Raw genomic sequence first — 288,358 nt, forward strand, 5'->3', positions numbered from 1 at the left:
TTACCTTACTACATTGACTTAGAAAATGTACCTCCTGACAACATGAGAACTTCCCTGTTGCGAGTAAACCATGGATTTCATTTTTTAATTTTTGTCCCCTGTCTCACAAATATGTCTTACATATTTTTGTGGAGGCAAAAGCTCCACTAAGGTTCCATCTCTTATTGGTTTTGGCATTAAAAAATAAGTTCACAAGCGCTTCATCATTATTTACTGACCATTGGCAGGCTTGATAATCCATAAGAAACCCGGCCCCTAAGAAATGCGAATAGTTAGGATACATTCGCCTTTGAACCCAAGACCTTCTAAGGGTTAACAGGAAAAGGGGCCCACCTACTTGGCAACGAATCATGGGCTCTGTTTTGCCCCTAACGCACACGCACATTGACAGGACCCATTTTGGCAATGACTTACTCATGACAGAGGCTTGTCCACCGACTTCCAATGGGATACTCTGTTCCGATTGCAACGTGCAGGCATGATGACGGGCCAAGTCCCTGCATTCACTTCTTAAAACACTGTATCACGAGCGCTCGACCTCGCCGAGACCCGATAGAGGGACTAGTAGGTTCTTACGCAAGCAACCGACCGCGACGCATTGAGTAACAGAGCGCCGCTCCGTAAGCACAGCGTATCCGTTCGCAACAAATTATAAATTACATTGACTAATTCTATTTTATTTTCTGTTTCACCTGCCTAGAGTGTGACTATAGGTGGTGCCACCCTCCGGGATCTATGTCATGATACATTATCATGCAATAAATAGGTGTTTCTGCATCTTTGGCATAACCTAGAAGAATTGATCAAATGCAAAGCGTGACACACAGTGTTTAATGATAAAAACCGACGCAACGACGCTGGCAGTTCACTACATGCATTGATCTCATTCACATCTAACCAGCCTGAACTTAGTTGATGTTCTGCCTTTGACCTTGATCGATGTCATGCTCAATACCATTCACGCATGGCTTGCTAACACAATAGAGTCAGTGCATGACTGATAATTTTTTGAATATGTGTATGAGTAAAGAATTGTACATGCAAAAACTACTCCATGCATGACCTCTTCTGCACCAATTAAAGACACATGCATGAATATCAGGTCAATCTCAACACAACGCTGATTTTAATTTACGATATGTCTCCTTTACCTCTTTTTCACACAGGTACGGTAACTACCAGGGTAAATAACCATAAGTGATATTTCTATGCACACCTTACCGTGTGTGCATAGTTCAACGGGAGCTCAGGGTTTACACTGAGCCACGGGTCCTGAAGAAAGCCATTCCAATCTTCAGATATGGCTGAAACATGTAGACCACCTCACTAAAAAATTCCTGTATGTAATTTACTAGTTGAGACGTGCGAGAACAGTGTTTCAATCACGTCCACATTCTACTGCAAACGTTTAACCTTGCCACAGGAACCATATATTAAAGGACAAGGTATCCTGTAGGTATTTTTAACCTATTACCTTCACAACACTCACTGGGCACAAAAAAACAAAAAAACAGCTCTGCTGTAATCAGTCGTTGAAGCACACCTGGGAGGCACTCGACCTTCCGGGTGGGAACCCAATCATGAATCATGCTACCAACTAGGTTGGTGGGTGAGGGTTCTTGTGTAAAAGCGAATGGTTTCCCTGTTAAGAAGACTTATATGCAATAAGCAACACGTTTTGACTATGCAATAAGCAATTCCTAATTTGGATTCTTCATGGACCATAGTCTTGTGCTCGTTCTCTTTGTTTAGGATATCTATAGCCAGAGGAGGTGAACAAGCTCTCTTTCTCCTCTTTCTCTCCATTTGTTTGTTGCTTATTTGCTAACCCCTAGTGTTGCAAGTGTGTCAGCTTTTATAATGCTCCGGTTCTGCAGAGTACACACCCAAATCTATGAGGCCACACAAAGATACATAGCGTGGCTTTTCATGGCCTCGTCAATCTGGTGTAAGGCAAAGCAGTGAAAGTCGCTACATTGCCTCAGACTACAGTGGGTGTTCCCATGCAACACCTATGGGTTTTGTCACATTACCAGATTTACAAGGATCTGCAAACCTGGGAAAGAATCAAAACTGTATGACTCTCCAGGGCAGCCAAAACTAGGAGAAATATGTTTATTTCTCTTTTTTTTCCTTTTTCCATGTGTGCTGATTTCTGCAGCACACAGAGTAAGAGCAAAACACCTCCATAGATTGTTTTTGTGCAGGCATGTGTCCCTTCCTGGATAAATACAATCCTGCAAACAACGCAGATATACTTGCACCATGGTGCAAGGGTGCCTGCGTTGGCCCTAGGCACCATTTTGTGTGCCGGTTCAAAGGACTGGAATGCACAGTATCTCGTAAGCACGGTGTATTCCTGCCCTTTTGATCTGACATAGGGCAGTGCAGCAAAAAGACTTGCAGGGCTGCCACATGCCAAATCATTGTAAAAGAGGCCCTGAATTTGTTTGCCTTTTTTTCCACATTTATTGTTGATGACGTGAATGTAGACTTTTGAGGCAGACTTCTAGTTAACGAGATGTGGTTGAGTTGATGTTTCCTTGAACTGTGACATAAATGCAAAGACAAGTAATGGTTTAAAACATTCATTGTCATGTTGAACCTTCATTACATGTTGCTTCATGGTCCTTTGCCGAACATGTAATTCAGGCAAAACTATGTTTCACAATGTGTGTGCAGCTACGATTTCCACTGACACGTGCATGTTAAACCTTAGAAGTTGGTGGTAGGCAGAATGATATTGGTATAGGCATTTCAAAGTACCTTGTTAGCCAGTGCAGTAGATTTGTTTCCATCCATCCACACAGGATGAACTGTCACACTGAAACTGAGAGTCATAGTGTCGCTACTGCCAGTGCCAGATTGATAAGTGCATGTCAAAGTGGTACAACATTGTCTACCCACTGAATGGCATTGTTCCCACTATGTGCACATAACACATGAACCATGATCATTTAAGAGTGGCACTATGCAGTGCAGCAAAGCTCCTTTCTGCATTGCACTACATCACTTAGAAAGGGTAATAGAGTACAATAATGATGCCATATAGCACATTCCCGGTCATTCAGCCTATACGTGCACACAAGTTGCCTAGCAGATAAACATTCACACTTGCAACATGGATGTGTGAATGTGTTTGTATATGAGGATTGACCTTCCTGCACAGGGTGCAGCCTCAGATGCCAGATTGTCTATGTATGTGTGCCACATAACACAGCACACAGAGGACATGGGAATGACCTGGATGACTTCATTTCTTTTTGATTTTTACACATCACCTGGGGAGACCACTTGATTTGTCACATTGTTCAGTTTTCCTGGGGTGGGATACATGACATTCCTGATGAACCATGGGAAAGGCATGGAGACACCCCCACAATACCCATGGAACAACTCCCTTGTACACAGCGATGCTACACAGCATTTTGGCTAGCAATGCAATGCTCTGTACCTTTACCCCATTCAGTGGCAGACAAAGTGGATTTGCATGCCTTAACATGTCTGACTTTTGTGTTTGTATTACACATGTACCAAGAAGCATGATGGCTGTCTGAAGCACACCACTCATACTTATGTCCCGAACTGCGTTGACAGATACAGAGATGTGTATTGTGTCATCCATTTCTACTGTAAGTGGGTCAGGTAGGTACTTGAGGTTTTGCTTACCTACAAGTAGGCCATTTCCACATTGGCTAGTCTGGAAGCGGTCATTTGTGATGGAGTACTGGAATATGTATGCATCATGCACACTGCCGGGTATTTGGCCAGCATGTTGGTAAACAGGCCCCAATGGTCACCAATGACCAGGACATTGATGGAGTAGGTGTGTTTCTGGTAGATATGGGTTGTTGCAGCAGGGGAAACTAGTTGTGCATGTGTGCAGTCTATGGCACCCAGCACATGTGGCAAAACACCTATAGCATAAAACCCTTGCTTTGTCACAAACTGCATTTCGTGGGTGTTTGGGAAGAGGAGGTACTGGGGTGTCAGGCAGATGATGGCATCCAGAACAGAGGGTAGGTAGATGGTAGAAAGCTTCTGTTATCTGGAAGGACCCCAATGCCAGCGCATGTGTAGTTGAGCCATGAGCTTCACCTGTGGAAGGATGTTGGTAGACCTGGCACTTTTTGGCTGAAGTCTTGGCACAAGCAGGTGTAGCAGATGTACAATGGACTCCCTCCTAAGTTCGTAACAGGTGATTACCTCATCCTCCCTGAGACTAATTAGGGATGGATTGGGGAGGGTGGTCATCACTTTGCAACTCCAAGCTGCAAAATGAGTACCTCCATGGCCTAGTTGAACTTGCCAAACTGTTTTCTGTGACTTTTCTTTATGTACTAGAGCCCATGTGCACATTTCCTACTCCTGGGTTACCAGTGCACAGGGATTTTGATGCATTTCATGCACTGCCTGCTGCTTGCCGACGATGTGTTTCTTTCGCTGTGTTGGTTTTACTTAGGAATGCTTTCTTGCATATATTAATATTTACGTGTCACAGCCGGTTCAGGTGCAGGAACATTTTGACGCAGGACTTCTAAAAGTGATCCATCAGTCTAGAGGTGTCACCTTGTAAATTAGTAGCACTTACTACGCTGCCAAAGCGCCAAAAACTTTGACACATGGGAGGTTCAAGCTCCTTGTAAATAAGGCCCTAAGTTTCTAGCTTTTCACAAACATTTAGTAGTGATATTGCTGTTCTGGATACAATGAGTTTTATTTCTGTGAAAGGTAGTGTGTATATGCAGCTTGAATCCCACAAATATATTTTTCACCTGCATGTTGCCCTTTGGTTGGGTAGCTAAATTAAGTTCACTTTACTGCAAAATGGCACTGGGATTTTCCAAAGAAGACTCATCTGCGTCAGTTTGACATAAAGCAATAAGTGCTAACTTGCATTTGCTCTCTCCTTTAATCATGGTATGATTGGTTTACACCTGTTTGGCATATTTCGTTTACCTGTAAGCCCTTGTACAGTGGTATGCCATATAACCATGGTCTGTAAATTAAATGTGACTAGTGGACCTGCAGCGCTGCTTGCGCCACCCACAGCAGTAGCCTTTCAAATTTGTCTCAGGCCTGGCACTGGAGGACCTGCATACAAAGTTTACTGCCGCCTTAATGTGGCATTTGAAACTATGTGCCAAGCCTTAACCTCCCCTTTACTACATATAGGTCACTCCTAAGGTAGGCACTAGGTAGCCCCATGAGCAGGGTGCTGTGCAAATAAAAGGTAGGATATGTGTCTTTGTTGTGTGGCATGTTCTGGTAGTGACACACAGTGTACTTGGTTTCTCACTACTGGGAAGCCTCCTCCACTCATAGGCTAGCTTTGGGAATTCCCTTATATTTGTTTGAGTGGTAATTCTTGATCATAAAGGAGTTGGAATGCCATGCTTGGTATGTTTGGAATAGTGGTGATAAATCCTGCTTACTGGTGTGAATGGATTTACATTACTATTTTAGTTATTCCACTTTTAGAAAAGTGAGCATTTCTCTATGTGTATGACTCTAGTTTGTTTTCAGCGTGATACCAATCCATGTCTAGGACATAGTGACAGTTATGCTTTGTGCATAATTTCCAGACAGCCACAACACAGGAAGGGCTGGGTGTGGCAAGCAAGTCATCTGCATCCATCTGTATACTGATAGTCTTGCTGAGCTAGGAGAGAGGGAGGCAGGGTGCACTTACATTTGTATAAGCTGTGTTCTGTCCTCACACAAAAGGCTGGTTTACCACCTACTGTACATCTGAAGCCAGGACTGAGTTAAAAGGGGGTGTTGTGCAATTCTAAAGGTTTCTTTGAAGTCACCTCTACATAAAAGACATTTGGAGTATAAGTATAGGCGCTCTGACTGCATGATTTTTAGAGCACTTTTGGAACTTGGACTGAACCTCTGTCAGTGGAATTGCTGCGCTGCACAAAGGACTCATCTGGACTGCTCTTCTGCTGTTGTCCTGCTGGCTGCTATATGCTGGGTGTCCTACAGAACTCACTGGATTGTTTTTCAGTGTGCTGACCTGATGCCAGCTACTCCCTGACATTATTCTGCCCAGGTACTGCGTGGGTCTGGCTACATTGCTGGAGGACTGCTGGACTGCCTGAGGAGACCGCCACCAGTATTATTTGTTTTTTGTGCTGGCCCAACTGCTTGCCACTCCTCTTGTCCCCTCCAAGTGTCTCTCAGGACCTCAGCATGTGTTGAGTGCTTTGTTTTGCACTTTTCCAGCACGTAGTTGATTTCCCCTTATTCTGAGGAGCAAGGAGTTGCCCAGCATGGGCTGAGCGACCTGCCCAGGAAAACTGGAACTATGTGATGTATCTGGCCTCTGTCGCCGCTGCTGTTAGTGCTTGGGAGATTCACACTCTTCATATTAACCAGTGCGGGTTGCCCTGGGCAGTAGCTGTTGGCCCGTGTCTCCTTTCTGTATGGGGACTTGTGCTCAGAGTTCCTTGGTGCACTGAGATTCCCACCTTTGCAGGAACAGTGAATAATTCCTGAGCCTGCACTCCAGATCGGCGAGTACCAGTGTGTGCGCCCTGGCCCCAGGATCCTGCCGTGACGTCCCCCTTCAGGAGGGCTCAAATATTCGGCTGCGCGGGCTTGGTGCATGCCCTTGAATTCTGTCTTTAGACACAAGCTGTCTTGGAGGAATCAAGATGTACTATCCGCGGAAGTGCAGAGCGCCGTGGGATTCTGTCGTTGGATTTCGCCTCTGCTGATCACAGGAGATCATACTCAAGTGGTCCTATAGGATTTGCTGCGCTCCTCAACGCTGGCTGCAACTTTGCTTATTCTTCTTTGTGCCACTGACCGGACCAGGGAGGTCGTTGTGGCACCCCACCCACAGTTGTTTATACACACATACCATAGGGACATTTCTTGATCATCGCCATATGGGGTAAGACCCCGACAAAGAACCCTGCTTGTTCATTGAAGAAGACTACTTCAACTACTGTAGTCACTGTAATAGGCACTCAGGAGCTGCTGTACCCTCTGTTTAAAGCCTGATTACCGTATAAAGCCTAATAGGAGTGCAGACACGTTACATCTTACATGTATTTGGTGACATTTGGTGACCCTTGTGTTTACTCGCTGTAACCAAGCTGCTGCATTTCATGCCCTGATGTCCTAACATATGTCGTTTTGATCCTTACAGTGTCAGGATAACAAGCATTCTTTCAGGATTGCATAATATGCATAGTATTAGTCATTCATGTGCGTGTTCATAACCTTCTGCATTTCTTGCCCTGGAGTTAGGACGTATGTCATTTTAATTATTGCATTGTAAGAATAATGAATACTGACAATGTAATTGTTTTAGTATATGGATGTGGTGTATTTTATAAAAGATACATGTGTGAGGCTACTATTTGTACTAGAACCTGTGGATTTTTTATTAGTCTCATTTTTCTAAAAACAAAATGTTCTCTGTGAAATATATCATACTGAGCAAATGTGTATATGCTTAAAACGGTGTTTCAATTTATGAGTTATTTTTCGCATGATGTATATTTTTTAACAGCATTCATTTTTGGCATTGCAATTATAGACTTGTGGCCTTTGTTATATTTAACATGAGTGGTCGAAGGTTTGCAGACACGATTTTGATTATGAAGGGAATATTTATCTTTTTTGTTTTGTTATGCATAATATACTACATATTTGTAAATAACTCTGTGTGGAGTCTCTTTTGTGGTCTATTTAATGTGCTACTGCAGTGAATGTGTTGCACAAACACTTTACCTATTGCCCTTGAGGATAAGCCTAACTGCTCTGTGTGGAGCTACCAAGGGGGTGATCACAGGTTATCTTTGGTGTGTAGCTTACTTGTCCTGACTAGAGTAGCAGATTCTGCCGGGCGTAGGTGCAAATCCTAGCTAACCAGAAACTCTATTTCTCACAATGACTTTCTGGGAACGTGTTTTCTCCTGGGTAAGCATGTGGCTTGTGAAGCCAGAAAAATGGTCTACAAACTCAAAGTACTTGGTCGGAGCTCTTCATGTACAAAAACCTCAGGATGTCGATTAGTATTGGTCTGACCTTCTGATGTTTAAATCTTCATATCAGTTTGTTTCTAAGAAGTAGGCTTGATGCTTATATGAGAAGGCCAGGATCCCTTGTTAAGGAACGCAGGAAAGGGATAACCCTTCAGACCAGCTTTCTGTTCAACCTAGAGCACTCCACAGCCTGCAGTCTACAACTGCCAAAGCTTTGCCTTCATTAAAAGTTTTTGGGAATATATACATTATGATAGGATTTAGCATAGTGCTTTCCTAAACTCAATGTCCTGCCTCAGGGTTTTTGGAACCGCATGTCTCAGCAATGACTCATGACTTCCACTTGTTTCTCTAGTGGAATCAAAAGGAGACCTCATTTGAACTATAGGAGCTGTAGAAGCAGAGATCAAGCATTTCTCTGAATGACTTCTAGGATCTTTATCTCCAGAATTACCATGTAAAATTGCAAGGCAGACTTGACTACTGTTCATGGTGGTGGGGTCAGAGGAGTGGAATATTTCTTCGTGCATCTCTGCATTACTTTGCATGAAGGGGGCATCCCATTGGTGATACCTGGGCATTCCCAAGCAATCATGCATGGTCTTATCTACTAATAATGCCTCCCTAAGGCAGGAGCTAACAAGGAGATGCATTTTTATTTCCCCTAACTTTTCACATATTTCATGTGTACTGCACTGCACAGCATACAAACTATGCGGGAACAGTTTTAAAGTATGTCTAAGGATATTTTCTTGTAGGGTAAGGATACACTCCCAGCACACAAAGAATATATTTATACTCGTTCTAGGCCACCACGTTTACTTATCTTTAAAATAATTTAGAGGAGTGGAAGCTTATTTGTGGCACGTAAATGTTTATTAGCTGTCCAGTTACAAAATGCCATTGTTTTTTATTATAGTATTGAAAAATTGCTAAACACTTTGGAGCATAGTCTCAAGAACGTGTGATAACCATTGCAAAAGTAACTTAACGCAACCTCCAACATCGCGGTCTATCGCTGGTAATTTACGCCGTGTTAACCAAGTATTCACAACACGCCAGTACCATGCGATAGTCACCAGATAATGTGTCAAATGGGCGCGTTAAAATCAACGGCATGCTGTAAAAATGCAAAACACGAACGCCAAAGTGCTGCGATGAGGCCAATCGTGATACAAAAACCAGCGCAAACGAGTGGCAGGCCTGGAAATCCAATACGTCAGGCAGGAAAATGCCCTATAAAAGCAACAAAAATAACACACCCGAAAGAATCCAAAGTGCGTAGCAACATGAATGCCCCCTGACCGAGTGCAGAGGCCAACGCAAACCCCACAAGCCCCACAGACCACCAGCAAGGACCAACGGGGTCGGGGAAGGCCAAGGAGAAGAGGGAGAGGAAGACGGGGTGCAGTCCGCCGTAAAACAAGACCAGCGTCACGGAGGTGACAGAACACTACCAACAACTGACTGACAATCAGACTACCTTGAGTGCAGCCGGAGTGTCGAGGAGGCCAATGGAGGAGGCCAAGAGGCGCTGGCATGACGTGAAACCCTAAACCAGGCCCAAAGCCGCTGCCAACAGGAAGGCAGCAACTGCAACAGGAGATGGGAGTCCTGCACCACAGGAGGAGCTGGAGGAAATGGAGGCCAGTCATCAGTGTGGAGAAGGTCCAAGGACACAGCTTGAGAGGACAAGACACAACAACAGGGCAAGTAACGAACAGGGACTGGGGGGACGGGTGAAGATGGGCACAATGGCACACATGCACAACGATGTGTAGCACACTGTACACCCACAATTGCCCAGGATCATGTTCCCCATCCCCGTGGCACACTGCAGCACACACACTTAGCAATCACAGCACATCCCATGACAATGTGGCACAAAGTGCAACACTGACACTGCAGAACAGGGGACAAAACTGGGTCCGCCCACATGCAGAAACAGGCCAATCACATTTGACAGAACAGGGAACTGTGAGATGCATATTTACGGGTACAACCTCACATCAGTCATGTAGTCCAAATGTTCATTGTCCACCCTCAACTAGCCAGCACTGCCCAAACAGTCACAATGTACATTGTCACACAGTCTGCATGTCTACAAAACAATGCGCCAACATAAATGCCAACACAATGTCAACATGCATCTCCCCTTCAAATTGCAGAGGGACAAGCAACACCTCCAGCAGGTCAAACCAGACAACTCATCAGTGATGCTGGAGATGACCACCACACCTTTGACACCGAAGCCCTACAACAGCCCAAGGACATCCCACGCAACCCACCACCAGGACCAGGGCAGACAAGCTACTTAGAGGAGAACCCAGCCCCTGCAACAGACCACACAGCATGAAGCACTCGCATGCACGGCTGGCTCACAACACTTCACCGACCCACACATGGCACCCCAATGCCAGGTGTCAGAATGCCAAAAGGAGGTGGCCGAACAGGTGCGGGTATGGTCCGAACCAATGGAAGGCGAACTAGAACACATACGTGGGTGTCCATTACCCTTCAGGGACCACCTACACGCCACAAAGGAGACCCACACTTCCATAGAGACACATGCAGATGCACATTCCCAGTACAGAACCCAGCCCAGGGGCACGCACATAATAGTCACACACCCACATTGGCTCTGTGTATGACGGCCCAGTCCACTCCCCTTACGAATTGAGTGGGTGATGACAAAGCTACATGTCCAAGCTCTAACCCGCTGCCTGCGGTGACATGTCTGCGTTCGCTGTACATGTAGGGCCCAGGGCCCTCATGCCTATAACAAGACCACAGGGACACACGCAGATATCATGTTGAACTGGCTACGGGCACGTGCGCCCGGCCCCTTTATTGGCAGGGCCACATGTACAGTGTCGCCTGTGCTGGATGTGTGTGGGGTGAGTGCAAGCTAGCCCTCAGGTAGTCGTTGGCGCTGGCAACAAATACAACAGTGAACACTATGAATACGGAAACAGACAACACCAGAATTACAGGGACACCTGCGGAGCATCATGGAGGTAGCCGGAGCAAGTCCAGAGGTCACAAAATGAGCAAACATAAGTGTCCATGAGTTGCAGTGCTCTGAGTTTACGGCACTAGAGCAGAGCGTGCTCATGTGAAGAAAATGTCTAGGATTGTGTCCCTTTGGGACATTCCTGATGCAGCTGCAGTGGAGGGGTGTCACACCTGCATCCTCTTCCTCATCGTCATCCCAGGTCTCCCACACTGCCTGAGGTGACATTGCTGCGTGAACTCTCCACAGCACATCCCAAAAACAGTAATGGACGATGATTCGTGGTGCGCTGAGTTAGTGGCACCTGGAGTGCTGAGCAGGGGACCAGGCAGAAGATGGCATCCACGACAGGTGTGAGCAACTCAGTCAGTCTGCCAGTACGACAGTTTCGACACTGGCAGTAGGCAGTTGGAGTTGGTCCTGTGATCCTGGCTGTGGTGGCGTGTGCCTCCTGCCGTGATGTGACGTCCGGGCCGGTCAGGACTCGATTTGATGTGTGAGCCCTGGTGGGCCGCAGTTTAGGCCGGAGGCGGCGGACAGCGCAGGGCCACAGACACATGGCATTAATGACCCCAAGGCCGTCGCCTCAGAGGCCATCAATATCTCAGAAGATGGGGTCCCTGACCTGACCAGCACAGAGTTAGTGGCCCCGGATGCACAGCGGTTGGCACAGGCACCCTGCCACGGGACGGTAACTTGCGGTCCACTGAGGTCCACTGAGGTAGTGCCACGCAGACTGAGCGGGTCCTCGTCGATGTCGAAGGTGAATGTGGCGGAGGGTTGCGGAGGACAGTGGAAGGTATCCTCCAGGGCATGATGCAGAGGGCAGGAGCTTTCCAGAAGCAGCAAATGGAGGAGTGGAAAGCAACTGCCTCGTTGCCACCACCAATTCGGTATCAGCTGCATGAGGATGAAGACTACCCCCTAGTCCATAAACTCAGACGCCACCAATGTACGACCAGAGAGTGTCCATGAATGTCGGGAAACAAACTTAGTGGCACAGGGGCTGCAGTCTGCGATGATGCCGGTACACTGATATGAACTCCGGCATTGCCAAATCTAGACTCTGTGACCTACTGGACCGCAGTGTAGGCTGGAGGCAGCGGTCAGCAGTGGGCCACAGCCACGTGTCGTAGGCTCACGATGCACAGAGTTAGTGACATCAGGGCAGTTGTCGGTAGTGTTCGATCACCTCCGTAACGATGATCCTTTTTTCCTCCCAAATGCAACGTGTCATCCTCTTGCGCCTCTCCTTGCGTGCAATGATTCGTAGTCTGCCTTTGAATAATCGATGTTCAGTTCCAATTCTGTGACCTACTCAAGCGCAGCTTAGGCCGAGACCTGTTGGCACCACATCGAAAGGTATATAGTGACATACACTCATCCATGATTTATGTGCTCTGCCATGGTGTAATTAAGACTCAGTTCCAAATGTGTGACCTACTTGTCCGTTGTGCATGCTGGTGGAGTACATCAATGAGACAAGTGTACTGCAGGCCTGTGTTGCGGAGGCCGTGATGGTCTGAGGAGGCTGCCAAGGTTGCAGGCCTCGGGCTTGGAGATTGCACCGGCACGTGGTGAGCCCTCTTCGACACACGCCGGTGTTGGTAGGTGGGCATTGAGGCCTGGGTGTGCAGGGGCTGGCAGGACTGGTTCGGGGACCAGCGTCCCGGGGTGCAGCAGGCACACATGATCACTGGCAACACCACTCATGGCCTTGGCCTCGTGGTGGGGTGAGAGGCACCTCCCTGGCAGAGACGTTGGGCATTCCAGAAGAGGACCACGCCCAGAGTTACGTGCCTTTTATTCACACCCCTACGCTGGCCTGGCTTACGCCGTGCCAGCCTACTCCACTCACGCTTTTGGGGGGGACGTCACAAGCTACATTTCCACGATCTTCCCCACTGGCTGGGGTGACATAGTTGCATCCACTGTCCACTACACTCCAAACACCAGCGGTGTGTGTCGACATGTATATGTGTGTGGTCTGCATACTGCAGTCTGGCCAGCACATCCACGACACACTTGGCATTGTGTACATTCTCATTCATCAGTCCCTTGCCTCCTTCACACATGCCTGGTCCTCACCTCTGCTGACATTCTGCTATTGTGTGTCCGAGGTGCCATGCCGTTGATGGCTCATGTTGGGGCCCTCCTGGGTATCCGGCCCGCATGTTCAGTGGCTCCATGGCATCTGTTGGTCTTCAGGTGTGGCTGTGGGCAGGGCTCCCTTTTGTGGTGCAGGCTGCCATCCGACTTTACACCAGGTCAGAGCAGGTGTTAATTTCCGGCTGCTAATGCGCATTATTGCATGTTTCGTGATATTTTCGCCGATCTGGCTGGTCGTTGAGAATGTTGCAGAGTGGCTTTTTGCATGGGAACACCTACTCTGCATCCCATTAGCGATAGTTGCCGGGGTCATCTGTGGCGATGTTTTTTGCGGCTGCTATCGTGGGTAAACTGGTGTTATGGGCTGCTAACACCAGCTTGTGAATGGGGTGATACATTTATCGCAACTTTGGCTGAGATAAAGTGCCGTTACTTGGCGATAGCTTCTTGAGAATATGCCCCATAGCCTTCTAAAGAGCCGCGGTACGATTTTTATCTCTGTCAATAACCTACATAACCTACATTTTCATCATCCACCACATACTATGGTACAGGAAAGGTCAGAGAATAACTTGATGGGGCCTGCATAGGCCGTACAGTTCTAGTTCTATCTGTTACATAGCTGCAGGCATATTTCCAGAAACCAAACTAGGGATCATTATGCAGGCAAATGAACAATAGAAAGATTACCCAATAATTATTAATCCAAGTGGAAGATACTGAAAACTCTTTTTTGCCTCTGCCCTAAATGGTATGCTCAAATATGCTCTCTGCCACTCTCTACCCTTGCAGCATCTAACACACAACTAGACAGTGACAAAGGACTAATTAGCAAAGAGTCTATGTGACTGCAGCGTGGGAGAGGGGACCCGAGCATTCTGCAGAACGAGGTAACTCCTGGTGTTGAGTAAGTCACTGACAGCTGTCACTGGAACAAAGGCACAGAATTCTAATCACTGGGCGTTAATCGAAGTTGGATACATAGAATATACCATATGCAGAGGCGTAGGCTCTCATTATGAGGCTAGATTTTCCCCTTCTCCGGAGTTACGTTTACCAGGGGTAGCAGTAAATAATGTAATATGTGGGGGAAATCTGATCTATGAGGGTCTGCTAGGAGGAAATTAGGAATTGCCTGGAACGTTGGTAATTCTGGATCTGAGCCCCCCAGGAAATTTCTCTTTTTCTTTGGTTATTTCACACAGACATTTTATCTATTTGCAGCATCCAAAAGCTCAGGGTGAAAGAGAGCTATGCTAGGTGTTTCCACAGATCTGATCATTTCATTGGTGGAAGTAACTTCTGTTCCCGGCCCATCGGAATTTAGAGACAATTTGTAATGAGGGCCTTAGAGGAACAATACTGTGTTCAGCAAGAGAAACAGGAATGAGAGAGAGATTATAGTGACAGCCACATCCTTCTTCGAGTTATACTGTTTTTGACCTTTCAAGCATTCCTTTTCTTTTGCGCTTTGCCAATCTCTTCTGTTACTAGGAAGACAATGGAAAGATAATGTGTTTAGTCAAGCAAAATACCCAAACAAAAGGAAGCTTGAAAAATGATTACATTTTCAATGAAAATTAAAAGCCTCTTCTCCGCCCTTTTTAATAATCTCAAACTGCTTTTAATTTCAGTAAACAATACATTCTGCAGGGATTTAGTTGTTCCGCACAATGATGTTCACTCTTCCCTGCAATTAAAAATCTTGTAAGAAGTTCCGTTTTCCTAGATTAGAAATTCCCACTGTTTACTAAGTGTGGAGTTACTGTATTTCAGCATTCTTCTGTCTTTCCTTATGTGACACACACTTGTGATTCTGAAAGGCACAGAGACCCTACATTGCACGTGGGACACACAATAATGCAATTGCCTAATCCGTATTTAATTATAATTAGTAACCAAGTACTCATGATATTTTAAGATCTATTTTGGAAGTGCAACAAAAATCACAACTATATGTACAATGAATACAGTAAACCATTCCAAGGGCGCTACTTTATGGAAATCACAATTTATACTGAAAAATATAATGTATGCCTTAAATATAAATATGAAGAACTGATTTGCATCCCTAGTTCTCCAGAATGAGTGATAATCACTCTTAATAAGTACAAGAAAACACAATTAATAAAATATATAATAAATGTTTACTGTTTGTAAATAAAACTCTTTGCATTTTCTAGTTTTTTTAAATGCCCTTTATAACTGCATTCGCTTTTAAAAATACGATTAAAGTAACATTTTGCTTACAAATAAAAAACTAAAAAACACCTGAAATCTATCAGTTATGGTTAACTCTGTTTACACAAGACCATGCAAACCATAAATCCCACACCAACTGGAATGCTTACAGCCTCACCTGTGATGTAACAGATGATTTTACAGATGCCCTCAATAATTTCACAAGGCATATAATATTTTGTCTTACTATTAGTATTGTAAATTATACAACTTTCGATGCTCTATGATCTCTTTGGTTGTGTATGTGTGCAAATTTGCTAATGCGGTTGAAGTCCTCCTGTTTATTGCTAAAAGTAATGTGAAGTTTGCTTGGTACTCTCAGGGTTATGAACTGCGGCACAAACCATATCTGGTGAATTTCAGGGGTTTTCCGTTTTAATTTGCAACAATAACTGTACTTTGTGTTTTTAAGTCAATTTCTGAGAACTTTGTAACATATGATAAGGTGTGATGCTCAAAAATAACAATAACAGTAGATGTTTGGTGTAATTCAAGGTTTTATTCATGAAGTATTAAATCCAATACTTGATAGTCTATGATATCGAACCCATCCAAAAGTGCTCTGTGTTTGGCTGTGTAAAGCAGGGCAGCCAGCCTCACATCAGTCATGGAGAAAGGGCATGCAGAGTGACACTATAAAGCCTTGCCAGCAGCTAGACAGATGCAGATTTTCTCAGTCAAATGCTCTTTGTTGATTAATTAAGAACTTACAATAAAATAAAAATGAAAACAAATTATTAGAAGAGGCCTAATATGATATTATATGAAGTATATTTGTAGAGCACAAACTAAAGCCCGGAGGCGTCTAGGCGCTGCACACACTGAGAAAAAGGAACCAGGAAGGAACTGAATTGGACGAAGCAGTGTTACTGAATGAGGAGCCAGGTTTAGAGTGCTTTCCCAAACACCAGTAAATCTGAGGCAGGTCTTACGTGAGAAGGCAGGGAGTTCCACAGTTTGAATGTGGCAAAGGCAAAGCTCCTGCCACCCCAACTCTCGAGCCGGTACTTGGGGACCTTGACAAGCTTGGTAGATGAGGATCAAAGCTCTCTTTGGGGAATGTACCAGGAGAACCTGTGTTTAAAGTACTAAAGGCAATACATAGGTTTTAAAATTGATCCTTGACTGCACAGGTAGCCAATGAAAATGAGCAAGCGATGGTCTAGCGGACTGCCACCTGGGAATTTTCAACATTATTCGTGCAGCCGCATTTAGCAGAACCTGGAGTCTGGCCAACAGCCCCTTCTGCAGACCGCGAAGAGGGCGTTGTAGTAATCCAGCCTGGACAAGATGAGGGCAGAGACCACGGGCCCGATTCACAGAATTAACTTAAGACAAAATCCTAAACTTACTGCCATTTTCGTATTCACAGAAAGCACTTACTCATTTTGGTATTCACAGAAGACACTTACTCATTTCGGTATTCACAGAAGCTAGGAGTCCTAACTTTAGGACTTCTAAATGCCTTCTGTGAATACCGAAAGTCTTAAAATTAGGATTTTTTTCAGTTTAGGAGTCCTAAAGTTAGGACTCCTAACTTTACTACTACAAAACTGAGAAAAATCCTAATTTTAAGGCTTTCGGTATTCACAGAAGGCATTTAGGAGTCCTAAAGTTGTCTTAGGGCTTTATCTCTCGCCCATCTTTAAGAGGAGCTTCAGCGTTAATAGTGGACGGAATTCAGGCATGGTAATCGGCAGTGGCCGACTCCGGGTTGTTAGCTAGTGGGAGCCTGCTGTTAGTGAGAAGTTCCTGTTGTTTGTTAGCCTCAATAGAAAGCTCTAGCCCTCGCTTGTAACTATGAATAGTCACGTTCCCAGCGACCAAAACCTTGGGAAGGTTCAGATCAAAAAGAATGGCGGAATGATCAGACCACGTGAGCTGAAATAGACGGGTAGGTAAGAGAAAGGGGTTGTCTGTAAATGGGAGATGCCAGTGACTACTTCTTCCAGGCCAAGACTGGACATTAGCTCCAACAGATTCCTTGTCTCGCTGTCACCCTCATTCTCCAAATGAAAGTTAAAATCACACAGTATTGACAGTATTGACATTTCCTGAAAATTAAAATTATGTTCGGATAACTGGCTAAACCCAGGGATGAAGCTTGCCTTAGGTGCAGGAGGACGGTACAAGAGGATGCCATTAAAGGTATGATTATGAGACATTTCGATTTTAAATAATATTGCTTCTCTATCTGTAATCGGTAAAAACCTTTCACTGGAAATCTTCATAGTGTCACAGGAAACTATGGCTAACCTGCCACCTTGTTTCAGTTTGTGATCTAACTTGGTCAAAGAGAAGCCGGGAGGGATGGCATCTACCAGATCTGGGCCAGATGCTGCATTGGCATAAGTTACTGTGATGAAAGCTATGTTGAGCACGTGGCAATTAATAAAGTCAGTGAACTCGTGCTTTATTAGGGACCGGGCATTAACAAGTGCACAGTGCTTGGATGAAAGCCTAAAGGGAGTTAAAACACTGTCAGATGAGGGGGGGGGGGGGTTGATGGTCTTAACATGGTCTTAGGTGAGGGAGAGATGACAGCTGGGACCCTTCAGGGGGGAAGATATGCTGACTGAGTTGAAGGTGAGGGACAGGCATTTATTGCTTAACAACATAAGGCCCAGAAGTTCATACCTTGAGTATGGTCTCTGCGTCTTGGAGTCTGGTGTTCCACCTGCAGGGATGCCGGCTCTGAGCACAGTCTGAGCGTGGACGGGTGTAGCAGGCTTGCATTAAGCGCCCCTTTGGCATGGACAAACATCACCGTGTTTAAATATACCTCCCACTAAATGGGGAGTGTCCCCATTCCTGAATCAGGGCCCGATGAACTATTAAGGATTGGTGAAAGAAAATGCGGGCTTCAACAAGGGTCCTGCAACCCCGTCGGCACTCGCAGGCTCCCCTGCGAGTTGATGAGTACTGGTGAAAAAAACCCAATTAAAACAATGGGGTGAACAAGAAAACATAACATGATTAAAACTGGTGCACAGGCAGTACCAATATGGCGCCTGCTGAGACACGGAGCCAGGCACCTCCGAAACGCAAGGAAAAGAACGTATTGCTCCAAATGCTCATTATAGAAGCTTAGAGGATGCTGATTTGCCTTTGGAAAAATTTAAAATGTTAATTAAAAGCTACATTAAGAAGTGTAATAACTTCATGTAATCATTGTAAGACCTACTCCAGAATTAGCGGAAATGCATTAAACATGTTACAGGCATTCTGGGCATTTATTTTCAATAACTGCTTAGTTTGTTCTCGTTCCGTAGGTAACCTAGGATGATTTACGTTTAAATAATAATAAAAAAAGAATACACAAGTATGTATCTCCCTTGCTAAAAGGACTTCCTTGAGTAAATGGGCAGTGTGCTTCCAGTATTGCTACTTATTACATATTTCGACCATCTGTGTCAAATTCCTCCTTATGCACATGATACAAGCTTTACTTTGTATTTCTTTATCATTAATTTGAAGCTAACCAGGGAGATAAGGCTGCACCATCAACGGTCAAGGACTAAATTGTATTGATTCCTTCATGCAGGTTGTAGACCAATATGTCAACTCTGACTTTTTTTTTAAAAATGATATCTGCCGCAGGAAAGATCTTAAGGTATTTTCAGGTGCTTAGATGAATGAGTGGCAGCTGGCGAGAAACTGTGACATTCATTTGAACGACTGTCAATGCAAGTGAAATTCCAATATGATTGGACATTGAGAAATAGTTTGTTAAAACTAAAAAAATCTATCTATTGTTGGTCCATTAAATTAAGTCCATCCATTTGCACAGCTCTGCTGGAAAGTCTACAAGAATGTAAATAAGTGATGGCAATAAGTTAGTAAGGTGGGCGGAATTTGCATAGTCGCGCAATGCAAAGCTCCGCAAAACGGTAAAAAATCTCTGCGAACACGCAGAAATTTCGCGAACACGCGGAATTGCTTGTTCGAGATACTTTTTTCCTGTTCGCGAACGCTGTTTGTGTGCTCGGGGGGAAATATCTCGCAATCACGCATTTTGAGAACGCGAACAAGCAAAACATTCCGCAAAGCTGTGGAACGCAGAGTTTTGGGCAATTCCGTATTCTTTGCGGAACGCGAAATTACCCAAATTCCGCAAATTCCGTGAGCGGAACGAAATTTACCGCCCAGGCCTATAAATTAGCCACTATGATGGAAAAGATATGTGTACTGCAAACTGCTGTAAAAACCAAGGCTTTGTATATGTCAATGTATTGAGTTTTGTTTTCTAGAGTACTAGAGCAGTGTTTCGTGTATTTCTCTCTATCTATGTCTCCAAGTCGTTATATTTTTACCTCATTGACTAAACAACTGCCAAAAGGCAGTGGACAAATTGTAAGGTCTCTTTCTAATCATAAATAACACACATTTTTCACATTGACAACTAATTTATATTTGATATTATAATCAATTTATGCAGACGAGGAGCTCTACAAACCAGCAGACATTTGGTCCATAATAATGTGCCGTTACTTACCGGTAACCTTCAATACCTCCTAGTCCCAGTCCTTACACAAGTGAAGTAATCCTGCCTCCCGACAGGCTATCTCAAAGCGAGTATATTTTTTAATGTTTATTACATAAACCCTCCCACCCACCGCCATGCCTCTTATCAACAAGACCAGACACAACAACAGCGGGAGGGAGGGAGCAGGAATGGGATGAAGAGGACCTTAATCTGGGTAATGAAAATTACCGGTAAGTAACAACACAATACCCCCTCATATGTCCTCCTTGTTCCAGTCCTCACACTAGTGAGAACCTCACAAGCAAAAGAAAACGCATTACACCAGGGATCCATGCAGATGTACAATGTTTTAATCAAAAACAAGATTAAGACACAGCAGCATTCATAACTCCAACAGCAAAATTGTCCACAAAGGCATGCAAGACATCAAGGCCATATACCGGACAAAAGTATGATGGGACTGTCAGGTAGCCACCCAAAAAATCTCCTGGATAGAAACACCAGCCGCCGCAGCCCAGGAATTGAACACCGACTGTGTTGAATGCCTCTGAACCTGAGTCTGAGGAGGATGACTCACACACTTATAGGCCTTGCAACCCACCAAACGCATCCACCAACTGAGGGTGGAAGTAGAAACCTTCTTCCCCTTAGCCACACCACCACAGAACACAAACAGGGCAGGAGAAAGACAAAAACCCTGGGTACCCTGGAGGTAAACCTGAAGGCAGAAGGAACAAGAGCATCCCCAGGAAAATCTAGAAGAACCACCTCCTGCTGTAAATGGAATTTGGAGGAGAAAAGCCAGGTCAAGCCGCAACATCACCCTGTCTGGTACGAACTGCAAATAAGGAAAGGAAATAAGCAAGGCCCCCAATCCACCCAGCCTCCGAGCAGAGGTGATGGGCAACAGAAAGGCCATCTTAGCAGTTATACACAGCAAATCCGCCTCCAACAAAGGCTCAAAAGGGGACACTTGGAGACCCTGTAGAACATTCTGCAAATCCCAAGAGGGCACAATCACAGGAGTGGCAGGACGATGAAGCCGAAAACTCCGCAGGAGCCGAACCATCAAAGAAGCAATACCCTCCAAGGAGGCCCCTGAACCCCTACACCCCCAGACAGCAGCACATTGAGCAGACAAAGTAGAAGGGAAAAGATCTTTCAAAAAACATCCCTGAGAAACTCAAGAATAAAGGCCGTCTCACGAACCACAGGACCCATACCAACTGACAATCGAACCCCGATGCTCACTGTAACACTTAAGGGTAGAAGGCCTTCGAGATCCCTAGATGTCCATGGCCAACAAGGTAGAACAACCTAAAAACTCGAACGTCAAACGTTCAAGGGCCAGACCGTCAGCTTTAATTGATGGAGAAGAGGCAATGACAGGAGGCGAAATTGAAGTGGAGACGGGATGATGGGAAGCCGAACAAACCACATCAACACTGGGAACCAAAGGAGGAAAGGCCAAAAAGAAGCAATCAGTAGAACAGACACCTTCTCCACCTGAATCTTCTGCAGTAGCCTCAGGAGGAGAGGAATCAGAGGGAATGCATACAGAAGGCCGGGGGACCAAGGAATCAAGAGGGCATCCACTGCCCATGCCTGAGGACAAACCCCCTCAGAACAGAACGGAGGAAGAAGGGCGTTGTGCGGAGAAGCAAAAAGGTTGATCCAAGGGATCCTGAACCACAGACAAAGGTCCAGGAACAGGGGCACAGACATGGAAGAGAACTGAGGAAGGAAGTTTGTGACTCAAGCTGTCCGCATGAAAGTTTAGGTGACCCTGAATGTAAACAGTCCTCAAGTCCGAGAGGTGAGACTCCGCCCAGGCACAAATCATGGAAGCCAGCAGATTCAGAGACTCGCACCGGGTTCCCCCTTGGTGGATCAAGTAACAGAGGGCCACCTGATTGTCGGATCAAACAAACAGATTTGCCTCCTGGAGGGGAACCTGAAAGAACAGTATCGCCTGGCCACTAACTCCCACCAATTCGAGGAATGGCTGGTGTCCGCCTGAGACCACTGACCCTTGGCCTCCAAAGACTCCAATGTGGCTCTCCAACCCCAAAGACTGGCATCGGTCATCAGCAACAGGTCAACACTAAGGGAACTACAGTCAACACTAAGGGGAGTTTAAATTGTGAACTGCATGTACCATGATGCAAAGGAGCAAACTTTTCTGGGAAATGATGTAATGTCTGGCTATGCCCTTTTCCCTTCCCAAACTAATTTCAATGACCTCCTCTACCATTTATCACAAGTTCCTAATGTTCCTTTTTGTAAAAATTGAATTCTGACTCATTGATTACACTTCATTTGGCCCACGTCGGAGAGTACGGCCCAAGCCGGAGAGTATGTCTCGGTGGGGAGAGTACAGCCCAAGCGAGAGATTCTGGCCCGACTGTAGAATCTAACCCCACTACTTCGTCAAAGCCGGTAAAGAGAACCTGGAGGCTTGTCACTCCTGAATCATTTCAAAACCACTTCTACCTAAGTGATCCAAATGCCCTAGGTACACGGTTGTAAAACGGTACAGAGCATGCAATTACTTTGCATGCCTTTGACACACATTTTTTTGCGCACATGTTTTTACCGTGAATATGTGTTTAAAATGCATGCCAATACCACGCATTGGAAGTACATTTTAAAAAGATTATTTGTGGGGGAGACCCCCCAAACTTACCCCCCGACTTACCTTAAATGCGTGGTATTGGAGTGCATTTTAAATACATATTCACGGTAAAAACATGTGAGCAAAAAAATGTGTGGTAAAGGCACAACAAGGTAAAAACCTTGCTGTAAAGGCTGTTTACCTAGGTACACTCCCTGTGCACATGGGAGCACAAAACCTTCAAACCGAGATCTCCAATGTACTGGACCAATGTACCCCCAAATTAAAAAACAAACCCAACAGGAGAACACCATCTGAGAAATGGTACCTGCCTGAACTCAGGATACTAAAAAGAAAGTGTAAAGCGCTAGAACATAAGTGGAGACTGTCTAAACAGAATAAGGATAGACTGTAATACAAAGCAGGGATGAGAATTTACAACAACCGCATTAAAAATGCTAAGAAGACCTATTTTGCAAAGCGAATAAACAATAACAACAACTCACCCAAAGAGCTCTACAAAATAGTAAAATAATTATGCAAATCAGCAAGCATGTCCCAAACCCTGCGCCCCTCACAAGAATGCCATGAGAAAATCAGCAAATTCTTTTCCGAAAAATCACAGAGATATACTCTTCATTTAGAAATCACCCACCCTCATCTGAGACTGAATAAGAATACCTGGATCCAAACCCTGAGGCACAATCTCACCTCAGCATTTTTATCCCCTTCACAGAGGAACAGGTCGCAAAAGCAATGACCGAAGTTACATCAGAGTCCCCACTTGACCCATGCCCTCACTTCATATTCTCCCGGATTATTTCGACATTATGACATCTCGTTTTTGACTGTGTGCTGCATTTCATTTTTGCTGGGTTTAGGACTGTGGACACTTTACCACTGCTGACCAGTGCTAAAGTACAGGTGCTCCCTGTGTAAATTGTATGGTGATTGGTTTATCCATGATTGGAACATCTAATTTACTAGTAATCGCTAGTAAAATGCAAAAGGTGTGCCTATGGCCTGTAAATCAAATGCTACTAGTGAGCCTGCAGCACTGATCGGGCCACCCACATGAGTAGCCTCACTAACATGTCTTAGACCTGCCACTGCAGTGTCTGTGTGTGCAGTTTTAAATTGCCATTTTGACCTGGCAAGTACACCCACTTGCCAGGCCCAAATCTTTCCTTTTACTACATGTTAGTCACCCCTAAGGTAGGCCCATGGCAGCTCCATGGCTAGGGTGCAGGTCATTTAAAAGGTTGGACATGTTAGGTTTCACATGTCCTAGTCAGTCAATCAGTCAAAAGAACTTTATTCGATTGTAAGGTAAAAACAATCATAAAAGTGTATAAATAACAAAACAATACAATTCATTAAAATACATCATAACATCACAATCATTAAGAAGCACATAATCATAGTTAATAGAGGGAAGTACCTTTTATACAGTTATTCTTTTCCTAATAGAGATCACTTTCTTTAAGTACACTGTAATTATTGCAACACAAAGATGATTGTCCAGACGTTGAATGTCATACATAGCCGGGCGGCATTGCCGATGCCCAAGCTCTCTTAGAAAAGGCAATAATTGAGCAGACCTCATTTGATGATAAAATTTACAGAATAGGACAACATGTATTGTGCTTTGGGGAGCGCTTCCATCGCACGGACAGGGCAGTAATATGTGAGACCAATTATTAACTGATGGGAAGCTAACCAGTCTGTGGAACAGTCCCAACCTTAGGCGGGTTAATAAAAATCTATCATAATTACCCGGGACATGGATCAAATAGGGTTGAATGTTAAAAGATGTTAAAATTATTTGATGATTTAAAACAGTGGGTTTTACAATCTCTGTAGTAATTCTTATAGATTCTAGGAAGAGTATACCCTCTTTTTTAAGCTCTTTCCGAGAGATAGCAAGCATGGTTTGTGGTTTCAAAAAATAATCCAATTTGCCAATATCAGTTAAGAATTTACGTACATAATTCAGCCATGGTATCCTTAAATATCCGTCAAGTTTAAGAGCGTCAGCCAGTATGTCTCTGTTGAGTTTGGGTTCCTCATTTGTCCATACCCTATGCCAGAGCAATATCGGTTCCAACTTGATAAGATCGGAAATAAAATGGAGTCCTAATTCCGAGTGACAATTATAGTTAGAGGAACTCCTCGGAACTGCAAGTATAAATTTAAGGAAACAGTTTTCAAGTACCTGAAGCTGTGAGGTATCGGCAAAGCCCCAGATCCCGCTGCCGTACATTGCGCCAGAGACGCATTTTGCTTTATATATCTTAATTAATTCAGTAGGGGGTCTGGTTCCTAATTTCCTAGTGAAGGATCTAAAGGCGGCAATTGTACGGTTCATAACCAATTTTTTAGCCGAAATGGCCTCACCCCAGACATCCTTCTCAGTAAATAAAATGCCCAGGTAAGAAAATTTCGTGCACAATAGTTGCTGACCCTCAATATATACAGCCTTTTTAATTTTGGGGCGTCTGCCACAGCGCATAATGAAGGTTTTGGAAATGTTAGTTCGAAGGCCCAAATCCTTCATGAAGAGGACAAAACTCTCCACCGTGCGCTGTAAACCCACTTGTGTACGAGACATTAACACAGCGTCATCCGAATACATTAATAGCGGTATTGGACGACCCGCTACGTGCGGAGGGTCAGATCTTAAACTGTACAGGGCCTTCTCTAATCCATTAATATATAAATTAAAAAGGAGTGGTGCCAGTACACATCCCTGCCTGACACCACTCCTGATTAGGATTTTACCCGTGCGTTGTCCCTTGCGCCCATAGCGAACGCGAGCGGATGCCTCGTTATAAAAACATTTAAGAAAATAAATAATATTATCTTCAACCCCAATTTGTTCCAGAAGTGTCCATAATTTAGAATGAACCACACAATCAAAGGCGGCTGAGAGGTCGACAAAAGCCACAAACAGATTCTCCCTCTTAGCCCTGGTGTACTTCCCGGTCAGCATCAAAAAATTAAGACCCTGTTCCACAGTTCCTAGACCAGAATGGAAACCGTATTGAAGATCAGATAGGACAGAGTTATTTTCGACCCATAAAAGTAGGCGGTCCAAAATTACACGTCCTACTATTTTGGTATAGGAGTCTAAAAGGGAGATGGGTCTATAACAACCCGGGTCGTGTCTATCCCCCTTTTTAAAAATTGGAACTATTATCGACTCCACCCAAGAAGGTAATAAGTCCGTCCTACAACTAGCATTTAACACCTGAACCAGGAGAGGAGCCCATAAGGACGGTAAAGATTTGAACACATCTATAGGTACACCGTTGGGACCAGGAGCCTTACCTCCCTTACTCATAAATATAGCTTTTTCAACCTCCTTTAGGGAGAACTGCATGTTACTCAATGGAGGATGGTCCGTGGGTTTACATGGAGAATAGAACATTGTCTCTCCCTCATAGACTTTGGAGAAATAATCAATCCATTTGTCCTCTGGTATGGCTATCTCAACAGAAGGGGAAGCTTCTTCACTAAGGAAGGGATTTCTGATAGTTTTCCAAAACTTTGCACAGTCATTATCAATCGAAGCCTGATGCAACGCTTCCCAAGATTATTTCCTTAGCTCGTTTTTCCTCTCTTTTAAAGCTAGTTTATATGTTAACCTTGCTCTGCGTATATCCTCTATACACCTAGGGCGGCTAGCAAGTGTTTTCTTTAAATATGAATATGCTTTAGTGCAACTAGAGTTAAACCAACCTTCCCTGGGTGCTCTATTGTTTTTACATTTCCTCGTCAGAGCAGATTTTATTTGGTCACAAATTAAGGAAAAAGAAGCAAGAATTTTATCAGGGGCAGCATCCTCCGATAGACAAATTGACAACTCTGGGGCACACTTGTTTATAACGGAAGTTAATACTTTAGGTTGATCAACGTGCTCCCATTTGAGGGAATACCCGTTGATACTACCAATAGTCAAATTCTCCCACAATATGTCCCTGTCATTATCTTTAGCAATCGTCGTCTTGGGTATGGACATAGTTAGGCACAAGGGAAAGTGATCGCTTAGCGCCATATCAGAAATACTAAAATCAGTAAACCTTTCGACATGCCTATTAGAGGAAAGTGCAAAATCAATGGTCGAGGAACAACCACGACCGTTAAAAGTTGGTAGGAGAGGGAAAGGATTATTAGAAGTTTCATTTAAGAAACCCAAATCGAAGTGGCCCAAGAATTCATTATATAGATCTCCTAAGTGGGAGTGATTAAAATGTAGAAAATTCACTCCGTCTTCACGCCCCACGGTACATCGCTTATCAATCGCCATAGGACACAGGGTGCAATTAAAGTCGCCCAACAGGAGGATCATTACATTTTGTCCATAAGCTTTTTCTTGTTGAGCCACCATTGTCATCAATTTATTTAGTATTTTAGCGGCATCCTCCAAAACAAAATTATTATAAAAATTGATAAGGATAATCGGGGTAGCTATGGTGAAGACCAAGATCAGAATTTGGAAGTAGGGGTCTTTAACTGGCTCCAGTATCTTTAATAAAAGCAGATTTTTGGATACATAGGTCGTCAAGCCTCCTTTAGCTCTGCCGTGGGCAGAGTTCACTGCTGGAGTGTGGAATGTTATAAACCCATTAATATGAACTGGGTCCTCTGACCAAGTTTCTTGGAAACAAATAAGTTCATGCTGGTATATAAAATTTTGCCACAAAGGGTTATCAATTTTAGATTTGATACCAGCAATATTCCAAGAACATATATTACAAACCAAGGTGTTACTCGCGGGGCAAATAAGGGGATCTAAGGTACGATCTAAAATGAGATCTGTCCTCAAAGAGGATGGACCATTCCTTCTCATATCCTCAGTATGATCAGCCAGCATTTCCTCGTTATTCAGTTTACCATCGGTTCTAGAGGGCAAACTAGCTCTACTAATTTCGCCATTAATGGGAGCCAGGTGGTCAAGAAATGGAGTAGTGGTTGATAGGGATATCCCAATATTTGGTGGAGCTCTAATTTGCTGTCAGTCATTGTTGTCCAAACCACTGAGAGTATCATATCGATTAAAAGTTGGAACAGCAAATCTCCCTTCCTCAAAATAGCCCTGGTTAGGCAATAGAGGACAAAAACCGCGCATCCTTTCCTGCCATGGTGAAGAATAAAAATAGGCGAGTGGGACAATGTTAACATGATCATTAAGAAGTTGGCCAGAGTAACATTTCCCCAAAATATCGTTTACCAGAGGGGGTGATCGAAATGAGAGTATCACACAATCCCCTCTGAAAGTTTTGGTAGATGAACCAATCCAGCCTACTCTTCTGGCCATCTTAAAATTGGAGAATAGTGCAGCATTTGACCCAAATTTGACTGATAAAAAGTATAGAGCTTTATTTCTCAAATTTGACCAATGCTCTTGAACATTTGGAGGAAGGGGAGGGACGTTAGCTAGTACCACAGTATAAGGTAAGGCTTCTGGGGGCAAGTTTATGGTAGGGAGCCTAGGAGTTGAAATAAGAGTGGTCTCCCTAACATCAGCAACTGCCCCTAAAACAGATGGAAGATTATTTTGCGCAGATAGATGGGGTCCCAATACTTGTTGTCCTAGCGTATTGGAGACTTCCAATCTAACAGGATCCTGCTGTGCACAAATTTCATCCACCTGTGAAATAATAGGAGGATCGCCTCTCACCACGGGTTGCTGGTTGAGAGAAACAGAATCGTTTGGCCTCTTCGGGAGTGATTCTACTTTATTTAATCCCTCTATATGGATAATCCTACCCTCAATGTTTGACAGTTTCACCATAATGGGTTCTACGATGGACATTATCAAATTCTCCATTTTTATCCAAAAGCCTTCCCCCATTGATGGGTCACTAATATTAGTAGTATGGGGGGTAACTAATGTGTTATTAGTGACCTTCTTCGCTTTTCCTATAAGTTTGGTAGTAACATTACATGGTTTTGCGGAGCCCTTCCCCTTTGTATTAGTTAAGATTTTCCCCTCCTTGATACAATGATTTTGCTTCCGTTTTGCTTTTTGCCCCCTAGTTGTCATACGAGTTGCATCGTTATTAATAGTCTGTTCACAGCCAGAAATTATAATAGGACTGGTAGATGGTACTTCTCCCACAGCAGCCATAGAGTTCTCCAGAAGATGGTCAGAAAGTTGTTCGCTAGGAAACATAGCAGGGGACAAAGATAGTCTAGATTCCGTGAAAATGGGCTCAGGTTGTACCAACGGAGGGGATTTTGAAATGTCCCCCGATCTTTGCAAGGAGCGAGATTCAGGGAGCCCAATAAAAGATGGAATTAATAGTGACTCCTGTAAATTAGATGTTAACAGCGAGGCATTATTAGTGGAGAAAGGAGGGAGCGTACCAGCAGGAAGCGACAAGCGCCTTTCAGTACTTTCAATGGCTGAAGAAACCACCCCAATGGTCTTTTGCAGCATTCGGTCAATAGCTGTCAAAGTGGGAATGGAGGTGTGAACAGTACTATTAGATTGCTGGACATTGTGTGAGGGGGCAGATTTTGACTTGCCCATCATAGAAGGCCGCACAATTACAATGGAAGCAGAAACAATAACATGGAACGGACCAAATCCTCAAGGGCACTTACTGATCGTAGCACGGCACACGAAGTCGATGGTCCGGCCAAGAGGTGTGGCCCAGCCCTGCCTCCTCCTGCCCCGGACGGCCACAGACGGCCCGCCCTTTGCCCGGGCTTAGCCCGCGCGCGTCCCGCGACGCGGATGGAGCGTCGTTCTTTTAAGCGCCTCCGGGCTCGTGGATGACGTCACGGGGCGCTGGGGCACCTGGGAGATGTAGTACCCCCGCTACAGGGCCGCGAGATGATGTTGCGGCGACAGCAGGGTGGCGCTCAGCAGAGGGGCCCAAGTGACCAGCGATGAGGCTAAAGGTAGGAGGGGAGGGCGCCAGCAACTTCCCCGGTTCCAAGCTGGATCTCGCAAAGTAGGCTCGCAGAATTTCAAGCTTCCCGCTCCACCGAGGGAGCGTCGTTCTTTTAAGCGCCTCCGGCCGCGTGGATGACGTCACGGGGCGCTGGGGCACCTGGGAGATGTAGTACCCCCGCTACAGGGCCGCTAGATGATGTTGCGGCGACAGCAGGGTGGCGCTCAGCAGAGGGGCCCAAGTGACCAGCGATGAGGCTAAAGGTAGGAGGGGAGGGCGCCAGCAACTTCCCCGGTTCCAAGCTGGATCTCGCAAAGTAGGCTCGCAGAATTTCAAGCTTCCCGCTCCACCGAGGGAGCGTCGTTCTTTTAAGCCCCTCCGGGCGCGTGGATGACGTCACGGGGCGCTGGGGCACCTGGGAGATGTAGTACCCCCGCTACAGGGCCGCGAGATGATGTTGCGGCGACAGCAGGGTGGCGCTCAGCAGAGGGGCCCAAGTGACCAGCGATGAGGCTAAAGGTAGGAGGGGAGGGTGCCAGCAACTTCCCCGGTTCCAAGCTGGATCTCGCAAAGTAGGCTCGCAGAATTTCAAGCTTCCCGCTCCACCGAGGGAGCGTCGTTCTTTTAAGCGCCTCCGGCCGCGTGGATGACGTCACGGGGCACTGGGGCACCTGGGAGATGTAGTACCCCCGCTACAGGGCCGCTAGATGATGTTGCGGCGACAGCAGGGTGGCGCTCAGCAGAGGGGCCCAAGTGACCAGCGATGAGGCTAAAGGTAGGAGGGGAGGGCATCAGCAACTTCCCCGGTTCCAAGCTGGATCTCGCAAAGTAGGCTCGCAGAATTTCAAGCTTCCCGCTCCACCGAGGGAGCGTCGTTCTTTTAAGCGCCTCCGGGCGCGTGGATGATGTCACGGGGCACTGGGGCACCTGGGAGATGTAGTACCCCCGCTACAGGGCCGCGAGATGATGTTGCGGCGACAGCAGGGTGGCGCTCAGCAGAGGGGCCCAAGTGACCAGCGATGAGGCTAAAGGTAGGAGGGGAGGGCGCCAGCAACTTCCCCGGTTCTAAGTTGGATCTCGCAAAGTAGGCTCGCAGAATTTCAAGCTTCCCTGTGGTGGTCACACAGTCACAGATGATGCAGTTAGCTGGCTGGGGGTTTCCAAACAGTGCACAGCTACAAAGACCAACCCTAATAGTGAAATACTGCTAATTTTGTGTTTCAGTATTGCAAGGAGTATCTCTCCAATAGGATAACATGGGGATTGCCTTGAAATATCTTTCCCATTGGTGGCAGATAGAGATTTGGGGTTTGGGGTCCTTGAACTCACAATTTAAAAATACATCTTTTGGTGAAGTTGGTTTTAAATTGCGTGCTGGAAAATGCCACTTTTAGAAAGTGGGAAATGTCTTGCTTAACCATTCTGTGACTCTGCCTGTTGGTAGAATCCACATCTGGGTTAGGATGACAGTTGAGTTCTTATGCATTCAGTCTAGACAGTCACACAAAGGGAGTTGAGGTGTGCCTTGCATATCCTGATTGGCCATCACCAGGCTGATGAGCCTTTCTGAGCTATAGTGATGGGAAGAGTTGTCACTGACACCTAAATAGAACTGTCCCTGTCCTCTCACTAATCGGTCTCCACCCCCTGTAGTGTGTCTAAAGCCAGGTCATGTAAAGTCAGGGTCTTGTGCACTATAGAGACTTTCCTTTGACATTTGCTACCTCAAAGGTAGAAACTGGTATAAGCGCTGGAGCTGTGGCACCATAACTTCAGAACACTTTTGGACTAGAGAATATTCTGCCAAGAAGAAGAGCTGAATGCTGTAGGAGGGACTGCCACTCTGCCTGTTGCTTTGTTGTGCTGGCCTGTTGCTTGCTGCTTCTGTCCTGGGAGTGAAATGACTAGACTTTGATTTCTACTTCCTGTTTCCAAGGATCTCCAAGGGATTGTGCATGTTTGCCTCCTTTTAAGAAGTCTCAAGGCCATCAAAGACTTCACCTACCAGTGCCTGGGCTCTTCTGCTGAGAGCCCCGACTTGCCCAGTGGTGCAAAATCAAGTTCCTGGTCCCATGGAAGTGAAGGCTAGTGAGAAGATCTGTACATCGACTCTCAGCGCCTGTTTTCTCGATGCAGCACTGCCTATTGGCTGACTAACCGCCACGCCGTCACTGTGCGGCTGAAGAATCAAAGCAGTGCCTGCAGTGCAGCTGTAAAGCCACCACAACCTGAGTCCTCAGCACCATGTCACCAATGTCGATCGCACCTGCTCCAACTCCGATGAAGTCCCTGCTTTGTGGATGAGGAACCAACATATTGCCTGCTTCATGGGTGTGAAATCAATGCAGCCCCTGCTTCCCCACTCTGCATCGACACAGTGAGTCTGGATATTCGATGCATCGCACTTCAATGCTGTCTCCTCATTGACGTTGCCCAGCAGTAAAAAACCAAGGCCACGTGTGCAGAGATCAATGTATCACCTCCCCTTACAGTAAGAAACTGAAGCATCACCTCACCTGACAGTAAGGAACCAACGCTTCACCTTCCCTGCGTGGCAGGAACCGACACATCACTTTGTTTTTCTGTTGCCTCCCCTGCTCCTGTTTTCAACTTTGAAATTTGACACATCCCAGCTACTTGATACTAAAAGTGATGCATCCATAGACTTCTTTGGACTACGTTTGCTTAACCATTGAAAAGAGATATCTTTACTTGTGTATTTTGGATTTTTGATTTGGTCTTGTTTTATTCAGATAAGTATTAGTTAATTGTCTTAACTTGTGTAGACTCATTTTGTAGTGTTTTTACTGTGTTACTGTGTGTGCATGTACAAATGCTTTACAAATTGCCTCTGAGATAAGCCTGACTGCTCGTGCCAAGCTACTAAGGGGGTGAGCAAGTGTTATTTTAGCTATATGACTCCCTTATCCTGACTAGAGTGAGGGTCTCTGCTTGGACAGGGTGCATTTCTACCACCTGTTGTTTGGACAAAAAAGTACTCTGCATGGTAAGAAACATGCGCAACTGCCCTGAGTGCCCAATTGTACAGTTGTCTGGATCCCTAATGCTGATATTTTGTCATAGGGAAACACGGATAATGCATGTGTACCATTACATAGGCCTGTCTCACGCATGGAGGTCTTGTTGGACTGGGAGGGGTGCCCAAAGCAGTACCCTCCTAGGGATGAATGGATAACAAATTTAGCTGTTTGTCACTACCAGGAGAAGTAAAACTTACATGTAGGTGTCCTATCTTTTAGTACCCTGCCCTTTGGGCTACCTAGGGTCTACCTTGGGGTGATATATGTGTAATAAAAGGGACATTTCAGGATTGGCAAGTGGTTTTAAACTCCAAGTCGAAGTGGCAGTAAACTACACACACAGGCCTTGCAATGGCAGGCCTGAGACCGGTTTGAACAGCCACTTGGTGGGTGGCACAACCAGTGCTGAAGGCCCACTAGTAGCATTCAGATTACAGGCCCTGGGTAAATGGTATGCTACTTTACAAGGGACTTATAAGAACTAAATATGCCAATCATGTATCCACCAATGCCGCCATGGTTAGGGAAGAGGGCATGCACTTTAGCACTAGTAAGCATTGGTAAAGTGCTCAGAGTCCTAAGGCTAACAAAAAGATAGAGAAAAATAAAGAGGTAAGCAGGTAAAAAGTTTACAGTGAGACCTCCCTAAGAATGACATTTCTAAAAACCGCCTTCACCAGTAGTTAAGCAGCACAAGCTGGTTGTGGCAGCATACAGTGTAGTGATCAGTAGTATTGAAGAGGTCATTTTTTCACGTATCAACCAGAGTGGAGCCTATGGGCTTACCCACCTTTTTATAAAGTGCTGCTGCAGTGTGCTTAATTCACTCTTGGCCTAAATCAGGTAGCGATGGAGTGCTGCATAGCACAGGACTCGTGAATCTGTGCTGGATATATGTGTGCTTAGTAGGTGTACAGTACAGGGATAGAGCACTACTGTGTCTTAAATGTAAGATTATAGCATGTGGTGAGTGTGTGTATGTCTGCAAGGAATACATGTCATGAAAGATGTAGTGCTGAGCAGTGTGTGCTCAATGGAAGCATGTGGTGGGTGTATGTGTGCTTGCATGAAGTACACATGACGTGTGAAGTTGTGTACAGCACTCACAGGGTGAGTGTGCATGCTGACAGTGTGTGTATATGAAAATTGCACACCCTGGTACAATATAGAAAAGCTTCAGTACTAAACAGTGTGCTCAGACTGAATGTGTGTGCTGAATACACGTGTACTTGTAATGGTACAATGCATTAAGGTAACAGTTAAGGGTGGGCGTAATGTGCGTAAGGGACCTACGCGGAGAGGCACGGAGATTAAACCAATCTCCGCACTCTCCACATAGTTCCCTTACGCACATCCCACCTCCCGCCCACCTCCCGCCCGCCTCCTGCCACCCTTAAATATATTAGAATAACAATTGTTAAGAGTAACCTTACCTTATCGGTGCAGAGGAATGCGCATGCGCGTGCTCCCGCGCATGCGCAGATCCCAGAAGAAGACGCGCTGCAGAAGGGTCAGAGCCCGGGGACGCCGCCGATAAGGTAAGGTTACTCTTAACAATTGTTATTCTAATGTATTTAAGGCGGGCGGGAGGAGGGCGGACAACTTCCGTTATGCCCCCGAGTGTGCGGAGATTTGCCCTGTTTCTCCGCTTATTATCGCGGAAGGCGGAAGGGAAAATCTCCGCACATTCCGTGGGCGGAACGGAGTTGTCCGCCCTCCCTTAGTAACAGTGATGCACAGTAAGTGTACTTTGATTGCACACTGAGTAAGTGTGCCTGCAATGGTAAATTACATGGAGTACCTTGAATCCCATGTTGGGAAGCCCAGGCCTGCCTGGTGAAAACATGCTGAGCAGAGGAATACTCCCAGACAGATTTGTGTATTGCTACATTCCTGTGTGCAGGGTGGAACATACACTGGAGGGAAGGAGGAAGAGACTCACTTTATGCTTCAAATGGTTGCTCTTTGGCTCAGTGATAGATCACAAGAAAGGGGCCTGGACACTTCTCAGGCAAAGAGATGAGCTGATAAGGGAATCATGAAGAGTAGGGCTGGGAGCCTAGGATTATCCTTTTGATTGTCACTCCCAGGAATTGTATTGTGGGTCTTTCAGCTTCGAACTCATGCCTTCTGTGACAAACATGTTTTCAAGAAGAAGGAAGAAAAAGAGAAGTGAACACTTCAAAAACTAGTACCCTAAATCATTTGGTGATGTCTATAGATTATATGAAGTGGAGGTTGGGATCCCAACCTTTTCATCTGCCATGCAGCCAGATGGGCTGTGTGAGAAGGGGAAGCTTTGCAAGAATTCTGCTGTGACCAGGACTGGGGGCAAAGGCCTACTAGTCTCCCTGCTGTTATAGGGAATATTACCCTGGAATCCAAGATCATCTGGCCTGGAGCCTGGAGCACCAGTGCCTGCCTGCTTGCCCAGACCAGTGTACCTTGTGAGGAAGAGGAGAGTGTTGGAGGGAGCGAGACCCTGTGGTATCCCTACCGTGTAGCCTCCCTGTGTGAGTTGTGAGGATTTGGCTGTGCGCCGATCAGGTCATTGCCTGTGTGCAGGAATTTTTCTGGCAGGTGAGCCTATGCCAGAGGAGCCTGTGCCCAAATTAGCCTGTACCAAAGCAACTCCACATGACAGCAGGGGCTACTGGTACCAACAATGGCAAAGGATTTGTTCTATCATACGAAGGAGAGACTGAGGCTATGCTCGCAATGAGGGCAACCGTTGCACTGCTTAAATCTTAGTGCTGAGGGTGCAGGTAAGGCATGAACCGGCCAGATGGGCCCCGGGGGCATGCTGCAAAGGATGCTGAGTTTTGTTCTCTGATTTGTGTCCACATCTCCCCCCAATAGAGTCTTAAATGCTCAACCACAGGCATCGGCCCCTAGTAAAATCATGATCAAAAAAGAGGAATTGAAATCTTGCACAACCATGGAGGGGTTAAATACAAAAAGAAACACTAAAAAACCTTTGTTTAACTGGGAAACTTGGCATCCAAGTAGTGACCGGCTACGTGAGAAGGAAAGTTCACTTATACCGGCCCAGCAAGGGGAGTCGCCAGTAATTGAGGAAGTAGGCACTAACGGCAATCAACGAACGATCTTGGAGCCGCTTAATAGTTGCAAGGCGCATGAAGGGCATAAGGAACGAATGATTCCGTCTTGTTTGGTAAAATAAATTCAGATTCAAGCTGAGGTGCACCAACAAGTAAACAACAAGATGGTATATATGGTTAATTGGGACGAATTGGACGACTTAGAAGGAATAGATCCTGTTCGGAAATTAAAAATGAAAACGGAGTTAACGGAGGTATTGGACACTGTTGAGGGTAGTGTAGTACCTGTGGTGAGAGAAGTGCGTCCAGAAAAAGTATCGGAATCATTGGACGATTCAATTCGTGAACCACCTCTGGGCTTATTTCAGAGAAATGAAGACATTGGAGATAATACAACACCAGTAAAAATAGAAGTTCAATCAGAAATTAAACATGATTTAAAACAGAGAGAGGCCAGGGTTGAGATAAATGAATTACCAGGGGCTCAACTTGCTGGGTCCACGGTAATAGACTCCCTGGCTCATGACATGCAAGTTGGATCTCCAAGTTGAGAATCATTGGGGGAAAAAAGCCTGCATAACAACACTTAGGGGATTTTACTTAATTCATTTCAATCGGTGATCAATGCATTGACATATCAGTCAAGTAAATTGGATATCCAGGTGGATCTTTTAAATACAATGGCATTATACATTACAGCGATTGATAAAAAAATTGGGGTATTGAATCAGTTGATCCTAAAGGCGCAGGCAGTAGTGCAGGTGGGGGCATTGCCTGAAAATACTTGTGAATGTGGCCCAGTATTGGATAAACTGTCCTTGCTGCCAGGATTGCTGGAACAGGTTCTGGCAGAAATAAAGGGGCAATTACAATCTACTAAAGAAGGGAATAGCCCTGTGGGTCAAAGAGTTAACAACAGTGGGTTTCAGAGGGAAATAAACCTGCCCGAGTAAGCAAATTGGTGAAGGGGAGCCTCAGGGGGGAAATTTCAAGTATGGAGAAGACAGTTGTGGAACAACGTAGACATAATACAGGGGAGTTATTCAGGAAAGAACTTAGACAAACCCATTGCCATATATGAAAAGCTATTAAGTGATCAAGCATACTAGGTAGAAATGGACCTGTTGAGCAGAGAGCCCTAGAACCGCCCGCACAAAGGGAAGCAGTCAAGATATTTAAGCTCGCTAAGAGACAGAGAAATAGACTTAGGAAAAGTCACAATAAAAAGAGGTGGAGAAGAGTCCTGGTCTCCAATGGAAGGTGTATCCAATTTTTGGGCCAATATTGGTAAGACAAGTGACTCCTCCGGAACAAGAAAAGAGTGATGGTAAGGTAAGGGAAAATAATGTGGAGAAGGAAAATAAGAATATACCAGCTAGTACAAAAGGGAAAAGGATGAAGAGAAAGGAGGGACAACTGGAAGATAACAAACATGAATTAGTCCAGGCCAAAACAGTAAAAGATGAACATATAAACCAAATTAAAACAGTTAAAATGGTGGAGGTTTTGGAAACATCACTCAACGCTCTGGAAGTAGAGAAAGGTGTGGAGGAGAAAGATGTAAAGGAGAACAGAATGCAACAAGTATGTGAACAATCGCTAAGGAATGATTATGAGCCCCAAAGGGAACAGAGGCAACGATCGCAGGATGAACGTCAATTGGGAAAGAACGACCAAAATGATATTCAGCAGGAAATAGTCTGCACGATCCAGCAGGGGCAAAAAGACAGGACAATTCGGCACAGCTTGCCTAGTATTCACTGAAAAATGACATTTGTACCAAAATATAAATCCAGGGGTCACTTTGATCGAATAAATAGAGGGTCTATCATTCGAATGACCAAGGAAATAGAGGCTTTACAACATATAGAGTCCACGGATATACATTCAGTTACATTTGTAAGTAACCCGATGTGGGGAGGTGAGGAATCGACTGATCACATGGGCGACTGCTAAGGTAGCGGACCACCTATGGGCGGAAAAAGATACATTTGAAATATTGGGTATTGAGATGATAAGGGAAAAGGAGGAACCCTATCCACTGTTTCTAAAACCAAAGGGTGAAGAAAATCAGTTTAAGAGGGTCAATGAAGAGGGTGATAGGGGGAGACAGAAAATAACAAAAAGTCCACAAATGGGCAACAAAAATCAGCAATCGGTATAATGACGATCTTGAAAGGGGCAAGGAGTAGCTCAATTACCCCTTTAAGGGACAATATAACCCTTCAGGCAGATAACTACACGGATGCCAAGGGGAGAAAAACTCTTTACTCGAAGTCCGACTGGTCCTGGCTCCCGAGTGCCTTGAATATCAGGACAGACAAAGGTGTAAGATACTGACAGGATATAAACCGTCTTGCTGACAATAGAAATAAAGGTGACATCTGCTCGTGGAATATAGAGGGTCTGGCAGCAAAGGTAGACATCTGCTCATGGAACATAGAGGGTTTGGCAGCAAAGGTGGACGATCATGATTTCCAAACATACATTTGAAGGTTTCAGATAATCCTCTTTCAAGAAACATGGGCACAGGAGGAAATTAAGTTACAAGCATATTTATGCTATAGTAAGCCAGCAACTAAAACAAAATTGAAGGGGCGAGCAGCAGGAGGTTTGGCCTTATGCGTTACAGTGGCTTTAAAAATAAAGATCGAAAAAGTGGAAATCGACCATTCGAACAATCAAGCACTTAAGGTCTGGCCTCATAGCACACGAAAGAAGACTCCTTCTTTGATGATAATAAATGTATACATACATCCTCTTGGCAGCAAAAAAAAAGAAACCATAGAGAAAATACTGAGCCTATTGTTAACACTAAGCACGATTAATCCATTACCTTGGATCATCTTGACAGGGCATTTTAATATGAATTTCTTCCGGGTGGCGCCTAAGGATCAAATATTGGAGGTGAATGGTCAAATTTGGCATATCCCGGCAACCAATGCAACTAAACAACAATCAGTCAAAATGGGTAAAGAAACTGTGAGAAATCTGAAGCATCACGGCCTTCGAGTTTTGAATGGCCGAGTGGATCCGGACATTCCAGCTCAGGCGACCCATTTTGCGGCACAATCCAAAGCTGTTATTGACTACACTTTAGTGTCTCTCCCATTATACCAATCAATATTAAGCTATTATCGGCTGGAAAGTGATCACCAACCACAAAGGATCAGCCTCAATCTACATATTACCCGACACAAACAAAGCGCCGCTGAGTTAGGGGAACCTATTGGTCTGACCTATAGAAGGATAAACTGGACAGTAAATAATATACAAAATATCGAACAAACAAAAACCGAGCTTGATCTGTTCTGGAGTAAAATCACCTATGCAGCGAAATATAAAGATGCAGATGAATTTTGGAGACTGGTTAATCAAGTCAATGGTAGGAAACAACAACAATTGACTACAAATATCTCGGAAGAAGTCTGGGAGTGTCAGAACTGCTTTACGAAAGGGGCGATTCCCTCGGAGGCAGATGACCTTGTCCCAATTCCAACCTGCCGAAGCCGGCAACAGGTGAAAACAACTGCCACAGACTTCAGCTCGGGGGAAAGGGGAAGTGGAAGACAAAACAAGAGAGACTGCCTCTGGACTCTGGTTGCTCTCCTCACTTCAATTCTCAGAAAGGGAGTCACCTGCAAGAGAGAACACAAACATATACTTGTCCAAGGTTCTCAATAGCTACTCTTGCCCTCTCTATTTTATACCCATTTACCTGTGTCACAACTGAGGCTAGCTTCTCTCTATTAGCTTTGTCGGGATTGTGAAATGATCTGATTAACCGGAAGAACCAATATCAAGGGCTTGAATGTCACCTTATCTTTAGAGAGTCTCTCATATAAGAGACATTGTGTAATCCAACAAGAAAAAGAAAAAAAATTTAGTTCCTTATAATATTTAGTTCTTCATTAAATTCCGGAAGTCCAGTTGTCCCTTTGGTTCTTTTCTGTTCTATCCTCTCTCAGCAACCTCTTGCGTTCTAGATAGAATTTTTCCTTGTCACTGCAACACCTCCTCACTAGACTGTTTCTTCTTGTCAGAATGCGTGAACTTAGAAAATCACTTGAACACTCTTACTTGTGATTCGGAGCTCTTCTCTTCACAGAAGCAGCCCCCTTGTCATATCTCTTCTCCAACTCTCGCCTTACTTACTCACCGGAGTTCTGAAGCTGCTCTGGCCTTCTGAAAATTTATTCTCTGGTAAAAGAATTGCAGAAAGCCTTAAAAACTAATATGTCTGGAAAACTACAAAGTTAGCATTCACTACTTCCCTACTGAAGTCTTTATGCTGCCTTTAATATTTTCTCTGAGGTACTTCGCTGGGTTGATACGAAGCGTTGTGGAAAACGCTCCTGTCAACGGTTTCACATTCGTTGAAGTGCGCCGCGCGGTCTTCGCGCATGCGCATTAGCCCATCCGGAGTGTCTCGAGGGAGTGCAACTAGACCGCGCACCACTACAGGAAGTGGACACGGTCAAGTCTCGATCCCCAGCCAAGGAGCGCTTCAAGTTACCAATCACCGCGCGCAGGAAGGACCTCCAGCCAGGACTAATCCTTCTCCAGCGCGGATACTTGACTGCGGGAATTTTTACGGAGACATGCCTTTTCTTGCCATCGTAATGCCTAGCATAAACGAGAGCATTCCTGACAGTACTTCCCACCAAAAGGTGCTCCCTCAATCTAGGCTTTGCTGGATTGGCCTTATGAAATTCTCGGATAAGCCTTGGAGCATGAACGTTGGTGTGAGGCTCCCATGATCTTTCCTCAGGACCAAAGTTCTTCCAGTCAATCAGATAACACAATTTACCCTTCCTATACATTGAGTCTAAAATTTTATGTACTTCAAACTCTTCTTCTTCATCAATCAAAACTGGTTTAGGAGGTGCCTGACTTCTCAAGTTAGGTGGACTCTTTTTAGGCAGGGATACATGGAATGTTGGATGGACCTTGAGATAGGAAGGCAAATGGATTCTGACTGTCACTGGATTTAACATCTTGTCTACTTGGAAAGGACCAATAAAGCGGGGCTGAAACTTTCGATTTTCTTTTAACCTGAGGTTCTTAGTGGATAGCCACACTCTATCTCCAGGGCTAAAAACTGGACTGATTCTCCTTTTCTTATCTGCCTGAGCCTTATAAGAAGTGTTAGCCTTAGTTAGATTTTCTTTCACTTGAGCTAGAGAGTTTTGAACTTCTTTTATGTATTCCTCAACTGCAGGGACTGGACTTTCCTCCTTTTCTAATAATAAACTAGGATGTCTACCATAATTTAAATAGAAAGGAGAATTCCCTGTGGAAGAATGCTTGGCATTGTTATAGGCGAACTCTGCTGCCCACACTAATTCTGACCACTCAGCCTTTTGATCTAATAAATAAAGCCTGAGGTACTGTTCTAGATCTTGATTTACCCTTTCTGTCTGACCATCTGTTTCTGGGTGGAAGCTAGTGGAATAGCGGGCATCAATTCCTAAACTCTTGGTGAAAGCCTTCCAGAAATGAGAAACAAATTGTGAGCCTCGGTCTGAAATCAAAACCTTTGGAATTCCATGTAACCTCACAACATGTTGGGAAAACAACTGAGCCAAACTTGGTGCATTGGGAATTTTCTTAAGAGGGACAAAATGAGCCATCTTTGAAAAGGTATCTACCACTACAAGGATGGTATTGAATCCTTGACTTGGAGGGAGATCTACAATCAGATCCATAGAAACTGTATGCCAAGGATGTGGTGGAGTGGGCAATGGCATTAACAGCCCTTGTGGGGCCTTACGGTCTAATTTCCCTTTTAAGCATCGTTCACAAGAGGACACAAACTGTCGTATCTGCGGTCTCATCCCTGGCCACCAAAAATTCCTTTCCACTAATTCAACTGTCTTGCAGATTCCTTTATGACCCGCTAATAGATTGTCATGGCAGGACTTCAGGGCCTTTTCTTGGAGAGCCTTTGTTGGAAGATAAAGAAGATTTTCATGGTAAGGTAAATTATTCTTTAGTTCTCTACCCTCCTCCTCCAAGGCCCATTGATTCATTTCTTCCATAGTCATCGTTTTCTTAATCTCGGTTGAAAAACCTGAATGATTTGTGGCTGATATAATTTTCTCCTCAGGAATTATAAATTGGGACTCCTGGATCTTTTCTTGGGAGTTGGAGTTGATTCTGGAGAGTGCATCTGCTTTAGCATTACTTGCCCCTGGCCGAAAAGTGATCACAAAATTAAAATCCGCAAAAAACAAGGACCATCGCAATTGCCTGGAAGTCACGGTGCGAGCAGACTTTAAAAATTGCAAGTTTCGATGGTCAGTAAACACTGTGACTTTGTGCTTGGCTCCCATCAAGTAATGTCGCCACTCTACAAAAGCGCATTTCACCGCCAACAGCTCCTTGTCAGCAATTGAATAATTACACTCTGGTGGAGTCAACTTTCTGGAAAAATAGGCTACTGGGTGAAGTTGTCCGGTGTCCGAGTGGCGCTTAGAAAGAATTCCCCCAATAGCAACATCTGAAGCATCCGCTTCTACATAGAAAGGATCTTCAGTTCTGGGATGCAGCAAAACTGGGGCCTGCGTAAAAGATTTCTTTACAAATTGAAAAGCCTCTTCAGCTTCTGTCCCCCAGATAAACTTCACTCCTTTCTTCAAAAGACGAGTAATGGGGGTTACCACACGGGAAAAATCTGGGATGAATCTTCGATAGAAATTGGAGAATCCCAAAAAACTTTGAATCTCTTTGACATTCGTTGGAGATGGCCACTCTTGCACTACCCTCACTTTAGTGGTATCCATACTGACGCCCTGAGGGGTGAGCACAAACCCAAAAAACTCGACTCTTTCAACATGGAACGCACACTTCTCCAATTTTACGTAAAGGTGATTTTCAAGCAACCTTGTGAGGATGGCTCTCACATGTTGCACATGCTCATCTTTTTTTTGTGAAAAAATCAAAATGTCGTCAATGTACACCACAGCCACTCGGTCCAAAAATTCTCCTAAGACATCATTTACAAAATGCTGAAAAGCGGCGGGAGCGTTACACAATCCATATGGCATTACTTGATACTCGAACAATCCATTGCGGGTTCGAAACGCCGTCTTCCACTCATCGCCTGCAGCCACTCTAATCAGATGATATGCCCCTCTTAAATCCAATTTAGTGTACACCTTGGCATCTTTTACTTGATCCAGTAACACTGAGATCAAAGGAAGAGGGTAACGATTTTTCACAGTCACTTGATTCAAGGCTCTGTAGTCCACACATGCTCGGAGATCTCCATCTTTCTTAGGGATAAAAAATAGGGGAGAAGAAACTGGGGACTGGGAGGGGCGTATAAACCCATTTGCTAAGTATTGGTCTAAGTAAGATTTCAAAAATTGATTCTCAGTTTCGGTAAGGGCATATATACGGCTGCAAGGGAGCACTGCCCCAGGCTCAATTTCAATCTTGCAGTCATATGGGCGATGCGGGGGAAGTTTTTCGGCTTCCTTTTTGTCAAATACTGATGACAAATCCTTGTACTCCAATGGGATTTCTTTGGTTTCCACAGAGCAAATCTGAGCTGGATGATGGACCAAACTTTGAACTGGCGATTCTCCATTAGATCGGATCTGATCACTGAAACAATTGTCCTTACAGAAGGGGGAGTCCATGACAACTGTTCTCTTACTCCAATCAATGCTTGGATTGTGCTCAGTCAACCACGGAAGTCCTAGAATTAATTGAAACTGAGGAGCATCAATTAGATTGAACGTCATCAGCTCAGAATGACCATTCAATCCAACTAATTGAACTAATTCAGTTTCATGAGTGATAGGCCCTGAAGATAGATTTGTCCCATCCACCGCCCTAACTGCCTCCAGAATTTCTTTTTTGACAAATTTGATTCCCTGCTGGCGGGCATATTTGATGTCACAAAAATTTCCGGTAGCCCCAGAATCTATCATCACAGAGACCTTTCTTATTTCCAATCCTCGAAAACTTATGGTAAAAGAGACTACCAAATGGGGAGCGGCAGACTGTAGAGTGTTCACAACTTGCTGAGGTTCTGGAGCTGACTTAATCATTGCTTCCACCCGCGCAGCTCCTTCTACGGGTGAAGCCGGTCTTTTCCCTGCTGAGAAACCTTTGGTCTTTTTGGGCACTCTTTTACAAAATGCCCTGCTGATCCACAATATAGACAGAGTTGCGCACTTCGTCGACGTTCCTTTTCCTCTTTAGTCAGGGGCCCTCTGACGGATCCAATTTGCATTGGTTCTTCGGTGGAAGCCCCTTCTGAACCCTTGTGAGTTTCTGTCTTTACTCGGTCAAAACGAGGAGGAAGAGGTCGAAAGTCTTTTTTCTTTTCATTGCGCCGCTCACTCAATCTGTGATCAAGCTGTAGTACCAAATCTATTAGTTCTGAAATTTCTGTGGGTCTGCGAGGAATTTGGGCAAGCGCATCTTTAAGTTCATCCCTTAACCCTCTATAAAATATGGCTGCTCTCTTTTCTTCAGGCCAATTAGTCTCTACAATCAATTTGTTAAACTGCGCCAAATATCCTACGAGGTCTCGAGTACCTTGTTTGAGTTCTAACAACTCGTTATCCGTAGCTTGGGATGCAGAGCGCCGATCAAAAATCCTAGAAAATTCTTTTTTGAAGCCTTCAAAATCATACAAAACAGGATCATTCCTGGTGACCAGAGACATAGACCAGGCGGCTGCATCGCCATTCAGATACGAAAGGATAAAGGCCACTTTAGATTGATCTTCAGCAAAGATCACTGGACGACATAAAAAGTGCAACGAGCACTGAGTCAAAAATATCTGCGCTTTAAGAGGATCTCTGCCAAATCTTTCCGGGGGTGCCAAAGGAATGATTGGCGAGATTGCGTGAATTACTTGAGTGGAAATGTCTGCAGAGGATGGGTAACTTGACGGAGGTAGAGGACCCTTAAAAACTGACCCTGACGCCACCAACTCATCTAAATTTTGTCTAGTTTGCATGGATTATTGACTAGATCTCCTAACTTCCTCCCTCAGGGATTTCTTATCGTCTAGGGCACTATTTAATTGTTCCTGCATATTGGTCAAAATGCTAGCTAAGGATTTTAAATCTATACCCTCAGCCATACTGCCCGGGAGGGAATCTGCAATCCTCAATTAAGAGGCTGGCACTTCAATCTGTCAGAACTGCTTTACGAAAGGGGCGATTCCCTCGGAGGCAGATGACCTTGTCCCAATTCCAACCTGCCGAAGCCGGCGACAGGTGAAAACAACTGCCACAGACTTCAGCTCGGGGGAAAGGGGAAGTGGAAGACAAAACAAGAGAGACTGCCTCTGGACTCTGGTTGCTCTCCTCGCTTCAATTCTCAGAAAGGGAGTCACCTGCAAGAGAGAACACAAACATATACTTGTCCAAGGTTCTCAATAGCTACTCTTGCCCTCTCACATTTTTCCTTGTCAGTGCAACACCTCCTCACTAGACTGTTTCTTCTTGTCAGAATGCGTGAACTTAGAAAATCACTTGAACACTCTTACTTGTGATTCGGAGCTCTTCTCTTCACAGAAGCAGCCCCCTTGTCATATCTCTTCTCCAACTCTCGCCTTACTTGCTCACCGGAGTTCTGAAGCTGCTCTGGCCTTCCGAAAATTTATTCTCTGGTAAAAGAATTGCAGAAAACCTTAAAAACTAATATGTCTGGAAAACTACAAAGTTAGCATTCACTACTTCCCTACTGAAGTCTTTACGCTGCCTTTAATATTTTCTCTGAGGTACTTCGCTGGGTTGATACGAAGCGTTGTGGAAACCGCTCCTGTCAACGGTTTCACATTCGTTGAAGTGCGCCGCGCGGTCTTCGCGCATGCGCATTAGCCCATCCGGAGTGTCTCGAGGGAGTGCAACTAGACCGCGCACCACTACAGGAAGTGGACACGGTCAAGTCTCGATCCCCAGCCAAGGAGCGCTTCAAGTAACCAAGGACCTCCAGCCAGGACTAATCCTTCTCCAGCACGGATACTTGACTGCGGGAATTTTTACGGAGACATGCCTTTTCTTGCCATCGTAATGCCTAGCATAAACGAGAGCGTTCCTGACAGGGAGAGGCATTTGGGATCAATTATTATTATTATTTTTATTAAAGCTTGTAGAGCGCACAGCTACCTCCAACGGAAGTGTCCCGGTGCTAGCATCCTATCTAAGAGAAGAAGAAACCAGGGAAGACCACCATATCTAGGGCAACCCGAAGAGCCAAGTCTTGAGAGCTCTCCTAAAGGGGATTTCCGCATCTATTTTTCTCAGGTGATTGGGCATAGTATTCCATAGGGTAGCAGATTTTACAGAGAACGCATGGACACCGGTCATTGCCTTCATAAAGCAAAGAATGACCAGAAAGTTTCAGCTATTAGATCTGAGTGCCCTAGCTTGGTGGTATTTCTGAAGTCTCCACTTCAGATATTGAGGACCAGTCCCTCTTATTGCTCTATGTGCAAGTACTAGGGCTTTGAACTGTACTCTTCTCCTAACTGGAAGCCAATGTAGGCTGCGTAGATGGGGGGTAATATGATGTCGCAGTGGCACATTCCTGATCAGCCTAGCTGCCGCATTTTGAATGAGCTGTAGTCTCCTCATCAGATACTCGGGAAGACCAATATAAAGCCTATTGGCATAGTCGAGTTGAGAGGTAATTAAGGCATACAAAACTGACTTCCTGCAATCCATCGGCAGGAAGCGAAGAAATCTGCGCAAAGCCTTTAGTTTCCAAAAGCACTGAGAGGAGACATGTGTAATTTGTGCCTTGCGCATGAGTTGGGTGTCAAACTTTAAACCCAAAATCCTAGCAGAGGACACAGGTAGTGGGGGCGGATTTAACTCAGCTGGCCACCACAGCGCAGTGCACGGAGGAGTTGGTTGATTAAAAAATAAAACCTCTGTCTTATCAGTGTTCAATTTTAGGCAGCTGTCCGTCATCCATGATGAAATATTTAAGAGACACTGTCTAAAATTGACGAAGGCTGTCTCGTTGTGTTCTTTAAAAGAGAACACAAGTTGAGTATCATCTGCGTACGAGACAACCTTCACCCCACATTTTTCTACAATTGCCGCAAGGGGAGTCAAATAAACATTAAAAAGCGTGGGGCTTAAAGCAGAACCCTGAGGAACCCCATGAGGCATATGGCCGGAACTGGAGACATAGGGGTGCAGAAAAACTTGCTGCGACCGACCCTCAAGAAATGAACGAAACCATGTCAAAACAGTTCCTGTTCCTCCTAAATGGTGTAGTCTATTCAGGAGGATCCTGTGGGAAACCGTGTCAAAGGCTGTGGACAAATCCAGCAGAACCAATATTGCACAGCTTCCCTGGTCTAAAGTTTCCCGGATCGATTCTGCCACCTCCAGAAGGGCTGTCTCCGTACTGTATCCTGTCCTAAACCCAGACTGAGAATCGTGAAGATGGTTATTCGATTCTAAGAAGTCCGAAAGTTGTCTCTGGACCTCTTTTTCTAAAATTTTGGCAGGTGCCGGAAGGAGAGAGATAGGCCTGAAATGTTTTGGCTCTGCTGGATCAGCATCCTCTTTCTTGAGGATAGGCCGGACAGAGGCCTTTCTCCAGCTGGTTGGAAAATCCCAGTCTCCAAAGAGGTATTCCAAATTGGATTCAGGATACCATTAAGCCAAGGTGCTAATAGCTTAAAAAATCTGGCTGGAGAGGGGACCAGTGGAGAGCCTGATTTTATATTCATTAGTTCCTTCAGTGACGCCTCCATCTCAACTGGGCAGAAGGCTGACCATTTTTCTGATATAGAAGGAGTTGCAATATCAGACACACCTGATACAGGAAAGGAAGAATAAATGGTTGAAATTTTATTCTGGAAGAAAATAGCTAGTTCTTCACAGAGATCCACAGATGAGGGAATAGTGTTCTTCAAGGCCTGAGGTTTCATAAACCCTTCCACTATCTTAAATATTTCTTTAGGGGAATTGTCAAAGTCCTTAATCTGCTTTGCCACATAATCCCTAATGATCTTACGCTTCAAACTATGAAATTTCCTCTGTGCTGCCTTGTATTCACACTTGGCTGAAGGTTCATAATTTTTTCTCCAGACACGCTCGAGCCTCTTACAAAGGCTTTTCTCCATACGATAGAAACAAATGTGCAAGTTAGCAAATCGGCAGAATCACAATACCGCATCTCTCCCGGCTCAGACCTCAGGAGGGTGCAGTGAAGCGCGCTCGCGCCAGTCTCCGTTTTTTATAATGCCACTGATCTTCAGTGATTAGCCCGCTGCCCGCCTTCCTAAGATGGTGACCGCTGTGTCAACGTGCATGTGCAGTAGCGCAGACACCTAGCAGCAATAGTAGGTTTTAAAAAGAACTTCCCACAAGTAATGTCAGCAGCAAGTAATGTCAGCAGCAGATCAATCTTTTAAAAGTTCCCCCCAGTAATTTTAGCAGCACCCCTAAAGCACTTTAAAAAGACAATAAAAACGATAGAAACAAATGTGCAAGTTAGCAAATCTGCAGAATCACAATACCGCGTCTCTCCCGGCTCAGACCTCAGGAGGATGCAGTGCAATGACAGGTTACACCAGAAATATAATAAAGCCAACAGAAGTAAGTTCAGTAGAAAATACAAGGGACAATGATAATGTAAGGAAAAACGCCCAGCTAATGATCCAGAAGACAACAGTGGAAAAAATTATAAGTTCTAGCAGACGGAGTAGTGCACCAGGGCCAAACGGCCTTCCTCAAGCACTATTTAAAGAAAATCAACAATATTGGGCAAAGAATTTGTCAAACTTATTCAATCATGTTTTAATGAAGGAAGAAGTCCCAGACAAATGGAGGGGTTCAATTATGGCTCCTATTTACAAATCCGGTCAAGTTTCGGACCCTGCTAACTATAGACTTATAGCTTTAATGGATTGTGAAGCAAAGTTTTTTGCTAAGTGTTTGCTAACAGAACTCATGGCTTGGGTTGTTGCCAGTAATTTACTCCCAAAAAAATCAAACAAGGTTTATTAAAGGCATGGGGACGATTATTAATATTTAAATGTGAGTTCTTATAATGGAAATGGCCAGACGCCGTAAAATGAACCTTCATTTATGTTTTATTGATTTTAGCTCAGCTTTCGACACTGTGCATAGAAATATTCTCTGGGACAAATTAACGAAAATGGGAATCTCACTGAGTTTGTTGAGAGCGATACAATTGTTATATACTAATACTTGGACAAGAATACGGTTGGGCCAAGGCACAGATTTGTCCAAAAAAATGGTGATACGGGACGGGTTGAAGCAGGGGTGTGTTTTGGCCCCAACCTTATTTAACGTGTATTTAGCTGGGATATCGTCAAGGCTTAGTGAAATTAATTCTCACTCCCCGACTGTGGCAGGTTTTAATGTTTCACATTTACTTTATGCCGACAATATTGTTTTAATAAGTTACACCACTGTGGGACTACAGAGATTAATTAGTGAAAGTGCACAGTACGCCTCTACTCATGGCCTAAACATTAACTTAAAAAAGACAAAAACAATGCTGGTGACTAGGGGGTTGGCTGTAAGACCAAAATTGAGAATGGAAGGTACTGCATTAGAATCGGTCACTGAATATAGATATCTGGGTGTTATAATAGATGCTAGGGGCACGGGTAAAAATCAGTGTGCTGCACTACAGAGAAGAAATAACTCATTAATTGCCGCACTTTCCATACTCCAGAATAACTTAAAAGGGCTTTCCCTTAACCAACTATTACAAATGATGTCAGTTAAACATGTGCCAACTCTCGCATATGGAGTAGAGACCTTACGAGGATGTGCTGACAACACCATAGATAAGCTAGTGACAGGGGCCTACTGATGCCCGTTTAATCCTCCGCGACAAACTTCACCAGCACAAATCCGACTTGAGTTCGGACTTAAATGACAGAACCTAAATAGCTTCGGAGCATATTTAAAATTCTGCCATAAAATTAGAAGGGATAATAATTCCTTGCTTATGACAAGGCGGAACAACTATGGGCCTTACCTCTTTCACAGGTGGCTTTTAATAAAGTTATAAATGGGTGCAGTAAAAAATTGTCGTCTCTATGGGATAAAGCAGTACTGGCAAAGAGATCCCATGCATGGACTGTTATTGCTTCGTATGGTATGCTAAAACCTCAGAGCTATCTAGGAGATTCAAATAGCCAAAGGGCAAAGCTTATGAATCTCCGATTTGGAAATAGCCAATTTCTTGGAGACGCCCCTGCATGGAAATTGATGAGTAGTGAGGTTGTGTCGCCTCTGTAATTACAAGAGGGAAGAAATTTGCCGTATCTTCTGTAGCTGTCCTGCACTAATAGAGGAACGTAGGAGGCTGTTAAGGTCGGACTTTAATAGTCAAATGATACGAACATGCCGACAAGCAGTCATAGCCAGTTTACAAGGAGAAAGTTTGCAATTTACGGGCAGACTTCTGAAGTTTATAGAAATAGTGGAGAAGAAACTGCTTAGCTGTGGAAAATGAGGATTGTTTTATATATACTTGGCTTTATAAATTGATGAAAAGTATCTTTTAATTATGTGGTCTTAATAATGTATGAAATGTAAGAAGAATTGCATAATGGTGTTTTAATTGTAAGTTTTTATTAACTGAACAATCATTTTTTTTTCATAAAAAAAAAATACAACAGGTACTACTGAGAGTGAAGTGCAGATGGGGTACATGGCCCTGTTGCTCAGGATCAACATTTGGTCGGTCCCCGGGACATCAAGAGTAAGGCCTTGACCACCACGGTTGGGCCTAGGAGCCCCTGCATTCCCTGAGGCCCTCTGACGAGGGTTCTGACACTCGTCAATTTCCATGCAGGTTTATTAAACAGTGTCTAAGTTCTTAGTGAATGATAATTTTTTCACCCCCCTTCAACTCATTCTCCAATGTATCAGCAAAAAACTCTCACATATCAACAGAAAACGAAACATGTAAATGTCTTCAGAATTCTATGCAGGTTTAAATTAATAGTAAATGAACACTTCTTTGACTCCTCTTTAACTATGTCCCCATTGTCAGATCTGCAAGAAATATGTGATTCCTCCTGATGCCATATCTTGATCTGTAAAAATAATAAACATGAATGTATCTGTTGAATTTAGTGTGGATTTATCAAGTTGGTAACAAAGTGATGCATTTTCCCCCGTTTCACTGTGCAGCTCTGCTGAGGGATCCTCACAGCACTCAGCACACAAGAGTCTGCCAAGTTTCGGGCAGATCAATGAAATGCCACTACAGTTATTAGCAAATCAAAGGTTTACTGACCCTTTTTACCTTTACTCCCTCGTTGAATCTCAGTGAAACCTAAGCTCTCTGTACTCGGCTTAAAGTGCTAACAGCAGAACCATTATACAGTTTCCAAATTAATTGCAAATACCAATTGTTTGACCTTTTGCACTTTTTAACTCTGTCGCTCTTATTGAATTCCTATGAAACTCAAAAAATCAAAAGTCATCTCAACATGCGAAGTGTCAGCCAAATTGTATGCATATCTGGAATGTGGCACTACATTTTTTATCAATCCATTTTAGGTTAACACATTTCACGGACATTTATTGAACAGTGCCAAATATATTAGACTAATTAAAGTCAGAGCTATTGCTAAATGAAACCTTGTTTGACTATCTTTTTAATGTCCTCCCCCTTCTTGGAAATGCATGAATTCGAAAATCCCAGAAGTAAGTTAAAAAGCTATGGGGTACATGCATCAACATAAGGAATTGCGATTCCTAAATAACGATTTTTATGGAATCGCTATTTAGGAATCGCAGTTTTTATGCATGTAAGAATCGCAAAATAATTTGCGATTCCTACACATTACCTAATAGTGATTCGCAAATTGTGAATCGCTATCAGGTAATGTCACTGGATTCATTCCTGTAGGCCTATAGGCCCATAGAAATTAATGGGAATGCATTCACAAATTGCGATTACCAAATTCGTAATCGCAAATGCAATTGCAAGGGTGACCTAAGCCCCCCCTGATGCACCCCCCCAAAAAGGTAATTTTGCACATGTGGCGCACACACATGCCCTTAGGGCATGTGTGTCTGCCACATGTCACTTTGAAAAATGCACTTTTGTGCATTTTTCAAAGAATTTGCAAATTACCTTCAACTTGAAGTTTAGGAAAGGGTTGATGCATCTCAAATAGGGAATCGCAATTTTTGATTCCCTAAATGTATTCGCAATTAAGCGCGGTAAATTTGTGAATGCAAACAGTTAAATGCATTGGAAAAGGCCTTTTTCCGGTCGCAAGCGGGCCGATTCTGTGAATCGGCCCGTGCGCGCCCGGAAAAAAGCTAGACGCATGTGGCCCTAAATGGCTGCCAATTTATGTGCAAATTTGTCAAATAGCAATGAAGTTTTAAGAAAGTCAAAAACTCCTTCTCAACTGTCACATCAGCTCTCATTTGAAACCCTATTTACAATGCTAATTTCCCAACACAATACTGAATGGATTTATACCAAAGCAAATAAATGCATCCCTTTCCAGTAACATTCTGGGGGCCATATTTATGGCAAAGTAAACGGAGCGCGTCACCTTGCTGCGATAGGCTGCCTTAAGGGGAAAGGGCTGGAATGCACCGTATTTAAAAGAATACAGTATATTCCTGCCCTTGTCCCTGCGCTGGTGCCGTTTTGGCTGCCTAGCACTAACGCAGGCATCCTTGCACCATGGTTGCAGGCAGGATTGCGTTGCGCAGCAAGGTGCACCTTCCTCTGCAAAAACATTTTCCTTTTTCTATGTGTGCTGAAATAAGAAGTAAGGAGGAGAAATAAAGGTATTTCTCCTCATTCACCTTCCCTGGGAAGTCGTATCTTTTTGTCACATTCACAAGTCTGCAACTTTTAGTAAATCTGGGAATATGTCAAATACCATGAGAGTTATGTGGGAACACCCATGCAATGCCAATGAAGGGGCATATTATCAAGGACGGCGTTAAAATTATCGCCAGTTTAGCGGCAGAAAACTGCTGCTAAAGCGGCGATAATGGGCTTGACAATATGCCCTGGAGAATTCCAATAGAAGCCCATGTTCACACCAAAACCTGGACTTCTATTAGAATTCTCAGGGGCATATTATCAAGCCCATTATCGCCGCTTTAGCGGCAGTTTTCTGCCGCTAAACCGGCGATAATTTTTAACGCCGTCCTTGATAATATGCCCCAAAATGCCTTTCCAGGGCAGAGGAGTACAATGCAGTGATTTGTGCAGCGTTGCATGACTCCAGATTTATGAAGCAGCTTAGGGCAATGCAAGATGGCCTTGCGTTCCTTCAGAAATCGCATTATGGACGTTATGTGGTGCAAGAGCGACGCAACTCCACTTATAAATATGGCGCTTGGTGTATACTAAGTTCGGTGTAGTTTTTTTAACCCCCTTTACTTTCCCCCAGGATGGACCTGGATACCTTATCGGGTGATTAGCAGTGCTTTATAAATCCTGATTGATTTATTGATCGCCATGAAACTTGACTTGCCAAAATTTAGCTAGTTTCACTATTTTATTGGAATATACATCACCAAAGTTATCCAAGAATGCTCGATTATTTTTACACTTCACATTTTCTCTCACAAGTTTACTCAAACATTTGGAGTAAATTGTATCTTACTTCGCCCATGCAAAGCCTTTTCTACACATGTATAATGATGTACAGGCGTACAAACAGGAATGCCCAAATACTTTGCAATGTTACAGTTGCACTTTCGAGTTTGTTTTTTCAGAGAGAATATACAGATTTTCTGAAAACGCATCTTTTTCTACACCCACGAAACTGGCTTAGGTTGTGGGTTTCACCTACATTTAAGGTTCTCTCTTTCCAATGGCAAATCGTGTCACAACCTGCCGGTGTGATCAGATATGCTCTTCCATAATAATACACCTTTCTAGCGTATTAGTCCAAGTAAATCACTTTGCAAGTGTAAATTCATATTTACAAATTTTAATATGCAAAGCTTTTTCACGTAATCAGTGTTAGACCTGCTCAAACTCGTTTCATACGGATTCTTGTATTGTGAGTGGTTTGCATTCCACATCTGGTTGACTTCAGTTCAGAGACATTTAAGTCAGTGAGATGAAATAGAACTACTGATGTCAGTTCTGTAAACAACTTACACATACAAAGCTGTTGGAAAAAGGATTGTTAAACTGTGAGAGAGAGAGGAGGTAGTCTTGATATGAGTTGTGACCAAGCTTAGATGCTTAAATACATCAAGTCCTCCTGCTCTGTTCATGTTGTCCGCAATCGATACCCAAAATGCAATGTTTTTGGTCTTTTTACAAGACAATTACATTTAAAAGAAGCCAGGCATTCGTACTAGGTATAGAAAAAAGTTGCCCTGTGGGTGCAAATTCATTTATCCCTGCATAATATTACGCCTCGACTACAAACGCATGCATGTGCAACTCCTAATGGAGATATTGGTATGATTTGTAGCTGTCTTTGAACTATGAATTAGTGAGCACAAACACATCAGTGAGTAGGCCTTCGTAAATTTCTTTTCGACAATTTCACAGGGTGCTGATTTGTGCCCTTCGGTGACTTTGTCAGGTACCCAAAAAAGACCATGTTTGCTTGATTAGTTACTAGTGAAACACATGTCTTTTGGAGGTCAGCCTCCATCATTGTTTGACTAATGCAGGATGAGGAATAAGTTGAAGAGAAATTGAAATTTACATTTGGAAGAAAACGTGGGAACCAGTTTTGATAATTAAGGTCTTCAGTGTCTTCATTGTCCTTGTGTTAGAAATGGGGGTCTACAGTTTGGAGATTGTTATCGTGTTCAAGTAGGGACCCTTCTTACACTTCTATAATAACCCCTGCTCACCCCCTTGGTAGCTTGGCACGGTATTGGGGGGTGCATGTGGGGGGTACCTATGGCACCCCCCTGCATTTGCATGCACAACGTGGCAGGCACCACGCAGTGCACAAGGTGCAGGCACAGCATTGTGGTGGGCGGTGCAGTGTGCACCGCCCACCACAATGATGTGGATGCCACAGCCACCGTGGCAGTTGAATCCTAATTGCCGGTGCGGGACCACCACACCACTGGCGGCCAGTCCCTGAACCGCTAGGGTGGCGGACAGACGTAAGTCCACCCGCCATCCTAATAGGCCCCTTAGCTTTCAATGTACCTTTGGATGCGTTACGCGATACAAACAAAAGAGTTTCAGGTAAGGTGATGCGTCAGTTTCTTACACGCAAGAACTGGGATGCGTTGGTTCCTTGCTTCACGGGAGGTGATGCGTCAGTTCCCTACTGCTGCGTAGGGAACGGTGATGTGTCGGTTCCTTACCGGAGAGGAGGTGATGCATCAGTTCCTCACTGCGTGGGGAGGTGATGTGTCAGATTCTTACTGCGCTTCTGTGGCGATGAGACTAGCAACGCCGCAATGCAATGACAACCCGGTGCAATGAACAAAAATGGCGTCTTCTTGATGATGCGACAACGAAGGGGTGATGCGGTGACTCGTGAATCTTCTTGAGCCGCAACAGGCCCTGCAACGTTTCTCTGGTGATGCGATGGCGTCTGCTGTGACGGCAACACACTTCTCCAGTTATGCAGGGCGCCTCAGCGATGCCATGACCACTGCTGCGGCAGCGAAAAGCTTCTCCAGTGATGCAACAGCATCTGCTGTGACGGGGACACTCTTCTCAGGTGATGCGAGGTGCTTCGGCGATGCGATGGCAACAGCGGCAGTGGTGGCACGCTTCCTCAGCGATGCAACGAAAACTGCTGCAGTGGTGACACGTGTCTTCGTCTTGAGTCTCGCTTCTCGCTTCCAGCTCCCAGCGACAGACAGTCTCTCAAAAGGTCCAGCTCAACAGCAGGCACTTCAGATTCCCAGCAAGGAAACTCAGGGGAGCTGGTTGGTGAAGTCTTGTATCCCTGAGACTTCAGGCAGGAGGCAAGCTCTAGTTCAAGTCCTTGGAGATCTTCTTACAAGTTGACGAAAGTAGCACAGTCTTTTCTCCTTTATTTGGCAATCAGGTAACCACTGCAGGACAATCCTCAAACAGCACACAGCATAGGGATAGTCTCCTCCTGCAGTCTCTCTCTCTGGTTCCTCTCCTCAGCATAGGTTCTTCTTGTTTCCCAGAAGTGATCTAAAGTCTTGGGGTCTGGGCCCCAGTATTTATACTCATATTCTGTTTGTTCTCTGAAGGCAGAGAGGCCTTTGCCTAGTCTAAACCAGTTCTGGTCATCTGGTCATTCTTGGAGCACTTTGTTTAAAGGACTCCTTCTTTCCTTTGACTGTGTGGGCCAGGGACATCAGACGCACCACAGGAGGTGGAGCCAGCATTGTGGAAGGCAGGCACAGCCCTTTTCAGGTCCCAGGTGCAACTCCTCCCACCACTCTACATGCAGATATCTCTATTCAGCCGTGTGCTGACTCACCCTGTCTCCTTGAATCCCCCAGCCCCTGTCACTCACAAACCAGACATGGAATACACAACCTAGCAGAGGCAGACTTGGACAGTTAGGCAAGAAAATACCTACTTTCTAAAAGTGGTATTTTCAAACACAGAGGTGCTGATTCCGATCCTGTAAAACCCGGGTACGAATGGTCGTACGGAGCGTATTCTCAGTACGACTCGTACCCGGGAAATGTACCTTACAAACCAGCAAGTACGATTCGTAAAGAAATACCATTTCCGTACGATTCGTAAAAAACTACGTGCGACGAAAAAATACCCACAATTCCAATCCGGGACATTGCGTACGTGACGTCCGGACGGAGTCAGGCAGCGATCTACGGACCAGCAAGTACGATTCGTGCCTACGTCACTCCGCACGGATCATTTTTTACAGCAGCCAAAAACTCCCGGGAAATTGAGGACGACGCGAAGAAGGAGCAGCGGTACGCGACGGACAGCCATGGACCCCATCCTACGTGTCATCCCGGCCCTCCTAGCCTGCGACCTGGTGCACCGAAACCGCCGCGCACGCCGCAGAAGGTCGGCACAACACCCAGGGGCAAAGGGGGGGCGAGGGAACGGAAACATAACATCTACCTAATTTTAAAAATACCATATACTGCCCATACATTACCTCCAGGGTCTGGTCACTTCGGGGGCGTGTCCACCAATCCCCGCATACGTGTACCCGTCACCATTACAATGGTGGTACGGCCCGTAACCATGCCCTCCGAGCGTGGGTACGGCCCGTACCACCATTGTAGTGGTGATGTAGGTGTACGTGCCATACCCGCGCCCTCAGAGCGTGGGTACGGCCCGTACCACGTGTACCCCTACAACACCACTCCATTGGTGGTACGCGCCGTACCCACACCCTCCGAGCATGGGTACGGGCCGTACCACCATTGGAGTGGTGATGTAGGTGTACGTGCCGTACCCACGCCTTCAGAGCGTGGGTACGGCCCGTACCACGCGTACCCTACATCACCACTCCAATGGTGGTACGGGCCGTACCCACGCCCTCAGAGCGTGGGTACGACCCGTACCACCATTGGAGTGGTGATGTAGGGGTACGCGTGGTCCGGGCCGTACCCACGCTCTGAGGGCGTGGGTACAGCCCGTACCACCATTGGAGTGGTGATGTAGGGGTACGCGTGGTACGGGCCGTACCCACGCTCTGAGGGTGTGGGTACGGCCCGTACCACCATTGTAGTGGTGATGTAGGAGTATGCGCCGTACCCACGCCCTCAGAGCGTGGGTACGGCCCGTACCACGCGTACCCCTACATCACCGCTACAATGGTGGTACGGGCCGTACCCACGCCCTCAGGGCGTGGGTACGGTGCGTACTCCTACATCACCACTACAATGGTGGTACGGGCCGTACCCACGCCCTTAGAGCTGGGGTATGGACGGTGTTGGACAGGCCACACGAAGGGCTTGCTCCCTCCCCGCACGACAGGGCCCGAGCTACGGACCACCAGGCATAACCCACGAAAAGCACCTGTACCCCGTCTCCCGACGGATCTTCTGCCCTCGGACCTCTACTCATCACGGGGCCCAGCCCCACCGGCTCCCCCGGCCGGTTCAAGCCGCCATCTTGGGCCCTGCACCACGAGGCCGCGTGGCCTCGCCCCGACCCTAACCCCGGGCCTGGCCGGCCCCGACATCCCGGCACCACCATCCACCCAGGAGGTGAGCGGACCACTTGGCAGGTCAATGGGAGAACGAAGTGTCAAGAGCTCTTTCCCCGCCAGGTGCCGATCGCCTCCAGCTCCCCCAGGCGCTGGCTCCACCCCCTGCTGGGTGTCTGGACACCTTCATCCCGGGCCCTCCGACCTCCAAGTGCGAGGGTCCGGACATCAAAGGGCGCCTGCCCTATAACTGGGGCAACTCCGGAGCAGGAAGGCAGTTGTATCCTGGAGTCGAGAGACACCGAGAGAACTCAGCCTTGACGGACTACTGGCGCTGCCGTAGCCCGCTCTTGTGAACCATCGTCCTGCCTGCTGGCGCTGCCGCGGCCTTCTGCAACATCCATCCTCGCCGGGACCTGCTGGCGCTGCCGCGGCCCGTTGTAACGACCATCCTCACCGGGACCTGCTGGCGCTGCCGCGGACCGTACATCGACCATCTTTCCGGGACCTGCTGGCGCTGCCGCGGACCGTGCATCGACCATCTTTCCGGGACCTGCTGGCGCTGCCGCGGACCGTGTACCGACCATCTCGACCGGGACCTGCTGGCGCTGCTGCGGCCCGTACCAACTAAACCACCAAGCTCGAGGATTGTGAGCTAGTCATCATCTCATCCGAACTACCTGACTGGTAAACAGACTGTCCCGCTACCCCTTACCCTGCATTGAGAGACTTGAATCGAGGGGACCCCTGAGTCCAGACCTCCTTGTACCATTCAACCGTACCTTAAGAAGTGCTTATAAAGAACACTGAACCTTATCCGTGTGTGGTATCTGTCTGTGGGGGGGGGGGAAGTTACTTGTCTGTACGATCGCTGGAGACGGCTCTCCCCGGAGACCTCTCCTCCTGACCCCGGCCGACCCTCCCGGTCCGTCTACCCTTTCTAACATTGGTGGCCAGCGGCGCGATCCGAATCAACGCGTAATCGTACAGAGAGTAGCTCACCCCACGACAAAAACACGATGTCAGCCAAAGATAGCAGCTCCACCGAGAAATTCCAAATGGATAAGTTAGAAGAATACAACCACCGCGAACTGAGACAATTCTGCATAGAACTTGGCATTGCTACCACCGGCCTGAGTACCAAGGATGATCTAAAGCACGCCCTAGAGTCGTGGACAGAAACTGGGGTCGCCGGACCCTCCGACCAAAGCAGCATCACACCAGAGGGGAACGCCACGGCTCCCGAGGAGCGGGGAACGGGCCTCTCGCAGGAGGAGATCCGAGAAAGAGAAAGAACCAGATTGCACGAGTTGGAAATGGCACGACTCAAGATGGATGGGGAACTCAAGTTAGCTGAACAGAAACTCAACCTCGAGCATATGCGGCTCCGGGAAGAACGAGAAGAGAAGCAGAGACAGAGAGAGCTGGAGGAGAAAAAAATAACGCTCGAGCACGAGCGCCAACTAGCGGAGATAGAACTTCGGAAACAGAATAAAGAACTGGGGGTGCCTGAGTGACCACACACCCAGGGGCCAATCGAGAAAAAAGTCCACATCCCCAAGGATGTTGTCCGCGAGTATGTCCGAGAAGACGACATACAACAGTGGTTTAAAGCCTACGAGATCGCCATGACCTCCCACCGGATCGACCGGAGTGATTGGGGAGCCGGACTTTGGGGGAGGTTTATCAACGAGGGTCGCGATGCCCTACTGCAGCTCCCAGATCACCAAATGTCGTCCTACGACCACATGAAGGCTGCCCTCCTCACCCGCTATGGCCTCACACCCGAGATGTACCGCCAGAGGTTCAGAGATTGCACCCGGATCCCAGGTACAACTTGGGTAGAATACGTGAACTATTTCAGCCGTGCCTTCGAGGGTTGGATCAAGGGGAGCCATGTCACCACCTACGAACAACTCTTTAACCTTATGGTATGGGAACACCTGTCGAACAACTGTTTCGTCGAGCTCAGGCAGCACCTCCTCGACAGTAAGCTGACTGACCCCCGGCAGCTCGCCGCCGAAGCTGACCGATGGGAAAGCACCCGAGTGGGCCGGAGGGGGCCACACGAACAGAACAGAAGCAACCAAGGCCAGCACCGTCCTCGGGGAGGAGGAGGGGGCCAGGGGCGAGGGAGAGACGCCGTGCCGGCAACACCCGTGGCCAGCACCCCGCCTCCGGCCGGCCGGGGCAACCCCCCGTGGCGTCCTGGGTTCCGAGCCAACGTCACATGCCACCGATGCCAGCGAGTCGGCCACTACGCCAATGACCCGAGCTGCCCGCAGAACCAAACACCCAAGCCCCGCCAGGTAGCTGCCGCCGCCCTGGGGGAAGAGCGATTATCGGAGGAACCAGAAGGGTATGAGCCGGCCCAGCAAGAGTGGGAACCGGCCGCCATGGTCCTGGCGTGCTTAGGGGGAAGAGACATGGTCCCGCGGGCTCCCCTACCCGCTAACACCAGGAAATACGGTCAGTGGGTGACCATTAATGGACAGCGAGCCGAGGCCTTGCGTGACACAGGCGCCAGTGTGACGGCCGTCCGCTGTCACCTGGTGAAGCCCGAGCAGATCCTGCCGAACATTCTCTGCCCCGTCCGCTCGGCAGACAACTCTGAGAGTATGTGTCAAATGGCCTGCGTCCCATTCGAATGGGGAGGGGTCTCCGGCCTGTTGAAGGTGACGGTCCGGGACGATGCCCCCGTGGACTGCCTCCTGGGGAATGACCTCGAGAGTTCCCCGTGGGCCACCGTTGAGAGAAGAGAGCACCTGGGGATGCTGGGCCTCCCGGACTGGGCCTGCATAACCACCCGGTCCATGGCCGCCCGTGCCATCCCCCGATCAGAAGAACCGGAATGGCCAGCACCTCCGCCCCCGGTCGCCCCAGTAGAAGACAACGACGAGGCCAGCCTCCCAGACCCGACGACCGAAGGGGACGCGCAACCCCAGGACCTTCCTGACCTGGCTCAGTGGCGTCAAGAAGGGGGGCCCACCCAAGAACAGTTCCGCCAGGAACAAAAGACCTGTCCCTCCCTCGAGGGACTCCGCCAACAAGCCAGCGCCCAGAACGCAGGGGACTCCACCGGAACTCACTGGGTCTACTGGGATAACGACCTGCTATACAGCGAGCAAAGAATCGCCGAGCTGGGGGCCGGTCGAGTACTGGTGGTACCTCTCCGCTTCAGAGACTTTCTGCTCAACCTGGCCCACGATGTCCCCCTGGCTGGACACCTGGGCCAGGACAAAACGTACAGCCGCCTAGTGACCCACTTTTTCTGGCCGAAAATGAGGAACGACGTCCTGAACCACTGCCGATCTTGCCCCACATGCCAAGCCAGCGGGAAGAGTGGTCGGAAGCTGAAAGCCCCTCTGCAACCCTTCCCTGTGGTCACCACCCCGTTCGAGAGGGTGGGGATAGACATTGTGGGGCCTCTGGACCCCCGCACGGCACAAGGACACAGGTTCATCTTAGTACTGGTGGACCATGCCACCCGCTACCCCGAGGCGGTGCCCCTACGGACCGTGACAGCTCCGGTGGTTGGCCGGGCCCTAATGGGGATCTTCTCCTGGGTAGGCTTCCCCCGAGAAATCGTCAGCGACCGAGGCACGAACTTTATATCCAAATACATGAAGTCCCTCTGGCAACAATGCGGGGTCACCTACAGATTCACGACCCCCTATCACCCCCAAGGGAACGGACTAGTGGAGCGTTTTAACCGCACTCTCAAGGGGATGATTGGGGGATTGGAAGAGCCCCTCCGTCGCCAGTGGGATGTACTACTCCCGTGCCTCCTCTTCGCCTACCGAGAAGTCCCCCAGAAGTCCCTCGGTTTTAGCCCTTTCGAACTCCTGTACGGGCACCCTGTGCGAGGGCCCCTCAGCCTAGTAAAAGAAGGTTGGGAGATGGCCCCCCTAAAGACCCCTCCAGACGTCTTCAAATACATCCTGGCCCTACGCAATCAGACCCGGCGCTTCCGAGAGATGGCCAAGGCGAACCTCGAGGCCAGCCAGGAGGACATGAAGAGGTGGTATGATCACAATGCCTCCTCCGTTGAGTTCGAGCCTGGACAACAAGTATGGGTGATGTCCCCCACCGAACCATGTGCCTTGCAAGATAAGTGGACGGGGCCCTTCAAAGTGGTCGAGCGCAAAAGCCCCGTCACTTACCTCATCGACCTGGGGACCTCCCGGAACCCCCTTCGGGTCCTCCACACCAACCGACTCAAACCACACTTTGTGCGCTCAGAACTCAGCCTCCTGATGGCTACGGACAGTGGGGCAGAGGAAGACTCCGAGCCTCTCCCGGATCTTCTGAAGACTCAGGAGAATGACGGCTCCGTGGACGGGGTCCGGCTCTCTGACGCCCTCACTTCGGAGCAACGCCAGGGCTGCCGGAACCTCCTGCTGCAGTTCGCTACCCTGTTCTCCCTCACCCCCGGGGTCACCCCTTGGTGTTTGCACGACGTGGACACCGGGGACAGTCCCCCTGTCCGACACCGGGCCTACCGCGTACCAGATCGGGTACGGGCCTGCATACAGGAGGAAGTGGCCAAGATGCTCACAATCGGGGTCATCGAGCCCTCGGACAGTCCCTGGGCCAGTCCGGTTGTATTGGTTCCCAAAGCCGCTGCCCCCGGCACCGCACCTGAACTGAGATTCTGCGTCGACTACCGGGGCTTGAACGCTGTCACCCGGACCGACACTCATCCGATCCCCCGAGCAGACGAGCTGATCGACCGGCTGGGGGCCGCCCGCTACCTCAGTATCTTCGACCTAACAGCGGGCTACTGGCAGATCGGCCTCACACCCAGGGCTCAGGAACGGTCAGCCTTCTCTACCCCCGATGGCCACTACCAATTCAAGGTCAGGCCCTTCGGCATGAAGAATGCCCCCGCCACGTTTCAACGCCTCGTGAACCAGGTCTTGGCGGGGCTCGAAGAGTTCAGCACTGCCTACCTGGACGATATCGCTGTATACAGCCGCCACTGGCCCGACCACCTCCGTCACCTCCAAGAGGTCCTACAGGCCCTCCAGCGGGCCGGCCTCACAATTAAGGCCGGCAAGTGCCAAATTGGCCAAGGGTCTGTGACCTACCTTGGGCACCAAGTGGGAAGCGGGCTGGTGGCCCCGCTACAACTTAAGATTACTGCCATCCAGTCCTGGCAGCCCCCCGTCACCCAGACCGAGGTCCGAGCCTTCTTGGGGCTCACCGGCTACTACCGGCGGTTCGTGAAGGACTACGGCAGCATCGTGGGGCCCCTCACGGGTCTCACGTCCAAGAACCAACCGAAGCGGATTAACTGGACCCCCGATTGTCAAGCGGCCTTCGAGAAGCTGAAGGCCGCCCTGTGCACCGCCCCTGTGCTCCAGGCCCCCGATTACAGTTGGGAATTTGTGGTACAGACCGACGCCTCCGACCACGGCATCGGAGCCGTCCTTTCTCAGTTAAACCCCGAAGGTCATGACCAGCCGGTGGCCTTCATCAGTCGACGTCTCCTGGCCCGAGAACAGCGCTGGAGCACCATCGAGAGGGAGGCCTTCGCAGTGGTGTGGGCCCTCAAAAAGCTCCGGCCCTATCTCTTCGGTACCCACTTCCGGGTACAAACCGACCATCGACCCCTGCAGTGGCTGATGCAGATGCGGGGGGAGAACCCAAAACTCTTGCGCTGGTCCATTTCCCTGCAGGGAATGGACTTCACTGTGGAGCACCGACCAGGCCAAGACCACGCCAACGCGGATGGCCTGTTCCGCTTTTTCCGCCTCGACGAAGAGAGTCCCCAAGGAGATGGGTGACTCTCCCCGCCTTCAGCTGGGGGGGACGCATGTTGGACAGGCCACACGAAGGGCTTGCTCCCTCCCCGCACGACAGGGCCCGAGCTACGGACCACCAGGCATAACCCACGAAAAGCACCTGTACCCCGTCTCCCGACGGATCTTCTGCCCTCGGACCTCTACTCATCACGGGGCCCAGCCCCACCGGCTCCCCCGGCCGGTTCAAGCCGCCATCTTGGGCCCTGCACCACGAGGCCGCGTGGCCTCGCCCCGACCCTAACCCCGGGCCTGGCCGGCCCCGACATCCCGGCACCACCATCCACCCAGGAGGTGAGCGGACCACTTGGCAGGTCAATGGGAGAACGAAGTGTCAAGAGCTCTTTCCCCGCCAGGTGCCGATCGCCTCCAGCTCCCCCAGGCGCTGGCTCCACCCCCTGCTGGGTGTCTGGACACCTTCATCCCGGGCCCTCCGACCTCCAAGTGCGAGGGTCCGGACATCAAAGGGCGCCTGCCCTATAACTGGGGCAACTCCGGAGCAGGAAGGCAGTTGTATCCTGGAGTCGAGAGACACCGAGAGAACTCAGCCTTGACGGACTACTGGCGCTGCCGTAGCCCGCTCTTGTGAACCATCGTCCTGCCTGCTGGCGCTACCGCGGCCTTCTGCAACATCCATCCTCGCCGGGACCTGCTGGCGCTGCCGCGGCCCGTTGTAACGACCATCCTCACCGGGACCTGCTGGCGCTGCCGCGGACCGTACATCGACCATCTTTCCGGGACCTGCTGGCGCTGCCGCGGACCGTGCATCGACCATCTTTCCGGGACCTGCTGGCGCTGCCGCGGACCGTGTACCGACCATCTCGACCGGGACCTGCTGGCGCTGCCGCGGCCCGTACCAACTAAACCACCAAGCTCGAGGATTGTGAGCTAGTCATCATCTCATCCGAACTACCTGACTGGTAAACAGACTGTCCCGCTACCCCTTACCCTGCATTGAGAGACTTGAATCGAGGGGACCCCTGAGTCCAGACCTCCTTGTACCATTCAACCGTACCTTAAGAAGTGCTTATAAAGAACACTGAACCTTATCCGTGTGTGGTATCTGTCTGTGGGGGGGGGGGGAAGTTACTTGTCTGTACGATCGCTGGAGACGGCTCTCCCCGGAGACCTCTCCTCCTGACCCCGGCCGACCCTCCCGGTCCGTCTACCCTTTCTAACAGACGGCATCACCCTGACCTCCAGGGCACCTGTATGATTAGTGATACAAGGCGTACACACACCACGAATGTTGGCTTAGTGCCTAGTGCAGCATATAACGAGTATATTGGGGTGTGTTCATGGCCAGGACAGCAGTGTACAGCACCAAGGGTGCGGGTGAGTGGGTGGGTGTCTGCCAAGGGGTCCCAGCAGTGGACAGAGACATGTGAGGGGTGGGTGCATATCACTCCCAGCAGTGGACAGACATGTGAGGGGTGGGTGCAGAGGAATACCAGCAGTGGACAGAGACATGTGAGGGGTGGGTGCCTATCACTCCCAGCAGTGGACAGAGACATGTGAGGGGTGGGTGCAGAGGAATACCAGCAGTGGACAGAGACATGTGAGGGGTGGGTGCAGAGGAACACCAGCAGTGGACAGAGACATGTGAGGGGTGGGTGCAGAGGAATACCAGCAGTGGACAGAGACATGTGAGGGGTGGGTGCCTATCATGCCCAGCAGTGGACAGAGACATGTGAGGGGTGGGTGCATATAACTCCCAGCAGTGGACAGAGACATGTGAGGGGTGGGTGCAGAGGAATACCAGCAGTGGACAGAGACATGTGAGGGGTGGGTGCCTATCACTCCCAGCAGTGGACAAAGACATGTGAGGGGTAGGTGCAGAGGAATACCAGCAGTGGACAGAGACATGTGAGGGGTGGGTGCCTATCACTCCCAGAAGTGGACAGAGACATGTGAGGGGTGGGTGCAGAGGAATACCAGCAGTGGACAGAGACATGAGAGGGGTGGGTGCCTATCACTCCCAGCAGTGGACAGAGACATGTGAGGGGTGGGTGCAGAGGAATACCAGCAGTGAACAGAGACATGTGAGGGGTGGGTGCTTATCACTCCCAGCAGTGGACAGAGACATGTGAGGGGTTTTTGCCTATCACTCCCAGCAGTGGACAGAGACATGTGAGGGGTGGGTACAGAGGAATACCAGCACTGGACAGAGACATGTGAGGGGTGGGTTCAGAGGAACACCAGCAGTGGACAGAGACATGTGAGGGGTGGGTGCAGAGGAATACCAGCAGTGGACAGAGACATGTGAGGGGCGGGTGCCTATCACTCCCAGCAGTGGACAGACATGTGAGGGGTGGGTGCAGAGGAATACCAGCAGTGGACAGAGACATGTGAGGGGTGGGTGCCTATCACTCCCAGCAGTGGACAGAGACATGTGAGGGGTGGGTGCAGAGGAATACCAGCAGTGGACAGAGACATGTGAGGGGTGGGTGCAGAGGAATACCAGCAGTGGACAGAGACATGTGAGGGGCGGGTGCCTATCACTCCCAGCAGTGGACAGACATGTGAGGGGTGGGTGCAGAGGAATACCAGCAGTGGACAGAGACATGTGAGGGGTGGGTGCCTATCACTCCCAGCAGTGGACAGAGACATGTGAGGGGTGGGTGCAGAGGAATACCAGCAGTGGACAGAGACATGTGAGGGGTGGGTGCAGAGGAACACCAGCAGTGGACAGAGACATGTGAGGGGTGGGTGCAGAGGAATACCAGCAGTGGACAGAGACATGTGAGGGGTGGGTGCCTATCATGCCCAGCAGTGGACAGAGACATGTGAGGGGTGGGTGCATATAACTCCCAGCAGTGGACAGAGACATGTGAGGGGTGGGTGCAGAGGAATACCAGCAGTGGACAGAGACATGTGAGGGGTGGGTGCCTATCACTCCCAGCAGTGGACAAAGACATGTGAGGGGTAGGTGCAGAGGAATACCAGCAGTGGACAGAGACATGTGAGGGGTGGGTGCCTATCACTCCCAGAAGTGGACAGAGACATGTGAGGGGTGGGTGCAGAGGAATACCAGCAGTGGACAGAGACATGAGAGGGGTGGGTGCCTATCACTCCCAGCAGTGGACAGAGACATGTGAGGGGTGGGTGCAGAGGAATACCAGCAGTGAACAGAGACATGTGAGGGGTGGGTGCTTATCACTCACAGCAGTGGACAGAGACATGTGAGGGGTTTTTGCCTATCACTCCCAGCAGTGGACAGAGACATGTGAGGGGTGGGTACAGAGGAATACCAGCAGTGGACAGAGACATGTGAGGGGTGGGTTCAGAGGAACACCAGCAGTGGACAGAGACATGTGAGGGGAGGGTGCAGAGGAATACCAGCAGTGGACAGAGACATGTGAGGGGCGGGTGCCTATCACTGCTAGCAGTGGACAGAGACATGTAAGGGGTGGGTGCAGAGGAATACGAGCAGTGGACAGAGACATGTGAGGGGTGGGTGCAGAGGAACACCACCAGTGGACAGAGACATGTGAGGGCTGGGTGCAGAGGAATGCCAGCAGTGGAAAGAGACATGTGAGGGGTGGGTGCCTATCACTCCCAGCAGTGGACAGAGACATGTGAGGGGTGGGTGCTGAGGAATACCAGCAGTGGACAGAGACATGTGAGGGGTGGGTGCCTATAACTCCCAGCAGTGGACAGAGACATGTGAGGGGTGGGTGCAGAGGAATACCAGCAGTGGACAGAGACATGTGAGGGGTGGGTGCAGAGGAACACCAGCAGTGGACAGAGACATGTGAGGGGTGGGTGCAGAGGAATACCAGCAGTGGACAGAGACATGTGAGGGGTGGGTGCCTATCACTCCCAGCAGTGGACAGAGACATGTGAGGGGTGGGTGCAGAGGAATACCAGCAGTGGACAGAGATGTGTGGGGGGAGGGTGCCTATCACTCCCAGCAGTGAACAGAGACAAGTGAGGGGTGGGTGCCTATCACTCCCAACAGTGGACAGAGACATGTGAGGGGTGGGTGCAGAGGAATACCAGCAGGGGACAGAGACATGTGAGGGGTGAGTGCAGAGGAACACCAGCAGTGGACAGAGACATGTGAGGTGTGTGTGCGCAGAGGAATACCAGCAGTGGACAGAGACATGTGAGGCATGGGTGCCTATCACTCCCAGCAGTGGACAGAGACATGTGAGGGGTGGGTGCAGAGGAATACCAGCTGTGGACAGAGACATGTGAGGGGTGGGTGCAGAGGAACACCAGTAGTGGACAGAGACATGTGAGGGGTGGGTGCATATCACTCCCAGCATTGGACAGAGACATGTGAGGGGTGGGCGCAGAGGAATACCAGCAGTGGACAGAGACATGTGAGGGGTGGGTGCCTATCACTCCCAGCAGCGGACATAGACATGTGAGGGCTGGGTGCAGAGGAATACCAGCAGTGGACAGAGACATGTGAGGGGTGGGTGCCTATCACTCCCAGCAGTGGAGAGAGACATGTGAGGGGTGGGTGCAGAGGAATACCAGCAGTGGACAGAGATATGTGAGGGGTGGGTGCAGAGGAACACCAGCAGTGGACAGAGACATGTGAGGGGTGGGTGCAGAGGAATACCAGCAGTGGACAGAGACATGTGAGGGGTGGGTGCAGAGGAATACCAGCAGTGGGCAGAGACATGTGAGGGGTGGGTGCCTATCACTCCCAGCAGTGGACAGAGACATGTGAGGGGTGGGTGCCTATCACTCCCAGCAGTGGACAGAGACATGTGAGGGGTGGGTGCAGAGGAATACCAGCAGTGGACAGAGAGATGTGAGGGTGGGTGCAGAGGAACACCAGCAGTGGACAGAGACATGTGAGGGGTGGGTGCAGAGGAACACCAGCAGTGGACAGAGACATGTGAGGGGTGGGTGCAGAGGAATACCAGCAGTGGACAGAGACATGTGAGGGGTGGGTGCCTATCACTCCCAGCAGTGGACAGAGACATGTGAGGGGTGGGTGCAGAGGAATACCAGCAGAGGATAGAGACATGTGAGGGGTGGGTGCCTATCACTCCCAGGAGTGGACAGAGACATGTGAGGGGTGGGTGCATATCACTCCCAGCAGTGGACAGAGACGTGTGAGGGGTGGGTGCAGAGGAATACCAGCAGTGGAGAGAGACATGTGAGGGGTGGGTGCCTATCACTCCCAGCAGTGGACAGAGACATGTGAGAGGTGGGTGCAAAGGAATAGCAGCAGTGGACACAGACATGTGAGGGGTAGGTGCAGAGGAATACCAGCAGTGGACAGAGACATGTGAGGGGTGGGTGCAGACGAATACCAGCAGTGGACAGAGACATGTGAGGGGTGGGTGCCTATCACTCCCAGCAGTGGACAGAGACATGTGAGGGGTGGGTGCCTATCACTCCCCGCAGTGGACAGAGACATGTGAGGGGTGGGTGCAGAGGAATACCAGCAGTGGACAGAGACATGTGAGGGGTGGGTGCAGAGGAATACCAGCAGTGGGCAGAGACATGTGAGGGGTGGGTGCCTATCACTCCCAGCAGTGGACAGAGACATGTGAGGGGTGGGTGCCTATCACTCCCAGCAGTGGACAGAGACATGTGAGGGGTGGGTGCAGAGGAATACCAGCAGTGGACAGAGATATGTGAGGGTGGGTGCAGAGGAACACCAGCAGTGGACAGAGACATGTGAGGGGTGGGTGCAGAGGAACACCAGCAGTGGACAGAGACATGTGAGGGGTGGGTGCAGAGGAATACCAGCAGTGGACAGAGACATGTGAGGGGTGGGTGCCTATCACTCCCAGCAGTGGACAGAGACATGTGAGGGGTGGGTGCAGAGGAATACCAGCAGAGGATAGAGACATGTGAGGGGTGGGTGCCTATCACTCCCAGGAGTGGACAGAGACATGTGAGGGGTGGGTGCATATCACTCCCAGCAGTGGACAGAGACGTGTGAGGGGTGGGTGCAGAGGAATACCAGCAGTGGAGAGAGACATGTGAGGGGTGGGTGCCTATCACTCCCAGCAGTGGACAGAGACATGTGAGAGGTGGGTGCAAAGGAATAGCAGCAGTGGACACAGACATGTGAGGGGTAGGTGCAGAGGAATACCAGCAGTGGACAGAGACATGTGAGGGGTGGGTGCAGACGAATACCAGCAGTGGACAGAGACATGTGAGGGGTGGGTGCCTATCACTCCCAGCAGTGGACAGAGACATGTGAGGGGTGGGTGCCTATCACTCCCCGCAGTGGACAGAGACATGTGAGGGGTGGGTGCAGAGGAATACCAGCAGTGGACAGAGACATGTGAGGGATGGGTGCCTATCACTCCCAGCAGTGGACAGAGACATTTGAGGGGTGGGTGCAGAGGAATACCAGCACTGGACAGAGACAATTGAGGGGTGGGTGCCTATCACTCCCAGCAGTGGACAGAGCCATGTGAGGGGTGGGTGCAGAGGAATACCAGCTGTGGACAGAGACATGTGAGGGGTGGGTGCAGAGGAACACCAGCAGTGGACAGAGACATGTGAGGGGTGGGTGCAGAGGAAAACCAGCAGTGGACAGAGACATGTGAGCGGTGGGTGCATATCACTCCCAGCAGTGGACAGAGACATGTGAGGGGTGGGTGCAGAGGAATACCAGCAGTGAACAGAGACATGAGAGGGGTGGGTGTAGAGGAATACCAGCAGTGGACAGAGACATGTAAGGGGTGGGGGCAGAGGAATACCAGCAGTGGACAGAGACATGTAAGGGGTGGGTGCACAGGAATACCAGCAGTGGACAGAGACATGTGAGGGGTGGGTGCCTATCACTCCCAGCAGTGGACAGAGACATGTGAGGGGTGGTGCAGAGGAATACCAGCAGTGGACAGAGACATGTGAGGGGTGGGTGCAGAGGAAGACCAGCTGTGGACAGAGACATGTGAGGGGTGGGTGCCTATCACTCCCCGCAGTGGACAGAGACATGTGAGGGGTGGGTGCAGAGGAATACCAGCAGTGGACAGAGACATGTGGGGGTGAGTGCCTAACACTCCCAGCAGTGGACAGAGACATGTGAGGGGTGGGTGCCTATCACTCCCAGCAGTGGACAGAGACAAGTGAGGGGTGGGTGCCTATCACTCCCAGCAGTGGACAGAGACATGTGAGGGGTGGGTGCAGAGGAATACCAGCAGTGGACAGAGACATGTGAGGGGTGGATGCAGAGGAATACCAGCAGTGGACAGAGACATGTGAGGGGTGGGTGCTGAGGAAAACCAGCAGTGGACAGAAACATGTGAGGGGTGGGTGCAGAGGAATACCAGCAGTGGACAGAGACATGTGAGGGGTGGGTGCCTACCACTCCCAGCAGTGGACAGAGACATGTGAGGGGTGGGTGCAGAGGAATACCAGCAGTGGACAGAGACATGTGAGGGATGGGTGCCTATCACTCCCAGCAGTGGACAGAGACATGTGAGGGGTGGGTGCAGAGGAATACCAGCAGTGGACAGAGACATGTGAGGGGTGGGTGCAGAGGAACACCAGCAGTGGACAGAGACATGTGAGGGGTTGGTGCAGAGGAATACCAGCAGTGGACAGAGACATGTGAGGGGTTTTTGCCGATCACTCCCAGCAGTGGACAGAGACATGTGAGGGGTGGGTGCAGAGGAATACCAGCAGTGGACAGAGACATGTGGGGGTGAGTGCCTAACACTCCCAGCAGTGGACAGAGACATGTGAGGGGTGGGTGCCTATCACTCCCAGCAGTGGACAGAGACATGTGAGGGGTGGGTGCAGAGGAATACCAGCAGTGGACAGAGACATGTGAGGGGTGGGTGCAGAGGAACACCAGCAGTGGACAGAGACATTTGAGGGGTGGGTGCAGAGGAATACCAGCACTGGACAGAGACAATTGAGGGGTGGGTGCCTATCACTCCCAGCAGTGGACAGAGCCATGTGAGGGGTGGGTGCAGAGGAATACCAGCTGTGGACAGAGACATGTGAGGGGTGGGTGCAGAGGAACACCAGCAGTGGACAGAGACATGTGAGGGGTGGGTGCAGAGGAAAACCAGCAGTGGACAGAGACATGTGAGGGGTGGGTGCATATCACTCCCAGCAGTGGACAGAGACATGTGAGGGGTGGGTGCAGAGGAATACCAGCAGTGAACAGAGACATGAGAGGGGTGGGTGCAGAGGAATACCAGCAGTGGACAGAGACATGTAAGGGGTGGGGGCAGAGGAATACCAGCAGTGGACAGAGACATGTGAGGGGTGGGTGCACAGGAATACCAGCAGTGGACAGAGACATGTGAGGGGTGGGTGCCTATCACTCCCAGCAGTGGACAGAGACATGTGAGGGGTGGTGCAGAGGAATACCAGCAGTGGACAGAGACATGTGAGGGGTGGGTGCAGAGGAAGACCAGCAGTGGACAGAGACATGTGAGGGGTGGGTGCCTATCACTCCCCGCAGTGGACAGAGACATGTGAGGGGTGGGTGCAGAGGAATACCAGCAGTGGACAGAGACAAGTGGGGGGAGGGTGCCTATCACTCCCAGCAGTGGACAGAGACAAGTGAGGGGTGGGTGCCTATCACTCCCAGCAGTGGACAGAGACATGTGAGGGGTGGGTGCAGAGGAATACCAGCAGTGGACAGAGACATGTGAGGGGTGGGTGCAGAGGAACACCAGCAGTGGACAGAGACATGTGAGGTGTGGGTGCAGAGGAATACCAGCAGTGGACAGAGACATGTGAGGGGTGGGTGCAGAGGAAGACCAGCTGTGGACAGAGACATGTGAGGGGTGGGTGCAGAGGAACACCAGCAGTGGACAGAGACATGTGAGGGGTGGGTGCAGTGGAATACCAGCAGTGGACAGAGACATGTGAGGGGTGGGTGCATATCACTCCCAGCATTGGACAGAGACATGTGAGGGGTGGGCGCAGAGGAATACCAGCAGTGGACAGAGACATGTGAGGGGTGGGTGCCTATCACTCCCAGCAGCGGACAGAGACATGTGAGGGCTGGGTGCAGAGGAATACCAGCAGTGGACAGAGACATGTAAGGGGTGGGTGCCTATCACTCCCAGCAGTGGACAGAGACATGTGAGGGGTGGGTGCAGAGGAATACCAGCAGTGGACAGAGATATGTGAGGGGTGGGTGCAGAGGAACCCCAGCAGTGGACAGAGACATGTGAGGGGTGGGTGCAGAGGAATACCAGCAGTGGACAGAGACATGTGAGGGGTGGGTGCAGAGGAATACCAGCAGTGGGCAGAGACATGTGAGGGGTGGGTGCCTATCACTCCCAGCAGTGGACAGAGACATGTGAGGGGTGGGTGCCTATCACTCCCAGCAGTGGACAGAGACATGTGAGGGGTGGGTGCAGAGGAATACCAGCAGTGGACAGAGATATGTGAGGGGTGGGTGCAGAGGAACACCAGCAGTGGACAGAGACATGTGAGGGGTGGGTGCAGAGGAACACCAGCAGTGGACAGAGACATGTGAGGGGTGGGTGCAGAGGAATACCAGCAGTGGACAGAGACATGTGAGGGGTGGGTGCCTATCACTCCCAGCAGTGGACAGAGACATGTGAGAGGTGGGTGCAGAGGAATAGCAGCAGTGGACACAGACATGTGAGTGGTAGGTGCAGAGGAATACCAGCAGTGGACAGAGACATGAGAGGGGTGGGTGCAGACGAATACCAGCAGTAGACAGAGACATGTGAGGGGTGGGTGCCTATCACTCCCAGCAGTGGACAGAGACATGTGAGGGATGGATGCAGAGGAATACCAGCAGTGGACAGAGACATGTGAGGGGTGGGTGCTGAGGAACACCAGCAGTGGATAGAAACATGTGAGGGGTGGGTGCAGAGGAATACTAGCAGTGGACAGAGACATGTGAGGGGTGGGTGCAGAGGAATACCAGCAGTGGACAGAGATATGTGAGGGATGGGTGCCTATCACTCCCAGCAGTGGACAGAGACATGTGAGGGGTGGGTGCAGAGGAATACCAGCAGTGGACAGAGACATGTGAGGGGTGGGTGCAGAGGAACACCAGCAGTGGACAGAGACATGTGAGGGGTTGGTGCAGAGTAATACCAGCAGTGGACAGAGACATGTGAGGGGTTGGTGCCTATCACTCCCAGCAGTGGACAGACACATGTGAGGGGTGGGTGCAGAGGAATACCAGCAGTGGACAGAGACATGTGGGGGGTGAGTGCCTATCACTCCCAGCAGTGGACAGAGACATGTGAGGGGTGGGTGCCTATCACTCTCAGCAGTGGACAGAGACATGTGAGGGGTGGGTGCAAAGGAATACCAGCAGTGGACAGAGACATGTGAGGGGTGGGTGCAGAGGAACACCAGCAGTGGACAGAGACATGTGAGGGGTGGGTGCAGAGGAATACCAGCACTGGACAGAGACATGTGAGGGGTGGGTGCCTATCACTCCCAGCAGTGGACAGAGACATGTGAGGGGTGGGTGCAGAGGAATACCAGCTGTGGACAGAGACATGTGAGGGGTGGGTGCAGAGGAACACCAGCAGTGGACAGAGACATGTGAGGGGTGGGTGCAGAGGAATACCAGCAGTGAACAGAGACATGTGAGGGGTGGGTGCATATCACTCCCAGCAGTGGACAGAGACATGTGAGGGGTGGGTGCAGAGGAATACCAGCAGTGGACAGAGACATGAGAGGGGTGGGTGCAGAGGAATACCAGCAGTGGACAGAGACATGTAAGGGGTGGGGGCAGAGGAATACCAGCAGTGGACAGAGACATGTGAGGGGTGGGTGCAGAGGAATACCAGCAGTGGACAGAGATATGTGAGGGGTGGGTGCCTATCACTCCCAGCAGTGGACAGAGACATGTGAGGGGTGGTGCACAGGAATACCAGCAGTGGACAGAGACATGTGGGGGTGAGTGCCTATCACTCCCAGCAGTGGACAGAGACATGTGAGGGGTGGGTGCCTATCACTCCCAGCAGTGGACAGAGACATGTGAGGAGTGGTGCAGAGGAATACCAGCAGTGGACAGAGACATGTGAGGGGTGGGTGCAGAGGAACACCAGCAGTGGACAGAGACATGTGAGGGGTGGGTGCAGAGGAATACCAGCAGTGGACAGAGACATGTGAGGGGTGGGTGCCTATCACTCCCAGCAGTGGACAGAGACATGTGAGGGGTGGGTGCAGAGAAATACCAGCAGTGGACAGAGATATGTGAGGGGTGGGTGCCTATCACTCCCAGCAGTGGACAGAGACATGTGAGGGCTGGGTGCCGAGGCGTACCAGCAGTGGACAGAGATATGTGAGGGGTGGGTGCCTATCACTCCCAGCAGTGGACAGAGACATGTGGAGGGTGGGTGCAGAGGAATACCAGCAGTGGACAGAGACATGAGAGGGGTGGGTGCAGAGGAATACCAGCAGTGGACAGAGACATGTGAGGGGTGGGTGCAGAGGAATACCAGCAGTGGACAGAGACATGTGAGGTGTGGGTGCCTATCACTCCCAGCAGTGGACAGAGACATGTGAGGGGTAGGTGCAGAGGAATACCAGCAGTGGACAGAGACATGTGACGGGTGGGTGCAGAGGAATACCAGCAGTGGACAGAGACATGTGAGGGGTGGTCCCTATCACTCCCAGCAGTGGACAGAGACATGTGAGGGGTGGGTGCAGAGGAATACCAGCAGTGGACAGAGACATGTGAGGGGTGGGTGCAGAGGAACACTAGCAGTGGACAGAGACATGGGAGGGGCGGGTGCAGAGGAATACCAGCAGTGGACAGAGACATGTGAGGGGTGGGTGCCTATCACTCCCAGCAGTGGACAGAGACATGTGAGGAGTGGGTGCAGAGGAATACCAGCAGAGGACAAAGACATGTGAGGGGTGGGTGCCTATCACTCCCAGCAGTGGACAGAGACATGTGAGGGGTGGGTGCCTATCACTCCCATCAGTGGACAGAGACATGTGAGGGGTGGGTGCAGAGGAATACCAGCAGTGGACAGAGACATGGGGGTGGGTGCAGAGGACTCCCAGCAGTGAACATAGACATGGGGGTGGGTGCATATCACTCCCAGCAGTGGACAGAGACATGTGAGGGGTGGGTGCCTATCACTCCCAGCAGTGGACAGAGACATGTGAGGGGTGGGTGCAGAGGAATACCAGCTGTGGACAGAGACATGTGAGGGGTGGGTGCAGAGGAACACCAGCAGTGGACAGAGACATGTGAGGGGTGGGTGCAGAGGAATACCAGCAGTGGACAGAGACATGTGAGGGGTGGCTGCATATCACTCCCAGCAGTGGACAGAGACATGTGAGGGGTGGGTGCAGAGGAATACCAGCAGTGGACAGAGACATGAGAGGGGTGGGTGCAGAGGAATACCAGCAGTGGACAGAGACATGTAAGGGGTGGGGGCAGAGGAATACCAGCAGTGGACAGAGACATGTGAGGGGTGGGTGCACAGGAATACCAGCAGTGGACAGAGACATGTGAGGGGTGGGTGCCAGCACTCCCAGCAGTGGACAGAGACATGGGGGTGGGTGCAGAGGAATACCAGCAGTGGACACAGACATGGGGGTGGGTGCAGAGGAATACCAGCAGTGGACACAGACATGGGGGTGGGTGCAGAGGAATACCAGCAGTGGACAGGGACATGGGGGTGGGTGCAGAGGACTCCCAGCAGTGGACAGAGACATGGGGGTGGGTGCAGAGGACTCCCAGCAGTGGACAGAGACATTGGGGTGGGTGCAGAGGAATCCCAGCAGTGGACAGGGATATGTGAGGGGTGGGTGCCCATCACTCCCAGCAGTGGACAGACACATGGGGGTGGGTGCAGAGGAATACCAGCAGTGAACACAGACATGGGGGTGGGTGCAGAGGAATACCAGCAGTGGACACAGACATGGGGGTGGGTGCAGAGGAATACCAGCAGTGGACACAGACATGGGGGTTGGTGCAGAGGAATACCAGCAGTGGACAGGGACATGTGAGGGGTGGGTGCCCATCACTCCCAGCAGTGGACAGAGACATGGGGGTGGGTGCAGAGGAATACCAGCAGTGGACAGGGACATGTGAGGGGTGGGTGCCCATCACTCTCAGCAGTGGACAGAGACATGGGAGTGGGTACAGAAGAATACCAGCAGTGGACACAGACATGGGGGTGGGTTCAGAGGAATACCAGCAGTTGACACAGACATGGGGGTGGGTGCAGAGAAATACCAGCAGTGGACAGGGACATGTGAGGGGTGGGTGCCCATCACTCCCAACAGTGGACAGGGACATGGGGGTGGGTGCAGAGGAATACCAGCAGTGGACACAGACATGGGGGTGGGTGAAGAGGAATACCAGCAGTGGACACAGACATGGGGGTGGGTGCAGAGGAATACCAGCAGTGGACAGGGATATGGGGGTGGGAGCGGAGGACTCCCAGCAGTGGACAGAGACATGGGGGTGGGTGCAGAGGACTCCCAACAGTGGACAGAGACATGGGGGTGGGTGCAGAGGACTCCCAACAGTGGACAGAGACATGGGGGTGGGTGCAGAGGACTCCCAGCAGTGGGCAGAGACATGGGGGTGGGTGCAGAGGAATCCCAGCAGTGGACAGGGACATGTGAGGGGTGGGTGCCCATCACTCCCAGCAGTGGACAGAGACATGGGGTGGGTGCAGAGGAATCCCAGCAGTGGACAGGGACATGTGAGGGGTGGGTGCCCATCACTCTCAGCAGTGGACAGAGACATGGGGGTGGGTGCAGAGGAATACCAGCAGTGGACACAGACATGGGGGTGGGTACAGAGGAAAACCAGCAGTGGACACAGACATGGGGGTGGGTGCAGAGGAATACCAGCAGTGGACAGGGACATGGGGGTGGGTGCAGAGGACTCCCAGCAGTGGACAGGGACATGGGGGTGGGTGCAGAGGACTCCCAGCAGTGGACAGAGACATGGGGGTGGGTGCAGAGGAATCCCAGCAGTGGACAGGGACATGTGAGGGGTGGGTGCCCATCACTCCCAGCAGTGGACAGAGACATGGGGGTGGGTGCAGAGGAATTCCAGCAGTGGACACAGGCATGGGGGTGGGTGCAGAGGAATACCAGTAGTGGACACAGACATGGGGGTATGTGCAGAGGACTCCCAGCAGTGGACAGAGACATGGGGGTGGGGGTGGGTGCAGAGGACTCCCAGCAGTGGACAGACATATATGAATGGATGCAGAGGACTCCCAGCAGTGGACAGAGACATGGGGGGTGTACATCATTATCAGATGACCACAACTCCATGGGTGCATGTACGCATCCCTAACTTTGGACAATGATGATAGTGCCATAACAACACATCACTGATAGCAGTGTCCCACTCCCAGGAGGATGGATGTCTTTCCCCCACTGCATGACACACCACATGTGGGTGTCAGGACAAATAACACATGCATACCCACCCCTGGCAGATGCAGAACAATACACACACTGAGATCAAGCCACAAGACTGTATAGTCATGTCACTGCCTAATAAACTAAGAGAGCCAAAGAGAACACACACTGTCACGCACATCCCAGGACTGATAGGAATGTTCATGTGCTGGGCCAGCCACCAAGATGTTGTCTGTCATGGAAGGAATAGGGTGGAGTTCCCACAGATACAATGGCCACAATTGTGAGTCAGGTGTTCAAATACCCAGCAGAACAAGTACCATATGTGTACTAGGCTGGGATTACACACATGCATTGTGCGGAAAAGGGACAATTTCTCCATGAAGGCATGGCAAAATACTCTATACACAAGTACATTGAGTACCAAGGATGGCACAGACGATGCAGCCGGAGACATTGCTGAGCAGGCATGGCCAGAGTTTAAGGGATCCATCACCAACAAAGGAAATGTAGACACAGGGCAACACAACAATTGTGCAACCCTCTGCAGGGGAGATGTCAGGTGCCACAGAGGAAGGAACACTCCTAGGGACAATGTCTCCAAACACAAAGAGCAGACACGACCAAAGATTCTTTGCAGAGACCTTGTGAGGGCACGCAGATACCAGGTTCCACCCCATGAGATGCAGACTACAACATTTCCATGAAACATAACACATTCCCACAACCCCAACTCCTGGAGCCTCAGCATCAACATCAATACATGAAATGCAAGACTTTTCAAAACGGATAACAAAATGCTTTATTCAGCATGAAAAAATAAGATGTAGTAAAGAACACTATGTACAAAGGCCAATGGCCAGTCCAGATATAAAGTCCTTGGGGGGGACACATGGCCACGCGTCTCCCCTAGCTTACCTGCACATACTAAACCTCTGGTTCAGCGACTGGGGGGGGGCATCAAGTGGGGAAGGACCAGGCACCGCAGGGACAGGAGGGGGAAGGGTAGATGTGGTGGGTGCAGGGACGGACGACTCCACCACAGGGAGTGGGGCAGCGCTAAAGGTGGAGGTGAGCTCGGCGCTGCACACTTCTGCCAGTTCTTCAAGCATCTCCCCTGCACCCGGAGAAACAACAGGCCCCAAGGAGGGGGGGGGGTCGGAGGGATGGGTTGCAGCGCTACTGGGGGAGGTGGTGGACAGGCTGGGGGACTTAACTCCCCTACCTGTGGAGTGCCTTGACCGTTTCCGGCCAGGTGAACTAGTGGGGCTGAGGCCCAGCCCAGCAAAGTAGGCCTCCTTCTCCGAATCTAGGGCAGGGGAGCCAAGGGGTGTGACATCGGAGGGACTGGGGAGTGAGTCATGTGGACGAGGACTGTGGCTGCGTGCCTGCCTGTGTGCCCCAGACCCAGTGGGTGTGCCTGCTTCCCCCTGAGTGTGCGTGTCAGGAGGTGTGCGCTTTCCCTTACGTGGTGGTGTGCTGCTTGTGTCTGGTGGGGTGCGTGTGTGTGGATGTCTTGGTGTGCTTGGGACAGGCATGGGTGTGGGACTTGTGGATGGGGCAGGGGTAGGGGGGGAGGCAGCGCTGCAGGTGACTCACTACTGCTGTCAGTGACGAGTCCAGGGACCTCAGCAACATCCGTTGGTCAGACATCGCTAATGACATGCCCTCCATGTACGACAACATCTGGGTCAGCAGTCTGGTGTGGCCATGGAGGACATTCAGCATCGATGTCTGGCCAACCTGCAACTGCCGCTGAATGTCCACAGACTCTGCAGTGAGGGCAGCAGGGGGGACAGGGGCAGGGGGGGCGGTGCCTGGCATGAAGGAGACATGGTGTGGCCTAGCACGGACGAAGGGACCCAAGCAAGTGGGAGGGCGGTGATGGGAATGAAGGGGGTGGCGAGAGATGTACTGCTGCTTTCAGCTGTGGGAGCAGCCTCCACCCCCTCTGGGAGCTCAGCCTCGGACCCGTCTGCCTCGTAGTCAGTGTTGGAACTGGGCAGGTCCTCCGCCTCACTCCCCTCGCCCTCCGTGCCACTAGATTCCACCGACTCCTCAGCAGTGGTCGCACCACTGCTTGATCCCTCCTCCACGTCCATGCCGGTGTCTCCCTCGGTGTCCTCTGATGATGCTGTGGGCAAGGTGAAGAGACAGGAAAAAATCAGTCACCTGTATACATCTGACACATGAGTCCAAACAAAATAGGCAAAAGTGCATATCAGGAAAGGCATCATGAGTAACATCTAGAATACTCCCCACATATGTAAGCCCTGCACTCCCCAGTTGGTTGACCCACCATGCCACTTGGAAACAATGAAAATTAGGACACAACAGCAAATAACTTTAAATCACAAGATCATGAGAAGCTAGTGTCTGGGATCAGTTGAGCACAGCAAGACTATGAAGGCATGCCACCTCTTGTTCACTGTGAACCAAACAGTATTGTCGCACCCAAGGCCAAACACCACATGCCAATGCAGAAGGTGTCCACACACTCAGAGACCTGTGAGTACTTTTGACACCCCAAAGAAATACATTGTGACTCCTGGAGAATCACAACCCTTTACACAATGGACATGTCTAGAATGTGTGAATGTGGCACTCTGTGAACACAACACACATGTGTCTGTATAGCAGAAGTCACACAAGGAGGTTCACACCAAACTACATGTACACAGTCATTGTCTGAGCTGCCAGACTCATTCAAATCAGCCACTGTTAGGCAGAAATGGCGTATCAGTAAGTACATATACATGGCACCACGGTGGTCTGGATGACTTGACACTCGTAAGTTGGTATCAGCAACAACCAAGGACTAACCCAAATGCTACCACATAGTGGGAACATGTATATGTATGAACTCCAAACAAGTTTTGTTCAAACTGTGCCTTACTTTAAAATGTGCCAGTGTGTCCCTGGAAAGTGTAAAGGGGGTGTCTTGTGCACTTCCTTGGGAGACATCTGTCATGCAGGCACATCATTGTCCTTCACAACAAAACAACAAGGTCAAGCATATGAAACATTGAGATATGTTGACAGGTGTAGTGAGTGCCAATGGACATTTTCTCTGAGTAACAACTTGAATAATGTCATTTGTCACATGGCTATCCGTCACTTGATCACACAGTTGGCTACACATATGACCTACTGACTGTCATCTGGAGTGGCACACATGTCCACACCCAGGACAATGCATAAGCTAATAGGCCTGCAATTGTTTAGCAAGAAAGCCTAGCTGTACTGTGGGTTCCCCCTCATGGCAAGCCAGAATGTACCCACAGATGTCAGCACACAAAGTCACAACTGTGTAGCATCTGAACCACACACAGGTGGCAAAAATGTACAAGCAGGATACATGATTGTCAAAAACTGACACAGGCTACGAAGTACGGACATTAAGCACTGGCCAACATCACGGGGGCACTGCACGATGACTTTCTGTACTGCGAATCATCACACACAAGTCAGAACTGGCAATGAAACTTCAGGGTTGAACATGTACCCCCCTCCCGCACACACCCACCCATACCTGAGTCAATGTGACTGATACCGATCAAGAAGTGACACCTCTTATTCAGGGTTACAATAACTGTGCTTGAAAACTAGCTTCATTAACCCGACATCACCTTGTAGGGCTGCCAAAACATATTGGTCAAAAACAAACATCAACAGATTGTTGTGAATAGCCACACAGGCACTGCCCAGTGTGAGTATGCACAAGCAAACTGTTGTATCCCTGTCCAGTGGACAAATGTATCACACATGCGAAAAATACTACCTAGGCCAGGGAACAACGCCACAGAGGCAGAGCCATGCTGAACCCACAGTAAATGTGCACAGTGTTGGATGACACACATGAGTAGGAGGGCAGGCTGTGTCAGGGGACTGTAGTGGGCACACTGCTCCATGGTCCTGGAATGAGCTGACTGTTACAGGAGCAACCGTCCCGGCACTATGCATATATCCCACTCATGCACATCATGTCTGAGGCCACAACATTGGTAATGCATGCTGCAAGTCTGTTCATTTGAACCCTCACACTCCTATGTTGAGACTCAGCATCAGTGCCAACAATTATGCACCCCCAAATGACTGAACAGGACAGGGCACAGGCAGACCACCCCCCACACATGATGCTGATAAACTGGCAGCCTAGATGACCATGTGCAATAGTGATAACACACAGACCAGGTAACACATGTTAAGGAGTGGAAGGGAGGAAGAACAGCACAGGTTGACTTGGGGGAACAGGATATGCACTGCACATATATAGCTTGGCAGTGTATCCAGGCGACTGAGCAGCTACAAAAGCTGGCGACACACAACAAACACACATGTACCTACCCCCTTCCTGCTGCTGTAACTCCTGTATCCGTCTATCCAGGTCAGGGAAGACCACCGCCAGGACACGCTTCATCTGGTGGGTCAGGCGCCGGCGCCCGCCATGCTTGCGAGGAGCCTCCTCCTTCAGCATGACCCGGGCGATCCTCCGGGTCCAGCACCGGATGTCCTGCCATCTCTTCCTCACTTGTGGCAGGCGCCGACTGTGACCCTCCACCGATTGCACGGCCTTGACGGCATCCTTCCAGATCTTCCCCTTGTGGTAGGCGGTTACCTGTGTGGATGACAAAGTGGGACAACATCACTACACCTGCACCATGTCACAGAGACACACATTTGAACATCTTTGATTTGTTGAACAGGGCATAGTATGCTGGCAAGTAATAGCACCTTAGTCATAGGGACTTTTTCCACTGGGGACGCACCAATGCACTACATGGCATAGTAAGTACACAGGTGGCATGAGGGGTGCAAAACAATCCCTGATCATGGCACACACTGTGCATCCCAAGCAACACAAGGCTGATGGACAGCACCGCAAAGCAGTCACATGCCCCAGGCCACTGACAAAACCTCAGCAGAGTACACAGACACACACAGGCACACACAAATCACCTGCCATTGGCAACAGTGGATGCAAACCTCACTCTGCACATGTGCCACTTGCCAGGAGGGGGTCACAGGTGTGGGGCTAGCTCAGCAAGTCAGACACACAGCACGGCTTACTTCTCACATCAGATGGATTGAGCAGTTGCCTCCTCCATGCAGCTGTGGTGCAACACTCCACATAGACACTCACCCACATGACAAGAAACATTCTCACACATCAATGTCCAGGGGGCGTACACATCATTTGGACACTCTCACCACTCTCACCACAGCTCCACTCAACTCTCACACACATCTGTGGGTGCAGTCACCTGTCACACCGGGGTGACCACTGACCCACCGCAGGACAATAGAACAAGAATGCCCAAGAGGATTAGGCTGGCTGAATGTGCCATGCACTATGCAGTGAATGTCACAGTAAGCACAATGCAAGTGAGGAGTGCACACATGAACTACATCAAGCCCTGCATGAGAGACATAAGCCATCCACCCCCCCGGGACCCACTCCAACCAACATTGCATGTCTGTCACACCTGAACACAATGCCAGAAGTGACAGACACAAAAAAGGTGCACAGGCAAAGGTAGTGGAGTCAGCACTCACCTGCTCCCCTGGTCGACCATACAGCATGGGGTACCGTGGGAGGATCAAATCCAGTAGGGCCTCGTTCTCCTCCTGGGTGAAAGGCTGGGCCCTCTCCACAGTCCTTGACATGGTGCCAGAGGGAGACAATACAGCAGCAGTGGTATCGACTGACATGTTGTGCAGGCAAGTGCCCTCCCATGGGTTCTGCCTGCCTTATATCTGCCTTGCTGGCCTATTTCATTTACAGGAGTACAGAGTGATTGGTCAGACTCATTTGCATCCTACGTTCCCTCCAATCCCTTTAAACATACACCAGTGACAGCCTTAGCATCTTTCGAATTTGCAGCATCATGTCAAGTCAACAACCACTTTGCAACAATGTATAATGTGGCCAACTGCTTTTTCCAGACCACATGATGTTAAATATTGAACTTGAAACTCGGTATCCATGACAACCAGCATGCATTTAGGCCCTAATACTTGTCCCTCATGTGTCCCCATTGTAATTCTTAAATCCCCACACAGGTACGGCGCGTTTCACACGTACCCCTAGGGCACCATCACTACAGTAATACGGGCCGTACTCACGCGTTTACGGGCCGTATACACATGAGTACGTGCCGAATCACTAGGGCCTACTGTACCCCCAACTATAGTGATAGGCACGTACTCACGCGTGTACGGGCCGTACACGCGTGAGTACGTGCCGTATCACTAGGGCCTACGGTACCCCAACTATTGTGATAGGCACATACTCACGCGTGTATGGGCCGTACACGCGTGAGTACGTGCCGAATCACTAGGGCCTACGGTACCCCCAACTATAGTGATAGGCACGTACTCACGCGTATACAGGCCGTAGACGCGTGAGTACGTGCCGTATCACTAGGGCCTACGGTACCCCCAACTATAGTGATAGGCACGTACTCACGCGTGTACGGGCCGTACACGCGTGAGTATGTGCCGTATCACTCGGACCTACGGTACCCCAACTATAGTGATAGGCATGTACTCACGCGTGTACGGGCCGTACACGCATGAGTACGTGCCGTATCACTCGGACCTACAGTACTACAACTATATTGATAGTCATGTACTCACGCGTGTACGGGCCGTACACGCGTGAGTACGTGCCGTATCACTCAGACCTACAGTACCTCAACTATAGTGATAGGCACGTACTCATGCGTGTACGGCCCATACACGCTTGAGTACGTGCCGTATCACTAGGGCCTACAGTACCCCCAACTAGAGTGATAGGCACGAACTCACGCGTGTACGGGCCGTACACGCGTGAGTACGTGCCGTATCACTAGGGCCTACAGCACCCCCAACTATAGTGATAGGCACGTACTCACGCGTGTACAGGCCATACACCCGTGAGTACGTGCTGTATCACTAGGGCCTACGGTACCCCAACTATAGTGATAGGCACGTACTCACGCGTGTACGGCACATACTCACGCATGAGTATGGCCCGTACACACGCCCTCAGAGCGTGTGTACTGCGTTTCACAGCTTACACTGGTGATAGGAGGCGCACACGAAAGGAATGGAGGTGTGAGACTCGCACAAGGCTGGACATCAAGTCATTGTCAGTGCAGTCCTTCATGTGCAGGACATGTCTCATCATGTTGTGGCACAATAGATGTGTGATGAGCTGTTTACACATGTCATGTGTGATGGGGCACTACGTGGCACACTTCCCCTTCACACTTTGCACATGTGTGCATGTAGGACACACGTGTCAAGCACGGCATCACTGGTATGGCACAGTCACCAACACCCGCAACTGTCCCCTGATGCCAGGTACACGGATAATTACACCTGACATGTGACTACCAGCGTGCCACGATGTGACTATGTCATGTGTGTGTCATGTGTTCCCATGAGCTTGCCGTTGGTGTTCCGTCAACTCCATCTGCTGTTGCAGCATCCAACATGTGTCTGTGTGCATATGTGCATGACACACATATACGCACACCATGCCACATGTGGACTCACACGTTACATGTGTCATGATGGTTGGAAGATGACTTCCTGACATGAGGCAATATCTGCATTGTCTCAATGTCTGTGTCATCCGTTTTTGACATGTACCCCTTCATGGAAATGTGTGTTATCTGTGCTTTTTCAGATGACATGTGACCTGTGCGTCTAGACTCCCGCCAGCTGTCTGTATGAGATAACATCCTTCAAATGCTGATATGTGGATGTCTGTCACTCATGTAATATGTCTGGCTGGTCACTTACACTGGCCCACAGCTATTTTATTGGCATGTCACGTCAACATTGCCATGCAACTATTGTGGCTGGCTCTTCGTAGGAGTATCACCTGGCTGGCCTACGTGTCCTGGATGTATTGCACAGACCAGACTCTGTATTAAGCAGATGTGTATTAGCTGTTGAACATGTGCTCACCTTAGTGACATTGGTGTGGTAATGTACTCACTCTTTGTTATTCCTTCCAAATCTCTGCAGGGCACCGCCTCTCCCCAGACGAATGCCAGACCTGGATGCCATGCGTGAACATGACTGCATACACAGATACCGCTTCTCGTAAGAGTTGATAGAGGACTTGACCCGCCGGCTTGAACCACACCTCCAACCACAACACAGGTATCCTACAGCTCTGACCCCCAAGATGAAGGTGATGGCAGCCCCACATTTTTTTGCCACCGGTACATTTCAATTGACCATAGCTGATGTCGGTGGCATGTCCCAGACAATGTTCAGCCGTGTCCTGCATGATGTTTTAGAAGCCATGTTGGTGCACCTGGATGAATTCATCCATTTTCCCACTCGTGAGCAGTTGACAGGTGTCAAGGGTGAGTTCTATGCCCTGGGAGGGATGTCTCACGTAATTGGGGCCATTGATGGGACACATGTGGCTTTGGTACCACCACAGGCACAGGAGGTAGCCTTTCGAAACCGCAAACATTATCACTCTATCAATGCCCTTGTGGTGTGTCTTGCTAACATGCTGATTTCCCATGTCTGTGCCCGTTTTCCAGGGTCAGCACACGATGCCTACATCATGAGGCGTAGCAGGGTGCCAGAAATGATGCTGCAGCTGCACGCGGAACGAGCATGTCTTGTTGGTGGGTATACTCTGTTAGTCCTGTGTTCCGCGCTATCTTTGTATCTTACGCCATCTCCTGACCCACTTCTTCACATGATGGTTCCATGTAGGGGACTCTGGCTATCTCAACATGCCATGGCTGATGACGCCTCTCCGCAACCCCAGAACACCGGTACAACGACACCCATGGGCAGACGAGGCGCGTGATTGAGAGGACATTTGGACTCCTGAAGAGCAGATTCCTGTGCCTCCACAAGACCGGCGGCGCCCTCCCATATGCCCCGGTGAAGGTCTGCAAAATCTTCATTGTGTGCTGCATGCTGCACAACATGGCACTGGAGAAGGCCGTGCCACTCATCCTTGATCCGGAGGAGCAGGATCATCCACCCGTGGAGGATGAAGAGCTTGGGCACGGGGCAAGTGAGGATGAGGATGAGGACATCCAGAGTCAGCTTCTCCGCAGCTTCTTCTCATAATGGTGAGTCCCTGTGTCTGAGTGTGCACGCTTTGAGCCTTGTGTGGCATGTGTTGCAATGTGCGTGTCCAGCTGACTGTGTGCTAAGTGACTTGGAGGTGTGTTCTGATGTTTCATTCAAGTGATGATGTCATTTCACACATTTTAGCTGGGACACTAAATTTTTTAAGAGCATGGTGAGAAAATCATTCCTGTAGAGTACATGTACATGTCTGGAAATTACTAGCTCTTCGCTGACTTGTTGTGTGTCTGTCCTCCCCAGGTTCTTGCGGCTGTCGTCTGCTCATGTCATCATTGCCCTCCTGCTTTCCTCATGAGTATTGCAACATATATTGGATCAGAGTTACATGCACAGACATGGTGAAAAGTCATTTTGGGTAAGGAGTGCAGCAAGGCATTTTGTGGGTGGTACGTGTTTGTGATATGTGGGGACTGCTCCTGTGCATGTTGTGTTACCATGCATACATGTCGACTCACCATGGGGCACATAACGTGTTGCATGGCTCCCATGAATTGATAGTCACCCTTCCTGACAGTCATCTGTAATGGTTTGTGGATTCTGATGAAGGCATCAATGTGTGTATAACGTCCCTCAGGAACATACGGGATGCTAATGGTGGACATAGTGTGGGACATCCCCATATGAGGCTCAATGGGGAATTGCAGACTCTCCGTGTGCAGCAAGGGGTGTTAGGCTCAACCCCTTCACTTGTGTGCCAGCTCAGTAGGATTTACCACATCTGTGTGTTGAAGGGGGTGTCCAGTGTAGGTCACACATGGTCAGCCAAATGACCTGTGAGTCTATTCAAATTGATGCATTTCCCTTAGTGTGAGGCTGAGTAATAAAGGTGTCCGTCACACTCCAAGGTGCCTCATCTCTGTCAATGCAGGTCTCTTGCCACTTTGCATGCGGCATATCTGGCATAGTTGTGGAAGATTATGCATAGGAGTCCATGTGTAGTTTAGCAACATGCATGCAGTTGCTCATGGGTTAGGCTCCCTATTGGGCATGAAGTACATGGTCGTGTATGTTTTTTGGCATGTTGGTCCACACAATGGGCCATCAACACCTGCTGAGGGTGTGTCTCCTGTGCGCAGGTCGGCCTTCAGTTTCCTGATCCGGTGTCATGCTTCTTTGGTGATTGTGCATGCATTGTCTCTGGGTGTGCCATGTGACACTGGACACTCCTTACTTTACACACGCGCCTGTTGCAGTTGTCCTTCTGACATCCTAGTCTTTGTGTGCAAATTCTGGCATTTGGCAAGGAGATGCCACCTGCTGCTGCGACCCCTGCAGCAAGGCCCCACAGAGTATCCAGATTTGTCAACACACACGCCTCCAAGATGCTCCTCACTTCCTCCCTCCACCCATTCATTTGGTGTCCTCAGCTTGTCTATGCCACTGTTGCCGCCACGCGGTGCCAAAGGCTGGACCATCAGCACATGCAAGGTGCACATTGCACCACCATCCTGTCCTTGCATAACCCACATCACACTACAGTCTGATGTGGCAGCCACACTCCGAGCTATGTCCATCCGCACATCTAACGCCTGCTGTCAGACATACCCTGGGCACACACACAACACCTTTGCATGCTGAGTGTGCAACTCCAACTGCCTACACTGCGCTGCCCCGCCTTTCAGGCCCTGTCACACCAACCAGGTCACGTCCATAATACTCCCCACCGGCTCTGTAGCCCAGCAAGGGCATGGGAGTGGGACTCAAGGCTTCAGCATGTAGTATGGTGTAATCGTCTGGGGCATGGCACAGGTATCATCTCTCAGCATGTCAATCTACAGAGTGTCCAGGACCCCCCTCTCCACCATCACATGCGCACAGCACCTCATCATCAGCTCGTATGCCATTGACAGCCAGGTGCTCCTCACCCCCAACAAAGACACAGAGATTGGCAGTTCCATCATTCAAGTATGCATGAGATCCATTGATGAATGGCTGAACACAAGCCACCTGAGGCTGGACTTGTACACGACTGAGGTGATCATCTGAGGATTGTCCCCTTCCAGCTGGGTCAAGTGCTTGTGTCCCACCCGCAAGAGCCCTGCACAAGCGACCAGTGGCCACACCCACAAGATGGTGTGCCTCATGTTTGGCTCGCTCACATTTGTGCCATGCTAGTCCACAGCATCTGTACCTCATGCTGCAACGCCCTCTGCATTATGCACATGATCCACAGATACATCCACTCCAAGAAAAGACAGACCATCCCCCAGGTCCATGACAACATCCGTGCCAAATACTGCCCTGCCCTCTACGGAGCAAGTACATCCAAACTCCCAGGGTGTATCTGCACACCTCAGCTTCAACCCCCTGCGCCCCAGCCACCTCACCATCCACCATAGATAGCTGCAATGGATCACTGTCTGCTGCAGGATGACCTCCACACTCCCCACCCACACTCAGGAGGCAGTCCACAACCCGACCCCAAACCAACCTTGTACATCTGTCATCCTAGATCCCGTTGGGCCATCTCCGTGCATCCAACCTTGCCCTGGTTACCGTTCTTCACATCCACCGTACTCCAGCATACAGGACATTGTTCTCCCACGTGGCCACACATACCTGGGACTCCATCCCCGGGAACCTCCACATGAGCCATGACCTCTACGCCTTGATGATAATCTCCCAAATAGGTCTGTCCGCACCATTTAGCAAGCCACCCCTCAGCAGCCAGAGGCCATCACAGGTGAGTGTTGTGCTCCATGCAAACATTGAATGATACCTTGTGACCCATGTGTGTCCTGTACCAGACTCTGATCCCAGGGTATGGATGGCTGGAGTTAGTTCAACACTCAGGCATAGTTTAACATTTCCACACACATATGTTGTTGAATAATGCAAAATGACAGGAACGTTTCATGACCAAAGTAATATATTTATTTGCAGTGGGGGTACGTGTTTTGGTAGATGAAATTAGGTGCTCTACCGGGGGAATAGAATCCAAAGTTCACAGGGGGAGATGGTATCCTTGGCATTGGAAGTCATTAGAGTCCAGGGCACAGTGTTGGTCATCATTAGTCAGACTGTGACCAGCAAGTCCATGTGGCAGAGAATGTCATTGGATGAGGTGCTGCTGTTGCGCCAGAGGGCCAGGTGCCAGGCCAGGTGACCTGGGAGATGTGGATGGTCCGCTGACTCTCACGGTCTTTTCCGTGGACGACCCACCTTCCTCCGGGGACCCTCAGATGCAGGCTTTGACGATGTTTGGGACGCTCCGTCAGACGAATCCTCCTCCTCCTCCTCCCTCCCTGTTTCTGGTGCTGGTCTACACCTGGTGGCACAGGGAGGGTTGCCGATGCTTTGGGCGATCTGACGGAGTGATTGGCTCATGTCCCTGTGCACCGCCAGGAGCTCAGCCAGTCTTGCCTCCATCCGTCCTCGGTGTTGTTGATGACTGGCATGATGCTCGACATGCAGGTTCTTAATCTCATCGAGGGTCCCCTGCATCTCTGAGAGTCTCGACACAACCTGGTTGATGCCTCTGGTGTCACGCCGGTATGAGTCCAGGATGTTGCTTATGTTTGACATACCAGTGTCCTGAGCTGGCTGGTCAGGTTCGCGCCTCCGCCTGCCTCCACTCCCACCACCCCTGCCCACTTGAGCCTGGCCTGCCCTTGTGGGCACATCAGGTCTACGGGACCCCTGAGGGATGGCATTTGCAGGGTTGCCTGCCTCCTCCTGGGTACCTGGAGAACCTTGTCCCTCCTGGTCAGACTGGCTCTGTTGTTCAGTGCGAGCAGGGCTCCTGGGTGTGTCCTGGGATGTGGCAGGAATGGGGGTGGTGGTTGGCACAGATGTACCTGACGCAGGTGCTGCAGGGGCTTGGGCACCAGAGGCTCCAGGTTGGTCGGGGTCATCCACGGAGTGGTGAGAGTCGTCGCTGCCGGTGGGATCATCTTCACGCGAAGCCTGGGACTGTGATTCTTCCCCCCCCAGTGTTGGGGGGAGATCGACGACGTTGCCCTGTGTGTGAGAGAGAGACAATGTTAATGGTGTTTCATGCGACATCTATGTTTCATACATATTCAAGTTGACACAGTTCCTCCAGGTAGTTGGATGTGCCTAGCATTCCTCTCAATGTCTACTTGGGGATGGGTATGTTACGGGGGACAGATTGGGATGTTCTCCTGAGTGTTTGACCTGTAGATTGTTGGCTATGATGCTTAGTTGGCTATGGATTGGTCTTGTTGTGTCACATGTCCATTGTGGGAGTGTGTAAATCCATTGTCTGCCCCGGGGGTGTGTGCTTGTGTTAGCAGGGGGTGTGACCGGGCGTGCTGTTGTGTGTAGTGTGAGTTGTCATTGGGTCTCCCAGGTGATGTGTCTGTCCCCTCATGGTGCATGCTGGCATGACAGTGAGTGTGAGTTCCTGTGCTAGATACCTGTGCTTGTGGAGTTGGTGTTTGAGTGTCCCAGGAGGGCCTTGTGCTGCATACAGCAGGGCCAGGTGTCAGCTATCTTGTCAGTACTTTGCATGGGTATGTACCTATGCCATATGGGCTGAGGGCATTGGTGTCTGCGTCTCATTTTCACAATGTGTTGTGTGGGGCCTACCCTCCCAGCCTCCCGGACATCCAGTCTTGTGTTTGTGGTTGTTGTAGCCTTGGACATGGCCTTGCCTTGATTTGTGAAGGGTGCATGGAGACGTTAGTGGCATGAGCATGGTTTTTGAGTGTGGTTGTGTGCGGTGAGACTCTGCGACTCCTTCGACTCCGTGTACTCCCACAGCCGGTAGCAGGGCCATCACCTTCTCCTCCCATCGATGGTAGTGTACGGGTCTGCGGGGCGGCCCACCTCCAGTGATGTTACTCTGGGCATATTCTTCGTTCATTTTCCTCTTGACCGCCCTGAGCAGATCGTACCACCTGGCTTGGCATTCATGCCTGGTCCTTCGGATGGGCGCAACAGCATTCACCTTATCGACAATCCTCTGCCACATGGCAGATTTTTCAGCTATGCTGGTCTGTCTGACCAATGTTCCAAACAGCTGTGGCTCGACTCTGATGACTTCGTTGACAAGGAGGTCCAGCTCCGCTGTTGTGAACTTTGGATTCTTGTCTGTGGGCATGGTGTGGGGTGTGGGTGTGGATGGTTGTGGGTGTGTGGGTGTGAATGTGACGGTGTGTGTGTGAATGTGAAGAGGGGGATGTTTGTGAAGGAGGTTGTGTGAAGGTGTGTGAGTGAAGGTGAAGTGAAGGTATCAGTAATGTAGAGTTGTTTCTCTGTGGGGTCTGGCAGCAGTGGGTCTGTTGCAAAGGCTCATGGGTTGTGTGTGTGGGCCCTTTTTATTGGTCCATTTTTGGGTGTGGCTGTGTTTGAATTTTGGTGGGTGTGTTATAAGAGGTGGTTGTGATTTGGTCCTCTGTTTGCCTGTTTGGATGTGGCAGGTCAGTCATTGAGATGTATTTTGTCATGTAGACGTGTTTTGTGGTGTTGTGCGAGTCGAATTGACCCTCCTTGTGCTGTTTTACACTGTCCTGGTTCTGTAAGAGTCTTTTTCGCGTAGGTACGGTCCGTACATACGCGATGGTGGGTGAGGGTGCTATGGTACGGTGTTGGAGTGTGGCGTGTACATGCGGTGGGGGTACGGTGCGTACACGTGCAGGCCTGGGGTACGGAGCGTACATGCGGAGGTACGGCGCGTACATGCGGGGGGGTAAGGCGCATACATAGGGGGGTATGGCGCATACAGGTGCGGGCCTGGGGTACGGCACGTACATGCGGAGGTACGGCACGTTCATGCGGGGGTACAGCGTGTACATGGGGGTACGGCGCGTACATGGGGGTACGGCACGTACATGGGGGTGCGGCGCGTACAGTTGCGGGGCTGGGGTACAGTGCGGACAGGGGGGTAAGGCGGGTACATGGGGGGGTACGGCGCGTACATGTGGGGTACTGCGCGTACATGCGGAGGTACAGCACGCACATTGGGGTACGGCGCGTACATGGGGGGGTACGGCATGTACAGTTGCGGGGCTGGGGTACAGTGCGGACAGGGGGGGTAATGCGCGTACATGGGGGGTACGGCGCATACATGCGGGGTTACGGCGCGTACATGCGGAGGTATGGCGCGGACATGGGGGGTATGGCGTGTACATGGGGGTACGGCGCGTACATGGGGGTACGGCGCGTACAGTTGCGGGGCTGGGGTACACTGCGGACAGGGTGGTGTACGGTGCTGACATATTTCGGGGTGGGGTGCTGTTTGGCTCATACACCGTGTTAGACCTGGCACCTTGGCGTGAGTCTCCCTTCCTCTTTTTGTCGCTGTGCCTCATGTGTTTTTAGGGTGTTGGCCGCTCAGCGCGCTGTGCCACTGCCAACCAGTGTCACGGTGCGAGTGCTCCCTATGTAAATTGTATATGTTGGTTGGGTTCCATGATTGGATTGTTGGATTTACTGTCAGACCCCAGTAAAGTGCGCCGGGGGCGCCAGGGCATGTAAATGCGAACACCGCTGGTGGGCTTGCAGCACTGGTTGTGCCACCCACAGAAGCGGCCGGTAAAATATATCTAAGGTCTACCATCGCAGAACCTGCGTGCAGTCTGGTACTGACACGCCGACCGACAAGTGCCCACACTTGCCGGTCCCTGAAACCTTCCCTTAGCTGCATGTTAGTCACCCCTCTGGTAGGCCCACGGGCAGGGTGCGTTGTACGCCTAAGGTAGGACAAGCCTGGATGCGTGGCATGTCCTAGTAGTGAATTACCGCCATCTTGTTGTTCACTACTGCAAGGCTACCCTGTTCTCATAGGCCAGTATGGGCGGCCTGGATTATTACACCTTATGATCCTAACCGACCCAGGGAACATGGTAGGAGATCGAGTTTAGTATGCCTGAGCTCGGAATAATAAGGTACATCTTTTCGCAAGGTTTATTTTAATATTCCGGGTTTGCAAATGCCGCTTTTAGAAAGTTGGCCTTTGCTTGCCTAAACCTTTCAGCCGCCTCTGCGTGTTGTGTATCTGATGTCTGGCTGGTGTGAGTGACAGGGCTGGGGGAACCCAGATGGGCAGGGCTAGGCAGCCTGGTATGAATAGGACGATCGACAGGTAGATGGGTGGGAGGAGTGCTCCTAGGTTCTGAATAGGACAGTGCTCCGCTACCTCGATGCCGGCTCCACCCCCTGTGGAGCGTCTGATGACTCTGCCCTGCACTCTGAAAGGAGAGGCCTGCATCACGTAAACAAAGTGCTCAGAAACCGGACTGAACTAGGCAAGGGCCCCCCTGGCCTGGGAGAACAAAAGATTTGTGGTATAAATGGAGGAGCCCTGCTCCTAAGAAACTAGATCCGCTTTTGACCAAGAAGAATCTCTGCCTGAGGAGGAGGCACCGGGAAAGCTGTAGGAGGAAGACTGTCCCTATCCTGGGGGATTGGCCTGCAGTGGTGACCTTGCTGCCAAAGGAGAGAAGAGAAACTGTTGCTGAATACTTTTACTTTACTTTTACTTTCAAGACTTGTGCTTTTCCAAAACGATCTCCAAGGGCTTGGAACTGAGCTTGCCCCCTGAACTGAGCCCCAGGAACATTGGGCTCTACCTGATCTTCACTCGCCTGCTGCTGGACTGTGGTGTCCTTTCCCTCGCCGGAGCTGTGACCCTCGTGCCCAGTCCCTCCCTGAGCCGTGACCAGGACTGCTTAGCCGCCCCCGCCTTGGGAAGAGCCTCGCTCGATCGGAGCCGCTCCCCCTACGCTGTGCTGGGCTGCCCCGTCACCTCGCTCGTGGAGGCTCGCTGTGCCCCTTCACCCTCCCGCCGGAATCGGCGTTTGTGAGCATCCCCCAGCCTCGGACGGCCCGGACGTAACTGCGTGCCCGGCTGCCCCGCTTTGTTCACCCGCCACCTGCAACACCCCGCTCTTGTCGTGAGCCTGAAGATCAGACACCATCGTGAAGTGTGGGAGCCCCGGACGCCGCCTCGCTCTTCTGTCGAAGAGCCGCTGAAATCCCGCACCCGCCTTTGCGTCAAGAAACAAGGTACTGTACTTACGAACTCGACCGCGAGCTCGCATCAGATCCAGGGTCCGCAACGTTCTTATTTCCCTGTCATCTGCTGTGTGCTCCCTGGGCGCTGCCTCAGCACGAAGTGCGCTGAGGCCTACAGTTACCTTGTGCCCGCCTAAAGAACTTTCCGTAAAACCAAGAGAACTTGACCGTATTTCCAAGAATTGTGGCCCCATCAGTTCAACGTTACTGGGCCTTGTATTTAACTCTGCTGAAACTACATAAAAGCTTATTTTTATATACTTCCGGATTGGTGTCCGTTTGTGGTGCATGCAAGGGGTTTACTGTATGTGTAATTGCATTTGCTTAACCGTGTACGCCTGAGACTTAGCCTAGACTGCTCGCGCCACGCACCTAGAGGGTGAGCAGGGGTTATTCTGGGGAGTCATCCTTCGCCCTGACAAGAAGTAAAGGGTCCCTGCTTGTTGTGGGTTCACACCTGCGTCAACCAGAGCCCCCTCATTTCTAACATTGGTGGCAGCGGTGGGATTTACGGATTTGCATTTGTGGTTTGCATATAGTGAATCACTGATCACCACGTAGTGAGAGCAGACCAGTAACACAGCCACAAGGCTAGCATTTGTTTTTGTTTTGCCAAGAGTCTCCGTTGTTAGAGCCATGCCTGGTTCACTTTCCGCCGGAAGGGCGGCTTCCATAATCTCTGGATTTGAAGACGTAGATTGGGAAGAAGGCGCACTTCTGGATCGTACCAATGAAGACTTGAAAGGTCTTTGCTCCAAGTTCAGGATTGCCCAAACTGGATTGAAGAAGAAGGAGCAATTTGTGAAGGCGCTGAGGGCCTGGTATGAGTCAAAGGCACCAGAGAATCAGGTGGAAGTGGTTCCACCAGAAAGTGTCCATGAGTTTGGCAGGTGCCTGTCGCCAGAAGAGTTGGCAGACAGGGCCGCAACCCGGGCACACGAGGTGGAAATGGCGAAACTTCATGGGCAGATGGATATGGAAAAACAAAGATTAGCCATGGAAGAAAAGAAACTACAATTAGAGCATGACATGAAGCTGAGGGAGCTGGAGCTGAAAGCAAAAAGTTTGGAGCTTAATCCCTCTGGTGGCAGCACACCGCCAGTACCGGCGGAACCAAGAGTTTATATTCCCAAGGATGTAGTGAAGGAGTTCTTCAGGAATGACGACATCGGGCAGTGGTTCAGAGCCTACGAGGTAGCCATGTCTTCCCACCGGGTCCCTGAGAAAGATTGGGGAGCGGGGTTGTGGGGAAGGTTCCTGAGTGAAGGGCGGGACACACTGTTAGATTTACCTGTTGATGTTCGTAATTCTTATGCCCATATGAAGGAAGCATTGATGGCTAGGTATGGGTTGACCCCTGAGTTATATAGACAGAGGTTCAGGGGTTGCACTAAGATTCCCAATAGTACGTATGTGGAGTATGTGACTTTCTTTTGCAGAGCGCTGGATGGTTGGGTAAAGGGTAGTAAGGTGAATGATTATCAAGGGCTTCTTGATCTGATGGCATGGGAGCACTTGTCCAGTAATTGTTTTCCTGAGCTACGCCAGCACCTGATAGATAGTAAGCTGACTAACCCGAGGAAGCTTGCTGAGGAGGCGGACCGCTGGGTCAGTACCAGGGTCCACAAGGGTACCGTGGGAGATTCCGCCAAAGGTGGGCAGGGTCCCCAGCAGAAGAGTGGGGGGGACAGGGGTAAACAGAAGCAGTTCCAAAAAGGGCCCCAAAATAGTCCCCAAGGGAACCAAGGGAAGGGTTCTCAGCCTCCCCCACCCCAGAAACCGACCGGGGCCCCGACAGGTCCTCCTGTTCCAAAGGGGCCCGTAAGATGTTACAGGTGTAACAATTTGGGGCATTTTGCCTCTGATGTAAAGTGTCCATTGTTTGGTAAACCAGCACCCACTGGTGCTCCACCCCGGCAGGTGACTAGTGTAGCCTTGGGGGAGGAGAGGGATGTCCAAGGTGGGTGGGGTCCCGCAGAGATGTCCCTGGTCTCGCTAGGAGACCGTGAAGTGGTCCCTCCAACCCAGCTGCCTGAGAACACTAAGAAGTACAGGCAGTGGGTGACCATAAATGGCCATAGAGTGGAAGCTCTTAGAGATACAGGAGCCAGTGTGACAGCTGTCAGGTGTCACCTGGTGTCTCAGGAGCAGGTGGTCCCCAATGCATTCTATCCCGTTGTTGCCGCTGACAACACAGAGAGACACTGCAAGGTGGCTCAGGTTCCCTTTGAGTGGGGGGGGGTCTCTGGTACTCTTCAGGTAGCTGTGAGGCCCGCCATGCCTGTAGACTGTTTGTTAGGGAACGATTTGGAGAGCTCACCTTGGGCTAAGGTGGAGCGGAGTGCTCACCTGGAGATGTTGGGTATGCCGGATTGGGCGTGTGTCACCACACGGTCCATGGCAGCCAGTAGAGGTACTCAAGAGGTCCTGGAGCCTGAGAGGGAGGCCCAGGAACCGGCCTCAGAGAGAAGGAGCAAGGGGCGCGGGAAGCCGGCCCCTGAAGTTCCCACGGTCCAGGAGGAAGCAGACCTTGAGGGGGATGCCCTGGAGCCTACAGGGGAGCAGATAGCTGAACTGGGAGACCTGCCGGAGCTGACCCATTGGCAGCAGGAAGGGGGTCCCACCAGGGAGGACTTTTGCAAGGCACAGAAGGAGTGCCCTTCTCTCGTGGGTATGCGGCAGCAGGCTGCAGACCAGGCCGCAGGTGATCAGTCAGGATCGCATTTCGTTTACTGGGAGAACGACCTCCTATATACAGAGCCTAAGGTTGCTGAGCCTGGGTCAGCCCGTGCGCTGGTGGTACCCCAGGACTTCAGAGCCTTCCTACTGGGGCTGGCTCACGATGTGCCATTGGCAGGGCATTTGGGGCAGGACAAGACCTTTGAAAGGCTTGTCACCCACTTTTATTGGCCTCAAATGCGCAGGAGTTCCGATACTCACTGCAGGACATGCCAGACTTGCCAGGCAAGTGGAAAGAGTGGAAGGAAGCAGAAGGCTCCACTCCAGCCATTCCCTGTGGTCGGTACCCCATTCCAGCGAGTGGGGATTGACCTTGTAGGGCCACTGGACCCCAAGACAGCGATGGGCAATAGGTTCATCCTGGTCCTGGTGGACCATGCCACCCGGTACCCGGAAGCCATTCCTCTGAGGACAGTGACGGCCCCCGTGGTGGGACGTGCGCTGATGGGAATTTTCTCCCGAGTGGGATTCCCTCTAGAGGTGGTGTCTGACCGAGGTACCAATTTCATGTCCAAGTACATGAAATCTCTTTGGCAAGAGTGTGGTGTAACCTACAAGTTCACCACCCCTTACCACCCCCAAGGAAACGGGTTGGTTGAGAGATTCAACCGAACCCTCAAAGGCATGATAATGGGCCTAGAAGGAGCCATGAGGCGTAAGTGGGACGTCCTCTTACCATGCCTTCTCTTCGCTTACCGTGAGGTGCCACAGAAGTCTCTGGGGTTCAGTCCCTTTGAGCTTCTGTATGGTCACCCAGTCAGAGGACCTCTAAGCCTGGTCAAAGAAGGCTGGGAGCAATCTCCCAGGAAACCTCCCCAGAATGTATATAGTTACATGCTGGCCTTCAGGAATCAGACTAGGCGATTCAGGCAACTTGCTGAGGCAAATCTGGAAGCCAGCCAGGAGGAGATGAAGCGGTGGTACGACCAGAATGCCACTCTGGTAGAGCTTCAGCCTGGACAGAAAGTATGGGTCTTGGCCCCCGTGGAGCCGTGTGCGCTCCAGGATAAGTGGACCGGTCCCTTTGAGGTGGTGGAGCGCAAGAGTCCTGTTACCTACGTGGTGGACCTGAAGTCTCCTAGGAACCCCTTAAGGGTCCTACATGTCAACCGCCTCAAGCCCCACTTGGAGAGGTCCCAAGTGGGCATGCTCTTGGCAACAGATGCTGGAATGGAAGAGGAGACAGAACCTCTTCCTGACCTCCTGTCAGCCAAGGAGCAAGATGGGTCAGTGGATGGTGTCATCCTCTCTTCCACCCTGACCCCTGAGCAACAGAATGATTGTCGCCAGTTGCTGGGACAGTTTTCTGACCTGTTTTCCCTGGTCCCTGGTGTCACTGATTGGTGCGTCCATGATGTGGACACTGGGGATAGTCCACCTGTGCGGCACAAGGCCTACAGGGTGACTGACAGGGTGAGGACATGCATCAAGGAGGAGGTCTCCAAGATGTTTGCACTCGGGGTAATTGAGTCTTCTAGCAGTCCTTGGGCCAGCCCCGTGGTCTTGGTCCCAAAGGCTGCAGCGCCGGGAGCCACACCCGAACTCCGGTTCTGTGTGGACTACAGAGGACTCAATTCGGTCACTAGGACCGACGCACACCCCATCCCCAGAGCTGATGAGCTCATCGATCGGCTAGGGGCTGCCAACTACCTCAGCACGTTTGATTTAACGTCTGGGTATTGGCAGATCGCCTTGACCGAGGGGGCCAGAGAGAGGTCAGCATTTTCCACCCCAGATGGGCACTACCAGTTCCGGGTTATGCCATTTGGGATGAAGAATGCCCCTGCCACCTTCCAGAGGTTGGTCAACCAGGTGTTGGCTGGGCTGGATTCGTTCAGTGCAGCCTACCTGGATGACATCGCAGTGTTCAGCTCCACTTGGGAGGAACACTTGCGTCACCTCTGGGAAGTGTTGATGGCGCTGCGCAAGGCAGGCCTCACGATCAAGGCGAGTAAGTGCCAGATCGGGCAGGGTTCCGTGGTGTACTTGGGACACCAAGTTGGGAGTGGCCAGGTGGCACCCCTCCAGCCCAAGATAGAAACCATCCTGAATTGGGAGGCACCCAAAACCCAGACGGAGGTGAGAGCCTTCCTAGGTCTCACCGGGTACTACAGGAGGTTTGTCAAGGGGTATGGCAACATGGTTGCCCCCTTGACAGCGCTGACTTCGAAGAAGCAGCCCAGGAAAGTGATCTGGACTGACACCTGTCAGAAAGCTTTTGAGGCCTTGAAAACTGCTATGTGCACGGCGCCCGTGCTCTTGGCTCCCAACTTCTCCAAGGAGTTTATCGTTCAGACAGACGCTTCAGAGCATGGTGTGGGGGCTGTTCTTTCACAGATTAATGAGGAGGGCCTAGATCAACCCGTAGCCTTTCTTAGCAGGAGGTTACTTCCACGGGAACAAAGGTGGAGTGCTATTGAGCGTGAGGCATTTGCTGTGGTCTGGGCGCTGAAGAAGCTAAGACCCTACTTGTTTGGGTCTCACTTCCGGGTTCAGACGGACCACAGGCCCCTCAGATGGTTGATGCATATGAGGGGTGAGAATCCCAAGCTGTTGAGGTGGTCCATTTCCCTACAGGGTATGGATTTCACGGTGGAACATCGCCCTGGTACCGATCACGCCAATGCTGACGGTCTGTCCAGATTTTTCCGCCTTAGTGATGAGGAACTCCCTGGGGTAGGGTAGTTCTCCCCACTTTTCAGCTGGAGGGGACACGTGTTAGACCTGGCACCTTGGCGTGAGTCTCCCTTCCTCTTTTTGTCGCTGTGCCTCATGTGTTTTTAGGGTGTTGGCCGCTCAGCGCGCTGTGCCACTGCCAACCAGTGTCACGGTGCGAGTGCTCCCTATGTAAATTGTATATGTTGGTTGGGTTCCATGATTGGATTGTTGGATTTACTGTCAGACCCCAGTAAAGTGCGCCGGGGGCGCCAGGGCATGTAAATGCGAACACCGCTGGTGGGCTTGCAGCACTGGTTGTGCCACCCACAGAAGCGGCCGGTAAAATATATCTAAGGTCTGCCATCGCAGAACCTGCGTGCAGTCTGGTACTGACACGCCGACCGACAAGTGCCCACACTTGCCGGTCCCTGAAACCTTCCCTTAGCTGCATGTTAGTCACCCCTCTGGTAGGCCCACGGGCAGGGTGCGTTGTACGCCTAAGGTAGGACAAGCCTGGATGCGTGGCATGTCCTAGTAGTGAATTACCGCCATCTTGTTGTTCACTACTGCAAGGCTACCCTGTTCTCATAGGCCAGTATGGGCGGCCTGGATTATTACACCTTATGATCCTAACCGACCCAGGGAACATGGTAGGAGATCGAGTTTAGTATGCCTGAGCTCGGAATAATAAGGTACATCTTTTCGCAAGGTTTATTTTAATATTCCGGGTTTGCAAATGCCGCTTTTAGAAAGTTGGCCTTTGCTTGCCTAAACCTTTCAGCCGCCTCTGCGTGTTGTGTATCTGATGTCTGGCTGGTGTGAGTGACAGGGCTGGGGGAACCCAGATGGGCAGGGCTAGGCAGCCTGGTATGAATAGGACGATCGACAGGTAGATGGGTGGGAGGAGTGCTCCTAGGTTCTGAATAGGACAGTGCTCCGCTACCTCGATGCCGGCTCCACCCCCTGTGGAGCGTCTGATGACTCTGCCCTGCACTCTGAAAGGAGAGGCCTGCATCACGTAAACAAAGTGCTCAGAAACCGGACTGAACTAGGCAAGGGCCCCCCTGGCCTGGGAGAACAAAAGATTTGTGGTATAAATGGAGGAGCCCTGCTCCTAAGAAACTAGATCCGCTTTTGACCAAGAAGAATCTCTGCCTGAGGAGGAGGCACCGGGAAAGCTGTAGGAGGAAGACTGTCCCTATCCTGGGGGATTGGCCTGCAGTGGTGACCTTGCTGCCAAAGGAGAGAAGAGAAACTGTTGCTGAATACTTTTACTTTACTTTTACTTTCAAGACTTGTGCTTTTCCAAAACGATCTCCAAGGGCTTGGAACTGAGCTTGCCCCCTGAACTGAGCCCCAGGAACATTGGGCTCTACCTGATCTTCACTCGCCTGCTGCTGGACTGTGGTGTCCTTTCCCTCGCCGGAGCTGTGACCCTCGTGCCCAGTCCCTCCCTGAGCCGTGACCAGGACTGCTTAGCCGCCCCCGCCTTGGGAAGAGCCTCGCTCGATCGGAGCCGCTCCCCCTACGCTGTGCTGGGCTGCCCCGTCACCTCGCTCGTGGAGGCTCGCTGTGCCCCTTCACCCTCCCGCCGGAATCGGCGTTTGTGAGCATCCCCCAGCCTCGGACGGCCCGGACGTAACTGCGTGCCCGGCTGCCCCGCTTTGTTCACCCGCCACCTGCAACACCCCGCTCTTGTCGTGAGCCTGAAGATCAGACACCATCGTGAAGTGTGGGAGCCCCGGACGCCGCCTCGCTCTTCTGTCGAAGAGCCGCTGAAATCCCGCACCCGCCTTTGCGTCAAGAAACAAGGTACTGTACTTACGAACTCGACCGCGAGCTCGCATCGGATCCAGGGTCCGCAACGTTCTTATTTCCTTGTCATCTGCTGTGTGCTCCCTGGGCGCTGCCTCAGCACGAAGTGCGCTGAGGCCTACAGTTACCTTGTGCCCGCCTAAAGAACTTTCCGTAAAACCAAGAGAACTTGACCGTATTTCCAAGAATTGTGGCCCCATCAGTTCAACGTTACTGGGCCTTGTATTTAACTCTGCTGAAACTACATAAAAGCTTATTTTTATATACTTCCGGATTGGTGTCCGTTTGTGGTGCATGCAAGGGGTTTACTGTATGTGTAATTGCATTTGCTTAACCGTGTACGCCTGAGACTTAGCCTAGACTGCTCGCGCCACGCACCTAGAGGGTGAGCAGGGGTTATTCTGGGGAGTCATCCTTCGCCCTGACAAGAAGTAAAGGGTCCCTGCTTGTTGTGGGTTCACACCTGCGTCAACCAGAGCCCCCTCATTTCTAACACACGGGCATAAGTTTACCCGTGTACATGTGTGCTACTGCGTTGGCTCCGTATGGGCCATTTTACGTGCGATTGTGTATTCGGACGGACGGTCGGGATCGTACTTGCGCGCTCGGACTTGTGTTTTACGATTTGCATGGAGAAATGTCTGGCTCACTCTCGTACACTTTTCCTGACGATATTCGGACATAAAAACTTTCTGACGCACTCTCGTACAATTTTCCCGACGCTATTCGTAGTTATTTTTCACGTACGAATTGTACTTGGCCATTTGTGCGGTACTTGTACGACTCGTACGTAAAAAATTACGGATACGGGTTGTATGCAAATTATTTTTAACAGATTGGAATCGGCACCCAAATATTTACATATTTGAATAAAAAATGTAAACAATACAAAAGATACTGTATATTAATGTAAAATGTATGTTGTTTTACTTTAACATTATATATGTATACCCCAAAAAAAATTAAGTTAAAGAACTATCAAATACATTTGTACATCAATGTAACAAAATATAATTTGTTCAACACATATAAATAAATGTTACAATATCCTAATAAAATGTGAAAAAACCTAACAAGGTGTATTATTTTTTGCAATATTGTAGTAAATTGTAAAAATAAATTAAATAATAATTTACAATTCTAACTGCAACTCCAAAAAGACATATGGGAAAGTGCTGGATGGTAAACCATAATAATGTACTATTCTAACTCCAAATCCAATTAAACTCTGGGAAAGTACTGGATGGTAAACCATAATAATTTCTATTCTAACTCCAAATCCAATTAAACTCTGGGAAAGTACTGGATGGTAAACCATAAAAATGTACTGTTGTAAATCCAAAGACAATTAAACTGTGGGAAAGTGCTGGATGGTAAACCATAATAATTTACTATTATAACTCCAAAACCAAATAAACTCAGGGAAATTGCTGGATAGTAAACCATAATAATTTACTATTCTAACTCCAAATCCAATTAAACTCTGGGAAAGTGCTGGATGGTAAACCATAATAATTTACTATTCTAACTCCAAATCCAATTAAACTCTGGGAAAGTGCTGGATTGTAAACCATAATAAATTACTGTTCTAACTCCGAATACAAAAAAACTTAGGTAAAGCGCTGGATAATAAACCATAATAATTTACTATTCTAACTCCAAATCCAATTAAACTCTGGGAAAGTGCTGGATGGTAAACCATAATAATTTACCATTCTAACTCCAAATCCAATTAAACTCTGGGAAAGTGCTGGATGGCAAACCATAATAATTTACTATTCTAACTCCAAATACAATTAAACTCAAGGAAAGTGCTGGATAGTAAACCATAATAATTTACTCTTTTAACTCCAAATAAATATAAACAATAAATATTTAATATCCACCCTTTCATTTACATTATGAATAAATATATATATATCCTTAAAACTATATATAAGACATTACTAGAAATGTTCTTTCTAAATTAAAATAAAAAACTTAAATGATAAAAAATTCAAAAATTCTTTATTATTATTAGTATTTTTACAAATTTGAAATATACATAAATATTTTATTTTATATTAAACTATTTCATTATTAATGAGATAAATATTGAAAAATTATAATAATTACAAAACATTCCCAAATGTAATTTAAATATTATAAAAACATAGGAGTCTATTATGATGTAGGGTGAATCGCCATCTCCCACATGGCGGTGGCGATCTGCCCCACATCATACCTCACGTGCCACCCATTTCCCCCACCATATTAGTATGGCGGGGGGACCCTGGCGGACGGAAAGACCGTCCGCCAGTTTTCCGACCAGTCGACCGAGCGTAAAAGGGGCTGGATATGGTGGCGGTGTCAAGTAGACACCGCCATCCATATTAGCATGGGCAACGGTGCAGGGCTTTCCATGGCGGAGACCCCGCCATGGAAAGCCATGTGGATACGGAGCGTATTCTCCATACGACTCGTACCCGGGAAATCCTCCTTACAAAGCAACAAGCACGATTCGTACAGAAATACCATTTCCGTGCGAATCGTAAAAAACTACGTGCGGCAAAAAATACCCACAATTCCCATCCGGGACATCGCGTTTTACGGACCAGCAAGTACGATTCATGCCTACGTCACTCCACACGACTAATATATTACAGCAGCCAAAAACTCCCGGGAAATTGAGGACGACGCGAAGAAGGAGCACCGGTACGCGACGGACAGCCATGGACCCCATCCTACGTGTCATCCCGCCACTCCTAGCCTACGACCTGGTGCACCAAAACCGCCGCGCACGCCGCAGAAGGTCAGAACAACACCCAGGGGCAAAGGGGGGGGCGAGGGGCAGGAAACATAACCCCTACCCAAGTTACAAAAAATATATCCTGTACATACATTACCTCCAGGGTCTGGTCACTTCGGGGGGCGTGTCCATCAATCCCTGCGTACCGCCACAACGGAAGTGGACGTCTACGCGTACCCGTCACCACTACAATGGAGGGACGGACCGTACCCACGCTCTGAGGGCGTGGGTACGGTCCGTTCCACCATTGTAGTGGTGATGTAGGGGTATGCGTGGTATGGACCGTACCCACGGCCTCAGAGCGTGGGTACGGTCCGTACCACACATACCCCTACATCGCCACTACAATGGTGGTATGGACCGTACCCACGCTCTGAGGCCGTGGGTACGGTCCGTACCACCATTGTAGTGGTGATGTAAGGGTACGCGTGGTATGGACCGTACCCACGCCCTCAGAGCGTGGGTACTGTCCTTACCACCATTGCAGTGGTGATGTAGGCATACGCGTGGTAAGGACCATACCCACGCTCTGAGAGCGTGGGTACGGTCCGTACCACGCGTACCCCTACTTCACCACTACAATGGTGGTACGGACCGTACACACGGACTCAGAGCGTGGGTACGGTGCGTACCACCATTGTAGTGATGATGTAGGGGTACGCGTGGTACGGACCGTACCCACGCCCTCAGAGCGTGGGTACGATCCGTACCACCATTGGAGTGGTGATGTAGGGGTACGCGTGTACGGACCGTACCCACGCTCTGAGGCCGTGGGTACGGTCCGTACCACCATTGTAGTGGTGATGTAGGGGTAGGCGTGGTACGGACCGTACCCACGCTCTGAGGCCATAGGTACGGTCCGTACCACCATTGTAGTGGTGATGTAGGGGTGTGCATGGTACGGACCGTACCCAACCGATGAATGCGGGGGTACGGACCGCATCACCCATACCCCTAGGGCACCAGTATATTTGTGAGACAAGGCGTACACAAGCCATGAATGTTGGTTTAGGGCCTGGAGCAGCATGTAACCAGTACATTGGGGGGGTGTATGGCCAGGACAGCAGTGTACTGAACCAAGGGTGCGGGTGGGCGGGTGGGTGGCTGCCTAGGATTCCCAGCAGTGGACAAAGACATGTGAGGTGTGGGTGCAGAGTACTCCCAGCAGTGGACAGAGACATGGGGTGGATGCAGAGGACTCCCAGCAGTGGACAGAGACATGGGGGTGGGTGCAGAGGACTCCCAGCAGTGGACAGAGACATGGGGGTGGGTGCCTATCACTCCCAGCAGTGGACAGAGACATGTGAGGGGTGGGTGCCTATCACTCCCAGCAGTGGACAGAGACATGTGAGGGGTGGGTGCAGAGGAATACCAGCAGTGGACAGAGACATGTGAGGGGTGGGTGCAGAGGAATACCAGCAGTGGATAGAGACATGGGGGTGGATGCAGAGGACTCCCAGCAGTGGACAGAGACAAGTGAGGAGGGGTGCCTATCACTCCCAGCAGTGGACAGAGACATGTGAGGGGTGGGTGCCTATCACTCCCATCAGTGGACAGAGACATGTGAGGGGTGGGTGCAGAGGAATACCAGCAGCTGGGGCAGAGACATGGGGGTGGATGCAGAGGTCTCCCAGCAGTGGACAGAGACATGGGGGTGGGTGCCTATCACTCCCAGCAGTGGACAGAGACATGTGAGGGGTGGGTGCAGAGGAATACCAGCAGTGGACAGAGACATGGGGTGTGTACATCATGATCCGATGACCACAACTCCATGGGTGAATGTACGCATCCCAAATGTTCGACTATGTTGAAAGTGCCATAACAACACATCACTGACAGCAGTGTCCCACTCCCATTAGGATGGATGTCTTTTCCCCACTGCATGACACACCACATGTGGGTGTGAGGACAAATGACACATGCATACCCACCCCTGGCGGATGCAGCACAATACACACACAGAGATCATGCCACATGTCATGTCAATGCCTACTAAACTAAGAGAGCCAAAGGGAACACACACTGTCACGCACATCCCAGGACTGATAGGAATGTACAGGTGCTGGGACAGCCACCAAGATGTTGTCTCTCATGGAAGGAATAGGGTGGAGTTCCCACAGATACAATGCCCACAATTGTCAGTCAGGTGCCCAAATACCCTGCAGAACAAGTACCATATGTGTGCTAGGCTGGGATTACACACATGCATAGTGCAGAAAAGGGAGAATTACTCGCTGAAGGCATGGCAACATGCTCAATACACAAGTACAGCGACTAGCAAGGATGGCACAGACGATGCAGCCGGAGACATTGCTGAGCAGGCATGGCCATAGTTGAAGGGATCCGTTACCAACAAAGGGAATGTATACACAGGTCAGCACAACAATTGTGCAACTCTCTGCAGGGAAGATGTCAGGTGCCACGGAGGAAGGGACACACCTTGGTACAATGTCTCAAAAAACAAATAACACACACAACCAAAGATCCTTTGCAGAGACCTTGTGATGGCACGCAGATCCCATGGGCCACCTCCTGACCATCAGACTCGAACCTTTGCCCGAAACATAACACATTACCACAACTCCAACTCCTGGAGCATCAGCACCAACATCAATACCTGAAACGCAATAGTGTGCAAAGTCAAAAGAAAATGCTTTAATCTGCATAAGATAAAAATTGTATCAACAACACTATATACAACGGCCAATGGCCAGTCCAGAATAAAAGTCCTTGGGGGGACACATGGGTATGTGTCTCCCCTAGCTTGCCTGCACATTAGAACCCTCAGGTTCGTGGACTGGGGGGGGGCATCATGTGGGGAAGGACCAGGCACCGCAGGGACAGGAGGTGGAAGGGTAGGTGTGGTGGGTGCAGGGCTGGACGCCTCCACCACAGGGGGTGGGGCAGTGCCAAAGGTGGAGGTGAGCTCGGCGCTGCACACTTCTGCCAGGGCATCCAGAGTATCCCCTGCACCGGAAGAAACCACAGGCACAAAGGAGGGGATGGGGTCAGAGGGATGGGGTGCAGCGCTACTGGGGAGGGGATAGACGGGGGGGATCAACTCCCCTACCCGGGGAGTGCCTTGCCCGTTTGCGGGCTGGTGACCCAGTGGGGCTGAGGCCCAGCACAGCCAAGTAGCTCTCCTTGTCTGACTGTGTGGCAGGGGAGCCAAGGGGATTGCCTTTGGAGGGACCGGGTAGTGAGGCATGCGGACTCAGACTGTGGCTGCGTGTATGCCTGTGTGCCCCAGACCCAGTGGGTGTGCCTTTATCCCCCTGAGTGTGCGTGCCAGGAGGTGTGTGCTTGCCCATACGTGTTTGTGTGCTGCCTGTGTCTGGTGGGGTGCGTGCTTGGGAATGTCTGGGTGTGCATGGGACAGGCATGGGAGTGGGAAGTGTGGATGGTGCAGGGGTAGGGGGGATGAAGCGCTGCAGGAGACTCACTGCTGCCGTCAGTGAAGAGTCCATGGACCTCAGCAACATCCGTTGGTCAGACATCGCTGCTGATATGCCCTCCATGAACGACACCATCTGTGTCAGCAGTCTGGTGTGGCCATGGAGGACATTCAGCATCGATGTCTGGCCAACCTGCAACTGCCGCTGAATGTCCACAGACTCTGCAGTGAGGGCAGCAGGGGGGACAGGGGCAGGGGGGGCGGTGCCTGGCACGAAGGAGACACGGTGGTGCCCTGCACGGACAGAAGGGACCGGAGCAACTGGGAGGGTGGTGATGTAAATGGAGGAGGCGGTGACAGATGTTGTGCTGCTGCCAGGTGTTGTAGCAGCCTCCGCCCCCTCGAGGAGTTCAGCCTCGGACCCGTCAGCGTCGTAGTCAGTGTCGCCACCAGACAGGTCCTCCGCCTGACTCCCCTCGCCCTCCGTGCCACTTGCTCCCACAGACTCGCCAGCAGTGGTGGCACCGGTGATGGATCCCTCCTCAAGGTCCGTGCAGGTGTCTCCCTCGGTGTCCTCCGATGATGCTGTGGGCAAGGTGAAGATGCAGAAAATAATCAGTCACCTGTATACATCTGACACATGAGTCCAAACAAAATAGGTCACAGTGCATATCAGGAAAAGCATCATGAGTAACATCTACATTACTCCGCACATATGTAAGCCTTGCACTCCACAGTTGGTTGACCCACCATGCCACTTGGAAACAAGGAAAATTAGGACACAACAGCAAATAACTTGATATCGAATTATACTGAGAAGCTAGTGTCTGGGAACAGTTGAGCAGAGCAATACTATGAAGGCATGCCACCTCTTGTTTACTGTGAACGAAACAGTATTGGTGCACCCAAGGCTAAATAACAGACTGCAATGCTGAAGGTGTCCCCACAATCAGAGACCTGTGAGTATTTTGGAAACCCAAACGAAATATATTGTGATCCCTTGGGAATCACAACACTTTACACAATCTACATGTTTAGAATGTGTGAATGTGCCACTTTGTGAACAGAACACACATGTGCCTGTATAAAAGAAGTCACACAAGGCGGTGCACACAAAATTACATTTACACAGTCATTGTATGAGCTGCCAGCCTTATTCAAATAAGCCACTGTTCGAAAGAAATGGGGTTTCAGTAAGTACATATACATGGCCCCACGGTGGTCTGGATGACTTGACACTCGTAAGTTGGTATCAGCAACAACCAAGGACTTACCCAAATGCTACCACACTGTGGGAACATGGATATGTATAACCTTTAAAAAAGTGTTATTTGAACTGTGCCTTTCGTTAATATGTGCCAGCGTGTCCCCTGAAAGTGTAAAGGTGGTTTCTTGTGCACTTCCGTGGGAGACATCTGTCATGCAGGCACATTATTGTCCTTCACAACAAAACATCAAAGTCAAGCATTGAAAAGATGAAGACATGTTGACAAGTGTAGTGAGTGCCAGGGTACAAGACTTCTTGACTAACAACTTGAATCATGCCACCTGTCACATGGCCATCCGTACCATGATTACACAGTTGGCAACACATCTGACCCACTCTCTGTCATGTGGAGTGGCACACATGTCCAAACACAGGACAATGCATAAGATAATGGGCCTGCAATTGTGTCGGAATAAGGAGCACCTGCACTGAGGAGACACACTCATGGCAAGCAAGAATGTCCACATAGATATAACCACACAAAGACCAAACTACGTAGCATCTGTACCACACACTGGTGCCAAAAATGGATGAGCATGAATCATGTATTTAAACTTTTGACACATGCTGCAAAGCACTAAAATTAAACCCTGCCCAACATGACTGGGTCACTGCATGTTGAGTGTCTGTCCAGACAATTATCACACACAGGTCAGACCTGGCAAGGAGACATAAGGTTTGGACATGTAGGCCTTGCCCGCACAAACCCCCCATACCTGACACAATGTGATTGAGACAGATCAAGAAGTTACACCTCTTAATCTGGGTTTACTAAAAGGTGTATCAAGAAATCCTAAATGTACTCCACATCACCTCGTGAGGCTGCCAACACATATTTGTGACAAACAACCATCAACAGATAGTTGTAAATAGACACACAGGCACTGCATAGTGTGAGGATGCACAAGCCAAATGGGGTCACCCTGTCCAGTGGACACATGTAGCACACTTTACATAAATACAAATGAGGCCAGGGAACAATGCCACAGAGGCCAACCTATGCTGAACACACAGAGAATGGGCACAGTGTTGGATGACACACATGAATCAGAGGCAAGAGTGTCTCAGGGGACTGTAGTGGGCACACTGCTCCATGGTCCTGGAATGATCTGACTGTAACATGAGCAACCGTCCCGGCATTATGCATATCTCCCACTCATGCACATCATGTCTGAGGCCACAACATCGGTCATGCATGCTGCAAGTCTGTTAATTTGAATCCTCACACTCCTATGTTGAGACTCAGCATCAGTGCCAACAAATATGGACCCCCAAATGACTTAACAGGACAGGGCACAGGCAAGGTACCAACACATGTCACAGACCACCCCCACACATGATGCAGAAAGCAATGTGCACTTGGATTAACTGGCAGCCTAGATGACCATGTGCAATAGTGTTTACACACAGACCAGGGAACACATGTCAAGGAGGGGAAGAGAGGAAGAACAGCACCAGTTGACTTGGGGGAAAAGGATATGCACTGCGCATATATACCCTGGCAGTGTATCCAGGCGAATGAGCACTTCCAAAAGCTGGTGACACACAACAAACACACATGTACCTACCCCCTTGCTGCTGCTGCATCTCCTGTAACCGCCTATCCATCTCAGGGAAGACCACCGCCAGGACACGTTTCATCTGGTGGGTCAGGCGTCGGCGCCCGCCGTGGCGGGTTGGAGGTGAGTCCTCCAGCAGGACCCGGGCGATCCTCCGGGTCCAGCACCGGATGTCCTGCCACCGTTTTCTTACTTGTGCTAGGCACCGACTGCGACCCTCCACTGATCTCACGGCCCTGACGGCCTGCTTCCAGATCTCCCCCTTGGCGTAGGCAGTTACCTGTGAGAATGACAAAGTGAGACATCATCACTACACCTGCTCCATGTCAGAGAGACACACATTTGAACATCTTTAAAATGTTGAACAGGGCATAGGATGCTGGCAAGGAATTGCATCTTAGTCATATGGACATTGGCCTCTGTGGAAGCCCCAATGCACTACATGGCATATAAAGTACACAGGTGGCATGAGGGGTGCGACACACTCCATGAACATGGCACACACTGTGCATCACAAGAGACACCAGGCTGATGGACAGCACCTCCAAGCAGTTACATGCCCCAGGCCACTGACGCAACCTCAGCAGAGTACACAGACACACACAGACAGATCAATCACATGCCATTGGCAACAGCGGATACAAACCTCACTCTGCACATGTGCCACTTGCCTGTGGGGTGTCACAGGTGTGGGGCTAGCTCAGCAAGTCAGACTCACAGCACGGCTTACTTCTCACATCAGATGGGTAGAGCTGTTGCTTCCTCCATGCAGCTGTGGTGCAACACTTCACATAGACACTCACCCACATGACAAGGAACATTCACACACATAAATGTCCAGGGGGCGTGCACATCACTTGGACACTCTCACCACAGCTCCACTCTACTCAGACACATCTGTGGGTACAGTCACCTGTCACACCGGGGGGACCCCTGAATCACCTCAGGACAATAGACAAAAAATGCCACAAAGGATTAGCCAGGCTGAATGTGTCATGCACTATGCAGTGAATGTCACAGTAAGCACAATGCAAGTGAAGAGTGCACACATGAACTACATCATGCTCTGCATGGGAGACATAAGCCATTCTCCCCCCTGGGACCCACTCTAAACAACATTGCATGTCTGTCACAGCTGGACACAATGCCAGAAGTGACAGTCACAAAAAAGGTGCACAGTCAAAGCTAGTGGAGTCAGCACTCACCTGCTCCCCTGGTCTCCCATACAAGCTGGGGTACTGTGGGAGGATGACATCCAGCAATGCCTCATTCTCCTCCTGGGTGAATGGCTGGGCTCTCTCCACAGACATTGACATGGTGCCAGAGGAAGCACAGACAGCAGCAGTGTTGTCGACAGGAAACTTGTGCAGGCAAGTGCCTTCTCATGGGTTCTGGCTGACTTATATCTGTCTTGCTGAGGGGCATTCATTTGGAGGAGTACATAGTGATTGGTCAGATTAATTCACATCTTACGTTTACTCCAATCCCTTTCCACATACACCAGTGACAGCATTTGCATCGTTCAAAATTTCAGCATCATGTCAAGTCAACAACCACTTTGAAACATTGCATTTTGTGCCCAACTGACTTTTCCAGGCCACCTGATGGAAAATTTGAACTGAAAACTCTGTGTCCATGACAACCAGCATGCATTTAGTGCCTAATACTTGTCCCTTATGTGTCCCCTATGTAATTTTCAAATCCCCACACAGGTCCGGTGCGTTTCACACATACCCCTACGGCACCAGTTGCACAGTGCCTTTGACACGTACGTGTATGCACTGGTAGTACACGTACGTGTCCGCAATGGTAGTACACGTACGGGTATGTGTACTACCAGTGCCTACACGTATGTGTACTCACAGTGCCTACACGTACGTGTACTCACAGTGCCTACACATACGTGTAGGCACTGGTAGTACATGTAAGGGTATGTGTACTACAATTGCGGACACGTACGTGTAGGCACTGTGAGTACACGTACATGTAGGCACTGGTAGTACACATACCCGTACGTGTACTACCGGTGCCTACACGTACGTGTCCGCAATGGTAGTACACGTATCCGTACATGTACTACCAGTGCCTACACGTACGTGTACTACCAGTGCCTACACATACGTGTACTACCATTGCGGACACGTATGTGTAGGCACTGGTAGTACACGTACCCGTACATGTACTCCCAGTGCCTACACGTACGTGCAGGCACTGTGAGTACATGTACGTGTAGGCACTGGTAGTACATGTACCCGTACGTGTACTACCATTGCGGACACGTACGTGTAGGCACTGGTAGTACACGTACCCATACTTGTACTCCCAGTGCCTACACGTATGTGTAGGCACTGGTAGTACATGTACCCGTACTACCATTGCGGACACGTACGTGTAGGCACTGGTAGTACATGTACCCGTACGTGTACTACCAGTGCCTACACGTACGTGTACTACCAGTGCCTACACGTATGTGGACTACCATTGCGGACACATACGTGTAGGCACTGGTAGTACACGTACATGTAGGCACTGGTAGTACACGTACGTGTGTACGGTCCGTACCACGAGTGCTCCTACGGGCACACAACTCTAGTGATACGGACCATACACATGCCCTCAGAGCGTGTGTACAGTGCGTTTCACACGCTTACACTGTTGATAGGATGCGCACACGAAAGGAATGGAGGTCTCAGACCCGCACAAGGATGTACATCAAGTCATTGTCATTGCTGTCCTACATGTGCAGGGCCTAGGTGTGTCAGGCAGTGATATTGCACATGTCTCCTCATGTATTTGCACAATTGATGTGTGATGACCTGTGTACACATGTCATGTGTGATGGGGCACTATGTGGCACACTTCCCCTTCACACTTTGCACATGTGTGCATGTAGTACAAACGTGTCAAGCACACCATCACTGGTATGGCACAGTCACCACCACCCGCAACTGTCCCCTGATGACAGGGACAGGGAAACTAACAACTGACATTTAACGACCAGCGTGCAACTATGTGACTATGTCATGTGTGTGTCATGTGTTCCCATGAGCTTGCTGTTGGTGTCCCGTCAACTGCATCTGCTGTTGCTGCATCCAACATGTGTCTGTGTCTAGATGGGCATGGCACACATCTACGCACACCATGCCACATGTGGATTTCCACATAACGTGTGTCTGTATGCATCGAAATTGATATCTGCGTCGTCTCAATGTCTGTGTTTTCTGTTTTCACGTGTACCCCTTCATCGCAATGTGTGTGATCTGTACATTTGACATTCCATGTGATCTGTGCGTCTAGCTTGCCGTCAGCTGTCTGTATGAGATGACATCCCTAAAAGGCTGAAATGTGGATGTATGTCACTCTTGTGATTTCTCTGGCTATTCACTGACACTGGCCCACAGCTCGTTTCAGGGCATGTCATGTACACTTGCCAATCAACGGGTGTAGCTGGCTTTTCATAGGAGTATCACCTGGCTGGCATATGTGTCCTGGATGTATTTAGCAGATGTGTATTAGCAGTTGAGTGTGTGCTCAGTTCATTGACATTGATGTTGTTATGTTCTCACACTTCGTTATTTATTCCCAATTTCTGCAGGGCACCACCTGTCCCCAGACCAATGCCAGACTTGGGTGCCATGAGGGAACGTGACTGCATACGCCGTTACAGATTCACCCAACAGTTGATTGAGGACCTGACAAACAGGCTGGCACCACACCTCCAACCGCGACACAGTTATCCTACTGCGCTGACCCCCAAGATGAAGGTGATGGCAGCCCTACATTTTTTTGCCACAGGTACGTTTCAATTCACCATAGCTGATGTTGGTGGCATGTCCCAGACGATGTTCAGCTGTGTCCTGCATGATGTTTTGGCAGCCATGTTGGAGCACCTGGATGAATTCATCCATTTTCCGACTCCTGAGGAGTTGACAGGTGTCAAGGGTGATTTCTATACCCTGGGAGGGATGCCCCATGTCATTGGGACCATTGATGGGACACATGTGGCTTTTGTAACACCACAGGCACAGGAGGTCGCCTATCACAACCATAAACATTACCACTCTATAAATGCCCTTGTGGTGTGTCTTGCTAACATGCTGATTTCCCATGTCTGTGCACGTTTTCCAGGGTCAGCACACGATGCCTACATCATGAGGCGTAGCAGGGTGCCAGAAATGATGCTGTGGCTGCACAACGAACGAGCATGTCTTGTTGGTGGGTATACTCTGTTTGTCCTGTGTTTAGCGGTATCTTTGTATCTTACGGCATCTCCTGACCCACTTTTTTACATGCCATGGCTGATGATGCCTCTCCGCAACGCAAGATCAGCTGCAGATCACCGTTACAATGATGCACACGGGCAGACCAGGCGAGTGATTGAGAGGACGTTTGGCCTTCTGAAGAGCCGATTCCGGTGCCTTTACAAGACAGGCGGGTCCCTTCCATATGCACTGGTGAAGGTCTGCAAAATCTTCTTCGTGTGCTGCATGCTGCACAACATGGCACTGGAGAAGGCAGTGCCACTCATCCTGGAGCAGCATGAGCAGGAACATCTACCCGTGGAGAATGAAGGGCTTGGTCATGAGGCAAGTGAGGAGGAGGAGGAGGATATCTGGAGTCAGCTCATACGCAACTTCTTCTCATAATGGTGAGTCACTGGGTCTGAGTGTGCACGCTTGGAGCCTTGTGTGGCATGTGTTGCAATGTGTGTGTCCAGCTGACTTTATGCTAAGTGACTTCGATGTGTGTTCTGATGTGTCACTCGAGTGATGATGTCATTCCAATCATTTTAGCTGTGACCCTAATTTTTCTAATCGCATGGTGACAACATTATTCCTGTAGAGTAAATGACCATGTATGCGGATAACAATCTTTTAGCTGACTGCTAGTGTGTCTGTCATCCACAGGTTCTTGCGCATGTTGTCTGGTCGTGTCATCGTTGGCCTCCTACTATTCCTCATGAGTATTGCAACGTGTGCTGAATCAGCGTTCGTAGCACGGACATGTGGAAAAGTCATTTTGGGTGAGGATTGCAGCAAGGCATTTTGGGGTTGTTAGGTGTTTGGAATGTGTGGGGACTGCTCCTGTGCATGTTAGGTTACCATGCATACATGTCGACTCACCATGGGGCACATGACATGTAGCATGACTCCCATGAATTGATAGTCTACCTTCGTGACAGTCATCTCTAATGGTTTGTGGATTCTGATGAAGGCATCAATGTGTGCATAACTTCCCTCAGAAACATACGGGATGCTGCGCATGGACATGGTGTGGGACATCCCCATAACAGGCTCAATGGGGAATTTCAGCCTCTCCGTGTGCAGAAGGGGGTGTTTGGCTCATCCCCTTAACTTGTGTGCCAGGCCATTAGGATTTACTACATCTGTGTTGTGAAGGGGGTGTCCAGTGTAGGTCCCACATGTTCAGCCAAATGACCTGTGTGTCTGTTCATATTGATGCTTTTCCCTTGGTGTGAGCCTGAGTAATAAAGGGGTTCCTCACCCTCCAAGGGTCCTCATCTCTGTCAATGCAGGTCTCTTGCCACTTTGCATGCGGCATCTCTGGCATAGTTGTCAAAGATTGTGCATATGAGTCTATGTGTAGTTTGGCTACATGTATGCAGGTCTTCATGGGTCAGAATCTCGATTGTGCATGAAGTCCATGGTTGTGTATGTATTTGGGCATGTTGGTCCCCACGACGGGCCGTCAACACCTGCTGAGGGTGTGTCTCCTGTGCGTGGTTCGGCCTTCTGTTTCCTGATCCTGTGTCAGTCATCTTTGGTGATTGTGCATCCATTTTCTCTGGGTGTTCCATGGGTAACCGGACACTCCTTCCTTTACTTACGCCTGTTGCATTTGTCCTTTCTGACATCCTTGTCTTTGTGTGCTACTTTTGGCATAGTTTCAAGGACATGCCGCCTGCTGCTGCGGCCCTTGCAGCAAGGGCCCACAAAGTGGCGAGATTCGGCAACACACACGCCTCACAGATGCTCCTCCCTGCCTACCTCCAGCCATTCATTTGGCTGTCATCATCTTGTCTGTGCCACTGTTGGGTACACGCGGTGCCAAAGGCAGGACCGTCAGCACATGCAACGTGCACATTGCATGACCCTCATGTCCTTGCATGACCCACATCACACTACAGTCTGAGGTTGTAGCCACCCTCCAAGCAATGTCTATCTGAAACTCAACCGCCTGCTCTCAGCCATTCCCTAAGCGCACACATGACACCTTTGCATGCTGAGTGTGCAACTCCAACTGCCTACACAGCACTGCCTCGCCTTCCAGGCCCTGTCACACCAACCAGATCATGTCCCTCCTGCTCCACACCGGCTCTGTACACCAGCAAGGCCATGGGAGTGGGACCCAGGCCTTCAGCATGTGGTATAGTGGCGTCATCTGGCACATGGCCCAGGGATCATCTCTCAGCGTGTCAATCTTCAATGTGTCCAGGACCCCCCTCGCCACCATCACATGCGCACACAACCTCATCATCATGTCGTATGCCATTGACAGCCAGGTGCTCCTCCCCCTCACCAAAGACCCAGCCATTGCCAGTTCCAACATTCAAGAAGGCATGAGTTCCGTGGATGAATGGCTGAACATCAGCCACCTGAGGCTGGACTTGTACAGGACTGAGATAAGCATCGGAGGAATGTCCCCTTACAGCTGGATCAACTCCTTGTGTCCCTCCCGCAGGGGCCCTACACAAGCACCCAGTGGCCACGCACACAAGATGTTGTGCATCGTGGATTTGTCACTCACATTTGCCATGCAAATCACCATCAGCTGTAACTCATGCTGCAGCACCCTCTGCATGATGCACATGATCCTCTGATAGATCCACTCCAAGGAAAGACAGATCGTCCCCCAGGCTCACGACACCAGCCGTGTCAACTACTGCCCCGCCCTCTACAGAGCAAGTACATCCTAACTCACGGGAAACTTGTCCACATCCAGGGTGCTTCTGCACAACTCAGCTTCACCATCCCGCACCCCATCAACATCACCGTCCACCTGAGATAGCTGCAAGGGATCACTGTGTGCTGCAGGATGACCTTCACACTCCTCACAGAACACTCAGGAGGCAGTCAACAACCCCAGACCCCAAAACCAACGTTGTACGTCTGTCATCCAAGACCCCGTTGGCCCAACTCAATGCATCCGAACTTAGCCTGGCCACCATTCTTCACATCCACAACACTCCAGCATGAAGGAGATGGTTCTCCCACCTGGCCAAACATACCTGGGACTCACTCCCCGGGAACCTCCACATGAGCCATGACCTGTAGGGCTTCATCATCGTCTTCCTGATTGGTGTGTGCTCACAGTACTTCAAGCCCCCCCTCAGCAGCTTGAGGCCATCACGGGTGAGTATTGGGCTCCCAGGCTGTATTGGATGATACATTGTGACCCATGTGTGTCCTGTACCGGACTCAGATCCCAGGGTATGGATGGCTGGAGTTAGTTCAACACTCAGGCATAGTTTGACATTAACACACACGTATGTTGTGGACTAAAGCCAAATGACGGCAACATCTCATGACAAGAAAATAGTTTTATTCTCGGTGGGGTGCGTGTTGTGGTAGATAACATAAGGTGCTCTAACGGGTGCCTAGAATCCAAAGTTCACAGGGGGAGATTCTATCCTTGGCATCTGAAGTCATCAGAGTCCAGACCACAGTATTGGTCATCATTGGTCATACTGTGACCAGCAAGTCCATGTGGCAGAGAATGTCAGTGAATGATGTGCTGCTGTTGCGCATGAAGGCCAGGTGCCAGGCCAGGTGACCTGGGAGATGTGGATGGTCCGCTGCCTCTCACGGTCTTTTCCGTGGACGACCCACCTTCCTCTGGGGACCCTCAGATGCAGGCCTTGACGATGTTTGTGTCGAAGGCTCCTGTAATCCTTTCCTCGGGATGACGCTGATGCTATATAGGGGTCCACCTCCCATCCATCCCCAGCCCGGAATATGTATAACACATGGACTCAGGAGACAGGTGGGTGAGGAAAGGAAGGGATGGAACAGCAGGGAGAAGGACCTGAAACGAAACAAGCAGATGTTCAGACACGTAGCTTGCTAACCTCTTCCCCTCCCCTCTGTGCTAGAGTTTTGTCTACTGTTCCTCGTTTACCTGCTTATCTTCCTCCCGTTATCTGTTTTTTATAGGACTTGCAACTGTCGTGGTTTCTGCCCAGTTGATCTCACTGGGTGGAGGTTCAACGTCTCAGGAGCAACCCCACCAGCAAACGACTGGAGCGAGGGCCAGAGAAACAAGGGCAGCTCAATACGTCTTGAGCGTAAGCCCCTGTGCCACGACTTTACCCTTCTATTTGTAGCACGCCGCACGCACGCTGCCCCGTTGCACTCACGGAAGGCAAGGCCTCGATCTTGTCGTGGCTGGGTTTCGCAGAATATTCTGGAAGTAACAGCTGGAGGCGCTACCACTCCAGGCCCGGAATATCCGTGGGCCGAGGAGCGCCGAGTTTGCGTTTTTTCTTGGCCAAAGGAGTTGGACCGATTGCGTAGCAACTCTTATCGCTACTCTCTCTGAACTCTGACCGTCTGGGGTAGAAAGAGCTCAAAGCGGATGAGAAAGGGCCCCCTGATTTCGGAAGGCCCGCTTGACGGTGCTCGCGCTGCCACTCTAATGCTCGCTGTTGGGGAGCAGAGGAGCGCGCACCTTGGAACGTTGGCCCGGAAATCCGTGGGCTTTCTGGTGTCGCTGTAATTGCTACCACTCACCTCCTGTTGGTGGAAGAAGGAGCAGATGAGGGCGCGGACTGGAACTCGGGGAGGCTTCGAAGAACGAGGACCTGCAGGTTGGGAGCTGCGAAGACACTGGCCACTGACGGGAAACAAACACATCCGGAATCATTTACAACGCCCCCCATGTCGTCTCGGCTTTTATTCGCTTCCTGGACGTGACGCGTGTTACGTGAAGCGTACGATCGCTAAGGCCTCTGGGAGATGTAGTTGTATGCAAGTTTTCTTCTGTGGATGCCAGAGATTGTTTCTTCTCGGTTCCTCACCGAGCGCGTGCGTGATCATGACAGCACACCCCCCTTCACACCGACTCCTGTGCCGAGAGAGCCCCCGGGCTTGGTTGGACTACGGCGGTGGAAAGCCACCACCAGGCGGTCCGCGTGTATCGCTGAAGCAGGTTCCCATGAATTTTCTTTAGGGCCATACCCCTTCCACGTCAGGAGGTACCACAACTTGCCCCTCACCAGCTTGGAATCCAGTACTCTTCGTACCACGTATTCTTGTTCATGTTTCACCCACACCGGAGCCGGGACCTTCCGAACGGGACATAGCGAGGACTTGAGTAATGAGACATGTAACACTGGGTGGATGCGCAGATGCTGTGGTAGCCGCAACTGCACTGCCACGGGGTTCACGTGTCGAACCACAGGGTAGGGACCTATATATTTTGGATCAAACACACTGGGTCTCCTGAATTTAATATTCTTCGTAGATAGCCATACTCTATCCCCTTTGTGGTAAACTGGAGTGGGTCTGCGGTGTTTGTCTGCTTGTGTTTTATAACGTGTTTTAGCTAAGCAAAGGTGTGCACAGGCTTGTTTGAGTGCTGAGCGAATGGTGTTGAGCCTACTCTGTAAATCGGGAAGGCACACAATCATACGAGGGAGTATGAAAGGGACAAATTGGGGGTGATACCCTGAGGTGAGAAAGAAGGGTGTTTGTTGAGTGGAGGAGTGCATGGAGTTATTGTACGCTATCTCGGCCACCCATAACCAATCAACCCATGCTTCCGAAGCGTGGTCCACGTAGCATCGTAGGTACTGCTTTAAAGTCTGGTTGAGCCTCTCAGTTTGCCCGTCTGTTTGAGGGTGGAAGCTCGTGGAGAGGGAGGACTGGATGCCTAGTTCGTCACACCATACCTTCCAAAAACGGGCAGTAAATTGCGAGCCTCTGTCTGATACAATGCCGAGGCTGGGTTTCGCAGAATATTCTGGAAGTAACAGCTGGAGGCGCTACCACTGCAGGCCCGGAATATCCGTGGGCCGAGGAGCGCCGAGTTTGCGTTTTTTCTTGGCCAAAGGAGTTGGACCGATTGCGTCGCAACTCTTATCGGTACTCTCTCTGAACTCTGACCGTCTGGGGTAGAAAGAGCTCAAAGCGGACGAGAAAGGGCCCCCTGATTTCGGAAGGCCCGCTTGACGGTGCTCGCGCTGCCACTCTAATGCTCGCTGTTGGGGAGCAGAGGAGCGCGCACCTTGGAACGTTGGCCCGGAAATCCGTGGGCTTTCTGGTGTCGCTGTAATTGCTACCACTCACCTCCTGTTGGTGGAAGAAGGAGCAGATGAGGGCGCGGACTGGAACTCGGGGAGGCTTCGAAGAACGAGGACCTGCAGGGTGGGAGCTGCGAAGACACTGGCCGCTGACGGGAAACAAACACATCCGGAATCATTTACAACGCCCCCATGTCGTCTCGGCTTTTATTCGCTTCCTGGACGTGACGCGTGTTACGTGAAGCGTACGATCGCTAAGGCCTCTGGGAGATGTAGTTGTATGCAAGTTTTCTTCTGTGGATGCCAGAGATTGTTTCTTCTCGGTTCCTCACCGAGCGCGTGCGTGATCATGACAGCACACCCCCCTTCACACCGACTCCTGTGCCGAGAGAGCCCCCGGGCTTGGTTGGACTACGGCGGTGGAAAGCCACCACCAGGCGGTCCGCGTGTATCGCTGAAGCAGGTTCCCATGAATTTTCTTTAGGGCCATACCCCTTCCACGTCAGGAGGTACCACAACTTGCCCCTCACCAGCTTGGAATCCAGTACTCTTCGTACCACGTATTCTTGTTCATGTTTCACCCACACCGGAGCCGGGACCTTCCGAACGGGACATAGCGAGGACTTGAGTAACGAGACATGTAACACTGGGTGGATGCGCAGATGCTGTGGTAGCCGCAACTGCACTGCCACGGGGTTCACGTGTCGAACCACAGGGTAGGGACCTATATATTTTGGATCAAACACACTGGGTCTCCTGAATTTAATATTCTTCGTAGATAGCCATACTCTATCCCCTTTGTGGTAAACTGGAGTGGGTCTGCGGTGTTTGTCTGCTTGTGTTTTATAACGTGTTTTAGCTAAGCAAAGGTGTTCACAGGCTTGTTTGAGTGCTGAGCGAATGGTGTTGAGCCTACTCTGTAAATCGGGAAGGCATACAATCATACGAGGGAGTATGAAAGGGACAAATTGGGGGTGATACCCTGAGGTGAGAAAGAAGGGTGTTTGTTGAGTGGAGGAGTGCATGGAGTTATTGTTCGCTATCTCGGCCACCCATAACCAATCAACCCATGCTTCCGAAGCGTGGTCCACGTAGCATCGTAGGTACTGCTTTAAAGTCTGGTTGAGCCTCTCAGTTTGCCCGTCTGTTTGAGGGTGGAAGCTCGTGGAGAGGGAGGACTGGATGCCTAGTTCGTCACACCATACCTTCCAAAAACGGGCAGTAAATTGCGAGCCTCTGTCTGATACAATGCCGAGAGGAAGGCCGTGTAGCCGCACGATGTGTATTAGCAAAAGCTTCACCAACGCACCTGCCGTGGGCACCTGTTTGCATGCGATAAAGTGCCCCATCTTTGTGAGATAGTCTATGACGACAACTATCGGCGTGCAGCCTTCGTCCTTTGGCAAACCCACTATGAAGTTGATTGAAATTCTTTCCCAGGGATGCATAGGGGTTAGGAGTGACATCAGGAGACCTTGTCGTTTTTGGTGGTCGGTTTTCATTTGAGCACACAGGGAACACCTTTTCACCCACTGTAAGATGTCCGGCCGAACAGATGGCCACCAGAACTGTCTCAACACTTTTTCCAGGGTTTTTGTTCCCCCCATGTGCCCTGCGCATGGTAGATCGTGGCACCACGTGAAGATGAGTTTACGGAGTTTGTGGGTAGGGACCAACACTCTGGAGCCGCACATGGGTATACCATGTTGTAGGTGCCATTCTTTATGGCTCTTCAGCCAGGAGGCCCAGGCGAACATCTGTATTCCTCGTTTCACTCCTTGCAGAAAGGACTCCCTCTTTATACTGCCCACCACTTGCTCTGGTGACAGAATGGGTTGGTCGGGAGTCTCTGTGGGAAGACAAGGAAGTTCCTGTCTAGATGAGGCATCGGCTTTCTTGTTTCGAGTTCCCGGCCGATATGTGACGAGGAAGTGATACTCCGCAAAAAAGAGCATCCATCTCTTTTGACGAGGGGAGATGTCGGGCTGATCGAAGGATCTGGAGGTTCCAGTTGTCTGTGAACACAGTCACCTGATGTTGAGCTCCCATCAACCAATGTCGCCACTCCAGAAACGCCTCTCGGATGGCGAGTAGCTCTTTTTCAGCGATCATGTAATTCAGCTCTGCCGGGTTTAATTTTCTGGACATGAAGGCGACCGGATGGAGCTGTCCGGTATCCGGATGACGCTGGGAGAGGATGGCTCCTACTGCCACATCAGAGGCATCGGCTTCAACGATGAAGGGTAGATCGGGCTGGGCGTGACGTAAAATGGGAGCGGACGTAAAGGCTTTCTTGAGTCGTTCAAAGGCGGCTTGTGTGTCAGGCGACCATATAAATGGGATTCCTTTCCGTGTCAACTTGGTGAGAGGGGTCACCATCTGGGAGAAGTGGGGGATGAACCTCCGATAGAAGTTTGAAAAGCCAAGAAAGCTCTATACGTCTTTCACGGTTCTCGGCTGGGGCCACTGGGCAACTGCTTGTACTTTGCGGTCTGTCATGATTTGTCCGGCTGGGGTTAACAGGACTCCGAGGAATTCCACTGTGGTGACATGAAATTCACATTTCGTGAGTTTGCAAAATAAACGATGTTCTTTCAGGGTCCCTAGTACCAACTTCACGTGGCCGATGTGTTCCTCTCAATCGGACGAAAAGATTAGGATATCGTCTATGTATACCACGACGAATTTATCCAAGAAGTCCCTCAACACCTCGTTGAGGAAAAATTGAAATGCGGCCGGGGCATTACATAGCCCGAAGGGCATCACCAAATACTCAAACAGGCCGAATCTCGTTTTGAACGCGGTCTTCCACTCGTCGCCTTCTCTTATTCTCACCAAATGATAAGCCCCTCGGAGATCTAGTTTAGTGTACACTTGTGCTCCCCGCACTTGCTCCAATAATACGGGAATCAGCGACAGTGGATATTGGTTCTTTATGGTCATCGCATTGAGGGCGCGGTAGTCGATACAGCAGCGAAGCTCGCCGTTGGCCTTCGGAATGAAGAAGAGGGGCGACGCGGCGGGAGACCTGGAGGGGCGAATAAATCCCAATCCCAAGTAGGTATCCAAGTACTCACGGAGATGACAGGTTTCGGGACCCGTGAGGGCGTATATTCTGCTACACGGGATGGTGGCGCCAGGTATAAATGATATTGAGACAATCGTAGTCCCGATGTGGAGGTAGTTCCTCCGCCTTCTGCTTGTCGAACACTTCCTTTTAATGGGCGTACCAGTCTGGGAGTGTCACATCTTTCTCGGCTGCGGTGGCCACTTGGTGAGCAGAAGCGGTTTCCTTGTCAGGAGTGGGCTCCGGGTGTTTGCAGTGGATTTGGCAAAAGGCAGAGCAGAATAATAATGAGTTAGTCGACCACCGTGTGAGGGGTTCATGTAGTTTCAACCATGGTAAACCCAAGATGAGGTTACATCGGGGTGCTTGGATGATGTTGAGGGTGAGCCATTCGCTGTGATCCCCTCCTATGGTAACCCTAAGGGAAGGCGTAACGTACTTGATGGGTCCTGATTCCAGCTCTTTGCCGTCTACCGCGTAGACAAGTTCTGGAGTGTCTTTGAGTAGGAGTGGAAGTCCCAGTCTCTCTGCCTCTGCTTTATCCAAAAAGCAGCCGGTGGCCCCAGAGTCAATCATAGCCCAAATGCTTCGGGGTTGTTGGTCTATCACTACCTGTAAAGAGATAAAAAAGTGGTCGGGCTCTTTGGTATTGTCTGCTTCCATAGAAGGGATAGAATGAGAGCTTGAGGGTTTCCCTTCCTGCACCGTCAAGCGCTTGAGTTTCCCGCCGGTCCTTCCCCGGTTATGGTTGCTGCTTGTCCGGCGCGTGTTCTGCTGTTCTTAGCCCGAACTGGGCATTCTCGCAAGAAATGGCCTTTCTTGCCACAGTATAAACAAAGGCCTTGTTTCCGACGGTGATCTCATTCGCTGAGCGTTAAGGACGCTTGCACCGTCCCGATTTCCATGGGGTCGGCTCGGGTTGGCACATGGTCTAGAACACGGGGGTGATCGTAGGACACAGCCTTCTCTTTTCGTCTGTGGTCCCCTTTTCTTTCTTTTAGCCGGTGTTCCAATCGGGAAGCCAGTTCAATCATTGGCGCACAAGTCCAAGGTTGCGGGTCTATTTGGGCTATGACATCCTTTAGCTCTTCTGTTAGCCCTCTATAAAAGATTGCGGCCTGCTTAGATTCGGGCCAGTCGGTTTCTGCCGCCAACCGCCGAAAGCTGTTGATGTATCCGATAAAAAAACGGAACTGCTTTGTCGAAGGTCAAGGAGGTCGCGGTCAGCAGAGAAGGTGTCCGCCCGTCGATCAAAGGTTTTTTCGAACTCGCTTCGGAATGTGTCCCAATCGTACAAGAGGGCGTCGTCTCTTCGGACGATCGGAACGGCCCATTGCGCGGCTTCTCCTGCCAGGTATGAGATGAGAAACGCCACCCTGGCTTGGTTGGTCGGAAACAGTTTGGGTTTGCAATGGAAATGCAATAGTATTTGAGTCATGAAAACTTGAACCTTTTGTATGTCTCCGTGAAACCGTTCAGGAGGGGCTAAGGGAACATGAGCCGGCATCTCTACAACTACTTGAGGTGTCGGGGTAGGGAATACGTTCCCCGCATCAAAGGGGTTTCTCTGGAGGCGGTCTAAGCGAGTGTGTAATGCGGCGGTTTCCGCTCGAGATGTAGCTAATTCTACCTGCACTTGAGCCAAAGCGGCTAACACGTCTTCTAACGTGGCCATGACCCTATATCAGCATGATTAGGAAGAGGATATTTCGTGGGCCAATGATTCTGTCGAAGGCTCCTGTAATCCTCTCCTCGGGATGACGCTGATGCTATATAGGGGTCCACCTCCCATCCGTCCCCAGCCCGGAATATGTATAATACACACGGACTCAGGAGACAGGTGGATGAGGGAAGGAAGGGATGGAACAGCAGGGAGAAGGACCTGAAACGAAACAAGCAGATGTTCAGAAACGTAGCTTGCTAACCTCTTCCCCTCCCCTCTGTGCTAGAGTTTCGTCTACTGTTCCTCGCTTACCTGCTTATCTTCCTCCCGTTATCTGTTTTTTATAGGATTTGCAACTGTCGTGATTTCTGCCCAGTTGATCTCACTGGGTGGAGGTTCAACGTCTCAGGAGCAGCCCCACCAGCAAACGACTGGAGCGAGGGCCAGAGAAAAAAGGGCAGCTCAATACGTCTTGAGCGTAAGCCCCTGTGCCACGACATAACCCTTCTCTTTGTAGCATGCCGCACGCGCGCTGCCCCGTTGCACTCACGGAAGGCAAGGCCTCGATCTTGTCGTGGCTGGGTTTCGCGGAATAGTCTGGAGGTAACTGCTGGAGGCGCTACCACTCCAGGCCCGGAATATCCGTGGGCCGAGGAGCGCCGACTTTACGGTTTTTCTTGGCCAAAGGAGTTGGACCGATTGCGTAGCAACTCTTATCGCTACTCTCTCTGAACTCTGACCGTCTGGGGGAGAAAGAGCTCAAAGCGGATAAGAAAGGGACCCCTGATTTCGGAAGGCCTGCTTGATGGTGCTCGCGCTGCCACTCTAATGCTCGCTGTTGGGGAGCAGAGGAGCGCGCACCTTGGAACGTTGGCCCGGAAATCCGTGGGCTTTCTGGTGTCGCTGTAATCGCTACCACTCACCTCCTGTTGGTGGAAGAAGGAGCAGATGAGGGCGCGGACTGGAACTCGGGGAGACTTCGAAGAATGAGGACCTGCAGGCTGGGAGCTGTGAAGACACTGGCCGCTGACGGGAAACAAACACATCCGGAATCATTGGCAACGCCCCCCCATGTCGTCTCGGCTTTTATTCGCTTCCTGGACGTGACGCATGTTACGTGAAGCGTACGATCGCTAAGGCCTCTGGGAGATGTAGTTGTATGCAAGTTTTCTTCTGTGGATGCCGGAGATTGTTTCTTCTCGGTTCCTCACCGAGCGCGTGCGTGATAATGACAGTTCGGGACGCTCTGTCCGAAGAATCCTCCTCCTCCTCCTCCCTCCCTGTGGCTGGTGCTGGTCTGCGCCTGGTGTCACAGGGAGGGTTGCCCATGTTGTTGGCGATCCGACGGAGTGAATGGCTTATGTCCCTTTGCACCGCCACGAGCTCAGCCAGTCTTGCCTCCATCCGTCCTTGGTGTTGTTGTTGACTGGCGTGTTGCTCGGCCTGCTGATTCTTAATGTCTGTGAGGGTCGCTCCTACCTGACTAATGGCCCTGGTGTCACGCCGGTATGCCTCTGTGATGTTGCGGACGTGTGACATACCGGTTCCTTCAGCTGGCTGGTCAGGTTCTCGCCTCCGCCTGCCTCCACTCCCACCACCCCTGCCCACATGGGCCTGGCCTGCCGTTGTGGGCACAACGGGTCTACGGGACCCCTGAGGGATGGCAGTGTCGGTGTTGGCTACCTCCTCCTGGGTGCCCGGCGAACCTTGTCCCTCCAGGTCAGACTGCCTCAGTTGTTCAGTGTGGGCAGGGCTCCTGGGTGTCTCCTGGGATGTGGCAGGAATGGGGGTGGTGGTTGGCACAGATGTACCTGAAGCAGGTGCTGCAGGGGCTTGGTCTTGAGGGGCCAGGTGGGTTGGGGTCATCCGCTGAGTGTTGTGAGGTGTCGCTGCCGGTGGGATCAGGTTCCTCCCGAGCCTGGGACTGTGGTTCTTCTCCCCCATTGTTGGGGGGAGATCCATGACGTTGCCCTGTGTGTGAGAGAGAGACAATGTTAATGCTGTTTAATGCGACATCCATGTTTCACACATATTCTATTTGCCACAGTTCCTCCAGGTAGTTGTATGTGCCTAGCATTCACATCAATGTTCACTTGCGGATGGGTATGTTGCAGGGGACTGATTGAAATGTTCTCCAGTGTGTTTGACATGTCGAATTTGGGCTTGGATGCTTCTTTGGCTGTGACTTGATCTTTTTGTGTCATATGTCCATTGTGAGAGTGGGTAACTCCATTGGCTGCCCCGGGGTGTGTGCTTGTGTAAGGGGTGAGTGATCATCCCTCAGCCCGACGCTGTTCAACATCCACATGGCCCCCTCACACAAGTGGCCCGCCCCCACCACCTCAAAACCATCTCCTACGCCAACGACACCCAGCTCATCCTCTCCCTCACCAAGGACCCTCACACCGCCAAAACAAACATCCACAAGGGCTGAGGTCCATCGCCGACTGGATGCGGAGCGGCCATCTGACACCGAACTCGGACAAGACGGAGGTCCTCATCCTGGGACACACACCATCAGCCTGGGACGACTCATGGTGGCAGATGGCTCTGGGGACAGCACCGACACCCACCCACCACGCATGCAACCTAGGATTGATCCTCGCATCCTCCTTCTCCATGTCCAAGCAGGTCAACGCTGTCTCCTCCTCCTGCTACGACACCCTACGCACGCTCCACCGGATCTACTGGTGGATCCCGACCAAAACAAGTAGAACAGTGACACAGGCCCTCGTCAGCAGTTGACTGGACTACGGCAATGCACTCTACGCAGGACTCCCATCGAAACACCAACGGCAGATACGACGCTTCCAAAAAGCCTCCGCACGACTGATCGACAACGCCCCCCGCCACAGCCACGTCACCCCCCTCCTGAGTGACCTGCACTGGCTCCACATCGACAAGACGATCACCTTCAAGCTCCTCACCCACTCACAGAAGGCACTCCACAACGCCGGACAAGCCTACCTGAACATCAGACTCAGCTTCTACACCCCCACCCGCAGCTCCGCTCCGGCAGCCTCGCCCTCGCAGCTATCCCCCGCATCCAACGTACGACCGCATGCGGGAGATCCTTCTCTTACCTCGCCGCCAAGACCTGGAACACCCTCCCAACCCATGTACGACTGACCCAAGACCTACTTGCCTTCAGATGACTCCTCAAGACCTGGCTCTTCGAGCAGTAGTGGAACTTCCCCCCCTCAGCACCTTGAGACCCTCACAGGTAAGTAGTGTGCCTTCCAAGTACCCTGATCGATTGTTGATTGATTGACGGTGCCTGCTGGTGGGTGTAGTGTGATTTGGCACTGGGTCTCCCAGGTGATGTATCTGTCCCCCCATGGAGCATGCTGCCATGTCAGTGAGTGTGAGTTCCTGTCCTAGATATCTGAGCTTGTTGTGTTTGTGTTAGAGTTTGCAGTTGTCACAGGAGGGCCTTGTGCTGCCTACAGCAGGGCCAAGTGTCAGCTACCTTGTCAGTACTTTGCCAGTCCCTGTGCATTGCGCATGGTGCATGGGTATGTACCTGGGCCATATGGGCTGAAGGCAATGGTGTCTGTTTCTGAGTTGTACAATATGTTTAGTGATTTTGGCGGGTGTGTTATAAGAGGTGGTTGTGAGTTTGGGCCTCTGTTTGCCTGTTTGGATGTGTCAGGTCAGTCTTTTAGATGTTTTTAGTACTGTACATGGGTTTTGTGGTGTTGTGCGATTCGAATTGACCCTCCTTGTGCTATTTTGCAGTGTCCTGGTTCTGTACGAGTCGTTTTAGTGTATGTAACGTGCGTACATACGCGATGTTGTTGTACAGTGCTCCCATATGCAATGTTGTTGTACGGTGTGTACATACGGGATGCTGGGGTACGGTGGTGGGGTACGGTGCGTCCAAGTACACGGCTGGGGTATGGTGTGGGGTACAGTGGTGGGGTATGGTGCGTCCAAGTACGCGGCTGGGGTACGGTGGTGGGGTACGGTGCGTACAAGTAAGGGGCTGGGGTAGAGTGGTGGGGTACGGTCCATACATGTACGGGGCTGGGGTACGGTGGTGGGGTACGGTGCGTCCAAGTACGTGGCTGGGGTACGGTGGTGGGGTACGGTGCATGCAAGTATGGGGCTGGGGGACGGTGTTGGGGTACGGTGCGTACAAGTAAGGGGTTGGGGTAGGGTGGTGGGGTACGGTGCGTACATGTACGGGGTGGGGTACGGTGGTGGGGTACGGTGGTGGGGTTTGGTACGTCCAAGTCCGCGGCTGGGGTACGGTTGCGGGGTACGGTGCGTACAAGTAAGGGGCTGGGGTACGGTGGTGGGGTACGGTGCGCACACGTACGGGGCTGGGGTACAGTGCGGACATGGGGGGTACGATGCAGACATGTGGGGGAGCTGTACGACTCGTATCCTGGGCACAAGTTTCCCCGGATACGAGTGGTACGGCGTTCGATCCGTACGGAGCCTTTTCCATGCGCTTGTGTTTTCGGACGGCCGATACGGATCGTACTTGCGCGCTCGGACTTCAGTTTTACAATTTGTATGTAAAAATGTACGGGACGTCTCGTGGACTTTTCCCGAAGTCATTCGTATGGATTTTTCACGTACGTATCGTACTTCGCCGTTTGTACGGGATGCGAGACGGTAATTTTTTTTGACGGATAGGAATCGGCACCTTATTATTTTCATACAAACATTAGAAATTTGAAAAAATAACAAAAATAACTATTAAACAACTAAATGAAGAGTTACATCATAAACATAACATCAATATTACTTACATTGATATTATTTACATCTGTATTTTTAACATCGATATTTAACACTCTCGATATTTTTGCACAACTAACAAATCGATATTTTTGACATAGATATTAATTAGATCGATATTTAACACCAACGATATTCTTACCTCAATATTTATATATGTCGATATTTTGCCATCGATTTTCTTGCTCTGCACCGTTCATGCCCTAATCATTTGGTGTCTGCTGCCTGTGTCCTGGGTCACATGACTGTGAATAGTTGTCCTTTGTGCAATCCTCAATGAGACACAATGAGACAAATTGAAAGTAGCTGTTGATAGAATGGGTACCCTGCCTGTTAGACCCGGGAACCCTGGTTGGCTGAGGTAGGTACCTTAGGCCAAATAGGGACCCGCGTTCCAACGTCAAGGAAAGGAAGGTCACCTTTTGAGATAGCCCCGCTCACCCCCTCGGTAGCTTGGCACAAGCAGCCAGGCTTATCTTCAAGGCAAATGTGTAAAGTATTTGCAATCACGCTCACAACAACCCAATGATGACACCACAAATAGACTCCACATAAGTTATGATAAAAAAGAGTATACATTTTATATAAAAAGATATACGATAAGACCACACGATATAAATCCAACATATGAGTTTGCGTACTTTTTCTCCTGGCCGGTTATTAGGCCAGCCAGCCCTTGTAAGTTCTGGCGGAATTAAAGAGCACTTCTATACATTCTCCTGTAATCCTAATATCATGTTATACAGTTCGTAATGCTAGAATCAGGCACTTTTGCAATGTAAAAATACTGTGAGGAGTAACGCAGCAATCAGACGCTTTGCAATTTAAAAAGAATGCAATGCGTAACGCAACAATCTGGCACTTTGCAAGGTAAAATAATGCAATGCGTAATCCAACCACCAGGTACGTCACTATGCAGAAATAAGGCAATGCGTCATACACCAGTCAGGAAATTTGTTATGCAGGAATAATGCAATGCGCAATACGCTAATCAGGTAGTTCGTTATGCAGAAACAATGCAATGCATCATACGACAATCAGGTAGTTTGTTATGCAGAATAAATGCCAAGTATCATACACTAATCAGGTAGTTTGTTATGCAGGAATAATGCAATGCGTAATACTCTAATCAGGTACTCCGTTATGCAGAAATGATGCAATGTATAATACGACAGTCAGTTACTCTGTTATGCAGAAATGGAATAATGCGTAATACACTCAGGCACCGATCGCTGTGCCGTAGGCGGTCTCTCCGCCTCTCCTCTGACTTTCAGTCAGACTCTCAACAGTTGCCCCCAACATGGGTATGTTGTAATCAAAAAGTGCAGCTCCGCACTCCGGCCCCTGTACTGCCATTCCCTTGGCAATACGTGCCGCGATACGAGCCGAAGCAGAGGCTTGTGTCGCCGAAACAAGAGAGAGGCCGAGAGCGTCTCCCTCTGAGCACGCGCCCCACCCCAGGAGTTGACACACATTACCTGGGGGGCGCAAACTCACCCTCATCTCCTCATCCAGCGGTTGGGCCTCCAATGCAAACTTTGTGAATTGGCAACGGCGGGCTCGGGACGGCGACTCTGCTCCTCCTGGACTGCAATTCCGGGCCGCCACAGTTACGAAGATCTCAGGCTGCCACAGAGCACATGCAGACAGCGTCGTTGAGTCTTCCTTAAGCTTTGGGTGCATGATCACTGGGCACTCCACCCACAGATCTTAGGCTGCACGAAGATCATGCGCACACTGTTGCTGAGGCTCACTTTATCTCTGGTGCACGCAATAACAAGGCAAATCCTCACGAAGGTCTCACGGTGCACAATGCACCCGCACATAGCGTCGATGAGACTCACATGGATTCCGGTGCACACAATAAGAAGGCAAATCCAAACGAAGGTCCCACGGTGCCCAACTCACCTGCACACAGCGTCAATGAGACTCACTTGGATTCCGGTGCACACGATCACTGGACAATCCTCAGACTGCACAAAGCACACGCACACCGCATTACTGATCCTTGCCTGGACTCCAGGTGCCCACGATCACAGGGCATGCCTTACGAGGGTCTCAGGCTGCAACAAGCATGTGCACACAGCACCGTTGAGACTGTCATGGAAACTTTTGTGTTCCTGTGTTTCCGCAACAGGGAGCCAGCTCACCTTGGGCCCTTGGGCCCTTGGGGTTAAGTTACTTCAGAACACAGCACACAGCAAAGTTCTTTCAAGCAGGGGGACACAGCACACAGCAAAGTCCCTTTAGCCTTTCCTTGGTTAAAACAACAAACTGCAGGCCAGCCCCAGAACACACAGCAAGGGTCAGTCTTATCCTTCAGTCTCTTCATTTGTTCTTCCTTGGCAAAGGTCCTCTTGACCACGAAGGAGCTCCAGTCTTGGTCACATTCGATAAAGCCATTCTCCAAACTTCAGGGGCTTCAGCTCTCATAGTTATACCCCTCAATGGCTTTGAAGTCTTTGTGTTTCAAGGGACACTAACCCCTGTTCAAACCAGTTTTGGGTGCCTCCCTGGCAGTGCACCTTTCTTCCTTTGATTAGTGGGGGTCTGGATTCACAATCACTCCTCCCCTACACGCCAGATGCAGGCCAGCCTGTTGCTGTTGCACCTCCTCCCCTGGGTCAAGACATTCCCCAGATCCTATCGCTTTCAAATCCAGAAAGTCAATCCACAGCCAGGCAGAGACACACAGAAATGTTAAAGCACAAAAACTCAGCCACTTCTAAAAGAGTGGCTTCTAAACACACAATGCAAAAAATACCTTCATTGAAAAATGTATTATTACGTTGTGAGTTCAGGCATACTAAACTTCACCTTTCCATCTTAAGCCTTTGGGACGATAGGCTGGAAAACATATTACACAGCCTTCCCATTCTGTTCTATGGGCAAGATGGTCTTTCAACAGTGAAAAATTAAATGGACATTATTTCACTGTTAGGACATGGCACACACCTTAGTACATGTTCTACCTTTCACATGCACTGGACCCTGCCCAGGGGGTACCCTAGACCTGCCATAGGGGTGTCTGATGTGCATAGAAAGGGAAGGGTAAGGTCTGGCAATTGAGTGCATTTGTCAGAACAACATGGCAGTTTAACAAACTGCGTGCAGGCACTGCAATGGCAGGCCTCAGTTCCCTTTTTAAGGCTACGTGTGTGGGTGCCACAATTAGTGCTGCAGGCCCACTAGTAGCATTTGCATTGCCAGCCCTGGCACACATAGTGCACTTTACTAGGGGCTTTACTAGTAAGGCAAACATACCAATCACGGATAACCAATTAACAGTACACTTTATACAGGGAGCGCTTGCACTTTGAAAAAAGTTCAGGGGCAAAGCAAAAAGTTTAGGGAACTTTAGCCAAAAAGGGCCAAGTCCTACACTGCCAAGATGTGTGAAGCAGAGTTGTTCTCCACACCACATTTCAAAGGGCTTCCTCCAGCACACACATAAATGAACTTGACACCAGTCTTTTGTCACCCTAATTTCTTTGTAGAACAAGATTTGAGGGTAGCCAGGATGTCAACCCGCTTCAAAGGCTGGCTACAGGTATAAATATTGAACCTCATGAACCATCTCTTCCCTACACTTCTGGACCAGCGGAAGATTTCAGAAGGATTGCCTTGTACTCAAGAGTACTGCCATGCTGCTTGACGCCTGCCTTCTTCTTCGAAGGACTTCTTGCCTCCTATCAGAGGGCTGCCAGGCAGCTTGAGGTCTGACTTTCTCTTTAAAGGACTGCTTTGCTGCTTGAGGCTTGCCTTTCTGCTTGAAGAAGAGAGGATCATCTTCTTGAGCCCATGACTACGAGAGTGACTCCAAGGTCTAGTTGGCTGGCCTTCTGTGTGAGCTATAGGGAAAATACAAGTTTGAGCAACCCTGGAAACAGGTCCCTGGCTTCCGCTGGATTGAGCCTAACACCCCAAGTTGTGCCCCCTAGGTCCAAAATCCTTGGTAAAGGTGTCAGAGGTGCTATTCCTGCCTAATTTCAAGAGTTAGGATTTTTTACCAAAAACGCAACGAGAACCGAGAAAAGACTGTCAAGGGTGCATCAGCGGTCTGCTTGACTTTGCTGTATCTCCCACCACATTTTTCTGCAGCAGCAAATCCTGTTCAGCAAAACCTCTGAGACCCTAAATTAAGCCTGACTGGTTTTGTGCCAAGCTACCAGAGATTGAGCACAGGTCAATTTAGTGATTTGTGTGGTTCACCCTGGCAAGGATGGTGTTTATTTTTTAGAAGGATTTTCACCCCTTCAACCAGTAACCCAACTTCCTACAAATACATTTTGAAACTCATATGTGAAGGTGTAGAAGACATCTTTAAAATTATTGATAGTCCATCTATTTCAGCTGATTCTATTTGGGAATACAATATGGCCACCATTGGGGTCTTGATTCATATGACTGTAAAACATTTAACTATAGAAAGACACAGCATTGACCCTTCATTGGGCCTGGGTGGAGTTCGCAGAGTTCATGAAGTGGCTAAAAACTAAAAAACTCTGCCACACTACGCAGAGTTCCGCAAGCAGGGGAGTGCATTAGGTCATGCCGTTTGTGCTGATTTTTAGTGCCGGGCGCTTGTCTTGCGCCGGAAAATCAGTGCGAACGGCAGCATGCACAGCGCAAGAGGACATTGTTTTTTCTGCCACTCGAGTAGATGTTGTACTCAAGCAGCAGCTTTATTAACATGAACAGAGGGATTCTCAACACGAGCAGTAGAGGTCGCCCGCGACCGCCTACATTGAGGAATCTCATTGTAAGGTGTTCTGCTGTCAGATTTTCCTCGCTCGCGCTCCCCAACTTAGGGGCCGATTCTGATCCGGGTCGGAAAGCACTCCGACCTAGTGGAATTCGGAGTGTTTTCTGACTGAGCCGGACCCCTACAGTCCGACTGAGCGAGTACGATGCGCACGTATGCTGTCGGACTCGGTTTGGTCGGGCTCCCATAGAAGTCAATGGGAGCCGGTCGTACGATGCGTACAATGGCTCCCTTGACTGAATGGGTATGTCTCGAACAAGTGCGCCCCCTACAGTGGGTATGCGTCGGTGCCATCCGCACCGTACATGCCTGTGTTGGAGAGACCCATAGGTCTCCCCCTGTGTCCGAGTCGTAGGGCTGCGGGTGTTAGGGGGTCCGACGTGGACCCCCGAAGTCAGACTCCGGGGGCTTTTGCGAGTAGGACACTCTGGCTCGCACAGGCTGTCCGATGCGTGCATCGTACTGACTCGGTTATAAATCGCATCCATTGCACGCCACAGTTAGCTTCCGACCGAGACGTACGGAGCGGTTCGGACCCGGAAACGACTCGGTGAGTGAATTTCATGTAGCTCGCATCTTACTTGCTCGCTCGTACAGCTGTACGAGTCGGGCGGAAAACACGCGTACGGCTCGTAGTTTTTCCAGCCGGATCGCGTTTGGTGCCCTTCCGACTCGGATCGGAATCGGCCCCTTTATGTTGGCGAGCATGAGCAAGGAAAAAACTCTGCTCAGTGAAACTACACGTGCTACGCGGAACACATAGTGGGGAAAAACTACACAAACTCCACAAGCAGAATTTCACACCCAGGCCTCCTCTTAATTTGATAATACTTATGGGTATGACAAAATCTGTTATTCTGACATTCAGGGCTCTAGCTATATTGATGTACTTAGCTGCATTATTATTGCCTGGGGAGGTTTTTTTTTTTTTACTCCACTTTGTCCCACTCACAACTATGCCTAGCTGCTTTGCGTCAAATGGAGGGGGCAGCTCTCTCCGTGCTGCTGTACTTGTGGTTGCCTAGCGCTAATGCAAGCACCCTTGAACCGTGTTGCAAGGGTGCCTGCGTTGCAGACAGGACTGTTTTTTGTGCAGGAAGGAACAGCATCCTGCACAAAAATCTTAGAGGCATTTTCCTCATTCTAAGTGTGCTGCAGAATGCAACACACTTAGAAAAAAGAAACAACGAGGAGAAATAAAGATATTTCCCTTTGTTGCAGCTCTATCGGGAAGGCGTATAATTTTAAGGCATTCACAGGTTTAGCAGTCTTGGTAAATCTGGGAACACTCCAAAATACATGGGTGGATCTGTGGAAATGCCTTCCTAGTGACTTGCACTGCCTTTTGTTACACCAGATTCACTAAGCCACAAAAAGTGGCCTTCTGTGGCTTGGTAACCATGACTTAAGGATTGTGTTGCTTTTGCATCACCAATTCTAAGGAAAATCTGGGCCTCAGTTCCCATCTGTTTCTGAAATACCACTGTCTGTCCCAAGATTACACTTTGTATTTTTCTTTCTTGTGTAAGGAATTCAGAAGGAGATGTTCATTCTATGAATGAGTCCTTCACGACATCCCTTTCTTTTGGTGTGGAGGATTTAAGGAGAACATAGGAAGTAAAGGATTTTAATTATTGGCAGTGCTAGTCAAAGATTCCTGACTACATTGGTCCAGCTTGAAATTTTCAATGATTCAATAATTCAAGCAAATAATTTTCTTCATGAATTATTTTAATACTGTTTGCTATAGAGGATTATTAATGCTTAGAGATGAGGCATAGAATCAGGTAATGTATTTGCTAACTTTGAATCTGTGGGCAGCACTCCACAATTGTAGAGACATATGTAGTACATAAAACTCAAGAAACTTGTATTCATCTAGTCGTGATTTCAATTTTTTTAGATTTTGTTTCCTTTGTATGTGATATGTTTTTGATATTGTATATTGCATACCAAGCCTAAAGGCAGTGGAACATTGCACAGAGTCAAAGGCGAACATACACTGAATTAGTGATTGGAGATGTAGCTGGATCCAAGGAGTGGTAGGGAGCTAGTGTGTCACAAAGTGGTCTTTAAAGAGTAGTGTCTTCAGATCTATATTTTTAGAAAGGTTGGGTATGCATGATAGATATGGGGAAGATATTCCAGATTGTGGATGCATTGATCAAGAGCTGATAACATACATTTGAGTTTCAGAAAATATAATCAAAATTAGAAATCAAAATGGCAAGGGAACCCCTCAATATTAGTGTGGGTAAAAAGGAATGGGCTTCACAAAGTAGCAGCCATTCCATCCTGTTAGAAATGGGATTTCTGGTTGGCTAGGGCGTGCGCCTAAGCCAGGCAGAAACCACTACTCTAGTCAGGTCAAGGGAGTTACACGCTGAAGATAACTACTGCTTACCCCCTGGGTAGCTTGGCACAAGCAGTCAGGCTTATCCCAGGGGCAATGTGTAAAGCGTTTGCCCAACACCCACACGCAGCAGCAACACACTAGGCACACCACAAAAGACACTCCACACAAGGTTATATCAGAAATAGCCTTTGTATTATCCAAAACACATTCGAATCATAATCACACGTATACACTGTGCCAACTGGCACTAGGCAATATTCACAGGGGATTATATACACGTGACAGGGCCAATCAGGCCACTGTTAGAACCTTTAGAAAGCACAAGTAGCAATTTGTAAAACACAACCAGTAACTACTGGTACAATACTGTACTTATCATCATCACCTGCAACATAAACACATTTTGTCTGCATCACATTAGGCCTAAAACACCTTATGCATAAACATCTTAAGCATAAACACATTATGATTTCTCTGTAGGTATAAACACATTATACCATACGCATAACAAGCATAAACACAGTATGCAGTACGCATGGTTAGTACATCACATTTAGGGCCAGCGCCCTACCAACATACAACTGACCCCCTGGCCAACTGGCCTTTCTGTGGGGCTCAAATGCCCTCTGTCCCAAATCTCAGGGCTTGTAACTGGGGCCTTCCACTAGCCCCTTTGACTGCCACTGCAGCAAAAGCAAAGTACACAATGCGATGGGGCAGAGGAGCGTATCTCACTCCTTCATCTTCAGAAATAAAAAATGCCCTAAGTTGCAGCTGCCCGCTCTCTCTTGCGGTGTAGCTGTAGCTAGTAGACCTGGCACCATTGTGCCTCCTGATCCCCCACTGGGACCCTAAAAACAATGTGCCCCACGTTGTAGCTGCCCGCTCTCTCTCATGGTGCAGCTGTAGCAATTGGCACAACAGGCACTGCACTGCGCCCAAAAAGAATTTTCACTGGCACTACCAGTGCCTAAGGGAGCCTCCTTTACTGGGCTCGCTATTAGCACCCACAACGCTCAACCACTTCAGACCCCACTCACTGGGGCTGTTCTCCAATCGCTGTGTCCGGGTGAAATCAGCACAAGGGAGCTCTGTTCACTGGGCTCCTCCAAGTCAGGTTAAAAACACCGACAATTTGCCTCGCCCGCCCCTCTCCTGGGGCCTCACGGTAGCCGTCTCTCTCTCTCTTCCACGAAGGAGGTGGAGTTGGAGCCTGCCAGGCTCCTGACTCTCCTGGGACATGCAGGACTTTTCGTCCGGCAGTGCTGCAATTGGCGGCCTTGGTCGCCTTCTTCTGTGGCCCCGTCCAGAGTCAGGCTAGAGACGCCTGGCTTCCGGGTCGCTGGTCTCGGCAGCGGCTCACCTTCTTTGGCCAAGTGTGGGTGGGCTCCCGCTTTCAATGAAGCATTAATGCAGAGTGGGCTCCCGCTTGAAAGACATAAATGCGGGGTAGGCTCCCGCTTTCAGGAGCACGACCCACGTTGGGATTCCCTATAAATAGGGCACAGCTCAGCGCTGCGAAGCCCTAGCACTCTCCCTGTCCTGGGAGAGAAAGGTCACAGCGCTCACAAGGCGCTAGACACCAAAAATGTGGAGGGACACAGCTGGGCCCAGGCAGGCCAGCTCACAGGGCCCTGCAGCAGGGAGGCAGTCCCTCGTGGCCGTTCCTCCTGGAGCCCAGCAGCAGCAAGCCCCCGAATCACCAAGAAGCACAAAAAGCACAACCTTTACATGAAGTCACAGCCCCAATATTTATAGTACATTTTCTTGGTCTGCCCTGGCAGTTCAGTGACTAAATATCGAGGGACATAATATAGAATGCCCAAAATATTGACGCCAAAATATAGAAGGACAGAATATCGACTCCCTATCTACAAACAGGTAAGTACTGAAATATCGATTCCAAAATATAGAATGTTAAAATATAGTTAGCTAAAATATCGAATATTTTAAATGTATTAAAAATAATATAAAAGTAATTAAATATTAAAAACAGTTAAATAAAACATACATAATATAATATAAAAAAGCTTAAAATGTAAACATAATAAAAGTAATTAAAAACAATGAGAGATTTTTTTGGATAGTGAGAGCGTAAAAAATACTATTCCCACTCCAGTGAGTGCAGCAGTATGGAAAACGTTGGATAGCGTAGGAGTAAAAATTACTATTCCCACTCCAAAGAGTGCAACAGTAGGGAAAGCGTTGGATAGCTGGAAGGTAAAAATTACTATTCCCACTCCAGAGACTGTAACAGTAGGGAAAGCATTGGATAGCGGGAAGGGAAAAATTACTATTCCCACTACAGTGAGTGCAACAGTAGGGAAAGCGTTGGATAGCGTAGGGGTAAAAATGACTATTCCCACTCCAAAGAGTGCAACAGTAGGGAAAACATTGGATAGCGGGAGAGTAAAAATTACTATTCCCACTCCAGAGAGTGCAACAGTAGGGAAATCGTGGGATAGCGGGAAGGGAAAAATTACTATTCCCACTCCAGTGACTCCAACAGTAGGGAAAGCATTGGATAGTGTAGGGGTAACAATTACTATTCCCACTCCAGAGAGTGCAACAGTACAGAAAGCATTGGATAGCAGGAAGAGAAAAATTACTATTCCCACTCCAATGAGTGCAACAGTAGGGAAAGGGTTGGATAGCGTAGGGGTAAAAATAACTATTCCCATTCTAATGAGTGCAACAGTAGGGAAAGAGTTGGATAGAGGGAGGGTAAAAAATACTATTCCCACTCCTGAGAGTGCAAAAGTAGGGAAAGTAATGATTTAATTTTAAAATAAGATTACATTTATTATCAATACCAATAAAAAGTTAATTAAAAATAATTGCCAATTAATAAAAATTAATTACCATTGAAAAAAATTAATTACCAATTAATAAAAATTAATCACCAATTAATAATTAATTATCAATTAATTATCAATACATATAAATAAAAATTTATATTTACTTTATTACAATTAATTTACTTCTCACCCAATTCCCCTATCAACCCACAACCCACCCCCAATAATAAAAAATACAATTAACATTATTATAAATTAATCAATTAATACAAATTGTTTAGCAATTAATAAAAATTAATTAGCAATTAATACAAATTAATTACCCATTAATACAAATTAATTACCAATTAATAATTAATCATCAATTATCAATACACATAAATAAAAAAAATTATAGTTACTTTATTACAATTAAATTACTTCCCACCCAATTCCCCTATAAACCCACAACCCGCTCCTAATAATAATAAATACAATTAACATAATTATCAATTAATCAATTTTTTATAAATTAATTACCAATTAATAAAAATTAATTACCAATTAATAATTAATTATCAATTAATTAATTATCAAAACATATAAATATGATGTTATGAAGGCAAGTTGTGTATCCCGTTAATCCAATCTTCCATATCAACAGGTCTAATCTATCAAAGATCTTAGTTCAGTGTCAAGGAGAATGACAGTTTTGTAGTTTTGAGTATTAGTGCTATCTCCCTTCTTATGGATGGGATGCAGTATACATCCTTTCCAATTGATTGATATACCTTCAGAGGACAGGATATATTCAATACAAATTTAATAACGTCATACTCCAGGTGTCCATGTCATTCTTGAAAATCGCCAGCAGGACTCCATTGGGACTGGCACCCTTCCACTCTTCATTTGGCATTTCGTTTTCACTATTTTGTTTTTTTTAAAGCCAAGGAGACCTGTAGATAGAATGCTGGAGCATTCTCAATTGATCAGAAGTCCCTATCTTACTGGGGCTTTCTTCATTTGGGTCATTCAATGGCATTACTGGCCCCAGAAAGGGCATTGCTATTGGCTGATACACTTCGATTTATTTTTGTGTCTTCTCCACATTGCAAAATTAGGTGCCGATTCCGATCCGTTAAAAAAAATTCCTGTACGACTCGTATCTGTATTTTTTTACGTACAAATTGTACAAGTCCCGTACAAACGGCCAAGTATGATTCGTACGTGGAAAATACATACGAATGACCTCGGGAAAAGTCTACGACACGTCCCCGGACAGTTTTACGTACGATTCGTAAAACTGAAGTCAGAGCGCACAAGTGCGATCCGTACCGGCGTTCCGAATACACATTCGTATGTAAAACGTCCCGTACGGAGCAAACTGTGGACCACCCCTATCCTGGGTACACCTGGGCGAGGGGCACGAGTCGTACGGCCCCCCCAGCCTCCCACCCCACCCCCGCATGTACGCACCGTACCCCCACCCCCGCATGTACGCACCGTACCCCCACCCCCGTATGTACGGTGCGTACCCCACCCCCGTATGTATGCTGCATACCCCACCCCCGCATGTACGGTGCGTACCCCACCCCATATGTACGCACTGTACCCCCACCCCCGTATGTACGGTGCGTACCCCACCCCCGCATATACGCACCGTACCCCCACCCCCGCATGTATGGTGCGTACCCCACCCCCGCATGTACGCACTGTACATACAGGGGTGGGGTACGCACTGTACATATGGGGGTGGGGTACGCACCGTACATACGGGGGTGGGGTATGCACCGTACATATGGGGGTGGGGTACGCACCGTACATACGGGGGTGGGGGTACGGTGCATACATGCGGGGGGGCCTGGGGGTACGGTGTGGACGTGTAGGGATGGGGGTACAGTGCGTACCGGGCCCCCTTTTCCTCGTGCATCGCGGCGTACTTAGTTTTTCCGGCACTTTTTGGCTCCCGTAAAAATATTCCCGTGCGAAGTGCTGTGGGTACGAATCGTACTTGCAGGTCCATAAAACGCTATCTGACTCCGTGCGAATGTCGCGTACGCGCTGTTCCGGATCAAACTTGTATGTATTTTTTAGTCGCACAGTGTTTTTTATGATTCGTACGGAAATGGTATTTCTGTACGAATCGTACTTGCTGGTTTGTAAGGTGCATTCCCCGGGTACGGGTTGTACAGAGAAAACGCTCCATGCGACGATTCGTACCCGGGTTTTACAGGATCGGAATCGGCACCTTAATGTAGGGCTGCAGATGGTATCTCGATCTAATTCCTCCTCACAGCTGATTACATGATAAGATTGTGTGGTTTTTTTTTTGTATCATGTATTTCACCACATATTTGCTCATGGTAATTTTGCACACAAGAATAGTTTGTAAAATATTTGAAGCAAATATTTTCCTTGTGAAAGCACACGTAAAAATGGGGGACAGTATTATCACATTTAATCAAACTAAAATGCCACTCTGCAGATTTACTGAGGGCCACAGGAAACAATTGTCAAACAACATGCTGTGAAAGTCAGACAATTTCTCATGTAAGCATATTCCTACTTTTCTGGAATTCATAAGAAATTCCAACAGTAGCCCTGGAAAGCTGTAATGTCTAACTTGGCCACTCACATGCTTAAATATTTACACATTTGGAAATGTAGCAGGTCTATTTTTCTGCATACATACACGTGACAAACGGTGCATTTGCAGTGTCTAACTTTTTTCTGGTTATCCCTCCCCTGCACATCGCAGGCCCCGATCCCGTGAAGTCTGGTTTGTCAACTTGCTGTTTCCCGATGACCTTGATGCCGCATCAAAGCAAAAGAGGGCACAACAGTTCCATAGCCATCAACCACCAACTAACTGAATACCTAGAGAACAACGACCTCCTGAACCCATCCCAATCTGGGTTCTGCTCTAATCACAGCACAGAAACTACCCTAATCGCAGCCACCAAAGACATCAGAACTCTCCTAGATCAGGGAGAAACTGCCACCCTGATCCTCCTCGACCTCTCGGCAGCTTTCAACACCATGTCTCACTACACCCTCCTAAAAAGGCTCCATCAGATGGGGATACCAAGGGCAACCCCCAAGTGGATTGCATCCTTCTCACCGGAAGAGCTCAGAGCATTCACGTTCCACCCTACACATCGGGCCCAAAGGACATCATCTGCAGCATCCCCCAAGGGTCCTCACTAGGCCCTTGTTCAACACCTATATGGCCCCAATGGCCAGCTTGGTCAGGACCTATGGAATTAAGATCACATCATACACTGATGACACTCAGCTCACCCTCTCTCTGTTTGTAGACCCCACCACCACCAAGTCCTACTACTCACCAGCATCGATCAATGGATGCAAGCCAACTACCTTAAACTCAACACCAAACAAAACTGAGGTACTCATCCTCAGGAGCTCACATCCCTGTGGGACGATTCCTGTTGGCCAGCAAAACTGGGATCCTCACCACACATCATACCAGTAACCTAGACATCACACTGGACAGCAAACTCGCCAGGAAAAACCAGATCAACGCAGTATCCACAGCTTGCTTCCTCTCTCTCTGCAAGCTCCAAAATATCTCAAGTGGCTCCATGAAAGCACCAGATGCACCATCACCCTCGCCACCAGCCACCTGTACTACGGCAACAACCTCTATGTAGGAATCACCTCACAGCTGCAGACTACAGTTCTTCAAAACTCAGCCGCCAGACTTGTCCTCGACCTCATGAGATGGGCCCACATCATCCCTCACCTTAGAAAGCTTCACTGGCTCCCGTCCAACAGAGATGCCAGTTCAAAATGTTAATCCACGCCTACAAGTCGCTTCACAATCAGGGACTAGTGTACATTAACCACTGGGTGAACTTCCACCAGCCCCCCAGTCAGCTGTTTTCTGTCACCGTCTCCCTTGCCAAGGCTCCCAACATCCACTTAAGTAAGAGCAGCTGCCGCTCCATCTCCTACCTGGCCACCAAGACCTGGATAAGCCTCCCTCTCCGGAACTCCCGCTCCCTGCAGGAATTCAGAAAGGGTCTGAAAATCTGGCTGTTCTACTGACTACACCCAGCTGCAGAATCCCCCCAGCACCTGGATAAACTCACTGGTGTAAAGCAGCACTATACAAATCCCATTTGATTTGGGGGTGGCCATTTTTATTATTACCGCATATCAGAGTCACTTAGTGAGGCGTGAAGAGAAGCAGTCAGGTAGTGAAGACATTTAGGACCTAAAGTTGTGGACTATAATAAAGTCCCCCAAATTGTTTGGCAGTGTGTGACAGATCTCTTCAGTTATTCCATGTCTGCTCATTTGGTGATGGCGTTTTGGCTGTACAGTGCTGGTGATGGCAATCCTCACAGAAGATATGTATAATATAAATGTAATAGGTATACGTTACAATTTGCTGTTGACCACTGAGGATTATGGTTTTAGTTTTATTGTAGGCCATGACAATTATATATGGACATACATGTATAATGTCAGGGCTACAGTTTATTGGTTGGTTGCAATTCGTAGGTTGTAAGCTGAGGATTGAATTTGAGGGTGCAAATATTTTTTGGGCTCCGTTGCCCGTCTGCCAGTAGTCCATTTATCTAACAAATATCCACATTTTCACCTGCCTTCGGTAGTGCATATGCACATGGGTGCTTTGTGCTATACACAAGTGTCAAACTACATTAGTGTTAAAAAAGTAACAAAAGAGTTGTGGTTCCTCCTTAAATCTATTAGTAGTTACTTTAACAGTATGGGCAGCAGACAGGCTCCCATCACGACCGCAAGAATGGACAGCAACAATTCAAGCATCCCTCACACACAGACAAGTGCAACATGAGGAGCATCATTGTTAGACCTGGCACCATTGGCATGGGTCCCCCTTCTCTTTTTTTGCCTTTGCCTCCTGTGTTTTGCTGGGTGATGGACTCCGTTTTGCTGGTCTAAATGCTTTGGTCACTTTGTCACTGCTGTTCAGTGCTAAAGTGCAAGTGCTCCCTTTGTAAATTGCTGTTATGGATTGGTGTTTCCATGATTGGCTGATTCGATTTACTAGTCAGTCCCTTGCACAGTGCACTGTGTGTGCCCTGGGCCTGCAAATCAAATGCTGCTAGTGGGCTGCAGCACTGATTGTGCCACCCACATAACCAGCCTGTAAATGTAACTCTGGCCTGTCATTGTAGAGCCTGTGTACAGTCTAGTACTGCCATGTCGACTTGGCAAGTGCATCCACTTGCCAGGCCCTAACCTTCCCTTTTCTTACATGTTAGTCACCCCTAAGGTGGGCCCAAGGTACCCCTGTGGGCAGGGTGCAGTGTATGTGAAAGGTAGGATATGCCCTGATGTGTGTGGCATGTCCTGATAGTGAATTACTGCCAATTTCGTTTTTCACTATTGCAAGGCTATCTGTTCCCATAGGATATAATGGGGAGCTTGCTTATACCATCTTATAAACATAACTACCCCTGGGAACAAGGTAGGAAAATAAAGTGTAGTATGCCTGAACTCAGAATGTTAAAATGCATCTTTTGTGAGGGTGATTTTTACATTCTGGTGCCGATTCCGATCCTGTAAAACCTGGGTACAAATGGTCGTACGGAGCGTTTTCTCCGTACGGCTCGTACCCGGGAATTCCACCGTACAAACCAGCAAGTACGATTCGTACAGAAATACCATTTCTGTACGAATCGTAAAAAACACCGTACGGCTAAAAAATACATACAATTCCGATCCAGGACAGTGCGTACGCGACGTCTGCACGGAGCCAGGCAGCGTTTTACGGACCAGCAAGTACGAATCGTACCCACTGCACTCCGCACGGCTATATTTTTACGGGAGCCAAAAAGTGCCGGAAAAGCTAAGTATGCCGCGATGCACGAGGAAAAGGGGGCCCACTACGTGACTTACACGCCATCACCCACATCGTACGTGTCATCATGTACGGTGCGTACCCCAACATTGCATATGTATGGACTGTACCCCCCACCTCCCATATGTACGTGCCGTACCCCCAGCCCCGTATGTACGCGCCGTACCCCCAGCCCCATATGTAGCGCCGTACCCCCAGCCCCGTATGTACGTGCCGTACCCCCACCCCAGCCCCGTATGTACGTGCCCACAGGTACGGCGCGTGCATACGGGGCTGGGGGTACGGCGCATACATACGGGGCTGGGGGTACGGCACGTACCCCAGGCACAAGTGTATCCAGGGTAGGGGTTGTACAAAGTTCGCTCCGTATGGGACGTTTTCCATACGCTTGAGTATTCGGAACGCCGGTACGGATCGGACTTGTGCGCTCGGACTTCAGTTTTACGACTCGTACGTAAAACTGTCCGGGGACGTCTTGTAGACTTTTCCTGAGGCGATTCGTATGTATTTTTCCCATACGAATTGTACTTCACCGTTTGTACGGTACTTGTACGATTCGTACGGAAAAAAATACGGATACGAGTCGCACGGGAAAAAAAAATACAGGATCGGAATCGGCACCTCTGTGTTTGAAAATACCACTTGCTTAGCTATCCAGTGTGCCTCTGCTAGGATGTGGATTCACTGTCTGGATTTGGAGTGTCAGGACCTGGGGAGGCGCAGTGGATCCAGAGAGTCTGATGAGTCAGGGCTGGGCTGGGCTGGGCTGAATACACCTGGGCTGCATTTAGAGTAGCGGGAGGAGACTTCCTTTCACCTGAATGGGCCTGGTCTCCCTTCTACAATGCTGTCTCCACCAGAGAGGACAGAACCGGTTTTGACCGAGCACAGGGCCTCTCTGCCACCAGTGACCAAAGGATTTTATAGTATAACTATTGTGGCCCAGACCCCAAAACTTTAGATCACTTTTGGGAATCAAGTGGAACCTCTGCCAAGGAGAAGAGCTGGAGAAGCTGATGAGGAATACTGCCCTTGTGCTTTTTGCTGTCTGGGGTTGGCCTGCAGTGGCTACTTGCTGCCAAGGAAAGGCAAAAAGGACGGTGCTGTTTGCTGTGGCCCCTGCTTCAAGAAGCTCTCCAAGGGCTTGAAACTGAACCTCCTGTTCCGAAGTTTCAGTGACACAAAGACTTCACTACCAGCTCCCCTGAACTACCTTGCTGGGAGTTCTGATTTGTGAGGAGGTGCCTGCTGTTGTTTTGGATCTCTAGAGACTGTTTTCCGCTGGGAGCTGGAAAGTCAATGCAACACCGAGAAGCATGACGCAGCCATACCTGTTTCCGACGCATTGCCAAAGAAACCATTTCAGCGCCTGCCACGGCTCGAGAAATCGCTGCATGACATATTGAGTGCATCGATCTACGAACTCCGAGATCACCGCACTGATTTCGATGCAAGGCCTGCTGTGCGGCTGCAAGAATCCATGCATCGGTCAGAATCGTCGCATCGCCTCGAGGCACCAAGTCTGTCGCATCGTTGGAGACACAGTAAGAAACCCCTGAGTGTAAGGACCCGACGCATCACCTTCCCTGCGTCCTGTTTTGTTTATTTGCCTGACGCATCCAAGGTACTTTGTGTGAAAAGTGTTGCATCTGCAATTTGCTTTGAACTGAACTATTTCTACCACCTGAAAGTCATATTTTTGTCACTGTATTACTGTTTAGTCTTATTTTGGTTTAGATAAAGATTACTTATTTTTCTAAACTGGTGTGGTGTCTATTTGTAGCGTTTTCACTGTATTACTGTATGTGTTCACAAATGCTTTACACACTGCCTCTGAGATAAGCCTCTCTGCATGTGCCAAGCTACCAACGGGGTGATCAGGGGTTATTTTAGGAGTGTATCCCCCTTACCCTGACTAGAAGCAAGGGTCCCTGTTTGGACAATGGTACCTATCTCTGCCAACTAGAGACCCCCATTTCTAACAATCACTATAAGCTCCCATCACTCAGAGATCACATAGTGTGCAGGAGGAAGCAGAGCCCGTTTGATCCAATCAGAAACGTCATAATGTGCATGTTCTATCTAAGCTACTTGTCCATGGTTATCCAGTGAATGGCGAGTACGTTTTTAGAACCCAAACCCTTACTATGGTGCCAAACACAGATCCCAAAATTCACCAGCAACTATCTCTCTCCTTATTGGCCACTCCTGTTTTATTTCCCTCATGCTGGGAACATTGGAGCCCAACACCTAGCACGTTTTATGTTGAATATTTTAAATGAAATACATTCGAAATGATTCCCCTATTTATTAGCATGGAATCTGTATAAGTTCTGCTTTACAAAACTGGAGCATTGCACAGCTGTCCTGTAATGTCCAGGTTTGCAGCTGCCAGGCTGCTGGTGATGTGAGCCATGCTGTTTTCCTCCAGTTCAAGCGGCCTTCAGAGAGAGCACATGGCTTCGAACTATTCATCCAAAGCGTGCCAGGCTCCGCCAGTGCCTTCATTAGAAGAGAGCTTTGCTTAGACCATTGAGTCCAAGAAGGACTCGAGTGCACTCTGCTGTCATGGGTAGGGGTTGTACAAAGTTCGCTCTGTACGGGACGTTTTCCATACGCTTGAGTATTCGGAAAGCCGGTACGGATCGGACTTGTGCGCTCGGACTTCAGTTTTACGACTCGTACGTAAAACTGTCCGGGGACGTCTCGTAGACTTTTCCCGAGGCGATTCGTATGTATTTTTCCCGTACGAATTGTACTTCACCGTTTGTACGGTACTTGTACGATTCGTATGGAAAAAAATACGGATACGAGTCGTACGGGAAAAAAAATACAGGATCGGAATCGGCACCTCTGTGTTTGAAAATACCACTTTTAGAAAGTGGGTATTTTCTTGCTTAGCTATCCAGTGTGCCTCTGCTAGGATGTGGATTCACTGTCTGGATTTGGAGTGTCAGGACCTGGGGAGGCGCAGTGGATCCAGAGAGTCTGATGAGTCAGGGCTGGGCTGGGCTGGGCTGAATACACCTGGGCTGCATTTAGAGTAGCGGGAGGAGACTTCCTTTCACCTGAATGGGCCTGGTCTCCCTTCTACAATGCTGTCTCCACCAGAGAGGACTGAACCGGTTTTGACCGAGCACAGGGCCTCTCTGCCACCAGAGACCAAAGGATTTTATAGTATAACTATTGTGGCCCAGACCCCAAAACTTTAGATCACTTTTGGGAATCAAGTGGAACCTCTGCCAAGGAGAAGAGCTGGAGAAGCTGATGAGGAATACTGCCCTTGTGCTTTTTGCTGTCTGGGGTTGGCCTGCAGTGGCTACTTGCTGCCAAGGAAAGGCAAAAAGGACGGTGCTGTTTGCTGTGGCCCCTGCTTCAAGAAGCTCTCCAAGGGCTTGAAACTGAACCTCCTGTTCCGAAGTCTCAGTGACACAAAGACTTCACTACCAGCTCCCCTGAACTACCTTGCTGGGAGTTCTGATTTGTGAGGAGGTGCCTGCTGTTGTTTTGGATCTCTAGAGACTGTTTTCCGCTGGGAGCTGGAAAGTCAATGCAACACCGAGAAGCATGACGCAGCCATACCTGTTTCCGACGCATTGCCAAAGAAACCATTGCAGCGACTGCCACGGCTCGAGAAATCGCTGCATGACATATTGAGTGCATCGATCTACGAACTCCGAGATCACCGCACTGATTTCGATGCAAGGCCTGCTGTGCGGCTGCAAGAATCCATGCATCGGTCAGAATCGTCGCATCGCCTCGAGGCACAAAGTCTGTCGCATCGTTGGAGACACAGTAAGAAACCCCTGAGTGTAAGGACTCGACGCATCACCTTCCCTGCGTCCTGTTTTGTTTATTTGCCTGACGCATCCAAGGTACTTTGTGTGAAAAGTGTTGCATCTGCAATTTGCTTTGAACTGAACTATTTCTACCATCTGAAAGTCACATTTTTGTCACTGTATTACTGTTTAGTCTTATTTTGGTTTAGATAAAGATTACTTATTTTTCTAAACTGGTGTGGTGTCTATTTGTAGCGTTTTCACTGTATTACTGTATGTGTTCACAAATGCTTTACACACTGCCTCTGAGATAAGCCTGTCTGCACGTGCCAAGCTACCAAGGGGGTGATCAGGGGTTATTTTAGGAGTGTATCCCCCTTACCCTGACTAGAAGTAAGGGTCCCTGTTTGGACAAAGGTACCTATCTCTGCCAACTAGAGACCCCCATTTCTAACAATCACTCTAAGCTCCCATCACTCAGAGATCACATAGTGCGCAGGAGGAAGCAGAGCCTGTTTGATCCAATCAGAAACGTCATAATGTGCATGTTCTATCTAAGCTACTTGTCCATGGTTATCCAGTGAATGGCGAGTACGTTTTCAGAACCCAAACCCTTACTATGGTGCCAAACACAGATCCCAAAATTCACCAGCAACTATCTCTCTCCTTATTGGCCACACCTGTTTTATTCCCCTCATGCTGGGAACAGTGGAGCCCAACACCTAGCACGTTTTAGGTTGAATATTTTAAATGAAATACATTCGAAATGATTCCCCTATTTATTACCATGGAATCTGTATAAGTTCTGCTTTACAAAACTGGAGCATTGCACAGCTGTCCTGTAATGTCCAGGTTTGCAGCTGCCAGGCTGCTGGTGATGTGAGCCATGCTGTTTTCCTCCAGTTCAAGGGCCTTCAGAGAGAGCACATGGATTCGAACTATTCATCCAAAGCGTGCCAGGCTCCGCCAGTGCCTTCATTAGAAGAGAGCTTTGCTTAGACCATTGAGTCCAAGAAGGACTCGAGTGCACTCTGCTGTCATGAAAAATGATCCAAGCAAAATGAAACGAGTTTTTGGAAGTGCTGCCAACACCTGAGCGGGTCAAAGGAAGTAGTTCTAATAAATGCAAGAATAGCACGCGAGAAAGTGCACAAATCATTGGTGGAACTTTACAGCAGACTTGACATTCTTTCCCAAAGTGTACGTCGGCGAGAGTTCCACATGAATGCAAATCCAACCAAGGCCTTTTGCTTGACAGATTCACTAGACGGCGGCTGCTGAGCAAGAAATGGTTTTAATTTCTGCTGCTAGTTAACCATTCTAATTTTCAGGGTAATTAACTCCTTAGACTGCAGAGGCACGATCCAGAAATAGTCCTGTTATGTTATTATGTGGAGAGATAAAGTAGCCAATTCCAGTGTGCTGCACTGACAGCCTCCGAGCAGACAGAGGGACGTAACGAGTATATATTACTTTTTCCAAAACAGTTAGCAAAGCAGATCACAGAGTATAATCAGAATCCAGTTTAAACGTTCATAAATATTCATTTGTGATAATTGTAGTCTCGTTTCACAGGCTACATTCTAGAAGCACTTTAAACGAATATTCATTTCCAAAAATATTAATGAGAAGAGATGGTTTTGCCTTTATAAAGCATATTAACTTACATGACAATTAATATACATTTTCCAAAATAAGAAATTGAGGACTGCAAAAACACAAACACAAAATGACAAAATATATAATATGCAATTTAAAACGTTACTATTTGATAAATGACTGTTCAATATATCCTTTTGCGGTGAACATCAGAGGTTAATCATGCAGTTACTATAAAATAACAAGCATTTGCAATGCAATCGGTCTCGCCTTTGGGACCTTATATGTATTTAGCTATGCAGCACATTAGTCTGGGTGCTGAAACATCTACTGTTCTTTAACATGGAAGGAAAGTAAGCACCAAACTGCGTGACACGCCAGGTATGGGAACACATGGAGAGACATATTGCCCTTCAGTGGAAAATGGTATAGTCCAAAGCTCTGTTTTTAATATAAAATCAGGCCTTCGGTGGTCATATCACTGAAACTATAAGTTTTAAAAAAAATATTCTCTACGGGTACTAGTGGAAGACAATTTTTATGGCCTGGAATCTAGAGAAGTGATTCTGGTATTTTACTGACCTCTGCTGGTCCTTTTCTATCAAGAAAGTTAAATAGAGGCAGTTGCCAGAAAAATTTAAAAAAGAAGGTCCCTCAGCAGAAAGCAATTCTGGTATTCTACTGACCTCTGCTGCTCGTTTTCTATCTAGACAGTTAAATAGAGGGAGCTGAACAGAAAAAAAGTCCCTAAGCAGAATCAGACAAGTCCTAGGGATGATCTCCAGAGCCCACAAAGTACATACACAAATAAGTATATAGTAAAGTATATACAAGAGGTCTCGAATTCTCGACCTAAAAAGGCGCATGGTATTCGTCTGCACGGAAGTGTGGCTTTATTGGGTGTGTGAGCAAATACAAGACTTTGTAAAAGATGGTGCCAACAATGGAGTAAGTGCAGCAGTCGAAGAGAGCTGAAGCATCAACCCGCCATTTTGCCTTTCACTAAACAATGACCCAGCATGGATTTAGAGGTAGGACAGAGACAGTCTGTGTTTCCGACTTGCTAAAGTGGATTACTGGTGGTCCCCCTTGACGCCCCATCCTAAAGGGTACTTCAAGGGAGGCAATGAAGGTGTGCTGCTTCCTACATTGTGTTCAGTTAGCGCTCCATAGGAGAGAGTCTTTGCCAATGCACCTGAACTGATACTCTAGTGCGGATGCGCAGCAAAGGTCCTCGATTTCTACTGGACCAGGCGTCTATTGAAATGAGGGCGTCCCCTTCCACATTTCTACTGCATTATTACAATGTGTAAGACAATCGTCTCTGACCCTGTCTCTAATATAGAAATTGCATGGGGGAACTGTTAGACCTGGCATCTTTGGTGTGGTTTCCCCTGACTTTTTGCCTCTACCTCCTGTATTGTTGAAGCTGTGCTGGATTTCGTTTTTACTGGTTTAGATGCTTTTGGCACTTTGCCACTGCTGAGCAGTGTCAAAGTGCAAGTGCTCCCTAGGTAAATTGTTATTGTAATTGATTATCCATGATTGGCATATTTGTGTTACCAGGAAGTCCCTAGTAAAGTGCACTGAGTGTGCCCGGGCTGGCGATTCAAATGCTACTAGTGGGCTTGCAGTACTGATTGTGCCACCCACATGAGTAGCCCTAAAATGGTGTCTCAGGCCTGCCACCACAGTGCCTGTGTGCAGTTGCTAACTGCCATGCTGACTGGGCAAGTGCACCCACTTGCCAGTCCCTAAACCTTCCCTTTTCTGCATATTAGTCACCCCTATGGTAGGCCCAAGGGCAGGGTGCATTGTAAGTATAAGGTAGGACAAGCCCTGATGTGTGTGGCATGTCCTAATAGTGAATTACAGCCATTTTCGTGTTTCACTATTGCAAGGCTAGCTGTTCTCCATAGGCCAGGATGGGCAGTTTGATTATTACATCTTATAATCCTAAACTGACTCAGGGAACATGGTAGAAATTCGGGTTTAGTATGCCTGAACTCAGAATGATAAAATACATCTTTTAGCGAAGTTGGTTTTAACATTCTGTGTTTGAAAATACCACTTTTAGAAAGTAGGTATTTTCTTGTCTAACCATCCAAGCCTGCCTTTGCTAGGCTGTGTATTCTGTGTCTGGAGTTTTGAGTTACAGGGGCTGGGGAATTGCAGGGGGCTGGGGAATTCCCCAAGACAGGGTGAGTCAGCACAGGGCTGAATAGAGAGATCAGCATCTAGATGGGAGGGAGGAGTTGCACCTGGGATCTGAATAGGACAGTGCCTGCCCCCCACAGCGCTGGTTCCACCCCCTGTGGTGCGTCTGATGTCTCTGCCCTGCACTGTGAAAGGAGAGAAGGAATCATGTCAACAAAGTTCTCCAGGGCTGTGCTTTCCCTCCACGATGCTGGCTCCACCTCCTGTGGGGCATCTGATGTTTCTGCCCTGCACTGTTAAAGGAAAGAAGGAGTCATGTAAACAGAGTGCTCCAGAACTGGTTTGGACTGGGCAAAGGCCCCTCTGCTCTCAGAGGACAAAGAATTTTCGGGTATAAACATTGGGACCCTGATCCCAAGAAATTAGATCATCCTGGAATCAAGAAGGAACCTCTGCCAAGGAGAAAGCTGGAAGACTGAAGAAGAAGGACTGACCTGCTGTAAGGCTGACTTGCAGTTGCTTTGCTGCCAAGGAGAGGGGAAGAACTTTGCTGTGTGCTGTGTCCCCTGGCTTGAAGGAATCTCCAAGGGCCTGAGTAGAGCTGGCCTCCTGTTAAGAAGTCCCAGGATCAAAAGGACTTCACCCCCAGCTTCCCCCTGAACTCTGCTGTGTGAGTTCTGCCCTTCCTAGAGTGCTTGATCCCATTGTGGGGCCTCTGGAAGTTTTGCCTGCTGTTGGGAAGCTGACCAAGAGAAAAGAAGTAAAAGATCTGCAACTTTTTCACGCACCGCCGGCTTAGCGAGAAAATTTCCGTTGCCGCGAAGATCGTCACAGCGCCTATTGCCGCTGCAAAATCAATGCTGCGTTCGTCTTCGGAGCGCATCGCCCCCGGAGCGGGGAGATTCCCGTCGCTGCGAGTATCGTCGCAGAGCCTGCCGCCGCTGAGTGAGATCGTCACACCGCTCATTAGCGGGCCGCATTTCGACGCTGCGAACATCGTCGCAGAGCCATCAAAGATCGTCGCACCGCTCGTTAGTGGGCCGTATTTTGTCGCTGCGAACATCGTCGCAGAGCCAGCGAAGATCGTCGCATCGTGCCTTTGCGAGTAAATTTCTACCGGAGAAGCTACGCCTTGGAATCCATACAAGTATCTCCTCACTCCCCATACAGACCGGATTCGTCGCACACGCCCGCTGCGTGCAGCGGGGTTGTCGCATCGCCTCCCAAGGGTCTCAGGACTGACGCTGTTGCTTGTTTTTTGATGCCTGAGCACCGCTAGGAACTTTTATCGCATCACCAGGTACTGTTGGCTAAAATCGACGCTAATGTGGATTATTTTGACACTAAGCTAAGAACTCTTTTGAAACCCTATTCTTGAACTGTGTATGTTGGATTTTTGTTGTTTTAGTCTTGTGTAGTTTAAATAAAAGTACTTTGTTTATCTACACTGGTGTGGAGTCCATTTGTGGTGTTTTCACTGTGTTACTGTGAGTGTTGGTACAAATACTTTACACATTGCCTTTGATAAGCCTGTCTGCTTGTGCCAAGCTACCAAAGGGTGAGCAGGGGTTATCTAAAGAGTGTATCCCCCTTACCCTGACTAGAAGCAAGAGTCCCTACTTGGACAGTGGTACCTACCTCTGCCAACTAGAGATACCCAGATCTAACAGGAACAAAAAAAAACAGTTGCCAATGGCCCCTGCCCCTGATACTTCGGTAATTAGTGGTAGCTGTAGTCGTCTGACCGGGCTCAGACATAAGTACTTTGTTCAAGGGGGTATGAGTTTTCTTCTCTAAATTGCCCCTCTTGTAGTTCATTTGTCTCGAGACATGCCCCATGCATGCATGCCCAGAGAACATATACTATGTTCTGTACTTTAAACCACATTCTCATAGAACCTATCTATTTCTATGCAAAACATGATGTGGCCTTTATTTGGCTTAAAGGACCAGCAGTGAAGTTAGATTCAAGTTTACGTGCAAACTGTAACACTCATAGATATTAAATGTATTCGCCACACATTCAACCCCAGTATATTCCAATAGAAAATAGGTATCTATCGGGCATCACCCGAACCTCTGCTATCTAAATTACCAAATCATTTGTGTTTGTACCGCATTGATCTCTACCCCTTGCTTGGCATTAGGAGTAGTTCATCCATCAAGGAGACAAATGTCTTCCAGCACACCACACTAAGTCATAGAGGACCAGCCAACAGGATTCTCCCTACAGCAACATTACTTGAACTTACTCTGTGGCTAGGATGAGATGACGTCTAATGGCTGAGCATCCGATTAGGCTGGTAATGTGAGGTGTAATGGAATTGTAAATGATTGAAATGTCCCGTCATTGAGACATGTGTAAATCCCCAATTCATTTACAACGCCCAATGCTAGCCAGCTAGCTTTGTACGACAGAAATAATTCTATATAAATAAAAGACAAATTGCTCTAGGTCTCATGAATCTCATATCCTCTTCCTCTTGCTGTTGAATTTAATACATTGATTTAAAGAGAACGAAGACAGATCCAACACTGCAGAGAGATGGCAACCTGAAAATCCTTCACGTTCAATTGAAAGAGTGGTTAGAGTGACATATGATGCACTCTTGGGATTTCGTGATGCTGCAATGAAATGTTTATTTGGGTGGAATAGATAATGGAACACATCTATTTAGCAAATTACATATCAAAGCAGTGCAGCTGATAACACAGGACCCTCAGAGCTCTCAGTGCGGATCTGATATTATTTCCAGTATCAAAAAAGACAACCGCTTCAAAGCCCCAACAGCTCCTACATCTCAAAAGTCCCTTTCTAGAATGACTCCAAGCTGGAGCATAACCTCTGGCTCCCATGATGATGTTATTCGAGTGTACATAAAGTGATGAAATTCAACTTGAAATTTCGTCCTTGAAGCAGTCATACAAGATGACTTTATTCTCTTAACTGTACAACCGAAATGGATGCTCACGAAATTAATAAAACCTCAGAATGGACATCCATTTTTAACTGCGAATCATAAGGGTACAACAAGTAACAACACCAGTTTTGTGAATACAATCTCAAGGCAAGCAGCAAATGTCAAGGCAAACAAATAACTTTTCCCATTCCACCACGCCCAAACGCAGAGACGTTTTAAGGCATGGGCAAAGTGGGCCTGGCCTGGGGCCCCAGCCTTTTATGTGGGCCCCCGATAGTGCCAGCTCTGTTGTGCAGAGAGTCTTGCCTTGATGACCGTGAATATTTTTTATAACAGATTGTTTTAAATACCGCTTTCCTTTAATTTATTTTTATTGTGAGTAATGTGAGACAGTCTTTTGAATACATTATGCAGAGAAATGTTGTGTTTAGGTTTCATGCAACATCCATAAAAATGTTTTGTTTAGATCGAAACAGATTCTGACACATGAGAAGTGGAAGGGTGTCAGAGATTATTTGCAGTAATATTAGTGAGCTGCTGCTGGATTAAAATATTGAAAACACATGTCACTATCCCTGAATATTGGATGTATTTTATTGTATTGTATTGTAATTGCATTTATATAGCACTTACTACCCCTAACGAGGCGTCGAAGCGCTTTTTCGGCGAGTAGCACGCTACTCTGGGACCCATAGAGGATTAGTGTTGAATTAGTATAGTGAAACATGCAAGTACGTTTTAAGTGGTGGAGAGGTTAGTCAGTTATTTGGATTCAGAAGGATAGCAGAAGGATAGAAGAGGGAAAAAAGGTTTGTATGTATATAGCGCTGTATATAGCGCTTGTTACCACTGATGGGGTGTTGAAGCACGCTACTCCGGAAACCTATAAAGGATTAGTGCTGAATATGTATGGTGAAATATGAAAGTAATTTGAGTGGTGGATATTAGTCAGTTATTTGGAGTGGGAAGTGTAGCCGAGGGAGAAAAGGGTAGAAAGGTTTGCATTCATGTAGCACCTGTTATCCGTGCTGGGTGTTGAAGTGCTTTTCTCGCGAGTAGGACGCTACTCCGGAACCCATAAAGGATTAGTGTTAAAAATCAGTATAGTGAAGTATGAAGTAATTTGATTGGTGGATATGTTATTCAGTTATTTGGATAGAGAAGGGTAGGTTGCGGGATAGAAGAGGGAAAGAGGTTTGTATTTATATAGCGCTTGCTACCCCTTGATGGGGTTTTGAAGCGCTTTATTGGCGAGTAGCACGCTACTCTGGAACCCATAAGGTATGGCAAAACATGAAAGTAATTTGAGTGGTGGAAATGTTAGTCAGTTATTTGGATTGAGAAGGGTTGGGAAGGGGTAGAAAAGGGAAAAAGGTTTGCGTTTATGTAGCGCATGGTAGCCCTGATGGGTTGTTGAAACGCTTCATTGGCAAGTAGCACGCTACTCTGGAACCCATAAAGGATTAGTGGTGAATTAGTATAGTGGAATATGGAAATTGAGAAGGGAACATGTTGGTGTGTTATTTTGATTGAAAATGATAGCGGAGGGACAGAAGAGTGAGATTTTTTTGTTGTTGAGGTCATTGCAGTAGGAGGAGGCTTTTGGATGAGTAAAAAGGGTTTTTTGAGGAGAAGAGTCAGAGGGGAGAGTTTATAAAGGTTTGTTTTGGGGGATCGGTATAGTAAAATAGGTGTCAAATGATGCAAGGAGGGGTAGAGTAGGAGAGAGTCTAGAATGGGTTATTTTGGGATCATAGTAGTGGTTTGGTATAAATGAGAGAGTGGATGTAGAGGATATATTGATAGATGTATAGTGTGAGAGATAGGGTAGTGCATTGGAAAGAGTAGTAGAAAGAAGTTTGAGATGAGTCAGAAGGATAGGTCAGAGGATATATTGAGAGAAGCATAGGCTTAGAAATAGGGTAGTGCATTTGAAATGCTAAATTAGAAGAAAGTGATAAATATATAGATCCATAAGTACATTGAAAGTATATAGATGCATAAAGGAGGCAAGTATATATAGATTAAAGATATTGATAGAGGTACAGGATGAGAAATAGGGTAGTGCATTGAATATGCTTTTTCAGGAGAAGGGTAACAGACACACAGATCCAAGTACATTGAAGGTACAGAGATGCACAATGGAAGTAAGTACATGTAGACCAAAGATGATTTAAAAAAAAAATTGTATTTATTTATTTACAGCAACATAAGTATTCTACATGTTTATACAAAGCAATACACAAAGATAGGTACATATCTATAGTGAAAATAAATGTTTATTTACAGAGGAATATGCTGCAAATTTCTGTTTGAGTACGGTGCTTATGTGGGGAAGAGACAATTCTTGAGTAGTTTTCTAGATAAGGTGGTTGTCGGTGAATCTTATGTTGGGGGGTAAAGAGTTCCATAGTTTGGCTGCTTGAATAGAGAAGGATGTTCCACCCATGGTTTTTTTCTTGTATCTTGGGATTTTGAGGCGAGATGCCCCTTTAGAGCGTAGGTTCCTTTGTTGAATGTGTTTCATGATTTTATTCCTGATGAAGAGCGGTCCCATCCCATGTATTGCTTTGTGGGTGATGCAAAGTAGCTTGAACATGGATCTTCTGGCAACCGGTAACCAATGCAGGGCTTTCAAGGCAGGTGAGATGTGGTCTCGCGGTTTGATATGCAAGTGTAGTCTGGCAGCCGAGTTCTGAATCCGTTGTAGTCTTTTCATGGTAGTTCAAGGTGATCCGTGGTAGAGGCTATTGGCGTAATCGAGTTTGGACAGAACAAGGGAGATGTTAGCTTGGACCTTGTGTGGAAAACCCAAATGAGGAAAATTTGTCGCAGCGTTTTTATAATGACAAAGATTGATTTTGCTAGTTTGTCCACTTGGGCATTCATCGACTGCTTGGAGTCCATGGTTATTCCGAGGTTTCGTACTTCCTTCGATAATTTAGGTGGTGATCCCAGTACATCAGGCCAGGCGGAAAGTTGGTCGTAATGTTTCCAATCGCCACACATGAGTATTTACGTTTTTGAAGCATTCAATTTGAGATGGCTCCAAGTCATACACTGACCCACGGCTCTGAGACAACTGAAAATTGGGCATTTTTCAATATCTTCGGGGCATTCCAGTTGAAGGAGTATTTGCGTGTCATCGACATAGTTATAGCACGTGAGGTGAAATTGATTGATCAGTACTGGTAATGACTTCATGTAGATGTGTACATATTTAAAATTTGGACGAGTGCGCTTATGCACTGTCAGTGACCAGGCCACAGAGGGCATAAAAGAGCTGAAATTGGATCATAAATTCAAAACTTGTTTCAAACAAAGGCCCCCAAAATAAGTTTGGACCAGGGCCCCCAAAATCCTTAAGATGTAGCTGAGTTTAGCATCTTATGTGGAGTTTGGGAGATAGATTTAGCAGCAGAGGGACACCTCCTTTGGTGTCTGAAAAAAGACGAGGGATGTAAAAACCGTACCTCAGTTATGGAGCCAAAGTACCAGAATATAATTCTGCCCAAACGTTGCTAATTCTGTTGTAATTGAGTCCAGTGGGCAAGATGAGGTTTCCTGTAGATTTATTGAGTTCAGGTACAAATTGTTATGTTCGCGTGAAGCAGCCCCACCAGGAGCAGCCTGCCAGCTGCTCAGCCCATTCTTCAACTGTCACACTTCACCTCCCAGAAACCCAAACATTACAACCCAAATCATCACTCCAACATTCCATGCAGCACACCGCACATTCACACTGGCTGAGCAGGTAGAGAGATAATGGCAGGATATTAACATGTACAGAATACTACATATCCCCCTTTCTTACCTAACAGAAGCATAAGTCTTGTACCTGAAAGAATATGTAACAATAAGAACCCAAAAAAAAAAAATGTGAGGAACACAAATGCAGATGAATCAATGAAATAAGAATAAACAAATCAGAAAGAGCGAAAAGATGCATAGGAGTAAATGAAGAGGGAGCAATACATAAGATATAAACAATGGATAAATCCCATCCTCCCCTACAATAAATAAATAGGCATAAGAACCAGCATTTTAGCAGATACAAATAAGCGCACCTATGGTTACCCCCCACACACACCTGCTGGCCAGACAAGCATGTAAGAAGGCAATGCACAGTACAACAAGAACTAAACAGTTGCCTTACACCCCTACACACAAAATAACATAGGAAAAGTATCCTCCTTTTCATTGAAGAAATAGGATCACACTACTATGAGGGAAAGACTATGGAGAAAGGATGTCCAACAACCAAATATAGTCCAGATTCCAAGGATGAAAAGAAGATGTAACATCGAGTCAAGAACTGAACATGAAAGAAAACAGAGACGATGAATAAATATACAGGAAAATCACTCATCCTCCCCCATTTTCCTATAAAAAATGTAATAAAATATTTGTATTACGTTACGAGTAAATAAACAGCAAAGTCTAAGTGTATACACAAAAAAACTGTACCCCCAACCAGGGATTCCTAATGTAAAGGTTAGTGATGTGAATCATGTAAATTGGGAGGGGTGTGGCTTGGCCGAGCAGTAAGATGGCTGCCTCTTAAGCAGGCTCTGCCGGCCGGGCTTTATATCCTGCAATTATTCTTTTTCCAACGTAGCGATCGAGCCCTTAAACAACCAGAGCCACATTCCGTGCTTCACAGTGGTCAAAACAGGCCCTCCCCTGCGGCGCAGAGCTGATCAGAGAGTGAATTGCGACCTGAAACGCACTGGAGCGGCTACGGGTGCAGACGAGTTGCCGCCTTGATTTCTGACCGAACGTCCTGCGACTGGCAACCCGTGTCACTGGTTATATGTGGCTGCCGCTTTCAACGCCGCTACCCCTGTGCAGGCATATTACACGACCAGCTTGGGGGGAAGTGGATGCGGCCGGTGGCGCTGCACCGAGGACTGCGGCCGAAAGCTCTACAACGCATTGAAATTGCAGGCCAGACTGATCCAAGTCAGACCCGAAGCTGCGGCTGAGACATCGGACGCACAACGCCGCTGCTCTTTGCTTCGACTTTCCTGAGCAGACACTCACCCTGAAAATCCATGGTGGAGAGAGTATGGCTGGCAGCACTGCATCGGAGGCTGCGGCTGCAGGCGCTGCACCGCGCTGAAGCTGCAGGCCTCGACGGCCTGTGGTTGGCTCAGAGACATTGGCGTGGCCTGCCTGGGTGGAACTAAAGCAGAGTCGGTTGGTGATCATCGGCAGGCAGCGTGACCAGGACTACATGCCCCCTAGCAGAAGCTGTGTTCACCACAGGGCAGAACAGACGTGGATTAAACACTGGATGCTGGACCTTGCCTGCGACCCTGCAAAGCTGTAGGGCGGATCACGGAGAGATGGCGCAATCAATTGAAGCTCACCCAGCCGCCCACCTGGAGTCCCTCTCAGCCAACTGTGAGTATCCACTGTGTCCCTTGGGGCTCCGGGAGCTTGTGTGTGTGTGGGTGGGCCCTTAAGTGACATTGGGGCTCCGTGATGTGGCCTTCCCTGGTAACTGAGGGCTTTGTGCGCTGCAAGCTAGACTGCGGGCCCTGCATACCTGGGGTTGCTGTGGGCCATAAGGAGGGACGGAGGCAGGTGCTGGACCTAGGCGTGGGCAGAGCGGAGGAGCAGGATCCTGAGGACTCACACTCTCTGCTGAGGCTGGGACCCCTGTGCTGCCGAATCCCTCCCTGCCTGGCTGCCGGGTGCTAGATTGGACTCAGTGAAGCGGCAAGTGGATTCGCACAACACAAGATTAGATGTCCTAGAAAACCGCACGACAGAAGCCCCCAAATTTCAATGCTAATCCAAGGAACACTTTCTTAATTTGGAAAAAGTCTTGTCAGTGACCCAAGCGAAGAACGAAGACTAGGAAGCACGGTCTAGGTGCAATAATCACCCCATTGCGGGGATACAGTTAACTACAGCCATACGAAAAATGGAGCTGTACATTGAATCCCTATTACTTGAACTTTTCCCAATGGCACTATCTGCTATGTTTGTGGTGGAGCGTGTGCACCGTACCTTGGGTCCTAGACCATAGTGTTGGTGGCACGCCTAGGCCCATAATAGCTCGTCTCTTAAATTACCGTGACAGAGACTCTGTCTTATAAGCAGCTAGAGACCATAGGCACATCAGCCACCAGGGCAACAATATCTCCATCTTTCCTGATTTCACTCCCTTGGTCGAAGCCCCCGTAAAGAATTTCTTCCCACTAAAAGCCTCTTGAAGCGACCTGAAATCCCATACGCAATGCTCTATAGGGCCAACCTAGAGATCTCATATGACGGCCAGGCCCATTTCTTCACTGACTCCAAATCCACTCTTGAATATGCCAAGCATATTTGCCCTAGTCAGCGCTCACCTCATCCTTCACAACACTACGGGAAAACAGAGGAACATAGCGACAATAAATGAAGGCAATGAAGCCACCATGTTGCAATGAGACGCGCCGCTTTGCCTACACTGCTCCAGTTGCCATCAATTGGTGTCTGACCAGGACGTTGCTCCGACCTTAACATATGTGTACTTATGGCTCACAGAATTATCCTGCTCATGCTCCCTAAACCTTTTGGTCAGCCCGGCCACCCTGCCATGCGGGCAGGGCAGTTCTCCGGTGACTCATGCCCCCACAGGGAGAACTCCCATGGTTAAAACTGATTGTTTTGTTGGGATGGGGGAGGATAGGGCTTTCACAACCTGTTTGGGGGGTTGGTGTGGGAGGGGGGATAGACACTGGGTTTTACAATTAAGAGGAAAGTTAGAACTCATCACTTGGACATTGGCCACATCTGCTTTGCCATGCGCATGAGCGGGCCAAACATTTGTTAAAACACTACATTACATCTCATGCATGTACACACTAAGCTTGTCAGCAGCTTCACACAAATTGGTTCGCTTGAGGCACACCCGCCTCGCTATTACCCGCACTCAGTGACGGCAGCCACATGAATCACATGGAACATACATGACCTTAATGACCATAGATATGCCAAGCATATTTGCCCTAGTCAGCGCTCACCTCATCCTTCACAACACTACGGGAAAACAGAGGAACATAGCGACAATAAATGAAGGCAATGAAGCCACCATGTTGCAATGAGACGCGCCGCTTTGCCTACACTGCTCCAGTTGCCATCAATTGGTGTCTGACCAGGACGTTGCTCCGACCTTAACATATGTGTACTTATGGCTCACAGAATTATCCTGCTCATGCTCCCTAAACCTTTTGGTCAGCCCGGCCACCCTGCCATGCGGGCAGGGCAGTTCTCCGGTGACTCATGCCCCCACAGGGAGAACTCCCATGGTTAAAACTGATTGTTTTGTTGGGATGGGGGAGGATAGGGCTTTCACAACCTGTTTGGGGGGTTGGTGTGGGAGGGGGGATAGACACTGGGTTTTACAATTAAGAGGAAAGTTAGAACTCATCACTTGGACATTGGCCACATCTGCTTTGCCATGCGCATGAGCGGGCCAAACATTTGTTAAAACACTACATTACATCTCATGCATGTACACACTAAGCTTGTCAGCAGCTTCACACAAATTGGTTCGCTTGAGGCTCACCCGCCTCGCTATTACCCGCACTCAGTGACGGCAGCCACATGAATCACATGGAACATACATGACCTTAATGACCATAGATAGGCCAGGCTGGTCCACGCTTACTTGATAAGGCATAAGATCGAAATATGATTCCTGCAGGAAACACATCTACACAGTGCTAATGATTCCAAATTTAATAACAGATATTGGGGAGAGGTACACTCAGCTGTGTACTCCAGCTATGCGAGGGGGACAGCAATCCCACAAAGGCGCAACCTTGGCTGGACCACAACCAGCTTGATTATTAACCCTGATGGGCACCATGTTTTACTGAAAGGTAGCTTATACACTACACCTGTAACCCTTGCTGCTGTATATGTCCCCGAAACTGACGACCCAGGCCTGTTTGAGACTATCTGGTCAAAGATTATGCCACAAGGGGAGGAGTCGATTATATGGGGGGGAGATTTCAACACTGCTATGCAAAGATTCATTAGATAAGGCAGGAAGTACTCTCTTACAGCACCCCAATGCAAAAAGCATGCTCACCACTATAATTCAGGAACACGGCCTCATTGAAATATGGCGCTCCTGGCATCCAAACACCAGAGTGAGCACTTGTATCACCGCCTTCCACAACACGTGTTCTAGACTAGATTTCTGGTTATTGTCTAGGAATGTGGCCACTTGGATCACCGCTGTCAAACATTTACCACTCTCCCTGTCTGACCACGCACTGGTGCTGTTCACCTGGACTATAACACTATCACAGCCATGCGCATTTAGCTGGCACTTACCACCGCATGCATTATCTGACGCAGTTTTCAGAGCAGAGGTATACGTAGAACTAATGCAGTAATTTGCCACCTATGAAAAATCTGTGGACTCACCCTCCACATTGTGGGAAGCTTTTAAAGCTGTCATGAAGGGTACTTGCATAGCTAAACAATCTGGGATATTAAAGTCTATCAGGTCCACCTTAGAGAAGCTGGAGGCTGAGATAAATCAACAAGAACTGCTATATTACCATACGGGTCTCCCTGCACACCTACCCACCATTCAGGAAAACCTATCTGAATATGAGGCGGAGGTGGTGCGTGAGACACATTTCCTCGGGAAAAATGCTCGTGCCCGCAGGTACGGGGAGAGGACTGCCCGAGTAAAGCCCGCTTAAACCACAACGCGCCTCCTCATTCATTACTGAACTGCTAGATGCAGATTCCAGTACGATCCGGGGGAAGTCCGCTACACTTGGGAGAATGGAGAATTTCTATACTGCATGCAGTCCAGCCCGCACCCTGAACTACAGGACTACCTGGTCTCCATCTAACTAGTCTGGTTGAGTGATGCCCATCGCAAATACCTTGGTTAACCTCTCTCGACAGAAGACATTATCCGAGTGATCAGAGGTCTGCCTGGCGACAAAGCTCCTGGGCTTGATGGGCTGACACCCTACTTCTATAACGCCTATGCTGAAGAGCTGGCCCCTCACTTACTAGCAGTCTATAAGGAGTCACTTGAAAGAGTATACCTCCCCCTGACAATGCGTAAAGCTGAGATAATCACAATTTTAAACCTGACAAACCAGCAAATGTGTGCGACGCTTACCGTCCATTGTCTCTGATCAACATTGATGCAAAGATACTTGCTAAACTGCTGGCCGCAGACTGCAGCCACTGCTCCCGACTGTGGCCAGACCGGACCAATCTATGTTTATACTGGGGCGCTCTACTTCACATAATTTGGGCACGTTTTTTCAGTCGTCCATCAAAATGACCCGGACCTGTCCGCCTTGGCGGCCTGTCTGGACACTACCAACGCGTTCATTTCCCTGGAATGCCATTTCTCTTTACATTATTACCTAGAATTGGCATGAGTACCAACATTTTAAAGCTTATTCAACTGCTTTACACCCTACTGCCAGACTCATGGTAAACAACCTAATATCTGACCCGTTCCCCGTGTCCCATTGCACCAGACAGGAGTGTCTCCTCTCGCCCCCGCTATTTGCAATAGCAATGGAACCCCTGGTGGCCCGGTTGAGACAACATCACACAGCTAGAGGACTGGGGTTCACGGACAGAGGCCTGATAATATCAATGTATGCCGACGACATCACACTCTACATACGTGACCCTGAATCTAACCTTAACCCGGTGCTACCCGAAATCCTACCTTTTGGCGGCATGTCAGGTATACAGGTAAACTTGGACAAATCAACGTTCCTCGCGGTAACGCCGGCCCCTATAATGCTTGCACTAGACTTCCCCTTAAACAGGACAGAAGGCGCAGTCAAGTACCTGGGGATATGGCTCAGTAGGGATCTGCAAGAACTATGGCACCTGAATTATGGCAGGTTGACTACTTGGATCGAGAACAAAATAGCCATCTGGGCCAGGATGCCGCTGTCATTAGCTGGCAGAATTGCTATTGCAAAAATGATAATTCTGCCTAAGCTCCTGTAGCTGTTCATTAATATACCCCTCATGTTCACACAAACTTTTTTACGACAACTGCACTCTCTCCTTATAACTCACACCTGGGCGGGGAAACAACCGCGTATTTCCTGGGAGGTACTGATGCTGCCACTCAAGCAGGGTGGACTTGGAGCACCGGACATTGAGCTCAATGCGTTAAGCGTGGAGGCACAGTACTCAAATTTTTGGTCGCACCCCACTCGTATCCAGCCTCATGTCGTGATCAAAAAGGGCGTTGCCTCTCCCTTCATTATGCACACAAAAGACCGAAGGAAGAAATTAATACAGGAGAGACGTTGCGTTGGGCGTGGGAGGGTCTTCAACTCTGTGCTAAGCTACCATTACTATATGCTCCATCGACACAACTTGCACATCACCCCAGTCTCGCTGCATTGCAAGACACTAGCTCTCTCCAACGCGCACGCCAGATGGGATTGACCAAATTTAAAGATCTTTACCCAGACAATAAATGCCTGGATAATCCATACAGCCCAGAGAGTGCTCAGACCCCAATCCTGGAACTTTTTTTATATTACTAGCTTAGGGCCCATTGTTGCCTACTCCACTCCACCTTCCCCTCTGCGCTGGCACCACTAGCTGCACTGGAGAAGATCCTAGATCAACTGTCACCCAAGAAACTCATTACTCACATCTACAACATGACACAACGCACCTCGCCGGTTACGACGCCCTTGGCTTTGGAGCAGTGGAGCAGGGATCTCCCCCGACCCCCCTCTGAGAAAAAGTAGGCTTATTGCTGCGCCCAGCTCAGACGTCTCTCACCTAACTATAAGCTCAGGCTCATTCACTTTAAGTACTTACACAGACTGTATTGCATGCCTATACAATTGCAGAGAATGGGTTCAAGACCAGATGACACATGCTGGAGATGTGCTACAGCACAGGCCTCCTTCCTCCATTTAGCATGGACATGCCGGCCCATCTCACACTTTTGGCACAAGGTATTTGATATTATCCAAGACGTGACAGGCTTCCGACCAGACCGCACCCCTCTCACAGCTTTACTGGTTCACGTGGGGGAAGCACCTCTGGGCACGGGCTGCCTGTTGGCCATGATGCTCCTCCTGGCCAAGCGTCACGTTGCGATACAGTGGAGGTCACATAGCACGCCAACAGTAAACACCTGGATACAGGATATCTCTTATTGTCAGGAAATGCTTATGGCGTACTGGGAATTAATGCCCATGGCGTCCAGGCCCAATGATATCTGGGCTCCGTTTGTCACATGGGCATCGACACATAGTGCACCAACGACCCCTATGACTCACGAGCCTGGCCCAACAAACCTTATCAACACCACACCACTTTCACCCACGACCCAGACAGACCCCACTAGCTAATTGCAAAACTCGCAAAGCTCCCCTACTATACTCTTACATGAAAGTGGGCGAGTGTCTCATATGCTGCTGACACCGGGATACGAGGGGAAATGTTATTCTGTGACCACACAAGCTTACCTTTCACAGACTATTTATGGGATACGGCCATACTGTATTGTCTACTATGCTTTGATGCTCAACTTGTATATCTAAAGGAATATCTGATCTGATGCCACACTTTTTAGAATACCAATTTGCCTACCAGGGCATCTGTTTTCCGTGCTGATGAGATGTACTTTCCATGTTTGTTTGTTGTTTGCTTGACGCAAAATTAATAAATAAAATAGCAAAAAACAAATCATGTAAATGAGAATAACACCCATAGAGACAACCCTCGAGTGAGGATAGACACATCCTGTGTAAGGTTAAAAATGTACAGCTAGTACGAGTAAATGGGACTAACACCCATTAACCTACTCCCAGACATAGGGGTGAGAAGCTAAAGTGGATGGGACTAGGACCCATAACCAGGTACCCTAAGTAAGGGTATTCACAGCGTGAACCAGTGTAAATGGGAGAAACACCCATAGAAGCAAATGTATTGGGAGTAAATGGGGTTAGTACCCATTCCCAACCCTCATGGAGGGAAGAGTAAACTGTAAAGTATACACTTACGAAGTGAAAAAAATGAAACTATTCCTTGAAAAAAAAGGTGGGTACCCAATGTTCAGCAACATAAGATGTTGTGCCAACAAATCCCACCAAACAATTTCAAGCAGGAAAGAGTGGGGAGCAAAACAGTTTCTTCGTGATATGGTGGAAAAACCAACCATAGGTACTATGCTGTAAACATAGCCCAGCACACAATTAGCTTATAAACGTAATAACAATAAACAAATGGTGACTGTCAAAGTTTAGGGTGTGCGTGTCACCTTCAACCTGTGTCACTCACAAGAGTTTGTGAGCAAACAAGCTTTGCAGAGATAGCCAAGAGCAGACTAAGTCTTGTAACACACTTCAAAATTTGCGAACATACGTGACAAGAATTTTCAATTCTATTAAGGACACGGAGGCGAGGATTATGCTTCTCAATTTTCTTTACTGAAAATTCTCAGCAGCCAATCATGTAAAGTAAAACAAATAAATACACTACAATACCCATAAACACCAGTGGGTATCACGTGACAACCATAGAGAGGACCCCTATATAAGGCATACAAGAGAATACCATATCCTCTTTCTTTGTAGGAAAAATAAACAGTTAAGTCCAAGAATAATCAAAACACATGGTGACGTCCGGAAACAGTTGAAAGGCAGAACCAAATATGGAAGGAAATCCATCAGCCAACGGGCAGGAACGAGACTTGAAGGCAGTTTCAATGCAACAGCTTCTCATGAAGAGACGCAAAACAAATCCAGTAGCGAGGAAGAAAAGCAACTTATTTGAGATCAGAACCTGAAAGGAAAAGACAAGCCGTAATATCACACTCCCAGTAAGAGGGACATATAATAACAATGGGAAGGGAAGCAAAAAACAATAGGAGCATAGAATGCAATATATACAGCAAAAAGGCAGAAATATAATATAATATAGTACAGAATCAAGGGTGGGATAATCCTCGCCTCCGTGTCCTTAATAGAATTGAAAATTCTTGTCACGTATGTTCGCAAATTTTGAATTCTATGTCAGGACCGGAGGCTCCGATTATGCTTGTTCAAAGTTGCGCCACCACAACAGATGCAATATTTACAATTGGTTTATAATAAAAAGTCTTAAATGTAGAATCAGATGACCAATCTACTGCTCTTCATAATGTCTAACAAACTGACACCTACAGAAAAAGCTTTAGATGCCATAGCACCACGAGCCGAATGAGCACCAAATCTGGAAACATCAATACCAGCTTCACCCATGAGCCAACGCACCCATCTTGCTAGGGTAGCTGGGGTCACTGGGTGAAAAGGTTTCTGTAAAGCTATCAACAATTGACCCCCCACATCAGGACGAAAACCTGCAGTACTTACTTCATAATCCCGGATACATTGTACCACACAAAGTTTAGGATTATCAGGAAACCTGGGATAGGTGACAGAGGAGGTGTTCCATTTAGTGCGTCTGGTGATCGAGAAAGTGACACCCTCCGGAGAAAAACTACGACCCGCGAGGTCAAGAGCGCAGATATCGGACACTCGCTTGCAGGACACTAGACAAAGTAACATAGTTAACTTAGCAGAAAGTTGTTTACGAGACAGAAACTGATTATCCGGCCAGGCGTCCAAAAAACGTAAGACAGTGGAAACCTCCCAAAGCTCCGAATACTTAGAGGAAGGTGGTTTCACCAACCGAATACCCCTGAGTAGTTTACCCAATAAAGGGTGTTCACCAATCGGTTTGCCATCAATTGGTACATGACCCGCAGAAATGGCTGACCGGAAATTATTGACAGTGCGATAGGCGAGGCCGGAAGCAGCAAGGGATGCAAGAAAATTTACTACGAGGCTGACATCCGCCAAAGCGGGATCCACCTCCTGTTGAGAGCACCAATCACACCATCGTTTCCAGGCTGTGGCATAACGCTTGTGTGTGTTGGGTGACCAAGCTTCATTGATAAATCGGGCAGCGTCTCGCGAAAGGCCTGGGACTTTCCAGCGATCCCCGAAATTCGCCACGCGACCAGCAAGAGTTGGCCGGATGTTATCAGAGGGTGAGGGGACTTGAGTGAGTCTAACAACAGATTCCACCGAAGGGGAAGAAGAAGGGGGACCACACATAACATTTCCAGAAGTACTGGGAACCACGGCTGAGCCCGCCAAAGGGGAGTGACTAGAATCAACTCCGACTGATTGGTTCGGGCCAAAACCCTGGGAATCATGACAAACGGATGAAATGCATAACATAGAGACTGAGGCCACACCTGCAGAAAAGCATCCGTTGCAAGAGCCTCCGGGTCGGGAGGCCAGCTGAAGAATGCTGGAAGTTGCGTGTTGAGTCGGGAGGCAAAAAGATCGATCTGACAAGGACCCAATGTGCGTATCAACAACCGGAACACTCGAGGATGAAGCCTCCAATCGCTGAAATCCCTCAGATGTCGGGAATTCTAATCGGCAACTTGGTTGCTGCACCCGGGAAGATACTCTGCCACCACAAACAGTTTGTTTTGAAGGCAAAAGTGCCAAAAGTCCTTGGCAATCTCCGCCAGAAGTCGGGACCGAGTCCCGCCCAACTTTTCACATAACGAACCGCTGACACATTGTCCATGCGGAGAAGAATGCAACAATTCGTCTGACGAGGAGAAAGGCAGCGAATTGCAAAGGAACCCGCCAGGAGTTCCAGACAATTTATGTGGAGATTTAATTCTTCCAGAGACCACCGACCGCCCATGGACACCGGACCGCAACGGGCTCCCCAACCCCACCGACTGGCATCGGATTCGATCACCACTTCCGGAGTTGTTCCGAATAGGGCTCGACCGTTCTAAGACTCCATGTGCTCTAGCCACCATAACATCTCCCACCTCGCCTCCTCTGTGAGAGGAATCTGATCGGAATACTTGAGGCCTTTCTGGAGATGACGGATCTTGAGTCTTTGAAGCGCCCGGTAATGAAGGGGGCCCGGGAAGATCGCTTGGATAGAGGAAGCTAACAAGCCGACAATCCGGGCTACCGATCTCAAGGACACAATCTGCTTGTTCAAAATCAACCTCAATTCTCTCTTGATTGATCTGATCTTCTGATTGGGCAAGAGGAGTTGACAAGTAAGGGAGTCTACAAGAAATCCCAGGAACTCGACAGACTGAGACGGAATCAACACCGATTTCTGAGGGTTGACCAAGAACCCCAGATTCTGTAATAGATCTATCGTCCAAGCAAGATGTTCCATGACTAGAGGAGGATTCCGACCCATGATGAGAATATCGTCCAAATAAATGATGAGGCGAACCCCCCGGGCTCGAGAAACTCGACTACAGGCCTCAGAAGTTTCGTGAAGCACCAGGGTGCTGACGAGAGGCTGAAAGGAAGGACTTTGTACTCGTACCAAATTCCCTGCCATTGGAATTGAAGAAATCGACGATGAGGTCTGTAAATGGGCACTGACAGATAGGCATCTTTTAGATCCAAGCGGACCATCCATTCCTCTTCCTGAAGAAGCTCGCGGAGAAGATGGATTCCCTCCATCTTGAAGTGACGATATACAACCCCTCCATTGAAATCCTTGAGATTTAAAACAAGCCTGGATCTAGCCCCCTTCTTCTGAACGAGGAAGACGTTGCTAACGAAACCCTGAGGATGGCGGGCCGTCCGCTCTATGGCTCCTTTTTGAAGAAGAGACTCTCTTTCACTGGAAATGAAATCTTGATCTTGAAGGGAAAAAGTCAGTGGGCGAGGAGGGAGGGATTGAGAGGGGGAATGAAAGAACTCTATCTTGTAACCCTGCACTGATTCCAGGATCCACGCATCCTGCGAGATTGTTTGCCAATTGTGGAGAAAAAGGAAGTAGGCTCACCTGAGGTGGGGGCATCACGTTGACCTCCCTGGTTGCCTCCTTAATGACCTTACCGGTTGTTGTTGCGGGAACCACGCGTTGGATAGAAGGAGGAGGAGTCTTGAAATTTGCCACGGGCGGTATTATACCCCCGCTGGGCACCTTGTTGAAAACCGCGGCCGAAAGACCGCCCCCGATGTGGTCCGGCCCGGTCAAAAATCGGGCGAAAAGCCCGCTTTAGTGAACCCTGTACCTTATCAAGGCCGCTAAATGTAGCGACCAACTTAGTTAGTTCTTTCAAAAATGGTTGTCCAAAAAGGAGACCTTGTGCTAAAGGACCAGCCTCAGACGTAGACAATTCCGCCAACTTTGGGTCAAGTTTCAATAGAATAGAGGGGCGGCGATCACAGGACATGGCACAATTGGCATTGCCCAACTGACAGATGGCTCGTTGAGCCCAGCCTATCAGGTCGTCAGGATCAATAATTTGTCCAGATGCCTTAGACTTGAATCCTAAATCCAAAATTTTGGTAAGGGGACCAGTTAAATCGAGTAGTTTGTCTTGGCAGGAACGCCATGCCCGGTCAATTCCCTTTTTGGGATCCTTGGTATATTTCTTCAAATAGGTGAGCATAGAGGGGTCCACTTCCGGAGTGTCCGCGACCCTGTCTGCCAAATCAGGTCTGGGGCATTCGGAACGCAAGCGTGCACGGACATCCTGTGGAAAAGCTTGACGCAGGTGGAACTGCACATACTCAGCAACCTCCGTAGAGGGAAGCCAAGACAAGGAGTTTGGATGGACAATTGCAGTGGGCTCAAAGGTAAGTAAATGCAGATGGGTGGGAGCATCCACAAAACGCTCTTTACGTTTCTTCTTAGCTGGGGGAGGAGAAGCCTCCGGCTCAGAGGGTATATCAGAGGAGGAATTGCCATCATCTCTGAGGGGCGAACTAGAAGAAGCGTCCTTGGAAGAGCAACCATAAGAGTGGTCAGTGGAAAGGTTTTTAGCCAATTTGGCAAAATCTGAAGAATGTGGATTCTTTGAACTTTTGCTTGCAGAAGAATGTGACGAAGACCCAGGAAGCCATCCTTGTTTTAGGGCATAATTACATAAATGGCGCTTTAAAGGCTCAATAGCCTTGACCATGGCCTTATTGACAGAGTGCTGGACTCCCGCATCAAGTGCCTCTACGAGCTCATGCTCCAATGACCCCGAAGAGTTGTCCTCATAATATTCCTCTTCATAATAATATTCAGACATTATGTCACTGGAGTAGCGACAGATATACCCACCAGAGGATAAGTATGGAGCAAATAACCACTGTCTGCGCAAAAAGAGGAGCCTGAAGGAACGAGGCGCAGACAGTGAATTAATAAGGGGGAGTGGTGAACCCCAAGCAAGCCACAGCAGTACAAATATGTTGGAAAAACACTGTGTACATTAACTGACTGAATGTGGAGGGAGGGTTGCCTATTAACCCACTCTAGGCAGAGCCTATGCGTAAGTATACAGCCCAAGGCACAACACTATAAGCCTGAGCGTCATTAGGAGGTCTGGAAACAATTGGTGGGTGAAGGGCACTGACAGCGCTGCCCTTGCGCTCTGAGTGAATCCGAAATTCGTGTGAGAAAAATGGCAAAAATCACCGTAATCGGATCCAAAATGGCCGTCGCGCATGCGCGGAACGGCCCGAGAATTGCACCAGAAAGAGGACTACGCGTCTGAAGGACACGCGTCCCCACCTCCGTCTCCCGCTCCACAATTTGAACTCGGGCGCACGGCGCCCGGTCCGTGAGGCGAAACGCGCTCCCAATGCGTCAATAAGCCAAAGAAATAAGCGGTAAGAGCACGCGTCAGGAGCAAATGCACAAGAAGCGTTTAAAATTGCAAACAACCTGAAAATGAAGGAGCGCGCGTGGCGCGTATGAAATGGCAATGAAAAACGTAACACTTGTAACTATAAGAGCAAGCGCATACAATCTCAGAGTAACATAGCGCAAGTAACGTAAAATAAGGAAGTAATGCACTTAACTGGCTGCGGAGCAGCAAAGAAAGAGGATATGGTATTCTCTTGTATGCCTTATATAGGGGTCCTCTCTATGGTTGTCACGTGATACCCACTGGTGTTTATGGGTATTGTAGTGTATTTATTTGTTTTACTTTACATGATTGGCTGCTGAGAATTTTCAGAAAATTGAGAAGCATAATCGGAGCCTCCGGTCCTGACATAGAATCGTGCACTTGCAGCTAGAATCCAACGTGGATAAAGAATACGGTGGGCACCCACGTGCATTGTCAGCCCATAGAAGGAGTCCACCATGCATAAAGAGTCCTGTAGGTGGCACCCAACAAAGGATGTGCCGAAGGAGTACTCAGTGAGCCAGAAGTGGGCTGCAGAAACTACATCCACAAAATGTACTTACAAAATACACCATGCATGTGTGTGAGTTCCTTTTTCCAGCTCTTCAGATGTTGCAGCCTTACTCAGGAAATAAGCACAAGCAACACTTGGGGGAGAGCGCCAATAGAACACTGATGACCACCCAAGAGATGGCAGCATGCAGCTCGTACATGGCGCTGGAACCGGAAAGCAAAGATGAAAGAATCCAAGCCCCGCTGCTTTCGTGGTGTTGTCAAACAAAAGATGGCGGCATGCCCACTGCACAGTGCCGGGTGTCTCCCAGCGCGTTCAAGCGCCATACAGTGTCTCTTAGCCAGTACAGGCGTGTCATCACAGAGGACCCTCAGGATGATCCGACCGGCTTAAAGGATGAGGTTCTAACTGCCAAACAACGGTTAAAATGGTTACTGTACCGACAAGTCGCCAAAGTTGTTGAGGAGAACATATTCCCCAAAGCTATTGAAATGTTTGAGAACACCATGCCGACCAATGATTGTAAAAATGGTGCAACAAGTTCACAGTGCATAGTTAAATCACACTTACTTGAACACAACCATCTAGGTCCGGTGTGACCCCCATGACATCCTGGGTGTGAGACATTGTCTACCCGGCAAACACCGCGATTCACCGCTCGCGATGACGAACAAGTCCATATAATGCTTCTGTGCAGCTACACGTTTCCTTACATACCGAAACACCAAAGTGGCAAGTTGTAGCTTGGAACAAACATCTTAATGTAGAAAGAATTGACCAACATTGTGTCGCTTGCCATATTGTGCTTGTAGAAATCCTCAGGTGATGGAACTTTTCTTTTAAAATTGCAAATTGCAGCCAAATTCCATACTGTTTTGAATGTCCTCTGGGTCACTCTGTATGTGGCTGGAAATACACATACGAGACTTAAATGAAATTTACAGGCTGTAAGCTTTTAGACTTGTTGACACAAGCAGTACTGGTTACAACAAAGTTTAAAATAAGTAAGGCTGACAAGCACAGCACGCCTGAGCTAGGGCTGTCCGATGGTGAGGACACTGGCAAGGCTGAGGGACGTTGTGCTTAATTTTCACTGCTTTCTCGTGGACATATTTGCTTTTCTGTGAACTACTTGGTTTCTTGTTGACACTTACTTTTCTGTAGATATCTCCTCAGGTTATTGTATGTTACGTTGCCAGCATCTGTGGGTAGCTTCATCTTCAGGTCCTCCTTTGTTAGCCAGGTCAATGAAGTTGATTTGAAACACATGGGTTAGCCACTAACTCATTGCCAAAATATGTAGTAATTGAGTCCAGTAGGCAAGATGAGGTTTCATGTAGATTTATTGAGTTCATTGTTCAAGTTGTTATGTTCCTGTGAAGCAGCCCCGCCAAGAGCAGCCTACCTGTTGCTCAGCCCATTCTCCAACTGTCACACTTCACCTCCCAGACACCCAAACATCCCAATCTGCATCATCACTCCAACAATCTATGCAGCAGACAGCACATTCACACTGGCTGAGCAGATAGAGAGATAATGGCAGGATATTAACATGTACAGGATACTACAGATTCATTGCGCTATTCCAGGGAAGCACCTTTAGTCATATGTGGTTCCAAATATGTTACGCAGTGGCCATATTGGTCAAATAGTTTCCTTTATCCTTTAAACCCAGCAACTGATGGGAAATTCCTCAATCAAAACCCTCTAAACTCCAGTTGTCAGTGGGTTGTTGCCATATTTCATGCATTGGGACATACTTCACCCTTTACAGATTATGCAGAGATTTTGCCAAAATACTGTGCTCTTTGTCTCTGACACTGGCCATGATAAAAATAAAAACCTCTCCATTACAAAAATAATCCTCAATAATAGCTGCCTCTCAGTGACAAAATAGAATATTATTGGCCACATGAGATACATTCATTCCATTTCCAAACGCCAGTTCACCAGCCGGCCATATTACACTTGTTATATTTCCATAGATATCATAGGGTTCCACATTAATCCTGCTCTTTGGTAAAATATCCCTTGAAAAAAGGCGTTCCATTCTCTGCCAGAAAGAGTTTAGCACCTAGTTACCTGGATACAGAAATGTTGGATTGTAACACCAGTAATGAATGCTAATTACTTTCTATGGACAATAAAACACTGAGATATGCTTTGTTTTATGTGATGGCCCAACCCTGTGACAGCACTGAAACATTACCCGTTAGATAGGCAGGAGGGTGCTAACATTATCAACCTCACATCACTTCCTTTACCTTTCTATTCAAAATGACTGTTTATTATATATAAATTGGGTTTACTGAGACTCCTTTTTTAGGTTACCAAATTGAGGTTAGGCACCTTTGCTAGATTATCGGGAAGATAATTGTGTCACCAATAGACCAAATATGTATAGCTGTCACCTTCCTAACTTTACTTTCTAATTTAAAAAAACATTCTAATAAACATTGAATCATGGAAGTCATTCATAAGTACACAAGTATCAACACACCAGGAACTGAATTAAGCATTGTTATTGTTTGCGCCCGGCGCACCTTTTAAAAGGTGCGCCGGGTGCAAACAATGACAATGCGCCCTATTACGATGTATGTGCTGCCCCCAGGGCTGCAGCAAATTCGTTCTGCCCTTAGGGCAGCTCATTTATGCATAAACAAGGAGAGGCTTCTGGCAGCCGCTCCATGCTTTCTGCTTCATGTTTTCACAGTGCAGACGGACACCTGCCTTCACTTTTAAAGGGGATTAAAGATCCCCTTGCAGGCGGGTGTAGTCAGTGACTGCACCCACCTGCAAGGAGATATCTCTGGGGTCCATAGAAACCCCTTTCTCCCCTCCAGAGGGCTGTGAGTTCTCCTCCTGAGAGCTTCTTTGACTCTGCGCCCTTGTCGGTAATATGGCACGGGCACAGAGGCAAATGAATTCCCTCATTTGCATAGAGAACACCCTTATGCAAATGAGGGAATGCCCATTGAAGGTAGCACTGGCGCTTTAAGTGCGCCAGCGCTATCAGAATTACTGAAGGGGATGCACAAACGTCTGCACCCCCTTCAGTAATACCAAAGTGCCCCAGGGGGAGCAAATTGGGCATAATCACCCGTGCGCCCCCGGGGCACTTATTGTAATACGGCCCCAGATCATAATAGGGTTGTGGTAAATAAATAGCAACTTGGTCCCAACCACCTTAACCTTAGCAATGTCAGGTAAGATTCAGTTGAGATACTTGATGATGATCATCAACTCTTAAATCACTAAGAACTTGTAAAATGTTGTAGTAGGCAGTCATAGATTTGGAAATCTGAAAAACAATTGTTTCTCCAGACTCCACTGATATTATATCTGCATCCAGGCTTTTGCATTCTGCAGGATGCATGAAGAAAGGGTTTGATTCATGACTGACAAGAAGAATTTCCAGGCATTCTGCTCCCCTTCTGCAACACAAGATTTTTATCCCTCTCTTATTACTTACCATCTGTTGCAAAAGGGTTTATCTAGAATTCAATTTCCTAAATTAAATGGGGTGGTTAGTAGTGCTTATGAAAAGCTGTACATAAATAAAGTAGCAGAAAAGCATTCTACTTGAGTAATTAACACTAATTAGTTTTTTGTTTTTGATATGCAGAAATCATTTTAAATAGGCTTCCCCGGCACAGTTAAGATTTCAAAATTTTAACTCATCAATTGTTTCAAAGAGTTAATAATATAGTACAGAACGTATGTGCGTATGCATGTATGTACCTGTGTAGATATTTACATAGTGCAAACCTAGCAGGAGGAAACAGCTGTACAAGGCTGCCAGCCAAGATTACAATTTGGGATTGCTTACAGAGTTGTGGACTCGGGCTAGAGTAGTCAGTAAAGGGACATTGGCTTTCTAAATAGTAGAGATGTAGTGTTTTTTAAAGAGCTGAATCTTCAGTGCTTTGCTGAATCGGAGGATGGTTGGGACATTTCTGGTGGCTATGGGGATGTGATTCTAGAGTTAAATTCAAAGATGAAGCTGGTATGATTCCTATTTTCTTTTTTTTACCATCAATACTTCACCTTTAATTTTGAGGTGTCATAGTTGAAGGCAAGTCATGTGATGATCTTCATGAGAAATTGGGTTGTTGATTGAGGGGTGTGAAACCCTACTTAAACAACTGCCACAATCCTCGTCAGGGTGAACCACAAAAAGTCCCTAAATTAACATGTGCCTAACCCTCAGGTAATTGGATGCAACAAAAAGTCAGGCTTAACTTAGGAAAAATGTGTAAAGTATTTATTTAGCATCCAAAGATTAATAAAGTGAAAACACAACACCGGAAAAATCATACACCAATTTAGAAAAATAGAGTAACTTTTCATAGATTATTTGACACCAAAACAACAAAAATCCAACCAATAGAACCAGAGATATGCAATGTCTAAGATTAGAGGTAAGTATAGTGCCTGAAAGCACAAAGCACCACTTTGGTTATCTGTCATGTGAGACCGGGTGAAAGTCAAGTTCAGGATGACCGCGATGGAGCATGTACTGAGTACAGAGTCCAGGTTAGTCTCACTCAAAAATGTAACATTCTAAAGTCCAGCACAAAGAGTTCCGTTTGCTATGGAGGAGAGTAGAAGGAGCAGGGAGAGCATTGAGGGTGGTTATTGCTAGAGCACAAAGAGCAGGCCTGGTGCAGCATATGGTTGATATTGTAGTGCGAAGATCCTGTCATTGACAGTCATTACTGGAGATTCGCAGTGGTGATCCCCCTGGGCTGTCAACGCTGTGGTGTGAAGTGCAGATCTTGCTTTGATGGTCGTTGCTTGTGGTCGCTGTGGCAGGAAAATCCAGGTTCACAGGAGCTTCATGTTGGCATCATCACAGGCAGCAGATTATGGGGCAAACGGACCCATTTGCAGTGGCGAAGAGCCTAAAACATCAGGATTTCTCCTTATCCTCAAAGGAAGAGGTCAACTGATGGCAACCAAGGGATCTGGACCTGGAAATCACTTCTTAGGAATCAGGAACATTACATCCAGCAGAGGTAAGCAGGACTCAGGCAGGCTCAGTTGCAGGTCCAGGCCGGCCCAATGCAGCAGGTCAGCTGGGCAGTTGCGGAGGGCCTCTGGATCTTGTTATTTTATGATAGGTTTGAACAGGAGGTTAGTCAGATGACTCTTGGAGTAACTTTAGTTGCCCTGAGTTGAAAGGAGCAGATATAGTCTTTCTACTTAGACAGCAGCAGGGCAGGCCTGAGGCAGCAGGGCAGTCCTCTGGAAGCAAGTTCTTCTGTAATATCCACAGGTCCTAGGTTTGAAGTAAGAGAAACTTCACTTCTGAGCTTCCCCCTACATCTGGTTCTTGAATTTCCTTCTTCCTGTCGTGGTCCCAGGATGTCTGGAGTCACAAAAGGCTAATGTGAAGTTTTTGTGTTTGTGCTGAGGGAGTTCCTTTGAAGTGCATGTGTGGTGGGTGACATCTCTGCCCTCTCATCCTGTCAGGATAGCTCATCCTGCCAACGCCCAGTCCCCCAATTGTGTGGTTGTGGGGTTGAGAGGAATACACAAAAGCTTAGTGCCAACTACAACTAGTCATGTGACACAAAAAACAGACTACAAGCACTAAATGGTTAGGATAAGAAAAAATGCCTACTTTACAAAAGTGCATTTTCAGAATTTGGACTTAAAATCTGCCTTTATCTTTAAAGAGGTATTTAAATTACAATTCCTCAGACACCAAACATGCCATTCCACCTACTCGCAAAACAAAGTTATCAATTATTAAATGTAATAAAGTAACTCAATGTTATCCTATGGGAGAGGTAGGCCTCACCGTAGTGAAAAACTGAATTTTGAGTTTTTCACAGAAGGACATGTTAAACTTAAAAGTACATGTACAATGATTTAAATACAATGCACCATACCCCATGGGCTGCTAAGGACCTACCCTGGGGTATCTTAAAATGGAAACTTTAAGCTTAGCAAGCATTAGCGGCAGTTCAAGAGCAATGCCAGACCTGAGATATGTTTTAAGGGGCCACTTAAATGGGTGGCATTATTAGTGCTGCAGCCCAACTAGTAGCATTTAATGTACAGGCCCTGGGTATTTGGTATATCACTTTACTATGGATACATAAGTAAATTAAATATGCCAATTAGGTGTAAGACAGTTTTACCATGTTTAAGGGAGTGAGCACTAGCATGTTAGCCGTGGTAAAGTGCACAGAGTCCTAGGGGGCAACAAAACAAATTCAGCAAAACAGGAAGGGAGAAGGCAAAAACTCTGAGAGGGCCAAGCCCAACAGCTCCAAATCCAAAGTTAGCACGTATTTGATACAATAAGCTAGCCCACTGTTAGTCAATGGGAGAGATAGGCCTTACAGCAGTGAAAAGCGACTCTAGGAGTTTTCCACTGCCAGGACAGATTAAACCTAAGCATTGCCCTACTTATTAAATACACTGCACCCTCCCCTAAGAGCCTATAGAGCCAACATTAGTGATGATCCATAAGTATTATTAAATAAGTGTCGGGCTTGGCAAAAGATTCTTTTGGCCAGGTCAAAAATGGCAGTTTAAAACTGCACTACAAGCTGTAGTGGCAGGCTTGAGACGCTGATGATGTCTGTGATTTACTTTATGATGTCCTTCTTCAGATGAAGTGGTCTATAGTTGAAGTGGAAAGTATTCATCATCTAGGTTAATGAGAGTGGATTTAGGTGTTGCTTGTTCACCTATGGTGCAGGAACAGACAGGCTTGTGGATGGCTGTTGTCCCTGCCCTGATATTGTGAGTGAGATCTAAATAAAGTAGCCTGTGACCATAAGGAATTCTGTGATGTGGGAGGATTTGACAATGAGGTGATGAGGTCTGTGATGTCTGGAGTATTTAGTACTCCAGACTGCATGTTAATGAGCATGAGTTGCACAGACTTTTGATTTGTGGGTGAGCAGTGATTTGTGCCATGTGGAGCAGTGGACTTTGCAACCATGGTATGTCTGTTGATTGTGGCGTTGGGATAGACCATGGGTACTCACAAACTTCCTCTCGGGGGCCACATTTACAGTGTGGTTTGTGGCCGAGGGCCGCACCGGTGGGGGCGGGGTCAGAGGGGGAGGGGCGGGGATAAAGCACAAAAAATTGTGACCATGAGGTTGAACACAGGTCCCTGCAGCAGACGCCTTCATCCACTGAGCCACCAGACCAGGCATACACACATCTCTCTCTCTCTCCCTCTCCCCCTACCCCTCCCCTCCTTCCCCCTCCCCCTCTCACTCCCTCTCTCCTTCTCCCTCTCCCCCCTCCCTCTCCCTCCCTACCCCTCCCTCTCCCTCCCTCTCTCTCTCCCCCTCTCTCTCTCCCCCTGTCTCTCTCTCCCTGTCTCTCTCTCCCTGTCTCTCTCCCCCTGTCTCCTTGCCTCCGTTGCCCTCCTCCCTCTGTCTCCCTCCTCCCTCTGTCTCCCTCCTCCCTCTCTGTCTCCCTCTCTGTCTCCCTCTCTGTCTCCCCCCTGTCGCCCTCCCTCTGTCGCCCTCCCACTGTTGCCCTCCCTCTGTCGCCCTCTGTCTCCCTCCCTCTGTCTCCCTCCCTCCATCTCCCTCCCTGTCTCTCTCCCTCCCTCTCTCTCCCTCCCTCCCTCTCCCTCCGTCTCTCTCCCTCCATCTTCCTCCCTGTCTCCGTCTCGCTCCCTCTGTCTCCCTCCCTGTCTCTCTCCCTCCCTTTCCCTCTGTCTCTCTCCCTCTGTCACCCTCCCTCTCCCTCTGTCTCTCTCCCTCTGTCTCCCTCCCTCTCTCCCTCCCTCTCCCTCTCCCTCTCCCTCTGTCTCCCTCCCTCTAACTCTCCCTGTTTCTCTCCCTCCCTCTGTCTCCTTCCCTCTCCCTCTCTCCCTCTGTCTCTCTCCCTCTGTCTCCCTCCCTGTCTCCCTCTCCCTCCCTCTGTCTACCTCCCTCCCTCCCTGTCACCCTCCATCTCTCCCTGTCTCTCTCCCTCCATCTGTCTCCCTCCCTCTTCCTCTATCTCTCTCCCTCTGTCTCTCTCCCTCCCTGTCTCCCTCTCCCTCCCTGTCTCCCTCTCCCTCCCTCTGTCTCCCTCCCTCGCTCCCTGTCACCCTCCGTTTCCCTCCTTGTCTCCCTCCCTCTCCCTCTGTCTCTCTCCCTCTGTCTCCCTTCCCCTCCCTCTGTCTCTCTCCCTCTGTCTCCCTCCCTCTCTCCCTCCCTCTCCCTCTCCCTCTGTCTCTCTCCCTCTGTCTCCCTCCCTCTCTCCCTCCCTCTCCCTCTCCCTCTGGCTCCCTCCCTCTATCTCTCCCTGTCTCTCTCCCTCCCTCTGTCTCCTTCCCTCTCCCTCTCTCCCTCTGTCTCTCTCCCTCTGTCTCCCTCCCTGTCTCCCTCTCCCTCCCTCTGTCTCCCTCCCTCCCTGTCACCCTCCGTCTCTCCCTGTCTCTCTCCCTGTCTCTCTCCCTCCCTCTGTCTCCCTCCCTCTTCCTCTGTCTCTCTCCCTCTGTCTCTCTCCCTCCATGTCTCCCTCTTTCTCCCTGTCTCCCTCTCCCTCCCTCTGTCTCCCTCCCTCCCTCCCTGTCACCCTCCGTCTCCCTCCCTGTCTCCCTCCCTCTCCCTCTGTCTCTCTGCCTCCTCCTCCGTCTCCCTCCGTCTCTCTCCGTCTCCCTCCCTCCCTCTGTCTTCCTTCGTCTCCCTCCCTCCCTCCGTCTCCCTCCCTCTGTCTCCCTCCCTCTGTCTCCCTCCATCTCCCTCCCTCCGTCTCCCTCCCTCTGTCTCCCTCTGTCTCCCTTCCTCCATCTGCCTCCCTCTGTCTCCCTCCCTCCGTCTCTCTCTCTCTGTCTCCCTCCCTCTATCTCTCCCTGTTTCTCTCCCTCCCTCTGGCTCCCTCCCTCTCCCTCTGTCTCTCCCCTCTGTCTCCCTCCCTGTCTCCCTCTCCCTCCCTGTCTCCCTCTCCCTCCCTCTGTCTCCCTGTCTCCCTGTCACCCTCCGTCTCCCTCCCTGTCTACCTCCCTCTCCCTCTGTCTCTCTCCCTCCTCCATCTCCCTCCGTCTCTCTCCGTCTCCCTCCCTCCCTCTGTCTCCCTCTGTCTCCCTCCCTCCCTCTGTCTCCCTCCCTACCTCTGTCTCCCTCCGTCTCCCTCCCTTCGTCTCCCTCCCTCCTTCTCCCTCCCTCCGTCTCTCTCTCTGTCTCCCTCCCTCTATCTCTCCCTGTCTCTCTCCCTCCCTCTGTGTCCCTCCCTCTCCCACTGTCTCTCTCCCTCTGCCTCTCTCTGCCTCCCTCCCTGTCTCCCTCTCCCTCCCTTCCTCCCTCTGTCACCCTCCGGCTCCCTCCCTGTCTCCCTCCCTCTCCCTCTGTCTCTCTCCCTCCGTCTCCCTCCCTCTCCCTTCCCCTCCCTCCCTCTCTCTCCCTCCGTCTCCTTCCGTCTCCCTCCGTCTCCTTCCATCTCCCTCCGTCTCCCTCCATCTCCCTCCCTCCGTCTCCCTCCCTCTGTCTCTGTCTCTCTCTCCCTCTATCTCTCATTGTCTCTCTCCCTGTCTCTCTCCCTCCCTCTTTCTCCCTCCCTCTCCCTCTGTCTCTCTCCCTCTGTCTCCCTCTCCCTCCCTCCCTCCCGCTGTCACCCTCCGTCTCCCTCCCTGTCTCCCTCCCTCTCCCTCTGTCTCTCTCCCTCCGTCTCCCTCCGTCTCTCTACATCTCCCTCCCTCTGTCTCCCCCCTCTGTCTCCCTCCCTCTGTCTCCCTCCGTCTCTCTCTCTTTCTCCCTCCCTCCGTCTCTCTCGCTGTCTCACTCCCTCTATCTCTCCCTGTCTCTCTCCCTGTCTCTCTCCCCGTCTCTCTTCCTCCATCTGTCTCCCTCTGTCTCCCTCCCTCTGTCTCCCTCCATCTCTCTCTCTGTGTCTCCCTCTCCCTCCCACTCCCTCCCTCCCTCTGTCACCCTGCGTCTCCCTCCCTCTGCCTCCCTCTCTCTGTCTCTCTCTGTCTCCCTTCCTCTCCCTCTCTCTGCCTCCCTCCCTCTCCCTCTGTCTCCCTCCCTCTCCCTCCCCGGACTGCGCCTCTCTTTCTCCCTCTCTCTGTCACCCTCTGTCAACCTCTATCTCCCTCCCTCTCCCTCTCCCTCCCTCCGTCACCCTCTGTCATCTCACCCCGTGTGTGTGTCAGCCCTCACCCCGGGCTGAGACAGCTTCCCAGCGCGCACACACAGCCGCACCTGAGTACTTCACAGGTCTTTAAAAGACCATTTACATGTTAATAAAACTTTGTTGTATTTCACCTCTTAAGGCCCCTGCATCTCCACCTTGACAATCTCTGGAATCCCCCGGCCCCCACAGAGCAGAGTCTCAGAGTCCGGGCACCCTGCAGTGTTTGCTAACACTATTTAATTTTTTTTTTTTTAAACACAGGTAGGTTGTCTGCAAGGTCCGTGGGCCGCCAAGGAAGGCTTGCCGGGCCGCTGGCGGCCCGCAGGCCGTACTATGAGTAACTGTGGGATAGACAATATTGTTTGAGGCACATGTTGGTGAGTTACCCGGAGGGTTGCTCGGTGGGATGATTCTAATTAACTAAATATTTTGTGATGCTAAAAGGATCTTACAAAGACATCGTGGTCTCAAATGAGAGATGTAAGAAAATAAGATTGATAGGTTATTCTAGTGCCCTGAAGAAGCAGTAGGACGTAGGACAGCGCCAAACATGTGTTAGCTCAAGAGTGCGATAAGAGCGGGATCAGGTCAGCTGTGTGATCTATCTGTTGAACTGGTGCCAATTTGAAGTTTTGAAATCACATCACTGAAAATAGGACCGAATGTAACCATCAAATTCTGGATCTAAATATGATGAACCATTAAAATATATACTTGATATTTGATCCGAATAAGAATATTGCTAGAATTGGTAATCCTAATCTTCGGCTTGGAATGAATTTTCTTTTTATGAATGTGTGTATTTGAATTGGGTTTTCTGTTTTATGTATCTATTTGTATAATGGCACAGATGAAGAGCTTATAGAGCCATGTTCCTCTTTATTTATTTATTTATGTGATCGTTTTCCATTTGGGATGATCTTAATTAAGGAATCTCGGATAAAAATTCCCCTCTTTTGTTGATCAACAATGTAAGGACGTTAGTCATATAAACAACAGACTGTGGCATTTATATATGTGGATCAAAGACCTGAAATGGCTTGGAAAATCTTTGATGCTTGACCTACTTTTTTTATTCCCACGTGCTTTATGATTTTTACACTGAAGTATACTAAAAGTGGTCGGTGGGATGCTTGAATTAATTTCAGCCACTACCAAATTTTCAGGCCACATCCGAGTCCATTGTTATTTTGCACACCATGCGATCTGATTTTGAACTCAGCCAGATGCAAATCAGTCTTGACCCTGCTCCAATCGGAACAGTCCAGCCGAAACTGCCAGGCCAGGTCCTCCCCCTACTCAGCAGACTGAACAGTCTGTGAATCTACTTGAAGTACTTCACATCTCACAGAGATTTTTTATAGCAGACTCCAGGTTTTCCTACAGAGGTGTCCATAGGAAATGCCCTCCACCTGTGATTAAGGTTTGCTGCTGCTCTCTCATACCAGTCGATAGTGTGACTCCTGCTTCATAAATGTGGTTCGAGTTAAGGAGTGCAAACGTATTGCCTGCACATGTTGTGGGGGTTTCCTGCAGGAACACCTCTGTAAATCGGCAAAGTCACCTATATCTGGGATTCTTGTCTTCCTTTGAGTGTTTAGTGTGTATGGTGTGAAGTGACATACATACAACATGCGGGACAAGGCTTTCACGTGGCTCAGTGTGCGAGTCTGCACAAGATAGCGGGTTATTGTATGGCTTTTTTATCCTCTTTGTGTGAATATAAAACTGTGCCTTTCTTTTGTTCATATGGTCGCTAGGAAAATTGCAATTATGTGATGGGTTCAGCAAGCCCCCCCCCCCTTTCCATTCAAAAACATGTTTCCCTCCAGCATCACTAATGCACTCTTTCCCTTTTCTATGTGTTGCTTGTAGTCACCTAGCAACTGGGATAACCTAATAGACTGGAATGAATGTGCAAAGCTATGTTGATAGATTGGGACCAGTCCGACCTCAAACTGCCACTGGAAAAGGCAAAAAGAAAGGAATAATAATTTAATATATATATCCTCTTGATTAGAGAATAGTTCTATGGTTCAAGTCTATTTTCATTGTTTTTTGTTGTTTCAGTGCATCATAATACCGAAATCTCATACGCAGCCAACCCCACACCTGCTGGGCTGCTCAGAAGAAAGTTGCAAAAACAACCGAAACACCTCCCAACAATCTCCCCCTTACTCAACCCCATAGAGTGTGCCTAGGTGGTACGTGGTTCACCTATGCCCCTTCCCCATTTGTCTGCTCTTTACCCTCGTGCCTCGTCGTCTGGTGTTGTTAAACGCAGCAGGTGTAAGTATTTAGAATATGTCAGCGCATAAAAATTAGCAGAAAGCAGCAATATATATATGGTTGCCAGAGTTCTTGATAGGTATCTAGTTGATGAGTCAGTGCAAAAGTCAGACGTTCCATACATACTATACGCCATATCCTGTGGAGCACTGTTGGGTGCGTCAGGAGCTTCTCCATGCCCCAGTGCGAGAGAATGGCTTGGAGTGCAGGTCAATATGTCACCCCTTGCTGGTTGGGGAGTCCTTTGCTGGAAAGCGTGACAAATGTGTATTGAAGTATGTGTCACTGTCAGCCAAGACTGCGTCCCAGTATCTTGTGAGTTTTAGTCGGGACCAGAGACGGTGCAGCTAAGTCCCAGGAGCCCTACAGCCTCTCCAGCAGGCTGCTCTATGATTAGGGTGCCTCAGTAAAGTCTAACAGGTGTGTGATACCTTCAGGTTGTAATTTAATCGCAGTTTATATGCTTGCGGCGTCTGCCCCAGTTCAAGTTCCCATCTTTTCTGTCCTTGGGTTTTCTCCTCTATATGGAGCTGCAGCAGTAGTGTTGAGTGTCCGATTGGGCGACCTAGTGGCATTCAGTATGTATCTCAGAGCCGCGCGGACTCAGTTTTGAGCTGTTCAAAGGCTATGGGTGCCGCAGCTTCCAATATGTGCCTGACCGGGCGGCAGTCAGCTGTCTGCCAGTCTGCAAAAGTGGTAGGGTGTAGCCCCGGGGTAAACTCTGTGTTACCTAAGATAGGTGTCAGTGGTGACAGGAATGTGGACAGGGATTTCAAAATTACTACCCAGCCCCTTACCCCCAGGGCTGCTCTGGTAACAGGAGAGGAGCAGGGGCGTAGCATGGTTAGTAAGGATGGGGAGTGTGAGCTTCCGATTTTCCGACAATCATGTTGGAACATCATATTAATCAAAATATGAGAAGCAGCACATCCGGGGGGCTTAAGGGTCAACTGAAAGGGAACGGAGTGTGGATTGTGAGGGGTACTTAAAACACAGTACTTTGTAAAATATCTTTGTTTTAAGACCTTAATAACAGAAACGAGATTGCTTGTGTGTGTATTTGTGTCTGAGTGAGTATTTAAAAATCCCAAGAGAAATCCAACAGGCACCTTACTATACGAGACTGAAAGCTGAAAGTACCCAACTATCTATAAAATTATTACGTGGGTGTAACATCCCAAATCCACTTCCTGAAGCTATGCCCCTGGGGAGGAGGACAGGCCCCAAGATCTCTGCTGCCTTCACAAAACGAGGATCTTCCAGAGATGTTCTCCAGCTATTGCCCTGTCTCTAAAACACTAATGCATTTAGGATTCTTTATGGTTCCACTCCACCAGGGAGCAGGATTGCACTGACTGATAGAAGTGCAGAAGTCTCGGGACCTCCAGACTACCTTCCTGGGGCAGGTGGTGAATCTGCTTATGGTTCATACGTGGACTCTGTCCCTCCCAAACAAAGCGGTTGATTTCTCCCAGCAGAGATTGAAGCATGCGAACTGGGGGTGCCAAAGGAAAGACTTCGAACAAGATTAGAGCCCTCAGAGGTATGGCCATCTTCAGCGCTGCCACCCATCCCATCCATGAGAGTCAGTAGTGTTTCCATTGAGTGAGGTCTGTACGATACTGTCTAAGCAAAGCTGAACACACAGGTAGGACACAAAGGAGTCCGCCCATGAAACAGGTTTTAGTTAACCAGCTGTGTCTGGACAGGAGATGTAACCAAGAGGCTGAGAGCCTATGATTTCTGCAGGTTGATGCTGAAGCTCATGGCCTCTCCAAGCCTTTCTAGTTCCTCTAGAAAGCCCAGCAGACCCTCAGCGGGTTCTTGAACAATGTTATTACATCATTGGCATAGAGGCTAATAGTATGCTCTTCTCCCAAATCGCGTACCAGTAATGCATAGATCATCCCGTACCCACAGTGTCATCAGCTCCATATAGAGAACAAATAGTAGGGGAGACATCAGGAACCCCTGCCTTGTTCCCCTTCCAACGGGAAAGGGGGCATGTGGGAGGGAATGGGCAAATATAAGGATGTGGAGGCTGTGTAGGTTTCTGAATTTTGAGTTTTTATAGGTTGTACAAATGAAGAATGGGTTTTTATGGGCCTTGGAAGGGAGTTTGATGCTGTGATCCTTCGGTGGGGTATGACTGATGTCGAGTTTCTTTCCTTCTCAGTAGGTGTTCTCCATCATGATGGTGCTACCAGGAGTCTAGGTAAAGAAAAAGCTGTAAGTATACCGTTGGATTTATGGGGTTCCTTTATTCTTAAGCCATCACCATGCGCATAATAGTGACTAAGGGGGAAGAATCCTGTATGGCAGAGCCTTGATCAAGGCAGGAACAGCACCTGTTATTAATTTGTTAAGGTCTTCATCAAGTGTTGGGGAAAATATTGCTATTCCTCCAGGCACCCCGGGAGACCGTTTCTGCACTCCCCAACAGTGAAGCACTACTTTGGGTTTTCTAGTGCTCATGTGATTAGGTTGGTTTTATCATGCCACATGTCTTTCGGGGCTCTGTGTGTACCTCTAGGGGTTTCCTTCCCATAGGTTTGGGGGCTCCAGGGACTCATCCTCACAGGGTGGAAGCCATTCAGTTAGTGCGCACAGTTGCCCGCGTTACCCCATAATTGTTAAGGAACCATGCTCTAAACCTGTTCCTGATGACAAAAGGAATCAGTGTTGCTTCCAAGTAGGGTCAATGCACCCAGTCAAATGCATTTTCAGCAGCAATGGCAAAGTGCATTATTTCCCTCTGAGAGTGCTTAGCTTTATCAACAAAGTGAAGACTTTGCTAAGTGTTATCTCCCTACTGTCGATGGGGAACAAAGCCTGACTGATCAGGTTCCACCACGCCAGACACATAGGGTTCCAGTGGTGTGACCAAAAGGCTTGTGAACAGCTTAGCATCCACATTTAGAAGTGTGACGTACTGATATGACCTACACTGCAGTTTTTCTTTTCCAGGTTTGGGTATAACAGTGATAGGAGCTTTGACCATGGAGTGTGGGAGATAGCCCACGTCAGCTTGTGAGTTAAAGAGCTTTGTGAGGATATGGGCGAGTGCCTGGTGGAACTGTGTATAAAAGAGAGCAAGAAAGCCATCCAGGCTGGGGGATTTTAGAAGATTTTGACATGGAAAGGCCACCACAACTTCATTGATGCAAACGGGTTGATCTATGGAGTCATCTTCTTGAGGTGCCAGCGAGGATGTGTGCACGTCCTGAAGGTAATCCCGCGATCACAGGGTTGCAAGTCCTGTGCCTTGTAAAGCAACATATAGCAATGCCGAAAGGAGGCTCCCATAGGTGCATCCCCGGAAATTTCACAGTTTTCTGGTAGAAGCCTGCCGTTTAGCCGTTATCTTGTTGGATAATAACCTGCTACATGTATCACCCATACATAGAGTCTATCTTGTGTATAACCCAAGTTATAAAAACGTATTTGGCAGGTATTCAAATTTGTCAGCCATACCAGGCAGCCTAAAGAATCCGCTTCAGAGACATTAAACATATTATTTTGAAATAAACCTTGTAAGACATCAATGGTATAATTTGTGTACGCACGCCAATTATTATACTCAGCTAAAGAGGGAATGGCAGGGGTGTTCAACTTTTTTGCAGTTTCCAAACCAAAGCAAGTTGTCTGGTACACTGTATCATTTAAAAACTAAATTTGTGCTGGGAGGAGGCAGTCACGATGTAAGGCTTCAGTGCCTTGGGCCTGCCAGTTCTCAGAACCCCCAGATAGATTTCAAATCAATGGTGGCCTTCCAATGGTCATAACCCCTGACTGACAGATCATACCGGAAAGAATTTGAATAAATTCATTTTGTATGGGTCAACATGACTTTGGGAGTTGAAGAAATATTTAATTTAAAATATTAGGACTCATGTGATGACCTATCAAAATCTGTGAAGTAAGTAAATTCATTTCTAAGTGTTCTTGACTTCCCTTTCAACGGTGTTGGGCAATGTTCCCACTGCGTGTAATTAAAAACAGGTCGTAATGTATTAGACTTATGTAGGAAATGATGCCCATAATGTTGATAACAGAATACATCGGCATAATTGGCAGAGTTTAAATATAAATCTTCAGCATTAAAATCAGCATAATACTTCAAATCCAAAAACAAAGATTGTATTGCATGCACATCCCAGTCATCTGAACGTAAGTCCTGTGTTACCACATCACCCATGGAAACACGAAAGACGTATGGCATGTTGAACATTTCCGTCGGACCATGGACCTGAAAATCCACTTTATCCCAAACAATGCCATCTGCAACTGGGAATGCAGAAATGTTAAGAAGAGTCTGGTCACGCTTCATGATGTGGGAAGATGAGTGGGGAGCAAAAATACCATCAACCAAGTTCACAGCAGAGCGTCCTGTTAAGTAGTGACCATTGATGAGCAGGAAAAACCCCGTCACAAATTCAATCGCCATGAAGAGAAAAACTAGGATGAGTACCAACCAGATGTAGGTCCAAGGAGGGACTAAGTAAGTCTGTTTAAACCAGGAGACAAAAATGGTCAATTTGGTTGGGCCAATTGAGGTGGTGGAGGACGAGTCATAAGAAAAGCTGCCATGGTGTAAAAGACTGTCAGGCAATCTGTGCAAAGACTCGTCCGTGGGGTATGCATACTCAACCTCCTCGTTGCAGGAGGAAGTAGGGGGGGCAGGCAAATGGTCGACAATAGGGTCCATCTCGATGACAGTGTTGTGTGGTGTGTTGAAAGATGTGCCAACCCCAGGATTCCTCGAAATTGTGGGGCACGATACAGCACTATTCAGAATCGGCCAGATGTTGTAACTTGAAATTGTCCACTGAGATGTATCTGTTGTCTTTGGGACCAGGGAGCCGTGGTAAAATGACTGTACTAGTACCCTTCAAGTCAAGGACTGGAACCGGTGCACAATAAGAGGGACCAAATTCTTTTGTTTTCTCCAACTTCTCTCGGACCAGATCACAAACTTTCGGAAGCCAGCCGGCCACCGGAATCAGCAGTGCAGCATCAGTGGCAGAGGGCAAATGCTCAGTTGCAAGACTGTCACGGTTCTCTTGTAGGTCCTGTAACATAGTAGAATGATTATCTATGTCAAAGGTTGCAGCAGCTGCTGCAACGTCTAGACCATCAAGGTCTGGCACAAACATTTTGATGCCAAAAAGCATCTCGTATGGGGTCCGCCCACCCAGAGGTCTTCTGGGTAGATAATCAAGTGCATGTTGAACCCCATACAAATGGTCTAGCCAGCTCCTGCCAGTACCTAAAACTCTAGCTGTCAAAGATTGCTTTAAGTCATGGTACATCCGTTCCACAATTGAATTGCCCTCAGGCCTGTATGGAGACGAAAACTGCACCAGCACCCCCATTAACTTCATTGCATCCTTGTACGCCTTAGAGGCGAACGCTGGACCTTGGTCGGAATGAAAGGTGCCACAGGCAAAGATCCCTACAAAGACACACAAATCCCTGATGACATTTTGAGCATCAGCACTGCGTTGTGGCCAATCCCAAAGGAATCTAGTGCGCGAATTAACTGCAACCAAAATGAAGTAACTGAAGAAAATGGACCGCAGTGATCAAGATATACACAACCAAACTGTCAATTAGAAATGTATAGCTGTGTTTGTGGTGGACGTGTTACCGTACAAGGCTTAAGTTGCTGACAGATGTCACAAGAAAGTTTATAATTACGGGTCCCACCCCACCAGTAACGCTGCTGTAAGATAGAAACTGTCGCAGACACTCCGGCATGAGCCGAAGCCATGTCTTTGTGTGGGGCTTTGATCAAAGAGTATCTGCGGTCCGCGTTGGGAATCAGCCGATCACCAATGTCCGGTATTCTTGCAAAAGGAACTTGTTCAGGAGTTAACTGCCTCCACACCCACCGACCACGCACGCAACCTAGGGATCATCCTCGATTCCACCCTCTCCATGAAAAAGCAGGTCAACGCCGTCTCCTCCTCCTGCTTCAACACCCTCCGCATGCTCCGCAGTATCTTCAAGTGGATACCAACCGAAACAAGAAGGACGGTCACCCAGGCCCTCGTCAGCAGTAGACTGGACTACGGAAACGCACTCTACGCAGGAGCCCCGGCCAAACTCCTGAAACGACTCCAACGCATCCAGAACGCAGCTGCACGTCTGATCCTGGACGTCCCTCGCCGCAGCCACATCACTCCCCATCTGAGAGACCTGCACTGGCTCCCCATCAACAATAAGATAACCTTCAAACTCCTCACCCACACACACAAGGCTCTCCACAACACCGGACCAGCATACCTCAACAGCCGACTGTTGTAATCTACTTATGGTTGGATTGTGGAATCCCTGTTGTCTGGGTGATAGAATGTGAATGTTCTGGTGAGACAGGCATTCGGGCTGAGAGACGCTGGGAAGAGGAGTTGGTTAATGTTGGTGGTTGCGATAATAAAGCCTACTTCTGGATCTCAACTTGTGTACAGGCTTTTAATACTGGCGACGAGTTGTGCTTGATTGGGGACAAGCGGCAACCACCAATTCCCCTGCGAACCCGCATGATTGGATGGATTGGATTTTAACGATGAAACTATGGCTTTGAGATTGTGAAAATCTCACAGAATTGGACTTGGATTTGGTGATTCTCGGTCACCCGGATCTTGGATTTTGAGATTTCTGGACACTTGTGGAAAAAATAGACTCTTTCGTTGTGTTGAAGACAAAAGTAAGGTAAAGGAGTAACCGTCACGCTTACTTTCAAACTGGATCCTGCACGCTCTGCTCTGCTCGCGGAGAACCCGATCCTGAGTTTCTTGGAAGCTGAGTGACTGCTTGTGACATCACACGCAGCGCGTCACACGCATCACGTTATCCTACGCGGCGGCCATTTTGCCTTGGGATATGAGAATGATCTTATGTGGCGGCCATTTTGAATTGGGATATTAAGAAGATCACTCGTGTTTCAGTTTTAAGCCTTGCTGTTGATCTCTCGGTGACAGCGACGCGTGACTCTGGGCTTTGAAGACTATAACTACTCGTTCATGGTGAGGAATTCTTGTTTTGATTTGTTTTATTCTTTTCTCTCACGTTTTTTTAAAAAAAAAAAGAAGGAAGAGAACAAAGTCACTTTCTTGACATTGCATTTTAGTTTGTTTTGAGACATTGTCAATTTTTAGCGTCATGGCATCGGTTTCTAGTATGTCACAACCTCCTGCTTTTCTGTCAGAAAAAGGAGAACCTATTCTTCCTTGGAAGAGGTGGAGGAATTTGTTTGATTCATATTTGGTGGCTATTGGGGGCGAGAAATTTTCTGCTACAAGGAAACAAGCTATATTACTACACAATTTAGGAGTTGAAGGCAGGAACACCTACGATAGCATGGACCCCATCATCATTGGAGGTGGTGATGGTGAACCTGTGGAAATGTGGATTTTCCTGGTCAGTTATGTCCCCTATCTTGGACCCCAACGGTTCTATGTGCATGTCACAAGTACATGTATGTTCCCTCCAGTTCCAGTTATGAAGACGCAAATACATGTGCGTCCACCGTCAACATGTCCTCTGTCAGATCCGCCATGAATATGTCGGATATTCCATTCCTAAATATGAAAGGCCACCGGCTTTATATGGTTCACTTATGCCATTTTACAGTCCAAGGCAAGTAGGCCCTGATTCTGTCATCAAACTCCTTTTGCCTTCTGCCTCTGAAAGCTCCAGTCTGAGCCTGCATCTGTGACCATGAACTCTGTCTCATTCTCTGCGCGGCTCACGAAGCCTGACATCAGCCTATTCTCTGCCAAGAGCTGTATTTCACCTTCGAATTATCTGCTTCCCCCTCAGCCGATGCATTCCTGCCTAGTAGCTTAAGTAAACATTCTTCCAGTTACCAAGTAAGAGGCCCGGCTTCTCTGCCCTCATGCAAGTAATTCATAGCCCTGTCACCATGGAATATTCCCATCCCCTCGCATTCAGTGTAGACACTTAGACGCTTGTACACACACGCACAGTCAGTATAGAATAGATTCTGTCCGAGAGTCCTTCTTTATGGATAACATAGTTCTTTAAACATAGGATGTTAGATATGATTTGGGATTAGGTTGATCTGACCCCCAGACTTTTCGTCTCCACATGTAGAGCTAATGTCAAGTTCCCTTCACCCCCTAGTTACACGTCATGCTGCTGCGCGCGCATCTATGTCAAGTATTATCTTATAGATCCACCTATGCATGATATCATAACCAATCATGTGTCTTTTTACTCCTTGTAAACACCCATTTTCGGTTACGCAGGTACCACGTCAAGTTCCTTATCAATTATTACGCCTACTGTATTTGCTTCATTATAACGTATGTACTATAAAAGTTACTTCTTGTCAATAAAGTATGTACTTCACTTCCTGAACCCCGTGGTGATGGAACTTGAAGCATCCGATTATAATCGATTATTGGAATAAAGCCCATTCAGAAACTCTAATATCACGGATTCTGCCTCTCATTTTACTGAGCTATTTTATTATGATTATGTATCAAATTCAGTCCAGGTAAAGGAATTTTTATTTACCACATGATGGCGCCCGAACAGGGACACTTTCTCATCTCACGCGCCGGCGGTGAGTTGTAGGCCCGGTCTCCTGCCACAGCTGGACGGACAATTACGCGTACCAGCAGGATTTCCTGTATCTCCCTCCGGTCAAGCGGGGGCGACTGAGACTACGATCAACACCCAGACGAGGCGGTGAGAAGTGCGAAGTATCCCGACCAGAGCCTAGCTGAGAGAGCAAGATCCGAGGTATATCGAGACCCACCAGTTCGAAGTCTAGCCCAGTTCCCGACGAGTCGAGTCGAGTCCAGTCCGGTTCAAGTTCAAGTTACTGAGGCCTTCCGTTTCCGAAGCTACCCGGTGAGTACCATTTCTGGGGAGGCATTTCTGACGTGCACATAGGTTGTGCCGGTCAAGACGGGTTTGGGTACACAAATCCGGTCTGCACTGTTTTAGCAGTGTATCTGTACTGTTTAGCAGTATATCAAGTATTCCGAAGTATCTAGTAAGTGTCAAGAATTAAGCATGGTGATTTAGTTATGCAGACGATCATCATTGTTGTTTCAGTTAAAGGTTTAATGTTTTAATGTTAAATGTGTTAAACGTCTTGCATATTGTGGTATGAATGGTTGTTCATTAGTGTGCTTTTTGTATTAAGTGTGTTCAAAATTAAGTATCGGATCAGTTGTCAATATGCCGCTTTTTTCGAAATTAAGACAGATCACTACTAGGAAAGGGGTACTTGAAGAAGCCGTCCCTATTCCTCCTAGGGATACTCCAGGGCACTTTATGTATCAGAAGCATGGCTTAGATGCCATATTATTTCTTGATTTATGGGTAGATTATACCAAGGGATTGCCGGAAAGTCAGAGGTGGCCCACAGCGGGAACCTGGGATGCAGAGTGCATCATGAAAGTCGAGGAAGAATTATGGAAGAGAAAAGTCAGACAGTCACAGAAAGACGCTGTTGAGTTATGGCGTAAAGAATCTCATAGACGTACAGAAAAAGCACGTAGACAGGAAGAGAAGAGTAAAGAAAGTTCAAATAAAGTTCAAGAAAATCTATTAATTGAGGAAGGTATCCGAGTGAAATCGGAACAAGTAGATAGACAAAGAAATGCCCTTATGAATGGTATGTATCCTCTTCTAGCCGAAGGATTACCTAAGGCTGCTCCAGAGATGCCAAAAGACTTGCCACCCCCATTATTTCCAATTAAGGTACATCCTAAAGGACATCCCAGAACCGCAGAAGATGTTTTTCTTTCCTCATATCTAGATGACGCAGCTCCCGAGTATGCTAACCCCGCACCACATAGACCGTCTGGCGGGGGGGTTCAACGTCAGGATCAGGTATCTGTCCCTGTGCAACAGCAAGTCCCGACACTAGCTTCGGCAAGCACATCTGTTTCCGCATCTGTCTCCACAGTCGATTCTACAGTGGTGTCCACACCTATAGTTGCTGTGTCACGTTCGACGAATCCTTTCACACCCGACGCCCCAGATGGGGCCACGGGAGGTGCTAGCAATACTTTTACGCCACCTAGAATAAATAAACTTGTTTTTCAAGAGTCAGCGCATTCACGTACACCCAAATTCGTAAGTGAACGTGCGCTTAAGGAACTTCTTATAGATTGTAGATATGACCCGGTGGTCGGTAAAGAGGACGAAATGGTCCTGGCATCATTACGTATCAGACGAGCCGCAGGGTATTTAGCGAGGTTACCAGGAATGACTGCGCATCTAGATAAAATATATCATTTTGTTCAAACAGGGCGAGATCCAGAATGTATTAACAGAGCTATGGAATTCCAGAAAGTAGAGATACAAGGGGAACTGCTACGTTTCCTCATAAACTGTGTGATCAGAAATCAAGACCGACCGGGGGTAGACCCGGATGCAATGCATATTCTTACAAAATGGAGCCAGAATATATCAGAAGGAAGACACGATAAGCAAAATTGTATAATAGCCATGTGCCGAAAGATCCGTAAAGAAATAGAACGGATACACGAAGAGAGATTACAGACCGACGAGTTCGAACAAAGCGAGGAAGAAGGGTCAGGACCACCCGCAGGACAGTTGGACACCATAGCCTATGTAGGTAGAGGAAGATCTTGTCATAGGGATCAGACTAGATGTCATATTGACTCAATACGTCCGATATGTCCAGATAATAACAGGAATTTCCAAATACCTATAATTAATATAAGGTCTAACGAGCATTCGTTCCAAACTGCTGACAAACTACTCCGAGAACGAAGGGGTTATCATTTTCTCGATTCTATGGATGAACAAGATTTAGCCAGGGCAGCTGTCCACTGGGTGGACAGTCCCGGAAAATATAGTGATGCTACAGTAGTACGCACATTTTTGAATCTCACCCCAGATGAACAGAGGTTGGCTGGGATTTATATGATTCAACAACTCATTATACTATATCGGAGTCAGCATTCGGACCCTGGTCCGTTACCTGACATATTGACTGAATTGCTTACAAATAAATGGAGAGGTCCAGGTACTGAATTAATTAAAGAAATTCTAATGTCAAGAAAACAGTATATTCTTTTTATATGCTCAGAGCATACCTCATTGCCCAGCAAGGAAAGAACAACGTATCACATGGATAGACAGAATCCCTTACGAGAAGTACACCCAATAAAAGGCGAGGGCGACGAGTTTAGGCGCGTATTTGTATATACGCCCATATCAAAAATAGAACTGTTAGAAATGAAGAAAGTGGTACCTAGTCATGACAAAGACCCAGCGGGTTTTCACCGAGAAATTAAAGACATGTTACTCATGGGAGAGTATACCTATCCCGACATTATGACGATATTAAAGGTGTTGATGCCTGCTGGCATTTATGAGAAACTCAAGGAAAAAGAGTGGGAGGTAGGAGACCAAAAGATAGAATGGTCAGTGTTAGAAGCGGAAGAAAAGGCCCGAACTGCAGGAGCAGGACTCGGGGATAAAACTAAAGCACTACCAGGTTTGCTAGTACAGGTACTGCCACGTTTATTAACTACGAAAAAGGAAGATTGGGGTACAATTTCAGCCTGTAAACAGAAGCAAGATGAAGACACTAGTGATTACTATGCCCGATTTGAAAAATGTTTTGGTATAAATAGTGGCATAAAAGCAAGTAGCGAATCATACCCGCATCTGTTTGTAACAAAATTAGTAGAAAATGCTCTGTCCCCGGTAAAGAATAGAGTATTAAAATTCGAGAGTACCTGGCAAGGTAACACTCCAACACAAATGTTACAAATGTTACAGTACCATCACAATAGAATTAAAGAGGAACAGGAACATGAACACAGACGCATGAAAGACACAAAAATGAAAATGCTAGTTGCCCAGACAGTACCAGCTGAAGGACATAAAAAGGGTATGACACATTCCGATTCAGCAGGACCGGTAAAAGGGACATGCAATTATTGTAAGAAGCCAGGTCATTACGTACACGATTGTCCAGTTTTAAAACATAATATCGCCATAGGTAAAACACAAGAAAGACCACGGCCACTCAGACAGGATCAGAATGAACAAGGAGCTATGCAGCATGCCCAGGCCATGCCAGCCGCACAACAGCCAATACAGTTTGTGCCAGCTGCACCACCGTTGCCTGCTGCTGCCACACAGACCACAACACGACAAATGTATCAGACTGCACAGTATGAATATCCTGAGTATCAGCGTTACGCATGAACTAGCCTAGAGAGGGAAGTTGACTTACCCCTTATCGAGATTCCTGTAGATCAAGAAGGACCTTATGTACATAGTGAATTATTAGGTCAAGATAGAAAATTCTTACTCGTTACAGGGGCAAGTCGAACAACTATAAAACGTAGTGAAGTTCCAGGGGCACCCCTCTCAGGCTCTCAGAATATCTCCCTTGGTTTTTCAGGAAAACCTATTGTTAATGAAGTATCACAGCCTCTTCCACTTACGATAGGACCTTTGACACGAACTACAGATTTATTGCTTACTAAATCATGCCCAGAAAATCTGTTAGGAATTAAAACTCTGAAAGCCCTAGGAGCCATAATATGTTGTTCTCCGGAAGGAGTAAGGTTGTTTTTACGTGATTTTAAAGGTCACTATGTGTCTAGAGACATGGATCCCCGACTACAGACTTTACCTACACATCTATGGGCACAAGGCCCTACTGATGTTGGTTGCATGAATATTACACCATATCGAGTCACACTCAAGGCAGGAGTGGTGCTACCACGAATGCGACAATACAAGTTACCACCAGATGCTGTAGTGGCTTTACTACAAATAATTGACGAGCTAATTGCCCAAGGAGTAGTTGTAGAAACAGACTCCAATGTATGTAATTCACCGATAATTCCGATTCTTAAACGAACAGATCCTACAGCCCCGCCAGTATATCGATTGGTTATTGATCTGCGCGAGTTAAACAAATGCATTGTGCCACAATTCCCTGTGGTCTCAGATATCTCGTCATTATTGACAGCTATTGATTCCGAAGCAACATTCTTTACTGTAATTGATCTCAAAAATGCCTTTTTCAGCGTCCCAATAGATCCGGAAAGTCAATATTTGTTCGGATTCAGTTTAAATGGGCGTAGCTTTAAATTCTCACGCGCACCTCAAGGATTTACAGAAAGTCCCAGCATCTATAGCCAAGCACTGAAACGAGAACTTGACAGTATCCACATGCCAGTTAACACCGCTCTGCTTCAATACGTCGATGATCTGCTGATCACCGCAAGAAGCGAACCTGAATGTGAAAAAGCATCGCTGACAGTTTTACAATTCCTAGCCGAAAAGGGGCACAAGGTGTCCCCTTCTAAGCTGCAATTCTGTGTCCAGCGAGTTGTTTACCTTGGACACTCGCTGTCCAAGGAGGGAAGGCAGCTTACACCCGACCGCATTCAGTTAATAGCTAACATGCCAATACCCAAGACACAAAAGGAAGTACGAGCTTTCATAGGCCTCACGTCATATTGCAGGCAGTGGATCCCTCAGTACGCATTTCTAGCAAAACCACTCATTCAGTTAACCACACAGGAGGCAGCCACACCGACTGTTCTCCCTTGGACTCAGGAACACACACAAGCTTTTGAAAGCTTAAAGAAAGCTTTATGTCAAGCACCCGTTTTAGCAACGCCATGTTACAGAAAACAGTTTACACTCTTTGTTACAGAACGCGAAGGTGCTGCCTTGTCAGTACTCACACAGGAACAAGCAGGAGCACACAAACCATGTGCTTATTTTTCTAGTACATTAGATCCCGTAGCTCAGGCTTTGCCTGCATGCCTGAAATCAGTGGCAGCGACAGCTTTGGCAATCAGACAAAGCGATGCTATAGTGTTGGGACATCCATTGACAGTTCAAGTACCACACGCAGTAGAGGTTCTTGTGAATAGAACGCAAACACAACACCTGACCATAGCAAGACTTACAGGATATGAACTTACATAGTTTCAGCCACATATAGAAATCAGACGCTGTAACACATTGAATCCTGCCACACTTCTACCTGTAATAGGAACAGACCCACTAGCCCATGACTGTATTGAAGTTATTATGATAACAACGAAACCCAGACAAGACTTAACCGATGTCCCATTATCAGACCCAGACCTGACATTGTATGTAGACGGTTCATGCATGAGAACAAGTACAGGAGAGTTAGTGGCCGCTTACGCAGTCACAACAGATACTGAAGTCATTGAAACTAATCGTATAAATACTTTGTCAGCTCAAGCCGCAGAGCTCATCGCTCTGACACAAGCCTGTATTCAAGCCACGAATAAAAAAGTCAACATATACACTGACTCACGTTATGCATTCGGAGTTGTACACGACTTCGGCGTGCTGTGGCGAGAGAGAGGTTATTTAACTTCCCACGGTGCCCACATTCAGCACGGACCCCTCATTCATGCCTTATTAGATGCAATACATCTACCCACTGCAATATCAATCATGAAATGTAAAGCTCATACGAAGGTTACTGATATCATTTCTCAAGGCAATGATCTAGCCGACAGAACAGCTAAACAGACTGCTCAAACTCAAATCCCCGACGTGACAAAGACAATAGTCCCGACACATTGCATGACAGTTAAAGATCCTACTCTTGACGTAATTGACATACAGACACATGCTACACCAGATGAAATAAAGAAATGGACTGAATTAGGGGGGATCCAAACGGACCAAGGATGGATGATGAAGGAAAAGTCTGTATGGTTCCTTCCTGACTCAATGGTCCAAGTTATAATCAACACTATACATAGTCCAGCACATCTAGGAGAAAAAGCTATGCTAGACAGCATTCAACACATTTGGTTCAATAAACATTTACGAGCAGCAGCAAAACAAAAGGTCCGTACCTGTATGATCTGTTGTCAGTTTAACCCAGGAAAAAGCGTTCCCGTAGAACAGGGTGGATTTCATATTCCTAACCATCCTTTTGAAGTACTCCAGATGGACTATATCCAGATGGAACGATGTCGAGGATTCAAATATGTTCTTGTAGTTGTCTGCGCTCTGTCCCGTTGGACAGAGGCATACCCGGTTTCAGATTACACTGCCCCGACTACTGCCAAACAGTTGGTTCGAGAATTCTTCCCACGATACGGTTTACCACGTGCTGTTTACTCAGATAACGGCCAGCCGTTCTCATCCGAATTAATGAGACACGTTTCACTTCTGTTAGGATATCAGTGGAAATTCCACTGTGTCCGACACCCCGAGGCAGCAGGCCTCGTAGAAAGACATAACCAGATCCTGAAAATCAGAATGTCCAAAATATGCAGAGAAAAAGGTGTCGACTGGGTAGTAGCGCTACCCGTTGCACTCTTTTACATGAGAATGGTAGCACACTCTCGAACAGGGCTATCCCCGTATGAGGTGATCTTCGGCAGACCACCGAATATGTGGGGGACGCCTATACCTCGCAAAATAACTGATGTTGACTGTAATATGCTGACAGATTACTTGGCTTCCTTGATGTCTGCACTACAATCTTGTCGTTCACAGGTAGCTGCAGCTTTTCCCGACAACACCGAGGTGAAACCCCATGACGTTGTTCCGGGTGATTTGGTGTTTGTGAGGAATTTCGACCGAAAGACCCAGCTGGAGCCCAGGTGGAAAGCACCCAAGTTGGTCCTGTTGACCACGAGGACAGCCGTGAAGATCGAGGGCCGCAAGGGCTGGATTCATTCAAGCCACGTCAGAAAATTTCATGGACTACCCTCGGATATAGACATTGTGCCCTGCACTCCCTCACAGACTGATTCAGAACTTCCCTTTGTTGAACAAAATGACTCTAAGAACTACAAACTAAAGCTTAGGCCCAAACAGTCGAGCAATTTGATTGTTTAAGTCCTCTCCAAGGTGAAGCGGTTGAATTGTCTCTGACATGTATCCCTTGGACCTGAGTAGAGAAAATACCCGGAAAATGTTGAAACGACAGGCGTATTGTAAATCACTGCGTAGCTACTGTATGGGGACATTATTAATTCTGTTTTTATTGAGTCTTTTAATAATTATTACGAGTATGTTGTTGCACATATATTACCCTATTTCTAGACATGTTTATAATGTTACTACTGAACATTCTTTTAGTGACTTACCTCCGTATGAATTATCTTATAGACTTGCGCTGCGCAATAACACATTCATTAGTATGTTACATCATTCCCATCAGACTAGTAATGCCACCAATTGTTGGGTGTGTGGCCGACTCCCTCCCTATCAGAATTATGAAGGAGTCCTGCCTTTCTTTCCACATCCATTCACACATAATGGCTCCTGTGGAGCATGGTTTAGTTTAATCAATTCCATAGACTCAGACACAGCAGTTTACCAAGATCATTGGATATGGGGAAACCTGAACCTAGTCTTACTCAAGGTCTGCTACCCTGACAAGGAGGGTCGCCCCAAAAGAACAGGAACTGATCTAGAAAATGAAGTATATGGATTAGGTAATTTTACACCTAATCTCATGATTCTAAATGTCGTATCCGAAGTTGAACTAGTCTTGCCCACCATGTCAGTATTCCCAGCGAAGGGTGAATTGTGTGTAAGAAAGGTTGGTTCCATACCTATGGGCCATAGTAAATGCAATACTATAGTAGAATTCCGTGATCAAGGCAAATCTTCATTTAGAGCTTCTCGCCACTCCTACTTCATATGTGGTCAGACTGCATATATGCGTCTACCTCCAGATTGGGATGGTACCTGCTACATTGCATTCCTTTTGCCACCTGTTTTTCTAGCTCCTCCTGATTACTACAGAAATATTCATTTAGTACACAACAGAAAGCGGAGAGATCTCCCCATTGTCGATTACACTGAAACGGCATGGGACAAGTATGTAGATTTTAATAAAGGCATCTTTCCCTATATAGGTACTGTTACTAATAGTAAGCTGATACGTAGATTAACCAGAACCCTTGAAGCAGTAGTGAATGAGACTATTTCCGCCTTAGGCAATTTAACAGAAGAGCAGTCTGCTATGCGGATTGTTGTGCTTCAAAATCGTCTTGTCCTTGACGTCATCCTGGCTGATAGGGGCGGAGCTTGTAGGGTCATCGGATCAAGTTGCTGCGTATTCATACCAGAAAATTCGCCATCTGTATATAAAGCCATCACTCGCCTTCATAAGATTGTAAACCAGATACACCAGAACCCAGGCACTTGGACTTGGTCCAGTTGGTTTTGGAGTGTGATATCAGCCTGGGGATGGAGAGTTTTATCCTTCCTAGGTATTGGCTTTCTCATACTATTCAGTTGCTGTCTATGTCTACAATGTGGACCAGCGATTTGTGGTCTGTGTGCCACATCGTGTATTCCACCACCAAGATTTCATTCAAGATCCCGGAAGAAGAAAGAAGAACAAATGATGCTATATGAACAGATCGATGGATTGATGAAGATCGATATCTCTTGAAGGGCAAGTAGGGGGACAAGGAGGGAATGTGGAAATGTGGATTTTCCTGGTCAGTTATGTCCCCTATCTTGGACCCCAACGGTTCTATGTGCATGTCACAAGTACATGTATGTTCCCTCCAGTTCCAGTTATGAAGACGCAAATACATGTGCGTCCACCGTCAACATGTCCTCTGTCAGATCCGCCATGAATATGTCGGATATTCCATTCCTAAATATGAAAGGCCACCGGCTTTATATGGTTCACTTATGCCATTTTACAGTCCAAGGCAAGTAGGCCCTGATTCTGTCATCAAACTCCTTTTGCCTTCTGCCTCTGAAAGCTCCAGTCTGAGCCTGCATCTGTGACCATGAACTCTGTCTCATTCTCTGCGCGGCTCACGAAGCCTGACATCAGCCTATTCTCTGCCAAGAGCTGTATTTCACCTTCGAATTATCTGCTTCCCCCTCAGCCGATGCATTCCTGCCTAGTAGCTTAAGTAAACATTCTTCCAGTTACCAAGTAAGAGGCCCGGCTTCTCTGCCCTCATGCAAGTAATTCATAGCCCTGTCACCATGGAATATTCCCATCCCCTCGCATTCAGTGTAGACACTTAGACGCTTGTACACACACGCACAGTCAGTATAGAATAGATTCTGTCCGAGAGTCCTTCTTTATGGATAACATAGTTCTTTAAACATAGGATGTTAGATATGATTTGGGATTAGGTTGATCTGACCCCCAGACTTTTCGTCTCCACATGTAGAGCTAATGTCAAGTTCCCTTCACCCCCTAGTTACACGTCATGCTGCTGCGCGCGCATCTATGTCAAGTATTATCTTATAGATCCACCTATGCATGATATCATAACCAATCATGTGTCTTTTTACTCCTTGTAAACACCCATTTTCGGTTACGCAGGTACCACGTCAAGTTCCTTATCAATTATTACGCCTACTGTATTTGCTTCATTATAACGTATGTACTATAAAAGTTACTTCTTGTCAATAAAGTATGTACTTCACTTCCTGAACCCCGTGGTGATGGAACTTGAAGCATCCGATTATAATCGATTATTGGAATAAAGCCCATTCAGAAACTCTAATATCACGGATTCTGCCTCTCATTTTACTGAGCTATTTTATTATGATTATGTATCAAATTCAGTCCAGGTAAAGGAATTTTTATTTACCACAAACCTACAGATGTATATGAGATGTCTATGACTATGCTTGAGCGTTATTTTGGTCCACGGATTAACGTTGTTTTAGAACGTCACAGGTTTTTCACCAGGGTCCAAGGTCAAACTGAACGTGTGGGAACTTATATTGCTTCACTGAAAACGTTAGCACGCACGTGCGAATTTGGGGAGTTGTCTGACTCTCTAGTGAGGGACCAATTAGTCAGATGCACGAACAGTTCAAGGGTACAAGGTAAACTGTTGTCCAAGAATCCATCGTTAACAGAGGCTATTGCGATTGTTGAGGGTGTTGAAAATACCTCCTCATGGGTGAAGGAAATAAGGAAGAATCGCGATGATAATGACCAAGGGAATAGTGAAGGTGTAAAGAAAAACCAAGAAAGTGTCCATTCCATGTTGGAGCGTGATGTTGAGGATGAGTCATTTGAAAGCATTGCCAAAGTGTCTTCAGGGTCAAGAGTTAAAGCGGTTGCAAAGAACACTCAATCTCGTGTGGCTTTTAAAGATACTCAACAATCTAGTGAACGAGATCCTCGACAACAGCGTTCCTTTGACCGTGAAAAAAGTAACAGTGACAAACAGAAGATGAGATGCTACAGATGTGGAAGTTTCTCCCATTCGTCAAACTTTCCAAATTGTTATGCAAGGGAATGTGTGTGTATGAATTGTGGAGTAAAGGGGCATTATGCTAGAGTTTGCAAGTCGGCCAAAAAGGATCGCAACATGGGAAATTCCTCAGACAATATTCATACAGTTGTCATTTCAAGCATTTCGGAAGAAGAGAATAAGGTGGATTCGGACAAGATTACTATGCCATTTTGTAACATTATGGTGAATAGTGATGAATTTACCGTTTTGGCTGACTCGGGGTCTCCTTTCACGTTGATTGGAAATAAGATATGGGATGAGGTAGTTGGGTTGGAGAATGTTAAGCTTCAATCTCCAGACATTTCACCTTTCAGTTATGGAGGTACAAGGGTGGATATTCTGGGATACATAACTGCAAAAATTGTGTTCAAACAGAAAGAGACCATAGGGAAGGTTTATGTGGCTGTGAGAGGTGATAATTTGTTGGGTTGGAGACATCAGCGTGATTTAGGCATAATTCTTAATCCTAGTGCTACCAACCCAGAAGACCAGGTTATGTTGATGGAGGAGATAGGTATGGGCTCAGCTGGTAAGATATTAGCTGTAGATGGAGTGAGTGTGGAAAGGTATATTGAAGATTATCCGGAGGTATTTACTGATTCTCTGGGTTGTCTGAAAGGGTTTGAGCATCGGATAATCCTGAAGGATTCAGCCAAGCCGTGTGTGCATAAGGTACGGAGAGTGCCAAATTTAATGGTTGAACCGTTAAAGCAGGAACTTGAGAGGTTACTCAAACTAGGAGTGATTGAAGAGATAGAGGCTTCGGAGTGGTTGTCTCCGGTGGTTTTAGCACCCAAGGATGGAGGATTGGCGGTGAGGATGTGTGTTGACTTGCGTGGGTTGAATGAGTGGATTTGGGTGGATCGCCAACCTCTTCCAAATATTTCAGAATGTTTAAGTTTATTGAAGGGGGCTAAAATATTTAGTGTTCTGGATTTATCGTCCGCTTATCATCAAGTGAGACTTCACAAGGACTCCAGACATCTGACGTCCTTTGTCACTCCCTTGGGGGCGTATCGATTTTTGAGGATGCCGTTTGGTTTGGCTTCGGCTGCAGCTTGTTTTCAAAGGATCATGAAGACGGTACTTGGGGATCTTCCCAATGTCTTGTTTTTTCAAGATGATATATTGGTTTATGGGAAGGGTGAGGGTGAGCATGAGACAGTTTTAAGATCTGTTTTGGGTAAATTGAGGGAGAGAGGTCTCACTCTTAGAAAGGACAAGTGCTGTATTGGTCTGGAGTCTGTAACCTATCTAGGACATGTCATTTCGGGGAAGGGTATACAGCCCAAGGTGCAGCTTGCAGAGAGTATAATTGGTGCTCCAGCACCTCAGGACAAGGAACAGGTAAGGTCTTTTCTAGGAATGGCCGAATTTTATTCCAAATTTGTAAAAGGGTTTGCTGGAGTGGTAGAGCCGATCAGAGTGCTCTTAAAAAAAGGATCACGGTTTGTTTGGACGCCAGATTGTGAGAAGGCTTTTAATTTGGTTAAGTCTGAGATTGGGAGGATGCCAACGCTGGGTCATTTTGACACCAGATTAAAGACTGTTCTCACAACTGATGCCAGTCTCAAGGGCCTGGGGGCTGTACTTTCTCAGGTTGTTGATGGGGAAGAAAAGGTAGTAGCTTTTGCTTCTAGGGCTCTTAGGGATGCGGAGATTAATTATTCTTGCATTGAAAGGGAGGCGTTAAGTGTGTATTGGGCGATACAGCATTTTAAATTTTACTTGTGGGGAATTCCTTTTATGGTAAAATCAGATCATCGTCCCCTTGTACAAATTTATTCTGATCGTCACAGTGAGCGCATGACTCCTAGGCTTAAAAGATGGAGTGAGGGGCTGCAAGAGTTTAATTTCCGTGTGCACTACATTTCTGGGTTGGATAATAAGTCTGCTGACTGTTTGTCCAGGTTGCCAGTGTGTTCTGGGGAGGAGAGTGATGAGATTGAGTGTGTGAATTGGGTGATGGAAAACCCGTTTTTGGAAGAGGAGTGGTTGTCTTGTGCGGTTAAGGATACTACTTTTGTTGTTTTGAAGGATTTAATATCTAAAGGATGGATGAGTTGTAAGGATCTTGATCCGAATGTGAAGTCGTTTTGGTGTGTGAAGGATGAATTAACCTTTTGTGGGGATAAGCTTATGAGAGGAGAAAGATTAGTTCCACCTGATGTTCTTAAGGAGAAAGTAGTCAATTTGGCTCATGAGGGGCATCTTGGTAGGAGTCTTACGAAAGTGCGTGTCAGGGAAAGGTACTGGTGGCCCGGGATGGATCGGTTGGTGGAGACGGTTGTGAAAGATTGTCATTTGTGTGCCATCAATGACAAGTCTCATGTGACTAGTCATGCCCCTCTTTCACCTGTGGAGGTTCCGGATGTGGTATGGACCAAATTGGGGTTGGACATTATGGGTCCTTTTGAGCTTATGCCTGCCCAGGAAAGATTTGTTGTTCTCTTGGTGGACTACACCTCGAAGTGGGTGGTTACCAAGTGTATGGGTGTGGTCAATTCCAAGTCCATTATTGAATTTTTAAAGGACGTCTTTACGTCTGAAGGTGTTCCAAAATATCTAGTCACAGATAATGGGGTGCAGTTTATCTCCCAAGAAATGCAACATTTTCTAGAGAGTGTTGGTATAATTCATTTAAAAACCGCGCTATACTCGCCACAAGCTAACGGTCTCACTGAGAGAATGAATAGGGTGGTGAAAAGTTGTGCTCAAAGGGCACTTGATACTGGGGTTTCTTTCAGTTGCATGCTGAGGGAAACATGGTGGGCACACCGCACTGTTCCTAATTCTATTTCTCAAAAATCACCTTTTGAGGCTTTGAGCGGAAGGGTGGCGATGACTAAGCTAAATCCAGGGTGGCTTCCTGTATGGAAAGGGAATGAGGTCAGTGAGGATGTGAGGAAGAGGAGATTGGCTGATTATCAGTCAAAATACAAACAGCGCTATGATGACAAGATGTCTGTGAAAGAAAGGAAGTGGAACCTTGGTGATCGTGTTTGGGTCAAGAGATCCAGGTTTGGTCATAAGGGTCTGTCTAACTTTCTGGGTCCTTTTGTTATCACAGCAATAAGGAAAAATGTTGTGACTTTGAATAATGGCTGTACCTGGAGCATGTCAAGACTGGTTAAAGTTGTTGATGTTAAGTTGCGTTCAGACAACAGCCGGCCCTGTGTTCCTGTAAATGGTAATGGGAATTGTAATGGTTCCGCCAGGCTCAGGCATGTACCAGCCAAGTTTAAAGATTATGTTATGTATTAAGCATATGTTATTCTTAATATTTTGCACTGTATTTTGCACCTAGTAATTGTTATCTTTATTTATTATCATTTTGTTTTTAATGTATTGTAAAGGGGATGTGTTGTAATCTACTTATGGTTGGATTGTGGAATCCCTGTTGTCTGGGTGATAGAATGTGAATTTTCTGGTGGGACAGGCATTCCGGCTGAGAGACGCTGGGAAGAGGAGTTGGTTAATGTTGGTGGTTGCGATAATAAAGCCTACTTCTGGATCTCAACTTGTGTACAGGCTTTTAATACCGACTTAGCCTCTACACTCCCACCCGCCAGCTCCGCTCCGCAGACCACACCCTAGCCACTGTCCCCAGCATCCAAAGAGTAACCAACGGTGGCAGATCATTCTCCATGAGACATAAGACCTTCTAACCTTCAGGAGACTCCTCAGGACCTGGCTCTTCGAACAGTAGCAGCTTCCCCCCCAGCGCCTTGAGACCCTCACGGGTATGTAGTGCGCTTTATAAGTGACATGATTGATTGATTGATAAGAATATTTTGAAGGGAAACCCTGTCAGTAATTATTGCCCTTAGTAGTAGCAGCTATAGCTGTCAAAATCTCATTATCAATCTTATTCATGGACCTTGTAACGGCTGCTATGGAACATGTGGCTACTGCAGATTTGGCTGCTTTATCAGCCAAAGAATTACCAAGAGTATGTGCTCCCACACGCTGATGGCAAAGAGTATGTACAACATGTGTGAGTGGGAGACGTGTTTTAAGTTCCGCCACTCCAAACCAAAGCGTTGTATGCTTAATTGCGCTGCCTTTAGAATCTTGATAATCATTTTGAGACCAAAATAATAAGTTGTCATTGAAAGACTGAACACAGTAATACGAATCACAAACAATGAGAGTGGATACATTCAGATCTGCAAACTCAAGAGCAAGAACCAGAGCATACAGCTCAGCCAATTGAGCGGTACAGTCACCTAGCGCCTGTGTATGCACTATAATAGACTTGAATTCTCCATTCACTATTGTACCAGCCACAATAGCGCAAGCCACTGAATAAGCATGTTCAGAACCGGTGGCCGGTTGTGCCGAACCATCGGTGTAAATAATACATTTGCACTCCTCCGAAGGAAGCAAAGACAGAGGAAGGGGATGAACGTGTTCATACTGCAAGAACTCCTGTGTCTGAGGAGAGGGGCCAAAGATAAACATGGCATCAGGAGATGTCAAATAAGTAGCCCATTGTATCCAATGGGGATGTAATGCTTTAGAGTTTGGCACACTCACCTTAGTCACTGCTTCTTAAGCAGGGAAAGGTGTAACAACCAAAATGCATTTTCCCTGCGCCAGTTCGCGTTCCTTCAGGACCGCCATCTGCACAGCCGTCAAAACTTTCTCAACAGTGGAAAATTGCATTTTGGCCGAAGTGTACAAATGTGATTTGTATGCAATAGGTGCTGTGTCACCATCATTGTACGTCAAGTAAGTGAAATCCACTGCGTCAGGGATGACTCATATCACCAGGTTTGTGTGGTTATCACATGTCAACAAGTACTTAGATTCAAGGAGATCAGACTGCAAAGATTGCAGTATAGCTGAATGTTCCGGAAGCCAGCTGGCCTTTGAAAATGTAGGTTGTATCAAGGCGTAAAGAGGCTTGATACACTGCGCATAATCTGGAATGTAAGACCGCCTGAAATTTAAAAATCCCAGCAAAGATTGAAGTTTCTTCAGAGTAGTTGGAGACTGCAAACGTGCACATTTCTCCAGAAAGTGGGGAGCCAAGCCCCTACCTTCATATTGAGCTCATAGCCCAAAAAGGGAACCGCATAATATGCGATGTGTGGTTTAGCAAAGTAAAATTTATAACCGTTCTCCACAAACATTAGGATGATGCATTCGACACGGCATAGATGCGGCCATAGTTCATCGTCGGTCAGATAAATATCATCAACGTACGAATATGCCCTGGGTTGATGCTGCCTAACAAAGAGACAACATGCACGGCGAAAACCCAGGGGATATTCTTATACCCCATAGGTAAACACCAAAACTTTTTCTGTTTTCCACCGGCTGTAAATGCTGTCCATTGACTGCATTCAGGGGACAGGTTATGACTGTAGAAGCCATTGGAAATGTCAAGTGTCGTTTTATATTTCTTACGAATAAGACTGTCTACAAGAGCAGAACTATGGGTAGTCTGTACCGCAAAAATACGGCAATGAGAGTTCAAATGCCGGTAATCTAACACTATGCGATAAGAGCCATCGGGTTTAGATACAGTAAAAAGAGCATTATTCATTGGTGAAACACACATCTCAATCACACCTTGATACTACAACTCAGTTAGAACATCAGAAACTGGACCTTTTGCTTCCCGCCGGATGAGATATTGGGGTTGAGGCTGTGGCGTAGACAGCAATGGAATCTCATGTGGTGGAGAATCTTTATCCCAGCCCACTTGATTACGGTACACTGCCGGTGAAAGGGCCAAAGCCCACTCAGCTGCAAAGGCCTCTGCATGCTCCTTGGGGACATAACGCGAAAAACTCGAAAGTATCACGTCCTCCCCCTTCAACGCAGCCAGAGCAAATGGTGGGGGCCAATGCGCCTCCACCAACAAAATGTCGTAAGAGGTCAGATTCTCCCAAAAAATCACTGTGATTGCACGCTCAATGTCACCTTCAATTTGAAAAACTATATTATACAGCCCATCATGGGGGGCAACTCGGGTGTCAGCTGTATCTACTGTAATGAAAGTTTCAGTTGCTGTCACCCCCAGACAAGGACGCAGTGCCTCCCGCACTATGGTAACTTCCGCTACTCTGTCGAGCATACCTCACTGTTAAAGTGGCAATTTTTTTCTTCTGAAACGGGGGTCGAAAACAAGGCAGATCCTTTTGTTTTCCTTTGCCTTCAAACTGTCATGGCTGATCTCGTCCCTGTGTCGTAGGTTGACTCTTGCCACGATCCTGGCATTCCCCACCATCAGTTTGAGAGCCAGATGTGTTCTGTGAAGAACGAGGAGAATGCTGATCAGGGACCTGAACTCTATCAGGAGGCTTAATTTTAGCACGGTCACTCAAGTCAGAAGACTCAGGTGTCGGTGAACCAGCACGTGAACCTTGCTTCTGTTGTTGTTGCCCCTGTTTTTAATTTTTCCAGTTCTTTTTAGGAAAGAATGGACAACCGTCTTTATCAGACGGAGCTTTCTGTTGTGTTTGAGTTTGTGTTTGCGTTTGAGTAAAAGGCTTAACTCCCAAAATATTGCAGCCAATGGTTTTATAAGCCTTTGCAATAATCTTTGGTAATTCGCGTGGCTTGTCTGCATCTGGGACAGCCTCCAAGTTATTTGCCACCAGAAAGCTTACCGCATTGCCCTTGAAGTTAGCAAGGATCATATCAGCAACCCCGTCGAACACCCCTACAAGTCTTATCCCCAGCTCCACAGCCACTTCGGCACCGTGTTCATCTTAAACATGCTTAATCATGGAGTGGAGTACGGTCATGGAGGGAGTGCCAAAACACTTCGAATATACCGCTGCAAACACCTTGACCCAGGTGATACAATCAGCTAATTCAGGAAGTAAGTCTTTAGGCAAACTGCTAGTCAATATCCTGTGTTTTTCCACAGGACTGGTATTTGGAAAGACAGTCTCAAGTTGTCCAAATTTTTCAGCAATCCAATAGGGTAAATCATCCTAAACTTGTGGGCGCTTGCCCATTACTGAATTAACCATGACTGGACTGATGGTTACACCGCCAGGTCCAGCAGGTTGTGCAGCAACGCCAGGTGATCCCACATGGACGTTGCACATGATGTACTGTATAACAGCCCTATGTACGCATATCAAAGACGTATGCAATACGTGAAGGTCTGCAATCGCAACAGTTAAATAACGTGGGTGTGGGGTGTACCCAGCCAAAACGGGCCAAGTGGCCCCATCTATCAATAAAGGACCCAAGCAGACCGGTGATACTGGGTGAGGAAGGGCGCCATTAAACCAAATTTGGTGTTGCCAAGCCGTAAGCGGAACCTCAAGAGCCCCATAAGGCTGATAAACATGAGGAAGGGCCGTGGTAGTGTATTCATGGAACAAATTATCAGTCCCATCCACCGCCGGCACAGTGACCTTAGAATAAAACACCTTGAAGTGGTAAACTGGATTTGCTGCTACCACAAAGATAAGCTCGACACCCGCGTCAGGCACTCCATACGGAGCCAAATAAGTCTTGAGCGCGGCGCGGCTATGAGCCGAAATGGCTACTGTCATCGCAGAAAACAAAGTTTAACAACTCAGAGTGTGGCAGCACAATAATGGGTTACAAATAAAGATAAACACCTTTTAATAACATCAAGCTTGAAAGAACCTATAAAAACATCAACACACCATCACAGCCATTTCCGGAAACAGAAGTGTGGGGATTGTGGACAAGCACAAGCACTACTCAAGCGTCTCGCAGATAAGAACCAGATCAAACGTGGTCGGCGCCATGTTGTGTGAATTCTGCACATATACAGAAATATGCACAGGAAACCAGGAACTCAGTCTATAGTGGTGTACCAACCTATCACCTCAGCACCCGAAAATCCCCAAAACCGACTAGCTATAGTGTCTCATTCGTTCTCCGACATATCCGGTGGAGCTACCAATGATTAGACAATCCAGAACATGACACTCCTGACTCTCTCAGAAATCGCGGTAACAACACATCTCTTTCGCTCACTCACTCATACTTGTCCACAATAAGAGTAATCAGAGTCACGGTATAGTTGAAAATGTTTATTTTAACTACCGTGCTCTATAGTACAGTACACGTGCCATTACTAGCAGCAAAATGCATAAGCATTGTCACAATTCCATAGAATACAAACGGGGATATAATTTTTTAAAGACAGTGGAAAAGGGCTACGGTGCCTCGCCACCCTCCCCGTGGTAAGAACTACTTTATTATAATAAAGAAGACCTCTTGGCTTTGTCAGCAGACCCCATACCTCAAGGACTAGATGAAAGGTTTACATCTCAGGACAAACACAGCTGTTCTCTCTGTAAAGGTCTCTCTCCAACTGCCTGAACAACATGCTTCGCTTGTAATATTTAAGCACAGGACTTCCAGTAGTACAGCAGTGTGTCAAGTTATGTCTAGGTGCGAGGGACTGACCAGAACAGAAAAACAAGGGGCATTGCTTATCGACCTTGTAAATCGTTTGCAGACCAAACCTCAGAGCACAACAGAGAACGCGAAAAGCAGACAGTTCTCATGTGAATAGGGCACAAACAAAGTCTTGCAAAATAAACGCATATAGTGTCGTGCGTAACAGCAGCATCATGGCAGCCAAGCTGATGCTAACTTAGCAATGTCGACAATGCATCCACCACCCATACTACACCAGTTTTGCTAACAGTCTCCCTCGCAGCTCTGCAAGTTTGCACCCTACTTAGAGAATAGTTTAAAGTGCCAGGAAAACATATACTTCTGTTGCCTCTCAGTGCCTCAAGAATATAGACCAATGACTATTGCCCCCATCTGAGCATCAAGAGGGCACTGTACACTAATACAGGGTCTACATTTCACTGAGAAATGACCTTGCTTGTGTCTTTATTCTGTGAGGTTGGAACCAAGCCCTAGCCTCCAGAGCAGCCTTGCGCTGTGACATGCCTAAAGGAAGGAGGAATCTTAGCAACTCAGAGAGATGTCAATTAATAAAGGAAAAAGTGTAATGTTAGTCCTCTTTGACTCGTTGACTGCTCTTGTTACCATTGACCACAGCATCCTGATTATGACCCTGCAAGATGCGGACATCACAGGCACATGACTGAAATTGATGAAATCTTTGGTTTCAGGAAGATCACAAGTGGTTACTCCTTCTTCGTACTCTTGGAAGCCTTACAACATCAACTCATGTGGCCCACATGGGTCAATCCTCTTGCCCTTTCTGTTTAACACATACATGGGCTCCTTCCCCAAGTTCTTTGCCAACCAGGAATATACTTTAATATCCATGCTAATGATAGTCAACTTAAAATAACCTATTTCCTGTGTAGTAGTCACCCATTCAAAAGACAAGACCTTTAATGAAAACCATCACCATTTTCAGAGGATGGATGGGTAACAACTTCCTCAAGATATACCCAATTGAAAGTGGCATCTTATATGACTTTTCTTGAGTCTTTATTGGCCAGAAAATGGGACATAAATGTAGGAAATGACCATCTTTTGAGTGGTACACCCCCAGATTTTGGCCTTACTTGTTTTTGATGGCTTCAGTACTCTGTTCCCTTTATAACTGCTAAACTGTAGTAAAGTGCTGGGACTCCCCCTTTTAACATGGTTGAAATGCTATACTTCTAATTGACATATTTACCTTACCTGTAATCTCCTAGTATGTGATATCAGGTATATCCAGACTTCAGAGCTTGTTAGCTAAATGCCAATAGTGGGCTGCAGCACTCGTTGTGATATCAACTACAGTGTCAGTGTAAACATGGCTGCAGGTCTACCATTGCAGCCTGACAAGAGCAGTTTAAAAACTGCAACTTTAAGCAACAAAAGTGAAACAGGAAGCATGTGGAGCAACCGCACCTCCCTCAGCGTTCCCCCACTGTTAGTCTAAAGTACAAAATTTGAAACTGTTTAGCATGCACATTGTTAGACCTGGCACCTTGGCGTGAGTTTCCCTTCCACTTTTTGATGGTGTGCCTCGATTGTTTTGCTGGTGTTGACCGCTCAGGGCACTGCGCCACGGCTAATCCGTGCCGCAGTGCAAGTGCTCCCTAGGTAAAGTATACCTGAAATTGATGTTCATGATTGGTTTATTGGATTCACTGTCAGTCCCCAGTAAAATGCACCAGGGGTGCCAGGGCTTGTGGATGCCAATGCTGCTGGTGGGCTTGCAGCGCTGGTTGCGCCACCCACAGAAGCGGCCTTGTAAAATGTGTCTAGGGTCTGCCACCGCAGACCCTGTGCGCGGTCCGGGACCATCGCGCTGACTGCGCAAGTGCCCCCACTTGCCAGTCCCTAAACCTTCCCTTACCTACATATTAGCCACCCCTCTGGTAGGCCCAAGGGCAGGGTGCATTGTAGGCATAAGGTAGGACATGCCCTGATGTGTGTGGCATGTCTTAGTAGTGAATTACAGCCATTTCCGTTCTCCACTATTGAAGGCTACCTGCTCTCCATAGGCCAGAATGGGCTGCCGGGATCACGCCAACGCTGTGACCCCAGTGGACTCAGAGAGCATGGTAGAAGTGTCAAGTTTAGTATGCCTGAACTCAGGATGATAAAATACTTCTTGTAGTCAAGTTTATTTTAATATCCTGGGTTTGTAAATACTACTTTTAGAAAGTTAGTATTTACTGACCTGACCATCTCAGTCCGCCTCTGCTGTGTGTGTGTGTGTTCTGCCTAGCAACAGTGAGGAGCAGGGTTGGGGGGATCCCCAGAGACAGGTTGGCTGCCAGGTGGTGGGTAGAGAGATTACACCTGGATGGGTGGGAGGAGTACACCTTGACTCTTGAATAGACCTGTGCTCTGCCACCACAAAGCCGGCGCCACCCCCTGTGGGGCGGCTGATGTCTCTGCCCTGCTGCTGAAAGGAAAGAGCAGAGTCACCATAACAAAGTGCTCCAGAACTGGACTGAGCCAGGCCTAGGCCCCCTGGCGCTAAAGAACAAAAGAATCATGGTATAAAAGTAGGAGCCTGGCTCCTAAGAAATCAGAATCCTGTTTACCACAAAGAACCTCTGCCCGACTAGAAGGAGAAGAAGACGCTGGAGGAGCTGGCCTGCTGCTTGCCTTGCTGAGAAAGGAGAGGAAGAGACTTATTGAAAAGACTTTGCTACTTTGTGCTTGAACATTCTCCAAGGGCTTGATCTGAGCTTGCCCCCTGAACTGAACCCCAGGACCAGTGGGTTCTCTGTGCTTTTGCTCGTCCTCCAATTCGAGCCGTGTGTGCATCCCGCTGGAAAGAGACTGCGCCCCTCATCGCCCCTCCTAGGGCTGTGACACTCAGAAGCTTGCCTGCCTCAAACCCGTGAGAGCCCCGCTCCGTCCCGAGCCGTTCTCTGTCCCCGGGCCAGGCCGCCTGCATCCCTGTCAACCGCCTGCTACTGGAGCGCGCTGACCGCGCTATCACCCCTCCCGCCGGAAGCCGTCCGACGACTGTGATCTACGCCGGGTCCTCCAGCTGCACTGACCGTGCCCTGTGACCCCGCTTCGCTATCCCCGGACATCTCAGGCCGCGCCGCCCCCGCTGTGGAGACCCTCCTGCACCGCCGTGCTAAAGGGTCGCTGGCCGCGCCTGCCTACGTGCCCACACCTGCTGACTGAGGACCCAAGAACACTTCCCAAGCTGAGAGTCGCACCGACCTGTGCCGACTCTCCACAGCACGAAAGAAGTTCCAGTATCGGGCTCGGGGCCCGCAACGCCTTATTTCCCCGTTCGCAGGAACCGATCTCTGTGAGTACTGGAACTACAAGTAAAGAGACTACGAACTATCCATTTGAAGCTACGAACAACGAACATTTGCCCGCTGTACAACCTGGTGGCATAGCGAAAACGTTATTGGTCTTGTGATAAGTCTGCTGAGATATATATACCTTATTTTTACATAAAGAATCGTATTTTTATATATATCCAAGTCTGGTGTCCGTTTCTGGGGGGATTGATGTATTTACTGTGTGTACGATTGTAAGTGCTTAACCAACAACGCCTGAGGAATCGCCTTGGCTGCTCACGCCACGCACCTAGAGGGTGAGCAAGGGTCATTCGCGAGGGGTTATCCTGCGCCCTGACGTGGAGGAGAGGGTTCCTGCTTGACACAAGGGCAACCTTGCGGCAACCAGAGATCCCCGACTCTAACATTGTTGGCAGCGGCTGGGATTTCGGATTTGCACTTGTAATTTGCATACAGTGAATTATTAATCACCAGATAGTGAGAGCAGACCAAATAACGCAGCCACAGGTTTGTAATTGTTGAACTTTGTTGAGACATCTGCCATTACTGCAACCATGCCTGGCTCGCACTCCGCTGGAAGAGCACTCTCTGTGATTTCTGGAATAGATGAGGTGGATTGGGAGAGACTGGAAGGCTACACGATGGAGCAATTGAAAAGCTACAGTGTACAATTCAGAGTCCCCCATGCTGGATGCAAGAGGAAGCCCCAGTACACCGAGGCGTTGAGAGCCTGGAAGGAGTCACGAGACCTACGGAATGCGGGGGACATCGTTCCACCCGACAACCTTGAGGAACCCAGCAGAGTCCGGTCGCCAGAGGAGCTGGCAGACAGGGCAGCCGACAGGGCGCATGCAATGGAGATGGCAAAGTTGGCAGGACAAATGGAAATGGAAAAGCAGAAGTTGGCCCTGGAGGCACAACAACGCCAAATGGATCATGATATCAGATTGAAGGAGTTGGAGCTGAAGGCGAAAAGTTTGGACACCGCTCCTTCTGGTGGCAGCACTCCACCAGCGCAGGTAGAGTCCAAGGTGTACATCCCCAAAGATGTAGTAAAGGAGTATTTCAGAAAGGATGACATAGGGCAGTGGTTTAGGGCCTACGAGGTGGCCATGTCCTCACACCGGGTCCCCGAGAAAGACTGGGGAGCGGGGTTGTGGGGAAGGTTCCTTGCGGAAGGGCGGGACACACTGTTAGATTTGCCCTTAGAAGTCCAGACCTCATACCCCCATATGAAGGAAGCTTTAATGACCAGGTATGGGTTAACTCCTGAGCTATATAGACAGAGGTTCAGGGAGACCAAGAAGATCCCTGAGAGTACGTATGTGGAATATGTGACCTTTTTCTGCAGAGCGCTGGATGGTTGGGTGAAGGGTAGCAAAGCGAATGATTATCAAGGGCTGCTTGATTTAATTGCATGGGAGCACTTGTCCAGTCAATGTTTTCCTGAGCTACGCCAGCACCTGATAGATAGCAAGCTGTCCAACCCGAGGAAGCTTGCTGAGGAGGCGGACCGCTGGCTCAGCACCAGGGTCCACAAGGGTCAAGTGGGAGACTCCGCCAAAGGTGGGCAGGGTCCCCAGCAGAAGAGTGGGGGGGACAAGGGTAAACAGAAGGGGTTCCAAAAAGGCCCCCAAAGTAATTCCCAAGGGAACCAGCAGAAGGGTTCTCAGCCTCCCCCACCCCCGCAGCAGAACGGGGCCCCGACAGGTAGACCTGTTCCAAAGGGGCCCTTCAATTGTTATAGGTGTGGTGACCCGGGTCACATTGCCTCTGATCCTAAGTGTCGCCTGTTTGGTAAGACCGCACCCACTGGTGCTCCACCCCGGCAAGTAGCTAGTGTTAACTTTGGGGAGGAAGTAGCAGTCCAGGAGGGTGGGGGTCCCGGGCAGATGACCCTAGTCTCGCTAGGAGACAGTGAGATGGTCCCTGTAACCTACCTGCCCTCTAACACTAAGAAATATGGGCAAGTAGTGACCATCAATGGAAAGAAGGTTGAGGCTCTTAGAGATACAGGAGCCAGCGTGACCTCGGTGAGGCAACACCTGGTGTCTCAAGAGCAGATTGTACCCAATGCCTACTGTAGGGTTGTCAATGCTGACAACGTAGAGAGTCGTTGTCCAATGGCTCAAGTTCCCTTTGAGTGGGGGGAGGTCTCTGGTACTCTACAAGTCGCTGTGAGAACTGACATGCCTGTAGACTGTCTGCTAGGGAACGACCTGGAGAGTTCCCCTTGGGAGAAGGTGGAGAAGACCATGCATCTGAGGATGGTGGGTCTACCCGACTGGGCGTGCGTGACCACCCGGTCCATGGCAGCCAGTAGGGGTGTTAAGAGGGTCCTGGAGCCTGAGGGAGAGGTCCAGGAACCGGCCTTAGGGAGAAGGCGCAGGAGGCGCGGGAAACCGGCCCCCGAAGTTCCCACGGCCCAGGAGGAAGTAGACCCTGAGGGGGATGCTCTGGAGCCTACCGGGGAACAGATTGCCGAACTGGGAGACTTGCCTGAGCTGACCCATTGGCAGCAAGAAGGAGGTCCCTCCAGGGAGGAATTCTGCAGGGAGCAGAAAGAATGCCCTTCTCTCGTGGGTATGCGGCAACAGGCTGCAGACCAGGCCAATGGTGTTCAGGCCAAAACACACTACGTGTACTGGGAGAGTGACCTCCTGTATTCCGAGCCTAAGGCTGCTGAACCTGGGTCAGCCCGTGTGCTGGTGGTACCCCAGAAATTCAGAACCTTCCTACTGGGGCTGGCTCACGATGTGCCGTTAGCAGGACATTTGGGGATGGACAAGACCTATGACAGGCTTGTCACCCACTTTTACTGGCCCCAAATGCATAAGAATTCAGATTCCTACTGCAGAACCTGTCAGACTTGCCAGGCAAGTGGTAAGAGCGGAGGGAAGCACAAGGCTCCTCTGCAACCTTTCCCTGTGGTCGGTACGCCATTCCAACGAGTGGGTATTGATATTGTGGGGCCTCTGGACCCCAAGACAGCCCTGGGCAACAGGTTCATCCTGGTCTTGGTGGACCATGCCACCCGGTACCCTGAAGCCATCCCTCTGAGGACAGTGACGGCCCCCGTGGTGGGACGGGCACTGATGGGAATTTTCTCCCGAGTGGGATTCCCTCTAGAGGTGGTGAGCGACAGGGGGACCAATTTCATATCCACATATATGAAATCCCTGTGGAAGGAGTGTGGGGTAACGTACAAGTTCACCACTCCTTACCATCCCCAAGGAAATGGGTTGGTTGAGAGATTCAACCGAACCCTCAAAGGCATGATCATGGGCCTGGACGGTCCAATGAGGCGTAAGTGGGACGTCCTCTTGCCATGCCTGCTCTTCGCTTACCGAGAGGTGCCACAGAAGTCTCTAGGATTCAGCCCCTTTGAGCTTCTGTATGGTCACCCGGTAAGAGGACCTCTGAGTTTGGTGAAGGAAGGCTGGGAGCAATCTCCCAGGAAACCTCCCCAGAATGTATATAGTTACATGCTGGCCTTCCGAAACCAGACTCGGCGTTTCAGGCAACTTGCTGAGGCAAATCTGGAAGCCAGCCAGGAGGAGATGAAGCGGTGGTACGACCGGAATGCCACTCTGGTAGAGCTTCAACCTGGACAAAAGGTGTGGGTCTTGGCCCCAGTGGAGCCGTGTGCACTTCAGGATAAGTGGACAGGTCCATTTGAGGTTGTGGAGCGCAAAAGTCCTATCACCTACTTGGTGGACATGCAGACTCCCAGGAACCCTTTGAGGGTCCTACATGTTAACCGCCTTAAGCCCCACTTAGAGAGGACCGAAGTGGGCATGCTGCTGGCCACTGATGATGGAATGGAAGAGGAGACCGAGCCTCTCCCTGACCTCTTAGTGGCCTCTGAGAAAGATGGGTCAGTGGATGGAGTTAACCTCTCACCCACCCTGACGCCCGAACAACAGGAAGACTGCCGCCACTTGCTGGGACAATTTTCCGACTGATTCTCCCTGGTTCCTGGTGTCACGGATTGGTGCGTCCATGATGTGGACACAGGAGACAGCTTACCCGTGAAGCACAAGGCTTACAGGGTAACTGACAGGGTCAGAGCTTGCATTAAGGAGGAGGTCTCCAAAATGCTTGCGCTAGGGGTGGTTGAGTCCTCCAGCAGTCCTTGGTCCAGCCCCGTGGTCTTGGTCCCCAAAGCTGCTGCGCCGGGAGCCACACCTGAACTCCGGTTCTGTGTGGACTACAGAGGACTCAATTCAGTAACGAAGACTGACGCGCACCCCATCCCCAGAGCTGATGAGCTCATTGATCGGCTGGGGGCTGCCCGGTTCCTCAGCACGTTTGATTTAACGTCTGGGTACTGGCAGATCGCCTTGACCGATGGGGCCAAAGAGAGGTCCGCATTCTCTACACCAGATGGGCACTTCCAGTTCCGAGTCATGCCATTTGGGATGAAGAATGCCCCTGCCACCTTTCAGAGGTTGGTCAACCAGGTACTGGTTGGGCTGGATGCGTTCAGTGCCGCCTATCTGGATGACATCGCAGTGTTCAGTGCCACCTGGTCCGAACACCTGCGCCACCTCTGGGAAGTGTTGATGGCTCTGCGCCGAGCAGGCCTCACGATCAAGGCAAGCAAGTGCCAGATCGGGCAGGGTTCCGTGGTGTACTTGGGACACCAAGTGGGGAGTGGCAAGGTGGCACCCTTGCAACCCAAAATCGAGACCATCCTGGCTTGGGAACCCCCCAAGACGCAGACCGCAGTGAGGGCCTTCCTGGGGCTCACTGGGTACTACAGGAGGTTTGTCAAGGGCTATGGAACGATCGTTGCCCCCTTGACAGAGCTGACTTCCAAGAAGCAGCCCAGGAACGTGATTTGGACTGACACCTGTCAGAAAGCTTTCGACACCCTGAAGACTGCCATGTGCACGGCGCCCGTGCTCTTGGCCCCTGACTTCTCCAAGGAATTCCTAGTGCAGACAGACGCTTCAGAGCATGGTGTAGGGGCTGTTCTCTCACAGATGACTGAGGAGGGCTGGGACCAACCCGTAGCCTTCATCAGTAGGAGGTTACTTCCACGGGAAAGTAGGTGGAGTGCAATTGAGCGAGAAGCATTTGCTGTGGTCTGGGCGCTGAAGAAGCTAAGACCCTACTTGTTTGGGTCTCACTTCCGGGTTCAGACGGACCACAGGCCCCTCAGATGGTTGATGCAAATGAGGGGTGAAAACCCGAAGCTGTTGAGGTGGTCCATCTCCCTACAGGGTATGGACTTTACGGTGGAACACCGTCCTGGTACAGATCACGCCAACGCTGACGGTCTGTCCAGGTATTTCCGCCTTAGTGACGAGGAACCCCCTGGGCAAGGGTAGTTCTCCCCACATTTCAGCTGGAGGGGACACATGTTAGACCTGGCACCTTGGCGTGAGTTTCCCTTCCACTTTTTGATGGTGTGCCTCGATTGTTTTGCTGGTGTTGACCGCTCAGGGCACTGCGCCACGGCTAATCCGTGCCGCAGTGCAAGTGCTCCCTAGGTAAAGTATACCTGAAATTGATGTTCATGATTGGTTTATTGGATTCACTGTCAGTCCCCAGTAAAATGCACCAGGGGTGCCAGGGCTTGTGGATGCCAATGCTGCTGGTGGGCTTGCAGCGCTGGTTGCGCCACCCACAGAAGCGGCCTTGTAAAATGTGTCTAGGGTCTGCCACCGCAGACCCTGTGCGCGGTCCGGGACCGTCGCGCTGACTGCGCAAGTGCCCCCACTTGCCAGTCCCTAAACCTTCCCTTACCTACATATTAGCCACCCCTCTGGTAGGCCCAAGGGCAGGGTGCATTGTAGGCATAAGGTAGGACATGCCCTGATGTGTGTGGCATGTCTTAGTAGTGAATTACAGCCATTTCCGTTCTCCACTATTGAAGGCTACCTGCTCTCCATAGGCCAGAATGGGCTGCCGGGATCACGCCAACGCTGTGACCCCAGTGGACTCAGAGAGCATGGTAGAAGTGTCAAGTTTAGTATGCCTGAACTCAGGATGATAAAATACTTCTTGTAGTCAAGTTTATTTTAATATCCTGGGTTTGTAAATACTACTTTTAGAAAGTTAGTATTTACTGACCTGACCATCTCAGTCCGCCTCTGCTGTGTGTGTGTGTGTGTTCTGCCTAGCAACAGTGAGGAGCAGGGTTGGGGGGATCCCCAGAGACAGGTTGGCTGCCAGGTGGTGGGTAGAGAGATTACACCTGGATGGGTGGGAGGAGTACACCTTGACTCTTGAATAGACCTGTGCTCTGCCACCACAAAGCCGGCGCCACCCCCTGTGGGGCGGCTGATGTCTCTGCCCTGCTGCTGAAAGGAAAGAGCAGAGTCACCATAACAAAGTGCTCCAGAACTGGACTGAGCCAGGCCTAGGCCCCCTGGCGCTAAAGAACAAAAGAATCATGGTATAAAAGTAGGAGCCTGGCTCCTAAGAAATCAGAATCCTGTTTACCACAAAGAACCTCTGCCCGACTAGAAGGAGAAGAAGACGCTGGAGGAGCTGGCCTGCTGCTTGCCTTGCTGAGAAAGGAGAGGAAGAGACTTATTGAAAAGACTTTGCTACTTTGTGCTTGAACATTCTCCAAGGGCTTGATCTGAGCTTGCCCCCTGAACTGAACCCCAGGACCAGTGGGTTCTCTGTGCTTTTGCTCGTCCTCCAATTCGAGCCGTGTGTGCATCCCGCTGGAAAGAGACTGCGCCCCTCATCGCCCCTCCTAGGGCTGTGACACTCAGAAGCTTGCCTGCCTCAAACCCGTGAGAGCCCCGCTCCGTCCCGAGCCGCTCTCTGTCCCCGGGCCAGGCCGCCTGCATCCCTGTCAACCGCCTGCTACTGGAGCGCGCTGACCGCTCTATCACCCCTCCCGCCGGAAGCCGTCCGACGACTGTGATCTACGCCGGGTCCTCCAGCTGCACTGACCGTGCCCTGTGACCCCGCTTCGCTATCCCCGGACATCTCAGGCCGCGCCGCCCCCGCTGTGGAGACCCTCCTGCACCGCCGTGCTAAAGGGTCGCTGGCCGCGCCTGCCTACGTGCCCACACCTGCTGACTGAGGACCCAAGAACACTTCCCAAGCTGAGAGTCGCACCGACCTGTGCCGACTCTCCACAGCACGAAAGAAGTTCCAGTATCGGGCTCGGGGCCCGCAACGCCTTATTTCCCCGTTCGCAGGAACCGATCTCTGTGAGTACTGGAACTACAAGTAAAGAGACTACGAACTATCCATTTGAAGCTACGAACAACGAACATTTGCCCGCTGTACAACCTGGTGGCATAGCGAAAACATTATTGGTCTTGTGATAAGTCTGCTGAGATATATATACCTTGGGGCAGATTTATGACGACTGGCGCATCCCTGCATATCAGCAGGGATGCGCCAGTTATGATGCGGCACTGCTGCGCCACCATGGATGCGCCGCATTTATAATGCGGCGCACCATGGGGCAAAAACGGCACAGATGCGTGACGCATCTGTGCCGAAAAGTGGCGCATTGCTGGAGTTGCGTCGCAAGCGCGACGCAGCTCCAGCAATGATCTGGGGGGCCCTATCTGTACAATGCTGCGTCAATCCTTACGCCTGCTTCAAGCAGGCGCAGGGTTTTGACGCAGCATGGGCCTAAAAGTGACTGAGTGAAATCTTGTAGATTTCACTCAGCCACTTTTAGGAGGCGTTCCTGCGCCGGTACGCCCCCACCTGCCCTGGAACGCCTACATGTGGCGCAGGGCTTTACAACGTGACGCATCTGGGAGATGCGTCACGTTTGTAAATGCCCCGCACCATGGCGCAGGATTTGCGCCACTGCTGCGTCACAAAAGTGACGCAACGGCGGCGCAAAAGTGCCGCAAGTGCAACATAAATCTGCCCCCCTATTTTTACATAAAGAATCGTATTTTTATATATATCCAAGTCTGGTGTCCGTTTCTGGGGGGATTGATGTATTTACTGTGTGTACGATTGTAAGTGCTTAACCAACAACGCCTGAGGAATCGCCTTGGCTGCTCACGCCACGCACCTAGAGGGTGAGCAAGGGTCATTCGCGAGGGGTTATCCTGCGCCCTGACGTGGAGGAGAGGGTTCCTGCTTGACACAAGGGCAACCTTGCGGCAACCAGAGATCCCCGACTCTAACACACATCCACTACTCCCGCTGTTTCCAGAGAGTGATCCCAAGGACTAAAATTGATTAATTTACGACTGTGAAGTGCATCACTATGAAATAGCTTCCAAAATGATATAGTTAATCCGGTCAGTTAGTATCCAAAATATTCTTTAATCTTCACATGAATATTGTAAAATCAGCCAACGTGTGTTGTCCAACACCTGTGGACTTCATCAGGTCGTGTTTGTTAGTTGTATTCCTCTGTATTTATTATCGTCAGTGCCAACAATGTGATTATTCAGATTGATGGCTCCTCCTTTCGGGTGCCCGATCCCTCATAAGTCCAGAGTCAGGCTCAATGTCACTTTATTTAGTGATACTGCAACAGTGCCTTAGTAAGCCCCAGTTGCAGCTATGGTAGTCGGCGTCTCTTCTAATTGCCATGTTAAAATAAGCATTTTTGACCCGTCTAAACCTTCTCTTAAACATTAATAGGTCACCCTTAAGTGAGCCTTATAGCTAATAACACTGTGTGCATGTTATTTAAAAGTAATGCATGTAGAAAGTTAATGTTATCTTACAATGACTACCACTAAGAATTTATTTTTACAAGAAGTAAACACTGAGAAATACTATTAAATTGAATAATGCTATCTGCGGCTTGAGAACACCTAGAAATTTAACTTATGGACTCTATAATATATATTAAAAGGAGCAAGTACTTTTAGAAAGTTACCTTTTCCCTGGCTAAAGCTCTGCAGGATAATTTGCATTAGACTCCAGCTTCAGCCCTCCTAGTGGTTATGTCTAAATGAGGTGCGGAAACTGCTCCTAGAGCAGGAGACAAAGGCTTGGTTGTGGGAAGGTGTTTCTGTTTCTCTGGCAGTATGGCCATTTGGAAAGTTCCCTGCACTTTATTATCTTCAAAGGGGCCAATGCCACAGGCAGGTGTCAAATGACACCTGCATATGGCCTTTCTTTGTTCCCTCAATCAGCCAGGCCCCAACGACAGTGGGAAGTGACAACAGAGGAGGGGTTGCTCATTTCCCTGACCATAACTCTGGGGTGGGCATTCAGGTTCTGCACAAGGGGAGAAGGGTTTCAAAATCTTGGATGTAGGAAGACACAGACACTGTGGGATTGTTTTTGGTACTTAATTAACTTCAAATGAGCCTCTCCTATGACATAGAGATTTTAGATGGAATCTGGGCAGGCCTCTTTCTTTGTTCCATTGTCAAACTGGCTCCAATCCTAGATGATATAGAGCTGCCTCAAGCCGTGGCTTGAAGTGACCATAGATAAAGTGTTGCTCATTTCCCTGATCACACTGCTGGGCATTCATGCGCTGCACAAGGGGAGAATGGTTTCTCCCTAAAACATGGTAAAATTGGCTTACACCTGATTGGCATATTTAACTTACTTATAAGTCCTTAGTAAAGTCCTGGTTGTGTCACCAACTTAAGTAACCCTTAAACATTCCTCACACCTCCCATTGCAGCCTGTGTGAAGTTTTAAACTGTCAATGCGACCTGGAAAACTGAACACCTTGCCAGGCATGAAGCTCCCTTTTTAAAGCATATACGTCACCCCAAAGGTAGGCTCTAAACAGCCCACAGGGTATAGTGTATTCAAAACATTGTACATGCACTTATAGGTTATACATGTCTTGGTAGTGAAAACCTCACACATTTGTTTTTCACTACTGTGAGGCCTATCCTTCCCATAGAACAACATTGGGTTACCCTATTACATTTAATAAGTGATAACGTTTGTTTGGGGGCAAGTAGAAAAGCCATTTTTGATGTCTAAGGAATTGTACTTTAAAATCCTCTTAAACAGTCAAGTTGACTTTAAGGTCACCATTCTGAAAATGCCATTTTTGTAATTTTTGGGTCCTAGCCATTTTGTGCCTGCAACCTGTTTCCTGGGTTACCTGATTAGATTTAGCTGGCCGCTGGCCTTTGTGTGTTTTCACAGACAGCCACACAATAGAGGAACTGGGGGTTGACAGGAATGGCCATTCATTCAGAATGGAGGGACCGAGTAGTGCACAACCCCACTTGCACTTGATAGGATCTGTCTCAGCACTCACACGCAGAAGTTCACACTACTCTATTGTGCCCTCAGACATGCTGGGACCAGGGCAGGGAGACATGAAATTCCAGACACCTTTGTGGGGGGTAAACTCCAGAAGTTTCTTCCACTTGAAAGCTGGCACCAGCTATAAAACAGACTCTCAGACCCACTCTTCAGCACTCTCCTGGGCCTACACTGCAAAAGAGGGACTACCCTGCTGCCAGAGGACTGGTATGCTTCTTGAGAAGGAAGACTGGACCTGGTCCCTTCATCCCATGCTACCTGGTAACTCCTAGGGCTAGTTAGCTGGTTTCTTGTTCTTCGGTACAGGGAACAAACAAGCTCCAGAGGTCTCTCTGCTACTGCCCAGCAGACCTGCTGCACTAGACCTGCCTGAAACTGCTTGATCCCTGCTGTCTGGCCTTTGTAGAGTAAGTTCCAGATCCCCAAGAGGTACCTCCCATGATGTGCATCAGTTGAACTCTTCCTGGAAGAAAAGGAGAACTCCTGAGATGTTGGGCTCTCCGTGACTGCAAAAAGGGCCTGTGTATGCCAAGATCTTGCTGCCTGTGCTAACCACTAATGTGAAGTTCTCATGAGCCCGGCTCTTTGGGCTACAGCTACTGCCAGCGATGACTGACAACACAGGATTCTGCACTTCATTCTACATCATTGACAGCCCACAGTGACTGCCAATGCAGAGCTACAGCAATAACCAGATCTTCTTGCTACAGATATGGCCATCGACAACACCTGGCCTGCTCTTTGTGCTCCAGCGAACACCATCCGTGATGCTCTCCCTGCTCCTCACAAACTGTTTTTTGGCTTACTGGACTCTTCCCGCCGAGCTTTGAGAAGGTAACTTTTGCAGTGGGACTAATCTGGTCCTTGAATCTGGCCCTCCATTGAGGTTAGCCTGAACTTTTGACTCTCACCCTGTGTCACACAAACAGATAACCGCAAGTGGCACTTTTTGCTTTTAGCGCTACATTTACCTGAAATCTTTTGAACTGCATATCTTCCACTTCACTGATTGAATTTTTGTTGTTTTGGTGTCAAGCTATTTCTTAATTTTTTACTCTATGGGGCAGATTTACAAGCCCCTTGCGTCACTTTTGCACCATTGTTGCGTCACTTTTGTGACGCAGCGGCAGCGTAAAAGTTGTGGACCATTTACAACGCGACGCATCTAGGGAGATGCGTCATGTTGTAAAGCCCTGCGCCACATCAAACCTGCGTCAGGTTTAATGTATGCAGGGTGGGCGTTCCTTCGCAGGAAGCCCCGTAAAAGTGAAGCAGTGAAATCTACAAGATTTCACTGAGTCACTTTTACGTCCTTGCTGGGTCAAAACCCTGCGCCTGCTTGAAGCAGGCGTAAGGAGTGACGCAGCATGTTAGGCATAGGGCGCCCCTGAGCATTGCTGGAGTTGCGTTGTGCTTGCGACACGACTCCAGCAATGCGTGACTTTTCCGTCAACAGATGCGTCAGAATTTCTGAAGCATCTGTCAATCCTTGTAAATACGGCACATCCACGGTGACGCAAGGATTTGGCATGTTGGCGCAGGGAAAGTGACGCATCTCGACAGATGCGTCACTTTCTTGTAAATCTGCCCCTATGTTTCTAAATTGTTGTGGGATTTTTCCCATACAGACATGATGTGAAGTGGACCAATATTGTTTTATCTTCATTCAAAATATTGTATTATAAGCATTGTTATTCCTTCAACAGGAAATATAGTGCTCTTTTAATGCCAAAAAATGATTGTATTCTTTTGAACAATTAAGATGTTGTTCAATATGCTTTTATTCCATTCATATGCAAATACAGCAAGGTGATGGATGGAATGCTTGAATTAATCTCAGCCACTGGCAATCGTTGGGCGGCATCCTTATCCATTGTTTTTTGCTCACCATTCCACAGAGTCATATGCAAATCAGTCCCGACCCTGCCCTTCCTGGGAAGAGTCCAGCCTGAACTGTCAAGTCAGGTTCTCCCTGAACCAGAACACAAGCAACCTAGGACGAGTTTAGAACTAGTTAGGGCTCTTCAGCCAGATATAGCTCGGTTTCTGTGGTACAGTGAGCTCCGGACACCCATCTAGCCATATCTGGCACACTTAGGGCAGAAAATGCAAAAACAACAAGGTGATGAATGGAATGCTTGAATTAATCTCAACCACTGGCAATCACTCGGGGTCAAACATTCCATCCATCACCTTGTTGTATTTGCATTTTATTCCATTCATAGGCATTCTCTTTTTTTCTTTCTAAATACCTGCCTATCTTTTATCTTTCTTTGAACAAGCAATGTATGTCACCCATTATCTTTATCAACCACACATGTTGAGTAATTACTGCACTACCATTTACCTAGTGCTAAAATGATACTGTAAAATAAAGCAGTTTTGTTCTGAGGAAATGTTGGAGTAACACTGTTTTCTTTTTACACATCATAATCCAACATACACTGCGTGCAATTATGTGTAATGTTTTCACAGCTGACAAACAAAATTCTGCCAATGAATGTAAGTTATTCTGCGGCAGGATAGCTAATATTTAACCCCTTGGCTGCTAGGCCTCCCCCCCCACCGTGCTAAGTCTTTTTTTGACTATTTGGGGTAGTTTGCGCTTAGGCCCCTGTAACTTTTCGACCACATTAGGTATCCACGCCAAATTTGCATCTTTTTTTCCCCACATCATGGGGATTCTAAAGGTACCCAGGGTTTGTGGATTCCCCTGGAGAGGACCCAAAAATTAGCCAAAATACAGCAAATTATTTTTTTGGGGGGGGAAAGTGGGAAAAAAGGGCTCCAGATGAAAGCGTCTTTTTTTTTTCCTGTAAATGGTATCAAAAAAGGCGTTGTGGTGCTGAAATCACCATCTTCCCAGTTTTCAGGGACAAGCAGTCTTTTGTCAGAAAACCAAAATTTTTTACAGAGTTTTGGAATTTTTCTGAGATATAGCCTATTTTTGCTATTTATTGTGCTTTCATCCTCCTTCCAGTTAATGGTAGAAATGGGTATGAAAACAATAATGGATCCTGGAAAGCTATACATTTTAGAAAAGTAAACAACATTTTTAACTCAGCAAGGGGTCATTTGTGTAGATCCTTCAAGGTTTCTTCATTGAAACAAACAGTTAAATATAGGAAAAATTTAAAATTAGTTGAAAAAAACAGCCATTTGTGTTGATGTTTTCACCTGTAATCTACAAATTATGACAGCTGTTTGAAAGCAATATACAGTTACATTTGCTGGACCTTTCCGGTAGTGGGGATATATCGGACTTGTAGGTTAACCAAGAACCCGTCGAACCCAGAGCCAATAACTGAGCAGTGTCTTGCAATGTTTTTTTATTATGTACTGGGTATATAGCAATTATTTCGGGGAAAAATTTACATGGAAAAATTCGTTTGAAAGACACCTATGTATTTCTGAAATGGGAACAAAATATAGAGTTTAGAAACAGTAGATATTTTCACATTTCCGAAATTGGGAGTACCCATACTAGCATGAGAATTTTATGTCATTTTTCAAAATTGCTTCTTTTTTACACATTGTCTTTCATTTGGAAGGCAGAAATGCATCAAAAGTCAATAGGTAATAACATTTGCTCTACAATATTTGAGTTACCCTAAGTCTCCCGATAAAAATGGTACCTCACTTGTGTGGGTAGGCCTTGTGCCCATGACAGGAAACGGCTCAAAACGCAACGTGGACACACCACATTTTCACAATGAAAAATGACCCTTATTTGCAAAGTGCCTAGATGTAGTTTTTGAACCCTAGCTCTGCCTGAACCTAGTGAAACCTAGCAAACCTATACATTTTTTGAAGACTAGCCATCCTGGGGAATCCAGGATGGGGTGACTTGACTGGGTTTCACCAGGTTCTGTTACCCAGAATCCCTTACAAACCTAAACAATTGTCAAAAAAAACAAATTTTCCTCACATTTCTGGGTGGAGAATTCTGGAATCTGCATGGATCCACAACATTCTACCCACCCTGCATTCCCCAAAGTCTTCTGAGAAAAATGGTACCTCACTTATGTGGGTAGGCTTAGTGCGCACATCAGGAAACGGCCCAAAACGCAACGTGAACACACCACATTTTCACAGTGAAAAATGACCCTTTTTTTGCAAAGTGCCTAGCTGTAGTTTTTGAACCCTATCTCCGCTGGAACCTAGTGAAACCTAGCAAACATATACATTTTTGAATACTAGACACCCAGGGGAATCCAGGATGGGGTGACTTGACTGGCTCTCTCCAGGTTCTGTTACCCAGAATCCCTTGCAAACCTAAAAAATTGCAAAAACAACAATTGATGGACAGAATGCAGAACAATGTCATACATTCACCCCAGTACAGAGATCTGGGCCTAAATCCATCGTTTTTTTGCTCACCATGCCATTCCAGTTTGAACCCAGCCATATGCAAATCAGTCTTGACCCTGTGCCCCATGGGAACAGTCCAGCCCGAACTGCCAAGCCAGGTTCTCCCTGGACTGGAAACAAGCATCCTAGGACCGGTTTCGGGCTTTCAGCCCTCGTCAGCCAGGATAGCCTGATTCCAGTGGCATGGAGAGCAAGGGACTCACGTCTGAGCATACCCTTCCCACTCGGGGTGACAAATGCAAAAACAACAATTGATGGACAGAATGCAGAACAATGTCATACATTCACCCCAGTACAGAGATCTGGGCCTAAATCCATCGTTTTTTTGCTCACCATGCCATTCCAGTTTGAACCCAGCCATATGCAAATCAGTCTTGACCCTGTGCCCCATGGGAACAGTCCAGCCCGAACTGCCAAGCCAGGTTCTCCCTGGACTGGAAACAAGCATCCTAGGACCGGTTTCGGGCTTTCAGCCCTCGTCAGCCAGGATAGCCTGATTCCAGTGGCATGGAGAGCAAGGGACTCACGTCTGAGCATACCCTTCCCACTCGGGGTGACAAATGCAAAAACAACAATTGATGGACAGAATGCAGAACAATGTCATACATTCACCCCAGTACAGAGATCTGGGCCTAAATCCATCGTTTTTTTGCTCACCATGCCATTCCAGTTTGAACCCAGCCATATGCAAATCAGTCTTGACCCTGTGCCCCATGGGAACAGTCCAGCCCGAACTGCCAAGCCAGGTTCTCCCTGGACTGGAAACAAGCATCCTAGGACCGGTTTCGGGCTTTCAGCCCTCGTCAGCCAGGATAGCCTGATTCCAGTGGCATGGAGAGCAAGGGACTCACGTCTGAGCATACCCTTCCTACTCGGGGTGACAAAAACCCAGATCTCTTGACTGGGGGAGAATGTCTGCATTGTCAGCATTCCGTCCATCATTTGTTTGTTGTAACGCTTTTCGCCCTAAGTGGGATGGGTATTCCCAGACGTGGGACCCGTGCTCACTACGCCACTGGAGTCAAGCTATCCTGGCTGATGACGGCTGATAGCCAGAAACCGGTCCTAGGATGCTTGATTCCGGTCCAGGGAAGACATGGCTTGGCAGTTCGGGCTGGACTGTTCCCATGAGGCACAGGGTCAAGACTGATTTGCATATGGCCATGTCTGAACTGGGGTGGCGTAGTGGGCAAAAGAACGATGGATTTAACCCAGATCTCTTGACTGGGGGAGAATGTCTGCATTGTCAGCATTCCGTCCATCATTTGTTTGTTGAAACCTAATTTTTTTTTTTTTTAAACGTATTTTCCCCACATTTCTGTGGTGGAAAGTTCTGGAATCTGTGTGGATCCACAACATTCCACCCACCCCATGTTCCCCAAAGTCTTCCTAGACCAATGGTACCTCACTTGTGTAGTACTCATGACAGCAAACGGCCCAAAACACAAGGTGGACACACCACACTTTCACAGTGAAAAATGACCCATTTTTTGCAAAGTGCCTAGCTGGAGTTTTTGAACCCTAGCTCTGCCGTCACCTAGGGAAACCTAGGAAACCTATACATTTTTGAAAGTTAGACACCCAGGGGAATCCAGGATGGGGTGACTTGACTGGCTCTCACCAGGTTCTATTACCCAGAATCCCTTGCAAACATAAAAATTGTCCAAAAAACACATTTTCCTCACATTTCTGTGGTGGAAAGTTCTGGAATCTGTGTGGATACACAAAATTACACCCACCCCTGCGTTCCTCAAAGTCTTCTGAGAAAAATGGTACCTCACTTGTGTGAGTAGGCCTAGTGCCCGCGACAAGAAACGGCCCAAAACGCAAGGTTGACACACCACATTTTCACAGTGAAAAATGACCCTTTTTTTTGCAAAGTGCCTAGCTGTAGTTTTTTAAACCTAGCTCTGCCGGCACCTAGGGAAACCTAGCAAACCTATATATTTTTGAAAACTAGACACCCGGGGAATGCTAGGAAGGTATGGCTTGCGTGGATACCCCAATGTTTTCTTACCCAAAATCCCCTGCAAATCTCAAATTTAGCTGAAAAAATCCCTTTTCCACACATTTTTGTGTGGGAAAGTTGTGGCATCACCGGGCTGACAGAAATTTCCTACCACCCAGCGTTCCCTTGGGTCTCCCAATAAAAATGGTGCCTCACTCGTGTGGGAGGCCCAAGTACCCACGACAGGCAAGGGCCCAAAACGTATTGAGGCGACATCAAAATTCCCTATCACAAATGATCTGGTTTGGCGATGGGGGTCACCTGGGTTTTTGGCCCGTGCTTGGCAGCCAGCTACGGAAACCTACCAAACCCACACATTTTTTAAAAGTAGACACCCTGGGGATTCCAGGGAGGTATGGCTTGCGTGGATCCCCCAACATTTTCTTACCCAGAATCCCCTGCAAACCTCAAATTTAGCTGGAAAAATCACTTTTTCCACACATTTTTGGGTGGGAAAGTTGTGGCATCACCGGGCATCATAGGCAATTTTGATGTCACCTCAGTAGGTTTTGGGCCCTTGCCTGTCACGGGTCCTTGACACACCCACGCGAGTGAGGTACCGTTTCTATTGGGATACTTGGAGAAAGGCGGGTGGTAGGAAATTTGTTGCTTTTTTCTGCAGCTTAAAAGTTTGGGCACAATAATGCAAGGAAAATGTGACAGACACATTTTGATGTTTTGCAGGACATTGTGGGTAAGGTAACTTGTTGGGATCCACAAGAGAGACATAACCATGTACTCCCATGGCTGTTTACTTTAGGACAATGTCTACAGTTGGTAGGTCATTCTTAGATGGAATATACACCTTGGCAGAGAGACTAAAAAGATAAAGATTACTGCAAAGCCATCTATTCCTCAAGCACACACACATACTGGTTGGATTTGTCATGAGGGCGAGCGATGGTTCAGTATATAAAATTTTATTAAGAAGAGATTTCACAAAAATGAAATGCAGTGTCAATAATTGAAAGGAGAAAACACGGAACCAGTGACTCGCAGCTTTTGAGCTGTAAAGCCACGTCAAGGCCCCAACCGCTTTACAGGCCATTCATACTCCTTTCATACGTGATACACAGAAGACCATTCACACCACCAGGCACAAAACCAACACATTACAACATTCACAAAAAGGCACAAGGTACACCCTGCTTGAGCAAGACAGAAAAGACAAATATTTCTGTACAACCACCTATTCTTCAAGCACACAGACATACTGGTTGGATTTGGCACGAGGTTGAGTGATGGTTCAGTATATACAGCTGTATTAACCAGAGATTTCACAAAAATGAAATGCATTGTTAATAATTGAAAGGACGAGAAAATGAATCATTGACTCACAGCTCATGAGCTGTAAATTCAGGACAAGGCACCAACTGCTTTACAGGCCATTCATACACCTTTCATACATGTGACACATACAAAACCATTCACACCGTTAGCCTCGGGCCCAGCACATTACAATACACACACCAGTGCTAGCAGTGTGTGTAGTGACCAGCAGCAAGTCACTACTCACACACCGCCAGCTAAGCGCCCACCCACGCACACCGCCAGCCAAGCTCCAGTCCACGTACACCGCCAGCCAAGCGCCAGTCCACGCACACTGCCAGCCAAGCACAAGTCCACGCACACCACCTGCCAATCACCAGTCCACGCACACAGCCAGCCAAGTGCCAGTCCACTCACCACCAGCAAAGCACCAGTCCATGCACACTGCCAGCCAAGCACCAGTCAACGCACACCGCCAGCCAAGCACCAATCCACACATACCGCCAGCCAAGCGCCAGTCCATGCACACCGCCAGCCAAGCACCAATCCACGCCCACCGCCAGCCAAGCGCCAATCCATGCACACCACCAGCCAAGCGCCAGTCCTCTCACCGCCAGCCAAGCGCAAGTCCATGCACTCCGTCATACATTTTTTTTAAACAAGAAAGAAAACACAAACCAATTGCAACTAAATACAAAACTATAACTACAAAAACAACAGCAGTAATTAAAGACATCATTCTATTGCAAACGTTAAACTGAACAACTATATAAAACCATACGGGTTAGGCAGTACACTATTAGACTCACGGTTGCTCCCAAAAACTATTTTGAGTGTGATACAATCTGAAACATGTGGGCACACACAGCCCAGGATTAGAAGGACAATCGGCACAAGGCATACGACTCTCCTTCCGCACACCTCTTCGCAAGCAGACTCTACATCTCTTACAGGGATTGTTTTTTTTGGGCGTGGGAGGAATTAAATCAGGAAAGTGGCGATCTTTCAATCTAGCCACATCCTCCACCACTCCAACTCTAGGAACACTTGCCTGTTCCACAACAACAAGGCTTCCTATCACAGACTCCTGAAACTGAACAAAAGTCAACTTTGACGCAGGAGAACACTCCTTGTACACAACAAAAGCATTGAAAGTTGCTAGATTGAAGAGATGGATGGCCAACTTCTTATACCAAATGTAGGCCTTACGAATAGCAGTGCAAGGTTCCAAACTCTGATCTACTCTATCAACACCACCCATGTGCTTATTGTAGTCTAAAATGCACACAGGTTTGCGCACTTCAGAAATCTGACCCCAAACAGCCACAGGTGAAGTACTCTCATCATGGATGGTAGTCAGCTTGTACACATCCATCCTATCCACAAAATTCACAGCTAGTAGTTTATCACTACGCAAGGAACTGCACTGTCCCCTCTGAAGCTGTTTGCAAACAAGCTCTTTTGGATAACCTTTACGGTTAGAGCGGATTGTGCCACAAGCAAAAGTGTCCACTTTGAACAATTCCGTAAACAATTGCACCGCAGTGTAGAAGTTATCAAGGTACAAATGGTGACCTCTGTTAAACAGTCCTCTAGCAAGATCCCATGCAATTTTCTCTGAAACGCCAAAAGTGGACGGACAACCAGGGGGGTCAATAATGGAATCCCTACCAGTGTACACCCGGAAATTATAGACATATCCTGTCCTACTCTCAGACAACATATACAGCTTAATTCCATAATGTGCCCTCTTGCTAGAAATGTACTGTCTAAAAACCAAATGACCCTTGAACAGGAACAAAGACTCATCAATAGCTATTTCTTTCCCTGGAGTATAGATCTCTGACAATCGATCTACAAAGTGATTAAGAACAGGTCGAATTTAAGAAACACGGTCATACTCAGGGTGATCTCGTGGCAACGCCGAAGCATTATCAACAAAATGCAGCATCCGAAGCACAAGTAAATACCAATCACGACCCATAATTGCAGGTAATATGGCCGTTGCCATCACTGGACTAGTAGACCAATATGACGGCTTCCTTATCAAACCCATCAAAAAATCAAACCCAAAAACTTCTTCATCTCATCCAGATTTGTGGGAGTCCACCGAGTAAATCTAGAGTACTCGGTGTACTCAAATACTGTTCTGCATACTAATTAGTCTGCTCAACAATCTCAGCCAAAAAGGCATCATCCATAAACAACTGAAAAAATTGTATAGGCAAACATTTTTCACAATTCACTCTACACCCTGCATCACCAGTAAAGGCAGGCAACACCGGCTGCACCATGTTTGGATCAACCCAGAGTCCAGCACTTCCAATGGGAAGCCTTGCAGCCCCGGGCTGCAATCCAGATGCCTCCTGCACCATTGGCACATCAGTGTCCTCCTCTAAAACAACAAAACAACAAATTGCCAATACTGATATTCAATCAAATATTTAATTCAATGGTGCACAGAAATGAAATCTATGACAGCCTTTTCAATAATTGAATTATTTCAACTTTATTTTGTTTTTTGAAATTCACAGAAATTATTTCTAATGTACTTCAACACTTCATATAGAAAAAATAGATAAAAAACATTTTCAACCAATCCAATCAGACCACACATGTTACCAAGCTAACCACACTCTCTTAGACATTCCTTGATACTAACATACCTGATTCACAGCATTTCCACCCACACTACATATCAGCCATACACAATAACCTCAGCCTAGCAAAAATAACTATACAATTAACTGAGAAAGCCAGGGGTAACAACCAAACAACGACAGGATTTAGAGAATAGTCATTCAAGTGCACTAATAAACTGCATAGACAGCTTTTTAAATCAACAACCAATTCACAGTGCACAAAAGCAATCACTTTTTAAAACAAGTTTGTTTGGTATAAAACATGCAAGGTCGATGCGTTTCGAACCCACTCCTTAAAAGGGTTCTCCCCAGGACCACAATAGCTCTTATCTTGTATAATTGATTCCAATATGTAATGAAATGGACCAGTTTTACAGAAAGGAAAAAACATTCCAGAGCCATTTCACAACATAATTACATAAATGTGGAAAAAGGTGACAATGTGTCCCTGGAAGTGTTTCAAAGAAGTCTGTTCTCTATGAATAGGTCTACTGTAAGCAGAGCTTTTAGCCATAAAAGAAAAAGTCAATATTCACAAAAGTGCGATCTTAGGAAAGGTCCGCATTTAATCTTTTTGTTTTTAAAAATTGAAGGACGAATTCATAGATTACATGGTACACTGTGACCCAAATCAAAAGTTATTTGAAGATGCCGGGGAAAACATGAAATCCTCTAATCCTGTAGACAAAAAGTTGTCTATTGTTGTCGGTGATAGGTCGATTACCTCGTTTAGAAGACTAGCTGCACATACATGTGATGCATCATCAGTGGCAGTGTTCGTTGATACCTGTGTGCCTGTTGATCCATCTCGTACCTCAGCAGTAGCATGTTGCATCTGTGAGATCTCAATTAATGCCGCTATCAGGATCGATAGCCTCTGGGGACAACACAGAGCATGGGCCATTATCGGATCCAGCAGAGTATCGATATCCGTTGGCATGACTGATGGGAGTGCTAGACAAATGTCTAGCACGCATTCTTCACCGCAAAGCAGGCAGTGTAGAACAGGTAAGATGCAATCTTTCCAGATTGGTCTGAACAATAGAAACCATGTGGTATTTAGTTCTCATAGACGAGGTAAACGCAATAGCTGTACTATGCACTCACAACACTTCCTTTCCGGGAGAGCATTCTCCATGGTGCTGGGAGTGACGCTGGTGGATTGGCTTGCCATAGCGTAGCAGAAGGAATAAAAACAGGATTCCTGCAATGAGTGCTAGAATTAGCGGCAGGCCACCAAACACCGAGTGCATAAAGTTTGGAATGAGTCCGAGGATTGCTTGAAAAGGTGTTAACAGTCCCGAACATACGGTCTTAAATACATGCACAATACCACTCGTATCAGACATGTTTAAGATACGTCCCAACATTTCTGTGAAATGTGTAGGGCAATTTGTCCTTAACAGAGCCTGTATCTCAGCCGCAGTTCTTGCGACTTTTAGATCATAGGTTTCTTTGGCCGAGGTCAAAGGCACGGTTTGTTGTAAAAGAATGCCTTTTATTCTGCTTAAAGTATCAATTCGTATAGAAGATATGTTCAATGAAGGCCATAAAGGCGACTCCCTGACTGTGTCTATTTGGGGAACAAGACTTGCATACAGCAAGTGACCCTGGAAGTAACCGTTACTAGATATGGGACACCTGGCAATATGCCACAACAGCTCTGATCATTCAACATGAGGTAACTCCCATTTGAAAGTTGTCCAAATGTTGGATTAAAAACAGCGGCTGGTGAACCTTGCAGGTGGCAGGATAAATTTGCTGTGGAACCGCTACAGGCCCTGTGTAAACTAATATCCCGACATATGAGAGAACCGCTCAGTGCATTTTCACAGTGTGTACCGCTAATAAACACTTCACGCCCCCCACTCCAACATCTGTGTGTGTAAGGTAAATCCCAGGATGTCCTGATGTATTCTTTACCCAACCTTTCATATCTGCCTACTGGCATGTGTTTAAGGCAATACTGAAAATGGAAAGTTGTAACAGGCAGAGTTATTTTGCCCTGAATGATCCATTCTGTAGCTGTTTTTTCTGCTACCGTAAATGGCAATTTTTCCAGTTTTTCAATGCTCAGCACTGTAGACTTTGCTCCCCTTTGTGCCAGCTCGATCTGTTTTTCAGTGAGATTGTAATCAGAAAACAGAGAAGACGTGTTGATGAAACGCCAAGGCACATAGCCTGCACGCAAGTTTTGTAGCGTCCAGCCTAATGACAGAATAGAACGTAATTGAGACTGGCCTTGACGCAGCAGGACCAAATCTTGTTCCACAATGTCTATAGCAGATGATACAATGTTGCCCAATGAATATATCCCGGATGACAGAGTCGTTAACCCACTGTCGACCACAGAGAGAGATTTCGCTAAATTAATACAATCAATTTCTCGTATTCTTTCTGCAGCGTCTGCTTGGGTAACTTTCCATATTTCATAATAAGCAGCATAGATGCCGACATATATGAAACGTTTTTGACGCGGTTTTCTTGGACCTAGCAAGAATTCCCTAAGGTTTGCGTCTTCTTTAAGTAAAGATAAGTGTTATTTCACATCCTCTAGTGTAGATGTATGCAGCCAATTAAGGCATAGTTTTCCTACACTGTATGTTGTTACTACCCCTGGATGCTGTCTTTGAACATAGCGTGGGTCTAGCTTATTGATTGTTAAACCTTGTGTTTTGTTCAGGACTCTTTCTTGACAGATGTTTGTGTCTGTGGGCCAGAGCAACCATTTTTTTCATTCGGAATCTGATCTGTTGTTTTCTAAGATAGTATGTACATCGACCACCCCCAGTGTAGTGCTATTACTTGCAGGTGTAGGTATGGACGGTTTGTTCATGTCCTTGATCTTGGCTAACCCAAGGCAAGACGTTTGTTGGACAGTGTCATTCAAAAACATTATCTGCTGTGGGATGATGCAGGCTCTAAAGAAAGCTTCTATCCCCTGCACTTGCCAATCTTTTGTCCCCCAGACAGATTTCGTGTCAATTGTCTTTCTCCAAAAGTAGAAACCCTGTCTAGACAGTAGGGCAATAAAGGCTGCAGAATAAATCTGTTTAGTAATGGTTAACATATTTTGGTCCTGTTTTGATCACATTTTTAAAGTAAAACGTTTCTGGATTGAATGTATTGTACCCTGAAAAATATGGAAACTTCATTTAAAACGTTTTTGAGCTACCCTTTAGTGGAGTAGGACAATGTTCCCATTGCTTACACATGAATACATTTCTAGGTTTTGCAGATTTATGCTAGAAATGATGACCATAGTGGTTGTAACAAAAAAGCTGTTCATAGTCTGTTGAACCCTCTAAATACTCATGGTTAGAGAATGCAGCAGACCTTTCTAGATCAGACATCATGTTATTAACAGTCTCAAAGTCCCAATCATCAGAATAGGTACTGGAGGTAATAAAGTCACTTAGTGATATCTTAAATAAGTGTGGAATCTTCAAAAGTTCTGACGGACCGAATATATCATAATCCGTTTTGTCCCAAACTATACCATCTTGTATAGGAACGGCTGTGATGTTCACTGCTGACAAGTCTCTTGCTTCACGATGGGATGATTTGTGTGGTTTCAAATGTAAGTTCACATTTTTACTTCCTGTGTCCAAATGAATAAATCTTCCATCTATCAACATGCTCAGAGTTATTACTAAAGCTAGCCAAAGTAGAAAGAAAAATATTCCAGAAATAATCCATAGTTCAATCCATGGTGAAACCAGATAAGTTTTTTCCACGTGTGAAAAAATTCTTGTGCTTGTTCTTTGAAAGTTCTTTTCGGTGGCGTCGTTTTAGGCTCGCTGGGATCCTCAGAAAACGTATCAAAGTTAATTAAATAGCCAGAAGCAGTTCTGTCAATGGTTGGAATTGCATCAGGATTCGATGAAATTGCTGGAACCAGTGGATCACTTGCTACGTTGGTGTAGACCGGTGTATCAGGACAAACTGTTATTTGGGTTTCAAGAGGAATGAGTTCCATAGCATTGTTGCTTAGTCCTTCATTTCTTACTGTTAGATTCTCAATGGTGATGAGTCTTTCATTTTGAACCTCTTGGATAGTAGCTAGAGGAGTGCGTCTGCTACTTGGCTGGAGTCCACATGGCCTACTGCTTAGTATCGGCCACATAGTGTGGTTTGATGAGGTCGATGGACACAAATCTTTTCTCCTTTTTACCAGCAAGGGGCGGCAGAAGTACTGTTCTTGATCAGTGGATTGCTAGGACAGGTACTGGTTGTCTGTAAGAATGGCCAAATTTCTTCTTGTCCGCAATCTTTTCTCTGACTAGATCCCCAAGCTTTGGGATCCAGACAGGCCTTGCTGGGACTGCTGGATTATCCCCAGTGGTGGTTGGCTTCAGGAACACGTTGCTTTGTTTCGATCTTAGTTCATTTAAGACCTGTAAAACAGCCAAATGATCTTTGATATCAAATGATTTATTTTCCACCACTGTACATTCGAGATCAGGAACCCACATTCTGGTCCCAAATAGGACCTCATATGGAGTGACCCCCCCTGGAGAACTTTTTGGCAAATTGTTTAATGAGCGTTGGACCCCATAAAGATGTTTAACCCACCTATCACCGGAACCTAATACCCTAGCTGTTATAGACCGCTTTATGTCCCGGTTTTTCCTTTCCACAACCGAATTTCCCTCAGAATGGAATGGAGAGGAGTAACGCAATGCAACGCTCAAACTGAACATAGCTTCTTTGTAAGCCCGAGAGCTAAACTCAGTGCCCTGATCTGAGTGTAGCATGCCTATTGCGTATTTGCCGATAAAGACTCGCAAATCTTTTATAACAGTTCGAGCGTCAGCCGAGCGCTGAGGCCACATCCATAGGAACCTTGACTTAGTGTTTGTGGGATTGCATTCGTCCAAGAGGATGCCTGCACGTAGATGTCTATAGCTGTCTAACAATGGTGTCTGTACTGGGCAGGCTACTTCGTAGTCTGGTGTCTGGTGGCGTTCTGCACTGCGATCTCTATTGCAGTCTATGCACTTATTGATGAAGATGTGAATAAGTGTATTCATTCCAGGCCACCAGTACATCTCTGTTAATGTTAAGATAGTTTTAGAGATCCCCTGATGTGACAGACTCTCTCCCAGATGTGCTTCATAAATCAAAGCTGCTCTACGTTCCATGTTTGGAATTACCCTAACACCCACGTCAGGGATTCGAGCAAACGGAACGCGGTTCGCATCAATTATATGAGAGTATTTGAGTGGAAATTTTTTAGGTAACGCTGCACCACTGCCTTTGTTTGAAGCATTGACAGCCAACAATATCTCACTGTCCATTTTCGTTTTTGAACGAGTGATTGCAGCTACGGAAGCCATTTGCACAGCCCCCTTTGAGGCTTCATCAGCCAATGAATTCCCTGCAATGTGAACGCCATCACGTTGATGACTCAGCGTGTGTATCACGTGAGTGTTTTGTAGTCTGTTTCGCAACTGAACTACCTGTTCCCAAAGCGTTTTATGCTTGATTGTGCCACCTTTTGCATCTTTGAAACCATTTTGAAGCCAATTCTGTAAATATTCATTGTATGATTGTACACAGTAAAAAGAATTGCACACTATAAGTGTGGGGAATTCGCGATCCATATTTTCAAGTGCCAATTTGAATGCTTGTAGTTCAGCTCGCTGAGCTGTACAATCTCCTAGAGATTGTGTTTTAGTGACCATCGGTTGGAATTTAACATTGCGCATACGACCTTTAACAAACGGGCAGGCTGCACTGTAATCTTGCTTACTTTCCGTAGCGGGTTGTGCTGATCCAGCAGTATAAATTATGAATTCATACTGGTCAAGAGGGAGAATCTCAATAGGCAGAGGACATTTGTGTTCATATTGCAGGAATGTTAGTGTTTTTAAATAAGGATCAAAAACATATTCAACATCTGTTGCAGCAAGAGAATTAACGCATTGTATCCATCTTGGATGTAAAGCTTTTGCATTCAGAATGCTTGCTTTTGTTACCGCCTCTAAGGCTGGTGCCGGAGTCACGACAATAATGCGTTTCCCCTGAGCCAGAGCTCTTTTCTTTTGCTACAGCGGTTTGAACTGCTGTCAGAATTTTTTTCTGTCAAAGTGAAGCGCATTTCCGCATGTGTATACAAATGTGATTTGTTTGCAATTGGTACTTTTTCATCTTCATTAAAAGTTAAGTAGGTGAATCCACATTGACCTGAAATTATTTGGATCACTAAATTACGTGTATTTACGCGTGTTTGTAAGTGATTTGTTGCTAACAAGTCAGCTTGTAGTGAACGCAGGATTTCAGTGTGTTCCTGTGTCCAATCTTTGTTTTTAAAATCAGGTTTGATGAATTCGTCGAGAGGTTTAACCCTTTCTGCGTAATTTAGAATGTAAGTTCTTCCAAAATTCAGGAAACATAGAATCGACTGCAAGTTTTTCTGCGTTATTGGAGGTTGGAGCAGCGCACACTTTTCTAAAATGTTTGCTGCCAGGCTTTTTCCTTCACCTGAAAGTTCATATCCCAAGAAAAGGACATTGAGATGGGCAATTCTAGATTTTTTAAAGTTGAATTTATAGCCCTCAGAGGCGAAGCCCAGTATAATGGTGTTCACCCTGTTCAAGTGCCAATCCAGGTCATCGTCTGTCAGATAGATATCATCGACATATGACAATGCCTTGCCATCATAAATTTGTAGTAACTCTGTTACTCTTGCTGAGAATAACCCCGGGCTGTTCTTAAACCCTTGTGGGAGTCGACAGAAGTGATGCTGGGTCCCCAATATTGAGAAAGCTGTCAAGTACCTACCTTCAGGTGCTATGTTTAGACAAAAGAAACCATTTGAAATATCCAATGTGATTTTATATTTTTTACGCACAATGTTATTCATTAATGCTGTACTGTGTCCATTTTGAACATCAAATGTTTTAGAACAAGTGTTCAGGTGTCTGTAATCCAAAACTAGACGATATGTGTTGTCTGGTTTGGAAACAGGAAACAAAGGATTGTTCATTGATGAGGTGCATTTTTCAATCACCCCTTGGTATTCAAGTTGATCTAAGATCTCCCTGACCTGTTTTATGCTTCTTTCTTAATTGGGTACTGCCTTTGTGCAGTAGGTTGACATTTTAATTGGATTTTATGGTGAGGTGAGTTCTCATCCCATCCTACATGATTTTTGTATAATGCTGGGGTTTGGGCTACTGCCAATTTCCTGGCATAAGTATATTTTAAATGAATAGGAACATGGTTGGAGAAGGCTGGCATAATGATGTCTTCGCCATGTGGGCAGTCTCTGACATAATCAAAGGTGTTTAAATACCCCTCACACACCAAGAATGACCAGTGGTGTCATGCTTCATCATAGGGGTCTTCCCGCCCCGCTGCGGGACGGGGCGTGCTACGACCTACGAATACGTGGGAGCACTGATAATAAAGTGCTATGTGTAGTGCAGTGGGAGGGTCTGGGATAGGTGTGAATGTGAGTTAAAAAGGACCTGGCCCCTGGGACAAAAACATTTTTAATAAGTCGGAGGGGGCTGGTACTTGTAAAAGGGTGGTGCGGAGACTTCCTACTCAATGTGTGGTGTTCTCCTAGTATGTTGTCGACATGTTTCGATGCTAGGCATCTTCTTCAGGACAGGGTTAAGATCCCTCCTATGTGCGCATATTGGTACTCATGATAAGTTTATCAATGTAAGAGAAAACATGCGTGAGTATACAGTACCTAATGGTATTCGTATTTGATTCTGTAAGAAAAATAAAGCAAATTACTCGTTCAGATTCCCAGGAATTGTGAACATCGTACCTGCAAACAAAAGAAGTGTGCCACGAAGGTGACAAAAAACGTGATAGTTTTAGCCATAACTCTAAATGGTTGCAGAAGAAGGTGCAGTGACCTGTAAGAAAAGTAGAGACATACAAGACACTACAAACAAAAAACAGAAAACACACACTCTAAAATAATGGACGTTACTCTTATCAAGATAAGGAACCAACGGTATATTGAAAACATACTTAAGTGTATGTGAGGTTTTTGCCTCATGGACCTTAGGGTTGATGGAAAAACAATAAGGAGCCTCAATGCTGAAAAAGATAGTAAAAAGGAGAGATGCCTGTTATCTACTGACTACTCCTAGAGAAACGCCGTTATCGGTGTCCTCCAGCGGCTAAGCCGTACTCACGTATCCTTTTAGCAGCCAATCGCTACATGTGCATCCATCCCGATGTCCGGTCGTACTGTGGGGAAATCCCTACTGTGCTCAGTTTAAATACAGCTGGCTTCTATCAATTTGCGGGGAAACTAGTTGCACCTGGTGAGTTTCAGAAGACTTCCGGTTTAAAGGGTGCCGGTAGACTAGACCGGATCGAGTAAAAGATCTATGTCAACCGGAAGTGAGGACCCAATACGGGTATTTTAAGTGGTACGATCACCTGCGCCCACTAGTAAATGTAAAAAACAAATAATAAATCAAAAAATAAATCAAAAAATGAGGATAGAGGTCTCCTAAGTGTATTGCCTCAAAGCCTGTTTGACGGGTCGAGGAGGTACGTGCTTGACTTAGTGAGAGCGAGAAGCGTCTCTCGTATGTCGAGAGGTGTGATAACTGAATTGGCTCTCGTGTGTCGAGAGGTAGCTGAGTCACAACGGGGAGAGAGGAGAAAGAGCCAATGCTGAGAGGAGGTGGGACTTATCCGAGGGCGGGGGTAAAAGGGTGTCAAAATATGAGGATTGACACATGGATTAGTAATCCATCCTAGCCCTTCCTGTCATTTAACAGAGGCAGAAGAAGTTCTTCTGACGGTAGAAAGGATGCTTTGGTGGTTTGTTGTAAATACAAGTACAAGCATCCAAATAGTGACAGGAAAAAAGTGTCATAATTGATCTCGTCGGTTATAAATGACAATGAAAGGGGTGAGGCAAGTCACTATGACAGCTGTGACCATGGTATGTCATCGTTCAGACCAAACACGTGGGTGCCCAGACGGAACACCCAACGTTGTTCCTTCTCGAAGAGTCCATGCTCATTCTGTAGTTGCTCTATGACCGTCCATCTGAGGTCATCGACCCCATGATTCTCAGTCAGGAAATGCGTCGCCATCTTAGTCGTGCTTTTCTTGCAGCGAATGTTACTCTTATGTTCGCCCATTCGCACCTTTACTGGTCTGGTGGTCATACCCACATATTCCATTTTACAGGGGCAAGTAATAAGATACACAACGTTTTTGCTGTTGCAATTGGTAAATTTTCGCTGCTCCCAGACTGTGCCATTGGCAAAAGTGATACTGGTACTTTTCTTAGTGAGTGTGCAAGTGCTGCACATCCCGCAAGGATGGTGTCCTTTGACTGGTGGTAGAATAACACTCACGATCTGTTGGGCAGGTGGTTTCCGTGGTCTTGTGTGAACCAGAATGTCCTTTAAATTTCTACCCCTTTTGTGAGAGAACATGGGTTTCGGTAGATTGAGGCCTCCACAATTCAGAATTTTCCAATTCTTATTTATGATCTTGGAAACCTGGTTTGAATGTGTATTATAGGTTGTGACACAGATAGGCCTGGTTTCCTCTCCCTTTGGTGGTCGATTTTCTAAAAGAGAATCCCTATTGTTGTTCCTTGCTCTCTTGAAACCCTTTTTGACAACTGCCTCTGGGTAGTGTCGATCCAATAATTTCTTCTGCAGGTCTTTTGCCTGGGCCTTGAAGTCTGTCAATTCTGAGCAGTTCCTACGGAGACGTAGGAACTGGCCATAGGGGAGATTATCACGAAGGTGTCTCGGATGGAAACTGTCATAAAGCAACAGGCAGTTCTTGGCCGTTGGTTTAAAGTGTGTGCTAGATTTCAATCTGCCTTCATCTGCATAGATGTTAAGGTCTAGGAAAACTAGGTTGCTGTTGGATGATGTATGCGTAAACTTTAGAAAGGTATTTTGTTCATTCAACCAAATCAACTTGTGTATCTTATTACTTGCCCCTGTAAAATGGAATATGTGGGTATGACCACCAGACCAGTAAAGGTGCGAATGGGCGAACATAAGAGTAACATTCGCTGCAAGAAAAGCACGACTAAGATGGCGACGCATTTCCTGACTGAGAATCATGGGGTCGATGACCTCAGATGGACGGTCATAGAGCAACTACAGAATGAGCATGGACTCTTCGAGAAGGAACAACGTTGGGTGTTCCGTCTGGGCACCCACGTGTTTGGTCTGAACGATGACATACCATGGTCACAGCTGTCATAGTGACTTGCCTCACCCCTTTCATTGTCATTTATAACCGACGAGATCAATTATGACACTTTTTTCCTGTCACTATTTGGATGCTTGTACTTGTATTTACAACAAACCACCAAAGCATCCTTTCTACCGTCAGAAGAACTTCTTCTGCCTCTGTTAAATGACAGGAAGGGCTAGGATGGATTACTAATCCATGTGTCAATCCTCATATTTTGACACCCTTTTACCCCCGCCCTCGGATAAGTCCCACCTCCTCTCAGCATTGGCTCTTTCTCCTCTCTCCCCGTTGTGACTCAGCTACCTCTCGACACACGAGAGCCAATTCAGTTATCACACCTCTCGACATACGAGAGACGCTTCTCGCTCTCACTAAGTCAAGCACGTACCTCCTCGACCCGTCAAACAGGCTTTGAGGCAATACACTTAGGAGACCTCTATCCTCATTTTTTGATTTATTTTTTGATTTATTATTTGTTTTTTACATTTACTAGTGGGCGCAGGTGATCGTACCACTTAAAATACCCGTATTGGGTCCTCACTTCCGGTTGACATAGATCTTTTACTCGATCCGGTCTAGTCTACCGGCACCCTTTAAACCGGAAGTCTTCTGAAACTCACCAGGTGCAACTAGTTTCCCCGCAAATTGATAGAAGCCAGCTGTATTTAAACTGAGCACAGTAGGGATTTCCCCACAGTACGACCGGACATCGGGATGGATGCACATGTAGCGATTGGCTGCTAAAAGGATACGTGAGTACGGCTTAGCCGCTGGAGGACACCGATAACGGCGTTTCTCTAGGAGTAGTCAGTAGATAACAGGCATCTCTCCTTTTTACTATCTTTTTCAGCATTGAGGCTCCTTATTGTTTTTCCATCAACCCTAAGGTCCATGAGGCAAAAACCTCACATACACTTAAGTATGTTTTCAATATACCGTTGGTTCCTTATCTTGATAAGAGTAACGTCCATTATTTTAGAGTGTGTGTTTTCTGTTTTTTGTTTGTAGTGTCTTGTATGTCTCTACTTTTCTTACAGGTCACTGCACCTTCTTCTGCAACCATTTAGAGTTATGGCTAAAACTATCACGTTTTTTGTCACCTTCGTGGCACACTTCTTTTGTTTGCAGGTACGATGTTCACAATTCCTGGGAATCTGAACGAGTAATTTGCTTTATTTTTCTTACAGAATCAAATACGAATACCATTAGGTACTGTATACTCACGCATGTTTTCTCTTACATTAATAAACTTATCATGAGTACCAATATGCGCACATAGGAGGGATCTTAACCCTGTCCTGAAGAAGATGCCTAGCATCGAAACATGTCGACAACATACTAGGAGAACACCACACATTGAGTAGGAAGTCTCCGCACCACCCTTTTACTAGTACCAGCCCCCTCCGACTTATTAAAAAATTTTTTGTCCTAGGGGCCAGGTCCTTTTTAACTCACATTCACACCTATCCCAGACCCTCCCACTGCACTACACATAGCACTTTATTATCAGTGCTCCCACGTATTCGTAGGTCGTAGCACGCCCCGTCCCGCAGCGGGGCGGGAAGACCCCTATGATGAAGCATGACACCACTGGTCATTCTTGGTGTGTGAGGGGTATTTAAACACCTTTGTGTATGTCCAACCATTGTGGGACATTTACACCCATATAACCCAGGTTTGAATTTCCTTCTTTTCTCCCCGTAAGAGATGGATCTTTTTGTTAAGTAAATAATTTGAAGTGGAGGACGCATCCATCTCTGAAGCCCATGAAGGGCCATCCCTCTACACTCCCCAATCTTGTTACTAGTAGTCTCTGACATATTCTGGTGGCCAGTCCCGTTGTGCTACAAGTATATCATAACCCCTTGAAGGTTTCTCCCAAAAGAGTGCTTTCACTTTTTTTGGTATGTCTCCCTCCATCCGGAGTGTTATTTCATATAACCTTTGTGGAGTACTAACTCTGGTGTCTACAGTTTCAACTGTTATGTATTCATCAAGTCCACTGTCTCCAGAAGTTTCTTCAGTTTCTGGCGAGCTATTGTTACTTCTGCTGCACTGTCCAGCATTGTCTGAGCCTATCCTCCGTTCTTGAGTTGGGTCCTCAAGATTTTTGGCATGTCTGATCTTCAGACCTGCTACCTTTTTCTTGGTGAATTGAGGTTTTGGTTTGTTTTTCTGAACGTGTTGATCGTCTCTGGACTTCACGCATTCTTCTTTGTGATATGACTGTCCTCATCTTTCAGATGTCTGAAAGGTACGAGAGGAACGTGTATCAGTATCTTGATACCTGTCAGGTTTTTTTCAAATTATTCCTATTCCTGAGATTATACCTCCTTTCAGAGTGCTCCTTTTAGGAGACCTACCTCGGGATTGAGAACGTTTCTCTTTTCAATGTTGTTTTTTTTTTTTCCACTTCTTTTTAGAAGATGTAGGATTGTGTTTAATTGAGTCCTTCTCAGGACCCTCAAACAGTTGTGGTTTAGCTGGGTTCCCACCTATACTGTCTCTGCCTAATTCTTCATAGGATTTTTCTATTATTCTGGGTAGTTCATGATGATGTTCTGTTACATCAAATTCCCTTAATTTCTGGCGGATCACCACTTATGCTGCCGCCCCTTTAATATTAGATAATTTTATTGTTGAGACCTGGTTGAAGTTTTTCAGTAATTTCATACCTAAGTTCAGAGCAGGCTCTGCCCCCTATTCGTTTTGAATTTGTTTCAGGACATCAGGTATTACCACAATAGACGGAACACCATGTGTTTAGTATAGATGGCAGCAAAGACTATGCCCCAAGTGGTGCAGTCTTCCAGATGTGGTGTGATCCCCGTTGGTAAACAGATTGTTAATATTCTGTGTTTTTCATAAGGGCTAGTATTAGGAAATACTGCTTCTATTTGAGTAATTTTTTGAGCTATCCACAAAGGAATTTGTTCACGTTTTGTGGGCATTTTACCCATGAATATGTGTAACGTCTGTGGAGTAATTTTTAGTGTATTCCCCTGATGTGGGGTTTGATTTGGAATGGTTATTGGTGGATGGACTGTTAAAGTCTGCATGACATATTGTACTAACTGTCTTTACATTTTTATCAACTCTTTGAGTTGAGTGAGTAATTAATCGTCTGACATTGCTTCGATGTCAGGATGTGGTGTGTAGCTGGCTAAAATCGGCCATGTTGCTCCTGGTCTACCTAGTGGACCGAGCCTGGTAATGTGATTGTAATGTTTTAGGGCACCTTTAAACCAGAGCTGATGCTCCTGGTATGTGAGTGGAATTTCAGCATCCTCAAAGGGAATGTATTCCTCGGGTGGTTCATCTTCTTTGAAGAAGTAAAACATTTTTGTTACTGGGTTTGATTCTAGGAATGTAATCTATGAATAGAATACCTCTGTCTGAAAAGATTCATGCGCCTCTATCACAAAAACCGCTCTACCACCTCTTGGTGTTGGGCCATGTTTTATAAGTTTTAGACTGATGTCTCTTCCCAAATTTGGATGGATGTTTATAACACCCTCATCGGTTTTATTTAAACCTGTAGTATTAAAACCTGTTGCGACTTGGTCAGATGCAGTGTCTGTAGCAGACATTTTGTTTAATGAAAAATGTAGAACAAGTTTCAATGGAACAAAGATAAGGTGCACAATATTTTGGAACACTGTATCCTTCAACGTTGAACAAACCAAACAGCTAATACATAGGATTTTCGTCCTACTCAGCTATGGCGGATGTTATTCTTACCCACTCCAGACGTCTTATGGAGTATTATGAGTAGGGGGTCTCTGAGAAAAGCATGACTGAGTTACTTCAGTATCTAGCCTTAAATTAGTGCCTTACCTCTCAAGGACGCAGACTGAAGTTTTTAAAAGAAACTTTCATTGTTACATCTTGGACAATTTGTTAGTGAAAAACATCCCATCAACTTCGGAGCGAGTCTCTCCTAGAAAATCTCCTTTACCTTGACTTGATTTTCTGGTACACTTATTGCATCACAGAGTTCACTATCTTGGGATTGTGGGCTTGTTGTGATTTAGCATCATGACTTTGTGACATGCCTGCTGTGGAGAGCAGTTACCATGGCAGTATAAAAGTCAGTTAAATCTGAGTGCATTACCATGCTGCGTTGCTGTTCATGCTGCTCACACCAGAAGGTTTCTATTCTTCCAGCATTTTTCTTTGAGGGACTCCAGCCCTGCTTCCCTTGATGATGAAAGTATGAAAGTACTGTCCTATGACCTGCAGAGTCTTTCTTCAAAGATGTCCTTTATCTCCAATAGAAGACAGATTTCTCTGCCTGCTGATCCCTTGAAATTACAGCCAAAAGTCCCAATGTCTCAGGTGTTGGATATCGTCCTTGTAATCAGCTCTGAAGCTAGGGATCACTTCCAGTGACAAGGTTGCAGAAAGCAGAGAGTGGTAGGCTTAAATGCTCACTCCATATGGGATTCAATAGAGTCTAATCTGCTTGTCAGTTGTTTCTTCAACTGGATGTCTTTCTTTTTTTGTATCTCTCTGTGACTACAGGATGCCGGTTGGCACAGGGGAAAAAGCATCCAAAACCTCAGTTCTTTGCAAGGTAGATACAGACAGCAGGCCTCTCACTCCTTACTGTCTTCAAATGTAATTGTGTTCTGAGAAGCCAGCAGTGTGAACTAGTCTTATAGATGTTACTGTCCAGTGGCCGCTACTAATCTCCTAACCAAATCCTGAGAAAATCCCTTTAGTCAATCTAGCCTTTTTGAAAAACTTTCTATACTTTTACTCTAAACAATTCCTGTGGTTGTTTCAAGATAGCAGGAGCCCAGGTTCATTGCATGGAGCTCTGAATTTGCTCTGGTGAACAGATGTGTAGAAATAAAGAAACTTCCTTAAGAAAAAACACTAGTTGAGTCTTGTTTTAATTAAAGAGGTTTAGCTGTCACTGGATCACCCTCAAAAAGATTGATTACACTAAGAGCATGTTATCTATAGATATGCAACAGGTTATTTGTTATTGTTAGACTTGGCTTTTTCAACAGGTTTACCCCCAGAATTTTTGCTTTTTGCCCTTCTGCCTTTGACCTTGTTTTCGTTGGTTTTAGGACCCTTGGCACTTTACAGCTGCTAATCAGTGCTAAAGTGCATATGTTCTCCATCTAAATTGTGTACGGATTGGTGTTTCCTTGACTGATTTCTTTTGATTTACTACTAAGTCCCTAGTAATGTGCACTGAGATGCTACCCATGGGCCTGCAGCACTGATTGTGCCACCCACACCAGTAGACTTTCAAAGGGGTTCTCAGACCTGCCACTGTAGTGCACTCACTTGCCAGGCCCTAACCTTCCCGTTTCTTACATGTGAAACACCCATCAGGTAGTCACCAGATACCCCATTGACAGGGTACAGTGTATGTAAAAGGTAGGACATGTACTGGTGTGTGTTAAATGTCCTGATAGTGAAATGCTGGGTAATTAGTTTTTCACTATTGCAAGGCTATCTGTCTCCTACGTTTGCATTGTATTCACTTTGTAACATATTACAGCTTAACTTTCCATGGGGACAAGATAGAGAAATGGAGTTTAGGCTTCCTGAACTCAGAATTTAAAGATACATCTTTTAGTAAAGATGCTTTTCAAATTGTGTGTTTGAAAGTGCCACTTTTAGAAAGTGGGTATTTTCTTGCTTAACCCTCATGTGTGCTTCTGCCTTTTGTGTATTCCCTGTCTGGGTTTAGAGGACAGGAGCAGGGGGTGTGCATTCACACTAGACAGACAGGAGAGAAGGGGTTGCAGTGTGTCCTACCTTTCCCGGGTGACCCATAGCCAGGGTGAATAGACCTGGCTACATTTAGAGTATTGGGAGGATTTGTTGCTTGCACCTGAATGAACTTTGGCTGCCTCTCAGAAAGCTGTCTCCATCTCCTGTGGTGAGCCTGGCCTGAGCTAGGCTGAAATGGTTTATGTGTGCCAGAGAAACTTTGTACTAACTTCAAAAAAAAATGTGGTATAGATATCGGGGCTCTGACCCCAGAACTTTAGATTTCTGCTGGACTAAGAAACCTGCCAGGAAGAAGAGCTGGGAGAGCGGTGAGGAGAGACTACAACTTTGCTATGTGTCTTGCTGGGTTGGCCTGCAGTTGCTGCTTCTATCTTGGGCTGAGAAAGGAATAGACTGTTCTTTCGGCATACTAAGTATCTCCAACAGCTTGATGTAGCGCTTGCCTCCTGTTGGAAGTCTCAGGGATATCAAAGATTTCAACTTCATCTGGGTACCGGTATCTGGCACTAGATGTTTCAGCTGCCACTGAGGAAAAAGGTAATGCCTCTACTGCCTCCATGACCTGAAGGTACTGCAAAGGGCACCTCCGCACTTCACACCTCAAAACCCGCACTTGCTGACCCATTCAGCCCTTATACAGGGGGTGATAGCTTTGGTTCTTTCGCGTTTGGACTTCTCGAATTAGATCTACCTCGGTCTGCCGATGTCTCTACTCAAACGCCTACAACCAGGCAGCAAGACCTAAACAGCCTAAATGGCTGTCTGGCAATCAATCAATCAATCAAGCAATCAAATAATTTGTAGAGCGCACTACATAACCGCAAGTGTTCCAAGGCGCTGAGGGAGAGGGGGGGGGGGGTGCTGTAGCTATTGATCGAACAGCCAGGTCTTGAGTTGTCTCCTGAAGGTCAGTAGGTCTTCGGTTTGTCGTAGGATGAGGGGAGGGTGTTCCAGGTTGTGGCGGCGTGGTGGGAGAAGGATCTGCCTCCGGCTGTGGTTCTACGGATGCGTGAGGTAGTGGCCAGGGAGAGGTCTGCGGAACGGAGTTTCCTGTTGGGTACATAGAAGGAGAGTCGGCTCTTGAGGTAGGCTGGGCCGGTCTTGTGGAGTGCCTTGTGTGCGTGGATCAGGAGCTTGAAGGAGATTCTTTTGTCAACAAGGAGCAAGTGCAGGTTCCTGAGGTGGGGAGTGATGTGGTCGCGGTGCGGGACGTCGATGATCAGGCGTGCAGAGGCATTCTGGATTCTTTGCAGTCTGTTGATGAGCTTGGTCGGGGCGCCGGCATAGAGGGCATTTCCGTAGTCGAGTCTGCTGCTGACTAGGGCCTGGGACTGTTTTTCTTGTGTCTGTCGGGATCCATCTGTAGATCTTGTGGAGCATACGGAGGGTGTTGAAGCAGGTGACAGCATTGACTTGTTTGGTCATGGTGAGTTTCGAGTCGAGGATGACTCACAGGTTGCGTGCGTGGTTGGTGGGTGCAGGGGGTGTCCCCAGTGACGCGGGCCACCAGGAGTTGTCCCATGCTGAGGGGTTGGGCTCGAGGATGAGGATCTCCGTCTTGTCTGTGTTCAGCTTAAGATGGCTCTCCTCCATCTATTCGGCGACGGCCTTCATTCCCTGGTGGAGGTTGGATTTGGCGGTGAGAGGGTCCTTGGTGAGGGAGAGGATGAGTTGCGTGTCGCCAGCGTAAGAGATTATGTTGAGGTCGTGATGTCGGGCGATGCGTGCGAGGGGCGCCATGTAGACGTTGAACAGCGTCGGGCTGAGGGAGGATCCCTGCGGGACGCCGCATATGATCTCGGAGGCTTCAGATCGAAATGGGGGGAGGCGGACTCTCTGGGTTCTGCCAAAGAGGAAGGAGGAGGTCCAGTCCAGGGCCTCCTCTCGGATCCCTACGTCGTGGAGTCGTGTGCGTAGTGTGCGGTGGCAGGCGGTGTCGAAGGCGGCGGAGAAGTCCAGAAGGATGAGGGCCGCCATCTCGCCGTTGTCCAGTGGGAGCCTGATGTCGTCTGTGGCGGCGATGAAGGCGGTCTCGGTGCTGTGGTTGCTGCGGAATCCTGATTGGGAAGGGTCCAGGATGCTGTTGTCTTCGAGGTAGCGGGTGAGCTGGATGTTGACTACCTTCTTGATGACCTTAGCTGGGAATGGAAGCAGGGAGATGGGCCAGAAGTTTTTGAGTTCACTTGGGTCCACCTTGGGTTTCTTCAGTAGGGCATTGATTTCGGCGTGCTTCCAGCTCTCAGGGAAGGTTGCGGTGTTGAAGGAGAGGTTGATGATGTTGCGCAGGTGGGGTGCGATGGAGCTGCTGGCTTTGTTGAAGATGTGGTGTGGAAAGGGGTCGGACGGCGAGCCGGAGTGGATCGTGCTCATGGTCTTGATTGAGTCTTCGATGCTCACGTTGGCCCAGGTTATCAGCGGGTCGTGGTCGGTGGGGTGCGGAGGGTCCAGCGTGTTGGGGCCTGATGGGGTCATCCGGGAGTTGAAGCTGTTGTGGATGTCGGTGATCTTGCGGTGGAAGAAGGTGGCGAGCGAGTCGCACAGGGCTTGCGACGGCGGGATGTCGTTGGCGTTGGAGCTGGGGTTGGAGAGTTCTTTAACGATGTTGAAGAGCTCCTTGCTGTTGTGTGCATTGTTTTCGAGGCAGTCTTTGAAGGAGGTTCTCTTGGCGGTCCTGATGAGGTGGTGGTGGTTGCGGATGGCGTTTGTGTGGGCTGTGCGGCTGTCTGGCGACTTCTCGCTGAGCCATATGTTCTCCAGCTTCCGGCAGGTGCGCTTAGATGCTAGGAGTTCCGGGGTGAACCAATTGGCTCTCTTAATGGTGTCTTTGAGGGTTTGTTTTTTCAGCGGGGCTAGGGTGTTGGCGCTGTTGTCCATCCATCGTCTGAGGGTGCGCGGACCATCGTCGGGGTTGGCGGGATTGGTTGGTGGGATGAGTGCGAGGTTTGTCTGTAGTTTTACTTTGGTGATTTTGCCCCAGCAGCGTCGGGGGATCTGTGGGGTGAGGTGATGTGTGACGGGTTTCCGAAAGGTGAAGTGGATGCAGTGGTGGTCGGTCCAGGTGTGTTCGGAGACATGGCTGAAGGAGACGTGGGGCTTGAGTAGAAGATGGCGTCAAGCGTGTGTCCGGAGATGTGGGTCGGCGTCATGACGAGCTGTTCCAGTCCGAGGTTGGCGAGGTTGTCTATCAGGGTGGAGGAGTTGCTGTCGTTGTTGTTCTCCAGATGGAAGTTCAGGTATCTGAGAAGGATGTAGTCGCTGGAGGTCAGTGCGTGCGTGCTGATGAAGACGGCGATGGCGTCGCAGAATTGTGGTCGGGGTCCGGGTGGTCCGTAGACGAGGGTGCCTCTTAAGGTGGTCTTTGGATCCCTGTGGATCTGGAAGCGCATGTGTTCGGAGGTGCTGAGAGTGTCATTGGTGTTTGTTGAGACCCTGATGGTCTTTTTGTGGACGATGGCGATTCCTCCACCGACTCCGTTGGTGCAGTCTCTGCGTGCGAACTTGTATCCATCGGGGATGGCTATGGCGATGTCTGGAGAGGAGGCTTCATTCATTCAGGTCTCGGTCAGGAAGGCGACGTCTGGTGATGCGGTGTCGAGTAGGTCCCAGAGCTCGACGGCGTGTTTGCGTGCGGAGCGGGTGTTGATCAGGATGCATCGCAGCTTGTTGTGTTCTGTCATGGCGGCAGTATCTGTGTCTTCGATGCAGGAGAAGGTGCAGTTCTGGCAGGTGAAGGGACCGTGGGTGCGCTACGGGTGGCCCTGCAGCAGGTGGGGGTCCATCCTGGGTTGAGAGCGATGAGGGTGTTGGCGTCGTATCGGAGGCGGTCTTCATGGCTGGTGCAGGGGCCAGGGGTTCTGGCGCTGGGCGCAGTCCAGGCGTGGACGAGCGCAGATGGGCTTGCCTTAGGCGCGCCTTCAGCACGCCAGTGGCGCGCCTGCTGAGCGCGCCCGCATTATAAGGGGAGGTGGGAGGAGAAGCAGGTGGGAGGCGGGAGGTGGGTGGTAGGGGGCAGGGAATGGGCGTGGGGGGCAGGCCGCAGGGGCAGCAGCAGTGGGAAACTGCGGGGAATGGGCATGGGGGAACACAAGGCAAAAAAGGTTACACAAGGCAAAAGAGGGTTACACAAGTCAAAAAGGATACACAAGAAGGGGAAAAATACAATGGTCAGTGGAGCACAGAGCACAAAACACCAAGAGCGCTGGTGGAGCTGCAGCGGGGGGGAAACGACTTACCGTGCTAGGTCAAGGGTCGCTCCAGACCTGGGCTGCTTAAACTTCATTGGCTACCGATGGCCCAACGGGTAGCCTTTAAGACAGGATGTTTAGCCTTTAAGACCCTGCACTGTAATTGCCCCAAATTCATCAGTAGCATGATCACAAAGCATGTGCCACATCGAAGTCTACGATCGGCTCACCTTCACCTGTTAACCACCCCAAACATCAAACACAAATGGCAAGGAGGGTGCCGTTTCTCTTACCTCGCCCCTAAATTCTGGAACTCCCTAACCCTGGCACTCAGGAGCTGCGACAACCTCCTGAGTTTCAGAAAAGCTCTGAAAACCTCGTTGTTCGAGCAAGCCTATGCATAGTTCGATCTGCGGTGACACTACTCATGATTAGCGCACACCTACGACTGACCTAGGACCATCTCACCTTCAGGAAACACCTCAAGACCTGGCTATTCGAGCAGTAGCGGCCCCCCTCCCTTCAGCGCCTTGAGACCCTCGCGGGTGAGTAGCGCACTTTATAAATTTATTGATTGATTGATTGAAACCTCCGGGTGACCGTGCGCTCTAGAAGTTTTTATTAACATAACATAACATAACCCTGGTCTCACTGACTCTGCCATTCAATGCCGCCACTGAGCCACTGCTTTCACCGTGACCTGTGGACACCCCACTCTGCACCACCTCGCTTCACTCTGCCCTCTTGGTGTCCCCGACAATGCTGTGACGCCGTCACCGACGCCACTGCCTGCACTGTGGACACAGCTCGTGGAGAACACTGAGCACCATCCTGCTACGCACCGCAGCCCTGGTTTCAACGACGACGATGCTCCAAGCTGACCTTGATGCCATTGCCTGCATTGCTCATAGGTTACACTACGCACCGCCCAATCCCACACCGCAGCCTTGGCCCACCGATGCCAGCGCCATCAACTCCAGATTGTCAACCGACGCCGCTACCTGCACCTCGACCTGTGGGCTCCACACACTGCTTAGCCCATTCTCGCCCCACAACCTTGACGACAACAGTGCTTCAGCAATGACAATGCCACTGCTTTCACCATGACCTGTCAGCAGCTCAAAGAGCACCGTCCGCTTCACACCACATCCCTGGCCTCACTGACACCACTGGATGACTGGCACATATCCAACCAGAACACCCATTTCTAACAGTCATGCCTTCTGTTGTTCCTTTCAACTCCCCTCTCCAAATATTCCAAGATAACTAGGGAGGAATCATCTATACCTAACCCCTACCATCCTACTGTAGGGAATCCAAGCCGATTGCGTTCTTCCAGAAAGGTGTTTCACACCTAATCAAATCATTAATTTGTGTAACTGGAGAATAGAGAACTTGATAGATTTGAATTAGTTTCAGGGCAAGCATCTGTTCCATATTCTAACAAAAATCTGTGTTTATCACAGAATAATTTTTTTATAATTACAATGGTGTGCAAATTATTTTGAAGGGTAGTCCTGTAACTAAGTCAACTTATGAAAATCATGACTTATCAGCGTCTGCAGTTAAAAAGAACATGAATAGCCTGTTCCTGCTGTGATGTACCAACATAAAAATAGTAATCATTTAATACCTTGGCACAATGTTCACACAGACTTTTAAGTGCTAATCTCAAACATAGGCCTTTTTTTTGTCATATCTTTTTTATTGAAAGAATTATAACAGCAGTTACACAATACATTCAGCGGTATCAGGTTAATGCACATATGAAGAATACAGCATTCATATTACAGATTAGCATCCCCCATACCTCCATCCTCTGTTCTCCCGCCCATGGCATGCATCGTAGGTCTCCCCCGGCGGTGGCTCCGTGCCTCACTACCTCAAAATATTCCTCTTGGCCACCATAACTCCCAGTGTGCTCCATATTTGCTCCATCCTACCCAGGTCGGAGGATTCTCACATATTCAATAGACATTTCTTCGCTGTGATGGGAATATCTCCTCCCATTGCATTAGTTATGCAGGACAACATTAAAGTCCAATTTTTATGTATTAGTGGGCAGCCCCAGCGTATCTGATGGAAGGTTCCATTTCCTCCGCACCTCCGCAAGCAGGCGGAATCATGTCTCCTCCCCATCTTTACTAGTGTGTTACCTGACATATTTGCCCTGTGTAAGGTCTTAAGCTGTACTAGGGGAAATCGTGACCTTGAGCTGCCAATCCTCCCAAGCTATTTCCCCTATATCCTCCTCCCATCACTGGCAGAGCCGGAGCAATGTATCTGGTGTATTGATAATCAGTTTCTTATATGTTAGTGAGATGGTTTGCACGTCATGTGGTCGTCAAGTAGCCTAGCTTCCAGAGGGGATGCTTCAGGGAGGACCTTGCCTCTCGGAATAGGTATCATTATGGCATGTCGGACCTGGAGGTATCTAATAGTTTCTGTTCTGGCTAGACCGTATTCCCGTTGTAATTCCGGAAACGTTGGCACTCTTCCCCCCTTCCAGAGATAGCCCACCTTGGAGATGGCAATTATGTCCCATTTACCAAACCGAGGTTTGAGGCTCATAGTGGCCAGTATGTTGGAGTCCCACAGGGGCGTGTGTTATTTTCCCCTCCCAGTCTAGTGCTTTGAGGGTTCTATGCCATACTTGGACCTTTAGCGATGTGGGTCCTGTGAGGGTTGTGTGTTTGAACCGGATGGGTAGTGCCAGTTTGCAGCCGTGCGGTTGTAACAAATGCCGATCCATGGCATAGCCTGTGTCTCCAGGGGGACAGTGCATCCATTGATTGAGCGTGGCAAGCTGTGCCGCTTGATAGTATTTGCGAATGTCTGGCAGCCCTATACCCCTGTCGTACCAGTCACGAGTTAGTCTTGTTAGAGATATACAAGGAGCCTTCCCATCCCACAGCAATGCCCTCAATTCGATTCAATTGCCTGAAAATATACCTCGGTGATCAGGAGTGGCATATTTTGTAATACATCTGGGCAATGGCATCATTTTAAATAGTGCCACTATACCCTGTAGAGATAGAGGTAGGGTTCTCCAGTGGCAGACATCCTTCTTATGGTGCATTAGGGGGCCCTGGTGATTATGGTCGTTAAAGGCCACTGGGTCTGTGGTGACATAGATCCCCAGATATTAGAAGCCCTCTCTGGTCACCTTCACTTCTGTACCCCGAGGTTGCCTTGGAGCCTCGCCCTTAAGGATGAGCAAAATAGATGTAGACCAATTAATAGTATATCCTGAACATTTTCCAAAGGAAGTTGATATATCCCATATCCTACTCAGGGAGGCACAGGGGGATGTCACGGATAGCAGAATATCATCATGGATAGGGGTGGGCGGAATTTGCGAAAGTGACTTTCGCAAATTATCGCGAAAATGTTAAAAATCTCCGCAAACACGCGGAAATATCGCGAAGATGTGGAAGTTTTTTTCCCACCTGTTCGCAGTATTTTCTGCGTGGTCGCGGCTCGCCAACTTACCCATGCGGTTGCTCGCGGGCGCGGCCATCTTGTTTTCACTCTTCTCGCGGTGCATGATCGCGAGAAGAAAGATGTGATCGCGCGACCAATGACATTACTGCGGGCGCGAACTGTCGCGAGACAGCGCAAATGGCTACCAACAATCCAACATCTCGTGGAGAACGCGACCGGATCGGGAAAACTTGTCGGCGAACGCGGGGATTCAGGTAAGGCGATCGCACGCGCGCGAGAATGTATTATTTTACAGCGCGAGCAAGAAACAAATTATCGCTAAGCTGCGGAATGCGGAAATTTTGACATTTTCGCACTCTCCGCGGAACGCGAACATGTCAAATTATCGCAATTTCCGCAAGCGGAACGGAAATTTAGCCCAGGCCTAATCATGGATAGTCTGTCTTCCCACTCCTCTGCCCATCGCCGTCCCCGTACCAAGGTCGCCAGAGGTCGCAGGACTAAAGCAAACGACAATGGTGAGAGGGGGCAACCCTCACTAGTCCCCTATTTGAGTAGGAATTCTCTAGAGGTTTTTGCGTTAACCACTACCCTGTCCAGTGGTTTGGTATACAATAAGCGTATCAAGGACAAGAACTTTAGGCAGAATCCCATGCATTTCAATACTGTGAAAAGATAAGGCCACTCCACCGGATCAGACGCCATGCGGGTGTCAAGTGACAGGATTGAGGCATCTTCTTGCACAGTTTGGACTCGACCCAGTACCCCTTGGAGCCGTCTCAAATTCAAGGCCGTATTCCTGCCTAGCATGAAGCAGTTTGATCCGTATGGACCAATTTATTAATAATTTGCATCAATCTCAGGGTTAAATATTCGCTAGTATTTTGACTTCAAAGTTAAGGAGGGAAATGGGTCGATACGAGGCGCTGTTCTCCGACAGTCTGCCCTCTTTGTAAATGACTATGATAGATGCCAGTCTTTGGTCTCTGGGAAGTACTCCTACTTACCGGCTCTCCATGTAAATCTTCAGTAAATGGGGTGTGATCAACGCTGTGGTAAACTTATAACTCTATTGGGATTCCTGAAGGCCCCAGGTCGTTACCCAATGTAATCCTTTGGATCGCCTGGGTAATTTCGTCTGAGGGTGTGTCTGCTTCAATAACGTCCCTATCTTCACTAGCAAGGGTGGGGAGTTGTAGATCTCTGAGAAGATCATGGGTGTCGCCCTCAGTTGCAATACCCATTGGGGCATATAATTGTTTCTAATAGTCAGTGAAAGCCTTTGCTATTTCTTCGGGTCTGTAAGGAGGTTCCTCCCCCTCCTTTGAGATTTAGGTGACCCATCTGCTCGCCTTTTCTCTCTTGTCAAGCCATATGATCAATTTCCGTGCCTTATGTTCCGACCCATATATTTGGTTTTGGGTTACCCTGTGGCTAAGTCGTGTTGCATCTGTGGTCAGGTCTCTGTATGCCTGTTTTTTAGGGGAAGTTTGTGTTTTACGTCAGGCGTAGAGTTTGTGTTTCAATGGGCCTCTAACATCAAAATGTCTTGTTCAATTTGCTCGACTTCTAGCCTAGTTTGCTTTTTGTGCCCAACAGTTAAAATGAATGCTTCACCCTTCCCAGAGTGTTCGAGTGGAGTTTACAGAGCTTTCATTTTCTTGAAAGAAGCTGTCCGTGTCTTTCTGCAGGCCCTCCCTAATAGTTGGGACCTTCAAGTACCATTGATTGAATGTGATTCCTTTGCTGTGTCCCTATTTGTCTATACTGTATATGGCCCATATGGGGGAATAATTGGATATCCCTCTCACAAGGTGCCGCAACTGCCTGAATCTCGTCAGTCGATGAGTCAAAGTGGACAGGAGGTCAATCCGAGAAAGGCTCCCATGAGTTCCTGAATGAAATGTGAAGTTTTGAGTTGTGGGATTTTGGGTCTACCATATGTCTGCAATTCCCATTGCCATGCAGAAATCTGTCAAGTGAGTTGGGGAGGGTGTGATGTTTTTGGGGGGTAGACAATCCAGTCAATCGCACATCCTCTTGTTAAAATCTCTCCCCATTAGGAGCTCGCCGGAAGGAAGCTCCAATAGGAGTTTACCCATGTCTGGTATTGTTGTTCTATGCAAAGCCGGTGGTATGTATGCTATGACTATGTTGATCGTTTCCACTTCCCATGTCCCTGATAGTGCCACATAATATCCTAAGGGGTCAGCCCAGGAGCGCTGTACTATCAACGGTAGTTGTCTCTTTAGTAGAATGCCCACCCCTCTGGAGCTTGTCATGTATCCTGCATGTGCCACCATTTTATACCCCCAAATGTCTAACGCCCTGCAAGTGTTGCCCATTAGGTGTGTTTCTTGAAGGAGTATCACCCCTGGTGAATGTTGTTTAATAAATTTCACCACTACACCACATTTTATTTTGTCGCCCCAGCCCATTCATATTCCAGGAGAGGAAGTAAATCCTCGGGTTTGTTTGTTGTCCCCTTTCCATTCTGTACTGTGGTCAATGGCAACCTGGCATCCAGCCAGACTACATCTACACTGACATGTATACATTGTGCAACCCAAATTCTCACAATTCTCTGCCATCATATAAAGTGAAAAAACTTTCAACTTCTCCCTCCCTCACAGCCCGTTCCCTCCCTTCCCTAACAAAACTGCCCCACACCCCGCCTCGCTGCATGACAAACTCGGAACTGTTCACCCCACAAACTGTGCATAGTGCCTATCGCACCCCCAACATTACACTAGTGAAAGGAACATGGACTGGCTTTCAACCCGGACCACCCTCATGATATCACTGTCAAGAGTGTCCAGATAGCCAAGCAGTTCCAAGTCCAGGGCACCATATCTCAACCACATATCTGCCTCAACCCTTTTCTGTATGATATCCTTCATTTCAAGACATCCCATCTCTCCTGCCGTACCCACAACTGTTGCATCTTACCACATATGTTTATGTCCGTTCAGTAATTTGCCTTACCATCATATATCTTGTCTCTAATGTATCTGATCATTTAGGTAAAACAGTTTACGCTTCCCTTTCATGGATCGTGTTCAGGGGACAGACTCGCCTCTTCTTGTGGCATACTTAGGGGTTGTTGTCTTGACCGTTCTCCTGAACTGCGTCACTGTCGTTCTCGTTGGGTCTTGACTCTTTGGTTTCTAATGGTTCTCCATCCCTCCAGCCACACTCAGGCCTCCTCCGGTGACTCAAAAAAACATGTTTTCCCCTCCACCTCCGCTCACAATAGGGCGGGAAAAAGCATTGCATATCAGAGTCCCTTGGCCCCAGGTTCTCGCTTGACCTCAAGGAAACTTTGCCTTAATCTCTGTACCTTGAGCGTAAAGTCTGGAAAAAAAGTTGCGCACGTATTTTCATAGAGTACTGGGGGTGTACATTGGGCTGACTTTAGAATCATATCTCCGTCCCTAAAACTAAAAATCCTGGCGATGATAGGCCTTGGGCCGCACTCGGTAGTGGGGGCCCTCCTGGAATTCTATGGGCCCTTTCAACCGAAAACTATTTAAAGAGTTCTCTGGGATGGCCTTTGGTCACCAAGTCTTCCACAAAGAGATCTGTCGAGGGTCCCTCTGCCCGTTCTGGGACCCCAATATGCTTATATTGTTGCGCCTTGCTCTTCCTTCGAAGTCTTCCAAGCAAGCCTCCATTTTGGTATTAGTTTCTTGTAGGTCTTGGACTTGCTTCTGAAGGGTCTTTGTGGCTTGGCCTAGAGAGGTATTGGGGTCCTCAATTTCTTTTTCTCTGGAATTTACATTACGGAGGTCTGCCCATATGAGTGACACTTCTGTTGTGACCGTGTCCATTCTCATTTCAAGTGAGGTCTTAACTCCCTGAATTGCTGGCAGTATATCTTGCAATGTTAGGGCTTCTCCTTCTGCCGAGTTAGGCCCCATTGCCGCTTCTTGCTCTCAGGCCTTATTACCCAGACCCCATCCTCTGTTAGCACAGATCCAGTTTCAACTGCTGAGTGCCTTTGTGGTCTTTGCCACACACATTTTGGTTATTTCCAGTGTCTGCTTTGGGGACTCAGCATCAGTGTCTTGACTGGGTGGAAGGGGGGTGGGGGTCTTTGTAGGAGAGAAAAAGTACTCACCGTAGCCAGCCTGTGGAGTGACAACTTACTCCACACGGCCTGTTCGGATTTCTGCCACACCCTCCCCTTGATGTTGCCGCGTTGGCCCAGTTATTATTTAGGTCCTCCCTGGGGCGCAACTTTTAGCTTGTCCTGGGTTAATCCTAATTTAAACTCAGATCTATGGTAGGATATCGCCAGGTTGAGTACCCGCAATGGTTGCTCGTCTACTTTTGCTCTGTCTTGTTGCACGGTCCGTGCTGCTGCTTTATCTGAATCAGGGTGTTTCTTTGAATGTTTAATATAGAGTTTTTGAGTGAGTCCCTTGTCTGGCTTTTCCCCCATCAGCCTCCTACCCTTACTTCGGCTACCCGGGCGGCAGAGTGGGGAGGCGGAGAGAGCGATGGCCGTTGTTGGAATCGTTCTCCCCAGCATCTCAAAACACCAGAGGGCTGTGTCTCCTCCCTTTAACCAGGCCACCTGGGCTCCGTGTCATGCTCCACCCACATCCTGCAGCCCACCGGGTTTCTCTGGCGCCCCTCGGCAGTGCGGCCAACCCAGCCATGCTGAGACACTTTGAGGGGATGGATCAATGCCAGAGATTCGAGAAGGGAATTTGGTCGGGTGCCGGAGCCGCATCACTGAGCGGCCATCTTTGCTGCCAGCTGGCCTTTAAACATGTTATAAAGCATTTCTTCTGATGTGCTGACCGCACTTTTGGCTGAAGCCTTTCAGTCCTAAAGCCAAGCTATTAAAGTCACACATTGGTTTCAGCTTACTCGTTACATTTAACTTTTATGCCACATATCAACTTCCTGCTATATATTACTGTGCTATTAACTAAAAGTTAAATAGACTAATTAGGTTTAGTCAATTTTTCACCACTGTGCATCCTCTAGAAACAGACACCACTTGAATGGAGGGCAAAAGGGAATTTCATACCCTACATTTTCTCAGATTTATTTAGCGTAAACACGACCCGCAGGTTTTGGAGCGCTTTACATGAGCACCAGTTACATTATACAAGGACACATTCATATTTGGTAAGTACAGGGAAATTACGTAATTTGCCCCGAATCACAGGCTGCGGAGCTGAAGCCGACGCCAAGATTCAAACCTAGTTTTTCAACTCCAAGGTCGGCAGCTCTAGCCTTAAGGCTACTCACACTCGCTCGTAGGGGAATTCAAACTGTTTGACTTCCTTGATTAAGCCTTCGGTTTATTTATTTGGGCAAAACACATGGCAGATAAATTGTCATTACTACAATAATAAAACAACTATGTCAAAATTGTAACCACTGCAAAAATAAAGAAGCTATGAAAGTAAACCTGAAATGTTTGTGATTCAATAAACAGGGGAGTACCAGAATTCACACGCATGTTGCAGTCTTTCACAATGTTTAGAATGTTGATCTCATGCAGGTGGAAATATTTAGCACTCTCTCAGTGGCCAGAATCGAGATTTGTCAGTAAACATAGATCCATAAAAAAGGAGATCCAGGCAAGTCATGTAAAAAGGTGAACTTCACTTTACTATATTCATTATGCACTGTACATAATGACAGAATCAGTACTGCCCTGAAACTTTACCTAGAGACATTACGTCTGTTGATTCTAGAACACCCCTCACAGAAAATGTCATCAATCAACATTTTGCTGCTCTCCGAATCAAGGAAAAGTGCCTCCAAGTGGTGTAGACATTTATCACTAACATCAGTTTCTCCTCAGCTTTTTACAGAATATGGCACCAACGGAAGAGTCTGCATCCCCAGGTACAGTTATCATTACCTTCACATTCATGTATTAATTTCCCTTTATTTGTTCTAGCCACCTCTCAGTGGGCCATTGCAATTACTAAGTGTGCAGAATTGGGAGAACCCTGATAAATGTCCAGATATTGGGAGCTGCCCTGCACTGCCAACGACCTTGCTAATCTATTCTGTGTAGCAATATTAACAACATAATCAAAACATGCAATACCAGGTACAGTTGCCAAAAAGGGTAGAAGCATATCTAAGAGAACAATACATGAGAGTTACATCAAAGATCTCGGTATTAGACAGACTTCATTATGGAAGAGAACTGTCCACAGGGATTCCAAGCATTTCTTTTAGTTCCCTGAAAACAGCTCTTAGTTCAGCAGAACTCTCTGAATTGAGATGCAAATGATATGACTACACACTCGTCATTAGCTTTCCATAGATGCACGAACCCAATTCAAATGTTCGTCTCTCACTACTTGGCTGAAAATATCAAAGCCTCCAGAGGCATTCATGTGCTCGGAAACTCAGAGACTTTACTCATTGAAATTCAAAGCATCAAGAGAAAGCATACCTTTTCAGGCTGTGCACAGGAAACTCCCTGCCTCCTTCTTTCCAATATCAAGAATGATCTGGAAAATGTCCTTTCAAATGAAATTTCCATACTGTGCTATTGCAAGCCTTTTGGAGAGTTGAACTCCATTTGTCTCTTGATCCCACCACGTAACTATATGTTCTTCCAAGAGGATGTTGCTAATGTCAATTGCATCCTTTCATGAACCCCTTGCCCCACTGTTGCGTCACTTTTTGTGACGCTCTGGTGAGGCAAACCACAAAATCACATTATGGGACCATGCAAAGCTACTTTGACTGGCTTTGAATCGCCTCATAGATATGGAATAAGGCAAGACAGTGCAAATCGCCGCATTGCCATGTTCTGCGCTAGGAAGGTGTTCTATTGGGGGCTGGTAGTATGGTACAAAATATGGTTCACTTTTCCTATATGGAACGTTGGGCTTCTAGATATTCGTAAAAGGGAAATATGTTTTCTATTGTGGCCACATTGAGCTTGTGTATCCTCTGGCTCTCAAGCTGAGTCATGGTTATGGGTTCCAGTCTTACTCTTTCAAGCCTAGCTCTTATTCTGTGTTGCTGGGCCACTTGATGCCATCAACTAGTGACCTGGTTTCAATCCTCATGCTCCATGGTTTGATGTAGCAGAACATTAATCTGGCAGAGCATGGTAGAATGGCGTAGTAGAGCTGCATCCATATTGGTGTACTGCAGAATGGAAGTGTAAGCCGCTGCAATCAGTCTGGGAGAGCTTCACCTATCAATGGCAGTTTTTGAAGTTCTGGTCCTGTGTGCAGGTGTGTGTGAGATTTTATTTTCACAGCCCAAACTGTGCATGCATTGTATATTTCTTTTTGTTGCATTATTGTAATCTTGTTTTTTTTGTATGGTTTTACGTAATTCTTGTCACTCCCTATACCTTCAGGAATTTTTACCACCTGGTTTTGTCTAGAGGTATTATGAGGCAGTGTTTTCCATTAGTATTTAATGATCTCTCATACTTGTAATTGGGTGTTAGGTACCACATGCACGTGGACCACAGACATGAAGTATTTAGCACATGTTCTAAATATCATTCTTTTTTTTAACACGTGATCAGATGATTTATTAAAGTCACGCTCTGTTTACCCTTGGTTGCAGTAATTATCAGTACACCTAACTCATAATCAGTGTCTCTGTTGCTGCCACTAATTGGACACATCCATATCAACACCAATGCAGGTGGAAAAAACAAATACCTACAAAAGGGAAACAACCACATTTACAACGCAGTCATTACAACGCAACTGCCTTTACATCGCATGTCATTACAACTCAGCCATTACAACGCATGTCACTACAACGCATGCCATCACAACGCATGTCACTACAGCTCATGCCATTACAACGCATTATAAGGTAAGTAATGGCGAATAGTAATTTTTAACCCTACACTATCCAACACTTACCCTTGACCTTAGGGTAGGCCGCTCCCCCGCCTCCGCAGCGCCACCAGTGCTTGCCTGCCTCAGTGTTGCCTAGTTCTGCCTGTGTGCCCCGTGACTGCCGCTCCCACTTCTCTCCTTGTTCCCCGAGTGCGTGGCCCCAGAGTGCCCGGTTCCCTCCTTCTATTTTGTACCCTCGAGTGCCTGCCTCAGAGACTGCCTGGTTGAATGTAATTCCACCTTTTTTCTGTATCCCCGAGTGCGTGCCCCCCCCCTGTGCGTCCGGTGCCCCTGCTCGTTGTGCTTGTTTTTCTCCGCCTTTTTTTGTCGTCCTTTTCCCGCCTTTCTGGTCGTCCGCATCGCTTCTTCCCCTGTTTTCTCGCCACCTTCCCAAAGCCGTTTTTTCCTCGTTTTTTGCGCCGCCCGCCTCCCGCTTTTCCCGCCGTTTTTGCGCTCCACAAGCGTAATCCCATTGGCCCACCTACCCTACCGCTTCCCAGCTGACCCCCCTTCCCCGGCTACCCCATATATGGCGGCCGCGCGCAGCGGGTGCGCCGCTGGCGCGCCTAAGGCAAGCCCGTCTGCGCCCGTCCGTGCCTGGACCGCGCCCAGCACCCGTCCCCCTGGTCCCCACGACCCCCACCCCATCCGCCACCCCCGCCTGACCTACGACACCACCACCCTCACCGCCCTCAACCCCGGCCGCACGCCCGGCTGCTACCGCGCTACCCCGAAGCGGACCCACGGATCCTTCACCTGCCGTAACTGCCGCTTTACCTGCCTACGAACACACATCGCACCCGACAAGAACGACTCCCCCGGAAACAACCTCGACTACATCCTGATCAACACCCGATCCGTCCACAGGCATGCCATCGAACTATGGAACCTCATCGACTCAACAAACCCGGACATCGCCTTCCTCACCGAGACCTGGATGAACCCCTCCTCGACACCCGACATCGCCATAGCCATCCCCGACGGCCACAAAATCATCCGGAAAGACCGCACCAACCGCACCAGAGGAGGCATCGCCATCGCACACAAAAGCTCCATCCGCATCTTGACCCACGTCGACAACTCCCTCCCCGACGCCGAACACCTCCACTTCGCGATCCACAGCGACCCCAAGACCACCCTCAGAGGCACCCTCATGTACAGACCACCAGGACCACGCACTAAGTTCAGCGAAGACATCGCAGACTTCGTCAGCCCACACGCACTCCCGTCCACCGACTACATCCTCCTAGGGGACCTCAACTTCCACCTGGAGAACCACACCGACAACAACACCACCGCCTTACTGGACAACCTCGCCAACCTGGGACTGAAACAGCTAGTCAACACCCCCACCCACTACGCCGGACACACGCTCGACCCCATCTTCTCCTCCAGCAAACACATCTCTTTCAGCCACACCACCGAACTCGCCTGGTCGGACCACAGCTGTTTCCACTTCAGCTTCAAGAAGACCACCGTGCACCACCACACCCAGCAACCACCAAGAAGACAGTGGAATCGAATCACCACGGAACAACTCACATCGACCCTCTCTCAGAAGCAACCCACCAGCACCACAGACCCCAACGAAGCCACCAACAACCTCACGAGCTGGATCTCCGACTGCGCCAACCTCCTGGCCCCCCTGAAGACCCAAGCAAACACCAACAACCACAAGAAAAACTCCTGGTTCACCCCCGACCTCAAGGACTCCAAAAAAGAATGCCGCACCCTCAAAAAGACTTGGCGCCTCAACCAGACCGAGGAGAACATGTCTGCTCTCAAGAACGCCACCCGCCAACACCACCAATGCCTCCGTGCCGCACGAAAATCAGCCTTCCAGAACAGACTAGACAACAACGCCCACAACAGCAAGGAACTATTTGGCATCGTCAAAGAACTCTCCAACCCCGACGCAGAAAACAACTCCATCCCTCCCTCACAGGACCTCTGCGACTCCCTCGCAGCCTTCTTCCACCACAAGATCACCGACATCTACAACAGCTTAACCACAACCAACACGAACCCACCACTGGAACCCGCCACCGACAACACCACCATCCTCACCTGGAACCCAACCACCACCGAGGAAACCACCCGCATCATGAACTCCATCCACTCAGAATCACCATCCGACCCCTGCCCGCACCACATCTTCAACAAAGCCGACAACATCATCGCACCCCACCTCCGAGACATCATCAACGCGTCTTTCACCATCGCCACCTTCCCGGAGAAATGGAAACACGCCGAACTCAACGCCCTCCTAAAGAAACCAACAGCAGACCCCACCGAACTCAAAAACTTCCGGCCCATCTCGCTCCTACTGTTCCCCGCCAAAGTGATTGAGAAAATCGTCAATGCTCAACTCACCACCGCCCTGGAAATCAACGACTCACTCGACCCCTCACAGTTCGGCTTCAGAGCTAACCACAGCACGAGACCGCCCTCATCGCAGCCACGGACGACATCAGATCCCTGACCAACAAAGGAGAACCCGTGGCCCTCATACTCCTGGACCTCTCTGCAGCCTTCGACACGTTATGCCACCATACCCTGATACGTCGCCTCAGCAACGCCGGCATCAGAGGCAAGGCCCTGGAATGGATCATCTCCTTCCTCTCCAGAAGAACCCAGAGAGTCTGCCTCCCCCCCTTCAGATCCACAGCCACAGAGATCATCTGCGGCGTCCCACAAGGATCCTCCCTCAGCCCCACCCTCTTCAACATCTACATGACCCCCTGGCGAACATCGCACGAAAACACGGACTCGACCTCATATCCTACGCCGACGACACCCAGCTCATCTTATTCCTCACCAACAACCCCACCTCAGCTAGAACCAGACTACACGAAGGCATGAAGGAAGTAGCGAACTGGATGACAGACAGCCGGCTTAAACTGAACACAGAGAAGACGGAGGTCCTCATACTCGGCCCTACACCCTCCGCCTGGGACGTCTCCTGGTGGCCTCCCGCCCTGGGCAGCACTCCCCAACCCACCGACCACGCACGCAACCTCGGCTTCATCCTGGACTCATCCCATTCCCTGACCAGACAGGTCAACTCGGTGACCTCGGCATGCTTCAACACCCTCCGCATGCTCCGCAAGATCTTCCGCTGGATCCCCACCGACACCAGGAAGACCGTCACCCACGCCCTCGTCACCAGTCGCTTGGACTATGGGAACACTCTGTACGCCGGCATCACCATCAAGCTGCAGAGGAAACTGCAACGAATCCAGAACGCTGCCGCACGACTCATCCTGAACATACCCCGCCACCACCACATCTCCGGACACCTGAAGAAACTTCACTGGCTCCCAGTCAACAAGAGGATCACCTTCAGACTCCTCACCCACGCACACAAAGCCCTGCACAACCTTGGACCAAAACTCATCAACCACCGCGTCTCCTTCTACACTCCTCCGCGCACCCTACGCTCGACCGGACAAGCCCTGGCAGCCGTACCCCGCATCCGCAAAGCCACCGCCAGAGGAAGATCTTTCTCTTTTCTGGCAGCGAAGACCTGGAACTCCCTTCCCAGCCACCTTCGCGCCATACAGGATCACCTCTCCTTCAGAAGGCAGCTCAAGACCTGGCTCTACGAGCACTGACCCCCCCTCCCCCCCAGCGCCTTGAGACCCTTACGGGTGAGTAGCGCGCTTTATAAATGTAACTGATTGATTGATTGATTACTGTTGCACTCACTGGAGTGGGAATAGTAATTTTTATCCCTACACTATCCAACTCTTACCCTACTGTTGCACTCGCTGGATTGGGAATAGTAATTTTTACCCCTACACTATCCAACACTTACCATACTGTTGCACTCACTGGAGTGGGAATAGTAATATTTACCCCTACACTATCCAACACTTACACTACTGTTGCCATGAAAGTATTATGCATTGTAATGGTGTGTGTTGTAATGGTATGCGTTGTAATGGAATGCATTGTAAAAGTAGTTTTCAAAAATGCATTGTAATGGCATGCGTTGTAAAATCATGCATTGTAATGGATGTTGCGATGTAAAAACCGTCTTGTAAAGGCATGTGCTGTAAATGTTTGTGTTGTAACGTGTCCTATTCCCTACAAAACAGCCTTCACAGAAGAATTCTGCACTGCATCCACCGTGGATATATACTCTGCTAGGCCACTTCATGATGCCACACTGGTTCAGCATTATATGCAGCGGCATGTACAAAATCAAGCAGTCCAATTGTTTTAAAGGCACAAAGACAAAGGCAACAACATAAGATACAGTGACGAAGGCTTGAGTTCTTTCAGTCTGATATGAGCTGAGGTCTTTGCCGTGTGTACAGTTTAGAAAGGAACACCATGCAATACTTGTTCGACAAATTAGGAGACACGCTTAAATCCAATATAGGCATATGCACTGCCATATACTCCTTGGGGAACTGTTTGGAGTGCTAGAAAATCTTCTGACTCTCTGCAGGCAGCGCACAGTGTTTATCTTGCATTGGTTGTCAAAACCTTCAGTATTTAGGATCTTTAATCAGGTGACAGAAGTGTTGGTCAACATCAGTTCACAACACAATGTGTTCTCCCTTGAGCAATACACAGCAAATACAACCAAGGCCTATTCTATCCCATATCAGCATTTGCCATTGTGCTGGGGCCATAGACAATGCAAGATTCAATGGTAGGCCCAGGTATCACTTAAAAAGATGTTCTTCAACCACAATATTCATCACAGATTAAATGTTCAAATGGTGTGCGATGCAGATTTATGTATCATCCTTTGTGGCACTACATACCCAGGTTTAATTCATGGAAGCATGATCCTGTGAGGAACCTGCATTCTCAACACCATGAGGTCAAACCAACCCCACCATACACGGCTACTTGGTACATGCTTGCCATACCTATTCCATTATGTGTTGATTGATGCGTGTGTTGTCACATAAGGCACTTGGGTGAATGAACAAAAGTCAAACCCTTGTCAGGCAGCATAAGTACCATTCAGTATCCAGTTCTGGCACAAGAACTTGCCATGTTGATGGATTTTGGACATTATAGTCATGAGGTTTCCACAAAGCCAATATATAAATCTTATGCAAACCCTCATACACAGCCTGTGTCATATACTTGCAATGTATGGTAAGTAGAGCCTTTTCCGCTCTTTTTTTTAATTAGAGGCTGCAAATGTTATTGGCTTGCTGGAATTCTGCATCCAAGGTTTCAACAGTCTTATACGTTGTATTATAATGTGATGGCCTCCAAGCATCCAGTGGTTCTGAGGGGCTTGTTGGGTCAGTGGATGATTCCCCTATAGGATCCGCCTGCAAAGTCAGCATAGACAATTGGACTATGACTTGCGGCCCGGTGAGGGTCTCACATTCTATTGGCACTGCTGTGGATGTTAGCAATGTCCCTGTTAGTGAAACCACAATGATGTGCTTTGTAACTGCTGCTGAGTCGGGTGAGATGGGTGAATGAAGAAAGACATGTTATGAGTGTCTGTTGTTGTGGTAACAGCTGAGGTAGCAGTTGTAAATTCAATGCAGCTAGTGGCAGTAACAACCATGCTGCTTAGTACGTTTATTATATAGGTGCATGATTTCTTTGGGATAGAAGTAACAGAGGACAAGGCAGCAGTGTTGGCTGTACTGGTGGCTACTGTGATTACACCACCATTTGTACCCCATGTAGTGGTTGCTACCTCTGTGGCAGATAATGGTTGCCACATAGTTGTTGGCCTAGCTCTGCCACGACTGCTTCTTTTTCACTTAGGTGTCCCTGGGGTGGCCCGGGGCCAGTTGGGACTGTCACTTTAGAGGGGGCAGGGTGGATGCCTTGGATGGGTCAGCAGGATGAAACTTGCTGCAGTCCAAGGCTTTGGGCTCGCATGGGCCTGTAATTGAGGCTTTTCTGCCAGTGCTTCCTGGTGTCTTGTAGACTGCGCGGATGAGGCAGACGGTGAGTTTACAGTGGGTTCTTCCCAGTCTTACTCTTAATGTTGTGAGTCATCTGTGGAGAAATATGTTACAATGATTGTTGCATCTCACTGTTTGTCTGTACACTGTTATGCGACAAATTTCAGTTATTTTCTCGTATCCAATGACCTCGACTGTTGCTTGGTGTTCATGTGTGTGTATGCATAATGTAATGATTCTCAAAGGTACCTCAGAATATATTGACTTGGCAAGAAACTGCTCTGGATGAATGTGATACCGAGCATCTATAATTCTAAACCCTTGTTGAAGGCTATAATGCTTCTGTCATGTATTACTTTTTATGTATTACCTTGATGCTGTGTAACTCGGATTTGCCTTCTACAGCCAGAAATTATGAATCACCCACTGCTAATTTCATGGGTCTGCTAAGGTATGTGTATGAGTTTGCAGGGCTTGAGGTAATCACAATAAAACAAAGAGGATTCAACTTAAGTGGACAGCGTGAGTCTTACCATTTATAATACATTCCACGCCCTACTACCTCAGCATCCCAGGCCCTTACAATTAAGAGCCTGCCTATTATCGGATTTGTTACTTTTACATCAATGTTTGCGCTCAGATATATTAAAAAAAATCATCAGCCATTTCTGTTGTTGCTGCGTTTAGAAGCAGCTGCATTGTTTGTGTTTCAATTTTGACAGTTTAAGATATCTGGCAGTTTTAGATTTAAAACAGTATCTTTAATAGAAGCGCCATGTGTTGGTCAAAGATGAAATTCACCACTTTACTCTGGAATGCATCTCATGTTGTTGCTTTACTTGTTGGTATTAAGGTGTAGACGTTGTACTTGTTGAGATATTCATGGCTTAGAATCCCACTTTAATACTTCTCACCTTCCCCAGTGCAGCAACTTCCTCTGTCCTTTATCCATTGAGATGTTTTTTGCAAAGGTCCCCAAGTGTCCCTGTAGTGCTTTGTCAACAATGTATCACAGTTTCTTTGGCAGGTTGGCACTTTATTCCCTCTGTATATTCTTTAAATTGGTATGCTATCTTTTATGATTATTAAATGTTTTTAAATATCTTTATTTGATTTCATACCAGCACATCAATTTGCATACATTTGTCAGTACATGCTAATAAAGTAGTGTTGGAGGGTGGAGAAAGAAAATTCCTCATCAGGTGTACCAAAAAAAAGAAAAAAGAAATTGTTTGATACATTATGCCTAACACCATCCCCTCTTCCACCATTCCTAATACCATCCCCACTACCAATCCTTGTATAGGAAACTGTAGGCTTAGCAATAGCATTCAGTTTAATATCGTGCTTGTTTTTGGGATTGCTAAAGTGCCTAGCGCCTATACTTTTCAAACATTTATAACGAAAGCCATGATAATATTACGGTATATACAATAAAATCACATTTAATATTTTGGTCGCGATGGCAATATAGTGGTAAGGCACCGGGGCCTGACTGCATTCCAGCCGATTTATTCAAACAGGATTTTGATTTATGGATACCCTATATTACAAATGTAATTAATTTGATAGCTGGTGGAGCCCCAATTCCTGCATCATGGTCCGGAGTGGAACTCATCCCTATCTATAAGAAAGGTGATCGTTCGGCTCCGGCCAATTATAGGCCCATCAGCTTAATTGACGCTATTCAAAAGATAACAGCACGTGTAATATTGGGTAGGATCCAGGGCTGGATGTCTGAAAATGACATTTTATCTCCTTTACAGGTGGGTTCCGGTGTCATATGGGGACTTTGGATCAGGCTTTTAGATTTGTCCTTATATATTGGAAGGAGGTCTTTTTGGGTAGGGGAATGCTCTTTGCTGACTTTGTGGAACTAAAATTTGCCTTCGACCTTGTGCCAAGAGCAAAATTATGGGAGGTCCTTTTGAGACTGGGGATGCCTAAAGAGTTAGTCTCCCTCGTGGTTAGACTCCACGAATCAACGTATGCTCAGGTTCGTTCGGGGAAACTGGGCGAGGTTACAAAGAAATTTGAGGTAGGAAAGGGCGTCCGGCAAGGGTGTGTGCTGGCACCAACCCTGTTTTCTCTATTTATTAACGGGGTAGTGCAGTATTTTGTTGACCAACCAACGGACGCGCCGATGCTCGCCGGCCAAAAGGTGCCCCTGCTCATGTTCGCAGATGATACGTTGTTACTATCCAAGACGAGACAGGGGTTGCAGTTAGCTCTGTCTCGTTTTGAGGAATTTTGCTGCGAACATGAGCTTGTGGTTAACGTAGGGAAGACTAAGTTTATGGTGCTCCATGGGTCCAAGCCCATTAAAGCACGAGTCTTTATGGGTGGGAAACCTCTGGAGCAGACAAAAGTCTTCACCTATTTGGGTGTCACCTTTGGCGATAAGTTGAGCTGGGATCCCCAAGTTAAGATCCTCGCACTGAAACACATTCAATTAGCGGGAGCATTGACCAAGGAACAAAGGCTATCATTAACTAAGCCAATAGCTCCAGTGGTCAAAATGTATATGACTAAAATTATTCCCGCTATTTTATATGGTGCTGAAATCTGGGGGTTTTGTAACCTGGCCCAATTGTCCAAAGCCCATAATAAATGTATGAGATCGGTTGTGGGCCTGCCCCAATCGTCCCCCCGTACTCCACTGCTGTTTGACTTAGGCTGTCATAGTATTGAGGATACTGCCCGTTATAGGCCGTTGGCCTTTTAGGGGCGTCTCTGGATTACTCCAGAGCTCCATCTCTTTGCTAGGGCTTTGTCCGAAGTAAGGGGATTGGATCATCAGCAGAGGATCCCATGGCTGATTGGCATAAAATCTCTCCTTATTGACATGGGGATGAGGGAACTGTCACTAGTCCCATTCTGTCTAGAGATTTTTTAGATCTAAAAGATGAACCCTGCCTGGAAAGCTATTGGGACCTTATATCAAAGCCATAAGACCACAAGCTTTACCACCAATTCAGAGTTGGGTTATTGCCACTCCGGAAGTTTACATGTAAGTGGCAACCAGGAATTGGTGATAAGTGCCGATTTTGCCCGGATCATACTGAAGATATTGACCATCTCCTATTTGTATTGCCCGGTCTCTCACAAACCTCGTAGCTTGTGGCTAAAACCAGCATGTCGGTCCTTAGGAACCAGCTCTGCGATGGCCGCTAAGAGGCTGCTGAAATCTGGCTATAATGAGATCGCAGTAATAGGAGTAGCTAAGTTCCTGAGTTGGGCATGGGTGTTGCGGATGTAAAATGGGGGGCCATAATAGCTAAGATATTTTCCCTTGGGGTATTGAACGAACTACGTGGAATTATGTATTTTTATGTTTTTTTAATGATGTGCTCAAAGTCTTGTTCGTGGGATATATTTAATCTTGTATTAGGAACTGTTTTAATATGTAAATATAGGTATTATATATATGTATTTTTATTTTTTTTTGTTTTTTAAACCTTAGTGAGAAACTTGTAAACCAGTCTTAGGTCTTGGTATGGTATATATGTGGTTGTATCTAATTTTATTATACTGACTGTTCTGTCTTTTAAGATGAATACTCACAATAAAGACTTTTAGAATTGGAAATTGGATGGCAATGTACACTAAAATCGTAATTATCCTTCTATCACAAATATAATAAAATATCAATTCATCTTAAAACAGATAGCAGCATATTAAGTTAAAATTCAAATATCACATACTGGGTCATATCACATGTTTCAGACCAAGGATGCATTATAACCATTCTGTTTGAAGAAGGCCGGGTCGCAGGAACCCATTATTTCCCTATTTGATGTCATTCTGTCCCTTGCGTGTTGGTCATCCTCCCACAAATATAATTCTTCCCATAATTAATATACACACTGCCCTACTCCTGCTTGTTGGGTATACTTTACTACTTTACTTCATATCATCCATGCATGGAGTAGATATCTAGACCACCCAAACACCAGATTTTCTGTGCTGTCACTTTTCAAGATTTTGACAATCTCTATTAGGCGATTAGCTGCCAGAATTCGACAAATTGGAATTAGCCAAGTTCTTCTCGGCTGGCTACACATGGTACAGAAAAAGAGGAAATTAATTTCTGATTCAAGAACCTCTTTACATCCTGGACAGCTAGAGGGAATATCAATGCCATTCCAGCTACTAACAAAACTGTTGACTGGGAGGATGCCATACCTAAAATTGAAATAAAGAGATCTCGCAAGTGGTGGCTCTATTCGGTTCACAGATATCTTTTATTTTCACAGCAGCCTTCACGGACAGCAGCCAGGGCAGTTATCCAAGAACTTGAGAGTAGAGTTTTTTCTTGTAACCATAGATAAACCCATGGGTAGATAGAGTTAAATGAAGTGTAGCTGTCAATTATTAGCAAGTATTGATGTATAGATTCCTGTGGCTCGCTAGCCCTAGTTCATGGTTCAAAGTTGACAGCTGATAGTTCACAGATCATTGACTGTGTTTCGAGAACTCGCCAGGAAGCTGGGTCTCAAGCAATGAATAGAATGTTCATATCGCTGCCCCGGAATAGAAAGGCGCGTCATAGGGCACTCCCTCTTTGGTTTCTCTAAACTGAAACCAGCACAATCACCACTTTCAGCTAACCTTTGGTTGAATTCACCAAGTTGCAGCACTGCAGATTACAAACTGAAGTTACGATGGCTCTGCGGCTGACTCTAGGCTTCAATAGTGCAGCCATCCCACAGTGAAGAGAAAATTGCTTGTTTTTAGGTATAGTTTTAATGTTTGAAGGGCATTCAGGGAGGGAAAACTTGCTGCCATCCACGAAAGCAGCACTACTCTGGATGTATCAGGATCTTTGTTTGCAGAAATGCCCAGGGTTGGTAAAGCTCACTGGGTTCCAGCTTACCCTGTGCCCAAATGCTGTGCCCATCCCTAATTTAAAGTGGGAGGAAATTAGGTGTTTTTAGGCTGTGTTTACAATTCATTCGGGGCAACATGCTGTGATCCATACAAGCCTCAATACTCTGGACTCCTGTTTGTCTGTAGTTTTCAGAAATTCCCAGGCATGGTAGTGTATTCTGGGTTCCATCGGTCCCGGCGCCTTGAGACCCTTATGAGTGAGTAGTTGCGCTTTACAAGACACTTGATTGATTGAGTGATCTGTCTCTGGGCCCGAATACAAAAGCCATCATCACAATTAAAATCCTTTGAGAAACCTGGGGAATTCTTGTCCCGGTCGCCTTTTTGGCCATGCTTGTGACCACGGCCTTCTTTCTGATTACGGCCTTTGAACCCAAATCTCTTTGGTCACTCTCCGGATTTCTCCTTGGCGCTCTCTTGTGCCCTGTTGCTGCTGTGCCCTGTGTCTGCCGCCTGTGGGGTGGGTTAGCTGCCCGCCCTCTAGGGTCGGCTGCGCCTCCTGGTCGACGATACTTCATCCGGTATCTCACATGCATTTTGTACATGAGGGAATACCTGGTAAATCATTTTTTACACAGAGGATGCACTGAATGAAATTTGTTTAATGCCTTTATGTTTTGCACAAATTATGTGTATTACATAAGTTAAAATGAACAATTTATGCTCCTTCGCTAATATATCATTGCTTTCCCTCCTTTACCTTAGGCAAAGTCACATGCACTCTTAAGATCTCAAAATAGGGTCTATTTCTCAAATTATTCGGGTTTCTTTCTCCAGCCTCTCTGGATTCCACAAGACTTTAAAACTAGAAGCTATGTTGCAACATTATTTGCCCTTGTTTATCTTAATATGAAACTCGAAGTTAAGGCACGATGGCCCATGGGTGGAATAGCTAGAAAAGAAAGAAGAGAAAATTCCAGGAATCTAATTTAGTAGGTTTTTCTGTAGGGTAGCGCCGCAGGCCTTCCTGCTGCACTGCCCTATCACAAAAGAAAAGGCCAGGAATGCACCGTATCAATTAGACATGGTGCATTTCTGTCCTTTTTCCCTGTGCGGTGCACAATGGGCTGCCATGCGACAACGCAGGCACCTTTACACCATTGTTCAAGAGTGCCTGCGTTGCAGGGATGATTATTTTTGTCCAGGAAGGGATGCCTTCCTGCACAAAAACAATGACAAGAGGCTTTTTCGCTCTGGTATGTGTGCTGCAGAATGCAGCAAACACAGAAAAAGGAAAAACGAGGAGAAATAAAGATATTTCTCCTCCATGTGCCTCTCTTACGTCTTCCCTGGGGAGACGTAAGGTTTTGGCGCTGCCTCGGAGTTACAATTTCTCGTAAATCTGGGGCACTGTCAAAAAGCCATGGATGTCGTTGGGAACGCCCCCAGCAACACCCATTGCAAGAACGATATTTACAAAGCAGCATTAAGCCAAAAGAAGTGGCTCAGTGCTGCTTCGTAAATATGGAGCATGCTCCTGTGCCACAGAACGTCACAAAAAGTGACGTCCCGACGGCGCAAATGGCCTTATAAATGAGGTCCCAGGTGTTCACCAGAGGCGTAACAATAGCCCCCTCAGCTCCCGTGGTGCGGGGGAGTGAGCACAGGGGGCTCCCTCAAACACCGTGCACTGGTGGTGGGTCCCCTGGCCTTAAAGTCTTGAGTGTTAAAGGCCCATTCCGTGAACTGTGCAGGGGGGCCCCCTTGAGTTTCATTACGCTACTGACAGCAGCCAGCAAAGACAAGAAGGATATAGGCATAGACATCTTTCAGGTAAACTACAAATCCATAACTAAACTTTTTCTGGATGTTAGTAGTTTAATATAGGTGTTTACTTATTTAATAATGAAGAAATGGCAGTGGCCTTGCTAAATTAGCTTCATACGCAGTTTGGGTGGAATTGCAATAATTGTAAATCAATATCAAAACATTCAGTTATAGTGAATGGCCTCCAATTCAGTCAAGCAAATGGCGCCAATGAAGGTCGTGAGTGACCGCTGTTTGACAGAGTGTCTCATGAGGTACGATGCTGACATCCCTGCTAGATTTGAAAATGACAAACATAACATGACTCAATGAACTCTCTGAACTTTATAATTTAAGCTGAATCATGCACTAACTGTTACATAATAACAACACCAAGAAATCACTTTTGTTCGACTGTGACCTGATTGTTCAACAAAAGTTTTTCTTCATTTGAAAGGCATCTCAGCAAGAATTATCTGATTCTGACACGCTCGCCAGCTTACGCACCTCTAACCACGTGTTAAAAGACTCTTGTCAATCTCAATAAAGTTTTTTCATCAACACCATTTATTGTCAAAACCATGTTTCAAGGAACCTGTCTTCAATAATCACGTCATCCATAAACTCAAGTCTAAACCAGATTTAAGTTTCTTCAATATTGCTTCGTCCCATAGACTTTTCCATTTGCGCAATCCATTTTGGTAATGGCTTCACAATTTCAACACATCATGACTACTATTGACCTTTACTTGCATGTTCATTTTATCCATTGAGTAAGAAAGCGCAAGAGTACAAGATCTCCAAAGCCCCTTTGGCTTTATCTAACCTCCAGTTAAAGTTTAAAACATTCTATGCTTGTTTGTTTGGATAATACAGCTGCATGCTGTCCTGGTAATGACAGCTTATTAAATGTTTTACAGCTCTATCAATTAAAAATCTACTGAACATTGAAAATGCCTAATTTATATTTTGAGCAAATCTGCACTTAACTGAATTTGAATGTGGAATTCCAGCCAGAGACAGACCCGTTTTCTGTTTCGAAGATTTGTTTATTCAGTCTTCTTTTTAACGCAAAGCAAAAATCCAAGACATAACATAAAGTTTAGGCCAGTCCATTTGATTTCACACTTCTTTGTCGTCAGGAATTCGGTAGTAAGCTCCCGGTGGTTGGTCCTTCGGTTCAGGTAGGTTGAACAGGATACCGAATGTGAAATGAAAGAAAATAAAACAACCGTCACTCTGGACTCTTTTGCGTTCTCCTGAGGGGGAAGGAGTGAGGGAAGATCACCCGAACCGTCACCAACGCTGTATACAAAAATGGTGATGTGAATAACCAATCAAAGAGAAAAAACAACACTTTTGTTTCGGGAGGTTGTAGGGATTTAAAGCTCTCCTCCCTCCCCTAGGTTATGGCTGCTTGCTGGGGACCCCTTCTTAAACCAGCCCCACACTCTAGAACGTACTTCTGGGAGCCACGCTCCCCTGTGAGCGTGGCTGGTGGTCTCGTGGTACCGGATCGGGTCCGGCTCCCGTTCTTGGTCCCTCCGTAGATGGCAGCTCTGGGGCTTCGGCGTCTCCTGTTCTTTGAGGTGTAACGAGGCTTGGTCGGCATCTCCCTCTGGTTCTGCGATTCCTCTCCAACTCCTCCTGGTCTCACAGCTTCCGTGGTCCCAATACGCAACGTCCTCCTCAAGTCCCGTACTGGTTAAAAAGGCCGCTTCCTCGTCCTCCGGTACTCTCATTGGTGCATGTGACCCGGTCACGTGAGATGGTTGCCCCTCCCGGAAGAGAAAGGGTGTTGAATTAAAGGGTCCGCTGCAATCCTGATTTAGCGTGTCCCATGGTGATTGTAAAAGAAGCATAGGCGAGACGTAAGGAGGCAGTTGGTCATCCTCCCCTTCGCTTAACGTGTCCCCGGTGAGCGTCTTCTGACATTGAACTTCTTACAAAATCATGTAGATAAAATGGAAACTGCTTACTTAAATTTGCTAATGTTTCCATTTTGGAAAATGTGGATTCCTGATTTAGGTCTTTGCAGGTTTAGGTACAAGAAGGTTAACCTGTGCCTATTTACATTATTCCTGTGTAACACTCTCTGTCACCGACTGGGTCTGCTTATTCCTCTATAAAATTGCAAATAAATATAGAAACAAAAACATATATATGCTTGAGACAGTGGCAAATACATGCTTTTACTACTAAGGGCCTAATTCCAATCTCGCTAGGTTATCCCTCCGTACGACTTGGATTCGGAGGGCTTTCTGAGCGAAACGTGCTCCGGTAGTCCGACCAAGCGAGTACGATACAGCCGTATGCTTACGGACTCTGTTTGCTCGGACTCCCATTGAACTCTATGGGAGCCTGTGTACAGACGCATACACAGGCTCCCATAGCAAAAAGAGGTGGGTGGGGAAAAGCGTACACCCTGTGGCGGGCACCCCATGGTGCCCGCCACACTGTGCATGCCTGGATCAGGGGGACCCATGGGCACACCCCCGTAACAGATTTGGAGGGCCCCAGGTGAAGGGGGGCCTGCTACGGCCCCTGAAGTACGATTCCGACAGCCATTTCATCTCGTGGAGATCGAGGCGAAGCAGCTCTCTGAATCGTGCATCATACTTGCTTGTTCAAAATTCGGCTCCATAGTGCGGCACGATTCGGCTACAAACAAGTCATACGGACAGGTTTGGGTTCCGGAAATGATTCGGTCAATGCGTACTTGATCTTTGCATCGTACTTGCCCGTTCGGACCTGTGTACGATTTGGTCGTAAACAAGGGCTATGAATCGGATACAGGAAAGCTAAATCTGATTCAGTGGCCTTCCGAACGACATCGGAATCGCGCTTAAGTTAGTTAATGCAAAATATGATGCAAGCATTGCATTAAGGCGATCTTGCAGACCTGCCCTATAAGATATACCAAACGTATCAAATTTGTGAATTTGAAAATTAATTCTAAAGTACGAATCCTCTAAAAATAGCTAAGAATACAACAAAGAGGAATGTCGCCTCTCTCCCAGGCATTTTTTTAAACTATCACTCCAAATTTTGTATCCGGAAAAGCTGTTGAAGAAAACTACACTTTTTGGGTTATTGGGGTAATGGTTTTCAGAGCAGGCGGTGCCAGTCTGAGGCACTGGATAACACTACTTCAAAACATTCCTGCATCATCAAAGAGCAATTTAGGCACCTTGTTCACAAAGTGTGGGTGATTTTTCTGGCACTCTCTAAGTATGTGACTTAAGGTACCACCAACTCCAGGTTGCAGGTGTGGAGGACAGATGGAGAAACACACACAAACTCTGCTTGGAAATATCAGCCTGTTCACTCAATTACCTCTTATTGGCTGGTCAGAGACCTTGCCAAACTGTGGTGTGAAGGCAAGCATGTGGTGAGTTCTCACATCTGATGCCTACAATAGTGCATATTAAATGTCTCCAAACAATTTGCTGAAATATTAGCATGCCAAGCAAATTACACATCAAACTATGTCAATACGCAAACTGAAAAGGTCCAATTTCTAGCAGCGGGAGTCTCTAAATTGCTGACGTTAATATTGAGAAAGTTGATGTCAATATGACTAATGATACATTTATGTATAAAAACAAAGTCTCATCTTTATTGACAAATTCGCCTGTTACGAACTTCACGTCAACCTCAACTCAGAAATACGTGATCAGGCAGGGGCTGAGAACTAGGCCCGAAGTCACTAATTGACCGGTCACAGTTGGGGTGGCAAGTAGCCGGCAGACAAATGCACAAACAGGAAACCACTGATAAATCCCACAGATAGGCACAGCAACACCACAATGATTCTGTGGGATTGGCCCCAATAAAGCACACATGGCCAGAAGGGTATGCACGTTCGCAAAACATCATAAAGTCAGATGCCATATGAAGTTAGGAACACATAGCTAATCAGGACACAGCACACACACTACATGCAGTGATCACTTGCTCCTCATGCCGGTCATCTGGACACGTTACCCTATGGCCACATTGGGTCCACGCACACAGCGGTTCAGATTCCGTACCAAATAAAGATCTCCAGAACTATTTTATTCATATAATAAAGTGTATAAAAACCCATGCCAGATTGATTGTAAGTTGAGAAAGTCCTCAGACCCTATGCCTGTATCTGTTCTCCCGGCAGCACTGTTTAATTAACCCCTTCCATGCGGGGCGGATTCCCCCGCGGTGCTGACCGTTGCTTGCGCGGGCGTGGTCATGACGGAACGGTTCCGTCATGAGCACAGCTCAACCGACGCTCATGACGGAACCGTTCCGTCATGAGCGTCGAAGGGATTAAACAAACTGTTCCTGTTTTGCCAAACACATCGTGTGTTTTGTTTTTCAAGGTATTTAATGTTCAACCAACACTGAGATAAGGAAGGATTGCGTTAGAAGCCATGCTACCCCTGCATTTATGAAATTGCCGAGCGGTGGGCATTTGCTCCAGGCTGTATCTGTTTTGGATGGCCAGGTAAGCTTTCCTTTCACCTTGTTCAGGGGTATGGGTGACAACATCAAATGAGTCATGATCCACAAATGCTTCTGCACCAGTTAGTTGTCCAAATGTGACATGTAGCGCTCTGATGGATGTATCTTGACAAGGGATACCTTTGTACAGGGAAACTGTTGTATTGTAGTGATATATTTATATGTCTTAGTTCTCCATTTATTGTTGTGTTGTGTCTCTTTGGGTTTTCCCTCCTGTACCCCCCTCCATTCTTTCCATTCCCCTTGCTCTGTAGAACATTGATACCAACTGCTGTTGGTGAGATCCGTTGTTGTACCTCCAGCTTTTGGAGGTTCTTGGATGTTGTGCTGAATCAACAATCCTAACCTTACCTCGTTTATTCATCATTTCAGAAACATTATAGGTTACCCTCTACTCAGAGACCAGAATCTCATCTGAAGATATTATACCTCATTGTCTGCATTTAAGGGTGTGTGGAAAATAACACAAGAGTGGTGATGCGATTCTAGCACCTGGTCAACAATGCTCGTTAGTGAGTGTTTGGCTTCTCAGGCATAACTGACCTCAACATTTGTGTATAGATGCCTTCGTTGAGCTTCATACTGAGATGTAGTTTTGAAAGCCAAGTGAGAATTGTTAGAATGGTGTCTCCTACTACCCGCATATTTAATATGAACACAAAAGTACATCCAGAGGTGTTGCGGTAGTCTCTAAATCTGTGCCTACTCAGTGTCTTCCTTGTGTTCTACACGTATTCAAATTCTTCATAAATTGGAAATGCACATTGGCCTGGGGCCATCTTATAGTGATTCTAAATTTTGATATACCGAGGACCAACAAGCATTCTTGAAATTCACTCTGTTGGAAGGATGGCCCATTGTCTGCAGTCGCTAACTTCA

The sequence above is a fragment of the Triturus cristatus genome, chromosome 5_1 (assembly GCF_964204655.1).
Source record: "Triturus cristatus chromosome 5_1, aTriCri1.1, whole genome shotgun sequence".
Classification (NCBI taxonomy): domain Eukaryota; kingdom Metazoa; phylum Chordata; class Amphibia; order Caudata; family Salamandridae; genus Triturus; species Triturus cristatus.